General features: G+C 34.5%; 2 pseudogenes; both read right to left on the bottom strand.

The window, feature by feature from the left end:
- Positions 1 to 82,504: 82,504 nt before the first annotated feature.
- On the bottom strand, positions 82,505 to 231,798 carry LOC123617098 (large ribosomal subunit protein uL6-like; annotated as a pseudogene).
- Positions 231,799 to 240,248: 8,450 nt separating this feature from the next.
- On the bottom strand, positions 240,249 to 250,632 carry LOC105069689 (tyrosine-protein kinase CSK pseudogene; annotated as a pseudogene).
- Between the last annotated feature and the right edge of the window lie 37,726 nt (positions 250,633 to 288,358).

Genomic DNA, 288,358 nt, shown 5'->3' with positions numbered 1-288,358 from the left:
ATTTTAAATAAAATACTTTCCCCAGATGATTCAGATATACAGTCAGTGCTGAGAACCGTGTTATAAATTGCACAGGTGTTCATTTGTGCTCTCTCCTAAATACAGCTAAATAAAAGATTTTAAAAAGTTTTCTCCTTTTCTTCTTAATTATTTTCCTTTTTTAATTTTTAGTAAAGGTGAAGATAAAGTGCTTTTCAGAGCAATCCTTTGCTTGGAATTCAACCTGAAAACAGATTTTTTTTAAAGAAGAGTCAACATGAAACTGTATGTGAGGTATCAGTAAGCACACAGCCTGACCTTCCATAAAAGCCCAGGGAAGGTCGGTCCTCAATATTATCTGTACTGTGTTAAAATTACACTCCCCCACAGCTGCCAATCAATATCACATTTTCCCAAGAGGGACTATATCCAAAGGAAGAAGGTTTCAACTTTATTAAGTAGTGAGGACTTTCTAGCCCCACTGAACTGAACCACATGGGGGTGAATCTGTTTTTTTAAGATTTTTCTATTAGTCAAACTTCTCCAGAGAAACGGAATATATGTGTGTGTGTGTGTGTGTGTGTGTGTGTGTGTGTGTGTGTGTGTGTGTGTGTGTGTGTGTGTGTGTGTATTCATATATACATAAGGAGATTTATTATAGGAATTGTCTCACATGGTTATGGAGTTCAGGAAGTCCCACAGTCTGCTATCTGCAAACGGGAGACCCAGAAAAAGGCCTCTGGTAAAGTTTTAACCCAAGACTGAAAGCCAGAGAGCCAGGGGAGCTATGGTGTGACTCTCAGTCCAAGAACCAAAGAGCTGCTGGTGTCTAGGGTCCAAAGGCCTGAGAACCAGGACCTCTGATGTCCGAGGGTGAGAAAGTTGGACGTCTCAGCTCAAGAAGAGAGAGGAAGTTCATCCTTCAGGCCCCTCGTAGACTGGGTGAAGCCCACCCAAACTGGTGGGGGTGGCTGTCTTTACTCAGCGTACTGAAACAAATGCTAAACTCTTTAAGAAATACCCCCCAAGACAGACCCAGAAATAATGTTGTACCAGCCTTCTGGGTACCCTTTCGGCCAGTCAAGTTGACACGTAAAATTAACCATCACAATTGTCAATCCTGATGTTTCCACAAACATGTAATTGGTCTATCAGGGGCAAGAGCTGACCTTTTCACAGGAGCAACCACAGATGAGAGCAGGAAAGGTCAGTGTGGCAGCAGCATCATGATGTGCATTAGCAAAGCAACTGGATCACTCCAGGGGCCTTTCTTTTATCTTGATGTTGGAAATCTGTTTACTTCCATTTATACCTGTGGTTTAAACGTATATGGTCTCACCTTAGATTTTCTTGATTCTTATGTAAAGAAATAAACCCCCACGCTACAATGTTTTGAAGTAGCATTTGTCACAAGCAAGTGATATTTATATGCAAAACAATTCAGGAAAAGAGCATGAAACTCTTTGCTGGGGAAATGCAGTGAAGTTAATGACTAGCTGTTAATTAGCGCTCCCAGGGACCCACCCGGTTACAACAGCCAAGGGTAGTCTTTCTAGGAATAGTTAGTTTCAAGCATTAATTGCTATTATAAACTGTTTTCTCCAGTTCCAAAAGGACCATTGTTTACTACAGTAACAGAAGATAATCACAACTTAGTCAATTGGATAAGTGCTTTAATAATTTCAGAGATTTAGACTTTACATGCTAATTTATTAAAGATTTTTGAGTAGTTTTCCAATAGACATCAGTGACTAAAAGAGATGTTATCTCTACATTTGTTGAGAAATCAATTCTTAATTTACTACTAGAAAATGCTACAGAAGGCACATTTTTGTTCATATGTAAGGGATGATGATGATGACGAAGATTATGAGGATAATGGAAACGGCTACTTGCAGGGAAATGCAAACCATTTGAATGGAACCCATCATTTTGGTGCTGGTCTCATTTATTAGCATGTAAATTTATTTTGATGGAGACTATATAATATTAGCTTTTTAATAATTTAAATATTTAGGATAAAAAGACCAGCAACTCCTGTTGACCAATTTCATTGTAAAATGGAGCTACAGAAGTGTATTTTGAGTGGTTGAAGGTGCTGGCTTTGCCAAAGGAAAGTCAAGAAGGAATGAAGGAAGGAATGAAAAAGGAATGAAAAAAAAAAAAAAGAAAAAGAAATCAAAGTAACAGGATGAATTTATTTTACTTCTCAAAAAGACCAGTTCTGAGTTGAAAATTGTTCTTAATCTGCCCAGATTTTCTTTTTAAAATGTACTTATTATACCATTGATGAGGTCAAGCCATATCCTCCTGTCACTGGTAGGTCTAAGAAATCTGTGGTGAGGAACTTTCTTATTTACCTGAAGCCTCTTTATTGTGTGTGTGTGTGTGTGTGTGTGTGTGTGTGTGTGTGTGTGTGTGTCTGTGTGTCTGTGTGTGACGGGAAAAGCTGAGAGTAAGACAGAGAATTCACTTGAGGGCAGACACTATGAGGAAGGTGTAGTCAGCCTTGGATAAGGAATAATTGCTAATAATCTATGAGGCAAGAGTTCAAAGAAGAGTTTTGCCTGGGAAACTCAGAAGGAAGGCATTCTTGAGAGTTATTCTTTGTGAAATGCCTTCATTGCCAAGTTGAACTTGAACTTGATGAGCCATGGAATATGAACAACAAGCCTGCTCAACTTACAAAGTTGAATTATTTCAGCGGAATGGCTTGGGTATGGTTGGGGATGTCTGCCATCAATAATACATTGCCATGTGTAAGGAGGTTATCTCTTCTGAAAAATTAGAAACCATCCCACTAATGTCCAAATGAAAATATTTAAACACACCATTATCTCCAACATTATTTATCTCCAATAAATTCTGTCATCATCTCCTTATCTCTAAAGTCCCAATGAGGTATATCTTATATTAAACAAATACCAAGCATTTCTATATAAAGGAAGATGTACTGTCTTTCAATTCAGTTGTCACATTATGTTTTTGCTCCTTCAAATAAAATTAATCTAATTTCATTCAGGCAATCACTTTAAAGTTAAACAAAATTGGCCATCCCGTAGGAATAAGACACTTCTTTATGGATAGAAATAGAAATCAGGAAATTTTCTAGTTATAATTTTTCCCAATCATCTTTAGGGAACCCCCCCCCCTATTTTTTTATCTAGTTTTTATCAATTAGACTTTCTAGAACTATGTCCTTGCAAAACTACCTCAAAATATAGATTAATAATAATACACCAAGAAAAAATAGACCACAAATATGGATGGATGTAACGGAAATTTTGCAAGGAGCTCAAAATTAGCTTTTTTTAAGTAGTAGAATCTGTATTTTATACAAATTAATTATTTCAATGCAATTTCAATAGAAAGCACTTACTTTTTAAGACTGATAGTTGAGGTAGGTGAGACTGTTTTTGGTAAAATAAAACAGGAAAAGGACTCGGATTTACACAGTGATGTAAAACATGTCATGTATTTAAATAACTGCTTCAGGTGTTAGCTAGTGCATGCACTGTGCCCTGCAGCAATTTCCTAATAAGAGAAAAATCTGGAGGATAATTCACTACACTTGCAAAGGAATGAGATACCACCAGATATCAGTGATGACTGGACATTACAGGGAAAAGCTATGATCCTTGTTGTGACCCTAGATTCAATATGAATCCAAGTGACATGTTTTAATGTCTTGCATTACACAGTACATGAAAAATGAGTATTGATACCAAGACGAGGAAGTAAAACTACGAACCAGTTCCTCCCATTAAAACAGAGATTAATACAAGCAAGTGAAGAACATTCAGATGCTTGGAACTTTTAATTTTCATGGGATATTAATTTTCATAACACAATTCAGAACCTTTTAAAAAGTAAATTAGATTTTATTCAACCTAGACTTTTGCATTTAAATACATTTCATAAAAGTTGTCAAGGTGGTTCTTCCTCTTAGAAGTATTTGCATTATATTCTAAAGAAATAAAGTTTCAGCTTTAGATCTTAGATGGTAATAATATTTCATTCATTTAAATAGACGGACTGTTGAGTTAAACCTCCATTTGAGTCAATAAATTAGGGAGTTTCATGGACTGTTACCTCAAAGAATATAATGTATCTTTGAAAGATACATATATATATATATGGACATATATATGGATGTATATATAGGAGAAAGAGGGGTGAGGTGGAGAGAACGCACGTGCAAATGAGCCTGGGTACCCAGAGAAGGCAGAAAAGAGAACTGTTCAATATGTTGACTTAGAGCATCAGTGTTATTTCATCTTGGTGAAGGCAACTGTTGGAAGTTTGGGATTTTGGAAGTGCAGTATCAGAGGAAAAATGAACTGAAGTTCCTTCTTTTTAAGAGTCATTGCCATATAGGTCATGTCTATGGTTATGGTTCCAATTCTAATGCTACCATCAGATGGAAGATACAGGCAGCGTTGGTGACAGCCTGGTGACATTCTTTGGATACGGTTATAATTGTGGTCCTTCTTCATCCTTCCTTGTAAAGTGAATTACTGTTGGTCCTTAATGGGTCCATTTCTTTTTACTTCAGGGCTTTTGTTGAATATAGGTTGCTGTTACCATGGTATCACAGGCACTAAGCTACTTAGTCATAATAAAGTCCTTCTAAATTTTAATGGCTACATTATTCTGTGACTCTACTAATAATTATTCATTTACTTATTCAACAAGAACTTAGTGCCTCTTCCGTGTCAGCAGTTACCCAGACACTGGAGCAGTTTCTCCTTTACCTTGAGACACATGAATCTTAATAAGAATTAAAACAAGGCAGAACTTGATCATAATGAAATGTCACAAATGCTAAAGCAATGAGCTAATAATGAATTATATACAGTTACATAGGCAAATACATTAATATAATAGGATAAATGTGCAGTGTCTTATAATAGTGAGGTTACATATGACTTACAGTTTCTTAAAAATATAACAAATAAAAGTACAGGGAGAAAAAACAAACGTCTTGACCACCACCACCCTTGAGATGCTGTCCCATTTCTCTGTTCTTCTTCACAGCAAAACTCTTCCAAAATACTGTCAGTATTTCTTGTGACCCTCTCCCTTGTCCCATTCTTGACTTAACTCCAATTTATATTTTTTTAACTGAATTCCACCAAAAGAGTTCATGTGAAAATTTATCTTGTCAAAGTCTGTCTATATTTTAAAAATATATAAACTAGAAGACAAAGATGTAAAACATTGCTGGAACTTTATTGTTTGTGTTTTGATTTATAATTGGTATTTAAATAATTGTTCACCATATATTCTTTTGCTAAGGGTATATCTCATTATTGGACAGATTTAATTTGATTTCATTGTTTCATTTCCTAAAACCAAGATCTTCTACCTGCTACCTTGCCATTCTCATCCTAAGTTCAGATTAATTTGTTAGGCTGTTAAAACTTGGCACATTTTAGGCAACATTTTCCTTCTGTTAAAGGATGATATTGTTGTACTGAAAATGATATCTTTGCTTAATAAATTAAAAGTAAACAAAATAAACTAGTTATGCTGAATGGTGTTGCAGGAAATGCAAGGGGTGAGAAATTCTTTTGGATATCTTCTTTCTAGTCTTATTAAAAAACAACAACAAAAAAGAAAACAAAAGTTAATTTATGTCCAGTGGGAGGACCTTGTCACTTAACAGTAAAAAATCTATAAAAATGACTTTTATTTTCCAATCCAATACCAAAAAATTATACTAAAAACAGATTTGTAGAAACATCACAATTCTGCCTTGAGATTAAAAAAAAAGTACAAAATACCTGAGAATCTTTAAGAAAGACTACATTTTCTTTGATCATTTGTTAAAGTAATTTTTAATGGGATGAAAGATAGAAAACTAGAGTAAGGAAACACTTTGCTTTATTGTGCTTTGCAAATACGGTTTTTTGTTTGTTTGTTTATTTATTTTACAAATGGAAGGTTTGTTGCAACCCTTTTTTGAGCAAGTCTATTGGTACCATTTTTCCAACATAATTTGCTCACTTTGTGTCTTAGTGTCAAATTTTGGTAATTCTCACAACGTTTCAATTTGTTTATTAGTATTGTATTTATTATGGTGATCAGTGATCTTTGATGTTACTACTGTAATCGTTTTGGGGTGCCACAAACTGTGCCCACATAAGATTACAAACTCAATCAATAAATATGTGTGTTCTGAGTGTGCTACCAACTGGCCATTCCCCTGTCCCTCTCCCTCTCCTCAGACCTCCCTAGTCCCTGGGACACAAAGATATTAAAGCTTGGCTAATTAGCAATTCTACAGTGTCCTCTAAGTGTTCAAGTGTAAAGAAGGATCTTAAGTCTCCCACTTTGAATCAATAGCTAGAAATGGTCAAGCTCAGTGAGGAAAGGGTGTGGAAAGTCAACATAGGCTGAAAGCTAGGTCTTTTGCATCTGATAGCCAGGGTGTGGATGCAAAGGAAAAATTCTTAAAGGAAATTGTAAGTACTGCTCTAGTGGACACAAGAATGATAAGAAATTTAAATAGTCTTATTGCTGATGTAGAGAAAATTCTAGTGGTCTGGATAGAAGATCATAGGAGCCACAACTTTCCCATAAGCCAAAGCCTAATCCGGAGCAGTACCCTAACTCTCTTCAGTTCTGTGAAGGCTGAGAGAGGGGAGGAGGCTGCCAAAGGAATACCTGAAGCCAGCAGAAGTGGGTTCATGAGGTTTAGGGGAAGAAGCCATCTCCATAACACAAAAGCTTAAAGTGAAGCAGCAAGTGCCAATTTAAAAGTTGCAGCAAGTTATCCAGAAGATCTAGCGAAAATAATTAATGAAGGTGATTACACTAAACAACAGATTTTCAATATAGATGAAACAGCCTTATATTGGAAGAAGATGTCAACTAGGACTTTCATAGCTAGAGAGGAGAAGTCAATACACAGCTTCAGAAATTCAAAGGAAAGGCTGACTCTCTTGCTAGGAGCTAATGCAGGTGATGACTTTAAGTTGAAGCCAGTGCTCATTTATGATTTTGAAAATCCTAGGGCACTTAAGAATTTTGCTCAATCTACTTTGCCTGTGCTCTACAAATGGAAAAACAAAGCCTGGATGACAGCATATACGTTTACAACATGGTTGACTGAATATTTTAAGGCCACTGTTGAGACCTACTGCTCAGAAAAAAAAAAAAAATTGCTTTCCAAATATTACAGCTCATTAACAATGCACCTGGTCACCCAAGAGCTCTGATGGAGATGTAGGAGATTAATGTTGTTTTCATGCCCTGTTAACACAGCATTCATTCTGCAGCCCATCAATCAATGAGTAATTTCAACCTTCAAGTCTTACTATTTAATAAATATATTTCTTAAGGCTATAACTACCACAGATAGTGGTTCCTTTGAAGGACGTGGGCAAAGTAAATTGAAAGCCTTCTTGGAAGGATTCACCATTCAAGATGCCATTAAGCACATTTCTAATTCATGGGAAGAGGTCAAAATGGCAACATTAACAGGATGGATGAAGTTAATTCTAACACTCGCAGATAACTTTGAGGGATTCAAGACCGCAGTGGAGGAAGTAACTGCAGGTATAGTAGAAACAGGAAGCAACTAGAATTAGATGTGGAGTCTAAAGATGTGACTGAATTGTTGCAATCTCATGATAGAACTTTAACAGGTAAAGAGCCACTTCATATGGGTGAGCAAAGAGAGTGGTTTCTTGAGATGAAATCTACTCCCGGTAAAGAATCTGTGAAGACTGTTGGATTTAGAATATTACATAAACTTAATTGATAAAACAGCAGCAGAGTTTGAGAAGATTGATTCTAGTTTTGAAAGAAGTTCTACTGTGGGCAAAATGCTATTAAACAGCATTGCAAGCTACAGGGAAATCATTCCTGAAAAGAAAAGACAATCAATGTGACAAGTTTCATTGTCTTATTTTAAGAAATTGCCACAGCCACCCCAACCCTCAGCATCTCCACCCTGATCAGTCAGCAGCCATTCACATCAAGGAAAGACTCTTCACCAGCAAAAAGGTTACAACTTGCTACAGGCTCAGATGATGATTAGCATTTTTTAGCAATACAATTTTTAAAATTTTGCTTTTTGCTTTTTAAGATGTAATGCTAATGGACACTAAACAGAATACAGTATAGTGAAATATAACTTTTTTTATGCACAAGGAAAGCAAAAAATTTGTGTGACTTGCTTTATTGTGGCATTTGGTTTCATGTGGTGGTCTGGAATGGAATCTTTACCACCTCTGAGGTATGCCTGTATTCACAAAGATGGTAAAAACTCCTGCCAGATATGAGTCAGAGTAAAATAGAATAAAATATTTGGCAAAAAATACAGTGCACTGTGTCTTTTAGCCTGAAAAATCAAGCCTTGACAACCAGTTAGTTGTGTGGGCATGCCTGTCCACACCTACATTTCCACTATGAAATATGTGGAGAAGTTTGAATTAGAATTTGAAAAAAATTATCTAATTGTATAGGTACTCAGTATGTCCTTGAGTAACTCTAAAATACTTAAATTGGTGATACTCTGTCTATTTTTTGTATTTTGGGAGCTAAGAAGCTAGCCTGGCTATGGATTTTGGTGAGGGAGAAGAGTTTACTTATTAGTGTTGAATTTGGTAGAATCACTCATATAGAACTTTATTTCAGAGTAATAATTTGGTTGTCAAAATGAATTCTCTCTCCTAATTTTATTATTTTGAACTATTATTAAATATATAATACCATGAATATTTTTGTGTCATATTTTCAGTATATTTTTGGACTAAGTTCCTTTATTTTTCCCCTTAAGGAGGTTGTGAGATATGTGTGTGTGGGGGTGTATATATATATATATATATATATATATATATATATATATATATGTACATATATGAAATAGTAAATTATTATATATGTAATAGTACATTTATACATGCATAAATATGTATATAGATGTATACATTTATATATAAAAATGCATATATATGTATTCAAATTAGTAAATGGAATTCAGGTTGCTGAATTAGGTTTTATCTCACCAGTTAAGAGACCACCAAGTAATAAAATCATATGTGAAATCTGTAATAGAAAGAAGTTAAATCTTTTTTTTCTTGAGTCAGAACCACAATAGCCTGAGAAATGAGTTCTTTTCATGAGATTTAGTAGCTAAGTAGTTAAAGCGAGAGCCAATAATGTGAGCCAAAGCATCTCTTTTTTTCCAGGCTATAAAATGGTCTTTTAACATTAACATAATAATAATCAGGGTGTTTGCTTCCCTTTGGATACATTAGAAAAAACAGAGAAGGTCCTTTCCTCTCCACATGCCTGTTATAAGACTCCAAGGAGAGAACCATTGTGAGAATTCAGACAGAGACAGTCAATTGCCTTATGTGCAGATTTCTTTTCCTATCCATTAATACATTTCAGAGAGTTTTCCTAGAGGACCGCCAGCCATTTGCGCACTTTAAATGAGGCATTCAGCAGCCCCCCTGTTTTGCTATCCTTATTAACTAAGACGGGGAGCATTTCAGGGGATGTTAGTGCTGCTCCTAGAAACACAGGTAACTTCAATTTCTACAGTCCTTCCTGCTCTCTCACTATCCCCCTTGCTGTAGCTTTGAGGACTTTGTTCCAATTGGCAGTGGTACCCGGTCATCTTGCTTCATGCTTTGATGTTTGAACAGTACTTACATGGCTAATAGCTGCTTTGAGGGGCTATAGCCACATGCGACAGATATTATGCTGATTGAAATATATGACCCGGCTCATCTAATCTTCGGGCAAGTCTATGAAGTAGGTGCTATTATTACCGCATTTCAGAGATGGGAAACTGAAGCCTAGAATATTATGTAACTTACCAGAAGTAGCAGAGTTTGTGCTAGACACAAGGTTTGAACAAATGACGTCTGATTCTGGAACTGGCTCTTACTGCTTACCAGTTAGTTAGAAAAAAATACTGAGTCTTTAGTCATATGCATCAGAGCCTAGGAAATACGAACAGATAAGAATGAAATGTCACACACCCAGCCGAGGAGCATGGCATAAGAAGCTATAAAGTCAGAATGACTTGCATAAATTAAAGGCATGTCAGGGGTGAGATTCTGTGCTGTTTATGGCTTTATAGTATGATTCAAGTCCCACAGAAGCCGGAAAATAAATTCCAGCTACCCAACAAGTTCATTTTTTTCTCTTTTTTTGCTTATTTAGTGTATCAAAATTCCCAAGTATTCCTGGCCAGAGTCTGGAAGAGTTTTCAAAGGATATTTGCTTTGACAGACTCAGAATCTCAAAGTCCCCAAGTGACTAACATTGCTAGTAGTAAAAATAGCTATTTGTAAATGATGAGTAACTGTGTATCGCCGACAGGCAGATCTTTCTAAGTATTGTTTCCTTTCTGTTGAACTTATTTTATGAAAACACACACACACACACACACACACACACACACACACACACGTCACTGCACACATGACACTGTTGAAGTATGCATTTTTCTTTAAAAAAGAATACCAGGGGTGGATGAAAATTGTGGTTGGAATGTTCACATTCTAATATCTACAGCAAGGAAGTCTATAGTGCAGATCAGCACATTTTCCCCTTGCTCACGTCCCCAAAGAAGCATAGCTGAAAAATACCTTAGTGAAACATGCTTTTAGCGTTAGAAAACCAACCGACAGTCTTTGAAAACATTGTATTTAGTGATAAATGCCTTCACAGCCTAGAAGGTGATAGTGCACTTTCTTTTGATTCTGAAAATCTACACATACACACACACACTCAGAAAAAAACCCAAAAAATCCTCTGCGTTTGACGTGCTATACCTACAATTCTACACTAGAGGGCAGTGCAGCTATTGTCATTCAGACCTGCCAGGTTTTGATCACATTTCCTGATGCTATTATAGAGTATAGAAAGCATATATTAATTTAAAATAAACTGCACGCATTTGTTTTAAAAGCACTCAGCTTGTACCTGATGGTTAATAGATGTGAACTGCTTGGGGCCCTGATGCACACAGAGTAGTGAACATAATGAATCTGGCAGATTTTTTAAAGCAAGTGGGAGGGTAGACAAATATGAACTAAATTTTTTCATTTGCCTTAATACCTTAAGGGAAAAAAATCAGAAATAATGAAGAACCATTACGAGCAAGCTGGTAGGTATAAGTATTCGTTTACATTTAAATGAAAATAGCGCACAAGAGAAGAAAGGATGTGATTCAAATAGTTTCAAGCATCTCATCTGAAATGCAAAAGAGCGATTTGTATTTATGTTAACTTCGGTGGATGCCTCTGGTTTGTTTGGTCCTTCTTAAGGATTCGTTTCTATTTACCTGGGCAATGGGCATTTGGAATTTGAGATGGAGGCTGTACGAAAACTTCTTCAATGTGAAGCATAGAAGGTTTGGTACTAACAGGAAAAAAAGAGTGTGGTGACTTGAACCCCCCCTCAGGAAGGAGAAAGGGACAAAGTGGAACCAAGCAATACCTTAGGACGTTATTCCCTTTCACCGGTAAAACTTAAAAGAATAAATTTATAAACACAAGGCACCAGAAATAAAAACATCCTTTCCTTCTATTTCCTGCAGTGACAAGAGATATATATTCTAGATTGCAGACAGGGCTGCCTTGGAGATAAATTGATTTCAGCATCTCAGCAGTGGATAATAGATTCCCCTCAGAACTACATAATTAAAAAATGACATTTCTGCTACTTTGTGCCAACTCAGTACTGCTGCTGCCCCTGGCTTCCGGTCCTGAGAGCCCTGCAAGGTACAACCAAACAAATTTTGCATTATTCAGTGGGACAATGTAAGGTCATGTTAACAAAAAAAGTTCCTTCTAGGGGGACAGGAGGACTTGATTACATTCTTCTCTGCAAATTTCTCTTTCTGCTTTCATTCTCTCTTTTTTAAGGAAAAAATCCTGCCAACAAGAAAAGGCTATGAATGATGGGATTAGGACATCCACTTACTACAAGCTGCAAGATGAAAGGACGCACGTGTGACTAACTGAATAAATTAAGAGCCTAATTTTAGCACTTTTTTTTTTTTCTGCAAACGGGAAATCAGAATCAGCCAAAGATGAGGCCAAATGTTATGAGAAAATATATAAATCAAAGTGCTTATCAGGTCCATATCCTTAGCTGTCTTTTGGATGAGAGGGTTAATCCGTATATGGATTCTCCCCCTCCCCCGGGAGCTTCCTGAAAGGCAATTGACTCCAGTCTGAACACCTGCTCTTCATGGGCCTCTCTGTTCACTGTACATCTCTAGAAAAGTGTGTATGCTCGACAAGCCTCCAATTAACAGGTACTAAAGTGTAAATGGATTTCCAAATGTCACATAGCTGGTAATTAGCGAAACCAAGACTAACAATGGATCTCCTGATTCCTATTTGAGGTGTTTAAATAACAGCCAATATTCTGCAGGTGTCTTTACTTCAATTAATAAAAGCCCACCTAAGAATATTCTTTTCTTAAGACAATATAAGACTCCTCAAATACATATTATGCAATGAATCTACATGTTAGTTTTTGAACCACAAATCTGAGAGTTTTTTGAAACTTCAAGCCAGGGTATCAATCCTAGGATCACAATTTATTGTCCTGTGGTTCTGAGGATTTCACTACACCTTTCCTAGATGCATTGTTCTCATGAATAAAAGCGAGTATGGTTACCTGGGCTGGACTGCCTTTCTCTCAGACTTATAAAGAACATGGAAAATGTTGTGTCTACTGCCAACTGCTAGAAAAAAAAGTACTGGAAGTGATTATAGACGTTGATCAATGTATAATGCCTATAATAATAATAATAATAATAGTAACACCATAGAATAGAAGAATACATAGAATAATACCATGGCAGTCTTCGGGTTGAGAATAAATTTTTTAGAATACTAATTTCCTGGGGCCGCATCTGACATGCACTTATAAATTGCCCCACAGAGTTATGTGAATTGGTGTTGGTCTTAAATCATATCCTTATATTTCTGTAAAATTTGCATAATTATTAAAAATCATGAATATTCATACTTATTTACAGTGACTTTGAATCATATGTACGGCAGTTTATATATTGATGGCTCAGATAAAATGGCCTAATTGTCTTTCATTCCGTTTATTATAACATGAAAATACTTATGCCCAAGATTATTCATTTAAGCAGTGTTAGTAATTATAAAATATTGGCTACAACCTAAATACATACATAGAAGAGTACATAAGTTAAATATAGTTATGCACAGAATTGAGTACAGTGTAACTGTACAAATGGAGACAGATTTCAATGAACAAATCTGGACTAATTCAATAAACTCTTGTTAAACAATAAGGCAAAGTACAAATACGTCATATAAGAAAGATAGGAATATAATAAGTTATATATGCGTATTCTTATTTGTGAAGAAGAAACACAATGACAGGGAGAAGGCTAAACAAGATGGAAAGAATGGGGATAAGAAATGGAGTAGTTCAGATGGACAGGCAGTGACATTTTCTGAAGTATACTTTTAGGATAGCTCAGAAACTACAGTCATGGTAAGATTTCCACACACCAAAAATACAGATGGAAAAATTAGAATCGACCAGGATGTGAGGGAAACCTAACATGGAATTCAGGCGGTAGCTAATGAACCTAATTACATTATTGTTGGGTAACATAACCACGCTAAAGAAGTTAATGGGAGTATAGTAATGTTATTTTTTTGTTTTTGATAATGTACTATGGTTATGTAAATGTTAATTTTAGGGGAAGTTGAGTAAATAAATATTAAATAAAAACTCTGTTATTTTGCAACTGTTTTATAAGTCTAGAAGTATTTTTTAAGTTAAAAAAACAAAAACAAAAAAATATTCCATGGACACTGGCATTTCATTATTTAGTGCCACAGATAATAATAATACTCAATGGGGAAAAGCTAAAAGCTTTTCTTCTAAGATCAGGACCAAGCCAGGGTGTCCACTTATGTCATTGTGTTTTTCAACATAGCATTGGAAGTCCTAGACACAATAATTAGACAAGAAAAAGAGATTAAAAAAATTCCAATTAAAATGAAAGAAGTAAAACCATCACTATTTGCAGATGACAGAATTCTATATACATAAAACCCTAAAAATTACACACACACACAAACTATTGGAAGTAATAAAAAATTCAGTAAAGCTGTTGGATAAAAAATTAATATATAGAAATCCGTAGCATTTCTATACACTCATAATGATCTACCAAAAAGAGAAATTAAGAAAACAATCTCATTTAAACTTTCATTAAAAAGAATGAAATGCCTAGGAATAAATCTAGTCAGGGAAGTGAAACATCTGTACTCTGAAAACTATACAAAATTGATGAAACAAATTGGACACATATAAATGGAAAGATATACCATGCTCACAGGTAGAAATAATTTATACTGTTAAAATATCCATACTATCTAAGGCAATCTGTTCAATGCAATCCCTATCAAAACACCGAAGACATTTTTCACAGAGCTAGAACAAATAATCTTAAAGTTTGTATGAAATCACAAAAGATCCCAAAGCAATCTTGAGAAAGAAAAATAAAGCTGGAGATATCATACACCCTGATTCTAAACGATACTGCAAAGCTATAGTAATCAAAACCGTGTAGTACTGGCACAAAAACAAATAGCTCAAGGAACAGGACAGAGAGCCCAGAAACAGACCCATGCTTATGAGGTCAATTAATCCTCAACAAAGGAGGCAAGAATAAACAATGGGGAAAAGACAGTTTCTTCAATAAATGGTGTTGGGAAAACAGGACAGCAACATTAAAAGAATCAAACTTGACTACATCCTCCTACCGTATGAAAAATAAATTCAAAATAGATTAAAGACTGAAATGTAAGACCTAAAACCATAAATCTCCTAGAAGAAAATATAGGCAGTACAGTCTTTGACATTGATCTTAGCAATATTTTCTTGGATCTTTCTCCTCAGGCAAGAGGAACAAAAGCAAAAATAAACAAATGGAACTATATCAAACTAAAAGGTTTTTGCACAGTGAAGGAAACCATTAACAAAATGAACAAGCAGCCTATTGAATGGGAGAAGATATTTGCAAATAATTTTTTAAGAAGGGGTTAATATCCAAACTATATAAAGAAATCACACACATACGAAAAAACAAAAAACAAATCAATCTGATTAAAAAATGGGCAGAGGACCTGAATAGACATTTCTCCAAAGAAGACATACAAATAGCCAACAGACATATGAAGAGTTGTTCAGCATCATTAATTATCAGGGAAATGCAAATCAAAACCACAATGAGATATCACCTCACACCTGGTAGAATGGCTATGATTAAAAAGATAAGAGGTAACAAATGCTGGTGAGGATATGGAGAAAAGGGAATCCTTGTGCCCTGATGGTGGAACTGTAAACTGGTGCAGCCACTATGGAAAACAATATGGAGGTTCCTAAAAAAATTAGAAGTAGAACTACCATACAATCCAGCTATCTGGCTGCTGGGTATTTACTTGAAGAAAACAAAGTCACTAATTTGAAAAGATATATACACCCCTATGTTCATTGCAGGATTAGTTACAATAGCCAAGATATGGAAGCAACCTAAATATACATCAATAGATGAATGGATGAAAAAAATGGAACATTATCCACCATAGAAAAGACTGAAATGTTTCCATTTACATAATCTAGAGAGTATTATGCTAAGTGAAATGTCAGGCAGAGACAGACAAATACTATATGACTTCACTTATATGTAGAGTCTAAAAAGCAAACCAAAGGAACAATTAAAATAAAACAGAAACAGATTTAGATAGAGAACAAGCTGGTGGTTGCCAGCGAGGAGAGGGTAGAGGGACGATCAAAATATATGAAAGGTCTTAAGAGACACAAACTTCTGAATATAAAACACCGAAGTCATGGAGATGTAATATACAGCAAAGGAATATAATAAATACCCTAATAATTTTGTATGATGATAGATGGTTACTAGATTTATATTGGTGATCATTTCACAATGTATGTGATTATCAAATCACTATGTTATAGCCTTTAAATTAACATAATATCATATGTCAATTATACTCAATTAAATTAATAGATTAGTGAATTAAATAACAAAAAAACTGACAAAAGGAAAAAATAGAAAAAAATCTTAAAGTTGAAGGTGAATTTTTAACACGTTTGGAAAAACATTCTAATTTCCAGTAATGATAATGATTTTATAATTTAATTACTTATTACAAGCCAGTGAAGTGGGAGGTAAGCCTTACCCCAACGTTATAAGATAGATAGTAGTGTTCTCTCCATTTCAAGGAGGGGTTGAAGAGCAATTAAAGGGTTAAATTGTTTGTCTAAACACAAAGTCCAAATTTTTTTCCTATGTTCTAAAAGAAGCTTTTATTTACTGAGTACCTAATGAGATTGTCATTTTGCATACTATATACAATATCACTGTAAAAATAACTAATATCCTTATTTAAACATTAGAAAACTAAATTCACAGAGGCTAGGTAATAATAACAAGTAACTTAAATGAGCATATTTTTGGTTCTACTTCTGTTCTTTATAATCATCACTGCTAACTTCACCTGAGATCAACGTGGCTGATTCAAAAATCCATATTCTTTTCTAGAGATTATATTGAATCTCTAGCTAAAAGAGGTTAATAGAAGTTTTAGTTTGTCATGTGTTTTTTATTAAAATGTAAACACAAACAATGGATATCTGTATAGCCATGATTAAATGACGAATATGTTTTTAATTCTGTAGATAGAGCCAGATAGTATTATTTTCAATAAAGTTGAACACTACACACACACACTCACACACACACACACACAAACTCATAACTGATCCATGACAACTAAACAAACGTAGATACCCAAAACTTTTGTTCTTCATTTCTTTATCTATAAATTCCTCTCCACGTCTTATTTAGTGGATGTCCTAGTGAGAAGCAATGCGCTGGCCATAATCCAATTGCTAATTTATGTAACAGAACTAAGCCTGAGCCTTGACCTCTGCTCAGTTTGGAGGGTCAAACTTTTCTGGCCTTTTCCAGTGCACTTGTGGGCCTGGTGGCCAAGAATTTATTTGTGTGAAGAACTGAAGAAGGAACTTTCTGAAGGACAAAGTGGAGTAGACAGAGAATCTTAGACAAGAGTCAGTTATTAGTGTGGAAGAGGATTTGGAATAGAGCAGTGGGTTTAATTTTCCCTAGATGTACCCCTGAAGGGAGGGGACCATTTGGGACCACGTTTGTGAGATCTGTGAGGATTAAGAGGAGGAAACAACGTTAGGAAAAAATTACGAAGTTGCTTTCACTGTGATGTGCAAAATAACAGAAAAAGGAGCAAGTCCCATCTCTCAGCACCTGCCAACCACACAAGGTCCTTGTTCTCCTGAGGCTCAGAGCACACCAGGAATGTAGATATATTTATTTCCAGAGTTCTGGGAGCGCCTGTGCCTGGTGGAAGGTATTCAATGCAAGTGCCAAAGACAGCAGTGTAGACTCCTTCACAAAACTGAGGACTGTGGAGGCCTTTCTAAGAAATACAACCCAAGGTCATCCAAGAAGAGAGGAAGGGAGGAAGTGGCAATACAAGACAGAGGCAATGCAACTTCCTGTGTAGGGGAGACACCACTTCTGGAGACTCTTCAGAAAAAAATTGAGTGAAATTGTATAGAAGTGTTTTTTGGTGAGAATTTTTTGTTACTTGTGGGGAGAAATCCAACAGAATAATTTTATTATACTTAATTCATTCATCTTCATTGTGGCCTTGGAAAACAAGAGATACCAAACATTGAGTTGCCATTCTTTTATTTAGAAAGAAAAAATATTCCTAAAAGTATTTTAAGCAATTAAAACATATTCCTTCAGTGAGTTAAGGTGCACTAAATGACCTTCAAAGCATCTAATGGCTTGAACCAAAAGTAAGTTCAAAGAACAGTTCTAAGAGGGGCATAGTCTGGCCATGCAGGTCTCCTCCACATCATCACCCAGGGACCGGATCTGAAGGAGGCTCTGTAATCTTCTATGTGCAGGTTCCCAAATTGCCCTGGAGGTTGCCTCCTTTCTGATAGCCAAAGGGAAAAAGAGAATGGGCTTGTTGCTCATGGGAGGATTTTATAGGTCAAGCCTGTAAGTAGCACATATCTCTTCAGCCTGCCTTCCAGGGGTCAGAAAACATTCCTGGTGCAACACTTCATTGCTGGAGAGCTAGCCAGTGTCATGGGTGAGCCTAAGAAGAAAAGGATACAGGTTTTGGCAAATAGCCAGTAGTCTCTGCCACACTCAACAGGCATTCTTTAAATTAGTTTGTTTTTTTTTTAAATATACTCTACTGTTAATGTTTTTTAACATGTTCTACTATGAAGGATGGGCCCTTAATACAGAGCCTGCAAGTAATAAGTATTCAATAAATCCTTGCTGAATCAATAAATGAGTCACATCCTCCAAAATAAGCTCAATTTTTTAGTGACTCGTAAATGCTTAAATGAAAGTTAACCATTGCATTTCATTATGTAGAGAGATGATTTAGCTAGAACTTACTTCATTAGACCATTCAGTAAATTTATCCAGTGTACATTTATAGAAAATCTATGATTTGCCACTGTCCTAGGCATAGAGAATACAGCAGTGAAAGAGATGATTCAATTTTCTAGTCTAACAGAGAATACATTCTAGTGGTGAAGGCAGCCAGTAAACAAATGAGCAGTGACATATATCCATTAATTCAATGTATTATAATTTACATTGAAATGAATGCAGTTAATTTCACTACACTAATGAATTTAATTCGTTTTTTGAAATGTTTGAGGCACTTTCCTAGGTGCTAGAAATATGAATGAATGAATATAAAATTATTTTCCTTTAGAGAGTTCATATTCTAGTGGAAAGATGGACTATATTATTAACAAACTAATTAAGTTAGCAATATATTAGGGGCCATTGATAGTCTGGTGGGGAGAATGGAGCAGGGAGAAACTAGAAAGCCCATTTCCCAGCTAGGCCCATGGACAATAATGGTGGTGGAGTCTCTGAGTGTAGGAGAGTTACAGAAAGCAGGATGTGGACCGGGCTATGGCTGGGGGATTCCTGTGCAACAGCCAAGCTAGGGTTCTCCACGACTCAGCCCAAAACAGATTGGATAATCATATCTTAGGCATTATTACATGATTTGATGTAGAAATGAGTCTAGAGTCCTCAACTAGAGTGACAGCATAAAGGATCTCTTGTTTATGGAATGGAGTTAAGAGAGACAAAAGATGAGGGGGCCTGCAGAGTTTTATTTTTCAGAAGAAGAGAGTGTTCAGAGGCTGATATTATAACTGATTGGATTGAGGCAGCAGCCAGGAGCTGCCACTCTGTCCCTAGGTGAATGTCCATCTATGACAAGTGGCTACCTGAAGACCACACAAGGTATGGGCGGGGAAGTCTGTATTCTTGGGATGGTGACCCATCCTCCTTTTCTCTTAGGTGAGGTGAGATAGACTTCAAAGAAATAGCTGCATTATAGAGAACCCAGCAATTATGGGAAGTGCATGCAGGAGAACCTGGGAACTTCCCAGACTTTGGCCCAGCTACCTGTCTTTCCCAGTTAGCCATCAGGCTACCAGGGCTGAGAACGCAGAGATAAGTCCAAACAAGTGCACTGCTGACATTTTTGAACTGAGCACAAGTGTCACAAAACTACCCTCATTTTCAGGGCGGTAGTAGCAGCCTATGGATCTCTGCCCTTTTCCACGTGCCTCCATGATGCCAATCACTTCACACCCATTTTACAGAAGTACTGGGTGAGACGGTCCTCCATGGGTTCCTTGAATTCCTACTTGTATCTCCAGGTACGTCAAGAATGCCAGGCCTTCAATGCTCTCTAGCTGGGCCATTTCTCAGGGTTGTGTTTGTAGAGCACAATCTTGAAAGATGATGTAATATTCACATCAGGGACAGAGAGCAAGTTTGCCTATGATTTGCTGTAAATAGTGGATTATGCAGAGTCGGAGTTCCTTGGCAGCAATGAAAGTTCACTGCGTGTGTAGCATCTATCTGGCCCTTTTCACATCATGGCACCTGGGGGCAAGGAAAACAACACAAATATATTGATGTCATACTGTTTGTGGTGTTACAAATAAAAAAGCCCTCTGTCTCTGACCCTAGAGTTTTGTGTCTTCTGACGGCAATTTTGAAGTAGTGCAGGCTAATTTATTAGCTTGGAAAATGGGGTAGAATCAAATCCCAGACCCCACAGGAAGTCTGCAGATGGAGTTCACATTTGGGCAAAGTGTGTTTGAGATGTTTAATTAGACATCTAAGTCAAGATGTCTAGTGCATATCGGGATACACAATTCTGAATTTCACAGAAGAGGTCTGGGGCTATGGGTAACTTTAGGAAGTCATCAGGATATATATGGTTTTTAAAGCCTTGGGGCTGAATGAGTTCATCAGAGAGTAAATATAGTTAGATAAGAGTAATCAGAACTGAGACCTGAGACACTTCAGTGTTGATAAACTAACAGGTGTCAGTGAGTGTGATGGAGTGTTAAGTGTTATTTTATTACCGTGTCAAGAAAACAACACTGGCTTCTGAGAAAGAAGGAAAAGAATATGCACTCTGGAACATGACAGGCCTACCTTTCCATCTCATCTCATGTTTATTACTTTAGAAATATTGGATGTATTTGTTTCTTGAGCACACAGTTTTTCCCACCGCATGTCCTTGCCTCGTTCACATTTCTGGGCTTGGAATGCTCTTCTCATCTAACTTTCGATAACTCACTCCTTCTGGCCTGTTAAACATCTGCTAAGATGTCATCTCTTCAGTGAGGACTATTCCAACCACCTCAGACCCACTTATGTTTTATCACAATATCCATTCACTTCCTTCATGGAATGTATCACGTCTTATATATTTATTTATATGTTAAAAATGTATATTATTTTATACATGTTTATACATTTACTTATACACTAGCCCTGTCGCACATCATACTTCTTGAGGGCATGGATGTCAATGGTCTTATTCTCTGCTACGTTCCCAACATCTGGTCTGGAACCTGGAATTTGGATATAGCTCAGTAAGTATTTAGAGAATGAACCCAAGTCTGTTGCATGCATTTGGGCTTCTTAATCTATCTGAGCTTCCACTCACTCATCTGTAGAATTTTATCAGTTTTATAGTTGTTGTGATGATTAATTAACCTTGTTTATCTATGCTGTCTGAAACATTAGAAGGCCCTCAGTAAATGAAAAATTAAATGCTTAGTATTGGAGGACCAGATAGGAAAAATACACTGAAAAATATCATTTACTCAAAGGTAGAATTCTTTCTGCTCAGGAAGAGAAATGAATGGGTTAGACTCGTCTATGAGTGAGTAAAGAGCACATATAGAAAAAAGGCTAATATTGAAGATTGAAACTTCAAAGGCTGGGAGATTGGAAAACATCCAAAATGAAGCTAAAGAAACTACTACCAAAATGAGTAAAGATCTAAGCAACAAAATAAAAAAGAACATTGTACAAGAAGTGTCCATAAATCTAAGGAGTATTTCTGGTTCAGAGGGAGCAAGGGGAGAAGACAAGCAGTGAGGGATGACAAAGATTCTCCTTCGACAGAAGCGGCTGAACAGTCCTAAAATCAAAAATAATACTTTCTCTTCAGGATAATAAAAGAGAGTAATGGAGAAGAGATGCAGAAAACACAGGTACAGCTTCCAGATGAAGTGCTAGGCATTGATTTTGAAATCTATCAGTCTTGGGTCTAAATAACTGATTACAAATTAAACATTACATGAACTTGACTGAACTGTCAGAAAACTATAATGTATAAGAAAGAAGTCAAAATGTCATAGTTACTATTTTAGGAGAGGCATCTTTAAAAATATATAGTAATACAGTCAGCTTTTTTTCCTGAAATAGTGCTTAGGATGTAATTATATTAACATACATAAATATGGGCTTTGTGTATGTGTGTATATGCATAAATATATAATTTAAGGAATAAAATAAGAAATATAAACCCAAAGACTATTTCTAAAAGAATGACAAGGTTCATGTACACATATTAAGCACAAAGTAAATATTTAGGTCTACTTGTTATAATTCGTGGTAATATTTTGCTTATTACAAACTATTCTTTGAATGAATGCTTTATATATATATATATATATATATATATATATAAATATATATATATAAATAGATATAGATATATATCCAGACCCTCCTTGAGGACAAGAGTGCCTGGCTCAAGCTGAAATTCTGGGACCTTGAATTGGGCTTTACAATGAGCAAGGATCGGTCCTCAAATGACAGAGTATAAAAGAGAAGTTTATTGGAAAAATTGTATCATGGATTGAAACTTATATATCATAGGAGGTTTCAGAACCAAGGGTCTTGGTCGAGGGGTAGAATCCAAGCGAAAAGAAGCACAGTGGAAATGGTGTGAGAGGAAAGAGAATGAATTCAAGGAGGTAGAGCCTAAAAAATAGTTTTTAGCCATCAAAGGATTACATGGTCAGTTCTGGATAAGGAGGGAGTTGTTACGAGTGACGTGGTGGCTGAGGAAATAACTATGGATACTTGGCAATGATGTCAGTTGCCAAGTTTGCTTTGACCTATGGTATGGGTTTGTGTCCTCAGAAAATGTATATATTGAAACTTTAATACCCCATGTGATGGTATATGGAGATAGTTTTGGGGAAGTCAGGTGTTGAGGGTGGGACCCCGTGACAAGATCAGTTCCCATATAAGAAGAGACAAGAGGGTGCACGTCCTCTCTCCTTTCTCCTCATTATGCAAAGACACAAGACGGTGACCACCTGCAGACCAGGAGTAGGGCTCTCACCAGGAACCAAATCAACCAGCACCTTGATCTTGGACTTCCCAGTCTCCCAAATCAGGAGAAATTAATTTCTGTTGTTCAAACCATCCAGTCTATGGTATTTTGCTATAGCGACCTGAGCTGATACAGGGCTTGCTCCTCCAATGAAAGAAGGTGAAGATCTTTTAAGCAGATGCTTCAGATTAGTGTAATCTGAAGGAACTCATTCTCAAGTAATATCAGGTCCCTAAGATTCCTAGCATCAGCTCCCTCAGGCTACTGGCCTTGTAGGCATCAAAGAATAACTTTTGATATGTGTCTCATTTGAAAAGAAAACTGTTGTGCCACACTGACATTCTTCCTCCCATTTCCAGATAATAACTTGCTAGTAATAGCGTTGTGAGATTTGCAATAGAATTCTGAGACAGCTTCAGTAGAGATTTAATAAAACCCTGGTGCTGACCTACATCACTCACGTGCTGTTTCTTACAATAATAAGGTCCCAGATCACGGGTTGCTAAACTTTGACCAGTGAAGCAAATTTTCAATATAAAGTTTTATTGGATTTTAAATGCAACCTTTCCCATTCTTTTCTTTATAGTCTTTGGCTGTTTGGGGGATGTTGATGTATTATCATTGGATACATTTTCCACTATGGGAACCCAGTGTTCAGTTGCACCACATGTGATGGGACAGCCTCAAAAAAAAGCTTCTATAAACTTTCCTTTCCAAACTTCATGATGCCGCTTCCTGCATCTCACAAATAAACACATATATACATACTTTCTCAATTTATCTGGGATGTTTTCAGATATTTGAAGAAAAACCAACATACTACTCACAGGCACAAGGTTAGTGATTTTACCTTCTGGAATGTCAGCTTTAGTAGATTCTGATTGTTTGAAGAATCTTCTAGAAACTATGGTGTTGTTTTCACACAGAGATGCAGAGCATTCTTTGGTTCATCATCACTATTCTTCATCCAAAATGTGGAAATAGTTTTTGGTTCCCCCATCACTAGTTGTCCTCCATGCTTGCATTCCATCTTTTCCAGCTATTTACATCTTTGAAACATTATGATCGCAAACTCCTCATCCCCTGCAGGATAAAGTCTAAATTGCTTAATTAGGCATTAAGGGCTTTGCATTATGTGACCCTAATTCATCTGTCCTGGTTTGTCCTTCACCACCTTTGTATGCTAACACTTTGCTCTTGCCACACATCATGGAAACTCCCTCACGCCTCCAAGATTTTGCACGTTCTGTTCTTTATGCTCCAAGAAACTTGTGCATCTCCATATATACAGTGCTATTCATCATTCATTTCTTTAATCCCTCCCATTCATCAAATATTTATTGACCACCTGCTCTGTTTCTGGTTCTATGAAAAGCCTGGTGGGGGGAAGGATGAATAGATATGCATGGTCTCAAGGAATTAATAATCCATGGGAGACTTCAACCATATAAACATTTAATTGCAATGCAGTATCATAATTATTGTTAAGAAAAACATATATTTTTTGAAAGCAAAAGAAACATACATGTTATAATATTTTTGTAAGAAATAGCCTTATTCAGATTGCAAAAAAGGGCCTGGATCCCATCAAAAGTGGCACAGAGATAATTGACATTACTCAGAGTTGTCCACATCCATCAGTCTGATTCTCTTTGAATTCCTACAATTATTTCCTATCCTACATTTATAGCTAACTAATAGATGCAATCTGAATATTCGCTAGCATCTCACAAATTGGTAGCTTCATATCTGAACTCATCATCATATCCGCAATATATAGGTTTCTTGGGTAAGGCTTTGTTTTTCCTGAATTTCCTATGTGTAAAGTCACAAGCATCTTCTGAGTCTTGTAAACAAACGCACATACACAGACATGTGCATGCTCGTGCAACTTAACATTTCACGTAACTCTGAGAACCTAGGCTAGTCTGTTATCTTCATTCACACATTTCTATTATTTTCACAATGTTGATCACCATAGAATTAGGTACCACATAAAAATAATAATTTAAATTTAATCTCTACCCCTCTCTATCCTACAAGACCACAGCTGTTTGTAGCTACGTGAAGAATGATCCAGTGTACTAGTACATAACCTAGTCTCTGGTAAAGAGTAAATATCCAATAAATCATTATTTGATGAATAAAAAGACATTGATTTTCATGTCTAATGATCTTCTTAGATTTGTTGAAATTATTTCAATACCAACCTTGCACTGATACATTTTTCCCTGATTTTTGTAAATTTAAATCACTAGTCTTCCACTTCTGATCTATTTGATACAGAGAAGTCAATTTACATCAGTTGAACTACTGTTCAAATTTACTTTACTAAATCAAAAATGTGCAATAATTTCACATTAACAAAAGAATAATATCTAACCTTTTTAAACTAGTAATCAAATCCTTAAATATTTTTTTTTCCTGGAATCTATACAGCATTTTCCAACTGGCCTTAAAGTTAGGTGTGTACGTATAACTGAGTGCTGTAAATGGGAAACGAAAGCATATCGATGTGCCTTACTTCCAGGACTTGTCTATGAGAAACTTCAACACACGATTCTCCACAACCTTCTCTTGTCTGTTGGCTGGATGTCAAAAGGCAGGACAATTTTCGAAACTTTATATTAAAGATGGCATCAGTCTATATGATTGAATGGGTGTAGCAGACAAACTCCCTACACATTCAACACATCTATCAGTTATATTTTACATGATCAGAAGTACATTTCTATTTGGTAAAGTCCTTGAGATGTCAAGGTTTACTAATTACATCGTGTAGTATCGCTTAGCTCATATACATTTACTTAACGTTAATAATCTTTTGAAAGTTTCCTCAAGTCAAAGTGATTTTTACCATTTTCTCTTTACACACATAAAAGACATATCTGGTACTATGTGTAAGGCACATCTAACAGAAGCAAGGCCTTATAGAACTAACGTCATATTATCCCTGGCTGAAGTCACAGGTGCTAATAGCAAATCATGGCTGCAACTGAGTCAAATCCATTCTTTCTCCCAAACTGGGACAGAGAATAACTGAATTCAAGGTGAATGGGGATGGAGGCTCCATTTGAGACAGTCATAATGGACCAAGTATCAGAATAGCAGAGAACACCTATGTCTCTTCAGAGGGAATCAATTAAAAAATAACACGCAGAGAATCAGAGATGAGCACTCGTTTTCCCTTAGATAGTTATATTGGGGTGTCAGCCTAGTTCAGTGCAAAGCCCTCTTTCTCAGCCTCTACTCTTTCAATGAAGAGGAAAGAGGAAAAAAATAATCAACGCTGAGGAGCAGTGGTGAGGTGGTGCAGTAAGATGTCCCAGAGACTGACAGGCGTTCTAGTTTGGGAAAGTGGTGATAAGGATGTAGGGGAGGAAAAATAATTTTCCTTCCACTCTTCTGAATTTTTATATGAGACCCCTGAAATGAAAGACAGATTAACGGGAGAAAAACAAACAGAAGTTTATTAACATGTATGCCTCATGTATACATGGGAGATAGCCAGGGGAAATGAGTAACTCCACCCTGAGGTGGCTTAGAATTCAGGATTAAAAACCATCTTAATAGGGCAAGGAAGAAGGGGATTATAGATCTCTTGGGGGACAGAAAATGATTTTTAGGAGCAATGAAGAAGAGATGGCCTCAGATGCCCTTAGAAGAATGGGTGAGAGGTAAGATAGTTTACGACAGTGTGTCTGGATGTGGTGCCAAATTCTAGTATCTCCTGTGATGAGTCAATCTTCTGTGGTTGATGAAACTTCCAGGGCGGGGATTTATAACAATTGAGTTCCTTTTGAAGGATCTGCCTTTAGGCAGATAAGAGGAGTTCAGAGAAAACCCCTCTTTACATTTGCTGTTTTTCAAGTGCCTACAACTCAAAATAATTAATATTCCCAGGCAACATAGCCTATTCTGCTACCCTACAGGGACATGCTCAGATAACCGAAAGGTGTGGCCACACAGAATATCAGTGACTTAGGATAGTGTTTAGTGAGACTTACCTTGGATGCTACATCCTGGAAGGAATTAAAATGACAAAGGAATTTGAGGAGAGAAACCCAGGTGATACACACCATAGGCAGAATTGAAGAAGCATGGTCTGCTCTCAACCTACTGTCTCATCACCAAACACTGTCGATGAGCTGAAAGCATTTTTTGTTATAAACTTGATTAAAACATGTTAAGTAGGAAAATGTGTTTCTGCCCAATATGTCAATACTTAATGCCACCTGCTCCTTCCTGCTCAAGAAATCTCATGCTTAATAATTGGAAAGAGGCTCATATTATTAAGAGGAATCAAGCAATCTCAGAGATGGTGGACTTTCCTATTCAGAGCTGTTTCCACATTACCATCTGGAATCCCACTCTTGGCTTTTGTTTTATTTCTGCTTCATTATGTTCAGGCTTTGAGAAGCTTATATCCCCTCGGCAGATTGCAGCCAAACCCGACTTCAATTTAGGACTGTAGCACATTCATGCTGGCTCCATGCTCTTTTCCTTTTAAACAATTTCTCCATACCTTTTGGAGGGGACTATTGCTTTTTTTTTTCTTCTTCTTTTTTTAAAGAGGGAAGTAAATTCCTGAAGACCTGAATCTAATTGCTGGTTGTAAAGTAACTATGGCTTGCTTCTCTTTCCACAGCAAGAGAGACTGGCCAAATGCATCATGTGGCAAGCTAGCAGAGGGCTTGGGCAGTGGGAAGATGGGTTGTACCTGACCCCAAAGTTGCAGGAACCCAGCCATGGCCATACAGCTTTTGGACCAAGCAAACATCAGTACAGAGAGGTTTTTCTGCTGAGATGGCATTCTTGCAAACCAAATGGGCTCAGGTTCCCTGGAAAATAATGGGGTCATTGAGAAGCCAGAAAAATAAAGGCTTTTAATGGAGCAAAAGTTACAAATGCTGTATGGCATATGGAATAAATTGTGAAGAAGTAATCATGAGACTTGAGGCCATAGATTTAATAAGACTCCATTTGCACCACACATACAAACAGAATTAGAAATAAACCCTATATGATGGCTTGGGCAAAGAAGCCCAAGAACACTTATGATATATATACTTTTATTTATTTGGGTTTTTTAGAGGAAAAATAAATGGTATTCTATGCACTTACGTCAACTCTTGCAAACAAATGCATGTCATAAAATAAGCATAATGCTTGAGGGATAATTTTTAAGATTTTCTTCTTCCTCTCTTTTAAACAGTTCACCTATCATATGATACTATATTTAGAAGTTTTGCTTTATCATCAAGAAAATTCATGCCTTCATATAGCTCAATGTAATTTTTTGTATTTTTTTCCAGCATTGGAGCTGAGGAGAGCTAACAACATCTGAGAGCTGAAATTTTTCTCTGTGAATTTAATTTAATTTTATGTTTCACTCAGCATGGTGCATATATAGAATGATCCATTTAGCTTTCGGCTTCTCAAATATTTTCTCCATATTCTTGCGTTTGGTTATCTTAAACTATGGGAAAAGGCTTAAGTGTAATACTACTTGAGCTTCTTTTCAATGCAGAAAAGTAATGGTGGTGGGGTGTCCCATATTAACCCCCAACTTAGGAACGAAATAGCAGCTTTAGATCTGAATTTGCTGATATGTTCAATTTTCCATTTATACAAAATAAAATGGAATTTAATATAAAACTGATTACTCAAAGAATACCTTTGAAAGCTCCATAGTTCATGCTCCAAGTCATAAAAACTAATGCAGTTTGAAATTAAATTATTTTACTCTCCATTGGTGGCAATTATATTAATGATTGAAACAAACAGTTTTTGTTATTGTTAGTGAGAAGGGTTTACCCATTCTCCTTTTCCAAGTCTGAGCCACGTTATTTCAGGATTTGAGTTATATTTTTAAAAAAATTCAAATAAGATTTTGCACATGAAATTCATATATATTTTATACTTTTACATTATAGAGCCATTAATGAACTTCTGTGTATATACTTTCCTTTTAAGCTGCCCCTGTGCTTACTCTAATCACATTGCCCTGGGCTCTTTTCCAGGACTAATCACTATCCTGAATATTATGTTTATATAATTTTTTTCTATTTTATAAATTATAATTTTACTACACTTGTATGTAGTCCTAACCAACACATCACATAATTACTTTTATTTTAAAAGTTCATAGACGTGTTGTCGTATTGTAGGCAGTGGTCTGTAATTGGCTTTACTTGCCCACCGTTTTGTTATGACCCATTCAGTATTTTGCGCATAGTTATGGCTTGTTTATTTTCACTGCTGTGTACATTGCTTTGGGTGACTATGCTGTAATTTATTTATCCATTGTCTTGATGATTAACATTTGTGCTGTTTTCAGCTTTGTTTGATCGTGGTACTAAAATGTATTGTATTTTACATATCTCTTGGTTCTGATAGTGACGCACAACTAGAAAAATTTCACCATGTGGCCAAGAAAATGTTGTGAAGAACTGTGCAGAGTGTGTGATATTCCCCTCTTCGCAAGCTAATAAACTTGCCTGTTATTATTTCATGGATGCTGAGTGAAGACATGAAATCTTCAGGTCAGAGACAAAAGACCTCATGACTCTCAGCAGAGTAGCAGCCAGAGCCTCACATTGGCTAGCATCAGTTTCCCACGCCCCCAAGTCCCACAGGTGCAACATACAGGGCTCCGGATGGACGCCTGAACGTGCTGTGAGCTCTGTTACTGACAGAAACACTGAGTCTGGGCAATCTTCTGCTTATAGAGCAAGCCTGCATTTTGTCTGGGGAGAGACGTTACCTCATCCCTCAAAGCTGTTCACTGCAAACACAGCCGTGAATTCTGGGCAAAGTACCTGGGCAAAGAGTTGGCAGAGCTTCATACTCTTGGCATCCCCAGCAGGAATGTGTGAGTCCACCCGGGCTCATGGTGGATTGCCTCTCCCACCAAACACGTGCATAACCGACCCCCTTATTCCTAACACATTAGGTGAATATTGTTTTTTTTTCTTTACTATTCTATTTCATTTTCAAAAATCTGTGTATGACCCAACAAAATGATGGCACAACCTAATACTTAGCGACCCTCAATAAAATAAATAAATAAATAAAAATCAATATATTAAGTCATATATCTGAGATTGTAATTGCTGAATTATATTCAGCCCTAAAATATAATGTGAGCTGTTTTATAAAATAATTTGTCACTTTTTATCACTCTTTCACTCATAAGCAATGTATGACTATTCTCCTGGTATGTATCTTCATCATCACTTGGTTTTGTTAGACATTTTATGTTTTTATAAGCTAAAGATGCAAAATTATATCTGATTTTTTGTGCTTTGCATTTGAATTATTATTCAGTAATGATAATTATTAATTATTAATAAGCTTTGTCTTAGGTGTGTAGGTCATTTGTGTTTCCTTTTCTGCCAAACACCCAATCATGACTTCAGCCCATTTTTAAATTGAGATATTTGTTCCTTTTAAATTGATACATGAATTATTTACATTTGTCAGTGTTGCATTGCGCCAATATCTTCTCACTGTTTGTGGTTCAATTTTTCAGTCAATTTCTTGTGGTTTTTTATAAATGGTATTTCTATTAATGTTTTCATGTTTTCAATTTTGAATTTATATTTGTAATTTTTGTCATGTATAAGAAATCATTCTAGACCATTAATCATAAAGACATTCGCCTAAATTTCCTTCAAAACATTTAAATGCCTCTAGTATCTAATTCTCAATATATCTATACTGATAAAATCATCGAACTGAACCAAATACCTAAGAAAAACTGTCACGGAAGAAGAGATAAGCATATAGAGAATAATTACAAAACATTATTGAGGGGGCATCAATGTGACCTAAATAAACAAATAAATAAATATTCATGCAATAAAAGACTTAGTGTGGAAAGAAAACAATTATCTCCAAATTCATCTATAAATATACTCAAGTCCCAAGATAAATCCCAACAGGAATTTTTTTGACAATTACAAACTTTATGAATATGAAGTTTAATATGAATTAAAATTCACATAAACATTCAAAGGGCCAAAAATAGCCAATGCAATCTTGAAGAAAGTGACTATAATAGGACTAGGGCTCCCAGGTATCAAAACTGATTTGAAAGCTACTGTAATTAAAGGAGCATGTTACTGGTGCACAAAATCACCCAAGAGAATAGAGTTTAGAAACAGGCCCAGACATATTTAGATACTTGATTAATGATAACAGTGACACAACAGAAAGGTGAGAAAATGAGTCATTTCAGTAAATTGCCTTTCATCAATTGGACATAAAAAAGAAGATTTTGATCTACTCACAGTATAAACAATAATTATTTCAGGTGGACTTTAGATTCCAATGTAAAATTACAATAGATTTTTCAGAGAATAAGGTGGAGAGTATCTCCATTGCAGTAGGGTGTACAAAGATTAAACAAGATGCAAAAAATTCTCTAATTGTTAAAAAAAATTGACATGTATTATATGGGAATCAAGAAACTGTGTTTATCAATTTACTCTACACCTTGAAGGGAAGTGAAAAGGCCAGCCATGGAGTGGGACGCTAGCAATACATACGACTGAGAAACATTTGTTTCCAGAATATATAAAAAATAATTCCAATAGAGTAGTAAAGAAAGGAAAGAAAACGCAGTGAAAAAAATAGCCAAAAGACTTGAACAGGAACTTCATAAATGAGGATATTCAAATGGACTTGATACTTATTACTCATCCAGGAATTTCAAATTGAAACTATAATAACGAATACAACTAGAGAAGCAATAAATAAGAAGACGTTTGTGAGAATATGGGGCATTTTCTTCAGCATTTTGTGCCATGTGAGTAGATAGCTTTTCTCTGCTGTCATTCCCCAGAGTCTTCGTAGCATATAATATCCCGATCATAAATGGAATGATCGATGATAAATTTATAATCTATGAATGAGTTCAACAAATGCACAACTACCATATTTGTGGTAAAAAAAGTAGTTCTTTGACCTTCAAAACCCGTCTTCGGAAATACCATTCTCTAATACACAATTTTTATGTTTTGTTCTATATTTAGCACTTAGCTCTTTATACATTCACTTTTTTTTAATTTAGGTGTTACTTTATCCATGCTACACTTATTGAGATATTGTAGATTTATTTAAATACACTCAACAAAAGTTGGCAATTTGAGCAGGCAAAATAAAATCTGCAAGTACAGTTCTGTTCTGTTCTGTTTTGTATTTTAGTTCTCAGATTTTAAATATTTCTCATATTGCTCTGTACCTAAGCATCTCTAAAAGTTGGGAAGACAGAAAATAAAACATGAAATCCATGGTTGTCTGGTAAAGGGAGAGTTTATTTCTTTATGGGACTTCTTCGCAAGAATGAACAACTTAAGAAAACATTAAGAAACCAATGATTACATGATCCATGACAGTTATTCAGAAAACATGTGGTTGATGCATTTCTGAGCTGAAAAAAAGGACCAGAAGTTCAACAGAATTTGAATGGAAGAAAAAAAAAATGAAACGCCTGCAAAATTCAAGTCAGTTTTTTTTTTTCTTTATACTGGGCCCGTTTTGTTAATTTGCATAAACTGCCCTGTGAAGATATGTAAGTAGGAGATCTCTGTCCTAAACTCTTTTTTTTCCCCCTAAGGAATTCTTTCTCTTCATTATGGATGGGCTGAGTGTATTCTTAGAAGAGTTCAAATTTATTCTCCTGATGGAATCATCAAATCTGCCTCCCTTTTCCACATTTCTTGGGGATGATTTTTCATCTCTGACTGGTACAATTTCAAACCCAGACTTGCATCTTGACATTTTTATGAATCCTCTTCAAATTACATTAGTTCATAAAATCCTGTTATTTCTGTGTATATTTCTTGCTTCTAGAATATGTATCTACTGGTGTAACTCATCACACTCTCATAGGCATTTTCTATTACATTTGTGTAAATGTTGTCAAATCAATGTAACTGATTTGCTTTTTATTTGTCTTACATCACCTACAGACCTTGCATAAGACTGAAGCTAATAACTATATGTTGAACATAATCTCAGAATGATGTCACTGACACTAATTTCCAACTTAACTTAATTTTTCTCCCACAATGGCTCGATCATTATTAGGTTCCTCAGTGGACTCTGAGCAATTTGTCTGAATCCCAGTGATACCTGCCCTGTTCCAGTATTCTTGTGGCTGGTTTAAAATCATCCTATGCTTTTGGAGATGTTATTTATCAAAGTTTCCTCTTAACATCTTCAATGTGGAAGATCTGATATTAGTGGAGTTGTAGAAGTAGAATTATTAGGGTGTCCTTAAAGTCCTTTTCCATAAATGAATGATTTATTGGGACAATGAAAAGAAGGAACAAGTTTGCCTGCTCAGTATTGCCCGTCACTTTTGATGAATGTGATTCACCTTTCTATAAGAAGTCCAATTTAGCACTGGGGCCATTTCTTGAATTTTATAGAGAAGGAAATTGTAAAATACGTTAGAAATGTGGCCATGGAAGAAACAAACTGGGGTTGAAAGGCTCAAAGTCTGAACAACATTGGGTGAAACATAAAGTCAATAATGTTCAATGTCAAGGTAGCCACAGGATAAAATTTGACTTTTTCTTTTTGTAGCGACATTTGCTTGGTGTTGACTACATGGTAGCAACACTTTACTTCGCTATGTCTTTTATGTTCAGATTAAACTGTGGCTTCTGTGGAATGACCTTCGGTGGTGTGCTGGGCTGGCTTGCAACATTTTCTGAGTGTGCTGTGTACATTTCTTCCTGACTCGGTCTTGAGTGACATTGTGTTGACAGCTTGAAATTGATCACACTGAGGGCATTTGCACCATGAAAATTGGTACACCCTGTACATCGGAACTTCCCCCTTTCCAGGGACCCTGGGCTAAACATTTATCAGCACAACACTACACTACTACCTTCACAAGGGTGAACTGCAGAAGCCTCTCAAACTTTCACCAAGGCATCCATGATTACTTTGTCAGTATGATATTCTGGTCATCTATAAACACACAAGTGCTTTCACCTTCACAACTTTGCTTGGCTATTACCAACTAGTGACTAAATGAAATGAAATACACCAAAAAGACTAATTGGTGTACATTTATTCTCAGGTAATATAAGATATATTTAAATATAATTCTTCTTTTACAAAGTAGACTTCCCATCAACTATAGAAGAAATGAAATATGGGGACTTGGGGTTTAATTTGAATTTCATTTCTTATGCTTATAATGAAAGTGATCTTGAAGAAATTACGCAGTTTCTCTGAGCTTCAGATAAATCATCAGTAGTTAGTTTATCAGGAAACAGAATTGATCACATCTACATTTTAGGATTATTGTGGCTGCATGTTGTCCAAATGACAATAAATACATGCACATAACTACAGACACATCAAAGAAAATACCTGAATTCATGGAGAACTTAGTCCTCATCCCTTTGCATTGTTGCAACATTTAGGATGTTGGTTCCTTAAACCTTGTCTCTGTCCATCCTCTTGGAACCATATTGAACAAAATGCCCCCTTTCTGGAATCTCAGCTATGCCACAAGGTTGTTTAAGTATTTGTGTGAATCTGGGAATAATGCTTCATTGACACAAGCCTTGGTCATTTCATCTGTAAAATAAGAATAACAAAACTTACATAACTTTAATCAAAATTAAATAAAATAATGCTTTTAACATATATCCCAGAGATGTTTCCCTGTAGGTACTTGACAACAATTGTTTGCTTTGTTATTATTAAAATTATTATTATCGTTATTGTTACTACCGCCCCTTTCCTTACCATTAATTTCTGATATGTCTTGGGTGCATATGTCTCTCAAAAAATATGAATAGAAGGCCATGGAATGGTCTGTCTCCCTTTTACAAAGGAGATATTTAATCAAGGGGTGCAGGCTGCCTGTCAGAGGGGGCCAACTTGACGTTGATACTGACCCGAATCTGTATCACCACGTGTTTGAGTGATACTGGGACACCCAGCACTCTCAACTTCATCTTTCATTTCCAAAAAACCTCAGGGAACAACTGCTAAGGTGTGTTCCTTGACTGAGTACAAAGACTTGAGTCTTGCAAAAGTGAAATACAGTGTGACTTCCTTGAGGCTGTTGGGGAAAAGCAGAGTCCACCTGCGGTGGAGATGGTGCCTTGCCCATCCCCAGGACATTCACATTTATCCTCCACCTCAGGATTTTTCTGAGGGGCTGGAGTAACAAGATGGGTAGTGAAGGCTGACATAGTTTGAGGAATTTGATACCAGGGACATCTGTATGGGAAGGGAGAGGAACTGAAACTCCTTCCCCCTGCCATCCACATCCTCTGGTCCCTCCGGGGGGCTCACTCCGCACAGCTTGTCCTGTTTTCCTCTCGTGACGACCACCGCATCTTCTTTCCTCCTCACCTCTCTCCTTTCCCACAATGCCTAAAGCCCTGTAGAGTCCCCAAAGTTTTAAAGTTTCTTTCTTTCCGAAAGTTCCAAAATGTTCTCCCAGTATGTGCCAAGATCATACTAGGCGCATCCCAATGTTATCTCCTAATAGCCCTGTATCACAGGAATTCTGTTCTCCATTTTTTTTTTTTAAATGAGGGTAGGTCATATGACTCGCCCATGACCACCAGCTTTTCAGTGGTACCAGAGGGATTTTTTTATAGAGATTGATTTGTTTAAGAGCACCTGCTTTTTCCACTACAGTTCACTAGCCCCAAAGGTAAGACTGGATAAAAATGAGAGGATTCAGGCAACAATTCTAAATGACTCAGTGGATCCTCTAAAGGGTTGTAATTAAAGTTTCTCTATTCTCAAAACTCTCTAAGAAATAAGAAAAAAGCTTACCTCGGACAGCTGGAGATGAAGAAAGGTGTCCTGAGAGAGAAAAATCCAGACAACTGAGACTCTTGGGAAAGACAGGGTCTGGCAGAAGTTGGATGGAGAATGGGTGAGAAGAAAATTGTTCCTAACCGGAAAAGAAAGAAAAAAAAAATGTCATTGTGAGGTTTGGAGCATTATTCTCTCTTTGCTGGTGGAAGGAACTTTATTCTCATCTGGCAGGCAAGAATTGTTCATTCTGAGGGAGAAGACTGGTCTTTTGATCTCCCATTCCCTACTTAAAGTTAGGGTGTTGACTGAGTCCCCAATCCAGATGCTATGACAGAGGAGTGGATCTGAAGCCATTTTGTAGTAACGGCTGTAAGACTGGCTTAAGAAATTTTTTTTTAAATTAGAAATTCCCTTTTCTAATTGTATTTTGTGGGTCCTAATCGTCTTTAGCAGTAATGCTAGCTCTACTCCCGGGACGGGGCTCTTTGTGAAGAAAGGAACAGTCTGCTTCATCAGTTTTGAGGTTTGTTTTTCTTTAAAACTGATGATAATGATATAGATCTTCAGTCCTCTTTATTCCTCCTTTTAACTGCAGCGTTCAGTTTGACTCTACTTGTTGTTAAAGTGACTGCAGTATATTCGGGAAGAGACTGATTCGTTTAAATGTGTACCCAGTTAATCTGCTGCCTGATGTGCCCTGGTTTGCTCTGCAGACCTGAGATCCAGGAGAAGAGCCTAAGAGGCTTTGCAGGGGAAAAGACGTACAGCGTGTTTTCTGAACACATTTATTCTCAGCTCCCCCCGTGATTTGTCCATCCTGATTTCTGACCTGAAGGGATTCGAATTGAATTTCGTCTTCAATCTAGTGCAAAGTGAATTTTTATAAAGTGAGTGTCGTTTTTCATGGGAACCTAAATGAGATCAGCCCCTTGGTTAAGCATTTCTAAAAGGAGAGGAAGCACGTAATAGGGTGCTACACCCCACAGTCAGATCTGGTTTTGAATCCTCTTACAAACACAGCACTGGGCAAGTCGCACATCCTGGCTAAATGACAGGCTTCTCATCTGGAAAATGGTGATAATATTAGTCCTCACAATCATCCCCAATAATCCTCACAATAATGCTAAGTGTAAATAAATGAAGCTATGAATTTGGACAGTGATTATGCAAATCCTAGAACTTAGTGCAATACTTTGCACAAAATGTTAAATAAATATGGTCTTCTTGTCATTTTTTTTCCTCACTTACCTCCTCCTGCATTTCCTTCTCTTTTCCTTTTCCTATTTTTGTCTCTAGTAAACCCCATGTTCATCACCTTGATGTACTGAATTTTTTAACGAAGGATGGGAGAATGTAAAGAATTAAACTGAATTTATATTTTTATTGTTGCTAATATTAATTGAGCTGAGAGTCCAGGACTCAGACTTTCCTACTTCAGGCTTTTTCTGCAGCTACGGAACTATTCTTCCTATCCGCAGACAGCGACAATGGCACTTCTCTAAGTTAGTGAAAGAGATTCAAGTAAACTTCTTTGGCAGAAAAGAAAAAAAAAAAAAAAAAAAACCTCAGCTCTTAAAATCCACTCTTTGAACAAAAGGAGATACAACCTGAGGTAACTGCTTTTTTAATCGTGTTAAATAGTCTGAGAAATATCTGGGTATCAGCAGGGATTAACAAGCACGGCTGTAATGCCTGAAAGGAGACTGGGGTACATTATACACGAAACAGAAGATGTAAAATATTTACTTTGGTTGAGACGAAGCTGACGCTTATCCTATATATTATTACTGGAATAGAAACAGTGATTCTGTTCCAGGAGCAACAGAAGGGACAAAATTCTGACTGTATAATATCATGCTTGCTTTTCTCTTTTGGGGAGAAAGTTGACAATTAGAGGCTTAGATTCTGAACCTGATGGGTTTATGCTTAGAGACACAGAGGCTGGCATATAAAATGTGCTTCTTCTTTGCTTCCCCCCTGCCCCCGCCCCAGTGCACACTAATGTGTTCTGTAGATAATCTCTTTCTCTGCATTGTGCTTTGTCTTAACAGAGTCAGTATATTTTGCCTAATGAAAAAAGTCTACACTTTTCCATGGCATGCATCTATTATATTAAATATTTCAGCTATTAATAATCCTTGTTACTTAGCAAAGAATATTCTTTCTGGTTATCTTTTGCCATTGTGCAGAACATATTTCTGCCCATCCGTTTCATAGTCAGGAAGGAGAAACATACTTTCTATAACTCTTATTCCATGAGGACTCCTCTTTTTATGTTATTCATGCGTGAACACTTCCCTAACCAATTTTGGTGTACAGGAATCAGTGCAAAAGCCACCTAACTCAAGTGACTTAACATCGACTCCTGCAGTGTCTACCTTGCTCAGCCATCCAGCAGTGAACTTAAGTCTGGCAGACATTTTTAACAAAGGAAAAAAACACTTCTTGGCCACTCCTAGTCCTTTAAGCAAAGCCTGAGGAAGATTAATTTACCTCAGCTAGCTTTTCTATTTAAAAAAAAAAAAAAAAGAAAGGAAAAAGAAAAAAAAATCCTGACACAATAAGGTTCAATGTTGGAAAAGGGAAGTCCCTTCTCCAGCTCTGTAAACTCCATGTCCCATTGTCAAGACACTTGCCACTCCCGAGTCACTTCCTACTCTATCTTATGAAAATACATTTGTCAATAAATTAGAACAAAAAATAGCAAGCTTTCTTAGCAATTTCTGATAAAGCCAGTTTTATGTGAAGAATCTAAACATTAAAGGTACAGATTGTTTAGAATCTTTTTATACATAGTTGCTCTAATCTCTAAAGCTCATCTGTGGAATTTATACGGGTATACAGACATTAGAAAAGAGCTCCTGATGTAGGGGAAAGTAATGGAGAACAGACAAGGCTGTGAAAAGTTGCAGGGCAAATGTCCAAGGCAGCAGGAAGCTCTGCAACACTTGGCATTGGTGTTGCTTTCTCTTGGAAGTACCTGGTGATACCTGGAGATGTGGCTGGAAGACTGAATAATTGAACAGAACTTCTGAAAGTTTGGGCAACTCAGGATGGGGATGGTTAGAGAAAAAAAATGGAGTCTAAGGCTTGCCATGTTGGGCAATGTATCCTGGCAAAACTCAGGGGTAAATGTATAGCCACAATCTCAGTGGCATGTATCAGGAGGAAACAAATGGATTTAAAATGTTCTATGGTCTTGTATTTTTCAGAAAGAGACAAACGTTCTAAATATATTAGATTTCATAAGTCCAAATTCATCTTGCAATCTCAAGAGTAAGCACTAAAAGAGAGTACAGTACAGACCTTCTCAATTTATGATGAGGTTATGTCCCAATAAACCCATCACAAGTTTAAAATATTTTGGTCAAGACCGCACTTAATACACCTAACCTACCGAGCATCATAGCTTAGCCTAGTCTCCCTTGAATGTGCTCAGAACAATTACTTTAGCTTACAATTGGGCAAACTCATCTAACACAAAGTCTATTTTATGACATGGTGTTGACTGTCTCATGTAAGTCATTGAATACTGTACTGAAAGTGAAAAGCAGCATGGTCATATGGGTATGTAACAGTTCTAAGTGTATTGGTTGTTCACCCCTGTGACCTGGCTGTGGCTGACTTGGAGCTGTGGCTTGCTGTCCCTGCCCAGCATCATGAGAGTCTCATGCTATAAATCACTTACCTGGAAAAGACCAAAACTCATAATCTGAAGTATGGTTTTTACTGAATGTGCATTGCTTTCATACCATCAGAAAATAGAAAAATCTAAGTGGAAGCATCAGAAGTAGGTGTCCATCTGTGAAATCACTGAATTGCTACAGGAAAAGAAGAAAACGTTTTAAGTAAAAAATAATCAATTAAATACATAAAGGAAAGAAAAAAGAAATACGCAAAAAGGAAAGCAAATAGTGAGAAAGAAGATTCACATTTATATGAGTATTTTAATTAATATAAAAATGTAAGTAAGTTATGGCATTAAAAGGCAATCTGGTTAAGCTAGGAAAAAAAAACTAAAACCAAACCAATAAATCAAAACACATCTAAAATAGAAGATTAGGGAGAAATCAAAAGTGAGAAGATTTAAAGGTATATAACATGTAAATACGAAAAAAAGAAAGGTCAAAGAATCACTACCTTAGTATTAAAATGTATTTTTAAAATGCAAACAGTATTGCCAGAAATAAAAGAGAGCTCCAGATGATTAAATATTTAAGTAACCTGGGAAACTATTCCAAACGTATGCACATGTGAATGTAGTTTGGAATATGAAAAAGCAAATATTGACAGAAATAAAAGAGCCGTACATACCTGTGATCACAGTGGGATGACTCTTCAGTAAACAAAATAAACAACTAAAAATAGTTAATAGATCTATGGAAGATTTAAAGAATAATAAACATTTGTAAATAAACTAATGTGGCCTAAGTTACACTTAGGGAATACTGTACTAAAAAATGGTAGACTATATATACATTCTTTTTAAAAAATGATAAAATGTTTGTTGAAATTGACCATATGCTAAGCCATAGAACAATTCCTACAACTTTCAAAGAAGTGAGATATTCAACAGTCAATGATCTGTTCTTTCATCACAGTGCACTTACTAAAGCAATCAATAATACAGAAGGTAACGAGAAAATTACTATATGTTTGCAAATGACATATACCTGCAAATAATCCATGTCTCCAAAGAGAAATCTGTTGAGGCAGCTTTATAATCTATCCCAGTTCCTTCTGCTTCTAGCTCTGCCTTTCACGTCAGTCCTAATAAAGGCACCCCCAGATATTCATACATTGGTAGTAAGTCAAGAATTTGAGCAGGGTTTACTTGAACACTTTGAAGCTCCGACTTTGTGCACCTCCCTTCTTCTAGGTTTTCCTCCCTGACTTCCCAGCGGCTCTCATGCAACACTTTGGCTTCCATTACAGAGTGAACTGCATCGTTCTGCTCATCTGGCCGCTTGAGTTTAAGAGTGCGGACCATGAAATGCCACGGTTTCCCCAGGGCAGTTTCCATCTTTCAACTGTAAACTCCCCTCCAGATTCTGCACGCTATACTTTTGATTACTCCCTAGTGCCTTTAAATACGTTATTTCACACACATACACCAAAAAAATGCCTTGATTATGCAATTGTTATTCATGGGGCATTAGCTCCACAAAGCTACTCTGCCTTACCAGAAGTCATCTGTTTTTAGTTGTATAATTTAGATTTTCAAATGATAAGTCCATCAATTTTTGTATTATGTAAATGAAGTTTCCATATTTCAAACCATAAAGAGACTTTGGTTTGTTTCTCTGGTTTGAGCTTTGCAGGGATGATTTTGGCCCTTCATGCTCCGTGTGATCCATGAATTCATATCTTTTCCTACTCCAAACTTGTCAGAAAGATTTGCTCTTTTATATGGCCTAACTTAATTGTCTGTTCTGTGGCACAGAGAACTAGATTTGTTTAATTATCTTGGTGCTCAAATAGACTGCCAGTATTAAGGACTGACTTATTCATATTTTGGTATTTCAAAGGGAAAGAAAAAGGTAAAGTATATCTGATTGTTTTTATTGAAAGACTATTGTTTGAAACCAAATTGACTCTAAATCCTGTTTGCCTTTAAGATTATAAGAAAGAAGACAGAGGAGGCAATGATAGGTATGTTAGGTCAATATATAATTCTATGTTTTGTCAAGAATTTGTCATAGCCACTGAATTCCTGCCAACTTGCAAGTGTCAGAAATCCAGTAAAAGCAAAATGAAAACCACCAGATCAATAAAATAATATCTAGTAAGATTTTATTGGACATATAAGAACATTTCGCAAATTAGGAGCTGTCAATTCAAAACTGTTACAAAGTTCAGGGACGTGATGCTATAGGATGGTTTATAAAGTGGAAATTGAGAAACTGTTCAACCTTAACCATGATTGGCTAAAATTACAATGGGAATTTCCAGATTGCAGGGGATTGGTTAAGAGTGATTATCTCATACCATTTTAGGAAGATGAGTTGCTTTTATGATATTCAGAGGCATTAACAAAAAAAAAATCTAAATTAAGCTTTGTGTATGTTCATGAAGTAAGTTAGATTTAGTTTCATTTACGTGCTTAAATGGTTTTGTGTGCTTGGGGAATTTTTAGGTCTGATCACCATTTGGCATTTAATTATAACACAGATATTAAAATGCAGTATTAAATTAGACTAATCATTTTTTAAACACTGTTGATTCTGTTTCAGTTGGATTACAGGGAGTATCCATCAGATAAGGTAACACAGGATTTCATGAAATTTTTGTCAGTAAGTATGGGAAATGGACCATAAATGCCAGTGAAAGTGGTATTACTTTATATAAATCTATAATTCAAAAGAAAAAACCCCAAACATTCCCTACTTTTTAATATTTCGATTTATGGGAATGATGATAGTGGCATTTTCATCAGAGCCCTTGTAAATGGTGAATGGCAGCAAGAAAGAAAGCTTAATGCAGACAATTTATTTTTAATTTTGACTATGGGATTTTAATATTTTGATTATTAATGAAAACTTATGTTTCATATATTTATGTTCAGTTAGAAAGTTTACCAGCTTAAAAGAGTTTGACTATTGGTTTCAGAACAGAATAATTGAATACAAGCTAATAGACATAGCTTTAGATCAAATGTTTGAACCCTCCCACCCTCAAATTCATATGTTGAAATCATAATACTCAGTGTGATGGTATTTGAGGGTGTGGCCTTTGGAAAGTGATTAGGTCAGGAGGGTGGAACGCTCATGAATGGGATTACTGTCTTTTTTAGAGGCCTCACAGGGTTCCTTTGTCCTCTCCCACTATGTGAAGACATTGTAAGAAGATGGTAGTCTATGAACCAGGAAGCCAGCTCTCACCAGACATTAAATCTGCTGACACCTTGAATTTGGACTTCTCAACCTGTGGAACTATAAAAAATAAATTTCTGTTTTTCTGTTGTTTATAAGTCATCCAATCTATAGTATTTTTTAGACCATATACAGAAACAGTATAATAATTTAAATCAGAGAATTAGAATATGGAAGACCATTATCCCATGCTTTAAAAAATAAACATTCTTTGCTCTTGAAACATGGTCAGAATCATGTCAGTAATTGTATCTGTCCTATTTCCAATTAGTCAGTCTTTCTGATAGCTGTGTGCTCTGATGTGAATCAACAAGTTTGTGAAGTGTTTAATCTTTATGATAATGAGTATTTTGTCAATTACTGTCAAGTTAGGTTTTTGTTTTTTGCCTCTGGATGAGTGTTTTCTCTTTGAGACTGGACAGGGATGCAAATGAAAAACTAGGCAGAAAAGGAGAGATGATTTAAAAAGACAGCTGGGATCCCCAGAAGTGAATTTGAAAATATAATTCTATTTTTGTTCCTGTTTTCTATTTCCTACCAAGAGATTGATCTGTGGTAGTTATGGGAATGGGTCATTTAGTGTGTCTTTGACAAGGCACTCCAAACTCCTCTGTGAGGATTTCTGTGCAAGATATTTTCAATGAAATATCTACTACTGGTAGAATTATTAAGTGTGGATAGAAAGAAACTATGATAGCAGACATATTGGCATTTATCTGTTTAATTTTTTTTAGCTTTTCCAACTTCTACAACTGTTATTTGAATAATCATAAAAAGTAAGTAGCAGAAATCTCTAAACATAGAATGTAACCTAAGAAAGCCAACTAGCCAATAATTTCTCTATCCAAATTATCATGCAAAACTAGCCACATTCTCTATAGAGGATAATACAAATGTAAAGATGAAAATAGGACCTGCAGAGGACCAACCTGCATGGTAGAGTAAAAGGTCAAGGGAGGAAATTCTTCCAGCAAGGAAATGATATTTTTTCTTATTCTTTCTAGGATAGTTGGAACAAATGTACTAGGATCTGGACTTCTCGAGAATGCTATATTTACCTTTGTATTCTTGGTGCCAAGTTCAAACACCTGCCTTATAAATGATAATTAACACAAATTTTGTGAATGAGATCATAATACCTATTTCACATGTTTGCTGTGAGGAGTAAATGTGTTATTTTTTGCAGACTTTTCCCATGTGTATTCCCTGGACTACATATAAATATCAAAATCAAAAATCACAAATTTAAATCCAGATTTAGTGAAATAGAATTTTAGATTGAGTGTAAAGTTTGTTCCTGGCAATAAAAAAATTTGATAATTTGTACAAGTTATTTTTAGGCACACTAAACGTTAGCTATAAGGTGGATAGCTTACCAGTTCAATTGATTATCAGTTCAATTGATCAGTTTAATATTAAAATATATATTGAATGCTTTATATGTTCAAGATATTAACAGATATTATGAAATTTACAAAAAGTAAGAAAAGCCCTCAGCCCACTAGGAATTGACAATATAACTGGAAATATGAGAAATACGAATATAATTTTTAAATTAAATACTGTATAAAACTAACAGGACAGATAGAAGAGCAGGTATAATTTTTCAAATTGGGTTCAATGACATTAATTATTATAGGATTAAAATGAAATAAGGTGTCTTCCAAACTGCCTTGGCCAAGGATGTCTTCTAAAAACAGGCAACATTTGAATGGAGTTTTTGTATTCATTACTTAAAACAGTGCAATATTAAAGCTAACAAATGTTTTTAATGCTAATTCTCATAACTTGCCTATTAATGATCCATTTGGCCTAAATTTCTTCTAGATTTCAGTTAATCAAAGCTGTTTATGCTTATGGGAGTGAAGATTGAGTACCCTTTATAATTTTTACCCAACATGCACTTTAATACTCATAAATAGGGAAACATCTGACATTTACTGATTCACTTGCCTCAAAAGGAAACTATGTCAATTTGGGAAGATGCATTTGCCTAACAGATTTCCCCGGGAGACTTTTTTTGGTTGGCAACACATGAATTTGAAAGTTGAAGGCATTATTCAACTCCTTAAGTCAACATGAAGAGTGTTCTGCTATCAAAGAAGACAAAATTAATTTTGGTTTGTATTTTAATTTGAATTAACTTCATAACCACTCAAGTGCCATTATTCCTCATCTTTCCTTCAACTCTTCCGAGTGATTGCATTTCTTTTAGCATAAACTCTGCATTACATTTAATTCTGTAATCTCAGTGGAAGCAAGCAACATCTTTTCATTAGGCACCTCTCACTGCTCCCCTCAAATTCTCCACAGAGATCAAGTCATATAATCATAACAAAAACTAATCAGCCTCCACTTGTGAGGAAGAAAATGTGTCAGGGAAAGTAAATAGAAGCAGTAAATCAGGAGACAGTTGAGAAGGAAAACAGAGTGCTGAGGTTACTAAATAATCCAGAAAGAGGTAAGATTGGAGGTACTCACAGAATTAACTTTTGCCACTTTCTATGATCACATTCTTTACTGCCTTGATGCTTGGAATACATTCTGCCTTCTAATTAGAGTGAGAAGAGTAAATTTTTCTTCCATTTCTCTAAACAAAATTTAAAGGAAAAGTAATCATTATTCTGCCTTCTCATTCTGTCCTCAGTAATGAATGCATGAGGAGAGGAAAGAGGGAGATTTTGTTTGCCTGTATCTATTCCTTTTTTCTCTTCCTTTTCAAATTTACCTTTTAACAAGTTTCTTTTATTAAATTAATGATGGGTCTTATTATAGCTATTTAGTATAGTCAAAGGAGTTTTTTTTAAATTATATTCAATCTTGTTAAGGCAATTTAAGACCATTATCTTAAAAACAAAATTTGAGAGGGTGTATTATTAATTGTCCTTATTATAGTTGTAATTAAAGACTTATTATTTAAAGCTTATTGCCATTTTCTTTATATCATGCTAATTTATAGGCTTTGAAAATTATCTGGCTCTTTATTGCATTGCAAGGATTAAAAAAAGCTAAATTATAGTTAATTTAATTGTCAATTTTTCCCTTAAAGGACTTTTCATCAAACAAGAAATATTTGTTTTTATATTATCTGAGATATTATTATTCACACTTTTCTTTTCTCAATAAAAATGAAGCCAAGTTATAAATTAGCATGGTAGAAAAATTACAAAATATCTCTTGAAAGACAAAAATCATCAGGTCATTTATTAAGTTATTGACTGTATGGCACCAAGATCATGGGGCAAAAGTTTTTGTGATATTGCTGCCCAGTTAGTTATTCAGACACAGCATTCCTACCCCCTAATTATAGGTTTTGTTTTTAAACCATTGGCTAAGGGAAGGTTTACAAGCGTGAGATTGGGTGGCTTAATGTACCCCATTACTTTCACTAGAGGGGGGTGGCAGAAAAGTTTATAGGGAATTTTTATCTTGAGCAAAAGTTTATAGAGAATTTTTATCATAAAATAAATATAATTTATGATAAAAGGACATAGGTTGAAATTTATTACTGCTAATTAACTGACTGAACACTTCAAGTCATTCAACCATTTTTTTCACATGTAGAATAACATGACTCCTGTAACTGATATCAAAAGGCAAATGTATGTGAATATAATCTCATACAGTTCTCATCTCTTGCAATATAATATTTCTATGTAAAGGATTTTTATTATTTAAATATGTATTTCAATTTTCTTTTAAGAATCCTGTTAGCTTAGACTTGCCATCGTCCTGGACGATTTCAAAATTTGTACTGATAACTCAAAATTCTGTAAAGTTTCAAAGTCTGATAAAAAGTACACCCCAAAAAAGATAAGTATAGGCCAATCACACTTATAAATATTTTGTGAACAATTTAAACTATATACTAGGTAATAAACTACAACAGCATACTACAATAGAATATCAAGAATTAAGTCCTTACCAAAGAGATTTTATTTTAGAGATAAAATGGCATTTTATTACTAAGGTGTTTATGAATGCAATCTAGCCTATTAATAGAATTTAGAAAAAAATAATTATCTCCATAGAGTCAGGGTAGATGTAGAAAAAGCATCATACAAAAAGCAACATTAACATTAATTTATGTTAAAGCTTCAGTAACATAGCAGCTCTTAGAGTACTATTTACAGTAGCCAAGACATGGAAGCAAGCTAAATATTCATCAACAGATGAATGGGTATATATAATGGAATACTACTCGGTCATAGAAAGGAATACAATAATTCCATTTGCTTTTTGTGTAATGCAATGATATTTTGTTCCATTATTTTTGTAAAATAAATTATGGGAAAGTGAAACAATCATAACTTTTTAATCTATTATGTAATTTTTAAAAATTCCTCCAAATACACGCTATAGAGAAATTATAGGGCATTTTGGATGCGTTATAAAAAGGAATACGATAATGCCATTTGCAGCAACATGGATGAAACTGGCGATCATCATACTAATTGAAGTAAGCCAAAGAGAGAAAGAAAAATGCCATATGATATCACTTATATGTGGAATCTTAAAAAAATGTCACAAATGAACTAATTTACAAAACAGAAACAGACTCACAGACATAGAACACAAACTTATGGTTACCAGAGAGGAAATGGGGTGGGAAGGGACACATTGGGAGTTCGAGATTTGCAGGCAGTAACTACTATACATAAAATAAACAGCAGAGTCTTACTGTATAGCACAAATAGCACAAGGAACTATATTAAATACCTTGTAATAGCCTATACTGAAAATAAATATGAAAAAGGATATATATATTTAAGTGAATAACTATGCTGTACAGGAGAAATTAACACATTGTAAATCAATTATATATATATATATATATATACTTCAATAAAAAATTTAAAAAGTAACTGTTAGATAATATCATACAAACAGGCATATACATAAACAAAAATACAAAAACATCCACACAAATTCAAGGGCAGAAGCTTGCTTATTCAATGGAAATACTAGAAGCTTCTCTACTACAATTCAGCAAGGTAGGGATAGCCACCATCTCCAGGAACATTTAATGGTCTCTAGGAACTATTAGCTAATATAATTAGACAATAGGAAATGATTAAAATTGTATGAAGTGGAAACACTAAAGGTATCTCTACTTTCAGATGATATAATTATACATTTAGCAATTCCAAAGAATCAATTTAAAAACTATTAGAAACAGACAAATAATTTATTAAAGTAGCAGGCAGTATACTGCTGGAGGCAGCTGGGACTGGTTTTAATGCAGATTGTTAAAAGTTCAGGGATTTTGAAAGCCAGTGTATAAACTATTGGAAGTTTAAAATTGACTAAATAGAAGTATTCCTCCTACAGAAATTAGCAAACTAGTAAAAGCTGCAAATCAGAATACCATTTGTAGTGGGCAATAAAGTCAATATACAAAATCAATAGCATTTCTATGTATAAATAAGGGGTTAACACCCTACAACTCAACAACAAAAAACAACTTGATTAAAAAAAATGGGTATTCTTGAATAGACAGTACTCGGGTATTCTTGAATGCAGTACTCCAATGAAAATATACTAATGACCAATAAGCATATGAAAAGGTACTCAACTTCACGAATCATTACGGAAATGAAAATCAAAAGTGAAATAAGGTACCACTTCACACCCATCAGGATTATCAAAAAGAAAGAAACATAAATATTGGGAAGCACACCAGCAATCGATTCAGAGTAAGAAAGAGTGGGCATGTAAGAAACGTATGTTGTTTTCTTTTTGGCTCAAAGAAGATATTAGCATTGCTTGATTATGGCTTAAAATGAAGTATAAAGGAGCAGAAGTTATCTCATGCCATGGAGAAATAATTTAAAAAACATACATAGTTTTAAGACGAGTTGGGGCAGATGGGATCAAAACACTGGCAGGTTAAATTTATCCTCGACAATGAGATGCATTTCTTCCTCTAAGATGGGAGAAAAAGAGGTAACAATTTTATACAGATCTACAAAAATGATAGGAAAGAGGAGATTGGAAAAATTTAATGATATTGCACAGGTTGAAAATACCTCATATCTAATATATTGCTGTACTGGTTTACAGTATTGATTCTGTGTTTTGAATCCTTTGTGTTTTTTCATTCAATCTTTGCCTTATTTTGGTGCTTCAGTATAATGTTTCCAAATGAGGAGAAGATTTGGAAACCTTGTATTCTTTATTATAATGGTGTATGAATCACTTGAGCTGACCGAAGTAGGGCATCTGAATACTACCAATAGATTTTAATAAACAGAAGTATAGTTATTAGTTTACTATACCCATTTACACTGGACTTCAGTTATTCAATCTGATGAAAATATATATTAATTTGCCTTGTGGATGCAAGGGGCAATTTTCATCATGTTTCATAGAAGAATTAGCACTTTTTTATTCCTATCTCTGCCAGTTGTCATTTCCTTATGGAAATTTTTCATGACCATATTATTTTATCAAAGCTCCACACTAAATGCTTTAAGAGTTCGATATTTGCAGATACTACTATATATAATACAGCTAAACAACAAGTTCCATAATGTCTAGTTCCATAATACTATTCCTCAAAGTATCACAGAAAAGTCTCATTAATAAAATAACATTAACCATAATCGGTTATTGTCTTTGAGACTGAGAGTGTTTTGCCATACTCAGCACTGAATCTAAGGATTCACTAAACTTCTTAAATATTTTTTAAAGTTTGAAAACATTATAGTTTACTGTTTTTGTTGTGAAAGGTCAATGGGCTTTGATACATGCATCATTTATGTGTCTGCAATGACAATATCACACAGAATAGTTTACCACCCTGAAATAATTCCTTGTGTTTCCTCTCTTCAACCCTCCCCATTCTGCCCAAACCTCAGGAAATCACTAATCTACCTTTTCCAGGATGTCACATAATTAGAATCATACAATAGGTGGTCCTTTTAAACTGACTTCTTTCACTTGGTAACATATATTTAAATTTCCTTCATGTCTTTTCATGGATTAATAACTAATTTATTTTAATTGTATAATGATATATCATTGCATGGATATACCACAGTTTATTAATCCATTGACTTATTGAAGGGCATTTTGATTGTTTCTTGTTCTTGATGATTATAAAATTACTATACACATCTGGCTGTGGGGTTTTGTGTGGACATATGTTTTTAAAGTGAGGTAAGTAGAGAGGAGTATTGCTGGATTATGTGGAAAAACCGTATTTACTTTTTAAAGAAACTGCCAAAGTAACTGCCAGGATGGCTGTGCTATTTATTTTGCATATTTGTCAGCAACGAATGAGAATTCCTGTTGCTCCACATCTTTGCCAGCAACTGGTGTTGCCAGTTATTTATGGGACCAACTACCCTCACTGTTCTAATTGTAGTACAGTAATTAATTACCTGAGACCTCCTGGCCCATTCCAGTTTTTAATTTTGTTTTTTCACATTAAGCTTACATCTTCTCCTGAATCACCTTGGAAAGAATTGTTATTTTTCCTGGAGAGTTTTACAGCAGATTTATTTGTTATTTTACCAGCCGTCTATTTCTCTGGGTTGTTCTCAATTGTAATGGCCCATTGCTTCTTTATTTCCTTATCTGCTGATGTTGTTATTGTTTCATCCTTCTTTTCACACTCTCTGTCATCTAAATAAGAACTCTGGAAGAAGGAAAAGGTGATTCTTCTGCTCTGTATACATCCCAAAACCAGTAATACTCATCTTTTTAAATGTCTATTTACAGGGATATTTTTGTGTAAACTTAAATATTTTTCAGAAATTTACTAAGGCTTTCCTTGTAGTTTAACAATCCTACAATATTTTCCTTTTTATAAGAAAGTTATTTCAACTTTCAACTGCATAAAGTACAGATTCTTCTCATCTTATAAAAGTGATTCTTAATATATTATTTGCATCTAATGTAACCCTGATATGAAAATGGGCAATGACACTGTATGAAAAGAAAATTAAAGACCAATGTCAATTATAAGAGTAGATGTAGATACTCTAAGTGAACTATAAACAGGTTAATTGAAAAGTTAAAAATAACTTTCTAAAAATTCTTCCTCCTGAGATTTGCAGATGAGAGCTCTATTAGGATAACTAAACACATTAATGAAATAAAGAAAAAAAAGAAATAATATTTTTAAGCAGATGCAGATAGTGAATTTGGTAAGTTTCCAATCATTCACACTGAAGTTTTAAAGCATGTTAGGAGAAAGAAACTTCCCTAAACAAGTAAAGTGTACCCATCAAATACCTACACCAAACCTATTTAATGTTATATATTTAGAAATAGGTTCTTTATATGTCAGAATAAATGGTAGCATATTTAATAGCCACTACTATTCATCATTATACTGGAGTTTGAAATTTCTTCTCCAGAAAGCATTAAGCCCAGACATTCAGATTAAAAAAAAAAAAGTAAAGAAAAAAGTGTCCATTATTTATTGAAGATACATGGTGAATTTTGCAAATACAAGATAATTAATGGACAAATGTGAATAAATAATAAGAGTTCAGCCAGTATGCTTGGGATAACAATAATATGTAAAATAAATAGAAATAATATACTTTTTAATACATAATTCATTTTTGATTAATAGATCATAAAATTATACATATCTTTAAAATAGTACTGTAAATAATTATTGTATCAAAGAAGAAACTTGAATTGAAATGTCCAAGACTGGAGATACACATCAAACACTACAGCTTGTTTTAATCTATACTGACAGATTTATAAGTCTGTATTAAGGCTCATCTAGGTAAGGAGTACAGGCAACACAGAAAGTGCATAGACGAAGAAAGTGATGAGCAATCGATTAATTAGGGACTGAAAAACTCAACTCTACTCTTTAGAAGAGACTGAGAAAGAGAGAGTAGTAACGTAAGAAGAAAATCAGGAGTATGTTGTAGGAATACGTAGTATATGTAGGAATATATCAAGAATTGTGTGGTCAACTCTGATAAATTTTGCTGTAAAATTGAGTGAATCAAGGGCAGACAATTGACTATCGGATTTGGGAAGGTGCCCATGATAGTTAACCTTAAAGAGAGCCTTTTCCACATGGCAATGGGCTGACTACTTCTGTGAATTACCTGTATGACAGTGTATTCTTTTCTATATTCGGCTGCATTGAAGTCTAGAGGCTGGACCCAGTATTGTTTAATAGCAGAAGTAGAAAGTGTCTGGTTAGGGAGATCTTGACCATTTTGTCAGCTCATCTATGACTTTCTTTCTTTGATACACAGAATAAACTTATTCCAACATTATGTTGTTTGAATTAAAGACAACACCATGTTTCATCAAATATGAGATACTGCCAATCACAGGATGCACCATCAACCATAGCCAATGAAATTATAGCAATGCCATCAATTGTAAGGCACACCAATTACAGAGATGTTAGGATGTAGAGCCAATTGTGTCTTTGAATTGATGAAGTATTATAAATCTCCTCTTAAATAAGTTGAAATATTACTTTTGCATTAAGCAAACTCACAAAGAAATCAATCAGTAAACAAAGAAATAGTTCCAGGCCAGCGATGGATTCCTTAGCATCCAGGCAATAAATATAAGAATGTTCCCTAATAGCGAATACAGATTCAGTGAGGAGAATACAGATAAGAAAAAGCTATTCTGTGCTAACGTGTAACTGTATTTGAATCTCGCACTGTGTCTATCTTGCTTGCCTTAGTGTCTTCTTGTGGTTGATGCACAGCTTTTATTTTTTAAATTAATTAATGTTGTATTATGTAGATTAATGAAACATTGGTGAAGTTTTGAAATAGTAGGGTTGTTTGAAATTTTGATTTCCAGGTCACTGGAAGATCCCTAATTTGAGAAAAATCAAAAGATAAATATTTATAAATATTTAAAAATTTATAAATTGCTAAGAATGAGCTTTACTGGTGACTTGGTAGCAAAAATATTAACATGATACTCGTGTGTGCTAGAAGCGGTTTTCTCTTTTGTTTTTAGGCCAAGTCAGTAATGTTTTAAAGTGGTGAACAATTTTCTTTCTCTTTCTTTCTCTTTGTCTCTGTCAGTCTTCTTCCAGATTGTGCATGGGACTATGATGAGATTTATCTGAAGACGTAACAAATTCAATTTAAAAAGAATGTTAACTTGGGTGGGCCTCAGATAACCATGGGTCTCTGATATGGATGGGAGCTCCTTTTAGAAGCAATGGATTTAGAAAGTATAGGCAGAAACTACATTTTATTACTTCTTTGAAGGCTATTTTAAATGCTAACATTATTTTTATCCATTCCTTTAATACACAGCGTAGTTGTCCCTCAGGTTTTAAGTAACTTTGTGACTGGGGCCGCTGTATTTCTAGTCATTACCTGATTAGTCTTTAATAGAATGAAAGTTGCCAATGGCAAGTCATTCTAATGTAACATTTTGAGGAAATACCATGTGAAAAATCTGCATATTAAAGCATGAAAAGTCTTTCAAATTCAGCATTATGTCTTCTACTTACAGAATCTTTCAAGGTAAGAAAACACAATATATTTAAGTGGATTTATACATAGTGGTATAAGGTGACGTACCTCATGCAGACTGATACAAAATTTATTGAACTCATGGCCTATTTACCGGAAAGAATTGCCCTCTAGATTATTTACCGGAAAGAATTGCCCTCTAGATTATTTACCGGAAAGAATTGCCCTCTAGATTATTTACGCAGGATGAAATGAAGGCTGTGCTAATACTCACACAGCAGCAGGCCTATTTCATTTATATGTACAGATATGTTTTTGTAACTTTGAAAGAACACATATTTATCATATTCTCTTATCTAGTTAGATTTTGGAGTAGAAAAAAATTAAAAGATAATTAGGTAGTCATAAGGAACAGGAAATATGTTTATGATTTATAGCTTTTCTGTAGAACAAGTAAATAAGCTAGTAAGAATGTATTTGGAAAGAGAATCTATGATCTGGAAGAAATTTTCTAAGAGAAATTTGGCTGGTTAAGAAAAATACACATAAAATCTGTCTAATATAGAAAAAGAGGAATTATTATCGAGAAAGAAAATCAATAGTGGATGGCATTTCAAAAAGAAGGAAATATAATTGAATTAAAAATAGTATGTATGACCTCAAAGAGGCCTACTTAAGTAAAGAGTGGGTAAAACGAACCAAATGAAGTTAAAATGTTTAAAAAATGGTACATTCTACCTAATGGTAAAAATTTATCATTAAAATTTGATAGAAGAAAGAACGACGGTACTTTTTGAACAGTGTCTGTATGCGTACAAGTGTTTGTGTGTATGTGTGTATGTACAGAATATCCTAATTGTTATTATCTGACTATTACAGCTATTGCAGTAAAATTGAGGTTGATTTCAATACAAATTTAAAATTATTGCCAAGAAATAGTGTGATTAGTGGTTTCCAATATTTAGCTCTCCTGGATATGTGATTCTGATGGAAGAGAGTTCTATAAACCTCTGAAATGACAGTAAAATAAATCATGACAAACTTAGTAAAACTGGTTGATGACATGGACATTAATACAAATTTGAATATGAAAATCTATTTATCTAGGAATACACCTAAAACAAAAATTGAAAAGTGGATGAGTGTGAAAGAGGTAAGATCAGAAAATACGAATGAAACCCAAGAGTAGGATTTAACAGTTTATGAGTGATTTTAAACAGTAATATAGCCAAGTTTATATTTTCAGAAGGTCCTCATGAGGCCAAGTAGCAAGTTCCCCTCTGGTCCCCAGAGCTGCATGCTCTAGGGGTAGCCTTCTGTTGTGGTGGGCCGGCTACTGCAGGTGTCTTAGTAGGCAGGGGTGGCCCTTGGACTTTTGGCTGCAGGGTTGTGTCCCTGTGGTGGCTGGGGACCCACTGGAAGGTGGGACTGGGTTCCTGCACAGTTGTCTTCATGGCCAAGGAGACTTGGGCTGGTACAAGCCACGGGTAGGCAAGGCCAGATCCCTGGCGTTGACAGGCTAGAGCAAGGATTCCAAAATGGTGCTTGCGGTGCCGAAGCTGTCACAGTGGGACAAGCTCTCCTAAATGGCTGCTGCCAGCATCTCCATCCCCAGGGGTCTCCATCCCCAGGAGGTTCTCCAAAATCAGCTAGTGGGTCTGACCCAGGCTCCTTTTAAACTACTGCCTTTGTGTTTAGACTCGTATGAAACTTTGCACACACACTTTAAGAGCAGATTCTGTGTTTCCTTTAGTCCTCTGGCTCTCCGAACGTAAGGCCCATAAGATGTTCTGATGGCTTGTCTTTCTGGTGCAGGACTCCCAGTTTGGAGATTCTGATGTGGGGCCCAGAGCCCCTGCTCCTCGGGAAGAAGTTCTATGATGGTGATATTCTACCCGTTTGTAGGTCACCAACCTGGGGGTGTGGGTCCTGACTTTATCGCACCATTGCCCCTCCTACCCATCTTGTCGTGGTTCTTCTTTACATCTTTAGTTGTGGAAAATCTTTTTGGCTTATTTTCAGGTCATTCTCATAGATAGTCGCTCTGAAAGAGTTGCACTTTTCATGTGTTCATGGCAGGAGGTGAGTTCAGTGTCTTCCTATCCTGCTGTCTTAGCCCATCTCCTTGGGAAGTATTCTATATGGTCATAAAAAATGCATTTCTTGTTCAATGATTTTTGCATATATATGCTAAATATTTTAGGGGGAAATGCTATCTACGTAGGCTTTTAAGATGAATTTATAAAAATGATTAATGTGTAATGCAATGATTTTTTGATACATTATTTTTGGAAAATAAATCATGGCAAAATGAAACAATCATAACTTTTTTTTTTCTTTTTAATCTATTATATAATTTTTAGAACTCTGCTTTCCTCCAAATACATGCTATAAAGAAATTATAGTCCATTTTGGATGTGTTACATTTTTGGTTTTGAAGTTCATCACCATTTTCTGAAGCTTAAGAAGGGATATTTTAAATTGACAAAGTGAGTCTAAGTGGTTTGAAAAGCTTTATAGAGAAAGATAATATTCCTAAAATGTCACTTTGTCTAGTTGACAGAATTTAATGAGAAATTTTCCATCTTAAGACTCAGACACGAGTTTTCAATCAGACCATTATCTTTTTCTGCAATAATCTGTCTACTAGACTTAAATTAGGGCAAATATGAGAGGCTGAAAATATGAGAGGTGAAACTGAAAATAAAACTCACTCTCTTTTTTCAATATCACCGTAAGTATTCTGAAATATGTGTGTTCAAAAACTTGCCTCTACTTTGTTACAAAGCTAATAAATGATATTTAGGTAGATTTTCCTCTCTCTCTCTGAGTGTGACAAATGCAAGAACAATTTTAGTATTTTCATTTAATATAGTGTTTATAGCACAGATTTGATTAAACTCGCCTGTCCTTATTTACATTCAAATAAAATGTTATTTACGTATTGTCTAAAAGTACACACAAACTTTTATTTTTGGAATGGGACAACTTGGGCTTGATTCTTAGCTCTGTTATTCAAGCTTATGAATTTGAGAGCTTTCCTTAACCTTTCTGAGTTTCAGTCCTACCATCTGTGAATTAGTGTCATAGTACTATCATATAGTCCTGTTTTTACAATGAATGTAATAATATTTGTGACATACCCTAAGGATTAGTTTCATATAAGCCATTACTTATCCCCCTTTGTCTCCTTTCCTCTTCTATAGAGCCTGAAAAATCAAGTCACTTACCTTCCCAGATTTTTTTGCATCTCGGTGGACGTGTTATGAATTCCACCTAGTAACATGGAAGCCAAAGTCGCTGGGGAAAGCTTCTGGCAATATTTCTTTTATGAAAGAGGCTCAGATGGCACGTCCCTTGGGATTTTTGCCCTTCTTCCTGCCCAAAATGTAGAAACAATGCCTGGAGGTGAAAAAATCCTCTTGCAGTGAGGAGGATGAAGGCCATGTACCACACACAGCGGAGCTCAAAGATGAAAACAAACAAACAAACAAACAAACAGAAAATCTCCTGATCAGCATCCTTGAGCCTTTGAACTTACCCTGAGTTACTGTCTCTAGAATTCTTCTATGGTGAAATAAAATATTTGCTTGTTTAAGACACTGTTAGTTTTTAGCTTCTTGTTTGCTTTTGCTTGTGGGGAACATTTTTGCTTTTACAATGTGTAAAGGGTCTAAGAAGTTTGTTAAAATCATTTGTTATTAATATATTTAATCTTCTCCCTACCACTTTACTGACTCTGATAGCACAGGAGAAGAAAACAAACCCAAACTAATGAAAATTAGAAAATCTTCAGACTGTGCAGTTTGATTTTGATAGGTAATAGCTTGTTACTTTGAACAGCAGAATTGAAGAGTAGCAGAGCATCTCAGGGTCCCTTTTTAATATTCTTGTGTAGGCAGAATACCTCTGTCCTACACATCACAACAATCAATCAAATTTCCTATCTCACTGATAAGTCATGTGTATTTTAGTAAGGAGATGAGACACGCATTTTACAGTTTCTAGCTTCTACTGAAATTTCATCAAATTCTTCATATAGCAGCTCAACGTTTGTCTCCCTTTTTGGCTCATTCATCTCTCAAATTATTCAGAGACACAGCCCCTTTGAAAAATCACCTTCAGTGTTAAGCCACTCAGCTCTTACTCCCATCCTGCCAAATAGAAGTTACAATCTTCTGCTTCACAGCCATGTCCACGGTGAGAGGGGGGAGGTGTAGAGGGTGACCCTCAGTTTATTTTACAACAACTGCAATGAAATGAAAATGAACTAAATAGGAACTATTTGAAATGTTCATTATTTTATAAAATTAGGCATTTTAAAGTACATAACAGGAAAAAAAAAAACCAGTTACTTATAGTAAGTCATTGTTAAACCTAATAGAACTATTCCACAATGGACTGCATTTTGTTGCCAAAAAAAGCAATGTAATGTTACTACATCAAATATGCTTATTGGTGTAGAACTTAGCAACAAAAGATAAAGAGAGTGAAATAAAACTACCTAAGCTTGTGCTTCCTTTTAATTACAAGCACTTGGGTACTTGGGAAATAAAGAGGTTTTAAAACCCAGATGTTTTAAAACTCAAAGATAAAGCTACACTATGTTATGTAAATGAACAAGGTTATTGACATCTATATCTCCACTGCCTATTCAGAGACTTAATTTTAATAAGATATCTTTACCCTCTATAACCAAAATTTAAAAACAAATTTGGATACAGTCAGGTCATTCAAATGAAATGCATCTTTGTTTCACTTTCTTTGTGTCTTGGACTTAAATCTTTATTTATTTATTTATATTCCACCTTTTCAATCTTCAAGCATAAAGTATAATATCATAGGTCTGCTCATTGACAAGAGGGTCGTGAATCAAAATGGGCTGTCTCATTCACTTAGAGAAGGAGTTTGTTCTTTATTCCTGTTCCCAAAACTGAACTTCCTATTCTGTGCCACCAACCACGATTGATATCCGTGCTTTTTCTTCTGGAGAGGCTTTTGTTGAAACTTGGCAGAGAAAGCAGGCTGCAAACAAAGATGGGCTTCTCTGTGCGTTAGTGGCAATTTAACTTCTTGTGCATCTTAACATATAAGCAAATCCTATTGAAAGGCAAAGCCTATTCGCTGTAGGGGGTTTCTAGTTTCTACAATGTGCTATATTAACCCATATACACGTACCTCTGTTTTGGTGCACACATTTATAAAACAATATTTCCATCATGAATCTTCATCTTTATCTTCTTCCTGTGAGACATGGGTTACTAAACTAACAATTAGTTTGCTCTTTATCTCTCAGAAAATTTCTAAAAGATAGAAATGACTGAAGACAAAAACAATCTATTTTTCCAAAGAATTTTTAGTGAGAAAAAATAATTTTTTTTGCATCCTTAAAATACGTCAGGCACAGATTTGGTGCATTACCTACATTATCTCATTTAATCCTAAAAGTAATTCTGTAAAGTTAGATGAACACATCGTTTTTAGATGATAAAACTGAAGCTGAGTCGAATTAGATCATATTCCCCAGGGTCAATGGCTGGCTGTCAAATTACAAAGCTGGAATCCAAACAAATTTATCCTGAAATTTCTTTCATCCAGTATGTGTTGAGGGGCGGGAATGGGGTTTGATGGTTAATTTTCCTCTCTGAGCTGTGGAAATTCTGCAGATACAAAGAATTCTGGCCCACAAAACTGAGAAACCAGAACAGGATGAAGAAATGTCAGTATTCAACATGAAGGGATGATGACATTTGAGAAACCAGCAGGGTAATGTGGACAGATACAGACTTGTGATGTTAGGGAAGTCCCCTGAGACAAAATTCTGCACAGGGAGAATGAAGTAAAGAGAATAATACGGAATTGACTGAGTTCATTTAACTCAAAATTGACTGTTCATTATTTCTCCCATTAGTTAAAATAATGCTGAGATATACAGATTAAATTTCATCAGTATATAAGCTAAGTTATATATTACTTGTACACATAATTTTCAAGAAATGCTATACACATTAGAAAATTATTATCTTACTATGTAGTTGTCTTGAGATCCTTTTGTTTTGTCATTGATACATTTTATTTCCAATATTTCCTTGCATGTAGCAAAGATTCAGGAAAGAGTGATAAGTCAATGAAATAAATTTTGCTAATTTCTGCAAAACACAGATTAATCACTTCTTTTAAAATATTCTCATTATGTTTGGTAGAATCATGCACTGCGTCTTCTAAAGATGTCTGTTAGGTTCTAATCCCTGTGCCATGTGAAATGTTCTTTTACATGGCAGAATGGATTCTGCAGAGGTGATTAAGTTAAGGATTTGCGATGGGAAGATCATCATGTATTTTGTAGTCATGAAGATTCTTACAAGAGACAGTCAGGGACAGCCAGACTCAGGGAAGTCTGTAAGTGTGGAGTGTGGGTTCTGGCCGGCAGAAGTCCCACCAAGACGGAATGAATTACTCAAGACTCTGGGGAAAAGTCAAGAGAGCGAGAGGGAGTCGGGAGCCAACTCCATGAGCCTCTCAAATGCTCCCATATTTATTGAATACTGTCAAAGGAGGAATGCAGGAATTTAGGGAAGGACAGGGTGGGATCACAATGAGCACAAAGGCTTTGTTTATTGTTGGTGTTTGGCTCAAGGTCAGAGACCCTTTTTGGTGAATCATGTTCCTGTTGAGCCTTTCAGCTCATCAGGGCGAACGTGTGAGAATCAGCTGCTTAACAACTTGGACTCAGGTGGCTGTGCCTGTCTTAGGTTGCCCCCCTCAGGGGATCTTACTGTCCATGGCTAACCAGCCTTCTCACCTCTGAGTCTGCAGCTTTTTATAACTTGTTTACCATTCCAGCCCAAGGTTGTTTGGGGGACAGAAGACTAACAGCAGGCACGCCCAGCATTTATAGCCAGGGGCCTGGGTCATTGCTAAAACCTCAAGGCAGTTACTAAGCACATCTTCTTTAAGGAGATACGCGGCTGGGGTCTGTTACAATTTGTTAACCCGATCATGGGCTCCCACAGTAAGAACAGGAGCAGAGTTAGGAATGTTACAGCCACAAGCCAGGTGATGCAGGCAGACTCTCAAAGCTGGAAAAGACAGGGAACAGATTCTCCTTTAGAGCTTCCAGTAGGAAGGTAGTTCTGCTGACACCTTGACTTTAGCCCTGTAAGACTCATTTCACACTTACGACTTCTAGAGCTATGAAATAATGAATCTGTGACATTTTAAGCCTGTGGTAATTTGTTACATCAGAAATAGAAATGTCGACATTCATCTGTTTCTGTAAAAATGACTTCTAGAAGACTGATAATCAGAACTTAGAGAAGTCCAAGTCCATATCTCTTTTCAGATGCTGTTGTCATGGGATCACTTGCTGGTGATGTAGAAGCATCTAAAGGCAAGTATCTGGTTTAATTTGAAGACATGTGAATGGGAGTTAACTGACACAGAAGACGTAAGAGTTACCCAAGCTAAGGGGGTGTTGTAGAGGAATGAGCAAGAAGAGGGAGGTACTTCTGTCAAAGGGAAAATGTGTTTGTGAACAGCTCATGTTGGTTAAGAGCCTGGAGAAGTTCAGAACTGAAAGAACTCATATACGGCTGGAATCTTTAAAGTAATGTGGAAAGTAGTGTTAAGAAGACACTGGTGAGCTGGAAAGAGTGTGGAACTCAGTGATTTTAAGTTGGGCAATCGAGGATTTTCGCCTTTATTTCAGGAGCACTTGGAAGCCATCGGTGGATTTTACTGCCCAGGACTAGAGTAGTTTGAACTTGTGTTTTAATTAAACTAATCTATTTTATGACATTTCCTCAACATTGTCCATTCAAATATTGTGATTTTCTTCACCCCAATGTTAAAAGCATCCACAACAAATAAGTGGCAAGGGTCACCATAGTTTTAGGATATCAGCCTCTTACGCATCTGTAATAATGTAAACACTACAGATGATTGCGATGTTTTATGCAATGGAATACCATAATTAAACGTCCATATTTCTGGGTCCTGAGTAGGCAGTTTAGATAATTAATGAAAGTCAGTTAGTTGTTCACATCATCTTAATCAATAAAGTTAGATGGCCTGAATATTTCTTCCTGCCCTTTTGCCCAGCCCTAATGAAAAGGGAGACGAAAAGAAAAATCAGTGTGATTAAAAACAAATCTTCTATAAGTGAACTTTAAAATTAATGTGCCCCTTGTGATAGTCATGGTCTGAGTTTTATTCCCAATTAAGTGCAATCTAAAAATGAATTAAAAATGACATTTGTAAATGGATGGAAAAGAAATCATATATAACAGTGATTTGAATTTAAAGACCCAATGATATTAGCTCTTTATGAAAGTCTGAGGGTAAGAATGAATTGGTCCATAAAACTTCTCATGTCAGTGTTTCCCAGAGACAGATGAGGCCTTACTAATTTTTGCTTATTTGAATGGAACTGCTCTAAGTTTGATAAAGGGTCTTTTTTAAGAGGGGTACAGGATGTCATATATATTATTTCATATAATCTTTATCAGTCGTGATAAAAATTTAAAGTGGGAAGAAACACATCTAAAATGGATTTTAGAAAGGATAAGGAAAATTTCTTGTGGTAGCTTTAGTTATAATCAAGGTAAAGCGTATACCGTGTATTTCTAAACAGATTTAAATGCATTTTTTTAATTAGGATGGGCCCAGATCTTTTTGTATGTTATCATAAATCTCTTTCTAATAGATGAATAACTCAGGTTGAAGCAGTAGAACTCAGTTAAAGTCTCTCTTAGGGTCACGATGTTTCCTCTATGCTGACAACAGTGAAGTTTTTCTCTACTCAAAGTATGTTCTTTCATTTTTTTAATCAGAATCATTAAATTCACATAGAAATACTTTAAGTACAATGAATAAGTCATACAAACTCAAGGTCACCATATTCAGTCTTGGAGCTTTTAACATTAGATTCTGAGACAAGAATATCAAAATTCTTCCAGATTGTCCGCCACTCATTGACTTCAATATACCCCCTTTCTTCCCATTTAAACAATTATTTTTTTCCTTCTTCACATTCCATTTCTAAAATAAAACCTTGAGCTTATGGCATTATGTTATTCTCAAAAAAGACTTTAAAAGAGAGATTGAGTACAATGGCTGTGGTCCATGAAGACATTATAATTTCTGGATTTATTTTATTATAAATTTCAGGTTTAATTCATGATCTTCTATTTTGGGAACATTGTGTATTTTTTTTTAACTCCAACCCTTTTATGCTTAAGGTCTTAAGGTGGTTTGTGATACCTGAAACCAAAAGTTGCCCTAGAGAAACAGCTAATATTTACCTACAAGAAACTTAGGATATAAGTGATCTGTGTTTATAATGTCAAACCTCTAAACTGGTTCAAACACTTCTGAATAAAAGAATGTAATTACTGAATTTCTATCACTAAGTTTAGTACTTTAGATGATTATTTATATTCCAACTGAAAAAGACCCCTCATGATGACTTTCTTCATTATCTGCAGACATTTTCCTTAGCATCATTAGGAGGTTAAATGACATATATATGTTCCTCTTCCTTTTCATATTTTCCAGTATCTTCTATTAGAGAAGTGATAATAAGGCTATAGACTGCATTTGGTTGTCTAAAATCTTTTCATGAAACAATCAGGGATAACTTGATTTAATCTAATTCTAAACTTAATAAAAAATGATGTTATGCAACAAACCATTTGTTCCATGATAGGAAACTACCCATGAATGAAAACAATTGTGCTAAATTTTCTAGACAATCTACAAGGATTCCAAACCCAAGAAATTACTTTAAAAATCCACCTGAGTTCTATGTGTGAGTATATATCACATATTAATTTAATTATAGTCATACTATGTATGTATACAATATTAAATATTAATATATGTTATAAATACAATCTTTCAATTTTTGTAAGCAGGAAAAATATAATCAAACTTGGTTGGTGCTGAAAACTGAAAACTAAACAAAGGTTTAAACAATTTAATGTTGAGGTTACTCTGTCCTTTGAAATGCTCTATTTTGAGCTGGATAACTTAGAAATGAGGTTTTCTTGTTTGTTTGCTTATATAGTCATGAAGAGTAAAGATTAGTGCTGGCCTCTCACATTCCATTCGTCTCTTAGGGACAAATTGGAATTGGGGAAACGAACTTCATCACACATAAGCAGAATACTGAGGCATTTAAAATTGTGGCACCAGCAGTTTAGAAATATGAATTAGGTTATTTATTTATTGTAAGCAAAAATTGAGGAAAACAGGGATTTATCATCTCCATTTGCAGCTGAGGGAGACTAATACTGACAGATGTTTACAACCAGTGTCAGACGATTGTTTAAAGACCTAGTCTTGCTCCTGGTTATCAGGATTAACAGTTGGCAAGGAAAGCAGGAATTCAGACTAGAGTGGGTGAGGACAAACTGGAACCCACCAAATTCTCAGTGGAGATACAATGATTACCTTTCAGGGTGTCATGGCAACTGCTTTATTTTGCCTTTCAAATCTCCTACAGCTTTATTTTGACAGACTCTAACCTGGAATCACACAGGAAAGGGCATTCTGTGAAATTCAGTGCCTAGTGTAACCAAGTCGACAAAAGTACAGTTCAGCATCTTGCTCAACATTGAAGCAAATTGTCAGCCGAGGGAGGCTGATGTGGGGTTCTAGGAGGTGAGCAGCCCGAACGAAAAAATGCACAAGGAGTTGCCATACTGCCGGACAGACTTCAGCCGGAGACACCACAGGGTTAACAACACTTTATTGCCACAGCGAGGTGTGCCGATGATGCACCTGTCCTGCTTATATCTGTTTTCTGTCAGCACATGCGCGGTCTGAGTTTCTTTGTTCATTAGGCTTACAGAATATCTCTAGCACATGCGTACTTCTATTTCCTTTGTTCTAAATCTTATATAATTGACGCATGCATGGAGCAATTATTTACTGCATACTATAAACATGCTCTGATCGTGGCCTTGGGTCCCACGGCCTTAACTCATCTCAAGACCAGCTCACACAAATATTTTGACCAATTTGTCAAATCATTTTTTGTTCTGTTTGAAGCTATTTTTAACTGAGGTATAATTGACGTGTAACCTCATATTAGGTTCAGTTGTATACCATAATGATTCGATGTTTATGTGTATGGTGAAATGACCACCATAAGAAATCTAGTTAAAAAGAAAGTATGTTCTACGTATACAGAGAGTAACACTAAATAGAATCTTTAGTACCCTAGGTATTCTCAAGTAAATCTGTGTAACTATGAGCAAATGTTTTCCTAAGAGGCATACTAGGACACTGTTTTAGGACTATTAATAGCATGTTAAGGATAAAAGAGGGCTTCTACACTCAATTGTTTGGGAAATGCAGTGATAGCAAGGTTTAAACAAATATTTTTAAATGCTGAAAGAATTTAATATTTCAGTATTTATTTTAATTCAGTAAGAAAGGAAAATAGGAAATAGTATGAAGAATTTTGTTAAATTATTTGTCCATATAACTCTTTCTCCCACTCCCTCCACTACTTTGGTGACATCACTAAGAACAAAGAAGGAATTGTTTCTATAGACTGAAAAATCTCATACAAATTTTCACCTACAGATTTATTCTCTATGTTTAAAAGGTAAATTCTTTCTTTTACATGAAGGATGAAGATGATTGATGGCTTTTTACCATACACAATTATCTGACAATTTTGGATTGCTTAGAAAGTAAAGAATGGGTAGCTTAATGCAAACAAACCAAACATTAAGGGTCATTTTGAGTTAATCAGCAAATCTAAAAGTTTTATAAGGTGTCTGCAGAGTGGAATTCATCCTTTGTTCTTGATTCATGATATTCCTATGACTTTGCTCTGGGGAAGAGTTGGCAGAATCATGCTGCAGTCAATCATAAAACTATCATTAAATGTCCATATTAATGACCAGCTTCTAATCACACTGTGGATCCATTTAATCAAAGACAGAGACGTGCTTTGAGAAAAAATTACTCATGGAGTTGGTTTTGAGTGAAAAGTTACACTTTTGTTCATAAAGTTAAATTTTAATTTTATCTCATATTTTTATTTTAACACTAGACAACTCACATTTCACAGTCTGAAAAGACATTTAGCACTGACACGTTTTCCTAATATATTATTTAAATAGCAAGTCAGTATGAGGACTGCAACGTCTTAAAAACTCTATTATGTAATAACCCAAATGCAGTGTGAATGAGAGCTCAAAAGGGGCACCATGAAGAGACATATAAGTAAGGTCAACGTTTTAAAGCAGTTTAGGGACTTTCTATGCATAGATCAAAATTGGAGTTTATAAAATTAATACTGTGAAAATATTGCAAGAATGCTTGGAGAAGAAAGATTAAAACAAACATATGAACAAAATTTATATCGGTAACATTTTCCCAATGCTTTTATATTTGAAATAGAATTGATTATTCACTCCAGATCTCCAATGACATGGTTTAAATTTTATCAGGTCTTCCCCAATCTGCATAGCTTTATCCACCCCTTCTTTTGATTAAAGAGTGCCATTAAAAATAAAATGAACTTGTTGAATATCAAGATAAATATATAAGTATATATATAACAATCTATTTTTATAATATTCGCAAATAATAGTACTCAATATAATATTATGTAAACACTTGTATATGCTATAAGTAACATATCTGAATTACTTTGGATATAATAAAGGGCTTTGAGATTGAGATAAAGTGATATTTCCTACACTTTTAGAGCCTTGATTTATATTTATTCTCTGATATTTCTGAATATATTCAGATTGATTGTTGATATGCATTGTTTTTTTGTTTATTTGTGTGGACTATTTATAAAGTCTGTATCATTTGTCACATGCAGCCACTGAAATCTTTGCCCATTTATCTTAGTGGTTAGTTTTTGATTGGACAGAAATATCCTAGTATATCTTGAGTCTTGCTGAGGGCAGATGAGGCAGCTTGCAGCTCTGCCTTAGATCCCTTTTTGTTCATGCAGACCCTCAAAGTCAGCCAAGGGTGAGAGATTAGGTCCTTCTAATGGACTTTCTGGGCACGTACACCATCATGCATGTGTGTATGGTCTTCTAAATTTTCAGAAACATATTAGAGCTTCTCAAAGTCCACTCTGGACACTCTTTCCCCAGTTTGTCCTTTTAAGATTTTTGGTGAGTCTCTTCTCATCCCAAACTGGTGTTGCTGCTTCAGACTTCCATGATATTAAACCACTGCCAGTGATTTGTTCAGAAAAATGCCTTAGATATGAGTCTTTTTCCTGAGGGCTTGCACTGAGTAATGTCAGTACAGACAACCCTGAGAAGAGTGACATGTCAAATAGTGACTTTTCCCAGGATATGGGACTTTTGAGGTTCTCCAATCCTTCTCTGTTCCCTGGAATGACTGCTAAGCAGCTAGCCTGCTGGTTTTTTATAGATACTGTGACTACAAGGCTGTTCGTTTTCAGGGACACCAAAAACATGTCAAGAGGAAAATGGAAAGATTTGTGGCAAGGTAAAAATGCCACCAGACTTGCTCTTTTCACTGAGATTTAGCCATTTTTCTTGAATAAACCGTTCTTGGATTATTATAAACTTTTGGTTATTTTCCACAGCTTTTAAAAGGTTGATTTGAAAAATTTTGGTCAATGTTCTCAACACTTTGGTGGAGAAGCAGATTTTTGGATTTCCTTAATATTTTGTTTGACATCTGGATCTTATATTTGATACCTCTATTGTTTAAATCATATATAATAACTAGTTACCTCAGCGATCTTTACCATCTCTTCAGTGATATCAACTTACTCTGGAAAATAAGCTATGGTAGACGGTATTTCTCTTTACTATATATATATAGTTATAAATTTATATATATGTGTATATGTTAAGTCTTTCCCTGCAGGTTGAATACACAACTCTGTAGAACTCAATTATAGTCTTATGACTTATTGAGATTAATGAGATGTGAACTGAAGAATGCTTATCACTTCTTGGCAGAAATTTAAGGGCAAATGTATACTTTTTCACACTTCCATTTTTCTATCATGTTTCTAGATATAATCTAGATCTCTGAGTAAAGATGTTGGAGAACAATCTGTAGCTTCCATCAATGGACTCATAGCATAAGCCACTGACATTTGATGTTTGTTACTGTAGCATAACATAGCTCATTCAAATTTATATATTGGCCTAACAACACATATATACATTAAACAAATACCTTCCATTTGTTTTATGACAAATCTCCATATTCTCTATGATTCACAGGGGTTTTTTGTGCATTAAAAACAAAAACAAAAACTACATTGCTTCTATATGGTGAGTCAGTGAGCTGCAACTGATAGCGTATCTAAGATGCTAAAATATCCTGTACATCTCAAAAAGTGATAAACGGAGATCCTAGAGGCTTTTTTTTCCCTACTTATTTCTAGGGAAAATGGTTTTGCTTACATATTTGAAACAGTGGGAGTAACAGGCATGCACAGAACACTTGCTGGGAGATTAAAACTTCTTAACTCTGCATTTTATTTTTCTCATTAAAAATAATAGTAATGATTCTCCTAGGTTCCATTTAGGGTTGTTTTAAGAAAGCATAGGTGAAAACAGTTAATAAAAACAGTTTAGCACTATCGAGTTGTAAAGCAATGGTGTGATGACTCAGATCTGTGTAAATCTTCAAACACTCATCTTCAAATACCTACCCTGTTCTCACAGGGAACCTTAGACTAGGCATGATCACAGAATAACAAGATATTCTTTGAGAAATCAATGTGCGATCTCACCTTGCCCAGTTCTTTTATCATACAGACAAAGAGTCTGATGTTACGGAAGTTTAAATGACTTTCCAAAAGCAACCCAACTGGCAAATCCCTCATCTAGATGGAACCAGGGCCTTCTGCATCCTTGGCAAGCTCTAGTCTACATTTAAGAAAAAAATTGATTATATATAATACTAGATATTATATCTATATCATATTATATATCCTTATAAACACACAGAGTAGAGTCCAAAGCCAGATAAAGATAGGGTAAGCTTGGAAGAAAGAGCAGAATATGTCTCAGATCAGAGAAGAAATGAATATCTATGTAATGTTAACTCTTCAAAATAAGCCGTTATAGTAGTAAAACAGAGCTTTGATTTTTGCGTGAGAATTTATGTTTGGAAGTTGTTTCAAGGGTGATGTGTTTTCCTTTAAGTTAAATAGAAAATTGACTGCTTTTTTTTCTTACATAAACCTCTCTTCTTTGCATTTAACAGCTGTGTATTGATATGAATGTATGTGTCACTGCCCTCAGTTAAGGGTAATTTCATTTTAACTTTACTTAATTAAAAATGTAAGAAAATGACATCTTGGAGTTATACCAACACTTATTCAATAAGTTTTTGTCATGAGCACTAGGTGACCACCGTTCAGGACCAGCTGCCCTAAATACTTCTTGGACAGGACGCGTTGAATCTACCCACCCACTCTAGCATTTAGCTGGTGTAATTACGGGGGTGTCCTCTGGAGCTTCCTAATCACGTGGACAAGTAGCCTTATGATGATGTGGAAAAAGTATCTGAAGAATGCCGATACCCATCAGCCGCTCACCCCCACCCCTGCTTTTCCACTGTTGGTAAAACACAGCACATGAGTTTGTCCTGCCCTGTTTTTGAATACATTCTGAGAATTAGACAATTGTGTCACACTCTTTTCCCTTCTTAGTGTTGCTTTAATTTAGTATCTTCTGAAAAACTGCTAGGGTTGTCAGAGAGGGGAAATCCTATGTGAATGTTTGCCTCTGGCTCAGTTTTCCTCAGGGGATTTCCTGTGGCTGAGAACCATGGGTGAGTTTTATGATGCAGGCTCTGCTCACAAACCAATCATCGTCCCCGGGAGAATACTGAAGAGGCAGACACTCACACTAAAGAGAAAACCCTAGGGATTCTGGCCACTTGTCTCTCCTTTAAGCACATAACCAGTGTATCAGAGGAGCCTTTGAAATAACACACATGGATTTCGCTTCTCTGGTTATGTCCTTGTTTCACCAGAACATTAGGCTGAAATCTGCCTCTGACATTTCCTGGGGTTGCATCTCAACTGCTGGCAGATTCTTTGATTCTTTATGCAGCATCCTTTGGAGACCTTGTAAAGCTAGATCAGAAATACCCATGTGGCAAAACATTTAAGCTGTCTTATTAGAAACAACTTTGCAGGCAGCTTTGCCGTCGTCTGTTGCAGAAGCTTGGGTAGGAAACCTATTCGCACACACAGTGTGCTACAAACGCCAAGCAATGTGATCTTTCCCAACTTGAAGTGTTGCCTCATAAACAGTCTCAAAATACCTAAATCTGCCCGGAGGTCCTCCACTGTGACCTCCTGTGAATGTCTATTTGGAACCTGGACCACAAATTTGTAAAATTTTTGGAGATATGAATGTGTTAAAGGCTTGAAAGCTGACAGTGCACTTTATTCTGAGTAGAAGGGTTCTCTCTCCTTGGTGAAACCTTTGTAAATGGATTTTCTAATAAATTCTTTCAAGCCAGCTGCTTTTTGTTTCAGTTGCAGGAATTTAATTGTTTGATTTGTTTGTAATTGCTACATGCAATGCTCTACCTTCTGAAAAGATAAATGCCAGGTGTATTTTTAAAACCTCCTTAAATAAATTATGTTGCTTAACTAAATAGACCTTTTTAAAATGCACAGTGCCGCTTCAAAGACCATGTAATTGAATGGTAAGTGGTCTCCTGTAATTCCATTCATAGTGTATGTAGCGATGGTGTTAAAGAGGAAGCAACCTGCCACTGGTATTGTAAAGTGCCTGAAGAGGTTATTGTCCAGTGTTTTAAGTGAAATTATTGCTTTGATTTGTAAATGAACAGGTAAATACCAAGAAATTAACAGCTATGCCAGTTGGAGCTCTAAAAACGGAATTCAGAAAGATTTGCGCAATGCTGGAACTGCAGTCTTTATGCAAGGAATGCAGAAATCAATTTTCAAAATGTTTTCCACGTGTTGCCAGGGGAAAAAGAAATCGATATTTCAGTAATGCAATGAGCATTGACAGATCAAGTGTCTAGGAACTCTTTCCCTGTTATTATCTAGAGTATCATCCTATTATTCCCCTACATAATTCTTTCTTCAGCATTCAATTATATTTGTTGAGTTCTGCTATCTTCTAGATACTGTTTTAGTAACTTGGGTTTTATCAGTAGGGAAAAAGCAAAGTAGCGTAGTACTATGAAGCTTACATTTTAGTTTAACAGTAAATAAGAACTGTAATAAAGAAATCAATTTTATGGTATAGAAGTATAGAAGGCAATTGTTTGTATAGTCAAAGAAAACAAAACAGCAATGTTAGGAGAAAAGGAATGGATAGAAGGATGGGAGGAAACTTCTTCATTACAATCAGGCTTCTTTGAAAAAACTTAAAGGGGGTAATGAGGTTGAACATTGTTTTAATCTCAGGAAAAGCTTTCCAGGTACAGGAAAATGAGTGTCAGTGTTCTCATGCTCCTGGGAACATGCCTAATGTATCGCAGCAAGAGCAAGAGTTGTGGCTGAATAGCTGGCTGGGACGCTGGGGGAGACAGAGGATACATTCTAGCAGATGAGAGCAGAATTTAATATAATAGCAGTAAAGAGACCATGTAGAACCTTGTAGGTTATTGTAAAAAACTCTGGCTTTCACTTTGAATGAAGTTGAGAGCTATTGTAAAGTTTTGAGCAGAGAATCTGACTTTCTTGTTTAAAAGATAATTCTGGCTTGGAGGGAGGGAGAGACCAATTAGGAGTCTATTTTAGTTGTCAATTTAAGAAAAGATGGGGACTTAGACCAAGGAGTAGCTTTGGAAGATGTGGCAAGAAGTGCTCAGCTTCCAGATAAATCTTGGGTGTCAATCCAACAAAATTCTCGACAGATTAGATTAGGGTGTGAGCACTCAAGAATGACCAAAAGGCATCTACATAGATGGAATTGTCATGGACCAAGGTGTACAAAACTGAGGATCCAGCAAATTTGGCAAGGTCGGAAGCTCAAGAGATTTCTTTTGGAAATTCTGAGTTGAGTTATTTATTAGGCTTTTGCTTGGAGATAACCAGTGGCATTTATAAGGATCTGCATTTCAGGAGCAAGTTGTGGGTTGGAGATATAATTAGAAATGTAGATGGAATTTAAATCATGACATTATATGGATGTGAATAAGGATAAAATAGAAAAGATAAAGGAATAGAAGAAAAAGAAAGGCGAGGGGAGAAGGGAGAGGAGAGGAGGGAAAGGGAGGAAGAAGAAAACTAAGGATTGAGTTCTCAGTGATCAATATTAAGTGGTCCAAGAGAAGATTAGGAACTCACAAAAGAGACTGAGTGGCCAATGAGAAAAGAAAAAAAAGAAAAAAAGAAGAACAAATATCCTGGGAACTGAGTGAAAAGACTGATAAAATTTGTCAAATACAAAGACAACTGAAGCAATGTATTGACCAATAATTGATCACTGGATTTAGCTACATGGAGTTTATTGGTAATTTGACAAAAGCAGTTTCAGTGGTGTTCTGGTGGCAAAAGTTTGGAGTGGGCTTAAGTGAGAATTGCTAGATGCTTTTTATTGTCACCTACACTTAGCAAAGCAGAAGAGCATAAAAACACAACAATGCAAGGAAAAGAGGAGGGGAATTCTAGGGGGAAAATATCCTTGAACAGATAAGAGTGGGTGGTATCTCTGCTCAACAGCAGATACTGGCTTGCATTATGGATCACATAAAGTTGACTGATGGCAAGTCAAACTGTCACGATACAGAGGCTGTTATATAGGAAAGTGTGATGATGGAAATGCCAGCTTCATCTTTCGACTGCTTCAGTGAAGTCAGAAATACGACCATTCACTGAAAGTAAGGATGAGAAGGAGGTTTGGGGTTTAGGAGAGAGAAGAACATAGGGAATTGTCTTCTAGAATCTCTTTCTAAGGGTATGGTCTAAGAAAAAGCAGTATCAACATTGGGAGTTTGTTAAAAATGCAGAATTTCAGGTTCCTCCACAAGCTCACTGAATCAAAATCTGGACTTCACTGAGATTCCCAGATGCTTCGCATGCACCTTAAAGTTTAAGGGAAACAAACAAACAAAAATACCTTTTCTAGGAAAGTTAAGAGAGCAAAACGATTATAGGAATGCGTTCTGAGTGACTGGTAGCACTAAGGAAGCCTGGAGGTGGAGGTCTATGGTAATCAACACAGGAGCCACTAATTGTGCTTGTGTGTTTTCCCCAATTGTGTTCAACCATGGATGGATGGACTGCGCAAAGAGTCAGATTTTAACTAGCTGTGTTTTTGTCAGTGGAAAATAACAAAACGTGAGGGGACAAAGGAGACGAGTGTGTACAAGAAGAAGATTTTAATGTCTGGCCATGGTGTTTAAGTTAGATAAGCATGCAAAAGAGGACATAAAGGAGGTAAGGTGCAGTGAAAAGAAAATTAGATCAATGGATTATAGGTTATGGTGACTTACAGGACTTTTAGACACAGGACCTTAGAGGGCTTGTGATGGAAAAATAAGAAATGGTTTGTCAGAGAATGGTTTGCAGGAAAGAGATCATAGCATCAGAAATTAGGTAATTTAAAGAGTACAAGGTAGGGTCCTTGAAGGACACGATCAAAAATATTTGTATGTATATGCGTAAATATGTATGTATTATATCAGTTAACTTTTACTGTTTAACTAAGTACCTCAAAATTAATTTAGTAGATTAAGAAAACAGTATTTGCTTACTTCATGATTCTGTGGGTTGGCTGGATGATTCTTCTGGACTGGGCTTACTTACAGCAGGAGGAACCCTGCTGGACTTTCTTAGGTGTCTGTGGTCTTCTGAAGAATCAGCTGGTAAATGTATGATCTAGGTGGCTTCACATGTAGCTCTAGAAATTAGCAGGCTGTCAGCCAAGGTATTAGGAGTGCCTCACCTCATCCTTTAGCCGACTAGCCTGGACTTTTTTTTTTTTACATATCGGTATTAGAGCTTCAAAAACAAGAGTGCACAATGCACAAACATTTTCCAAGTCTCTACTTGCATTATGGTTGCTAATGATTCATTGGCCAAAACGAGTCACATAGCCAACCTACATTAAAGGGATGTTGAACCAGGCTCTATCTTCCGATGGAAAGGGACAAATTTGTGACCATTTAAAAAGATCAATCACATGTATTTATTTTCTGCCTTCTCTGTTACACTCTAACTTCCAGAAAGGCACAAACTAACTCTATCATGTTCATTTACTAAATCTCTAGTACTTAGTATGGCATTTGACACACAGTGTGCATTAACAATATAGATAGCTATTTGTAATAACCTCAACAAATCCAAAATGAAGTCATCCGCTTCTCCAATAAACCATCAACATTTTCAAACTTCCTTACTTTTAATGAAATAAACATCAATTTCCCAATTCTTTGGCTCAAAACTTTGCTGTCACTCTTAGGCATCCTTATTATCTCTCCTCTCTTGCCTTAGCAGATCCAGTCCCCCATTTGTTCTACTTATTCAGTTACTCTCAGTTGTTCCTCTCTCAGCTTCCATTAGTTTTGTTTTCTCATCATGAGAACCTTCTAGGTCACATGACCTCTTGAACAGATAAGTTCTAGCTTGACTTTCTGCTACTAGATCTCATCCCGTTGTTCAACTGCCTTCCCACCAAAGTCTGGAGTTAATCTTTCAAAAGCATGCTACTGATTACATCTCTTCTCTGCTCAATGATCTTCAATACTTTGCTCTTCTTTAACAACTTGTCAGCTGAACATTGAAAGGTCAGGAGTCCACGGAATTAATCAGCTTTTACAGCCTTTACTCTCAAGCTTTCATACTGGATTTGCAACCCTTTTCCTCAGCACCTGAATTATTGGACTTACAACCCTTTTCCTCAGCACCTGAATTATTTTTATTTTGCTCTTGTTCTTTATCCACTAGCAAATCAAACTTTAATTTTAAAAAGAAGTATTTCCCATACTCTGATTTTCTTACCGGTCAAAATCCAACTCACTAAACATTATTCTATTCAATGACACTTCCTTCAAAAAACTTATCTAAAACACCCCAACTAACAACAAAGAAAATTCTGCTTTTGCTATTGAAACTTCAGAACACTTTTTATCTCTTTTATGTCTTGTTTTAAAATTGTTCACTCTTCTGTCTGTCCCTCGAGGGTCTAACCTGTTTCGTTGCTGAGAGTGTTTCCTATTAGTATATTCACAGCATACACAATATAATGTCTTATGCATAACCTGTACACCGTAAATACTTATGAAACAGTAGGAGGCAATGTAGATTAATAAAATGAACTGGAATTACTCTCTCATGCCACTTGGATTTGCTCGCTGACTTCCTCCCACGGTGCATCTATTTCCAGAGGCTAAAAAGTAAATCATACACCCTACAAATGCAAATTAATTCAATGTTAAGGAAAGTGTTGTTAATATAAAAGAATACAGTAGAACTACATTTCTCTGTTAGAATTTATACGTTTTATTGCCAGGATGAGGATAAGGGAATCTTGATTCTTACACATGTATCACCGAGAACCCAGAACTAAGGAAATGCTGTTAAAAGATATGTTCATAATTAATCAAATATAGTAACAGTTGCTCTTAAGTAGTTAAGTGAAAGAACAAAAAAGTTTCTAAACAATACTGAATTAAATAGCACAATCATTTTTGTTTATAAGCCATATATTCTGTGAAACTTTTCCATTCTTTCTTGACACTGCATTTACTCACATCAGTTGAAATATCTTGAAGTCCATGTTTTACTTTAAATGCATAATATTAATTTTCAGAGTTTTCTTGTACTCTCAATAGGCTGATGTTCTATCATCCAGTGGCACTCAAGAAAATTGCTCTAAGAAATTCTTTCCCAAAGGATGTATGCTATTGGGTGTTTCATTGGAATTAAGAAAGAAATCTAGAAACAAAAGTTTTTGTTTTTTTTTTTTACTAAAATAGGTTAGGAAAAACTGTGTTCAGGTTATTTGAATACAAAATTTCATAGTGCTCTAGTTTGCTGATTTATTTAATAAATATTAAAGAAAAGGGTATGCAAACAATAGTTCTCAGAATTCTATGACCATGGAACAATCATAATTTTCCTCTTTATATGCAGTTACCTGGATCTACTAACGTGAGGAACACATCTTGGAAAATGAATACTGATAATATGGACTACATTATATGTTTCTGTGTGCTGTGTTTGCCAGTGTGTTTACTATTTACTAATTCTATTGGACATTTGTTATTTCATAGCTCCTTGCATTCATTCCTCTGGCCCCTGGGGTAGTAGATCCTCAATAGACTTTTAAGAATCTCTCTCATTAAGCACAGAATTGATGAGAAGGATGATTCCATTCTATACCCACGGAGTGGATATAATGACCCAATCTGTGCTGTTTGTACTTCCTTCTTTAGAATTTTGAATCTTTAGTGGAGAGACAGAAAAACAAAGAGCTAACTCATTCCAGGACTGACAATACTAATACTGTTGATGAGTGTGGCAGGTAGAATACACACCCTCCTGCCCCCACCCCAAACAAAAGATATCCATGTCCTAATCCCCAGAACCAGTGAAAAGGTTAAGGAGGTGGGCTCCAAGAAATCACAAGTATCTTTAAAGGTGGAAGAAGAAGGATGAAGAGGTAAACCAGAGGAGTGAGAGTGTGAAAAGGAATTCGCTGTTGCTGGCTTCAAAGATGGAGGAAGAGGTCTAAGCCTCTTGAAGTTGAAAATGTAAGGGAATGAATTTTTTTCCCCAGAGCCTCAGAAAGGAATGGAGCCCAGCTGACCTGTGGATTTTAGCTCAGTGAGATCCATTTCAGACTTCCAAAACTACAGAACTATAAGATATTAGTGTTGTTTTAAGTCACCATGTTTATAGCAATTTGTTACAGCAGCCAGCCACAGAAAACCAATACAATAAACCTAACTTGATCCCTGAAATCAAAATGGGTCTTATCCATTCCAAAATAGTTCTTCAACTTTCTCTTATATTACATAATTCTTCCTAAAACATTTTAATAAATTTTATTTTTGCTAAATTTATGCAGAGTCCATTTCTGAGTCTGTGTAAAAAATATAATTTAAGATGCTTAGTCATGTATTTTGGTCATTTTTTGTCCTTATTAAATAATTATCAATGCATTCTAGAAAATATCTTCATTTATACCATATATAGAAATGGAATATATGAATGGAATATGTAAATGGAATCTAATGCAATCTTATGAATTATTTGCTATTCAATAGATGCATGCTAAACCTGATTAATTGGATTCATTGAAAAATATTACAAAAATAATTCACAGAGAAATGTGTACTGTGGATATTTTACTAGAGAAGAATAGTGTAAAATTAGTAGTAAAGCATTCCATTCTTTCTGAAGCTTTGTTTAAATGTACGCCTACTGTTAAATAAGTCTAATGTAGCAGTTATACAATTTTCATTTTTATATTTTACTTAAGAATTTTGTGTATTAGCATAGTATCTTCATTACTTTTTTTTTTCTGTCAGCAATATTTCACTAAGCTATGCTACAATTTATGCATTGTTAGGGTTTATACTATTCTCATTTTTTAGAAAATAACAAATGCCCTAGTTTCCCTTATAATAAATTCTCATGAGTTGTAGTCTTTTGTCCAAGGTAATTAATTTTATTATATTTATTTATACTTATAGTATTCCCAGAAGCTTGTAGAAATAAACACTGGCTTTAACTGTTTGTGAATGTAAAAATATTATGCTACAGTCTTGCAGAATTTTATATCATTACCTTTTATTTGTTCCTGTTTTTTTCTCTTTAAGCAAATTCACAGGAAAACTAGATAATTCATTCCTCTCTACTGACTTTTGTCTACATAGTTGCTATTGAGAAGTCAGCTGTTGGTTAAATTTGTGTGCATCACCTGTGTGTGTGTGTGTGTGTGTGTGTTTTCTAGACGCTTCACACATAATTTATTTGTCATTAGTATTCTGTGGTTTAACTATGCTGTGCTTAGGTGTGGCTTTATCATCTTTATCCTTATTGGAATTACAATTAAGAATATTATTTTTACTGATTTGCTTAGGTGGCTAAGTCTGAGAATTAGTGTTGCTCGAAAATTCTGGAAATTTCTTTGTTAATAGTTCTTTAAATATTGTTTCTTTGTTGTTTTTATTTTTTGAACTCTGATTTCATGTACATTATTCTATTCTCTTGAGCATTCATGCCTCGTCAGCTCCTATCCTACTTTGATCTTATGTCCTGAAATCTGTCACATTCTTTACATCTAAATCCAATTTCATTAATCTTTTTACTATATTAATAATGTTTCTGTTTTCTAATCTGCTGCTTATGTATCTTTTGATAATTTTGATGATTGCATATACATATAAGTGTATGTGCATGTGTGTGTACATATATTTATATTTCCACTTTAAGACTTTATAATCAAATTTCTTTTCTTTTTTATTTTAAAATCTACATATTTTATTTTATGTTTAGATATTCACACCTTTCTTATTTTTGTAAATACATTCATCTTATTACTTTATATCCATGTTTGAAAATTAAAATAGAAGCATTTTAAAATCAAATTCTGTATCAATTTTATTTTATTGGCTGTAAATCATGTTGCTTCATTTCCTTAGCTGATTTGTGACTTTTGACAATGAGGTCATATTCTGTAGAGACTCCGCGGAAATATGGTGAGCATAGGTTAAAGTTGAGTTACTCTGGACAAGACTATCATTTGACTGTCTGGAGGCACTACAAATACAGGATTCTTTTAAATTAAATTATTTGGTTAAAATTTTTCAAACAAAGCAGGTTGCTTAAATTTAGTTTACAAATCTGCATGAGAGACAGATTGTTAAAAAAGAGAGAGAAGAGACTTTAAAAAACTATCTTTTACTTTTAGACAAAGTCACATATATTGCTAAATATATGTTTTTATATTCCATAATAATATTTGAAATGGAGAATGTTATGCTTTGAGAAATTTGATTGTTTTCTAGAAAAGTGAGTTTATTATAATATCACATATTTTCCAGTAATAATGCATCAGAGGTGATTGTTCAGAACCTACAGGGAATAGTTGAATAACAAAAGGAGGGCTGGAGAGATATGGTTAACCAAGAATAGATGCAGTGTAATAGTGAGAGGCATAGCTCAGTTATCACCATGCTTTCCTTGACCTTGTATATTATAGGCATGGTATTGGTATATTTCCAAATTTTATGGAGGTTCTAGAATTCTGGATTTTGAAATATTAGGAGCACATTACAAATAAATAACAGCATTTTATAAGCAAAAATGGTGGTGTAAAGACCTCTGAAAATTTAACCCTCCTTTAAAACAATGATTATGGTTTCAACATACAACTTTTTGGGGAACAGAGGTCAATCCATAAAAGATGTCATAGAGCCTTTAAGAAGCTTTGACGTGTTCCTGGGAATCTAGAATGCCATGCACATTTGTGGACCTGTGTAGATGCCCAGGAAAGACCTGGGAAGGCCCTAATGTCTCACTTACAAGTGATCGTGAAACTCTGCACAAGCAGGGATTAAAGGCCAGGGAAGAGTGGTAAAAGGCCTTTCTGAGTGTTGAAAGCATGCTATGACATGTATGCAGACACCTCATCAAAGATGGAGAGATTTACCGATTTCAGGAATTTAAAGAAATTTTTCTCTAACCACTAAGCTAACCAAGCAGACACCTCAGTGGCCACACATGACAAGGAATACCTACTTTAAATAATTAGTCCTGAGAAGTTAGTAAAAACAACAACTACAATAAGCAGTGACAAAAGCAAACCCTAGGGATGGGGAAGAAAAAATAGAAACTGTCTCTGAGGAGGTCATGTTGAAATTACTAGACAAAGAGTTTAATCAACTATTTTAAATAAGTTTAAAGAGCTAAAGGGAAACATGTCTGAAAAACTAAAAGAAAGTATCAAAAATATAATAATTAAAATGAAAAATTCACTACAGTGATCAATAGTACATTTGAGTGCGCAGAAGAAAGAAGTAGACTGGAAGACATGACAGAGAATATCAAAATCAAACTGTGTTTCTTTGTAAAGATCAACAAATTCGGCCAACTGTATCTAGACTGATCAAGAAAAAAATCAGAAAATATTCAAATGGTTAAAATTTAAAAATGCAAGAGGGGCTATTACTACATGTCATACAAATTTAAAAAAAAATTAGGTGAGAACTATGAACAATTATATGCCAACAAATTAGCTTTATTAGAATGGACAAATACCTAGAAAGACACAAACCAGCACACTGACTCAAGAAAAAAATAGAAATCTGAGTAGATTCATAACAAGTAAAGATATTACAATTAGTGATTTATGAAAACAAAAACAAAAACAAAATTTTCCACAAAAAAGGCTCTGGAAGAGATAACTTTATTTGTGAATTCTGTTAGACATTTAAAGAAGAACTTACATCAATTTGTCACAGACTATTGAAAAATAGAAAAGGAGACAATAATTCTTTAGTCATCCTAAGAGGCTAGTATTAACCATGATACCAAAACATGGCAGACATTAGGATAAAAGAAGCTACAGAACAAAGTCACTTATGAGTATAGATGCAAAACTTTTTGACAAAAAAAACTAGGAAATTGAATCCAGCTCCATATTAAAAGGATTATAGACTGTGCCTAAATGGGATTTATTCCAGAAATATAAGTTGGTACAATGTATCATTAAAGTTAAAATAAAGAATAAAAAACAATAACTGAAGACACTTGACCATCTCAATAAATGCAGAAAACTCATTCGACAAAACCAACATCCTTTTATCATAAAAACACTCAGCAAAGTAAGAACAGAAGTTAAATTCTGCTACATGACAAAGGGCATCAGTGATAAACCCACAGCTAACATTATACTTAATGATGAAAGACTGAAAACTTTCTCCCTAAGATCAAAAATAACACAAGGATGTACACTCTTGTTATTTTTATTCAGCATTGTATTGGTGATTCTAGCCAAGGCAATTAGGGAGGAAAACAAAATAAAAGGCATCCAGATGGGAAAGGAAGTAGTAAATTATCTCTTTTCACAGGTGTTATAGAGAAAATCCTGAGGAACACATAAACACACACACACACACACACACACACACAGCTGATAAATGAGTACGGCTAGATTCCAGGCTATGAGATCAATATATTCAAAGACACATGGCATTTTCATACATTCATAATGAACAAAGTGGAATTAAGAAAACAACTTTAATTGAAATATCACCAAAGATAGAGTGCTTAGGAATAAATTTATCCAAAGTGCAAGATGCATGCAATAAAATATACAGAAAATTGTTAAAATAAATTAAAGAGCATCTAAATAAATAAAGACATCTGTGTTCACTGAAGACAATTCAGTTAAGATGGAAATAATCTCCATATTGATGTATAGATTCAACATAATCCCCATCAAAATGCCAATGGCTTTTATAAAAAATAGACAAATTTATTCTAAAATTCATTTGGATTAGTAAGTTTCCCAGAATAGCCAAAACAATCTTGAAAAAGAAGAACAACTACAGAGGACTCAAAATACTCTATTTCAAAATTTACCACAAAGCCTTAGTAATTAAGACATATGGTGTTGGCATAAGTATGGGCACACAGAACAATAGAGTTGAATTGGGAATCTAGAAATAAACACGTATTTATCAACATTTTATTTTAGAAAAGAGTGCCAAGAACATTCAAGGGAGAAAGGAAAGTCTTCAACAAATGGTGCTAAAATTATTAGAAATACTTATGTAAAAGAATAAATTTGGATCCCTATTTCATGCAGTATGTACAAATTAACTCAAAATGAAATAGTTAAAAATAGCATAATATGCATCAAAGAAAATATAGGTGTAAATCTTGGTAACTTTGGAATAGTCAATGGTTTCTTAGATGCGACACTCAAAGTACAAGCAAAAATAGAAAAACTAGATAAATTGACTTCATCAAAGTGCCAAACTTTTATGTATCAAAGGACACTATCTGGAAAGTGAAATGACAAACTACAGGACATGAAAATGTATATAAAAATTATATATCTGATAAACATTTGGTATCTGGGATGCATAAGAATTGTTAGAATTCAACTGTGAAAAGACAAAATGACTTCATTTAAAAATGGACAAAAAGTATTTGAATAGACATGTCTCCAAAAATATATGTGGGTGGTCCACTGGCACATAAAGAGCTTCTTGAAATCATTAACCACTAAGGAAACTCAAATCAAAATCACAACAAGGTAACACTTCAAATCTACTAAGATAACTATGATCAGTAAACAGAAGGTAAACATTGTTGGTAAGTATGGAGAAATTGGAACCCTTATATATTGCTGGTAGAAATATAAAATCGTGCAACCTTTGTTAAAAACAATTAGTAACTACTAATTGGTTAATCACAGAGTTACTACACAGATGTCATTCTCTCAATCACCACAAATAGAGCACCATGGTAGATCTTACTGGGAGTAAATCAGTCAAAAACATGAATATTGTCTTCCAACTAAGTGTAACACAGTTTGTAAAAGAAACTATCTACATAGCAAGGTAATATAATCTGGCTTTACTAACGCTATAATCCAAGCATAGCATTGTAGAATTGTGTCTTTCAGTGTTACAGGGGATTACAGTTCTTGGGAGGACTGTTAAGTATCTCACTTCATTGAAATTGTTTCTGAGCTACTATTTTTTTTTTTTCAAATTGGATCAACCATATGAATTGTATAAACATAGTCTATCTCATTAAGTACATCAATATTGCATTACATAGTTCTGTTATTCATTTGGAAGAGGAGGCACTTAAGACACAGAAATGCCAAGAAACAATTCCAGTTTGTCAGATCTGATAACAGTGAAACCATGATTTTAACTTGATTGCATAGGATTCCAAAGTTTCTGGTAATCTTACTGTGCTCCATGTTCTAAAATAATATTGAGATGATTCTTGAAATAATTGGGTGATAATCATTTTAATTTATATTTCCTCTTAAAAATATTGTGTTGGGATTTATGGAAACTCAGTTATATCCTCAAATTCTGGGTGCCTCCAATTTTTTTTATCTATTTTTAAATTAGAAAGTAAATAAATGCCTTTTCTAGACTCATTTTGAAGATTTCATAAGATAAGTGAACTCTTAGTGAAGCACAAAGAACACTGATGTGGGTTTTTTTTGTCTTGACCATCAAGAATACCACAGACTGAAAACCCTCAGACTAAAAAGATCAACCAGTAAATTTTAGGCCGTCAGCATCCTGTAAGATAAAATCCATCTCTGTATGAATTGTTATCACATAGTCTTTGTTATATACTTGAAGTAATATCACTTTTAAAAAATGTTATGCCAACTTGTGATTGAGCAATGACTGCACAAAGCCAGCTTAGTCACTGGCTATTTTTGGTCCCTGAAATGACCTTTCTGATCTTTAGAGCAGAACTCTTGCCTGGAGCTGTCTTTAATAATATATTAAGTAACAATGTATGAACATAGCAGAAGCACATTAGTATTTTTTTCAATAGGTGGCTTTTCTTGCATCTTTAAAATATCACAAGTAAGTCTAGAATTCTCCAGCATCTTGCTGTTTCTATAGCTGGACAACTTGGATCTTATTCATAAGCCTGCTGAACTGTTCCTTTTTCAAAAATGTATGTATCATCCAAAAATTTTCTGATCTTGCTTTTAACGGTTGGGGTTTGCTGAATCAAAACAGCTAAATTTGATACAATTTCAGTGTTGTTTCCTTCAAGAATGAACTCATCTTAAAAACAAACAAACAAACAAATAAAACCCAAGAATTAACTCATCTCTTTGGTCTTGAGATACTGAACAGGCAACTCCTGGCTTCATCCAAACACTGAAGATGTGATTTTGCCCAAGAAATTCTGGATTTCAACAAAAAACCCTATTCTTCTGAAGAATGAAATTGGTGGGGAAGTAGGCAGACACAGACCTCATCTTATAACAGATTGACACCCTGGATCACATCCTGTATGTGACTACAGGTAGTGCAGACAGAAGCCATTTCCTTTCTGTTTCCCCACCGGTTGTAATCCACAGCCACCTCTTTTTCTTTCCAAGGAGACTGTGATTGAAACCCTTCCACAGGGTGCCTCTGGAGCCCTTCACAATAACTGTCCCTTCAGAGTCATCATGACATTATCTGGAACATGGACAATCTTAATGCTGAGAACAGTCTTCAGCTGTTGTGGCAGTAAATGTGGTAAAGAATCTTTTGCTATTTTTTAACTGCCTTGAATTCCATATACTTATGTACCTACACTCATGTCCTTGTCAAAGAGATATAATTTACTTAAATGCAGAATTTCTTGTTATTTTGCTGTGTGTCCTCTCATGTAGAATATATTTTGTTACCTAATTTTCAAGTGGCAGTATCTCAATAGCTAATATTTTCAAACTCTCTTAATCTTAGACTTGTAAGAGTTTCTTAAGCTGTTATAAATAGAAATACATATATAAAATATATATATAAAATCTGAAATTTAAATCTAAAGCAATCATAGCCCTGTGGGTAGAGACATGGTTAAAAATGGATGGCATGGAAAGTAAATTAAGTAGCATCATGGACTTGTTCAAATTTAACAGAAGCTATGTTCAAGAAGGATCTTTTGTTTTTCTTAAGTCGCTCAATACACTAGGTGTTCTTCACTAAAATCTCAGTTAGATGTACACACTGAGTACTGTGGGGCTGCCCAGATAAAATGTGTGTAGGCTGATCAATGAGCAACCATCAACAAGTAATCAAAGTTGAAATATATTCCACTTACAGTTTCTTGTTTCCAGTACTCTAAGAGGTAACTGTAATCATTATTCCCTTTAGCTCTACCACTTGGAAGACTGACAGAGCAATAGAACTTCAGGGAGAAGTGTTCTCCTCATTGGGTGAGCTGGTGAGTGGGTACCTAGGGGTTTAAGATTGAGGAAACCTGATCAATCCTGTACCAATGATATACACAGATATTCAAAAGTTATGATGTTGGCCTCTCTGAAGAACGTCAACAAGCTTGCAGCTGATCACTCAGATTCAAAAGGCATCATTGAAGGGGGTTCCTATTCCCCAAAGTCTTCATCCTCATTCAAACCAAGGTATAAAATTACTTGGTATTAGTATTTAAAATGGACATAATGACTGTGGTGAACAGATGATGATTTCCCATCTTCTCATACCCAGGAATTTGTGTCATCTTTTCTTGAGTGGAGGGTGGGACCAGTGCGTTGCTGCTATCCAATAGAATATGGCAAAGGCAATGGAAGGTCACACTTTTGGTTAGGTTATATTATACAGCAAAGATGAAGGGAAGTTTTCCCCCTGATTATTTTGTATTCTATAAGACTCTATCTCAGCATACGCTGTCTTGCTGGTTTTGAAGAAGCAAATATCCATGTTGTGAACTTCGTACTGAGAGAGTCATATGGTAAGGAACAGAAGGCAGCGTAGAAGATTTGACAGCTACAAAAATGTAGAGATTTCAGTCCTATACTGGCAAGAGGTTGACTTTTGCCAACAACATGAGGAACCTAGGCTGCAGTTCTCAGCTTGAGCATCTAGATGAACATGTGGCCCAGCTAACACCTTGGTTACAGCTTTGTGAGACTCTAAGGAGAGGATTTAGATAAATTGTCCCTGAACCCCTGACCCATGGAAAACATGAAAAAATAAATGTGTGTTGTTTTAAGCCTCTAGACTTTTGGTAACATTTTTATGATTTATCACATTGAACAGACATACAATAACAAAGGAATAATTCCCACCTATATAGTTGATGACAAATATTTTTGATAAAATATTACTGTAAGATCATTAGCAAATGTTTATGACTGGTAAATTTGCTCTATGAAAGTTCTCTTTAAAATGAGTTATTTATTTAACGGAGAGAGCCTACATTGCATAATGTTTAAGAACATGAGTTCTGCATTTCTGGGATCAAATCCCAGTTCCTCTACTTTCTAACTGCGTTATCTTGAGTAATTCATGCAAGATGTCTGAACCTCAATTGTCTCATCTGAAAAATGGATAACAATTGCATAAATCTCATAGGCTTGCTATGAAGATTGAAAGAGTAGAAGCATGTCATTTGTATATGTTAAATTATTGAAATAAACATTTTGGTTTTATCCAGTATTGTAAATAGATATTGTAAATGTGTGTATGTGTTATTTTTGCCAAAATAGTTAATCTTCAAAAGTGAAATGGATAGCTCTACCCATTGTACCTAGAGTTAAGGTCAGGAATAGTACTGGCTGTGAAAAATAACAACAAATTTGCAGATGCCCCAAGTTGATAGAAAGTGAATTCAAGGACAGAGCAAAAAAAAAAAAAAGTTAAGAAATAGTCACAGATTCATAGCAGATAACTGTGGCAGATTACAGAAGTCAGAGAAAGATCACGTAGAACTTTGCTTTCAGAGAAAATTTGTTGCCTGTAAATAAAACAAAGTCCCATTCTGTAAAAGAATAGAAACTTTACTTAATAAGGATATGTAGACAATACAGAGGAGGACTAGTAAAGAAATCATTATGCTAGTGGTAAATTTTAGGGGGATTCTCTAAGGCTAAAGTCATAAAGCACACTAAGGAAGGAATGACAAAAAGCGGCTCATCCAGGCACATATTTCACAAAAGTAGGACAGAGACCATACTCGCTTGTTCCTGGCTGGAGAATTACTTTTAACTTCCACGTGATGTCACTTCAGGGGTGTAAACTAAACTTAGCGATATTTTGTGTTTCTAGTTTTTTATATACACTTCAAATAAATAGTGAATCTCTCTATATATGTCCATCCAAGAAATAATCTGATTCTGGCAAATATGTTTTATTGGATTCTCAGTCAACTAATGCAATTTATCCCTGAGATCATGTTGTTCAATGGATGAGCCCATGGTTAATCTTGCTTAGACTTCTCTCGTAGGTAAAAGCATTTTTATTCAAGGTCCTTGCAACCAAAGTGAGGCAACGTATTTGAAAAAAGCAAAGTGCCCTTGATTTAAGTGGATATTGAGTTTAGGCACCTTTTCAGTAAGTTTAGATTTAATTGCCTTTTCAATGATTACATTCAATAGGCAAAATGATTGAAAAATCAAGATTCTTTGAATCAAATTCTCTTTGTCATTTGAGTGTAGAGATAGCTTTTTAGTTTTCTATTACAAAGATTAAACAGTTGTAAAATAATCAACTTTAGACTAATAAAGTCTTCTGATGAAAAACAAAAGTAAACTTTAATTTATTTAATGAGGGGCAAAGTCAAATGATGAGCAGAAAAGGGGGTGCTAGTGATTTTAAACAAGTTCTAGATTTTGAAATTTTCCAAGTCTACTTTATACTGTCGTAATAAATCACAAAAATATAACTAACCATTCTCAGTAAACATGACCTTTTTAAAAGGATTTGTAAATATCACTCTATTTTTCTCTGCCACTCTTCTCTAATTTAGAAAGATAAATAGGATGTAAATATTGCTCAGATGTTGAATCAGCTAGTCATTAGTATTTAAAGTCCCAGTGGTTTTTCCCCTTAAATAGCCAAAGCTCTTTAATAATTTTAGTTATCTATCAAATCAATATTTCCAAATATAGTAACATTATATTTGTTTTTTAAATGTATAAAATGAGATTTTTGTTTTGAATGTTAAATGTATCTATATTTAAAACACTATATATATTATTGGCTTAATTTTCTATATGAGCCCTCAGAGATAATTTTTTGAACTACAGAATGATAAGCAAAATTGTATATATGTATGGGTACATAGTTTTAAATGTTTCTGTTCTCATTTCTCTTTTCTGTGTTTATATTTACCCTGATAAAGAATTTTATCTCAATTGATGCTATTATTCCAATCTGAAATGTGAGCAATTCGTGAAATAGATGTCATTATGACACAATACTAAATAGTAGTTGCAAAAAATGAAGTACATTTCCAGATAAGCATTTCTCATAACTTTATAGACATAGATACATAGACTGATAAGACAATAGATTTGCAGCTAGCTTAATAGTGGTAGACAGATGGACAGATACCTGATGGTAATAAACTATTTTTGTGTTCTGTAAATTGTCATGCAATTAAAGAATGATACAGCTCTGAAAATAATTTCAAAGAGAAGTGACAAAATCTTTTTGGGAAAAAAAAGGCTTTACCAGTGGGATAAATGTGTAAACTGTGAAGGGAATGGTTAGATTGTACAAACATTTGTTGACCATTCATTATATGTCAGTATTTCTTTTAGAGAATTGTATTAGATATTGGGGATTTTGCTACTTGTAATGTTTAGAAGCATAACTTCTTATATGTTTCTTTAAAAGCAGTCTCATTAATTTACAGACGTATTGAATAGTAGGTAGATTAAGAATGGTAAATCTAATTCATTTATTCATTTATTTATTCCAGAAATCCCATCAATTGCTGACATTTTGCTGTTCACTGAGTGAGCAAGAAAAATGTTTCTTGTCCCATGGGGCTGAAAATCTAATGAATAATAGTCTTCTTAACTTGTAAACACATATTTATTTATTTATTCATTTAACAGATACTTGTAAGAAGGAGAGAAACTTTTAATGCTGACATATCATAAATGACATGAAAATATTTACAACATGGTCACTCAGGACCAATCTTCACATTTGAAATAAGAATTTAGGTGCTTGTGCTGATATACATATATGGATGGATGGATGGATTGATAGATAGATAGACAGGTAGGTAGATAGATAGATAGATAGATAGATAGATAGATAGATATTAAGTTTTTTTTTTTACTATTCTTGAAGATCTTCATTTTCTGAGGTACATTTATGGCATTGTGTCCACAATGAAATGATGCTTCAATAATAGGTAAGGGGATATTAATTGAGGGAAATAATATCAGGTTGTTGCTCATCTATTTTATATGAAGACAAAGTAGAGGGTAATGTTCAATCTATGTGTTTTGCTGTATTTACCATAAAAATAGATTATACCCTAGGAAAAATGAGATAGAAAATGGATATTAGATTGTTCAAATTCAATTTGAGAGGACAAAAGATGATTCACTTGCGGTGTGGCATTAGCATACACTCCAGACCATGGGTTGGTGTTCCCTGAAACACACCAAAAATAATGAAAAACCAATGAGCTTTGGTAGATGTTAGCAAACATAGGTTAATAAAAATAATATAATACATTAAGTTTCCTGAATTTTTAGAGAAAATTAATTTTGCTTTAAGTAAGCCATCTCTATGGAAAGCAGTTATTTTGTCCATCAATCTCTTCCTTCATTCAGCAAACGTTATATAAGGAGAAATTTTTGAGTGTATCAAATATGTCTCAACATGGCCAATTATTTAATTTTTAGTTTAATAGATATCTTTTTAACATTCAAGTGACTGATTCTTATAAAACTGATTGAATACATATCTCACCGTATAATGAGTTCATTGTAAATGCATTAGATATTGTGTTTATACTACTTATTGAGGAATTATTTTATTGAGAAAATAATATTAGTAATAATAGCATTGTCATACATATCAGTAACTGTCATTCTTTTTCTTGCCATCTCATCTGACTGGTTTAAAAAATTTAACTTTTGTATATAAGTTCATGTATATGTTTGTACAGTCAGTTATTTTTAAAACACATGTGTTTATACAGTTAGTTATTAAAAAATATACAAGCAAATGTAGATATGTAAATTATTATATCTGTATTTCTATAATTGTTTCTTTATTCACATTCTTATGTAAGTAGCATATTTGTTTGTGTGTCACTGCAGAAATGACACAAACTGGCAATTATAAAACCAATTTTATTTAAAATCATGACGGTTTTATTTGCATTGATTACAAGGTGTCTGGAACAATTGCTAACAAGAACAAATCCATAGAAGATGTGAGAATATCAATATGCTTCTAAGTCACAAATAATGAAGATGTATATCTAAGGTAATTTGAGTTTCTGAAAATTATTCCTTGGCTCTCAGAGTGACTGGAGCTACAGTAAAATCAGTTTTGGTTGATTAGATAGAATATCAAGTGGAAAGAGTAGATAGTAAGTTGTAAGCTTCATTTTCAATACACACTGTACTTTACAATGATATAAATATGCTGTATTTTGCAATTATATATGTTATGGGAATTTTTCCTGCATTGTTTTTTTTCTTTACTAAAATGCCACATAGCTGAGTTGTCAATATGATATTCTTGGAGTAAGTAAAATGGAACCTTAAGAAAATGCTTAGATATCTCAAACAACAACGAAATGAAAAATTCTTAGCTAATTAAAGAAGGGGGAGAGGTATGAAGAATGATGTGTTCAGAATCAGGGACTCAGTTTGATGTCCTTATTTCCTGACTCAGTGATTAGCAACCACAGGCAATGACATTCATGTGCAGAAACAGACTGAGACAGCTGATGCTACATTATCCTCCAATTACAGTGGTATCTCTTAATTTTAAAATATCTTGTTAAAAAGTATATAGCAACCATTTTAGTTATTAATTCCCTGTTATTTCTTACCCCTGATTTTATTGTAATGAGTATGTTTAAAGTTGATACTTAGGCAGTTGTAAGAGTTAATATTTTTAAAAAGATTAACTTTTAACAAACTCTTCTGACATACTATTAATTTGAGAATATATTGAAATATAATATTCAGATATATAAACCATATATTTGCACATTTCCACCCATCTATAAAACTGACATTTACAGTTCAGAACTTTCTCAAGGAGTAATTAGGTTAAGTTATTTTACAGTTTTACCAGAACTCGAATTCATCTTCTAGAAACATAATTTTTAAATGTCTTGTAAAAATTCATATTAAATTGCCATCAGGAAATCACTTTGGACTATTACAAACTCTGTTCTCATCTAAATTACCCTTGCCTGTCTTATTTTTTTGTTAAAAGATCCTATTAGTGTAAAATCCTTTATAGGAAACTAGACATGAATTAAGAATTGTTTTCTTTATTCTGTATTTGAAACTTTTTACAGGTGATATAACTTCCTACAAACTGAGTTTTAAATCAGATTACCTTAAGGCAAAGTGCTGAATGTACATAGCGTGCTGTCTCTGTTTAGACATTTACTGAATCCATTATAAGGGGGTGCTGGAAATGGGCAGTGAAGAATAGGTTTAATTTAAGAGTGTAGGTTTAGAACAAGTCTGTCTGAGATACTATATATACAATATACATAAAGGAATTTTGTATTTGCAATATTATAGGAGAAAAAGATTCTGTGCTCTAACTTTTCTGTGATGAATTGAAAGTAAGTGGGGAATGAGAAAGAGTAACATTTATTAAACCCTGCTATGAACCCAATAATGGTGGGGGGAGGATGAAATCTATAAGCCATATTGTATCCCTTTTTCTTTAGTGGGCTTTCATTGAATTTTTTTTTCTTTCAAAGATTGATTTATTTAAAATTATTTATATGTAAGTATCTTACTAAAGAGCATACTAAGTATGTTACTAGTATGAACTTCTAAGAAAAGTGTCTTTTCTCACACAGTTCTATTATGTTGGTAGCTAAAAGTTTTGCTTGAATTAGCTAAATTATCTTTGTTCAGCTGGTAATGATTACATCTGAAATTTAAAGAGAATTTGGTATATTTTATTCATAATATTCTTTCCTATGCAAACTGTCAGATGTTGAAGATCTACAAACACTCTTTGTTCCCTATTTTTATGTACATAATGCACTACCTGTGACCAGGAGTAATCTTAAGATATAGATGAATCCTTTGATTGTTTTTCTCAGGATCAGCAGTTCATGACATTGTGACAATGTAAAACTCTGTCTTGAGGAAGCATTATTTAGTAAATACGTTCACATTCCCAAACTCCCCCTCCTTGTGTCAAGACATTCAATTCTTTGGGAATGATTATGGCAGCTGAAACTTCCTGGCAGGTCCTTCAAGATGCTCTCAGGCTATAAACAAGAGGACCTATACTGAGATCCTTAAGATAATGACAATTTCAGTTCTTTGTAAGTTTCAGGAATATTTTCAAATTAAGTTTCTTCTTCCATGGTGAATGTCCAAGAATTTAGGTCTGAGTAAAGTTGGATTGAAAGCTACTGATAACTTTGGTTGAATAAGAACATCCTCCTTCTCTCTGGGATCTCAAGGATGAAATGAGCACTTTATCCAACAATAACAACTATTAGCACAGTAAACCCTTGTGCCATGACCAAGGCTGTCTGTAGATACATGAACAGACAAATTCTGGTTGTTGTTCGCTAGTTATGTTACCCTATATGTTTCCCATCCTGCTTTAATTTCCAGGAGACATTTAGCAAATTAAAAGACAGGCTGCTGACAATACTTCTTTCTCATGTACTTTTTTGATCATCCAATTGTGTTTTCATTTTAATTTTCTGTTTTGCTTTATATTTGTTTGTTAGGCCACTTCAAATCCTTTTGGATGTGGATTTTTTTTTGTAAATTATTAATTTATGATCTCTGAAACACTCAAGGTAATAGTACACTAAATGTTGAAAGAAAATAAGGCCTACTGAGAAGAGCTCTTTTCCCCGCATCTTTAAAAATGGACATATTAATCACTGTAAGAATGAAAGTCATAAGGGAGGAAAGAGTGGTTTAGAAACTGAGATGGGAGATGACAGGAAATCATTAGAAAAATCAATATGTTTAAATGATGAAAGATCAGAGCATCATACTTCTAAGAAATGTACAAATATCAAGCATGGTAGTTTAGTTTTCAAAAAAGCAGTATTATTCTACTCTAGGGGAAAACAGGGGATCAGGGCATAAAACATGATAATAGGGAAACTAAAATAAGATTGAGTGTTTTGCAGAGAGTGGAAATGATGCTGAGTTCCAGGAAAGAAAAAAATGGTGATGAATAACAACATTGCATTTGAAAGTTTTGCTGATAGCTGTGGGTTATAAAATCTATATATGTGTTTATATATATGTGGTATATGTTTATATATGTGCTTATACAGAAGAAAGAGAGTTGAAAAGATCTAATTATTAGGTTGTGAGTCTACAAACAACCTTGCTATTTTTTAAAATAAAGTTTAACATATATATATTAATTCCAATTCCAGCAATTCCAACCGCAGGCACTTATGCAAGAGAAATTAACAAGAGATTTCCAAAGAGAGTTTTGTACAGTAATCGTTATAATGGCTTAATTATAATAATCTTAAAGTAAAAGCAACTCAACTATCCAACAACACAAAAATAGATAAGCAAATTGTGGTATTTATTAGTAATTAAAATTAATTAATTTTGTACACTTTAAATTTGTGCATTTTACTGTATGTAAAATTTGCCTGAAACACCATAAACAAAGATTAAATTCTAATTAATAATATGAATCCTGAGACATTTTAGAGTAAGATGTACAGTTGTCTGAAACTTAATAAGACACATTGATAGGGGGCTAGAGAGATAGATATGTGTACTGTACACAATAGAAGAAACATGACAAAATGTTAATAATTGTATAATTTAAGTGATTAGAATATGTCTATTCACTGTACAATTTTATATATGTTTAAAAGATTAAAGATAAAATGTTGAGTATAAATTAAAAGAAAATACCACAAAAGGAATGATCTTTTATGCTTACCTCTGTATTTATATCTATATCCATATGCATCCAACACATATAGCAGCAGGAAGGAATCTTACTAAATGAAAGAAACTGGACCAAAAAGTATATACTTTATGATACCATCATTAGGAAGCTCAAGAATGGGCAAAATTGATACGTGACAATAGAAATCAGAAAATTGTTGTCTGTGGATGGTGGTGATGGCCTGAAAGAAGCAATAAGGACATTTTGAGGTGCTGGATATGCTCTATATCTTAATTGGGTTGTGGTTACATGAGTGTATACATGACCAAAATCCATCACTGGTAAAATTAAGATTTTATCCAAGAGAAAAAAAGCGAAATAAAAATATATTAAGATTTTTTTAAATGCTCAGATGACTCATCTGCAATGTAATTTTAATAAAGGAAACACTAAAGAATGTTCTTTATTAGGAGAATAATTGCATAATTGCAGGTAGCTGCAGAATGAGGGGCAACATAAAAAGTAAGTATGTAGGCAAATCTAGATATAAAACCATTTTAATTGTTTCACTGTGTTTAAAATGTGTATCAAGTAAAATTAAATGATTAAGGTAGCCCACAGGAAAGGGATAGAAATATTGAGAGAAATATTGAGTTACACTTCTCTAAGGTTACTGAGTCTTGGGAAAATTGCGAAAGTACTAACTCATGTAAGTTTTATACATCAAAATTTTATATTGCAATCTTTGTAAGAACTAACAATAATGATAAAACATATGAAACTAGCAAGTTATAAGGAAAGATTGTTTTACAAGTAAATAAACACAAAAAAAGATATAAAGTAGTAAAACAAAAATAATAAATAGGTGCTTAAGTATTTAGAGTTTAAGTGCTTGGTTGTGTGCAACTTTCTTTGAAACACCTAAGAAATAAAATGAACTGATGACTAGAATGATAAGTAGAAAAATGTATAAATATGTAATAAGATAAATGTAGCAAAATGAGAGAAAGTTAGATGCTGCACGTAAGCCCAAATATGTCATTGATTACATAAAAATATTTTAAACAATTTATTAAAAGGCAAATATTGCCAGATTGGGTTTGAAAGAAAATAGACAAAAAAAAAATTCTGCTTACAACTTGCTTTAAACATGAAGATACAGGAGAAAAATAAAGAAAGCAAAGGAACTGAAACAGTGTTAACCAAAAGAAAATTCATGTGCCTATACAATTATCAGACAAACAGAATTTAAGGGAACACTACTAAGATGAAGAGATGTATGTCAAAGTGATATAAGGACAATTGACCAACATATGTAAAATTTTAAATGTATATGCACCTAATAACATAGTGTCAGAATATATAAAGTAAAATAGGCAGAAATCAAAATGGGAAATAGTCAAATTCACAATGTCATTGGAAGATTTTAATCTATTTCTCTTAGTCACCGACAGAATAAGCAAACAATAAGTTTGTAAGGATAAAAAAAGTTCATTATGAATGACAATTATGGTCACATTTTTTATATATAAAACATAGTACCAACTGAAGCATACTAATTCTTTTTAAAGGCACATGGAATATTTACAAAAAACAAAAACATAGTAGGAAATGAAGCAAGAGTATATTACCTTCTTAACGTGAAGTAAGATAGATTACAATAAAATAAAATTAGAAAATATCAAATATTTGTAAATCAAGTAGAATATTTCTATAACACCAAGGACTTAAAACGTACAAAATGAAAATTATAGACTATTTTGAATTCAGAAAAACTTGAAAACATGGCATTTATAAATTTATGAAGCAAGAATATCTGTATAACTTGGAGACGGTCAGCCCTTCTTTCAGTTGGTGGCTTTTATTCTTGTTTCCACCTCCTGATTTGTTATATTGGCCAACATCTTGTCAAAAAATGGCTAATCTGGAACTCTGGTTATCTATTTTGTCCTTTTTCTCTCCCATTCCACCCTCTGCTCTAAAAATCATCTTTCCCTATTGCTTACAACAAGATACAATGCATCAATCATAGCTAATAATCCATAGATAATCATACTCATAGAAACTATTGTATCCATTTTCCTACTGTGAAAGTTGGAACAATATTGGTTCAAATATACACATAAGAAGTTAGATGATCCAGAATATGTATGTGAGCTCCATTATGGTCATCATCACCGTCATCATAGCAAACGCTTTCATGGTTCTGCCCATAAACTAGGCTGTATTCTGAATGCTCAATTAATCCTTAGAACAAGCCTATTAGGTAGGCACTATTATATACCCCATTTATACATGAGGATACTCAGGTGGCAAATGTTAAGTGACTTTCTCTGGTAACAGAGCTAATAAACATTGACTTAATTTGAACCAAGTTAGCCTAGCTTAAAAGTACTCTCTTAGCCATTGTGCTGTACTGTTTCTTATAAATACAGAACACACAAATATATCCAAAAATAGGCTTTTTTTTTTCATCAACTGTCACCTAACCTATTATTTGCAGTTAGTTAATCTGATGTATCCTAATTTTAGAGTTTGTTAATCAAAAAAAATCTTTGACTTTATTGCACTAGTTTTTTTTTAATTAGATAAAGATAATCTGCAAGGTGATTAAATCTTTGCTGACTAGCTGTATGCTTTTTACCCTTTAAACATATGGTAGTATGCAAGTACTTCAAGCCAGGAGACATTATGGTTAGCGATTTTGCCAGAGCATAGCCTTTCAAGGAATATGCCTGCATTCAAATATCAGTTTAGTATTTGAACCAATTGGATGACTTCCTAGTTGTACAGATCAGGCAAGTTACACAAACTTCCATAACCCCAGTGTCCCCATGTGTAGAGTTAAGATGATAACCCTGTTTCATAGGAAAGTATTAAAATAGTGCAGGTAAAACACATAAAAGTCTTTGCATGCTGGTTGAAAGAGAGAGGGATACAGAAACAGAGAAAGAGAAAGACAATGATAAAGAGAGAGTTGTTAAAAGATAAACTGAATCATATTAAAATTTTAAGAGTTTATCTGAGGTCCCCAACTTGATGGTTTCCAAGCCAAGCTCTCAGGACAAAAGAAGACAAACAAGAGGGCAATTGCTGTCCCTGGGATAGAAAGTCTTAACAATCAAGGTGTACCCAAAAGCAAATTCCCAAGGCAAAATTCAAAGATTTAATTCTTACAAATGTTTTCTGATTGTCAATCTGAATTTGGAAAGGAAGGGATAATGTGAAATTTTACCTTTCTCCCTTGACCAGGCACTGCAGATAAATATGTGGGAGCACTTTGACTTTGCTAAGAATTTACACCTTTTGACAGCTTCTGCTAGTTTTCCCAGGATTCTGTCTCCAGGCTCTGGAGACAGTATGGTATCCCTGTGGGTCTCATCCTGGTCACCAGGAACTGTTGAGGAAGAAAAAAAATTTTCCTTCTACCTTTATGGTGAGTGCTTGGCTGAGATCCATTTTTCTCTAGAGTATAAACTTATCTAGATTAAAATTTCTCTATCGTGACCACTGTAATTCGAGAATTATCTTTGATAAGTTTATCCAACTTGTTCAGCCTTAAAACAAAATTGCATTTACCTACAGTCTCACACTGGATCCAGTCCAATTTAAGATGGATCCCGTTCGGTTTCTAAGTCAGACTCCATCTGATTTGGACCAGTCCAGGTTTTCAGTTGGACCACGTCTAACTCTGCCTGGTTTCTGGACCCAGTCTGGAAAAAGAAATGCTCAAATAAAGTCTGAAAGCTCATAATGCAAAACCTTCAGAGCTAGGATCTGAGAGACACTTACCTACCACTTCCAAAGGCAGAGAGAAAGCATCAAGGCCGAGGGCTCAGTATGAACCTATGTTTGGTTGCCTATTGCTCCTGGGGACCATCGGGAGTATCCTTCAGTTCCCTTTTCTGACACCCAAACTGTTAAAAGCTAAACTGAAAGATGTTAACATTTTAAAGAATATATTTGAGCAAAAACCAATTCAAAGAGGGCAGCATCCAGTCTAGCAGATAGAAAGGAGCTCTGAAGAGCTGTACAAAATGAAAGACTTTCATTTATAGGCAGAAGGAAGCAGGAACAAGGGACATATTCTAGGCAAAAGAGTGGGTTGGTTATTGGTTATTGGTTGTTATTCCTTTAGGGGATCTCAGGGGTCTATCAGGCAGATTACCTAGCTAGTGCTAGTCAGGCAATTCCTGATTGGTTAAAGATTCTACTTCTAGGAGAACCAAAACTACACTTAAGTCTTGGTTTGGTGATTCCATTTTGGGTTTCTCATAAGTGACTCTACTTTGGGCTTGTTGTCTCATGTTTTTAACAGAGTAAACAATCAAAAATATAAATAAATGAGAAGAATTTCATTATTACACTGTTGGACACTGTGCTAAGTAGTGTGAAAGAGAAGAAAGTATGGTCTGACCTTCAATAAACCTCCATTCTAGTTGAGCCATGAGGCCTAAGACATTTGAAATAACAAATATATAAACCATAATTTATAATTAAGCACTGATTATTCAGAAGGATAGTCTAAAATTTGAATATATATGTCTTATAAGTCTCTCAATAACCTGACCTTTATCTATTCCTACATCTTTAGTCCATAGACTTAAGGCCAGAAGTTCTTTCTACTAGAAATATTTTACCAGTCCCCATCTGGTCTTCCTGGTAAATCCACAACTTTCTGTTGAGTTCTAACTTAAATGTCACCTTATTTTACATTTGTTTACAATTTTGATCTGTTATTTCTTTGGGCCACTACATTAATAGACTTTTGTTTTATTCATTATCACTCTGAATTTGCAGATGACACTCTGCAGTTAAAATTCTTATGTTTGAATCATTGCTCTAAAAGTTACTAGAAAAATGACCATGGCCAAGTTTGCTAAACTCTTTATGCCTTGATTAACTCATCTATAAAATGATATCTAAATTTCTACCAAAATCTTAGTGTCAGTATGAAGTATATTGATTAGGACTAAGGTAAAAAACAGTAACAGTAAAAATTGTTGAGTCTTTACTAGATCTCAGGTGCCATTTTAAACTTTTGCATATATTCATTAATGCAAATCCAATGTCATTTGTATTATTTTTTTCCACATATCACAGTTGAGAAATCTAATGTCCAGAGGATTTGTAAAGTAAAATTATGCAGCAGGACATGATTTCAAGCAAGATAGTGTTGCTATAGAATCTATAACCTTAACCTCTAAAAAATTCTGATTTGTTAGATATGATATAAAATACACAGGGAGATATGTAAAATAAAGTAAGAATCATAGCAGATATTTTAACTTTTTATAATGCATTTTCAGAGAATTAACTTAAAGGTAACATATTGTTTCCTTCTTTCAGTTTTCGTAAATGAGAAAATGCTACCTTCCATTTAAAAAACCAACATTTATTTCTAATCCTATTCTGAACTCATGAAATTGCATTATGTTTCACCGCTTAGAAAGTAGATACACTCTTATATAAGTTTGAACATGATCAGGCTTGAAAAATCAAATCTTCTGATTTCTTAATAGGCATCACAGGATGGTTTATAAATTCAATCTATTGTAATCAGTTCACTGAGGAAAATTGTGCTGTTTAATATTATCTAACCTGAACTAAGAGGTTCATCAACAAGGCTGTTTTGCAAATCAACTATGCTATGTTTTACATAATCATGTAAATTGCTGTTGTGTCTACCCATTCTATGCAGTGAATGATATTTAAAGTAATTCTGCACCTGATGTCAATATTTAAATTATAAGGGCATTTATCAGTTGTTTTATGGTAGGTAAATAAAATTTATCAAGCATATTCAGAAACCACATATATACTAAACCATTTAGTCTCATCTTAATGTAAAGTTAATTCCATAAGACATGAGAAAGAATAAATGAGCACAGAGCACCCTGGAGCACAGAGACTGATGTGAGAAGACACTGATTTACTTTCTCAGATAATTTGATTAGATAATTGGTGCTTAGGATGTCAAACAAATCAGTACTACTGAACTCTCTGCCACTTAATGAAACATATAAACCAGACCAGAGTTTAACACCACTTCAGTGAGGTCAAATATATTTATGTACATAATACTGGAAGATTATATATTTATATATTGTATATATACATGCTCTTGTGAAGTATATAGACCATCACTTATGTGACTTTAATGTCTCTCTAATTTTCAAATTCCTTATCAGAGAGACATTTCTGTTTGTTTAATTGATTACCCAATATTTAATTACAGAAACAATTTTATGAATGCCTACAACACAGATTTTCACTGCCCAAACACAGTTTTCTTTCCATCCATATAATTGCCCAAATGAACCCACCGAGCATAATATACCAAAGCCATGTATGATTGTGCTAATCTTTGAAGAGCTGGCATAAGAGAATTATAAATAGAGAAAAAAATGGGGAAAGTCTCTAAATGGGAAAGGACTTGGAGCAATAAAATAAAAAGAAAAGAATCTCATGTTTGTAGGTATTTGGTGGTATTGGTGAACCAGAAGCTGTGTGATAGAAGATGAGTTCAGAAAAATCACTGTGAAGAGTTGAGATTGATCCTGTTGACCATGGTAAGGAATTGGACTTCAATTTTAGAAGAGAAGTTATTTGAAGGCTTTAAAGGGTGAGGGTAGACTACAATGATTTAGGATTTAAAAATCTAAATCTGGCTTCTGTGAGATTACATTTTAGAACTTGGAGAAAGCATTAGTAGCTATTATAGCAGAAAAGGCTGAAGTTCGGTTGCTTGGACCAGGCCACAAGGAGAATAGTTAGAAAAGAAGAAACATTTCAAAAATATTTTGGAATGATGAACAATAGAACTTCTGATGGATTTGATGTTAATGGTGAGGAAGAAAAGGAGAAATTAATGATAATGGGTCTGAGTCTTGATCAACTGGTTAGGTTGTTGACCCAATTACTAGAATGAGAAAGTCTTAAGAAAAAAAAGATCTTGGTCAGCACTAGGGGTTAGGGATATGTTTTAGATAAATGTGTGAGATGCTTCTTAAACACAGATATGCAAGTCTCTCCATCTTGATGGATACTATGAGACCCTCTTCACTACCCTGGTCTTGGGATGGACCTGTATATGGTTTTTCCTCTCACCTTGGAATTTTTTTAACAGCTTTAGAAATTCACCTCCATCAATCTTAACTTCCTTGTCTGCAACAATTTCTAATCCAAGTAACTTGCCAAGTGTTCACAAAAAGATGAACGCTTTTTCAGTTTTACAAAAATTCTAGTACATTCTAGTAGGTTTAGTATAACATTCTTAAGTCTAATATAACACTTTAAAATATTTTAGTTATTTACACTGTTTTAAACTCAATTTCCTTCCAACCTTCCCATACAACTTCTTAACCAGCAAACCAACTCTGATTTATTCTATTCTGATAATACACTGTGTTGGCCTTACCTATATGAAGCATGTAGTTATTTTCAATAAAAACTTTAACAATGATGTAATTATATACTTGTCTAATTATTTCATGTGAGTAAATGCTATAGCTGTATTTTTATTTAAATTATGTAATTATTGGAATAGAATTGTATATTCTTTGCATCCTCTATAAAATTGAGCCTCTGGTTGGTAAATAATAGGTACTCAATATTTATTAAATTGAACCTCCACTCCACAAAGACAGACAATTACCCAATGGAGAGAGACATCTTTTGAAGTAAATATTTCGACAAGCTTTTGCATATTACTTATACTTTTACCTGGTGAATTTCTTATTTATTTTATCTCTACATTCTATTGTTCTAGTTGTTGTTCTATTGTTTTGTTGTTAAAGTTGTCAGGAGAGTTTTATCTTTAGAATATAGTTGTACAGTTTAAAGATCTACTTGATTTTAATTTTCATGAATTCTTTTAGAAAAATTTAGCCAAATAAACAAAATATGCTATTATTTATTTTCCATTTCTTAAGTGAAATAATGGGGAAATAGGAAAAATACAGTATAGAGCCTGTTCTATGAGATGCTTCTTGCGTATTTGTGAATGGTTGTATATTTTTGGTTAATGAATCTTAATTCCTTAGAAAGCAATTTTCTAGAAGGCAGGATTTGGGTTAGTAGGTCACTGACTGCTAAGAGAACTAAAAAGTCAACACCAAAACAGATTTTTCAGACTATGAACTTAAAATGAGTCCTGATAATTTAAAGACAGCCTTACCGACAAGTAGGAAAATTACATACTATGAAATCTCATTAATTTTCACTTAAAGCCTAGAAGTTTAAGTTAACATAGTAAAAAAAAAAAAGATATAAGGACCAATAATGTGTATAATTCATTGATTTTTTGAAACAGACATCAATTTACAGATATTAAGTTTTCACATGTCTATTTTGTACTGTTGATTAATAGGTGAAAGTATAAAACAATGTATGTTTTAATTTTTCCCGCAGAGCAGCTGTTTATAATCCCTGCCTTATTTTGTCCATAGCTGTAAACTAACCAAAGCATAATGATAACTTTGAAATAGTTTATAATTAAATAAATAGATTATTAAACTTTGCATTTATCAGAATTGGTATATAATTTTTAATGAAAATAATTTGGTACAACAGGGTTAACTTCAAACTTGAATGTACTTGCTTTTATCTATCTTCAGCATTTTCCCCAATTTCTGGCAGAAAAGGTACCAGGTGTGCTTACTCTCCACTTTTCTCCCCATGGAAATTTAAAACGTTTTAATTTTTAATTTAAATTTTTTTTTCAGAAAAAAGCAGTAAGACTACTAATGGAGATAATTTCTTAAAATGTGAAATTAATGGGATACTGTACTCAGAAATTCTTCTCATTTTTTTCCTCTAAATTTTTATTTTCCAAGAATACGTTGTGTTTCTTTGTTTTGTAATACTGTAATTAAGTCATTCTCTCTCCCTCTGTCTTTCTCTCTCATACACATACATACATACACACACACACAAACACACACACACACACACACACACACACGACACATCCTCTATCCAGAAAGGAAGTATTTAAATTTTCCCTGAAATTAGAGTAGGTTGTCTTTCCTAAAATTGATGTTTATGGACTTTGCATTCATGCTACATTTAGACTGAATGCAAAAACCTTTGCCTTCTTAAATTTGGTTATAACTTGAATTTGTACATTTCTAATCTCTGTATTTTTATCCACTTACAGAACAATTGCTATTTACCAGATTTATCTAACTTACTTTCTTCTTCTAAAGTTACACTGAACCATATCATAATGGGTTCATATAACAGGATCCGTGAAAAAAGTCTCAAAGTATGATGTGCTGTCTGCTTCAATGTGAACAATTTGGTTGAAGAGAAAGCTCAGAATTCAGTAAACAGCTACAGCAGGATAAAATCTTCCTGAACTTGGAAATAATGTACTGTCTGAGTAGAGTTGTTCTATGGGTGAGGGAACAACTACTTGGCATACATGGGAATTCTTGAAAGCAGAAGAATCAGCTGATGATAAATCAAGGGTCTCAGCTGGAAATTCCATACCTTTTAAGAGAGTCTAATAGAAGATCCCCAAGAGGATCCTCTTTACATGTATTTCCAAGGGAAATCACGCAAAGATCATAGAGAAACTTGACAGACAAGATTCAGAGTTCTTCCACAACATAGGAAATCCAGACGTCCTAGTTGCTGTAAAGACCATTTAGTAGTTAAGAGTGATATTCTGGAAAAGGCACGGTAGTAAAATCATGATGACCTTACAGACCCTCGTATTAACTTTCAGTGTGACAAAGTCAGTTAGCATTATTGCATTTTAACTTCTTTGTTCTTAAAATTGTTTCGGTCTAACCGTGCCACCTATGCATTGGGTTATTCTGAGGAGCAAGTTACATTAATTTACTTTGCGGTGTTTTTTTAAAGTATGGTGCCATTGTGTGTATGTTTTTCGCTGATTATTTTCACTAGCATTAAAAAATAAAGGCTATGAGCTGTGAGGTGGAAGGAGAGTGACAAAACAAGAGGGCAAACAAAGAATAAAGCCACACGAAATATGGCCTGTTCAGGACGGTCATGAAGGGAACATAGCAGGAAGAATGCGACAGAAGACTTTGAATGTCAGTTCAGAGTGGACTTTGAACATCAGGCAGAGTTGCTCTGCTCACATTTTAAATCATGTGTAGTAAGAAACTCTACATCTATTTATGGAAATCTTTCATGAGCAACCTAATTCAAAATACTGAAACTTTAAAATGTATTTCTATTTGCTTAAACATGTAAGTTTTGTGTATTATTTTGATGGTATTATTGACAAAGTTCAGAAGACTTTCCCTAGTTGGGATGATGAACTTTGTTTAAATGCTTCAGTGTCTTGTAGTTTCTCATGATTATTTTCATGCAGTTGTGATGAGGGTAGCCAGTGTTTGGAGTGCAATCCGTTGCAGTGCAGCAAAGCAAAGCTGATTGATCTTTAATGCAAAGAAACCTATAAGCTTGCCTCATTAGTCACATATTTGAATTAAGTGAGCTTTATTTATCTAACATAATTACCCTGTCGTCTACATTTTAGATTGAATGAAGTATAGCCAACTTTATACAATTATTTCATGCAATAAATTCCTATATCAAAGTAATTAATTGTAAAGGTGATTTTATACACATTTCGTTTTTAAATGATTTCCTCATCCAAAACATTTAGAAAATCTGCACTACATGGAACACAGCTTGAAAGATCTAAATACCTTTTGTAAAAAGATAATCTTATTTTAGTAAATGTAAGAATTATAATAGTAAATAACAATAACGTAAATATCTCAAGTAGTTTATGTTTTATCTTCTAAAGTCAATATACTCAATTGCAGAAGCAAAGAATTTAGTAAATACTTCTGGAAGCTCACTAATGCATCTGACATGTGTGTTAATCCAGTTACAGGTTGTGGCATTAAACGCATAATCCAATGAGTAGAAGCTATTATGTAGTAAAATTTTGAAATAAGTAGAGTATAGTAAAGGTAACATAAATGCAATGCTGAAACAGAACATTCATATTTATTAATATATATTAACTGAAAGGATAATAAAAATAAGCTGCCGTGTCACTGACAGTGTACTAGAGTCTTCACCTGCAAATGATACAAATAATTTAGGAAGGAGTTGATCTCTACACTTTACAGATAAGCAGTCCCAGGAAGGGGAAGTATTCTAGTAACACATAAACTATAACATGTGGCTATTGGTATGCATACAGAAACATGATAATGACATCTTTTTTTTTTTTATTTTAGGAAAAGTGACTCTCAAATTGCAGATGGTTTTGGCTTGGGGAAGCAAACCAAAAGCCATGTGCATCTGGGGCTGACTCTTTTCATCTGATTACCACCAGAAATCTGCATTTTCTGTATCGCATATTTGACATCACTTAATATTTCAGTTGTAAAGAAAGAATGCACGACCTGTATTATGTTAGGTGACTAATTTCTATTTCCTCATCTGAACATTGGGCATAATCACGGTGTTAATCTGAAGGGTACTGTGATGAGTAAATGATTTAACACAAAATAAGTGCTCTAAAAGCAACTAATTTTATTTTTATAATAGATTATTATTCCTTATCATTTACTATTACATTGCACTCTGATAAAATAATCACTATATTTTAATATTTACACTTCTATTTTAAAAATGAGTGAACCATTCATCTTCATGTTTCAACTAATTTTCAATTTGATTGATTGATACATAAAATTCTTATTTTCACCCATTTCCTGTAATGCTTAGTTTTGTAAAATGTCTAGTACACAGATTATTATTATTCTTTCATCCTATTTATTTACTTTCAACAGTTGAAGAATAAGAAAAACACTAAGAGTATTTTGATTCAGCCATTCCTATAAAAGGATGCATTTAGTTCTGTTTGAGTTCAGAGGAAACAAAATTCACTCATAACTTCATGAACTGTGCAACAGAGGATAATTATTCCTCATATCAAATTTGAATAAATGTATTTTTATGCTTAAAGGACATCATGAATATACATTTAAAAAAATCCTATGAATTTAGAACCAAAACCTTCATTTATTCAGTAAGTTTCCTGTGACTACTGCTCAAGGCAGGCTGGACACCACAGTGGGCACTCAGGGCCCTGGGGCAGCGTGCTAGTCCTCATGCTGCTTGCTGAACAACACAGACACAGAATTACAAACTTTATGAGCAGCAGGTGTTAAACAGAAACAGTACGGCTATGACAAGCATGAGAGGAGGGACTGACTGGATCGTGGTTCCATAAATACAGGCCAACATGAAAACACACTGGTCATCCTTCCCAGGTGCAGTGAAGAATTGCTAGGATGATCAGTTAGGGCTGTTTGGCTAACTGGTCATCAGTCCGTTCAGGCTGCTGTAACTGAATGCCACAGACAGGATGGCTCATACAACACAGAAACTTATTTCTCACATGTTCTGGAGGTGGAGATGCTCCAGATCAAGGTGCTGGCAGATTCCATGTTGTGGCTGGTGAGGATCTACTCCCTGGCTCATGGATGGGGCCTTCTCACTGTGTCCTCACATAGTGGAAGACAAGGGACCATCTCGGGGGTTCTCTTTACAAGGCACTGATTCCATTCATGAGGGTTCATCCTCAGGACTTCAACACCTTCTAAAGGTCCCACCTTTAGTCTCACCTCCTAATATCATCCCGTTTGGGGTCAGGATATCAACACACACGTTTTTTGAGGGTAGGAGCACAAACATTCAGACCGCAGTACTGGTTTTGGATAACTCTCCTCAAAGTTTCTCAACCTTGGGACTACTAAAGTTTTGGGCCAGATAGTCGTTTGTTGTGGGGGCTGTGTGAGATGTTTAGCAGCACTGCTGGACTCTACCCACCAGATGCCTGTGCTGTGTGGTGGGAACAACCACAAATGTCTGCAGACATTGTCAGATGTGCTTTTGGGGACAAAATCCTCTCCCTCCCCCAACACGCACATCTGTTGAGACTTACTGCTCTGAAATAACAAATCATAACTTACTAAAACCAATAGGATTTAATCTGCTCCCCTGCGAAGAGGCTGCTGCTCCCATTGGTCCAGCAGTTTGATCCTGTCAGGTTTGGGGGCTCAAAGATGCTGTTGCATTTTCTCATTCTTATAGGATGACTACTTTGACATCATGCATTGTGTCCACATCGAAGGAAAGAAGAAAGGAAGAGTGAAACAAGATGCAGTCACGTCTGTCTCTTTTTATCAGCAAAGTCAGTGTTTCCCCTCTCCTCACACCAGACTTGTGTTCATCTCTTGTGGGTGAGAAGTGGGTCTCAGAGTCATTCTCGGTAGCTGGAGAAACTGAGTAAGTGTCTATTCCATGTCTCTACGGTGGACGGAAGACGAGAAGAAGGGCTTTAGGAGTGGATATAGTGCGAACCAGCCAGCAGTGCTGGCTATGGCCTCTGAACATTAGAGACAAAGCAAAATAAAAATCCTTTGTAAGCTATAAAGTGTGGTAAGAGTAGCACGTATTATTCATTTATAATGTTCAGAACTTGTATTGTTATTATTTGATTATAATTGTGATTTAATGTTGCACTTGTTTCCAGATTTCTACCAATTTTTATCTACTCCATTTTTATCAACTTCTCTTAAAAATGCATTTATATATCTGTGTATGTCCACCTGTGGTTGGTACCCTTTAACCACATCTACCCAGATGGGATGTAGTCTTCTGAAATCGGAATCTTCACCACCATTGTCCCTTCTTATTTTTACCACCTATTCCATGCTTAACCATTGACTTTACAGGGATTTACATTTTTCCCCCATTGCCAAGATATTAAGCACTTAAATGGCAAAATTTTCTTCTCATCTATTGCAGTTTATGACCTATCACATAGTAAAGGATCAATATTATCTATGAAGTAAATGCATACATGGAAAAGTCGCGGGAAAAAGTATGCTCAATGGATACTCTTGGAATCTTCTTTGAAGATTTGAAGGTGCGTATATTCTATTTTTAAAGAAGAACACAGCATCACTGTGTTGAATTGTAATGGTATCACCTCATGAAATCAAAAGCTCTTCCTACAGCATCAAAGCATAAAACAAGACCAAATGCAGACAAAAGAGACAAGGAAACAAAATTACATGTGGATAAAAAATGTTCTGTGATCCATTAGTGCCTTCCTGATTAAAGGCAAAATGGAGACCTAGAAATATGCAAACATCCTTCTCCCCAGAAGGAAGCATTCTGTCGGATAAAGCAACCACTTAGAATGGATGTAAAAGATTAATGCTTCCACCAGCCTTCACCACTCAGCCTCCTTCCCCACTCTTTATGGAGCAATAGGTGTAAAAAAAAAAAAAAAAAAAAAAAAAATCAGCAATAAACCAATCAAAGGGATTCTGTGAGATGTAATAAAAACATTCCTGAATTCCTGATTCTTTTTTTTTTTTTTTTTTTGAGGAAAGACAAAGGTCCCCTTTCAGGTGTGTAGACCTGGGTGTCCCACTATTACGTTTGTCTTATAAACTCTGGGGCTGGTTTGAGAGCAGGAACAGTCTCTGCTGGAATCAAGGTGTTGACAGGGAAATATTTTGTAGAAATGATTCTTCACCTGGGAGATTTCCTTCGGCTGCCTCTCTTCTCCCAGGGGGAAATGCCATGAGACCACGAACATGGAAATAAAAGAAGACAAGAAAAAAAATATTTCTTGAGGTATTTTTATTTTGGGTCCTGTGATGTGCTTGAAATATACTAGGAACACACATGCCCAGGTTCCCTGTGCAGCCTCTGGCCAGCAGACTTCTGAGCAAAAGGCATCTGAGCACAAGGGAAGCTTCTCAGTAGCCTCAGACACTCCCTCCTCCAAGGTAGGGTCTCAGGAGAAAAAGGATGACAGCCCACTTAAATATTTCGGCATATGTGGGTGCAGAACCTTCTCAAAATGCAAGTCTCTGACTAGAAAAACATCTGACATTCATAAATTTAGCATCAAAGGAGAGCTAACCCTGGACATTGGTTTTCAACCCATTAGTTCTGGCCTGACCCACAGGACAGACAAAACATATACCCAGTACAACAGCCGAAGTCATGTCAATATCCAGCGAGAATCACAGGATTAGAAGTCATCTCAAATCCATCTTTATTTAAGAGAAGATGCATAATTTGGAATTTTAGTAACAAGTGACATACAGTTTACCACAGTGTTACCTGACACGTCAGCGGGTCATGAGACCTGGGTGAGAAATGCAGATATAGAACATGACAGCAACTCTTGGTACATAGTATAGTACAAACCCCATAGTATTGTTTATTCTTTCCCATCGTTATCTTGTCTATTTTTTGGCACTTTGCTTTATCATATGAATTTGAGGAATGCCTTGTCGAGTTCCAAGAAAAATAATGTGTTTTTATCATTGCAATTTTATTGAATTTATAGATTAATTTGGGTAGAAATGGCAGCTTTACAACTCATTGTCATATTATATCTCTTCATTTATTTACATCTCTTTTTATGTCCTTCAATAATGTTTTATAAATTTTTGCCAAGAATTTGCAGTTTTGTTTTGTGTTTTTCTAGTAACATTATGCACTTCTTACTATTGGAAATAGGATTTTTTTAAATTTACATTTTCTAGTTGGTATCTCCTGGTATATGGGAATCCAGTGTTTTTATGTGAATCATGAGCTAAAGTGCTTGTAAAATTTTTGTTTAAATTACTGAATTTTACTTTAAACTATCTAGGATGTTATATAGGTGATCATTATAAATGAAGTTGTTATTGAATAATTAATAAGATTATTTAAATAAAATTGTTATCCTCTTCCAGCCACGTTTTTTTCCTTCCTTTTAATACATGTTGCCAATGTTAAATCTTCAATAAAAGAATGGATTAGCCATTAATTAATCAATCATACTATAATGGATGTACAGAAGTCATAGAAAAATGCAGATTTTCTGTGCTATGAGTGTGCTGCATGCAAAATTGAACTTCAGTTAGTATTTATTTTTGAAATTGTCACCCTTTCTCTGTCCTCAAGTCTATTCTCTTAATTCTATTTCAAGCAATCAAGTTGCTAGTGGGATATTTTATTATTGCTAATCTTTGTTCTCTCTGAACACCTTGCCTCTCTTCAAATCTGACCTACTCTGTGTCCCCCAGCTCGAATCCCACCTACTCTCACAAACTTTTCTAATGTCCTCAGACCAAGGTTCTTGCTCTCTGTTGAATTTCCACAGCAATCAATAAAATAAGAAAATGAAAAAAGTTAAGAAACCAAACTAAAATCTTCAGAACAAAAATGTGAGGAATGTTGGGGAAAATATAATGGTGTGTGACAAGGGAAGAGAAAAGAGAGATGGGTGTGGAAATAGAGAAGGAAAAGTAATAAAGCAGAATAAAGGAATGTGGCTAAGGGGTCAAAATGGCCACAGGTAAAACACATCAAAACTGACTTATTACATGTGAGATAGTTTGGGTGTGGTTTTTGTGTGTATTGAGTTCTGTTCCCTCTGTGGCAGGACATTAGAATTCCTTCCATTTCATGTGAACTGTGGTGTGTTTCACTGCTGTCATTAATTAGATTCACTACCTTGTGTTTCTGGCAAGGCTTTGTGACCACCATAAGTTCTATTTCAAATCCCCCCAAAACCCTACAGCTTGGTGGCCTCGATATTTATACATACGTATATATAAAAAGCCATACATATGTGTATATGTATACATATGAATTATATATACATATACATTTATACACATATTTATGTCTATGCATATATATGCAAAGGCATTTCTGATATAAGAGTAATTGATTTGGAAGATATTTCTGGAAATATGTCAACTCCACTAACTTTTATTTTGAAACTTTTAACAGGAGATTACACTCAATTATATTAAATAGATTCTGGAGAAATATGTATTTTTTTCATCCTGATGGAAACAGGTTATTTTAGTTATGTTTTAAAGAATATAATTTAAAAATATTCAGAGGGTTAAATGTGAACCCTCAAATAAAGAGAAATCAGAAATCATGACTAAGTGATGAATCTAATAAAAGAGAGGCCAGAATTTCTCTCATTCCTTCATCCTCTTACTTGTTAAGCCAAACCCTGTTGTTTGATTTGTGCTCCGACTTCATTTCTTTCCTTATTTAAGTGAAACCTTACGACACAAATGCAATTTGAATTTCGTCTGCAAACCAAAGCCACCAGAAGAGAAAAAAGTGGTCTGTCACATTCCCGACAGCTCTGATTTAAGGGTCTACTGGCCGGTACTATTTTTTTTTTCTTCCTTTATTTTAATTTCCTGGCTAGAAACTGGCATTTTCCCACTTACTTCATTCCCCCTTTGTGATATTGGCACATTTAATACATAAAACAGTAGCCACAGCTTTAAGACATTCATTTTCATTTAATGCTAAATCTTTAAGAGTAGAGATATTAAGTTCCAAATCTGCTGATAAATGACATATTTTAATTCTGAAAGCTAGGAAAACTTTAGAATAATTTCTCAAATTTCATAAGTATATTCTTTATTTGGAAAAATATGAAAAATCTCAGGGTCGAACTCAATTTCCTTTTTTCTGCCTTTTCTTTTTTTCCTTATTCGATTCCACAGCACTGTAAGAAATTCATTCTCACATCTTAGCCTTTTAAGTTTAAGATGCAGAATTTGCGTACTAATGCAAATAATGCAGTTTAGAACCCTGTTTTTTCCCTAATTTCCTGGGGAAAGTTAGTTTACATTTATATTCCTTTGCGAGCTAGTAGACGTGGATGCTTCTCTAGATGAGACAATATGCCTTGTCCCATATTCTAAAAGGTAAAGTTTCCAAATTGCCTTTTAAAATTTTTTTTAAAGTTTAGCTGTGCTACAATTTTCAGCTTCTCCCCTGACAAGTCCTCTGCTGATCGCAAAGCCATTCATGGAAGGGATCTTAGGTAGTAACCATGCATTACAAAAACTCTCTAATTTTGAGATATAAATAGACTGGTTGATGTTCCTTAGCCCCTGGGTGCCAATTTCATCAATTCCTACAGTACAGCTTTTACAAAGGACAACATCTGTCACTTTTTAGTTTTTTTAGAGGAGTTTTAGATTCATAGCAAAGTTAAGAGAAAGGTACAGAGACGGCCACTGTTTCCCCCACCCCCACGATTCATGCTCTCTCCAGTTCTCATTATTCCCTTTCAGAGTGGTACCTTTGCTACAATAGATGAACATACACTGACACATCATAGTCACCCAATGTACACAGTTTACGTGAGTTCACTAAGTTTTGTACATTTTATGGGTTTGGACAAATGTATAATTACATCTGTCCGTCACTATAGTATCATACAGAGAGTATTTTTATTGCGTTAAAATCTTTCATACTATGTCTATTCACCCTTCCCCTTCCCCCAACCCTGGCAACCACTATTTTTTTTTTTTAAACTACCTTCTTAATTTTGCCTTTGCCAGAATGTCGTAGGGTCGAATCATATAGCACGTGCCTTTTCAGATTGGCTTTTCTCACTTAGTAATACTTGCACATTTAAAGTTCCTCCACATCTTCCCATGACTTGACAGCTCATTTCTTTTTAGTGCTGAGCATTCCATTGTCTGGATGTGCCACCATTAATTTATCCTTTCATCAACTGAAGGACATCTCAATTGCTTCCAAATTCTGGCAATCATGGATAAAATTGACATAAACGTCAGTGTGCAGGTTTTGGTACAGAAAACTTATGTTTTCTTTGGACACATTATCTATGCTCCAGTTAAACAGGCAATGGTTTTTGACTCCTTTGGGTAAATACCAAGGAGGGCAAGTGCTGGATCATGTGATAAGAGTATGTTTAGTTTTATAAGAAACCACCAAACAGTCATCCAAATATATCAATCATTTTAAAATAATGATTTTGTCTTAGTAGTCAATAGCTTTTATTCTTTATTTTTCCACAATAGTGTAGTGAGTATCTGGAAGTCATTCCTGCACTGGAACAGGGAGCAATACTTTGTGTACAGAAGTGACTATGAATCACACAAATATTTTCCACTAAACTCAAACTAAATGTATCCCCACCTTATATAATGTTTGTTTTTCTGTTTTTATTCTCCTACAACTTTAGCAACATGTACAATGTTTCGTTATGTTGAATGACCATTTGAACTTTCTTTTTCTGTGTGCAAATGCTTTTATTCTTTAAAGAGTTCTTTATGCTAATGATACCCATACCTTTTCATGCTGTGGCAAATATTTTCTAATTATTCAAGGCTTACTCATATAACTAATTTTATTTGTCATCTGGGCCATAGTGAGCAAACTGTTTGGTCAAACACCAGTCTAGATGTTACTATGATAGTCATTTTGAGATGTGATTAAAAGAAGAGTTAATTACAATACATACTTGGAATAATTCACTTTTTTTCAGCCGTCCAGTGTCTTAGGTTTTTACAAATCACATTTGCACACTCATTAATTCTATTGAACTTCAGGACTATTCTGTAAGCTAGACTGGATGGCTTCTCTCTTTTTACAGATACAGAAACATCTCAGAGAGGAGAAATTAAGTTAGAGTCACACAGCAAATAGATATTAGAACTAGCATTTTCCATAATTTACTTAGTGTAAAAAAGTTATTACACATTGCTTAATTCTTAAGTAATACTTCCCATAGATTATTTATGAGTCAAATAATTATCTGTACTCTGCTATGTCTATAGGGCTCCACATGGTGTATAAAAAATGGTTTAAGGTTCTGGCTTCATAACTGCCTGTAGATCTTTAATATATAAGCATATAGAATGGCACAGTCTGGAGTTCTAAGCTGCTAAATAAAAATCAAAGGCAATATTTTATAATGTAGTTGCACCACAATTCATTTTCCCTCCAAAAAAAGAAATAACATCATTGGGGGAAGACTGGAATTCTGGAATGGGAGAAAAAAGTTACCAATCCAATTTAAAATAGCAGAATAAAGGCTGTCTTGAAGTGAAGATAACAAAGTCATGCTTCCACTAAAATTTATTTAGCGTCTTGAGAATTAATAATGAGGGCAGTGTTAAAAAATGACATATAAAAATTTTGCAATAATAATTTGCATGGAAATATTGATTTCATGAGTCTTTTTTATTGTATTGAATGGTTTCTTACATACATAATAAATCTGGTATTCGAGTTTGGATTCAAGTCTCAATATTTATTTTCCCTTTCCCCTAATTAAACATCATGTCTACTTGAGGCAAGACGTAATTACCAGTGATTTCTATTAAATTTCTTCATCATAATGTTGAATAAAAAAGCGATAATTTGAATCGTTCTCCACTAACACAGCACCTACACACTGCTTTTTTTCAAGTCTTAATTTTGAGTTGCAGTGTATAACATTTCACATATTTAACCACAAATTACTTAATGTTTCTGGGTGCTTATCTAGAAATGTCTTTCTTTTGTTTAGCGAGAAAAAGAAAGTTCAATATGATCCAATTTATTTGCAGAGTTACTGAATCATGTTTTCTTTGGACACATTATCTATGCTCCAATTAAACAGGCAATGGTTTGTACATTGAGTGCTTGATCACTTTCAAATTATCAATTGGGATGTGAATATTCTATGCCTATGCCTCTTTTTTGCATCTTTTCTAAATTCACAAAATAATTTCTATGAATTTTTAACATAAGGAATTATAAGTTTAGTGGAATACCTTCACAGCTTATAACTGAACTTAACTCTTATCAGTGAAAAGGAAGTACTTACTACTTGGGAGATATAATTTTCCAGTCACTTAGTAAATGACCTTCTCCATTGAGCTCACCATCCATGAACTCATCAAATATTTCTGAAATAACCATTAAGTGTTTATAAGTCACAGTGAATGTTACAGATTCAAAAAAAAAAAAAAAAACTTAAGGTACAATTAGATTTGGCACAATTGTGAAAAGATCTGCTGAAATGAAGACTGGAAGAACTAAAGGATCAGAGAAGGAGATGCTAACAAGTCAATTAGAGAAACCAGACTCCTCAGGCACCAAAGTGGAAGGAGGAAAGTCATGGGGAAGTCTATGGGAAACTGTGGGCCTTCCTTCTGTAGCTACCACTTCTAAAGTCTACGGTCAATCCCCTGGGGATGGTCCTAGGTTTGCTGTGTTCAACTGGGCTAGCAGTTAGAAATAAGAGCTAGAAGAAGAGCAGAGGAGACTGATGACAGATAGAAACTTGCCAGGCATCTTTAAATTTGATCATCACCACATCTGACTAGGATGATTTTGCGAGTAATGGTGGCTGCTTCACTCTGCGTCTTAAATCTGCCTTAGATTCCACTGTTGACTAATTCTGACCCCAAACCATTATGAACTTCCTCCATTATAATTGTTTTACATGTGAGATAAAAATTATCATCTTCAACGAGTTTAATAGTTTGTTGTTTTTACTCATACCTTATTTTAGATTAGGTTCTCCAGAAGCAATTTCTAAAAACAAGATTTGAAAGTGATTTGTTAAGAAGTGTTCACAGGAAAACCTGGAAAGGAAGTAGGAAAAAAGACCACGAAAGGAAGGAGGTCAAGGAGGTATGTGATATCACACAAAATCCTGTGATGGCTCAACCTTGGAGGGGAGCTCTGAGGAAGTATAGGTCATATGTCCAGGTGGTCCTGATTAAGGGCAAAGGAGCTGGGGTATTTATAGCTCCACCTCAATCAGATATTTGTTAAGGAATTCTTGTGGAAGGAATGTAATATAACAGATTTTCCACATTTATATAAATCCAGGAAATATGTACTCTGAAAATTTGAGGCCAGTGTTCTAACAAAGAGAGACATGGTTGTTCCCACTGGTACTGAAGGCACAGAGGGACTCAGTGTGCATGAAAATGGCAACAGAACCCATAGAGAAATGGACTGAACATCTTCTACATAAATGACCCTAACCCTAAATAACACATCCACTGATACCTTAAGTAATCTAAGGTACCTACATAAAGACAAAGATGAAGTAGTAACAAAAGGGAAAGAAAAAGTATTTTTCATTAAAAGTTATTAAACATTCTTTCTGATTCCCATAATATTCTTGAATATGTCTATAAAAAAGAAAAAGAAGAAGTAGAGAACAGTGACCTGGATGAGAGCAGAAAAGTTACTGGCAAATGAACTGAACAGACTTCAGCAGTTCAAGTGAGGAAGTGTACACCCTACTTCACCAGTTGTATCATCTCCAGCCTCCACGTACTCTTAGAGCTGCCATTATGATCCCAGAGCAGTGGCTATTTTTGGGTCTCTAAGCACCTGAATATACACACATCTTCACATAATTCAATTTGATAGTTCATCTTCACACAATTCAATCTGATAATTTGATCAGTTATCACCAGTCCTTGAGGAAAAAGGAAAAAGAAGTCTAAAAGGGATCCTTGACAGTTCCCATTTGCCATTCATTAACAGCATAGTAATTTTGTTGATTGACCGCGATTATTATAAAAGATAACATTCTGCTAATACAGGACACTGCATTCAAAACCAGACAAAAACTCAACATACTAATTAGATTAAATGTGAAAGTGGAATTGGATACTCTTATGATGCATATTTTAGCTTTTAAGGACTGACTTTATAATTGCTGCTTTCATCTAAGTAATTTGTTCTGTCAAATCTCTTAAAAAGTGTAAAATTTCTAGATACAATCAAAAATGATTTTTCTAGTGGTGATGGACCAAGGCTTTACTAACACTATACATCATTTACTTATAAAGAGAAATTGCTACATTCAAAGCACATTTTGCCTTAAGCAGGACTGCCCTAGAAGATGAAATATATAAATACATATTAATTTTGCTAATGGTCTATAACTATATCTCTGTTATATCTATATACAACTAAAAGATGAATTATCTCATATATTTAAAATATTTCATTGGTAAATATTTTAAAAAGTATATATGAGAAGGTATCTCTAAAAGATGACATTTTACTCATCAGCAAATGCGATTTATGCTCAAAATCTAAGTACAGTTCCTACGGGTACAAAGTTTATTTACAAAAAATGTAGTTGTATGGCCTTTGTCCAAGCAGACTTATGTATGTACATGTGAGGATAAACAGCCAAAATTTATTTATACACCTTGGAGAAATCTATGTCTCAGTCTGTTTGAGCTGATATAACAGAATACAGCAGAATGAATGGCTGATAAACAGCAGAAACTTACTTTTCATGGTTCTAGAGGCTGAGAAATCCAAGATCAAGGTGCTGGCAGATTCAGTGTCAGGTGAAGGCTGGCTTACTTGTTCATAGATTGCCATCTTCTTGCTGTGTGCTCCTAAGACAAAGGGCCACTCTCTGGGCTCTCTTTTGCTAATCCCATTCACAAGGGCTCCATGCTCATGACCTAACCACCTCCCAGAGGACCCCTCTTCATATGCCATCACACTGGCGATTAAGTTCCAACATATGAATTTTGAGGTGACTCATTCAGTCTCTAACAACATATAAGTATGTATTAAGTGCTGTATTATTTCCCTTTAATGACACACATTTTAAGAAGTTTCAAGTATGTTAGATTAATGTAATTTACCTTGAAGCAGTTAAGTTCTTTATTGAGATTTTAAAAATGAATTTGTAGAAAAAGTCATATATCCAGATATCTAAGGATTTATAACATGTTAGGAAATCCAATGGCAAAATTAAGATTATATATCAAAAGTATTTATGTTATAAATGTCAAACATTTGGATGTTGTGAAACAGTCAGAAAACCAACACAAATTTACTTATTTCATTGTTATTTAGGGAGAGAGCTAATTTACTTTATTCAGAATGTCTACGTAGAATATGGGTTGGCATTCATTCTTTACATATATTCTTTCATTTAATGTTCATTAGAATATTGCTCTTTACTCACTATAGATAGTACAAATATGATACAAAGTTTCAAGTAACTGTTTCTTTATGTTTAATCAGACTCCAAGTTTGGGATATTTTCCAATAAAAAAAATATTGATAATTCATTAATCCATTCCTTCCTCTCTCCTTCCCTCCCTTTGCTCCTTCCTTCAACAAATGTTTATTGAATGCCTATGATGTGTCAGGCATTGTTCTGGGTAATGGCTAAAAAAACAATAACAACAACAAAAATAGTTGCACTTGCTTTCACAAAAAGAGGTCAGCTTAGTGGAGCAAACAGATGGCCATGTAAAGATCAAGAAAAACTATTGTTCCAAAGTGCAGTGTGTACCTGGTTATGTCAAATTAGCACATAACAAAAAGACATGCCCTGTCCCCTGAAGACATGAAAAGCATCCCTATGGAAACGTGATGAACTAGGGGAATGGTGTGTGGGTGGGCGTGGTGACAATGCAGGCAAATGAATTTGAAAATGCAGGGCCCCCGAGGCAGCCACAGCAAGGCACACTTGAAAACTGAGTGTCAGTGTGGAGATCACAAGGGAATGGGTGATGGGAGATGCGGTGGGGAAGAGCAGCGAGGATCCGCTAACACCGGCTTTAAATGACATACTATGAATTTTTGCCTTTATCCTATGAAAAATGAAGAACTTTAAGTGGTTCAAGCTAAAGGAGAGAGTTTGATTTTTAAATTGCTGCTTTTTACATGCCCTTGAGATATCCAAATAGAGGTATAGACTTGTCAGCTAGATAGATTATTTTGGAGATCTTAAAAGAGGTATAGGATGAAACTTTCACAAAGAGTTAATAATATTGATGTATGTGACCAGAAATACATTTAATATACACATATCAAAAAATGGTTTTGGTAAGTATACCTGTTGTGTGCCAAGAGACATAACTGTGAGGACTTGAGAGAAACAAACCAAGGAAAACACTTTCCTCACAGATGAATCAACAATTTTATATAGTTCTTAATGTCTGAGCCAAGAATTTGAGCCAAGATCACAGAATTTAATGGGTTGTTAATAATATATTTCTAATATGTCAGTCTTATATCTTACAAGATGTGTTGTTTAACACTGAAAAATAATATGAAAATGAATATATGTATGTTCTTATAAAAAAAATCAACTAAACACAAAAGAAGACAGTAATATAAAAAATGAAGGCCAAAAAAGTTATAAGGCATATAGAGAACAAATAGCAGAATGACAGAAATCCCTCCATATCAGTAGTTACTTTAAATGTAAATAGTTTAAACTCTTTAATCAAAAGACAGAGATTGGCAGAATAGATTAAAAAAACAAAACAAAACAAAAAAACATGATTCAGCTGTATGCTGTGTACAAGACAAGGGAGTTACAGTTAAATGAATATAGAGCTTCAGTTTTGAAGATGAAAAGAGTTTTGGAGATAGGTGTTGGTGATGGTTGAGCAATATGTATGTGTTTAATACCACTGAAATGGTTATAGATAGTAAATTTTATGTTATGTGTATTTTACCACAACAAAAAAATTGGGGAAAAAAGAAATAAAGTACTGATATGTAATACTGCAAAATGGACAAAAAAAAAAAAAAAAAAGAAAGAAAAGTAATGTTTGGAACCTGCTTCACAGCACAGTAATCTGTATGGGAATAGTTTAAAATCCATGTTTATTTTACTATAATAACATTGTTAGTTAATATATAAATATATATCAGAGATCTATCTATATATTTATCTAGCTAGCTATTTAATATCTATATATAGAGCTTCATAGATGGACATATATATTCTACAAAATATGCATTTTGGAAAATATGCTTTCTAAAAGAAAAACCTAGTTCCATATACAGAGTCTAAGTATTCAAAACTGCCTAAAGGTGTGCTTTCACTTGATGAGTATGACCAGCGATGTCAAAATAATTGCAATTTATTTATCCTATTAATATTATGTATGTTAAGTCACATAGTCAATTTAGTAAAATATGTTGTCAGAGAATTCCATTTCTAGGATATTATAGATGATAATAGGCTAATGCTTCTGCTGAATCTACAGTAAAAAAGCTGGATTTTATATATATATATATATATATATATATATATATATATATATATGTATATATATATACATTTAAAGTAATCAGAGATCTCTGGATGAACTACCTTCTAGAAAGGGTAGAACTATTACAAGGTGAGCTAAACAGCACTGACCATTTTGCATTTATGAGGCATCTGGGATTTTAGGTCCAGGTAGGGAGATGCTTCTTGAAATTGCTACTTCCCTGATACCTTCGTGCTTCTGATTTACTTTTTGAGTTACCTAATTAACAGCTTTATATCTAGTTAGCAAATTCTTTATCTTAATTTCTCTCTGTTGAAAAAACTGGTGTGCTTTCCATCTCCTAACTGGACTTTCACTAGGACAAGTGGAAATTTAATATACTGTATTTAAAATTAGGAATAGCGTATAGTGAGGAGAGTCCTGGTAGGTTTCTGCAGATTTGCATATCCCCTACTGAGAACATTAGACTTCTATCAAATTAACCATACCAAATAATTAGCATGTATTTGCTCTTAAATTTTCTTCTACAAATATTAAGCTGAACGTTAAGATTGTCACTCATTTCAAAGGCTGTTTTAGAAGCAATGCATTTTCAGGTGTGTTTGAGAGAATTGTGCAGTGATGTAAATAGCTGGCCCATTTTGTGGTGTTCTGGGTGTGAGGGAAATAAAGAAGGAAAATTTATAAGGAAGAAAAGCAGAAAAAAGCAATTCTAAAATTTAGATGAATGTATTAAATTAACATGTATATACCTTTTGAATCACATTCAAGGTAATACTATAACCATTTTAATGATTATACATTTCAATAATATTTATTGGTCAATAATGTGATATACAATCAAAACAATATTCTGATACAGCAGGCGTCAGAAATGTGAATTTAATGTTTTTTTTTTTAAGATTGTGGAATATAGATACAGAAAATAGGAAAATATGAAGAATTTTCATTGTATTCTATTTGCCTTTCCTTAGAAATAGTTTATGTAGGTTTTCCAAAAGTATATTTTTAAATCGTATATTATTGACTTAATTTTTTTCTGTATATCCAATCTTTACAACTAAGAATGATTCCTGGATTTCTTCTCAATATTTAAAGTAGTCGAAGTTATCTGTCAGCTTTCCATTTTCTCCAAAAAATAATAAAAATTGTATTAAAGCAGCAGAAACCTACGAAGTAGAAATAAAATACGTTTAGCTGTGAAGACAGAGCAGAGCAGCCAATTTTGGCATCCAAGTCACTGAGCTTTTCAACATATGTTCCAACAACTCATGACTTGTTACTTACAGAACAATTCACTTCACTCTCCCCATCATAAAAATGAAAACATATAAATCATTCATCATTCCAGATTTTCAGACATAAACCTGGAAACATCTGTGGCTTTTTGGTTCACTATGCAATATTCAGACTAGTCATTCAGTGACTTTTTTTTTTTTTCTTTCAGTCCTGGAATCTGTTTTCATAAGAACTACTACCTGTTACCAACCTGAATATTTTGACAGAGTTTTCAGTTACTTTTTTAGTTTTCCCTTGATAAGTTTTACTTTTTCCTCAGGACTTCTTAGCTAATGACAGCTATGACCTAACTGCAGTGAAAGCACCAGTGTGATATTTGAGGCTGTCACATCTGGCAGAGAAAAGTCTCCCCCACCGAAAATATGAACTATTTCATCACTGAAGAAAATGCAAGTTCTGCTATTGTAAACCGTGCTAATGATATAAGATGATCTTAGTTTCAGTTTAGTTTTGTTTTTAATTTCTTAGTGATGGTGGTATTCACTATTGACTGTCCCAAAGTCAGTGAGCAAATATATGCACAGAAAATTTTTGCAGTATAAGAATAAAGTAGAGAATCTTATGATGGAAGTATTGGATTCAGGAAGAGGAAGCTATTAAAAAGGGTAAAAATCCTTTTAGTAGCATTTCCTTTTTAAAAAAGACAGTCTTAAAGTTGGAATCTTAATGTGTTGAAGATAATATGCTACCATATGGTCTCAATTGGTTTTAAGGGTCCTTTTTTAATCAGCTATGTATTTTAAAAGAGCAAGTCTGTATTAAACAGAAAATGCCTTTAGATTTTCTCCATTATTTCCTCTCTCAAAGTCTTAGTGATAAATCTGGTTGTCTTTCTTAATGAGGCATCCTGCAGCTTCAAATTTTAGTAAAGATTATCTAGCAAAAAAAAAAAAAAAAAAAAGGAGGTAATCACAGGCCAGTATTTTTGTTTTTATTTGTCTTTTGTTTCCTGAGTCTCAAGTAGAAGCAAATTTTCCTCCAAAATGCAAACCGGAAAGAATAATCTTGCAGAAAGTCTTGGTGAATATTTTACTCTTTCATTCATACATTCAGTCCTTCAACAAACAAAACAGTTTCAAAAAACACATGATAAGAGCTGAATTTAAAGGATGAAATCTTCCCTCCCTAAAGGAACTTACATTCCTAAAAAGAGAAGTGGCATGCAGTTGGCCGATAAATTATTATATGCATTAAAAGAGGTGCAGCCACTATGGAAAACAATATGGAGTTTCCTTAAAAAACTAAAAATAGACTTACCATATGATCCAGCAATCCCACTTTTGGGCATATATCTGGAGGAAAGTATAATTTGAAAAGATACATCACCCCAGCGTTCATAGGAGCACTGTTTACAACAGCCAAGACATGGAAGCAATCTAAATGTCCATTGAGAGATGATAAAAAAGATACATACAATTTGAATAGAAATGCGTTTCCAAGAGATCGGTGGCAGCCTCTGGAGACTTGATGGGAAAGGAGTGAGAACAGTGGCCTGAAAGCCATCGAAGTGACTATAGCCACCCTCTCAGGTAAAAATACTTTATGCTGATTGTATGAGTTAGGGTCAGAAATACGGGAATTATACTATGTGTTTCAATAGAGAGAGTTTAAGATAAGGCTTTCATTAAAACATACTGAGGACAGAAAAGGCTAAAAAAAAAAAAAAAGAGAGAAACATTACTGAGACAATGCAGAGGTAGTTCTAGTGGGAAGCAGCATATCTCTCCACCGCTACTTCCCTCGCTAAGATGAAAATAGTAGAATCTAGAAGCTCTGAGGAGGGCTTCCTCCGAACTGAGACAGATCTCTCTAAAGCGGGGAGCTGCCTCCCTGGTGCCGGTACCTCAGGAGCTCGGAGGACGGGTCCTCTAGAGTCCGGACTCCGGAGAGGGGGACTTCACAGATGGTGAAGCACCTCTGACGGGTCACAACGAGGCTGGTTCTAGGGCTACCTAAGCAAAACATACTGCCTCTCTTTCTACTGCTTAACATACGTATTTTGCCCCTGTTACATGTCAGGCACTATTAGCTCACCAATAGTGGGCTATTTCATTCATTAAAGTAACTTCTTCCTTTGTTTTCTCTCCTTCCTTCTCTCCTTCCCTCCCCTCTTTTCTCTTTCTCTTTCTCTTTCTTTTTCTTTTTCTTTCTCTTTCTCTTTCTCTTTCTCTCTCTCTCTCTCTCTCTCTCTCTTTCTCTCTTTCTCTCTTTCTTTCTCTCTTTCTTTCTCTCTTTCTTTCTCTCTTTCTTTCTTTCTTTCTTTCTTTCTTTCTTTCTTTCTTTCTTTCTTTCTTTCTTTCTTTCTTTCTTTCTTCTTTCTTTCTCTTTCTTTCACTCTTTCCTTCCTTCCATCTTTCATTCTTTTTCCCTTTCTTTTCCTGTCTCTCTCTCTTCTCCCTCCCTCCCTGTCTTTTCTGTCTTTCCCTTTTTTGTTTTTTACTTTTCAGTCTTTTTCTTATTTTATCACCTCTATGTTAAACAATTAAAATGGAGAACCCTGTCTGTGAACTAGTAATTAATTTTACAAGAGGAATTCCAGAGACTTTCCATACTTTACAGCATTCGATCCTCATGGTCACCTGTGAGTCAGGTATTGTTGTCTGTTTCATTAGCTGACCACTTGAAATATTGAGAGTTTAAGCATTTTTTTTCTAAGCCCAGGTAACTGATAAACAGTTAAATACAGATCTATGTAGACTCCGGACATTTATATTTCTATATTAATAAAGCTTTCTCTCATACCAAGCAGTATTTTAGAGCAAGCCAATTCTTTTGAAGACTAATCTAGCATCACATTGACCATTAGTTTAAGCTAAATGTTAGGGTTGACTTCGCTCTTTTATCAAGAAGCAAAACTTAAAAAAGTGATTCCATGGAGCATGAGGGAGGGACAGGGTTATGAAAAAGAAGAAGAAGGAAGGGCAAATTGTAGTTTTGTTTTCTGAATTGACCACTAGCAATGTCAAACTTTACTTGAACCCAGGAGTCGTGGTAAATAGCAATGGTAAGAAACCTCCTCCAACATTTTTGTGTTTTGAGAATGGGCTCACTACAAAGGGCAATTCCTCCCCATCTCACTTAGATTAGATTTCTAATGACTCTTTTGTTTGTCCATGATAAGGTCAGATATAGACCCTTCAAATTCCCATTCTTTGTCTCGTAAATAATTAGCTGAACTGTTTGTCCCCAATCACCAGTCTGGTTAAAATGCCTACTAGCTTGAACAGACAGCAGCTGGGCTTCTCTTTTCCCCTGAAGCCCCTGAAACTTAGCTCACTCTTGAGCATTGGAAACAACCTCTTCTTAACGGTTGCTCCCGAGAACCACCTGATCTCAAGGAAAAACATTCTCTGATGAACTCTGATCATCCCACTGGCTCAGCCTACTCCCCTACATCCAGTTCTTTCTAGCTGGTCCTTAGGAGGGGTTTTATTTGACACCACATTCAGGAGATACTCATGTTCTATCCTATGGGACCTTCTGAAAAGTCAAATGATATGCTTCCCAAAAATCTCCTCCAGGGAACTGAAAGCAAGGGGAGTGTTTACTGAGCGCTTCATCTCCCCTTGGTTAAAGGTGGTGTCATCGATGTTAATTCCCTCACATTTCCCAGTTATACATTGAAAAGGGTTGTGAATTCACCTCACCACCCTCTTCACATGCGTGCATGCACACACGCACACACACACACGCAGAGTTTTAGGGTTTAAGTGGGAGTCTGATGGGGGCTACACCTCTATAATTTGTAAAACTTAAGATGATAGTGTTAATCTTATAAATCTCCTGGAAGACATGGTTTTTGGTTTATTATCTTGCTAACGGGCTGGAGGAATCAGTTTTAGGATCCTCTACTTGATTTTTTCTGCCAAAAATCTCTTACTCCACAGTGCAGAGAATCAATCAAATGTTTCTTCCAACTACTAAGAATACTTACATCAGTTGCTTACTCGGTACTGGAAAATAACTGCAGGGTTATTCCATGAACACATTAGACCGGTGTATAATGAACTTGAGCCAAGTCTGTTTATCACTTATACTCCTTAAATCCTCCTTCCATCTAGAAAACCATGCCGTCATTTTCAGTTTCTCAGTATCAATGTCAATTCAGACAATATATCCAATAGTGTTCAGAGAGTTTAGGTGTTTCACTTCCATTCAATACATTGCAAAGGCTTTCCTCCAGCAGGTCAGCTTCCCCATAGGTCAGTGGGCTCTGAGGCAGGGAAATTTACATTTAAAAACTGATCCAGGAGTTCCTATTTTTCGCCATAATCATTGATGTCAACTTTCTGCTCACTGGCTCTCATTTCTTTTTTCTTAGTTATTCAAGCTAAGTAACACCTATTTAGCTTTCCATTTCTTTATCATTCTTCAAAACATCAGGATCTATTAATCATATTCACAGATCACTGCAGGTTATAGCAATCTAATTACCATTTGGCCCCTGTGATCCATTACAGTCGTTAATCCACCTTGTTCCCACCTATGGAGTGCAGCCACCTGGTCTCTGTCATTCCATAGTCTACCATCTCCCATTCAGAGTAGGGAGCCCAGTCAATAGGTGTGTCTCCTGCATTTAACCTTGGCACAAAGAAGGGGGCCTTCGCCATGTATTAAAAGATGCCAGCTCCCCCTTCCCTGCACATTTCTGACTGCTTTAACAAAGGGACTATTCTGTTTCCTTCCAAGGGAGTCATTTTTATTTTCTTGAGCCTTTTGTCTTCTCCCTCAGTACTCTATTAAGCCATCTCCACTTAAGTTACTGTAGGGTAGTGTTTCTTAAACTTAAATATGATACAAATTATTGGGGTCTTGGTAAAATACAGATTCTGATTCAGTACCTCTGATGGGACTTTAAAGTTTAGTTTCTAATCTACTCCCAGGTGATAACTCACACTACCGGTCTGAAGATGATGCTATGAGTAACACTGCTATTGATAGTTGTTAAGTCCAAACTGCAGAAAGCCATCTCATCAAGGACAGTTTCCAAGTGCTGTTAGGTCAGTAAATCTCTCCTGTACGTGGACCCATTGGAAATACCTATAAGACCCATTCCACATTTTTCCTTGTTTCTTTCAAGTACCTATTGGTGGTCCTATAATTTCTTCAGTATGTGAACAATTTCCTGCCAGAGCTGAGACCATATTTTCCTGCTGGACTGTGCTGTGCTCTGGTTCCTTGAAACAGGAGTGAAGGACAAAAAGAGTCAAATAGAGAAAGAAGAAAAGCCAACTGGTGCTCCATCCTTTATTTTAAACTTCCCTGAACTTTTGAGGTGCATCTGTGTAAAGGTTGAGGGACTTTCTGTGGGTGACCCAGAGGAGCCCTGGGGTGCGAAGTAAGGAGCTGTCACATTGCACAAAGCTTGCACAAAACTGGTCACTGCAGTTCTGGCTAATGCAAGAGGTGGAACTAAAAGTATTTGAAATGGCACAAAAGAGCTGTCTGTTATATCTTCCATCTATCTTTCTAAACCCACCCCCCTGTTTGTGTTCTTCCCTCCCCATTCTTTCTGTTAGTCGTTGCCCAGTGCCATCTGCCAGCAATAGCCACGTGATTACCAGATATAGCTTCCTAAGGCATTTTACTTTCTTTCTCTCTCTCTTTTTTTCCCTAACAACAGGCCAGTCTATTCCAGTCTTTCCACTCTGAAAACAAATTCTTAAGCTAGTCCTGCTGCTATTGGAAACACAAACCTGCATTCAAGTCTAGTACTACTTTTCACTCCTTAAACTTGAATGTTTTATTTTGTTTCCTCACCTGGGAAGTAAGGATAATAAAAGTAAAATTTTAAGGTGCAGAAATTCAGTTGTGATAATACTTGCAAAAATGTTCTGGAAACAAGAGAGCCCTAAACAAAATTTAGTCTGTGGTTTTATACACTGATTAATTCACAGTACATAAGAAAAAAGACCTAGGAAGTGCTTAAAATGTGTATTCCTTTCAGAATTATTCGTGTTTAGAAGGAGAACGGTATAGCTGAAATGAATAATTGCTTAAAGTTAGAATTTCTAACATTCCAATGCGATAGGTATTTTCATGATGCTGGAGAGATAGTTCTCAAAATCTCCTTATCCAGGTTACTTGTCTCATCTTCTTTTGACACTTGTTTTTCTGTTTTTTAAGATAACTTCTTAGTATCACCACATACATAAAACTGTCCTTTTTCGTAGCACTCATTTGGTGCCAGTCACCCCGCTAGCTTCGTTAGACACCTTACCGTATTTACTCTTCACGACAAACTTGAGAGGTATTATTATGGTTCGATTTTACATATGACACTAGTCTTTCAAGTCTTAAAATACATCCTAGTCAAAACAGAGTTAGTAAGTGGCACAGCCAGTGCTTGAATCCAGGTTTGTGTGAAAAGGCTTCTCAGCTTTTTATTCCACAGTTTTGATGTCCCTGATGGGCAGCATGACCACACCTCCTGAATTGCACTGGACAGTCCCAGCTCATGTCTGTTATCCTGATCTGACTAGTAGTTTATTTCACTCCCCTAATTACCCCAGCTTTAATGATACATTGTTTGGTTACCTTATTGTTCAGACTGTTTTGTCTTGTTTTTAAATAAAGTTTATCCATATATCAAAATCCTCATATTTTTCAATCTGCATATATTTTTAAATAATAATACAGTTTCATTCTCTAAATCTTACATTATACTTGACATGAGCTGCTCCTTGGCTTAAACTCACTAGTGCACATATCATGCCATGAAAATACTTGGCACAAAATGATTGGTATAACCGATATCCTAAAATAGCCTAAAATATTTCAACCTTGATTTGGTGCTAAAAAAAAAGAAAAACCCAAATAAACAAACAAAAACACTAATGAATATCTCTTACATTTCTATTACTAATACATATGTCTTACATTTCTCTAACATTTTCTTCATAAGTTTGTACAAACATTCAGAGATTATAGTTCAAAGTCTGTTTTTTTTCTTCAAGGCTGAAAATTTCTGATATAGATTTGTTAAGAAAAATCTTTTAACTCCCTACCAAAGCGTTCAGTAAGATATGATGGATGGTCCTACATTTGAACTCAAGTTTTGCTCTTATCTTGGGAAGAATTCAAGAGTTTGTACAGTGTGTTCAAAAACGGACTGTTTAGTAATGGCTTATTTGTGCAGCCAAGATGGTTACAGCAGGAGCATTTTAGGACTTCTGAATCATTTTGATGATTTTTCTGAAAGAAGAAAAAAATTAAGAGACTTCATTTTCCCCCCTGTCATCTGGAAATGGATCATATGTCCAGTAAATACTAGTTTACTGCTGTTGATTCCAAACACATGTAATATCACAAGTTACAGCTCAGAGTCTCAGTCAAGAGCTGTTGGTTTCTATGTTGCATTAGTTGGTAACTGTGACTTTGATTAAAGTGAAGAAGAGACCTTACTAGGAAATTAATATTTAGTGGGTATTCCTATGGTACACAAATTGCCAACATTTTTACTTTGATGATGAAACTAATAGTATAGATTTCTTACATGTTCAGTGATAAATGTAGTATTTTAAACATTTAGTTATAAAAGCCCTATGAAGTAGGTTGATTATATATATTCAAATATACTGCTTACTTAATATATATCTGTGCCATTTTAACTTGGTATAATGTATATTGGAAAGTTTCAGCTGGAAGAATTGTTTTCTGTGTTTATTCACCCATAGAGTGACTGTTTATAGCTACCCAGAGAGTGTAAAATGGAGGATAGTAGAGAGTAGATATATTTTATAAAAATATATGGAAATTATAGAATTATTCTCCATCAAAATATTGCTATTAATTTTGGCTTTCTTTCTCATAATTTCTTATTTCAAAAATGTTTCCATTGATATGATGGTATTTCTGTCTTATGACTTTAAGGATAAAAAAATCTTAGTTAAAATAAATAATCAAAAACACTTTTTTTTTTTCCCAATGGATGTTATGATGACATGGAATGGTCATGGGTTAGAGTTCAGAAAAGCTGACTGTTGGCTTTTACTCTTTCATTACTACTTATCGAGAGTCTAAGAATTGCTACTTATAGACAATCTAAGAATCTGGGGCTCAGTTTCATCACCCTTGTAAAAGCAGATGAAGTTATTCTAGATTCTTGGTACTGAACTTTCTTGTCCTAAAATTTAAATTCTCTTCTCCATATCTTTACCTTGGAAAATGGGGCAAATCTGATTGTAGCTGATGGTTCATTCCTGACATATTTCTTGTAAGATCGTACTGAAAGATCCAAGACTTCTGAAATGAATGTTCCCACTCTCTCCAAGCTTTAAGAATGATTTAACATCTAATCTATACTCTAAAAGCCACATTTATTTAGAATCAATCTTAATTTTACAACCTTTGCTCATAATTGGTGTCATAAGGATAAATTATATGTAGTAGATTTATAAACCTCAAGTTACTTCTTGCAAACAGTGACTATCATGATTCAGTTAATTAAAATGCAAACCCAAATGGAATTGTCATGGGTGTAGACAGAATAATGGTCTTCTAAAGATGTCTACAACTAATCTCAAGAATCTGTTAATGTATTATGTTCTACTTTGGAACATAGGGGGATTAAGGTTGCAGATGGAATTAGGTTTGTTAATCAGATGACTTAAAACAGGGAGATTATCCTGGATTATCTGGGTGGTTACAATGTGATCACAAGGTTCTTAAGTGTGTTAGAGGGAGGCAGAAGAGTCAGTGTAAGTATGAGAAAAATTTGAGATCAACTGCTGGCTTTGAAGATGGAAGGGAACCATGAACCAAGGAAGGTGGGCAGCCTCTAGTAACTGGCAAAGTCAGGGGAAGAGATTATCCTCTTGAGTCTACAGACTGGAACATAGTCTGGGCGACATGTTGATCTTAGCCTAGTGAGATCCATTGAGATCTCTAACCTACAAAACTGTAAGATAAAAATTTGTGCTGTTTTAAGTCAATAAATGTGTGGTAAATTGTTACAGCAGCCATATGAAACTGTTACAATTATTAACAGGAAGCTAGTGTAGTTGTTAGTGAAGAGCAACTTTGGTAGATAGTTGATTGTATACTTTATTATACTGATTTTCAAGTGATTTTCCAATCTTATAAAAAGATAATTCATGCCTCATTATACAATATTGTGAATGCAATAGAATGAAAATCATGATGACTTTAGGAATGTGGAAGCTATAGATACAAACAGAAAAAGAATGCATAATAGTGTGTGTTATTATTGCAACCCCATAAAATACAGATGTAGGTAGTGAAGATCTGGAAAATAACATGAAATACAAATGGTATGATGCTATAATCAGCTTGTAAATTTTATGTATTTTTATTTTTTAATCACACTGGTATTGTCGATGATTGTAAAACTGATGTAGAAATAAATAAGTGGGTCCATCGGGGAGCTGAGCCCCCACACTCATCCAATATCAATGCGGCAGGATTAGGTGGGGTCACCTGGACTAGTCAACACTCCGCGGTCCCTTTGCCTGGTGTCAGCTTGGTCCAGCGGGGAGCTGATCTTTCACCCAATCCAATATCAACAAGATGGAGGGAGGTGGCCCAGGGTGAACATGGTTGGCCTCCACATTTCCCTTCCATTCCACTCTGTCTTACTCCAATGGGACCCAGAAACTGGTTGAGCTTCCACTTCAGCCCAGCAACAGCGAAATAATAACTTGCTCTTCACTTACTCTCTCTGGGTGTTTGAGGCCCAGTGGAAAGCTGAGCTTATATCTCAACCTGAATGCAAGGGAGAGTTGCTGGTTGATGCCCCATTTTCTCTGGGAAGATGTCAGCATTGCTGAGGGGGAGGAGGACTCTCATCACATCTGTCTGCACTGAGGCAGTGTGAGTCACTGCTCTAATTTTGATGGGATGGGGCGGGGCTGGCGGGCACAACAGGAAGTTAAATGTAGGCTCTCCTGGTCCTTACACTACCTTCTCCACAGGGAAACATCCTGCTTTAAAAAAAAAAAAAAAATAGGATCTGGAGTCTTGTACTATCATCTTTAAAATATTCAGAGTATAATTGTGGGAACATTTATTGTATCAAGAACCAGGAAAATCACAGAAGATATCAACACACACCAATAGCAAGGCAAATTAGATGTTAGAATTGCTCAGAGGATTAAATTAATGAACTTGAAGACACATCAATCGAATGTGTGCAATTTGAATATCTGAGAAAAACAGCCTGAAAAAAAAATCAACTGAGTCTCATGGACAAGTAGAACAATAATAAAAGAGGTCACAGTCTTATGTTTGTCTGGGAGAGAGGAGAGAGAGTAGAACTGAAAAAATATTCAATGAAATAATGGCTGAAAAATTCCCAAATTTGCCAAAACACAAACCCTGCAGATTCAAGTAGCTGAGTAAATGCTGAGTAGGATAAAACCAAGGTAACCCAAGCCAAGATGCATCAAAATTAAACTCCTGGAACTAAAGACAAAGAGAAACTCTTAAAAGCATCCAGAGAGAAAAGACAAAGAAATACCAGTTCAAAGGGCAGCCGATTTCATATCTGAAACCTTGGAGACCAGAAGGAAATGCCTCCACATTTTTGAAGTACTGAAGGAAAAGTGTGGTCGACCATCATTTCTTTGTCTGGAAATAATATCCTTGGAGAATGAGAGGGAAATAAAGGTATTTTCAGATAAAATACTGTATTGCGATTATTTCCATCACACAAAAAAGAAAGATCATACTACGTTTTACCATTTGGTTTTAACTTGTTAAGGAGCAATTCTGGCAAAATGAAGAAAATGGTCCTGAATTACTGCTGCTGGTGGTTGTTAAAAACATTTTTGATGAAATGTTTATATACATTTTGATGAACATATTTATATACATAAAATTTAATCTTTTATTTTTTGGTCCATTAAACTAGCTCCTCTCAAAATCTCAGTGAATGGGACTTGCAGCCTTCTGTTTGCTCATGCCCAAATGATTTCTCTCTTTCACTTCCAATAGGTAAATCTAGCAGCTTTACCTTTAAAACCACCTCTTCCCATCACTTCTCCTGCCACTTGAGTCTAAGCCATCATCATTTCATACCAGCTTTCCCAATATTGTTACCTAATATGTTTCAAGGATACCAAGATAACAACTTCTTTCATGTGCAGTGAGGTGTGAAGGAATTAGAGAAACTGGGAACAATTTCTGGCATTGAACAGCCTTTTCTTCTCCTAGTGCACCACACAGACATCCTTCATTTCTATGTAGGTTTCCTGGAGTGGAAAAGATTGGGGACAATTGGGTTTAGACTATTGCAATAACCTGTAACAGTTTCCCTGTTGTATCCTTTGCCTTCCTTTAATGTATTTTACACAGAGGAAATAAGTGACTTTTAAAAAATGTAAGTCAGATAATATTTACAACTACTCAGACACTCCAAAGGCTTACCATCTGTGATGGCAACTCAAAATTTGGTTCAGATGTAAGTGTTCATGGGGCCACACACACCAAGAAAATCTGAAAAAGTTGACTACTCATACAAAGAGATTTTTCTGGGAAGAGCAGTACCACTCCTAAGGAAGTCTGAAAAGTCTTGAAAGAGCAGGAAAAAGACAGGCTGGGAGTTTTTATTATGGTTTGGCTGTAGAGAACGGGTGACGGTTTCTGTGTGCAGATCAGGGCTTGTGCAGTCTGAGTCTCCAGCTGGAACCGAAGGACGGAGCACAGGGTGTTCTTATCAGCTTGCCCAGATGCCAGGCAGAAGAAGAGACGGCTGAGGCTTAAAAGCTCTCAGCAGTCAAACAGCAAAAGCATGGAGTCAGACTCTTCATTATACCCAATAACTGGAAGCATGTCCCAATCTCTACCACACAGAGTACCCTACAGAGCCTGGCTCCCCCCTACATCTCAGAGCTACCTTCACTACCCACCGCTCTCCCCTAATCTGCTACACTCAGAGTGAACTCCTGTTTCTCCAGAATCCAAGCAAACTTCCAGCACTTAGAATAGTGCTTCATAAAGTATTTGTTGAGTGAAGGAACACATTATTTCCAACAAAGTTTAATGTTATTCATTCTACTTGTCTTTCTCCACAACAGAATAAGATTCTTATGTAATTTCACTACTTACGAAAATTGTGTCTATGACTTTCCTTATTAATGGCCTCTAGAAACTTAATTTCAACACTTTATTGAGTAAAACTTAGTTATGATTCTAGTTTCTAGCTTACATTGATATTTAATTAAAAGAGGTAACATATATGACCAGTTTCAAAACACTCATTAATTTTTGGCTCTGAATTTCTTTTTAAAATTCAGTTAGTTTCTGCTAAAGTAGGTTTTTATTAGCTCTTCAGACATGTTTGTCCAGATAGAAAAAAAAAAAAAAAAAACTCTTAATGTATATGTACTATTTTACAAAATTCCCACATTTTTGTAGTATTTTTATGACAATAATTTTCTATGAACACTTTGAAAGGATGTTTCTTATCTTTTGCCAGTGTTGCTTCTGGTGAGAAGCAGCCTTGCTTAATTATTGCTCACTTGCAAGCAATCCATCTCGTCCCTCTGTCTAATGTTTCATTAAGAGAAGAATGTTGTAGATTTATTTGTTTATTTGCTTTTAATCCATGTCTTCTTTGAGTTAGTTGTTGGCTGTTTGCTTGTTGTAAAGGTTAATTTTGTTTACCACGGTCTATTACCATGTCACTCTATCTCAAGTTTTCAGTTGCTCCCTGCTGGGGTTCTAAATCCAGAACCAGGTCTTAAATTAGTAGGTTTCGGCTCCTGGACATTGGTGTTATTTGGAACATGGCAGATCAGTCCATGAGACAGCAAATACTCTAGAGCAGGAGCTGTCTGTCAGGCTCTGTCTTTCTCTCTTGCCTCTCTGGTTATGGAACTTTATATGCACTGTGGATCCAGAAAGAAGCAATAACTTTTTAACCTTTTTCTATTCCCAAGTTTTATGCAGTGAGCACGGCTCTGGTCAGCATCTTTACTTTCACAGAGTACTTTTTATTTCTTACTCCATCACTGTCTAATTCATGTCCTGTTTGGTGGGATTCCACATCTAGACTCCAAGAGATCTGCAGACTCTGCTCACTCGTTTTGTTATTTTTCCAAGTAGTTATCCCTTGGAACACAGTGCAATGATCCCTTCTTTATTAAACATCCTTTAAAGTATGACAGAATTATAAGAGCACGTATAACCAACTTGAACACCGGTAAATCATCTCAAAGAGAATGTATTCACATGACCACTAACCCAATGAAGAAAGAGTACTCTTAGCATTCTGGAAGTTCCCTGCGCTTTCTTTTCTAGTTACTAAACATTCTTTCTTCCCCAGAACTATCCTGACTTCTTCCAATTTAGATGGTAAAGAGGACTATGGCTTTTCGATTCTATCTCTTTACATCTTTTCTATCAACGCTCTGAGTTTGCAGCAGAGTTGAGAAGGGACTTAGAGTAGGAACAATGATCATACCTCTCTAGGAAGGAAATCAATTGAGAATTTTTCTTAAACAATGCTTGCCTCTGGGGCCCTCTACTGGAAGGTTCTCACCCAAGGCCCAGCCCTTACATGTCTGTGCTTCCACTTGTCTGAAAGACGTGGTACCCTGGAACCAGTCTTTGATTACAGCACCAGTACACACGGCAGTAACAGTTTTTGTGCTTATATGGACTGAAAATATTAGTCTTAAGAACATTTCTATCAACGTGAATGACAATGACATAACTGTCTATTAAGTGCTCATCCATGCTTTCAACTTCTACTGTAAAACTTCCTTTGGCCTCATTTTCAGAGATAACCTAGGATTAAGGAGATGGATTTGAATCTTCAGTGTGTTTCTCCAGTTAGTCCTGTCAGTCTAAACTGATGCCATTTCTGTCTTCCAGATTACTATTAAAGTAAGTGACTTGGGACATTGCACATATGTCTGTGTGTTTTTTAAATGAAATCTAAAACTGGTAAAAATTATTTTGATTTGACTTTTTTTTTTTTCTATGTAAACCCTAAATGGGGCTCATGAGAAGTGTCAGGTGAACTTGGCCCACGTTTCCAGGAGAACTCACTCCTTCCCAAAGGATATAAAGAAAAGATTTATGACTCCAGGTGAAAAGCATAAGAAAGCTGGTGACTGTAGATGACTTTAGCTTTGGGTTTCTGGTTCATTGGGAGTCTAAAATGAAACTTGGCGGTCGCAGGGGGCATGCCTTTATAAAGGAGAAGAAAGCCCTTACAGAATCTACACAAAACGGGCCTCAGGCTGTGGCTGCCTCTTCACATGTACTGTGTCTCCAAAGACCACAGAGTTAACATGTAGAAAGTAGGCTGCATTTTCATCTTGAGCTTTAGTGACGTTGTCAGTGACGTTTTATGAATAGTTTGGAAATTCCCAGTTTCCTCAATTAAAACAAATCTCGATAACATTTTGCTTTACTCACAAGTGTGACTGAAACACTACCCTGAAATGGACTCGGTCCATGTTGCAATATGCGCTCCAGGATTCGGAACAGGAAATCAAGTTATGTCTGTCTGTATATCTCACACCACGTACATAATTCATTAAGGAATTAGAGTTCTGAGTTTTTGGAGTGTTTTTTCCCTGCTATGGAATTTTTAATATGAAGCCTGAATCAGAGTGTCTGTTTGTGATTTAAAAGCCCCCAAATTGAAGACTTTTGCAGGTGCATGTTGGCATGTGGGTGGGATCTGGACCATGGACGAGCTTGCATTTCAGCACCAAAGTAGAAAATGGGCATGGAATGAATCCTCTCTTGCCCCATTAACAACTGGCCTCATAAGCAACATCTGGAGTTCACATAGGTATTTTATGACTAAAATAGCAGAAGTCACACCACCACTGGCCATAGTCTCCAACACTAAGTAAGAACCACAACATAGTCATTGAAAGAACAGTCTTCTCATTGATTAAAAAGGCTTAAGTATGTGACTTTTCTAATTTATGAGGAATTATGCAAAACTGCCTTTCACAGGCTCTGGCTCCACCTTCTATTTCTAATTTAGTGCATCATAGTCCTTGGTTGTCTCCTGTTAACACAGGGAAAGAGAAACGAGCAATACTTACAAGAAACATCCTCTTTTCATTGGTCCCTGATTCTGCTAGCCCTGCTATAGGGGTCTCATAACACATGAGCAAACCAGCAGAATTGAAGTATGGACAAGATACAGGTTTTCGGCTCTGCTGGACTGAAGGCAGTGGACATATTATGAAATTGGCTTTAAGATGATATTTAGCACTGAGGAGTTTCCTACATCAGTTTTTCTTAAAAGAACAAGAGCCCCCTTTTCCTCTATTGTTCAGATCCACTGAGTTGGGTGAGATACAGCACCTGAAGAGTACGGAGAAATAGCTGACATCTTCAGAACAAAATTAAACAGAAAGAGGCTCCCGCATGCTTGGAAAACTCAATTTTGCTGAAAGAAGAGGTTCATTTATTTGAAGGGAGAAATTAGAAAGTGTTTTCTCAGCCCCCTGAGAGCATGTCAAGCATAAATACTACTCAGGAGAACTTCATCACCATGATGTTAGGGTTCCTATATATGGAATGCTTTAAGAAACAGTTTCCTTCTTCCACAGAGATCCGATGTCTCTGAACCAAAAGGATAGGACACATGAGAAAAGAGCTTTGGGGATTCTGACTCCAGGGCAATCAAGTTTCAATTAATAAATAAGAGTCACTGTTTTCTTATTTAGAAAGGCAAAGTCTTCATTTCTTTGAGGATTCTTAATTTTTCAGTTCAAATGTTAGGCTGTAGATACAGAAAAATGAGCATGATTTTTGGTATCATTCATCTCATTGAGTTAACAATCTGGTGAAGGGGGCCAATAAGCAAACATTAGGATGTACTTAATGAGTTAAACACTCATGGTGCTCTGAGAAGAGAGGTCAGGAGAGGCTTCTCTGAAGAGGTGATAAGTAAAATGATGTTGGAATGGTGATAATGGAAGAATGCAGTGTTAGTTTCTCAAAAAGCAGAGATAGAAATCTCAGGGCAGGTCAGTGTGTGTTAAGGTCCTGGGGCAGGCAAGGGTGTGGTTGGTTCAAGACATTGAAAACTACTGGAGTTAGAACTTAGTAAGGAAAAGAAAAAGAAGTAGGAAGTGAGACTGGACAGGTAAGGGATGGGAAATAGATGTTCTTTCCTTTCTAGTAGTTGGAATTTGCAACATGAAAGATGTAAGAAATAAAGGGTCCATTGAATTCAACATGAATCAAGGAACTCTGAAGACCTCAAATTCTGAATAATTGTCACCTGAGTAGATAATGAAAGGGTAGCTGTTTCCTTAGGAATGAATACAGCATAGAAGATCATTCTAGCAGTACTTTACTGTACTTCACATTTGTATAGAAGTTTTGAATTAACAAATGTTTTTCACGAGAGTTCTTTTTCCTTTTCTACAAAATGTTTCAAAGTGGGGAGAATTCAGATTTATGATCAGTTTATCAAAGGAGATATTATTAATCCTTGAATACACAGAAAAATGATGCCAATTAATAGCAATTGTATATTAGACACTTTTATTTAAAAACTTCCCATAATAGATGTTGACCTGATTTTGAAACACCACAAAATCTAGATGGGGGTTAAAGAATTGTTTTCCCCTGGTACTGTCTAAATCAATGCTTAAAATGGAATTCCATTTTTTATGAAGTTCAGGAACCGGCAAAACTAATAGCGGATGCCTCTGGCAGAGAGGGATTGATTGGAAAAGGGGAATAAAGGAGTTTTCTGGGGTGACAGAAATGTTCTACATCCAGAAAAAATAAATAAAAACATTGTGGTTGAGTCCCCAGAAGATTTTAATGCATGATGAGATTTGAAAAACACAGTTCTGAAGAGAGCACCTTGTTCAAGCTGGTGACTTGGCATTATAGAAACAAAGAAAACAAAACAACACAATCACTAATTGTGGGACTATTTGATCAAGCTCACTTATTAGGCAGAAAGGGTTAAAACCTGTCATGCACCCAATTTAAAGTTCATAACTTTAATTGGGAAAATGTTAAAAAGGCATAATCCGAGTTTCCAACCCCTGTGATCCTGACTTTAGCATGAGGGTTGCTAAGGAAGCTGCCTTTCGCCCACGCATTGCAGTGACTGTGAGGTGGAAAAGATACTGACTTCTGCTGTAGTTTGACCTTTACTGTAGTTGAAGTGAAGCCTTACATGAAACTGTAAGCCTTAAGAAGTACTGAATGCTCTGCTGATATGAAAAATACTGGGAATTTAGAAACTAAGATGTGTATTTTATTGATTAAAATGTGTTTGCTTTGTCTGTGTATTGGTTTATTTACATTTATCCCCTGTTATTTGAAGAGTTGTGAGAACTACAAGATGCTCTAAACAAAGACAGCTCACAGAGTAGTTGGAGAATTTCGCTGTGTCTTAACATGACACTTGTAATAATTACCAGATATAAAGAATAATATGTCTGAAATATCCATTAGAAACCTGTTAATATTGGGAATATGACTTAAGTTATTTAAAACTTTTCACAACAGCATGGAAAATTATTATTTATTTTTATATCTGATCAATACATTTCCAATTTATTCCTGAATCTTTTTCTAGAACTACCTAATTAAAATAAATCATTTCTAATATTTGACAGTGATATATCCCATAGATAGCCCACTATTTAACAACGATATAGTATTTATTCACTCGACTAAAACTATAAATCAGGAGAAAACAGTTCAATAATCTCGAATCCATTTTTGGATCAGAAGTTTTTCAGACTGCAATTCTTTGTGCATGTGTGCCTCTAAGTTCATTTGTCTCCGTTCTATCTCACTGACTTTCATTCAGAAAGTTTCCAAACACTTATGCTTCATTAATTACTCATTTCAGAGCCACAAGAAGTTCGGATGTTCAATTCTGAACAACTAATAGAGACAGGAAAGAAAGAAGTCATACAAGACGTGTTTAAAACGCTTTTAAATGTAGGTCACAAAACAAATTTGTTCCTTCAGTGTAAACCTGGGAGTGCTTCATCTGTAGGCTTTTGTGGTCTCTGCTCTTCTGAAATAGCAGGAAATGTTTTAACAATTAGAGTGAGCAAATTGTAAAGGGAAATATGGTAGTGAGTTACCAGCCGAGTCCTTAAATAAAACATTCCTTTCCTAATGTAGTCCTGATGCTACTCCGTCTCCTATTAGTTGGGGCCACTGCATTGCCATAGGCAAGAATCAAATATACAGTAGTTTGATAATGGTAATACATGCAGCGACAGAACAAAAACACAATTATGGTAGAAGCAAAGAAGTCATAAACTGCATTTACCTTTAGGCATCTTTTCAGTTCCCTTTGAACAAATTAAAACCCAGACTAATCTCAGCGATGTGTGTTTGTCTCATTTGCATTCTTTCAAAGTTCTAACTTTCTAAAATCAGAAATTATTTTTACTTATTGTACCAAGCTTGGGAAAAGAAATGGTGGTCCATGAGCTATATCCATTTATCTTTAATTATAAAGAAAGACAAGGATATGTATTTGAAAATAAAAATGCTCAATGAGTAGAGAGAAAGGAGGTTCAAGGGAACATATCCTTTAACAGTTTTTGTCAAATAATAGAAATATTTTAAAATTAGTTTTTATATTTTGATGTCAGGATGAATTAACTCTTCAAAGCTTCATCCCTTCCAGACATTAAGAATTTGTTTTCCAGTGTTATCCCCCTAAATCCCTCATGTATGTATATAAATATATATATAAAATCTCTAGTCATATATAGTGTTGCATGAACAAGCCAATAAACTTAATTTAAAGTTCAGTTAACTTCATCAAAATATTAGAAGCATTTTGAAAAAAATATATAATCTCTTTTTGAAAGTTATTCTATGTGGGACTCTCGTATGGTAGATTTCATTAAGAGTACTGTTAATCTTAGGCTAAATTTGATGTGTGGTTTTGGCTAACGATTAGGATCACAAACGATATAGAACTACGTTCCTGTTGAATCAAGTGCAGTAAGCAATAAGAGAGGCTAAAAAGCAACTCCTTAATTAGATATGTGTATATAATTTTTTATAAAATTATATATATGTGTGTGTGTGTGTGTATAAATATGTGAGTATACAGAAAGATTTAAATTTACCAGTAAACTTGAACTCAAATATGCTCTATGGTCATATCTCATTATGGAGTATTTGTTAAAAACCTGGACCCCAGGGTCAAACTTCATTGGTTCAAAATTGTTCTCCATCATTTACTCTTTGACTTCTAGCAAGTGTTTATATTACTAAGGCTAAATATTATAATTAAAAAAACTAGGATAATAACATGATCCCTGCTTCTGGGTTGTATGAAGCTGGTATGAGATAACTCACCTAAGGCACTTCACCCAACATTTGCTTTCCTGCTGCAGACAGTTAATGTTCAACTACTTAAGAGCAAATAGTTGCGTGTTTTGCGTTATCTAGTTTACCTCACTCTACCTCTGCCTCCATTTTTAATTATTGTTCTAATCTGGGCATGTTCTGAAGAATTTTGAAAGAAAAGAAAGGAAATGCAATTATAACCAATTAGTTTCCCTACTTAATACCGGATTTGGTGAGGCACTGAGTAATGTTAAACCAGTTAAACCTCTTAGAATGTCAGCAAATTTGGTGATGTCTTATGCCTTTGAGTTTCTCATGTTATCTTTAGGTTGCCTATTGTTCTGTATATTCTGGCATAGGGTATAAATCTGTGGATTGTTTTTCAACATTTCATGCAGACTTACTTGCTAAACCTACAGAAACTTAAAGGGATTCTTCTGTCATATAGCTCTTTGAACCCATTTTTAATTATTTAAATTCAATTCTGATGAAATTTACAGTTCAATTTCTTTCTTTCTCAAGGATATTTTTCTTGCCAGGCTGCTTTTCTTTTTCACACTGTTACCTTTATTAATCAGTAGCATAAATTAAGTCCTTAGATTTATCCTTTATTGCTAGTTATAAATCTGTCTTCTGTATTTTAATTTCCACCTCTTGCCTCTTTGAATCCATCCTACTTAGCACCATTCCGGGCATATATTTGGCAGAAAATAAATGTTTGTTACTGATAATAGATATGTGACTGTAGTAATATTTGTGTGATGATAACTCAAATTTTAGTCTAAGCATTAAGTTTTTATGATGTCTCAACTATAGCACTCAAAACACTAATAAATTTTGAAGATTTTATTTACGACAGCTTTCTAAATATGTATTATACAAATGATTTGATTTGGAGGAGGACATATGTACCTGTTTGCTCTGTCTCTAAAGACAGTTACTTTGGACCATTTACTTAAAACAAATAGCTGTATTCATCAGCAAATAGTCAGTTTATCCAGAATTAAGGGTGCATTTAAAATAGAGTCAAAGAAAGGAAACAAATAAAGAGTGCATTAGAAGTTTAACAAATCTGACTCAGAGATCTGAACTCACTCTGCATGTGGAATCCATCAAGTGGACTTTAGTGGCACTTGCAAACTTCCCTTTTCTGTAACTGTTCCTCATTAAACTCAGAGGGATGGAGGATAACTTTTTTCAGTAATTTATGACATTTGTGTCTATTTGCAACAGTTGTAAAAATACAGTATAACCAGGAAACATCATAAAACACTCATAAACTCCTCTAAAGGCAGCCAAAGAGCTAAACTTTCCACAGCAGTTAATGATACAACTGTGAGTGAATTATTCCTCGGTAGAGGCTGTGTGAAATCTGTGAACTATGTAATGCATTTTAGCAAATATTTAAGGCATAAAAATACAAACACAATCAGTTTTGTATAAAAGAAAGCTTATATAAAAGAAAATTCTCCAATAATTCTGTCAACCTCAAGGACGAATTATTATGGGAGAAAGAGCTGTGTCACTATAAAATATCTCACCTTATCACAATATTTTAAACTATAATGTTCTCTGAGAGGCTATAATTTACTTACTGCTTAAAAATCAATGAATTCAGTTTATTATCGGTGGAAAGTGAATTGTTTTCCATATGGAAAATGCAGACTAATATCCTACGAATGGACAATTCTATATGAAATTGCAAACACAGGAAATATACATTTATAAAATTACTGATCATGGGTATATGCATATATGACCTTAGTTTAATTTTATTGTGAATGGCATATATTTTACAACTTTTAAAATAAAATCAGAAGGATTTTGGTGCTTTGAGAGTTCACATTTCATAGGGCCTTGCACTAGTCCATGTGCAAAGAATTCCAAAGTAATGTTGGCAAAGAATTTTTGCAACTCATGGATAGTATTGGCTGAATCATATTTCTTTTCTATTGTCTGAATCCCTGATATGTCTTTGTATTTATTGGAATATGTGAGACCTTCCCTGCACAAACCACACATTTTATGCCTTAGAGTCACATTGTCATCACCAGAATGACCTTTTCCCCCAAGAAACTACACTGTTGAGAAAACTAAGAAGAGGTGAAGTTGTCATAGTTATGCTACTAGTTTGACTCTTTCTTAGCCTGAAAATTAAAAATTAGGTCACATTCTAGGTTAACTTGGCCTCAGCCACACAATCCTCACTGCTAATATTAGCTGGATCTCTTATGGATGCTGATTTCTGGAATTCAAAGATTGTTCAAGCAAGGAGATGAAACTCTTTTGGCACATAGAGGCTGTCTTGTTCCAGTTTGAAAAAAAATGGTGATAATAACTTGGAAGACTCACTAGCCAGACTACATTTATTCTGAAAGTTTTCCTTCCCAAAAGATTCAGAAAAAGGAAATATCAGAGGGAAGCATAAGCACGTTGTCACCACTACCTGGCAGTTTGCTAAACATAGTAAAAGTAGTTTGATGAGTCTTTTAGTGATAGGACACAAGAAAAAACAGACACCCTAGGGACAACAGCTCTTGTGTAGAGTTATGGACAATAAATACATTTAGTTCTCCCATATCATCTCCACAACTTCCTATGTCCAACAAACCCTTAGTCTCTGAGCACACACCTCAACTATCATTGAAGATCTGAAGATCCAATTGTAAAGTCAAAGGGAACAAAGAATTTTTTTTTTAATGAAAAGAGATAAAAGAGGAAGAAGAGTAGTGGAGATTCAAATTTCTCGGAAGTCATCGAGTAAACCATCAAACAAACAAAAAGTGAGACAAAGAAGATAATGCCAGTTTTCCTTACTTCCCTAGTTTGGAAGAACTGAATGTAGAGATCACATCTCTTTCCATGATTACTTTATCACAAATACCCATCTTAACGCTAAAAATACAAGCATACACCTCTATCCACGTATGTGTGTTTAAAGTAAAACTGTTTAAGTGGATTGCATTTTAAAATATGCTTGTTTTTGGAAAAAAAATGACAAATAGCAAACTCTAATTGAAAACCAGGATGGACACAGTCCAAAAGTACTCTGTCAATTCCATTTCTTTGTTCAGGCACCAGCAATATAGAATATTGACATTACAGAATGTAAACACATTCACGACACTTACATCATTATGTCACATGCTGTTAATTACCTAGCATGCTGTGAAATCTGCTAACCTGCCATAAAATGCACACTTTAAAAAAATTGGAAATGTTTCAACTTATTGCCTTTATTTATAAAAATGATGTGAAATTGATGTTTTCAAGACATGGCTAAACATTCATGAAACTAGTCACAGAGGAACATCATAATAGTGTATATGCTTACTAGCATCCATTTAATAATGTTCTACTTGGGTAAGTGGTGTACCTGTAAATTGATTGCAATCTGAGGGCTCTTCTATCATGGATTGAGAGAGTTCTCTACCCTGATTAATCAAAAATACGTTAAACAACCTTTCAAAGTCAAAGAAACAATGAAAAGTTCATCACTAGTGAGATTTGTGTCCTGGATTTTGCTAGTAATAGCTTACATGTCACTCTCCATCCCTTCATTAAGATTATAAATCCCAGGTGAAAATGTGAGAGTAATGGCCAGGTTATTTTGTTAGCTATGAAGGTGTATTTTTTGATTATTCAAGTCAGTTCTCCAGTTTGTAGCTCTGATTCTCTATTATTTGACATGTGAGCGTTCAAGGAAATAGTTTTAATAGATTTTGTGTTTGCAGTAGCCTGATATTCAAAGCAGGCTTGATATGACCAGGATACTACATTCATTCCTGTTGTCTTTCTAGTTTTCCTGAGCTACCACAGAAATTGCACAGTAAGGGTGATTTCTGATGACATCCTGCTTAATGAATGAGTTCTCACCCAAGTCCTCAATCTCATTCTCATCCCGACTCCTTCTGTCTTGTTACTTCATGAAAAACCTCTATGTTTGTTCTTACTCCAGTTCAAAAATCATCTCTTCTAACTTTCTTAGGCAAAATAATCTCTCTTAGATTTTCTTGTAGCAATTTGTAAATAATTATTACAGCATTTTTCACACTGTATTGTAAGGTTAGGTTTTTTTCTATGAGTAACCCATGGGTACCCAATGGAATGGATAGCCTCCTACTTACCTCGGTTTTTCTTTTGAATCTATGGAATCTTGTATAAGAAAGTACTAAATCAATGCTTATTAGTCTTCTGTTTTGGGTGTCACAGTCATTTCTTTCCCCAACCACTATTTACTTAAGTCTTCTGTAATAAACATGCGACTCATCATATGAAACTATTGGTTTAAAGAACATTTTGTGTGCAGTGGAGCAGTGTGAATGAGGCATTCAAAGTTTGGGGCACAGCCTTCATATTTTTCAGAAGGCTAGTACATTTCAGGTAATGGTCCAAATGATGTGTGAGCCAGTCCCCTACATGGTACCATTTCTGAATTTTTCTTTTATAATTACATCTAACTGGGAGCAGTGAGTGATAATGTAAAGGACTAGGAGATTACATGACTGTATTTTGGTGGAAAAAACAAGAATTTCCTTTTGGAAAAGGAGTACTTAAAGGAGAGATTAGCTTTATTGCCAGCAGCCTAATTGCCAACCACCGACCCCAGCTGAATGAGAATCTCCATTACTAAGGCATTCATCCTACAACAATGAGTAGGTAAAACAAACAAAAAAACAAACCGTTTCAACTTTCAACCTAATTGAAGAGGAAACTTTGTGATATGAATTTGAATGATAATTTACTATTTTACGTAAATTCAAGACATATTTATTTGTCAAAAATTACTATTCTCAATGAACTGGTCCTTATTAAAAGAAAATGGGTTAATTATCAGACAGAATGAACACTTTTAAAAAATTTACTGTACTAAGCAGTATCATATTGCTTCTACAAAATGACCTATATGTTGCTTAAATCATATCTCTTAAGTGTAATTGCAAAACAATGAGACAGATATTTTTGTGTCCTTTTTATAACTTGGGCATGGAGACATAAATAGTATAATACTGCAGAAATCTAAGAAATCAAGGATTATTGTAATCATTAACTCTGCCATTTGATAAATTACAATGGTATTTTAAGAAAAATCTGGGGTCCACAGTAAACTGATTATAAGAATGCTTTTTATTTTTAAAGTCTAAACTGAGTGTATAAACTGGAATGCTTTGTATAGGAGTTGATATTCATCATTCCCATACATGAAGTGGGGTTCGTGTTCTTTCTAAAGTTTAATTAAGTATATTGATGGAGAAGCCAAGTGACAATAATGGTAGAAAGTTAACTCAGTCAGAAAATCAGTATTTAGAGAATTTTATTTTATAGAATAAAAAGATGATTGAAAAAGTAACAAGGAATGTTAAAATGGGTATATTTTATACTGATTCTTCATTAACAAATGAAAGAAAGGCAGAGCAACAAATTTCAAACTAAATTAAATCATATTAAATTAATTTTAAACTAAAATAAATCATATTTACACAAGATTAATATAACAAAGGTCCCTGGGTTATAGATACATACTGAAGGCCCTTTTGCTTTTCGTGAGAGTAAAAGTCATTCTAAGGTCACTCGCTACTGCATGGGAAGATAGAGCCCATTTGTTGGGGTCAGTGCTGCCCAGGTAGTTAATTTTAAAATCAGGATGTAGTGGATGGCAGATAGGGCCAAGTCAGACAGATCTGGTTGCCACTTACTACCTGAATAAACTCTTAAAAGACAAACATGAGTATAAGTCACTAGTTTAATTGTAAAATGGAAACAATAATTATTAAAAAGGGCTTCATTAAAGAAAATAAATGAAATAAACTTAAACCAGATATGCAAAATGACCCATTTCAGATTTTTATAAACCGTTAATTCTCTTCCTCTTCCTCTCAGTTGTTTCCTGAGACATGAAAATATAATAGTTTAAATTGATTTAGGGACTTTTGTTTCTATCCATGATAGACTCATAAGACCAAAATTCTCTTTGGGAACAGCTAGAAAAGTGAAATAATGTGTCAGAAATATCTTGTAAAACATCTTGAGGCAGCCAGGGCATTTGAGGCCAAAACCGTGGAGAGAAGAAAACGTGAAGAGATGAATCCATATTCTTTAACTTAATTTTTTTCTCATTAGAGCATTTTTGGTCCTTGGTATGGGGCCAACATTTGAGAATCTAGGAAGAAGGTAAGAATCCTGCAGAATTTTCCTCTTTGTTGTGGGCTTGGCTTACACAAAATGGAAATGTCGGAATGCCCAGGTGAACATGACGTGAGTGGCCATGATTCTGGGGAGAAGAGAACGACAATGAAGTATGTGAAATATTGACCTCTTCTTCTTCTGAGGCACTCAGTGAATTCTTAATCTTCACAGGCAAGAGGCTAAGAGGTCCACCAAAAAAATCACGGAAAGCCCAGTCAAGTTTGCTAGTGTCTCATGGTGCAGACTAGCCGATTTGGAATTCAGAGCCTCCCGAGAAGTAAAGGGGCTTAATATACTTTCTAATCATCAACTGAGAAGTCTTGTGGGTTTCACCTCAGCAGTGATACACAGATAAACAATGCATTACACTTAATGCATCCAGACTCAAACTCAGCACTTGTTTGAATTAATGTAATTTTTTTTCCATTCCGATTATGGAAAAGCAAACTTCCAAAGGCAGATAGAGTTAGTATCACTGCGAGATTCTTGACTTTTCCATACATAGAATTTGGCATTCATCAAGAATAATCAGGCATATTAAGAGAGAGAGTGAGAGAGAGCAAGAGGAGAAAAAAATAAAATACATGTTTTTACACAGCTTTGCAATTATAAAACACACATTTTAAAAAGTGGGAGAGGATAGATGTTTGTTTGAAAAAAAAACAGTTAACCCTTGCTTTGCTGATTTATCATTAAAGATTTTATTCTTTAAACACATTGCGTCTTTAGATAATCTTTTTAAGATTGACCTGGTCTAATAAGTCATCCCTTCATACTGAAATAATAAGCATTGCATATGGCATATCCACTGCTATTGTGACCAATAATTATTTTGAAATTATTTCTTTCCAGTTAATAATGATATTATGTAAGGTTTACAAAAGTCTGAGTAGTTACAGTTACACACAATATAACTGATCAAATCCTACTAGATTAAATCTAAGAAAATTATCATTGTACATTCCAAGAGGTAATTGCTTAATGAAACATAGCATGTTTGTGTTATCTTTTATTGTTTTCCTCTGTTACATATTGGTAGATGTATGACATCCCAATGACCATAATTTTTTGAGATTTTACCTACCTCCTAGGGGAGAGAGCTTGTTAAATATATCATACACTTGGTTTTATAAACTTGAACGTTAGATATATTACCAACACTTCTGTGGCGAATAAACGTTCTACTGATCAAATGTAAAAATTCACAGCTGCTGCTCTATGGCCCTCAGCTTTCTCATATTTTCCCTGTCATTGCTAAGTCTAATTGTTTGCACATTACTTTTAATATAAAACTAGCCAGATACAGTGAAGTAAGATTTAACAATGATGGTTGGATTTATAAGCCCTTCAGGAGCCAGGGCGCTCTACGGCATTCACGTTGTCAAAGTCGTCTAAATGTGGATCTTGGGAATGATTGCAGGACATGCGGCAAGTTGATGACAGATCTGGACAACCATGGCGTTTTACATGTCTATAAAGTTTTGTGATTCTCAAGGCATTTTCCTCAAACTATCTCCTCATATCCTTATGATAACTCTGGGAAATAAACAGTACAAGCATTATTTATCTTCTCTCTTTTTATGAAAGAGTAATTTTGGGGATAGAGAATCTACGATATTTAACCAAATCTCAGAGTTAGCAAGAGAATTAACCAGTAGAAAATCATAATTTGCTTGGGAATAGCCAGTATTTCTTTAAATATTTTCCAGATACCACTATGGGCCAAACATTATTTTAGGGAGACTGCAGAGACCCAAACAGACTAAATGTCTACTCTTGTATAGTTTTATGTTTTAATGAGGAAGGTATACAGTAAACAGATTCAGAATAAACTTGTGTATTAATTTTTCTTATAGTAATATAGGCTATAAAAAATAAAGTACAGTAATGGAGTGAGTGGTGAGAATAGCAGAGCTGATAAAATGTTTAGGAACACACTGATAAGATAATAATAACATAAAGAGCTAAATGGTGAGAACAAACCAATATAGGAAAGTGTGGGAAGAGCTTTCTCGGTAGAATGAACAGCATTCGTACAGGGGGAGGGGACATTTGACGTATTTTAGACAGTGTGGCCTCTGACAACTGAAATAGCGAGAAAGCAGAAAAGATGAGGGCAGAAAGTCAGTTGACAGATGATTCAGATGAGATGCTTGGATTTTATTATCCTGTGTGTTTGCAAGTCAGCAAAGGAGTTTAGCAGGTAACAATCTCTTAAAGAGGTGTTTTTGATTGTTGTGCCACTTTTTTTCCCTCTAAAACAGAATTTTAATATTATTTTATAAGCTAAAACTTAATTTAAAAATATATCTTTTCAAGGAACAGTAAGGTTCTTAGAATAAGTTCTACATTCAAATCTTGGCTGTACTTTTGTGTGCCATGCAATGCTCTGGATTCTACTTTCTTCATCAGGAACTTGGATAAATATCTTACATGGAGAATCTCAGTATAACACATGAATTTATAACACATGTAACAGTCATAAGTATTTTCAGTGAAGTACCATTATCAGTTTAGAACAGTCTGTTAAATTCGGTTTTATTGGTTAAATATAGGCTTTGCCAAAGAATAATATATAATTTTTAACTTTTCTGAATTCTTATATTTTAGGTAATTATTTTCAAATATAGATAAGCTTATCCTTTACATTTTGTTCTTTAAATTTTAAAGGAAATGGGAAGTCTTGTGCTGTAGGAAGTGCAATCTTGTGCACCAGATTGCAATAGCAAATAGGTGCATCTCTGAAAAGGAAAGATAGAACCCATATTAATAATGTAAATTCTCCAAGAGAAAATACTGCGTGTGTTTATTTAGATTGTCAGTAGATTTGGTTATGAACTTAGACATATCTGGATTTTTCCAAGATTTTTAATAAAGAGCTAGTGAGAGAGATCAGTGGGAGCTGGCATTTATAAAAGATTATAGAAGATAATGGAAAAAGTTCTAAACGTAAAACTAGGTTTTTCACCGTTTTTAAATGTCAATGAGTATTCCGAATCATATCACAAAGCTCTGTAAAGATATTGTTTCACTTCCTAAAGTTTTCCTCTCTTATGAAAAATGTAAAAATAACTGTCTTGGAAAAGAAAAGATCCTTCTACAAAATCAACAGCAGCAAAGACAAATACCTTGATAGACACATAGCATTATCACTGGGCTTAGAAGTTTTATAGACAAGTATAGATTTACATTGGAAGGCAAAGAGAAACAATTTTTATGAGTGCAAGTATATATGAGCCCAGAGGAGCTAAAGTCCATGATGAGAAACATTAGTCAAAGGAAAAAAAAAAAAAAAAAATCCTGTGCTGTATACAAAACAAGATAACTTCATTGTATATAACATATTTTAAGTAAACTGCATTGCAAAAATGTTTTACACTGTTAAACTATATAAGACCTTGACTAGTGCATGTGTATTTTGTGATATAAATTATAAAAGTATGTAAATATATTGCATTGTGACTAAGTTAAACACTCAATCACAAAGTCAAGCGGTGAGGAAGAAGGAAAATAAGAATTATAGGCAGAAGTAGGAAATACAGGGTGGATATTTTATATTTATAGTATCTACAGTCAGAGAAAGAATTTCCTGGTGTAAAGACAGAATCGGAGAAATGTCCAAATATAGCGGACTGTGGATAGAAAAGAGGACTGAAAAAAAAATCGTAATAAAACAGCAAATAATAGTACAAGATAGTCAACTGTACTTTGCAATTCTTATGTTTGCTCAAACTTCAGCACAGCCCCTCAGCTTCAAATTCATTGCAATGACAAAGATCAAAAGAGAAAAATCTCAGCAATTATATCTACAGCTCTAGACCTGTTTTTAAAGGGCTTAATCTCTGTGAATAGATTATGCTCACCCAGATAATGTCCCTATTTGAAGGATAATTTATTAGTAACTCCAACTACAAATGGAAAAACCTCTTTTGTCATGTACCAAGATGATGACAGTAATAATGATGAGGGACAAAGTTTATGGGGCCACCTAGAATTCTGCTTACCATATTTTTCCTACTCTTGCCTCTCCCCTACACAATTTAGTATTTACACAGAAGCCAAAATTATAATTTTAAAATAAAAAACATATGCACCATTTTTCTACTTTGAACCCTCTGGATCCTCTTTCAATTTACTGTTTCTGAGCTCAAAAAACATATTTTTTTTTCTCAGTTACTAAAATCCTAATCAGATAAACTTAGGTTTGTAGCTAGTATACTTTGTGTACTTTGGCAACAATTTCTCTGAGTTTAGGTTTGATTGTCTATAAAAATTTCTTTGCCATATGGTTATTTGGGGACATAAATGAGATAATACGTATCAATAGTGCTTTACAAATGACTTATTATACACATTAAATAAATCACCCAATCATTCTGTTCCCATCTTTGCTTATCTACCTGGGAGAAATCTGCCTATGACTATTTGTTCTATCTTTTGTCCAAATGGCTGTCTAGAATGAACTGTCTAAATGGTATATTCGATATTGGGAAAAGGCTGGTATTCATTGCAGTAAATACAAAGTAATACTGTCTGAAGCACTCTTCTAAGCCCTGTGAAAAGCACAAAGACAACATAAATGTTAGACTGTGTCCTTCAAGAGTTTGGACTCTGGTGGTAATGGATGAAATTAGAAACGCCATGAAATAGAATTGACATCTCTGGTATAAACAGAACCACAGTCTAGTTTCAGGCAATGGGTATGTCTGTCTCCAAAAGGCGTCTTCTCAGATTTGGCCATTTATTTAATTTTGATTTGTGGTGGGTAAGGTTGTCTGAAATGAGATTTATTAGAGACGTAATAGAATAAGCTAGGTAGTATGAATATGCCCCACTGTTTTCCCCAAAGAAAAATGTTACATGAGCTTAAACCACCATTATAGATAGTCATTGGAAAGCAATGATTCTAATTAATGAAATATGTTTCCCATAATTGCTATTTAGTTAAGTGAGACTATCGTGACCCACTATGTTAGATACTCATTATTTAAAACATATGTTTTAAGACTGAGCAATTATAAAACAAGCTATTCACCTCAAACTTAAATAGATTCATAATAACTCACTTGTACATAATTAACAGACAATAATTACTTTAGTAAGCCTATATTATAAGGTCAAGCTAATACAAGTTAGGAACAAAACTTGCTATGTTCAACTTCCCAGCTGTTATTTATATTTTCAGATTTTTCTCATTGAATTCAACATAAAATAGGACAAACTCACTTGTGATTGACACATTTGAATGAGTACAAGAACTAAACTTCTTCGCAACAGTAGCTTTTAAAAGAGATTCTAAACAGAAACATGTGGTACAGAAAGTTAGTCTTTGAATGTTTACTTCTTTTGGTTCCCTCTGTTCATCCTTGAACTTAAGTAGTAAAAATGTTAGCAAAGTCGGTTCTTAAGCATAACTATTTGGAAGGTAAACTTTGATCATGATCTCACTTTGGTCTTTATGGTTTGTGTTCATCCAATAAGTGACAAGCAGACTTGTTACTATCCACTCCCCCTTCTGATCCTGAACTTTATCGTGAAATCATGTGCCATGTTTTCAAGAATGTGGTATTTCTACAATGGTTAAATTCTTTGAAGCTCTCAGAGGACGACTACAATGCTCAGCAGATTGCTTTTGTAATACTGTGCAGTATAATTGAAAGAGAACCATCATTCTCTATCAGCTCAGGCTATTATGGACCCCACTCGGTGCTCCCCGAGTGTATTGGTTTAGCCCTGGGCTAGAAATGATCATGGTATTATGATTGTGTCATTACTGGTTTATATTACCTACCAAAGTGTAAGTACAAGAACCATATCTATTTACATATATAATTTTAGTGCCTTAAAATGCATTGTTGGAGTTTCATCAGGTACAGAGTGAATGTTTATTGAATGAATCACTGAATGAAGCATATGGTCTCCTCATTTGGAAAAAAAAGAAACATAGCAAATAATTTAAACTAGTTGTCTCAGTTTCATCATCTATAAAAAAAGGTAGTTAAATTAATAAACTTTAGCTTAATGGCTTAATGTACCTAGAATAATATTATTTAATCAAGTCACATAACTATGAATTTTCTAACTTTAAGTTTGACATTCATTTACTCATATTTCTTTTTTAAATAAATTTATGTATTTAAAAATTTATATTTTATATATTATTTTGGGTTTTTTTTTAGGGGGAGGTAATTAAGCTTATTTATTTATTTTTTAAATGGAGGTACTGAGGATTGAACCCAAGACCTCATGTGTGCTAAGCACATACTCTACCACTGAGCTATACCCTCTCCCTACTGATATTTCTAACGCCCTCGCGTTCTGGACTTTCTTATATTATTTCACATACTCGAAAGTTGGCATCTGGATATTCATGATTGGAAGAGATTGACCTTGGGTAGAATTTTAGGATTAGCAAAACTAAAATTATCCAGGGTATTTTCATTAGGAAATTATTAGACAGATCAAGAATTTCTATTGTTTTAAAAGAAAGATTTGTAAAAAAAAAAAAATTAGAATTTTTTCTATGTTGCTCATCAGGGTTGACAAATTTAAAAAGGATACAATAATTCAGTGGATAAGTCTTCCTAGAAATAAAGGTCACATTTGGTGGGAGTAACCTTTTTCTTACATTCTTTGGAACCTGAATAAAATATGGGGAAGAAATTAATCTGGTATATAAATTACTATTACTATATTGTTGACAGGAACATACAAAATAGCAAGATAATACCTTGGTCCCTATCATTATACTCAGACCTAAATAGCTCTTCACTTGTCTGCCTCCAGAATTCTCTCCAATCAAACTAATGCTCAGTACTGGAATTATACCAATTTTAGAAGTTACCTTCTTGAGAAATCTCAGTTGCTCCCATTACTCAATTGAGTCAAATCTCCTGGGATTTTTGACAACTTTTGTACCTAATGCTTTTCAAAAAAACCAAGTTCATTTCCTACAGTATTCTAGCATACACCATTTACTTACATTTGAGTGAGTCTAATTACAGTTATCTTGCTTGATTCTGCACTCAAGACTTCACTTATACTATTTATTTCCTTATTCTAAATATTCTGTTCTTCCTTCTACGTACTTAACCCTCATCTAGCCAATGATAGCCTATTCAACTTCCACTCTTCATTTAAATAATTCTTCTGTCTGTATCAGTTGAATTTTTTCTTCTGAAAAATTCTATTCAGATCCAAATGATTGACACGTAATAGTTCTCAATGTGTTGGGAAAATTTCCTGAGAACATGGATCACGCCTTACAATTTTTGTGTCTCTCCCATTTCTTCCAGATATTCATGAAATACTTCCTAATGATTGACTATTAACAGAATTAATAATAACCTCATTAAAAATCAATCACTATTAGTGTTGGTAATTGACTGGAAATGGGAAAGATTCTTGTATAGACTAGTGTTTATTAAAGCTAAAATCTCTACTTACGGAGCAAGGAAAAAATATATCTAGTCATTCCATCGCTACATCAGTGATATTAATAGAGAACACGCAAAGGAGATTTTTATTCTAAAATACATTTTTATCATTCTAAATTCTCATGAGCCTTATGGTTTTTCCCAAAGAATTTTAAAATATTTTTCTTTATGTAAGCTTACTTTTTAATAGATTCAGCGAATGATGCCTTTATGAACATATACATAGACCCACAGACACACATACATACACAAAGAGCAATTAAAAGAAAAAAAAATCCAAAAGATGTTTGGGGGTTTGTTTTTCACTTGAGGAAAATGGAAAAATCAAAATTTTAAGTAGATATATAATTATGCCATCAGTATCTTCATTATTATCATAATAATTATCAGAGCAAATATTTTTATTGTGGGATCACTATATGCCAGAGTCCTTATTGTGTTACACATATACCACTGTTTTTAATTTAATTTTCCTGTCTATGAGGGAAACAATATTATTATATTTTTTAATAAATAAAAAATAAAAAAGTGAGAAAAGTTCAGCTTTTTGTTCACAGTCACATAGCCCAGTATGGGATACATATGGATTCAAACTAAAAAACAGTTGTAAATGACAGCTATTCTCATTACTGTTGTTATCATAAACACTATTTCTGAAGTTCCCAGAGGCACCACTTGGAGGCGAGACTTATTCTGTTTATATAGTTCATGAACACATCTGCCATGTATGTTGATATGATGCATAAAATGAGACTAAATACCTTGAAAATTCACGCTATCAGTAATTATCACCTGTGTTGGGAAGTGTCGACTGAAATAAATGTGCAGCCTTAAAGCTGAGAGTTCTGTTTTATTTGTCGGGAGGACAGCCTCTCAGATGGCTCTGAGGCACTGCTCCGAAGAGGTAGGGGAGGAGCCAGGATACATAGGAGCTTTACAACAAAGGCCAGGTAGTTGGAGCATTAAAAGATTACTTGTTAACTAAGGAAAACCAGGCATCTCAAGTCAAAGGACTTAGCGCTTTTCTATGTATGGGAGGAAGCAAACATTCGGGCTCATTGAATTCTTTCCTTTGACAAGCATCTGGCTATCTAGGGCCAGTATCTTGTCCTTTCTTATTCTGAGTCCCCTCGGGGTGCCCCATTGTGAGTGGCTGCAGAGGCTGGGCTGTGGGCTTGTCTTCACTAGGGGGTGGCAGCAGCAGCTGATGACTTGATGGTTTCAGCATTCTTTGTTTACTGATAGGGTTTGCAGCACTTTTCATTCACAGAAGCATATTATAATAAAATTGGTCTCTTTAAGAAAAAACTATCCCTAATTGTTGATTTGGTTGAGTTTGCAAATTTTTTTTTTTTTTTTGAGTTGCACTTAATTTTAGATCATTTTTCAAAAATGTTTTTCGGTGGACTGCTAATCATTTACCATTTCACGAACACCGATCATGTGTTTGCTCTGCAGCGATCATCGGTAATCAGTCACACATCCTTCAGGGAGGAACGCGTCCCTTTCTTCTGTCAACCATAACTTTCCCACAGGGAGCTGTGTTGTTTTTGCTTGACTCCCCTTTCCCGGATTTAAATTTGGGGGGGGGCACCTGATCATAGGTAAGTCAGTCAATTCCTCCCCTGGAGCACTGAAACTAAACAGGTAAATCCAGGCAGGTGTCAAAGCATTAAAGAGGTTGGTCTGCAGAAAGAGAAAAAAAAAAAAAACCAAAAAACAATCTGGCATAGGGAAACAGGAGAAGGAAATTCCTGATGTCATCCAATAAACCCTTAGCACACTGTTCTCTTAGGCTGAAGTGACCTCTTTGCCTTCATGCGCCTTCACTGTTGACCTCTGCCTCATAGTTTGTGATACCTCTCAGTATTCTAGTTGCATAAATTCTAGAAAGATCTTCTTTTCCTTATTTTTAGCTTTATTTTTGTTTTAATCCAACTGAAATGATTTATTTTTGCCTGAAATAGTCCTGATTTTTTTCATGCTCAAATGAAGGGCTATATTTTATGCTCTTCAAGCCCATGTATCAAATGCTTACTAAAAGTTTATTAAATTGAATGTTATCAAATTGTTTGAATTTAAGACTATGAGACAAACTAGGGTTGAAGGGGCCGAGGGAGCAGAAGACCTAATAGTTTTCTTTGATTTATAACTTTCTTTTATTTCCAAAATAACCTTAACAGAAACGGAAATTACAAGCTTGTACAGAAAGACACTTGACTATTTTTACTGGATTGCATTGCTAGAGCTCAGCAGTAAAAAAGGAGCTTTTCAATCTATTAGGAAAAAAAAAATAGGAAAAGAACTGTTTGAACCTGAGCGGTTATACAAAACAGAAATTGGCTTGGCCAGTCCTCTCAAATCCTGTTGCTTTTATTGGAAATAGTTTCTTTTTCAGTAAGTGCTTTTTACAGTCGCTTTGCCTGGACCTACAACTATAGACCCATGGTTAAGAAAATGGTCGTACAGAGACACTGCCAGGGACTTTTTCATCGGAAGGAATGAGGGGAGGAAAACATGGGGACTGAGTAGTGGGATTGTTTATATAAAAATCCACACGCCCTGTTTTATGCTATTCGTGGTTGAAAGCTTTTCTCCATAAGAAAATCCATCCATTCTAAGCCTAGTATCTTTCCTTCTTTTTTCACAATCTGACCACTGGCGGGGGAAAAAAAAAAAAAGAAAGAAAAAAAGAAAGAAAGAGACAAACCCAAAATCTTGGCTCATTTTCAGATATATTCTGGTGAGCTACTCAATGAACTCGTTTGAATGGTAACCCACCCCTGAACCACAAACGGCAATTCAGGAACTGATCATTTTGAATTATTCATGAAACAGTCAACCTTGACATTCTGAACATTGTGTTTGAGAATAGGAGAACGGAACAAGAGACCTGCAACGGTCATTATTAGGAAGCAATAGCTGCTATTCAGATGATGACTAGCACCCAGAAGGAGTAATCAAGTCTAAAATAGAGCTGCTTTACATTTGAAAGGGTTTCATACAAACGTCTGAGAAATATAACTATTTCAGGTAGTATTTATTTTCCATTCTCCTCCATTTATTGGATATTTTACAGTAGATTTTCTTATCACATTACATTCCAGGCAGACCTTTGGGTTATAGTCACAGACCTATTTTAGAAGCTATATATTGAGCGAGGGATGTGTAAATCAATTAACTCCTAATTGTACTACATGTACAGAGATTTGTGAATGTCTTTTTCTCTCTCTATACTTTATGCATAGGGTTTCAAATAAAGGGGGGAAATGAAAGAGGGGTGTTATATGAAGGAGAATAGTATTCTTAGCAAGAAATCTCCAAACTGCTGAGTTCGAGACATTTCAGCAAATTACTCAGGACATCTGGACTGAGCAGTGTACAGATCTCAGTAACATTGGATTGTGTGATATATAATCTTAATGATTGTGGCTGGAATTAAGCACACACACACACAGTTTCTTACTCACAAATCTCAAGGTCCCCCAGTAATTTACTCAAATAACTCTTTCAGTGTTAGGTGACTTTTGGTTAGATGCCAGGTTGTATCAAGTAAGATACTCCAGGGGCCGAAGTGTTAAGTTCACTATGTAAAAAGATTCAGAGATTATGGTCAAATTTAGGTACTCAAGCAAATCTCCTACATTTCCACTGTTGTCTGAAAAACGAAAAGCTTAATTCCTTGAGACAGTTCTGGTGCCAGTTTAATTCAGCTTTAGAATGTGTTAAAGAAAAAATAAAACAGCATAAAAATCTATGCTTTAGGATTTAAAGGTTTTATACTAGAATGCCTTATGCAAAATAGTATACATGAACATTGTCAGAGATACATTAATTATTACCATAATGCTCGTATTTGTCATGAGCCATGATAACATGGATTAACTTAATGCTCTTTTCAGCCATCACTTTTACTAATACTCACATGCAGCTCAGGGCTCCAACTCCAAAGCGGGACTTAGAAAAATTTCAAGGGGCCAGCATCACTTAGGAGACATGTATGATTCTCTATCAATAAGACTAATTTTCCTTGAGTTTATAATCTGGGGTTTTATTGAGACACATATACTAAGATTGGAAATACTTTAAGCAGCTGTTGATCATTCATTTATACTTTAGTTAAAGCAAATCCCAGATTTTTCACTAAAGGTAAATGTTTATAGGAGAAACCATGGAGATGTCTTAATGAGAGAAGATCAGGAAATTTCAATGAGAGAAAGGTCAAGGAAGAGATTAAGAGAGGATTAGGAAAATGTTCTAAATCATAATTATTTCTTCCTGGAGACCACACAAAAGTGCTTATAAATCGACTGGGTTTGCTTTTCTTTCTATTTAATTTGAAACAGTCGTTATATAATGGTAAAAACAAATGAGGAAGAACATCTCATTTAAAAAGAGACGCATAAGAATATGTTACTCTCCTAAATGTAGGAGTTGGAAACGTAATCCTTTACTATTGGACGTAGCCTGACGTGAAAGACCCTGGACGTCTTTCTTCACAGAGCTCGTCTTCCACCACTTTTTCTCATCTATTTTCCAGTTGCACTTCCTATCTGTCCTTCAAGTGTTTTAGAATTATTCTCATTTATGGGCCTTTGCAGTTGCTTGGCGGTCTGCTTAAAAAACTATAACTCCATCGTTAAGGTATCAATCCCATCATTTTTCAGTATTTATATATCAAGTCAAATGTCATCTCCTGGGAGACCTCTTTTTCTGATGACTCTAGTTAAAAAACAACCCCAATTTCCTGTCTCCAATTGATTTATTTCCTGTTTTTAGAAATTGTATCACTGCGTTGAAATTAATCACATAAGAATGAAAACCCAATGAAAGCTCTGTTAAAGATAAACAGAAGCGAATTTCATTGGTAAGAGTTTATTCGGGCAACATCCATTTAAATGGGGCAGTGGAGACCCTAAACTGGAATCGGATGAGTGTTTCGCCCTCACTAACTAGGGCAAAGTCTTTTATAGAAAAGAGATGGAAGCAAAAAATGCCTTTATTTGGTTGGCTATAGCTTAAGTGGTTGTCTTATTTTGTAAAGCCCAGTTGGCTGTTTGTGATTGGTTGTCCTTAGGTTTTGATGTGTTAACCTGGAGGCATTTCAGACTTAGGTTTTGGTTTACTTACAAAGGCTAAAAGCCTCCTTGCCTAATTAATTTAAAACATTAACTTTTCCTTGCCCATTAGTGCATTTCTAGTATCTCAGAAGTATGAAGTATGTCAGACTTATATCATGGACTCAGTAAATGTTTGATAATGGACAAATGATTGTATTCAAATCCATGACTCTATGATTAGATACTGGTAACATTTGTAAGTGTTTCTGGTTAGCATTCATTGGTCACCTTGTCTATTTATTGAATAATCATTCATTCTAAAACTTTTTGCCTACAGCTAACTTAGTGCCATAAACAGGACTACATGCTCTATGCCATGGAAAGCCACAGAAAGATTTAAATTAAGAAATGAAAGTTATGAATATGTATATATGTATACATATGTGTACATGTACATGTGTGTAAAAGCATTTGTGTGTGTGCTTCTTAGTACGTAAATTTTGAATAACTGTGTTGTTGGTGGTGCTGAAGTCAATTAAATGGACCCAGGTGGTTGATAAGGAAAAGGTATGTAAGAGTTTAGTGTTTGAGAAGTTGAGCTGAGGTCCTAAGTAGCATTCATGCAGAGATGCCCACCAGACAGTTGGTTACAGTGGTTTGAAGTTCAGGAGAACTGCCTTATGAGAGGTTATATATTTGGGAGTAATTGGTTGAAATCATGAGAGTATAAGAAACAAAAAGGAGCTCTCAAAGGAAACAGAAGGAAAGTCAAGAGAGAGATTAGGAAAACTGTGTGAGGGTAGTTTAAAGAAAGAGGACTTGATTGACAGTGTCAAATGTATAGTGAAAGTCAAGTCTGCTGAAGAATGAAAAATTATTAGAAAGTATAATCATGCTATTTTTGGTTGCTACAAAATCAACAATTTATTATGGAACATACTAATGTGAGGCATTTTATAGAATACTGCTTTCTCAGATTCTTGGGGAAAAAAAATGCTTCTATGCTTTTATTATTTCCATAGCAGACACGTTAACTTAGGGTGAGTATTTTGTAATTATTCTGGAGTAGAATCTATCTCAGATATGACAATTTTCTGCTTGGGACATGATGAAGAACAGACTAAGGCTGTGACTGTCAAGATCTTCCAAGAAACACAACCCAATAACCACCAAACAGGATGCTGATTCCTTCTCCTGTGATGCGTACCATTGCATTATACACAGCAATTTCATTTGACCATCTCTACAAGAGAAAGACCTTCAGTATATATTCCTAAAGGGGAAATGATTCCATATGCCACCATTGACAACAAGCTTCACACTGCTTATAGGTCTACTATCTTTCCCATTGCATTGTCTACTCAAAGCAAATAATACTCTCCTATAAATCTTACCCCAGCATTAAAAATGTTGAGTCAGAATTGCTTTGAAATAGGACAAAGTAAACTCAACACATACAAGACGATTAAAATAATGAGTAGAGGGCAATACTAGAAAATCAAAATTAAGAAAATTACAAGCTCAGTCTCTAAAACTGTATATAAAAAGGTCCCTGAAAATGAACGTCTATTTTTCCTTGACCTTGCTGTTTCATTTTTGTTTTCTATATCCATGACTGTGATTGTTATTCCCACATTCCCTGTTTCACAAAAGCCAAAAAAAGTCCAACCTTTTGTTCACCATCAACATATAACCGTCACCAAGTCCTGTTGCTACTACCTCCTTAATAATCCTGACATCAGTGACTTTTCTCAGTTTCTGAAGACTGCATTTTAGGGGAATTTGGTCCCTTCTGTATATAGATTACAGTAACTTTCTGCTATCTATCTATCCCCTTTGCTCTCAGTGGTTCTAAAATGAATCCATAATTCACACTGCTTTGAAAAGAATCTTTTTAAAATGCAAAATCTGATCCCATTTCTTCCCTGCTTAGCATCCTGCAATGACTCCCCAGGGAATTCAGTGTAAAATTCAAACTCCTTACCTGCATAGTGGTACCCTTTCTAATCTGCAGCTTGCATGTTTTCTGACCTCATATCCTAATCTTTACATAAAGCCCTCCCATGGAGTGACTGATTTCAGACCTTTCTTCTTTCTCATATAAGCATTTAAAGTTATGTATTTTCCTCTAAGTCACACAAACTAGATATGCTGAATTTTATTATTTAGATAAAATAATTCATAATTCCTTTGTGAGTTCTACAGATTATCTAAAACTATTTTGTTTAATTTCTAAATATTTGTGTTTTCCTATTTTTTGATTTCCAATTTAATTCTACTGATATTAGAAAACATGCTATATGTGATTCCAATTCTTAGAAATTTATTAAAAAATTTTATGGGGCTACATATAGTTTATCTTGGTGATGCACTATGTGCACTTGCAAAAAATGTGTAAACTAATTGTTGCATGTATTGCTCTATAAATATCAATTAGGTTATGTTCAGATCACCTTTGTCTTTACTGATTTTTTTTGTCTAGTTCTATCAATTGCTGAATGAAACATGTTAAAATTTTTAACAATGCTTGTGAAATTGTTTCTGTCTTCTTTCACTTTTGTCCATCTTTGTTTCATGATTGTAAAGCTCTGTTATCAAGTGAATATAGATTTCTGATTGCTTTATGTTCCTGACTCTTTTATCAGTGGTAAATGTCCATTTTAAAACTGATAATTCTTTTGCCCCAAGTCTGTTTTATCTGATATTGATGTAACTATTTTAGCCTTCTATCACATAGCTTGCATATCTATAATTTTATCCATTTATTTTCAACCTATGTTTTTAAATATATAATGCATCTCATACACAGCATAGAGTTGATTTTTAATCAATTCTGATATTTTTTGATCTTTTAATTGGAATGTTTATAGTTTTTTAATTTTAATTTAACTAGTTGGATTTAGGTTTGACATTTTTTGTTTTCTCTTTGTCCCTTTTTTGTTCTTTTTTTCATTTCCTGCCTTCTTTTGTGTAATTTAGATTTGTTTTCTAGCATTTCATTTTAATTTATGAATTAGATTGCTAATTTTTGCATTTTTTAGTGGTTTCTCTGGGAATAACACATCCTGAATATTTCAGTATACTTAGAATTAATATTTTATCAGTTCATGTAAAATGCAGAAAATTTATAATCATTGATATCCCTTGACTTTTATGCTATTGTGTTATATGTATTACATGTACATACATTATAACAACTAGAACTTACTATTTTTTGTGAAATAGTCATATATATTTTAAAATTGAGAAAGAAAAATAATATTTTACATTTATTTTTATATTTACCATTTTGGATGTTCTTCATTCATTCCTGAAGATACTTTTCTATATCATGCTGTGTCCCTTCTGTCTGAAGAATATCTTTCAACATCCTTACAGTGGGGATCTGCAGATGACTCATTTAATTTTTTTTTTTCTCTGAAATTGTCACACTATTATTCTTGAAAGATAACTATGTAGATATGAAATTCTAGGTGGGCAATGTTTTTCCTTCTGTTCTTCATATATGTCATTTTGCTATTTTCTGGTTTCTACAATTTCTGATTAGCAGTTTTTGGTCATTCTAATTATTTTCCCTCTGAATGTAATTTGTCAATCTTCTCTGGCTGCTTTCAGAATTTTCTCTTTATCTCTGGTTTTCAGCAAGTGACTATGAAATAACTAGTGATGTTTTCCTCGTATTTATCTGTTTGAATTTGACTGATTCTATTGAATCTGTAAATGTACGTCATTTCACCAAAAACTGGGAAATTGTCAGACCAATATTTCTTCAAGTATTTTTCCTGGTAATATATCTATCAACTCTGTGGGATTCTAACCCTACACACATTAAGAAATTTTTATTTTTGTTATCTCATTTTCCCTGAAGTTCTGTTTATTTTTTTCCATTATTTTCCTCTCTTTTTTTTCAGATTAGATACATTCTGTTAATTTGTCTTCCTGTTAATGATTCTTTTATCAAAAATTCTCTCCTTTCTAAGACCATCCTGGGCATTTTTTTATGTCAGATATTGTATTTTTCACTTCTAAAGTTTCCATTTGGTTCTTTTAATTGTTTCTATTTCTCTTTTGACATCTTCTATATTTTTTTTACTTATTTTAAGTTTATGTTCCTCTTTTTTCATAAAGTATAGTTATATTATCTGCTTTAAAGTCTTAGACTAAGTGTTCTAACACCTGGGTCATCTCAGTGCTGGTTTCTGTTGATTGTTTTTTTTTTTTTTCCCTTGAGAATAGATCGTATTTCCCAAGTTCTTCATATGCTTAACACTTCTGAATTGCATTCTAGAACTGTAAATATTACATTGTGAGACTCCAGATTCTGCCATATTCCTCCAGAGCTGTTATCTTTATTAGCAGGTAATTAACACTGAAGCATTTCACAAACCCCTTCCCTGGAGCAGTGGCTATGTCCACGTCATTTTTCTCTCTTTAGAGAGGTTGTTGGCAGTCTGTCCCTCACTTGTGTGTTTCTGATTTCAGGTCAGAGATTTGAGAAGAGGGTAAACATAGAAGTTGAGGTTTGCCTTCTCTGACCCTGTACCCTCCAGGATAAACTCCCTACTTTCCAAAGATGGTGGTTGCCTTGAAGTCTGATGTCTGTTACTACAGGCCAGAGGACTTTGTGTTTTCTTTCTAAATTTCAGTCTCTCACTGGGGAGATGACTGTGTTTCTTCTGCCTTTCAGCTGAAAGCCCCAAGCATGAGTAACTCAGTCTGAGCTCTTCTCTTTTTCCAGGGTTCAACTCTCCATCAGAAAACTTCCTTGCTTTCGTGTATACCTCAGAGCCCCTGGGTAGTTTTCCTGTTTGTTTTGATTTGTGTTTGATTGATGTTTATTTGCTTATTTATGATTTAGAGATTGTAGGAATGCTTTTGAATATATCAGAAATAGAACCCAGATTCTCAGCTTGTGTTTTGTCATATGGTTTAGCAACAAGAAAAACAAGCCTCAGGCTGGAGTTACAGACACAGAATCCACCAAGATCACCAGTTGATATTAAATTAGGTGTGATAATTTTCAGATGCTCCTGGCATCAAATAAGATTCTACTTTCAATTATGAACCTAAGTTCTTATTTCTGAATTTCTAATCAAATACAGCTATTAAAATACATAAAAAAGTGAAGTCTTTTCCCTGAGGTCATCATAAAGTACATAATCATCTTTCACATATGTAGATATATTTATTTAAAAAGCAACTCTAGTTAGTTATTTGCAACCTCATAGGGTATCCCACCAAGGCATTTGCTTTTGTTTACCTTGCATAAAGATCACTTCTTTATCATATGTATTATTTTTATTCATGAAATGTGATCTATTTGGTGAGAAAATAGTGCCAGAATATATGGCCTCAATATATAATCTGGTAACTGTTGGGGGGAAAGGAGAGGTATAGTGGATTGAAAATGTGGATCCTGTGAACACCATCATTAGACTGTAAGTTTATTGTGTGGAAAAATTGCATCTTCACTAGTTTTATATTTCTAGCACCTAGTTCCATGGCTTGTATATACTGTGTGTTTGGTAGATTTTGAGAAAATGACATCAAATAAAAAAAACAATTTTGTTCATTCAATAATCATTTCTTGATGGCTGCTGTTTGAGGAAGAGTATGACATTCATAGTCTGAAACACTTTATTTGATCCTAGGCTTTGGAATTTAATAACTACAATCAAGTGAGTCAATCTTTTTGACTCTAAGTGACTTATTCTACAAAATGGCAATTATGTGGGCTAAAGCCCCAAGTAGTGCAAAGTCATCCTCGATAATGTAGACGAAATCGTCTTTGAAATAGTAAGTTGTTAAAAAATGCTAGGCATAATATCTCTGTATAACGCAGTATGCTAGACAGTGTAGTAAACATAAAATAGCCCAGATGAAGTTCATTGCAACGAACAAGGTGCAGTTTACACAGATGAATCTGTGAGTCTATAAATATATGTTTTTAATTACCATGTGTAAGATTTATGTGTCCACAATAAATGGTCTCTGATTAAGGATCCAAGTGATTCAGCTATGAGATGGTATCTACAAAGTTTGGAATGCAAATTTACAATGCCTTGTTTTTGCCTTCCAGAACTGTGTGCTTTCCTTTCTTGTTTATTTCAAGGATGTTAAATATCATTATGTATATTTACGTATTATGTTTATTTATCATTGATGTATCAATTCCTTTATTATTTGTACATTTATAAATATTATTTTTAAGGTGGTAGGTGGCATACTCTTTGTACAAAGGAGGTGACAATGTGGTGACAAATTTCCTGTTTTGAGTATCAGGCAATCTGTCCTTGTGTTCCCCTTTGATTTTTCCCTCTCCCTTTGTATTTCCATACATAATCAGAGCTAAGATCCATGTGGGGATCTTTAAGAAAAGAGAACCGCGATTCCTGTTTTAAAGTAATAAATGCTATTATTCTGATGCTCAGTGAAATTGAACAATTTAGAGATTGGAGTTTAGAACATAACTCTGAAAATACTTTCTCTGTGACTCATACTTCTTTCCCATTTAAAGACTTAGTTGAAGGCCTTTATTTCAATAAACGAAACACTATATAGTACAAACTACATTATTAAATATAGCAGTAGAGTTGGTGAATATGTTGAATTAAAGTGGATTCTATTCTGACAATTTTTGTGTAGTCAGTGCATTATCACCACAGTATTAACTTGCCTCCTTTTCTTAACGAGGGCTTGAGGGAGAAAAACTGTAATTTTGGTTGGCTCCCCACAAACAAAATGCCATAGTACTAAGATTTGAAATCCAGTCACAGGTTGCTGTCTAAGGTGTTTTGACTTCTCAGTTTTCTATGTTTTCTGGAAATGGCTGGGATCTTGGTGCTAAGGATTATTTCTATTTTTCATGTTTAAGAAAAGGTCTTCCAATTTCATCATGACATTTATATCATCCAATAGACATCTCATTGCTAAAGTAAATTTATACATAATATGTCTCAACTTTAGGGTTCTTGGATTTTAATTAGAGGATGAAACATAAATCAGAATTTTAAGCCACAGTAGTTAATAGAGCTGTCTACTTGCTTTCTGTTAGACTAATAGTGCCAATCACAATATTCAAACATAAATGCACCAATTTCTAGTTTGTGCTTAGGAAATACTTTGCGAAAGTGTTCTCCTTTATTTTGTATTGATAAAAGGAGGGAGATTTAGCTTTTGTTATTCTGCATCACAATGTTTGTTTCAGTGACAGTGCCCCACTAAAAATAAATTCAGTCTCTCTTGCCTGTCTTGCTTCCTCCTTTATTCCTTTCATATTTAATATGTGGTGTGGTGAGCAAAGCAAATAAACATGACTTGTGGTATGTATGTTTTTATCCACTGTACTTTTAAGGATTTAAAAATTTTGTGTGGCATTTGCAATACATTTAACCATTCACAAATACATGAAAACATGCTTGAGTGTAGTAGTTTCTAAATTTAATCACATATTTTTGGAAAACCAGAGAAAATTTGGAACACCTGCTTCTATAATAGCCTGTTAATGTTTCCAGTTATATTCTTAGGCAGCTACAGAGCCACCAAATGCAGTAGTGTACAAAGAAACACAATATATTTAGAATTAGCCATAAAACAAATAAAACACCCAACCAGACAGAAAAATGCGAATCATTTATCTCATGGATATTTTTGGTCTGTTGTCGTAAAGAAAACCACGCCCCATTCCAACGTTGAACTCCAAAGAATAGCTTTTCAATATCAGAAGAGAAACTGGAAAACAAATTATGGATAAGAAAATATGGGAATCTTGGAAGCTGCAAAATTAAGCACAGTAATTTCAGATAGTTGACAAGTCGATACGTAACATTATTTCAAAATATTTTGGAAATTTGGCTAAACTATCTACCTTGATGGTATGATTTTGGAAAATAGTTGTTTGGTCTGTGATGGGTATGCTTACATTTTGCAGCTGCAGTTTCGTTGGGGATCTTGAGATCACTTACAAATGTGCAAAAGAATTTGAGCATTTTGCCCTCAGTCCTCTTACTCTTTTAAACCTTCTCTCATTTCACTGAATAATATGATTAACATAATTGGAAGCAATGCACATTTATTGATTTAAATTTTGGTATAATTTTTTATTCTACCAATAACTGTATGTTTTGAATTTTCTAATTTTTCTTTTTTTTTTTTTGTTTTGAAGTTATATCTAGTTTAAATAGAAAAGTTAGGGTAGGGACAATAGATTGTTTATTTTGAAATTTTCAGCATATAGTACTTGGAATGTAGAAGTATTAGTTAAATTTTACAAAAAAACTGTTTTCCAGATTATGACTTTGTCCCTCTGTCATAAATTTAAAAAAAATTGTTACTAAATAGAGAAAGATAGTCCAATGTCACTCATTGCTATGTAGCGTTCAATGTTCAATATTTACTAAAGAAGGTATAGAATTTAGCAAAGTGTAACTGGAAAAATCTTTGAATTATTCAACAAGTAAGGTGTTATTTAAAAAGATGGGGCATCTGTGACTGAAACATATTGATTATTTTACAAAAGTGTGTTATCACTTATGATGTACAAATTCTCCAAAGCTAAACTATTGGGTCATAAATCCATATCTGAGCATTTTGAATTCAAGTCACTGATGGGAGGAAAAGTGGAGATGTGCCACTATCAATGAAATGGTACTGGTGTGTCACAGGCTGAGTGAGTTTAGCATGAGTCATGGTAGAGTGCAGTGTTGCAGATGATGATGGAATGATTTCTTCGAGACATCAGTTTTTTACTTAAATCCACTTGAAGAATATTTTCATAACTCATTAATTAATAGAATAGAATAAAACATTTTATAATCACATTCCCTATTAGTTTTTGCCTTTTAAGAATAAATTTCATTGAAAATATATGTTAGAAGGTAATTACGTTAAAGCTTTGAATATAAGAGTGTGTGCATGTGTGGAAAAATGTAAATTTCTTCTATCCAGCGCAAATCAATCATTTCTTTATGATAAATATTGCTCGTATGCTTTTGGTGTGAAAATGAATATGTCATTCTTGATTTGGTGCTATGATGTATTAATCTCCTGTGGGTAATAGTCTACCCACTGTATAAAAGTGTGTTTCACAGTACATCAAGAATTGCAATCAAAGCTCGTTCTCCCACCATTTGTTTTCTAGAAAGAAAAACACAAAACTAAAGTGGTCCATGGGCACCTGCTCTCCATGGGAAAGCAGGGTTAAGGTCTTCTATTTGGTTCATATTTAAGCTCATATCTTGCAATGGTAAACACTAGAGGAGTTAGAGTATTTGTTTAATAGTTTCCTGATTTAGCCTGATGATACAAATGTGTAGACATATCTATGACTTTTGTATCTAGAGAATCAAATCTTAATTAAGAAATGGTTGATCAAAATACTCAGACTTTAACACATTATTAAAATGGAATTGACATAATTTTATGATAAAGTAACATAAGACCCATAAAAAATATTATAGATTTGAATGAAATAAAGAAAGAAATAACTTTTCCTTAACTTTTCTCCTTTCTATTAAATATCCCAATAGATTAATTTTAAATTACTTTTCTATGATTAAATGATAAACAAATGTTTAAAATCTAATGACACTTTTAAAGACTGGTCACAACTATAAAAATATATAATATTGCCATATACAAAATATTTTCATATAGATGGTTATAATTTGTGCTCTCTGAGAGCTATTCTGTAAGAAGTCATATTACTCCATTTTGTAGGGAAAGTACCTGATACTCAAAGTAAAGCTGCCTTCTTGTAGCTAGAAAATGCTAGGAAGCCAGATTATAAATCCAGGCTTGTCCGCAGAAACAAATGTTGCTCATTACCAGTAGTTTTAATAGCCCCTGATGATTCCTCTTGATTATCTGCAATGTAGCATCTGATTCATTAACAGAATATAAATCTGGTCTTTCATTGCAGGTAGCAAAGTAATTTATAATCTACCATTATCTCAATGTCTGAAAGAGGTACCAAAAAAATGCATGTTGAGTCATTAGCATGACTTCACAACCGGGCAATTGCATTAATGTTCAGGAACCAGAAACCCAAAGGCTGCTTTCTGCTTTGTGCATCTGTTTTCAATTATGATGTTATCTGGATCTCTAGTTCAAGTCAGTGTTCTGACCTTTTAAAAATGTTTTAAACAACGCTGTAGTTAACAGCCGTCTTCTTGAGTTACTTCTTCCTGAAGTAATTTTGTTCTTATTGTTGCATACAGTTGCAATTCTTGAAGAATCTAAAACCTTGTTATGCAGTCGGACTGGATTAATGAGAAACAAGTGACCTTTCACTCTTTTCAGATAGGATAACTCATGATTGCAGCAATTAGAACAAGAAGAGCATTCTTGTACTAATTGCTGTATTTGACCAAAATAAACAGACATTTTATTAAGTATATGTTGATTTTCTGGTCTGGCTACAAATTCAACTACAATATTGTGATACACCCATTGATCAGTTCAATACAGTATGGAGCACACAATAAGAAAATGGGCTGTTTAACCTGCTTCAGATTTTATTGAGACACATAGAAGACTCATGTTGCATTTATTATGAACATATATACGGTAATGTAGAAGCACAGGAAACTCAACATCCAAACATTCTGGTCTTGAAGAGATGGAACTCTATTCAGGATACCAAAATGTCAAATGGAAGCTTATTATAAGCCAGCTACTATGCAAGGTATTTTATGTACATTATATGTTAAGCCCCTTGATAATTCAAAGCAGATATTATCACACCCATTTTATATATGACAACATTTGTATATGACAACACTCAGGTTTAGGAGATAGAATAATTCTCTCTCCATCACACAGATAGTAGGTGTCAGGGCTAGAATTTGAACTTGAGCTTTGATAGAAATCAATTGTGGGATAGGGGTTGATAAAGCCAAACAAAATAATACTGTTACACTGATGCTCTTTCTGTGCACCCCATCCTCCAATCAACTCTATGCTGTTTTCTTGACTTTTACTTTCTCACAAGGAAAGATGGGTGATATTTGCATGTGAATTAATGTTCCAAGAATATCAGAAAAATATTAAAAGGAGGAATTTCCTGCTGCATCAACAAAGTCAAAAGATGTTTTGGAATGGATATGCAGTTTGGATTCTGAAATCTACCCCTGCCCAAATGTATAATCTTAACTCACCTTCTCAGCCCTCCCTTTTCCCGTTGTTTTAATGTCCTTAATCTCCTCACACTCAATGTAGTGTGACCTCCTAAATGATGGGGCCATTCTATTGAATCTCACATACTTAATTTCTAGCACTATAGACACTCTATAAATACTCACTAAACAAATAGGTAAAGAAGGAATTGAATGTAAGACTGTGGATTATGCTAAATAATTAGAAATAATTTTAAAACTTCAAGATTCTAGCATTCACTGAGATGGTACTGGCACTGGGATTAAGTTATTTATAGTATTGTGTTATGGATTTGTGTACTCCCCACCACAGAACAAAATGACCAAATACTGACACAGATTTTATTACACTTGACATTTATGTATTGAAAAAAGTACTTGATAGCTACTAATTGTATTGCAGAATGATATACTCCAGGTAATTCACAGTTCACAAAGTCAATTACCAATTGTCAAGCTTTTAGAATCTCCTAAGATGATTACCTCCCTATCTTTTAGAGTATTTTATGGTTTACAACTTAAAAAAATTATACTCCTTATCAGAGTAATTCAGAATTGATTAAACCCTGTTACCCTTGTTATAAAATGCTTTTCATGATTTAAAAAATATAATATAAACTATGGAGGAGGTATTTTAGTTCATGTTTGCAATTGAAACTCCTTATAGAATTTTGTTTTGAATAAAATTTGTATCAAGCACTAGAGAAGAATGCTTTTTGTTTGCTGTTAACTTATTTTATATAAAGTTTTCTTGTAGAACTAAAACAATCATATGGCTAAAAAAAATTGGGGGGGGGGTGATCCATTACCAAGTGGGCATGTATTTCTTACCAGCCAGTGCTGAAAACTTCTTAGTAGTTTGTAGACTATTAGGATTTGAGTTCAAAGGTTATGTCTTGATCATCAGACAGTTTATGTAGAATACTTTTATAAGGTTAGTCAGTCTTTAATATAAATAATTCTTTACTTATTGTTTATGTTTAGCACATCTTCTCTAATTTTATAATAAAATATTGGAGCCAAATGAATTGTTCTGGTGTTACCATAGAAAATTTAGCCCCTGTCTCAAGAAAAATTTACACATACAGACAAAACTACATCCTTTCAAGTTCATATGTACTCTGAAGCTTATCCATAGACTTCAGGTTAATTATTTTCAAATAAATAATTAAAATGAAGTTGCTTATGAGTGCGTATCTGTCACTGTACTGTCTGAAGGGGATCCAGAATAAATATGATTTCTGCCTTGGAGGAACTCATTACAAGAATTCCATATACAAAGTTTATACAAATAAAAATACTCAGAGAGAAATATTCAAGATCAATAATACATGTACAGTAAATATTTGTTGAGTGAATAATAAAACAATCAGTCAAGAAGAAGGAACAAAGAGCGATGAAGACAAATGATAAAAATAATCCTTTGTAGAAAAAAAGAACACATTCCCAATATTAAAAGATTCTCAACATCAGCCATAATTAAAGAAATAAAAATATTTCAGAAAGAATTATTATTTATTTCCTATCATTTGGCAAAGGTTAAAAAGATTTATATAATATATTCACAGGAAAATAAAAGAAAAATTTTGTTTTGTATTGAAATCAGAAATTCACTCACCCTACATCTTCCCCTTCTCCTATTCCTTCCCCCAACCCCAACACTTTATGAACTATTTATCCCTACAGTTTGAGGTGAGACAGAACAAGTCAGATGTCCAAATGGGGGTGACAGGTTGCTTTGGCCCAGTGAGAAGTGACAACCCAAGTAGGGCAAAGAGGGCATCTCTACTGAAGAGTCAGTGATGACAGACTTTCACTTGGGGTCAAAGCCCAAGGGGAGATGAGGAAGGCATCTTCATGGAGAAGGAGGGCAGTAAACATACAGGAATGATGGAGTTAGCTAAATAAATTAAAATTAAAAAAGAAAGAAAAATAGAAAAAAATTTTGTGGTTGGACTGGCATCACTTGTATTGGTATGAATTTGTAGATTTCAACATACAGAGATGTAGAAATAAATATAGGTGGATAGATACAGAAATATGCATAGTTTAGAAGACTTCAATAGAAATAGATAAAAACACAAAAACAAGCATTTATAACTTAGCTCCGTACTTTGAGAAGGCCAGGAAGCAGTGATACCTCAACAGCAATGGTAACACCAAGCCCCATACTTTGGCCTCTACGTACCGATCTCCACTAAAGGGAATTATGGTTCTTGGAGAAATGGCTGATTCCAAGGTAGCGAAAGGAAAATAAGACAAGAGCTTAGAACCTGTTGGGACAAAAAGCAGGGAAGGGCTGGAAAAAATGGGGCCACTCATAAGGGCAGACCAGGAAGATTGAAGGGCTCCCACTTACAAAATACAGGACAATTTGAACATAAAAGTAAGTGTTACAGACTACAATCTACTCAATAGGATAAGAAACTTAGAACCCAAATGATAATAAATAAATAAATAAATAAATAAGTTTAATGAGGAATGGGATATTTAAATAAGTTCAAATAACCTCCTTTACAGAAGGCAAAGTACAAAGGGGGGTTAAAAAAGGCAGCTATGGTAGGGAAGCTTGGTAGAACACATACTAAATAATCAAAATGAACCTCGAAGTTGTGGTGTATTTATACAGTGGAATAATACTACTCGGCCACAAAAAAATAATAAAATAATGCCATTTGCAGCAACATGGATGGACCTGGAGATTGTCATTCTAAGTGAAGTCAGCCAGAAAGAAAGAAAAATACCGTATGATATCATTTATATGTGGGACCTCAAAAAAAAAAAAGACAAAGAACTTATTTACAAAACAGAAACAGACTCACAGACATAGAAAATGAACTTACGGTTACCAGGGGGGAAAGGGGGTGGAAAGGGATAAATTGGGAGCCCAAGATTTGCAGATACAAATATATATATAAAATATATAAACAACAATATAGCACAAGGAACTATATTCAATACCTTGTAATAACTTATGGTGAAAAAGAACATGAATATATATATATATATATATTCATGTATGACTGAAGCTGTATATCAGAAACTGACACAATATTGTAAACTGACTATACTACAATAAATATATACAAATACAAAAAAAGTGAACCTCATCAATAATGGGATAAATCAAAAATGTTCACCAACTGAGAGGGCTCAGTGAGAAAAAAACATGACCTTCGTAACATTCCTGCCAAAGGCACACAACCTGAATCTAATCATGAGAAGACGTCAGACAAATCAAACTGAAGGATTTTCTACCCTCTACCAACGAGCTTTTTCAGAAATGTCAAGGTCATGAAAATCAAGGGAAGACTAAGGAGTTATTTTAGGTTGGAGGAGACTAAAGAGAAATAAGAAACAAATGCAAAACGTAATTCTGATCTGGATGGTTTTGTTGTAAAAAGGACATTAAAAGGACATTTGGAAAAATTGATAGAGGGTCTGAGAATCAGATGGTAGTAGTGTATCAGCACTGCTATTTCTGTTTTTAGGTCGTACTATAGTTGTGTTGGAGAATGTCCTTGATTGTAGAAAACATATACTGAAATATGTGGAAGTGGCGGGTATCAAATAAGTAACCTCCTCTCAGATAGTTTGGGAAAATTTTTCTGTAAGTTTGAGATTGTTTCAAAATTTTTAAAAATGTTTATACACTTAAACTTTTAGTAATTTCACAGGGATTAATTTATACCAAAGAAGTACTTTCACTAATGTTTAAAAATTACACACACACACACACACACACACACACACACACACACGCAGACCTTCCCCTGTTCCCCCAGAGGCTTTTTGCCACTGAGGAAAGGTGAAAAGACAAAAACCCACTACCTCTGGGGGAGGGGCAGTAAACAATCTTGAGTGCAGACCTTTAGGAAATTTAAGAGCTGATGCACTGATTTTGATTGTGGTAGTTGTTACATGACCCTATGCATTTGTCAAAATTCACAGAACTAAATACTAAAAACAGTGAATCAGGCAAGTAGTAACTACCTTAGGTGAGGGGGACAGTGACAAGGACAAGTGGCAAATACTATTCTCTATTATTATATATCTAAATAAATATTACACTAGAATGGAATATTAATAATTGTCAATAATATTATAATAGTAATGTTAATATTTATCTTTAACAGTCACCCAAAGAATGTTAATTAATGACAAATATTTAAATTTCTAGGAAGATCTGTAATAATTTATTGAAGAGACAGTATTATGAAAATGCTTCATCAATACAACTAAGAAAGGCTGCAAATGCTATTCCTACATCTGTCATCACTTGCGTGTAATAAACAGCATTTTAATGAAACGACACTAGTGGTTCAAGAGAATTAAAACCCATTAGGTGAAGATTATTGGTAATGCCTAAGTGTAATGGGGAGCATACTAGATCGTATATTCAACACTTTAACCACAACTGTAGCTTGTCTTTGTTTGCTGTTAACTAGTTTATTCCAGTAGGGCCCGATGCTACTTGGGGGAGGGAGGAATGAAAACATGGTAACAGGAATAAAAGGAGAGGTAAATGACTCTATCAATAGAGTATTAATAGAATATGTTGAGGAAAATACACATGCCACATGCACTTTGTTAATTTAAAGCCATTAATAACTAATATTGCTAATAGAAAGGGAAGGATGCTGTAGAAGCCAGTGAGTCTATCAGACAGATGTTAGTACAGAACAATAATCATTGGGTCTACTCTTTGAAGATCTCAGTATAATTTTAATAGTGCCTATGAAATTCTGACATCCAGCCTCACTCTCCACCTACAGCTTTTCCTCCGTACCATATATAAATTACCAAATTGAAATATGAGACCTTTTAACATTTGTGCCATCAAAGCAACTCTTTTTTCCAATTCACTTGGTAACATTTCACTATTTCCCCTCTCCTAGGAAAATAAAAAATTCTTTCAGTGCTCAATATTCAAGGCAAAAAAATAAGGTATTTCCTACATGTTGTTTGTTTTCAATTTACACTTCTCCATCACCTCAGCATATCCGTGGATCTGTAAAACTGTTACTTTTCAGCCATCTGGGAGAGAGTGTGAGTTCCTCTTGTAAAGTTGTTGCTCTCAAAAAAAGCTCTTCCTGTAAAAAATATATCATTAGAGATGGCAATATAAAAGAATGTTAGATAACTAAATTTCTTCAAGTTGTACCAAAAAATTCCTTAGATGAGCTGCTGACTTGGGTATATGCTAAAGGCTATACTGAAATGGATTTGTCCATTCACTTTTAAGTAGTCCTCTACCTTCTTAGGATAGAATGTGGCTCTGTACCCGTGAGGTTAACTAAACACTTAAAGATCTCTTTCACAGTAACATATTTTAGACTACTTGTCCCCTGTATTCTGCACACTAAATCACTATTCTACTTTCAATGCATTTAGTCAGGAAATTAAATCAACAAATTAATATTAGTAGACCATTACAAAGATAAAATTTCCTTTGTTTTTAAGTAACTTTTCATTTGAAACAATATTTATTATACTGTATTACATTATATTTATTTCTATATTTACCTATTTGCTCTGAGATCTATTAGTAATAATACCGAGAGAAGAATTCCTTGTCAGCAACTTTTCTGTAAGTTTCAGATTATTTCAGAACCATGTCATCATCTGTCAGTAGCACTCCATCTTAACTTCTGTTGATTTTTACATCAGTCTTGTCACATATGATTTTATTTTTATTATATTCTATCATTTAAAACATTTTTGCCTCTCAGCTTCTAACGCTTCTTTGTCAATGCTGACAACTTGGGGATAATCTAACCAGTATGAGACACCCAACTCCTTACTATTTCCACTGTCAATATAAGATGATATTTATGCATTTTTAATGGCTAATGCTATTTAAGAATATACCTAATTCCTGATCCGTGCAGATATTTTTATCAGGCTGAAATCTCTAGATAGTCCAAGGTTCATAATACTGACTAGATAAGCTTTTGGCCCTGTATCCTCTGGGAACAACCAAAAACTACAAAACAAACAAAACCCAGACTTCTGAAGACATTCACGAACCACCAAAACAGCTTCAATTTGAGGGACTAAGATCATTGAAAGAATGGAGGGTAAGACAATGAGATCAATCTGACCTTTTCTATAGCTTTTTCCTGAAAACATTTGATGATTCGCAGAGATTGACATTCAGTCTCAGCAGAAAGTAGCAACCTAGATCATTTGTTAGCGTCATGGGCCTGAAAAGACCAAAATTGGAACTGAGATGCCAAGACTCAGGGAAAAGGGGAACAGCAGGAAAGTGGACATAAAATTTCACAGGATTTGCTCATGAAATGTTTGCTAAATCCTAAGATTCCCAGAGGTAAGAAGCTAAGAAGTCAAGCAGAAAGAGCTTATTAATTGCTGAAGCACTAAGCAGAAATGTTTAGCAGTCTCATGGTGCTGGACATTAAAAAATTGAAATTCAAGTCCGGTCCAGACTTAGGGACCCTAGTTCAGACCCAGACTTTCAGCTGAGACTCCTGAAGGGTTATATCATTTAATACGTGTTAACTGGAAATAGACAAAGCTCAGTGATCTGTCCCTACCCTAACCTAGAAGAAACTATAGAAAAGTGTCACTCATTCAGAACCACTACAATTTTTCATGCATCATTTCTATCAAATTCATACACAGTGTGCCAAGAAAAAATTTAATCAACAAAGCCAAGAGAAGAAATAGCCAATAACAATATACATACAGATAGTCAACATGATGTATTTTTCAGACACAGACTTTAAAATAGCTATGATTAATGTGAATAATGTGGCTTATTTGTCTGATTGAAAATTGTATTTGGAATGGGCAGGGATGTGCGAATTCACATACATTGATTGCCTACAAGGTGTGAAACCCTGTTCAGTGATTTTTCTTATGCTATAAAGTTGTATCTTCACATTAATCTTCTAAGGATTATTATTATCATTTGTTCTCATTTCTTTTTAAGGGAATTCAGGGTCAGAAGGAATATATATATATATATATATATATATGTATATACACATACACACACACACACACAATCATGTATCTTTAAAAATATACAATATATTCAACTCAACCTAAAAGAAGGACAATAATTATTTTACAGAAATTTTTGAAGTTAGAAATTGACAGGGTACCCAAAGCCTCGTTGAAAGAGTAGACGAAGTTAATAAATGACAAGGAAATGAATCAGGCAGAGCCGAATCAATGGAGTAAAATATATATTTTTGAGCATTTACTTACGGGAGTTAAGGGCCAACCAAAATGGATTAGTTTAATTTTAACTGCGGGAAAATCAAAGTCTACGTCAAAGAGATTCCCTTTATTTCTTACCACGCCTGTCCCTGCCCTCCGCACTGTCATCAGGCAAAAGAGAATGAGGTCTTACTGAGATCTGTCTTTATTAGCCCATTAAAGTGTAAAAGTGAACTATGATCCTGGGATTAAAAGAAAAAAAAAGTTGAGAACTAATGCTATATGTTACTTAAGAAGTGCGAGAAACAATGGTCTTGATAACAACAATGCAGTAGAATTACCGACAATATCAATATAGGTGAAGAATTCTTAAAGAAATTTATTCACTGTTCATAAGGGGGAAAATGTAATTGGAATGTTTAGTCCAGGTAATATGATGAATTCCCAGCATAAGGAGTTGATTTAAGTTGGTGCTTATAAAACTGGAAAACTAAAGTCATCTTTCTGTATTCTTTTACCATCTGCTATGAAATTGCATCAGTCTTTTTCAGGAAAAAAGCCAGCACAGATAAATCTACATTCACTGGGAAAAGAGTTTGTGTTTACGACAGTGCCCAGCGTGCTTCCATTGCTTAATAAATGTCAAATCTGATGGATAATATTCATTTAGATGTTACACGGCTGCTTTTATATCTCCCATTGCAAAACTTTGACTTATAGACAGAGCTGTTAAATGTCCTTATTCTAATCTAATTTCACAATACCTAATTATGGTAGCTCACCCTTTTCAGCTAAAGGGTCTTAGGGCTAGGTATCCATCATTCATTTTTTTCATTCATATGTACAGGTATTCAACAAACATTCATTGGGACCTCTTAGGAGACGGACGTGAAGATGCATGAGATACCATCGCTATCTTCAGTAATATTCAAATCTAGTAGAATAAACAAATACAAAAGTAATTAACTATGAACTAATGCCTTAACTGTTACTTTGGGGCACACATTTTGCACACTTATCTATGTTCCATCTGCCTTAATAATGATTTTTTCTTTCTTATTAACTTTAGAATTTTTTCTCATGCTGAATTTTTATCTTGTAATTTGCAGCTCTCTATGAATCATATCAAGATCCTTTTTTGGAAACAAGCTTGGTGATGTTAAATAAAAATTGGATTAATAAATGAATAAATAACTGTGATTATGTTTCATATGTAATAATAGCTAGTAATTTGCTGTGAATGTGAAAAGGGGGGATTCATTCTGTACGTTATAACTGAGCAAGGCTGCACGAAAGGAATATTTTTAAATTATATTCAACGATAAGTACAATTCCAAGTTAAAGAAAATGAATAACTAAAATAAATATTACCAATTCTTTACTTATTAACCTTCGTTTATTTCAACAACATTGATTTATATTCTCATTTTACTGTTTAGCATGATTTCTTAGAAATAACTAACTGATTTAAAACATACTGCTTTTTGGTCTGTCTTCTAATGTTTATTTTCAGCACAAATACTATTAAACAGTAAAATGCCCTCAAGGAAGGAGAAAGAGGAAAATAATGTTTATAAAATTGGCTATGGAAGTTTTACCAAGTATTCAGTTTTCTTTCATCTTGATTACTGTGGAGAAATAGTCTTATTTAAGTCGCAAGAAAATAAAAGTTTTGTTAATTTTTCATAGGATTTTTTTTTTTTTTTTTTTGGTCTTCTCTGCCAACAAAGCAAAAGTGAGTTTTATGGTGTTTGCTTTCTCTCGCTCAATTTATTCTCTCTCTGAAGGACAAATGGAGAACTGTGATTATAAAACACTAATATTATCAGCTCACAGTTATTGAGAAGCCTCCATTGATTTTTTGTTGCAAGTAGAGGAAAGAAAAAGAGAGATTGAAAAAGTTATCAGTATTGGCTCCGAGGCCCTATAAGATCTGGCTTCTGGAACACGTGTCCCTTGCACGCTGGATTCCCATCATGTTTTTGGTTCCTTGAAAACACAATGCTCTTTCTCATGTCAGAGAAAAGGGATTGCCTTTGAATGGAGGGCTTTACTCACACAACTAGCTCTTAATAACTGCACCCCAGTTTACTTATCTGTAAAATAGGGAAAACTATAGTCCCTCTTGTAGAAGGTTATAAAGAGAAGGTTGTTAATTCAGGAAAAACACTTAGGGCTGCACCTGGCTCACAGCAAATGCTCAGCAAATCTTGGCTATTAGTGTCATGCATTCATTATTCTCAGTTTTAATGTCAATGTTCCCTAAAAACATTCTCTGGCCCTCCCTAAATGAAAATATATCACTTTTTCACAGTTTCCCAAGTTGGTACATTTATAATTGTTATATAATTTTAGCCTTAGACTGGAACTGTGGTTCTGTCATTTATTAATCTATCCCCAATACATAGCACTATGCACTTACTGAATAATTCTGTACTATCCGAAGGATACCTGCGTGAATTAAAAAAATGTGGTTTTTTTTACTTCTGTATTATTAAGAAAATATATTTCATTGGTACTTTGATCCACTTAAGACATATAGAAAATTTAGTTGAAGGTCAGTTTTATAGACAGGCTTTATAATATTATTCCATAAATAACTTCAACATCCAAAATTTGGGGGGGAAAAAGCACCTAAAATAATTTTTCTTACTGTTTCAACTGTGATAATTTGTTGTTCTTCTCTGCTTCTATCATAATATGCTTATGTTATACCGCCATTATGTTTACTTTAGCCATCATGGATTTCTTCTTATGTATAGTTGAAATCAGATCTGAAAATACTTATGAAGAAAGTCCTTCACAAGAAAGACTAAAATTGATGTTTATGTTATAAAACCACTAGAAAAGTGTCAGAGGAAATAGAGTCAAGATTTTTACATATTTTGTACTTTCTACCAAGTACTTACTCTTTATAAAGTATTTCAGATGCTTAAGAGAGAACTGAAAAGATAGACACAAGACTATGTTAAAGAAAGGAGAGCTGAAATATACCTGGGATATGGCAGTGAGGACATTTTTTTCTTTGATATAACAAGAAACTTTTCCATGTAAGTAGGACTAGAATATGACTGTAACTACGGTAATAGGAATACAGTGTGAACATTTTAGGAGAAGAGATTTGTCTGTGTCATAAAAAAGGTGAAGTAGCAAAAATAAAAGCATTTAATTTAAGGTGTCCTATAATGTGAAAATCAGCATTATGTATAAAGAGTTTGGAAATATCCCGGGGCCTCTAAAATTTCATATCTTTAAAAAATGATAGAGTAAGAGAGTGTAGACTTAAACTTCAGTCTGGTTTAGCAAATAACTTAATGATAAGAAAGTACCAAATGATGGGATGGGTGCCTTTTGTCTCAAGGAAGGACCATTAATAGCAATTGGCAGATGGTGTCTATGATCACATGATGTATGTTGAAAGATCTATCACCTCACGAACCAAAGAGAAAATTCCTCAGTACCCCAGCTGTTTCTGACTTCTGGCTATCTGCTTGTATGTAAAACATCAGAATATGCTTATTTCACCAATATTAAGCAGGTTTCTCTGGATTGGTGGGGTTTCTTAGTTACCTTTTCTCTTCCAGGAAAACATTGGCTACATTCATTTTACCTTTCTTTTTTCAAGTGATTTTAGAGTAAATTCAAAACAGAGTCTAATTTATTTTATTTATCTATCATAATCATGTGCTTTAAAACCAACAGATGCTAATATGCAAGCATGAAATGTTTGGGTGAAAATTGCAAAGTTGGGAGAAAAAGAAAAACAGGCAATCAAATGATCGAGTGTAGTTCCTAGTTTTGACGATCGAAGAGAAACAAAGTACAGATATAATAAATGCAGGTTGTTTTTATTCTTATGATTATATATTTAGAAAATGTTGAAGCCAGACGGTATTTTGCAAAACGATTAGAGAGCTAGGATAATTTTTAAGTAAAATAAATACTCTTTTTAAATTAAAAAAAAAATTTAAAAAACCGATCTCAAGTCTTTTCAAACTAAAATAAGAAAATGCAGCCTATGAATATATAGTAAAAAAGCTACATTTAAACTTAGCCCACTATTATGTCTAGATATTAAGATGAATAGGAAGGAAAGAGAGTAAAAGAAGAAATATAAACTTGCTAATATATATTGAAGCTAATCTTGATAGGGGGTAATTGGGTATGTGTTATCTGATTCAGTGAAGAGAATGACTAGGTTAAATATATTTATAGTAGGTAAATTCCACACATACTCTAATCCTTCTCAAGCATCTGTGAAAAACTTATCTACAGACATATTCTTGTGCTCCTAAGTTGTCACTACACTGTCCTATGTTGTGATGTGTTTGAGTTTCTTCCCTAGTCCATTGCCTTAGCACCCTGTGTCTCTGCATAGTAACATGAAGCTAATCAGAGGAAATAATTTGCAGAAAAGAATTTGGAAAGTACTATAGTACCCTCCTAATAAAACAAAATATCTTTTTTTTTTTAAATGGACTGGAACTTTACAAAAACTTCCAAGGCATCGATAATGCAGAACTAATATAAATTAAACAAATATTTGCTGAAATCTTGGAAAATGAGAGATGAAGAGATATGGTTTTAGTATTTACGAAGAATAAACTTTCTTTGGACCTTTAATGATGACTAAAATATCCACAGGAAGATCATTCAAGACAGAAACAAACTTGGTAAATAGAAATCTCAGACAAGAAAATATGGGAATTCTAGGAGAAACATAATTAACTTGATAATGAAAGAACCTAATTCACCTGGGGAGGGTGTTATATTTCAAGGAAGAAGATTCTTGGTAAGATGGCTGAAGCCAGAACTGATATCAACTTAACAATTATTTACTGAATGCTGAATTCAAAGATGAAAAGACACAGTTTTAGTGTTCATGGAAGAAATGCTAGATGGCAGTAACTGCTGGATAATTATCAAGCCTACTTCCACTTTAGACATAAATGTAGACCACGTTAGCCGAATGTAATGCAGGCAATTGGCTGGGTTCCAGTCATTTGTATGTAGGTAGGGGAGTTCAGTGTTACCAAGACAAATGCATGAAACAACTCCCCACAAGGGTTCCTTGTTGATCTTCCCCTTTCTTTCTGTGATGCCTTGGAAGCCATGGAATAAAGTTGGTAGAGCCAAAAGATGAAAATAACTTGGGTCCCTGATCTCGTCTTGAAATAAATCTGATTTATAAATGAGAGAAATATTGTTTTAAGCCACTGAGATCTTGACAGTTTGTCTGTTGCATCAGTTAGATTGCCTTACGGGACATAATGCAGCCATGTATGGCATTCATTGCCATTTGAAAGACTGCGTCACTCAAGGTGAGAATGTAAACAGACAGGATAGCCTTAGACTAAAGCTAGATTTAGGACAGGTAAAGAGGGTAAAAAAGAGTCGAAAGGGAAGAGTAACAAGCTGATCAAATAAACTTTCTTGGAATCGCAGTGTTAAGGGCAACTGATACGCAGGCTTCAAGCTGTATCTTACTGTATTTTACAGTAAACAGATCTGTAATCAACATCCATTTGCCGTTTGGCTTTTACAGAGTGATTGAGGATGGGTTGGGAGACATTGAACCCATCAGTTGCTCTCAAGCTGAAAACATTTAATTTATAGATTTAACTTAGAAATAAAGCACATATTTCATTATCTTATGAAATACGGTGACCAATAAACATTGGCAGAGGCAGAGTGTTTACAGTAAAGACTTTTAGGAACAATAATACTTATTCTTTCCATTTGTAAAGACTTCAGAGCTCTAAAAGCCTTCTCATATATTTCATTTGAATCTTTCTAAAGATAAAGTGAGAATGCCAATGATCTGTTATGTAACTACACTCCCCGCCAAATTAGTGGCTTAAAGCAAATAAAAAAAAATCATTTATTGAATTCACACATCTAGAATATGGGTCAGGCTCAATGGGAACAGTTCAACTCAGCTTTTTAGCAGGAATGGCTAGAAAAAATTCAATGGCTGGAATCACAGTGAGGATCACTCTTTCAATACATGGCAGTTGATGCTGGATGACTGCTGACACAGCTGAGCGGGGCTGTCATCTGAAACAGCTACAAAATTTTTCTATGTGAATATTTGACTTCCCCATAGAATGGTTGCAAGGATCCAAGAGCAAGAATCCCAACAGAGACAGCTATGTGGAATCTCTATTGCCTTGAATGCCTGGTCTCAGCAGTCACATGCCATCTCTTCCACTTTTACTGTCCAGATAGTCTCCAATGTCCACCCAGGCTCAGAAAGAAAGGATAGAAAGTCCACCTCTTGAGAGAATGGCAAGGGTCTGGAAGAGCATGTGGATGAAAAATGTTGTTACAGCCATTTTTTGGAAAGTAACAGCTGCAATTTCAAGATAGGCGTTATCACTCTCATTTTTAAACAAGGAAATTGAGGTTGATTATGTAAGTGATTAACCCAGTGCCAAACAGAAATCAGAAAGCTGAAGCTTAAATAAAATCTCTTTACTCTTTGTATTATCAATTCCTGATTGCAATGGCAATTACATCCGTATAAACATCTAGAACCAAATACATTCCTGGTGTATCAGTAAAATACAGCATTAGGCTCAAAGGTAATACAAAATGAAAATTAAAAAAAAAAAAATTAGTGAGAAATTAAGTAAATAATTTTACTTGTAGTAAAAAATTTACTTGTAGTATAATTAGTTGATAGTCATATTTCATGCATCGTCTTAGGGAAATCATATGGTATAGCCAAATATACAGCTGGGTTCACATTAGAATGAAATATGTTATTGTTGCAATTCCTGTGAATATGTAAATTTTAGATTTCTAAATATGACTTTTTTCCAGATCAAAAGAGAGTGGATACTCACATTTAAGACAATTTCAAATGAAACATTTTAACTTGACTCTCAACATTGCCACTCCTCCAGCATTTTCTTCATAAGTGAGATGATTTCCCCCATCCATCTGGTCTGGTCCTCCTGTGCGGACTGCTCCTGTTCATTTTCCTTCTCTCCTGACCACTCCTACTCCTCTGCATACACTTATTTAATTCAGCCAAAATTTGGCTTACTTAACCTCCTAAATATTGCTTAAATTTTCTAATACTTCTCCATTCTTCCTGCAATTCTCAAAAATAAATGCACCTTTCATTGTGTACCTGGAATATTCCAATTGTTTCCTTCTTGTCTCCTGTCATAGTTTCTTTTCATTGCCTTCTCCAAACTACTACCAATGTGATAGTGATCTTCTTAAAATGCAAATATGACTCTTCCATTTTTGCAAGTATCACAGAGAAGATGAAGGCTGGCATACTTGCAATTGTAAAGCAATTACAATCACGCCATCAGCTCCACAGGGATGACAGCTCCATGAGTTCTTACCTTGTACCAAGCATTGACCCAGAAACTCATTCCAAATGAGGCTATTCTTATACTAGTTTTACACATATTGGTATTTATTGAGGATCACTAATTTGCCCAAGATAATAAAACAGATTCAAGGAAAACCTCAACTTCCAAATTCACATTTTTCCATTTCTACCAAAGCATTATGTGTTTAAGCCACAATAAATCTTTTTTTGTCCTTAAGAATCATGCCTTTCACATGTTGTTTCTCTATCTGGGGTTTCAGATAGAGCATTCAGTGGAAAATCCCTACTGTTTTTCAATAACTGGATAGAACAACACCTTCTTATGGGAGGTGTTCCCAAGATGAAAAAAAAATAATTAAAATTATTTCTAATAAGGGTTATACCATTTGATAATTTATTAGATTCTCAGAACTCTTATAGATTTTAAAGGTGCTTATTTAATACTCTTTGACATAAAGATGATTATTATCCTTAAGTGTATACTCATGAACGCTAAGAGGCAGAGTCTGACTTGACCAAAATCACAAAGCTAGATTACTTAGTGTTGCCTTTGATTCCAGCTATGTTTTTGTAACTTGCATGATTTTTGTGAAGGTTAATGAGCTAGTCTATGTGAAAGAATGTATCAGAGTGACAAATAACACATGTTCCATACATATTCATTTTTTCTAATATGCTGTATTGTATGGATAGATGATAGATGATAGATGATTTAGGTAGACAGATAAGTAGACAGATAGGTAGATAGATGTGTTCCTGCTAAATTATGAATCTTACACCATCTACAGAGATTTTCTATTTTTAGTTCTATATCAGCATCTATATATAACATTTAGTACAGAATCTGGGACATAGAATATCTTTTTCTTCCAAACATGTTTGTTAAAGTGTGTCTCTTGTTCCTCTAAAGCAGTTTTAACCTTCTGCAAAAATTTGAAAAGAAACATAATATTTTCTTGATTTTTATATATTTTGTTCAAAGTTATGAGTATGTGTTGGAGTTTTTTTCAAGATACTTTCACTAATCAGGCACTGATTTTAATAAGCAACATCAAAATAAATATGTTGAATTTATAACAGCTATCAGGATGCCATGCATATTATTTCTACAAAAGACTAACTTCATTGAGTAAATGAATGTATCAGTGAAATAAAAGAAACCTTTCATAACAGATTCTGAGTGCCAGATAACTCAGTAGTTGTATGATTAAAATTCTCAGGGTCAGCAAGCAAATACTTTTTTTAGATTTAGGACAAGGGCGTTGGAAGGGATTGTGTATTCACGCAGCATATGATGGATAAGAGCAGGTATCAAGACATCCACATGAGAGAGATTTATATCACAAAATCCTCCGTAATGTTGAGAGCGGCTCTGAGGCTGCTCCTGTTTTCTTCCCACTCTCACTACCAACAGGGGGAAAAAAAAGTAATGTTTTATCTCAGGCTCCCAAAATAACTAACTTTAGAAGTATTTTTTTCTATTTTAAATTATTCAAGACACCTTTTACCTTTTTTTCCGGTTTGCAAACAGAAGAAGGCAGTAACCATTTTTTGCAATGTTTCCTTTTATACAATTTCAAAGCTTCAGGTATTACAGGAAGGAGAGCTGAATCTGCCAGCATAAATTCAAGCCCCCCTCCCCACCCCCTCCTTATTCCAGTGCAATTCCTATTGCTGGCAATGCATACAGCCTCTAAGATGTGGTGACTTAATGTATGCACCAGGTGTTCCCAAATTCAAATTATACCTGGATAACAGTGTTCCTTGACTATAGCAATGAGTCTACTTACCAACCCAAAGACCAGGACAGTGAGGCTTCCCACTGGATCCCGTAGAGCCCTGTTCTTGACTTTTAATGATGTGTAGCACATTTTGCAAACATGTTTTTAAAAGGTTTTTTTTTTTTTTTTTTTTTTTTACTTTTGTTTTTCTTATCAGATGATAGCACCCATCAGAAGAGGGACATTTTTGAATCAACCTTTGGTAGATGACCAATATTCGGCATCCTGCTTTGAAAATACTAGGTAATTACAATTTTGTTGAAAGAATATTTTCATGAATGGATGGATGAATGGTTGATGCAGTGTTTTTTCTAGTTCTATCCATGTGGTTATCTTATGCTTCCAAGTAAGTAATATTTGCAGAAAAGGGTTATTTCTAGAGGTAGCATATTGTAGTATGCGAGATCATGGATTGTGGATCCACATTACCTGGATTCATAGCCCATTTCTACCTTGAAAAACTTACTTATTTGTGCATTAGCTTTCTCATCTATATAATAGGAGTTTTGTAAGTATCAGGTGTAAAAAATACCTGCGGTACATAGAACAGTGTCTTGGAAGTAGAATGCAACGGACAAACATTTTCTATTGTTATAGGAGTGTCTCATGGCATCATTAAAGGAGATAGGTTAGCTATAGTCTCATTGACAAATCAGATTCTTGCTGGAAGAAAGAAAATTATAAACCTTATCACAGAGGGGCATTGGTAATGTGGAAAATAGCAAAATTCACTAGATTGTGTAGCAAATAGATACTTGGTATATACAGAGGAATTGATACATATGATACTGTAATTTGAATTTTACATCTGAAAACAACAGAAAGACAAAAGAATACTTTTTTTAAGAAAGTTAACATGGTTGGGTTAAGTCACCTCTCCTAATGCTCAAAAAATGACAGAAGAAGCAAATCTGAAATATTGACACAAATGCTAATAAAAAGAAACATGAAAATTTGACACTCAAATTTGTGAAATGACTGTACATTTAAGAGTTACAGGTTATGTTAAAATTGACAAGTACTGACATATGATAAACTTTCAATGATTTTCAATGAAATGAGCAAAATACACTTATCCTTGAAGTTCAAAAGTGCAAAAACACTTTTTAGCACCAGAATATCATTCAAGGAGGTATGGGGGGAAGGCCTGAAATTAAGAGGCAACATTAAGTAAGTGCTTCTTTGGCAACTTCCAACCTCACAGGGTCAAACCACAAGTTTCTCAGCTTTCACCAGACATGCCCTCACCCAGAGGCAAAGACTCTCCTCTCGGCTTGCTCCCCTATCAACTGGACCAGGTACTGAAGCCTGTCCTGACCCCACATCCCTGCCAGTCTGCAGAATTATTCAAACAACCCAATCATATCCTCTTGTGGAAACCGGGAGTCACCCAACCTCTTGTTACTGCAAAGCCTGCCTCCCGGAGCCCTTGCACGGTCACTCTGTCCCCAAGTGCCATATCCGGTGCCCTTGAATGATGTACAGTCCTCTTCACCCTCAGGCTGTGAGCTCGTATGACTGAGTAACTGCTACCAGTCTCATCTGTCCAGTGTCAGGTGCCGTGTGTTTAGCCATCTCTGGAAGCCTAGGGTGGGACTTAATGCCTCACCAATGCATGAAGAGGAGGCGAATAAAACAGGAACATATTTTTGAATGTGTTTCATTGTTTCATTCACTTATTTAATGTTGCTATAATTATTATAAAAAGTGGAACCCTCCTCTTACTCCATAATTTTCTTCATTCATTAATCAGTGAGGGTTTTTTTTTCCCCCAGATTTTTGCTATTACCAAATAATGAAGAAACAAACATCCTTACGCACTGTGTTAGTTTTCTATTACTGTCTGTCAAATGATCACAGACTTAGTGGCTTCAAACAGCTCCGACTAATGCACACACAGTCCTGGAGGTCAGAATCCACTGCATGGCTGGATTCCCTGCTCAGGGTCTCACCAGGCTGAAACCAACACGGTGGCTAGGAAATCAACACGGAGGCTAGGCACTGTTCTCGTCTGAAGTCCGGGTCCTCTCTCAAGGTTGCTGGTTGTTGACAGAGTTTATTCTGTTCAATCAGTACCAAGATTCTCATTTATATGCCAGCTGCCGCTGGGGGACCCTCTCTCCTAGAGACCTCCCTCAGTTCTTTGCCATGAGACTCCCACAGGCAGTTCACAGTTTGAGTACTTGACTTCTTCCAGGCCAGCCAAACATGGCTCTCAGACTTAACTTTCTGCCCAACCAGAAAAATCTCTCTGCTTATAAAGGAATCCTGTGATTACATTAGGCCCACCCAGAATATCCCCCTGCCTTAAGGTCAACTGTATTAGTCAGGGTTCTCCATGTATATGACTTATTATAGTGTATTGGCTCGCATGATTATGCAACTTCTTGGCAGGCTTCATTCTGTTCATGAGCAAAATGGGGATATTGATATCTGTTCTGACTTTTTTTCAGAGTTGTTTTGAAGTTCTAACACACTGTAGTTTTTAAACACATTCTGTACTGTGCTTAGCACTCAGTAAAAATGCTACTGCTTATGAAAATATTACTTACTTAGCGGTAACCCTTAAGTTATATTCTGTTGTAAGCACGTCAGAGAAATGTTTGCATTTCGTCTTCACCCTATCCTATTGCAACCATTTTACATATGAGGAAACTGGGCCACAAATGGATTCAAAATTTAAAACCAGCCATGCTAACTCCAGAGGCCACGTGACAAACAGCTTTTCAATTTACCATAATGTAAAGTTTGTATTTGAATTCACTTTTGTCGTATTTTTCTAATGTCTTTTTCACTTCTCATTCACAGCCCATTCTCTAACAAGTATCACACCAAAATTTTGATTTTTGACTCTAATCCCTTAAAAATTTACCACTTATTTTTTTCTTAGCTGAAATCTTGCTGTTTAGTTTGCATCAAACTCTGTTTTCTCCTTGATCTTTTCTGTTTTTACATGATGCTTTTTCTTTCTGCTCTCCTATGTGTATCTGCAGGAAAAAAAATATGATGAGAGCTATGCTTTTTTTGCTTATGTGGTTTTTTTTGTTTGTTTGTTTGTTTTTGGAAACATTATTTTATGTGGAAAGTGCCACAGATGTCATGCTCTTATAAGGAAAAATAAAGCAGAATACACATTTAATGCTTTAAACTACTGGCTCCCAATTTCTAACATATCAAAGCATTTAATAGCATGTGAGACACATCCTTAGATGTCGAGCAAGTAAATTATGAGAAATGCTAAGTCTTTATCCTCAGTGAATAAAAATTGTATTCAGCTTTGGGTTTTAGTTGTGTTTGGGCTCCATTTAATTTGCTTTCGATAGATTTATTGGAAGAAAGGGGAATATTTGACTATTTTATGACCCAGTTGTAATTTGAAATTTGTTTTCTTTATTTTAACATGAATGGGAATTTTAAATAATTATCAGACTGCTGGCATGAACCAGGTATTGTTGTTTCTGAAATTGAACAGAAATGATGGTGCTGAAAGTCTTTTTAAATTTGTCTACTGGTTTCCATCCTCAAGGGTACACCTGATTGAAAATGTCTCTGTAACATTTCCTTGTACCACTTGTGCAATTCATAGTTTTGAAATCGAAATGGCTAAAGAAACTGCCTAGTTACCTAAGTAGTTTCAGGAAAGCAGTGCAAGATTAAACAAGGAAATGGAATTCCAATTAGGACTTGACTATTTTGGATATATTACAGGGAAATTTGGGGTATGGGAAGGCATTAAATGCATGTGTTTTTTTTTTTTCTTTTTTAATTCTCTTCCAATGGTAGTAAAATTGACCAAGTAGTGTACAGTATTTCTATATGGTATAATATGAAATATTAGCTGGTCATGGGTATAAGAAATTGAATTATAATTTGTTTTACAGTGATTATGAGACTGGGACAGAAAGATATACTTAGAATTATTTATTATGCACTTCTATTAAGTAATGTTTATCATTGTGAAAAGCTCTCTTGACAAGAGAATTGGGTTTTCTCTCTCCTTCTTTCTGCTTCCTAATCCCTTTCTGTGACTTTCTGCTTAAGCTTCCACAGAGACACAAAATACAAAACGTTCTCTAATACTTCTAGGTTTTCACAAAATATAGTTTCTTATAATCAAGGAACCTTGATATTAAAAAAAAATTGAGATCCATGACAAAAAATATTAGAACAGAAATAGGTATTCCTGATGAAGTCACCAGACTGTATGACTTCTTTTATCAAAGCATAATTATGAAAGCATGTTTAAAAGCTTCAGAAAACTTTTAAAATGAAAAGCTCCATGTCATTTTGGTTTAAAAAATGAGAGTATGGATCATGAATTACAATCAAATATTTGTTTTCTTCTCATATGAGATAATTTGGGAAAGGAAAATTTACAAGTCCCAAGAATTGTGAAAGATTATGTGACAAGATAATACTAGCTTTTAATAGTTTAGAATCTCTGTATGTTTAATTTCATGGTGACAATTTTAAATTTCTAAGGAAATAACCATAAGCTTTTCTCATAGTTTCAATGCTGTTGTCAAACCAAGCATCATTCATGGAAAGGTAATATATTCTGGTCTAATTATATCTAACATATATGAAAAGCCAATTGAAATATTTAAGTGAATTTTATTTTTTCCAAAATTATTGCGGTATAATAGTCAAATAAAATTGTATACAGTGCTTAACATCCACTTACATTGTGTATTGTGAAATGATTGCCACAATCAAGCTAATGAACATACCTGTCATCTTACATAGAATTTTTTTTTTTTTTAGTATCTGGTGAGAACACTTAAGATCTACTCTCTTAGCAAATCTTAAGTATAAAAATCTGAATAGTAATTTTTCCAAAGCACATTAACAAATGGCCACTAGCCATGTGAAAAGATGGTCAGCATCACCAATCATCAGGGAAGTGCAAACCGATACCACAATGAGACATTACCTCATACCTGCTAGGACTGTTATTTTCAAAAAGACGAGTATAAAAATGCTAGTGAGAATATGGAGAGAGGGGGACCTTTACATACTGCTGGTGGGAATGTAAATTAGTACAGCCATTATGGGAAAAAAATGTTTCTCAAAAAATTAGAAATAGAACTGTTCTATCATCCAGCAATCCCACTTCTGGGTACGTACTCTAAGGAAATGAAAACAGGATCTCAAAGAGGTGTCTGCATCTCCGTGTTCACTGCAGCATTGTTCACAATAGCCAAGATATGGAGACAACCTAAGGTCTGCTGATGGATGAATGGATAAAGAAAATGTTTTATTTATTTATATATATATATATATATATATATATATATATATATACACACATACATATATATGTAAATATATATGTATATATATATAAAATATACACACACACACATACATATACACACACAATATTTAATAAATATTCAAATATTATTAAACCATAAGAAGAAAGGAAATCCTGCCATCTGCAACAACAAAACTGGATGAACTTGGAGGACATTATGCTAAAAGAAAGAAGCTAGGCAAAGGCATGTACTATACGATCTCACTTATACATAGAACCTAAAAAAATTTTAAACTTACAGAAGCAAGAATAAAATGGTGGTTGCCAGGGGCTGAGGGGTGGGGGAAATGTGAAGATGCTGGTCAAAAGGTACAAACTTTCAGTTAGAAGATGAATGAGTCCTGGAGATCTAATGTACAACATGATGACTATAGTAAATAATATATGTTTTATACTCAAAATATTTAGTTTTAGATGAAAATTGCATACATACATGATTTCCAGGAATAGCTTTATTTAAAAGATATTTTCAAACAATGATACTTTATGAGGCAATTTATTTGTGCATTGATTCATCTATGATTCATTGATTCATAGACTCAACAAACAGTAGCACCATCTGTGATCCAGGTGCTGTGCATTGTGGGACTCAGAGATAAAAGAACCACTTCTCTCCTCCAGAGATTTATTGTCTTATTAGGTTTGATGGGGAAGTCACTATTTACATTATTACTTTGATATATGTGACTTATATAGCTGAACTATTTTTACTACCTACAAATTCGTAAATATGATTTCCATAATAAAAACAAATTTTTAATACTTAAGTTACTTTTAAATAGGTAATAGACCTACTTTCTCTCTCTTAGCAACCACCATAGTGCAAGCAACATTTTTTTCAATTTTAATGTAATTGGTTAATTTTTATCCTGTATAGAATATTTTCCATATTCAAATTCATTATTTTGAGGTGGGATCCATACTCTTCACTATATTTTGTAAAAGGTCTACGGCACAAGAACTGCTGAGAACTCCTGATAGAATGTGAATCAGGAGAAAAGGCAAAAACCCTTCAGAAGGTAATAATATAGTAGTTATCACCTAACTGGTGTTTTGCTTTCTTCGATTTGTTACAACTGGCAGGTAACTGTCCTTCTTAAAATATTAATGGAAAGATTCCAGAAATTAAGAGTTCATAAGTTTTAAATTGTACACCATTCTGCATAGCATGATGAACTCTCATGCCATCATGCTCCCTCCTGCCCAAGATCCCCAACTATTGACATCATCTGCTCCTGATATTCAGCCGTTGACATTGTCATGTCTAGATCATCCAGGATCACCAGAAGCAGATGATCCCCCTTCTGACATAATGTCAGAAGGACAGGTGTCGTAGCCCAGTGCTACATCACCATGCCTATGCAAAATCACCTAATTTCATCTCATCACAGAAGTATTTTAAGATCTTACATCATCACAAGAAGGGTGAGTATTGAACAATAAGATATTTTGAAAGAGAAACAAAGCACATGTTCGCATAATTTTTTATTACAGTGCATTGCTGTCATTTTTCTATTTTATTAGTAGTTATTGTTGTTGAGCTCTTACTTGACCTGATTGATAAATTCAACCTTACAATAGGTAAGGATGTATAGGAAAAACATAGAATATATAGGGTTTGATCCTACTGGTGGTTTCAGGTTTCTGGAGGTCTTGGACCTTATACTGTGAAGGTAAGTGGGGACTACTGTATGTCAAAGAAAGAAGAGTGATGTGTCAGGCAAAGAAAGTTGTGCAGAAGGACCATTTTAGGCAACAGCGTTATGCTAAGCATACATGGCTGAAATATCAAGGAGTTCAAACTACAGTCTACTAGGGTGATTTCTTACCCTTCTTCAACATGTTCACTACTACCATTAAATCATTAATATGTCACATCAGATTTCACCGTGAAATATTGTCATGTGCTTATTCTTTTCTTATTTTAATTTGGGCTTCATTAAGGGAACACATTTCAGAAAAATGATCTCTGTAATATTGATCTTTTTCACCTTTAACAAGTCTTTGTCTAGTATTTTTAGGATGAATTTTATACTCTTTAAAAATTGACAGATTTTCTTCATGCACCTCTATGTCAATTGCTAGATTAATTGATGGGTATTTCAATTTCTATTTCTTTGTTGCTATGGTAATTCTAAAAGTTTTCTTGATTTAGAATTTAATTTTCTAATTGTTAATGCTCGTGTATAAGCATGTTAGTTGAACATTGTTTTTATCTTCTGATGAAACTGCTGTATTGTTATTTGAAGCATTTTAAGAGTTTTAAAAATTCTCATCAATATAAATAGTTATTTTTGTGTGTGTTTGTTCCTTTCTAACTTTCATATTTGCATACTTTTCTCGTTTTCTTCATTTCTCTTCTCTCTCTTTTGTTTCTTTTCTTATTATGCATTGATTGGGACTCCAATGTAATGTTAAGTAGAAGGAGTGATAGTAGATATATTAATTTTCCTTGAAGTTAAAGAAAAAATTTTTATAGTATATTTTTATAGAGATTTTTTTAACTTGATGAAGAGGCTCTTCTATTACAAGTTCTCTAAGAGTTGATATAAAATTAATGAGCATTTATCAAAGTCCTTTTCTAAAACTATTAAGATGATAATATGGTTTTTTTCTTTCTCCTTTATTCTTTTAATCCAGTGAGTTAACTGAATAATTTTTATGCTAATTTTTTTTTTTTATTTCCAAGGAAAATTCTCTCTAATAATGATCTGTTTCAATATGTTCATAAGAGGTACAGTAATCACATTGGTAGAGAGTGGTGTACTGCACTTTGAGATTTTTATAAGAAAAAAAAACCACTTTTGGAAACTTTTTAAAAAGATGAGATTAAAAATATCACAGTTGTTGAATAAAAGCAATCAGACATGTATGGTTATAACATCCAATCTTTCTGGCCCAGCGACTTTAATTACTTCAATTAGTCTCAAGGACATGGAAAAGAACTTGGGGTAGCCAGTAAGCTAGATTTCCTTTAGTATCTTTCTATCACGTCAGCTCTCTGATGAGAGTTTACAAGAATGAAACTTTTGTCCGGTGTCTCTTTACCTTATGTTAATCTCCTCCCTTTCACTTATGGGGTGATGCACCAGCTTCAGTAGCTTTTTCCATGAGGCTATTTTCCAACATTTGGGGAAATTGTTGGTGCAGTGGAATTAAAATTTAATACATGTAAATTGGTAATGTGTGTGTGCACTTCGTACACAGAGTGAGTGCTCCGTGTGCGGTATGTTATATACATATTTTTTAACAGTTGAAATGAAAGTGACTTTTCTTTTTTTTTAAGCTTTGTTTTTCCATGTTTACATTTTTTATTAATTTATAATCATTTTACAATGTTGTGTCAAATTCCACTGTTCAGCACAATTTTTCAGTTATATATGAACATATATATATTCATTGTCACATTTTTTTCTCTGTGAGCTACCATAAGATCTTGTGTATATGTCCCTGTGCTATACAGTATAATCTTGTTTATCTATTCTACAATTTTGAAATCCCGTCTATCCCTTCCCACCCTCTGCCCCCTTGGCAACCACAAGTTTGTATTCTATGTCTATGAGTCTGTTTCTGTTTTGTATTTATGCTTTGTTTATTTGTTTTTGTTTATGTTTTTTTTTTTTAGATTCCACATATAAGCGGTCTCATATGGTATTTTTCTTTCTCTTTCTGGCTTACTTCACTTAGAATGACATTCTCCAGGAGCATACATGTTGCTGCAATTGGCGTTATGCTGTTGGTTTTTATGGCTGAGTAGTATTCCATTGTATAAATATACCACTTCTTTTTTATCCAGTCACCTGTTGATGGACATTAAGGCTGTCTCCATGTCTTGGCTATTGTAAATAGTGCTGCTATGAACACTGGGGTGCAGGTGTCATCCTGAAGTAGGGTTCCTTCTGGATATATGCCCAGGAGTGGGATTCCTGGGTCATACACTAAGTCCATTCCTAGTCTTTTGAGGAATCTCTATACTGTTTTCCACAGTGGCTGCAATCAACTGCATTCCCACAAGCAGTGTAGGAGGGTTCCCCTTTTCTCCACAGCTTCTCCAGCATTTGTTATTTGTGGATTTTTGAATGATGGCCATTCTGACTGGTGTGAGGTGATACCTCACTGTAGTTTTGATTTACATTTCTCTGATAATTAGTGATATTGAGCATTTTTTCATGTGCCTTTTGATCATTTGTATGTCTTCCTTGGAGACTTGCTTGTTTAGGTCTTCTGCCCTTTTTTGGATTGGGTTGTTTGGTTGTTTCTTATTAAGTTGTATGAGCTGCTTATATATTCTGGAGATCAAGCCTTTGTCAGTTTCATTTGCAAAATTTTTTTCCCATTCCATAGGTTGTCTTTTTGTTTTACTTATGGTTTCCTTTGTTGTGCAGAAGCTTGTCAGTTTCATTAGTTCCCATTTGTTTATTCTTGCTTTTAGTTCTATTGCTTGAGTAGACTGTTCTAGGAGAACATTTTTGAGATGTATGCCAGATAATGTTGTGCCTATATTTTCTTCTGGGAGGTTTATTGTATCTTGTCTTATGTTTAAGTCTTTGATCCATTTTGAGTTTATTTTTGTGTATGGTGTAAGGGAGTGTTATAGCTTCAATGCTTTTCATGCTGCTGTCCAGTTTTCCCAACACCATTTGCTGAGGGGACTGTCTTTATTCCATCGTATATTCTTGCCTCCTTTGTTGAATATTAGTAGACCAGAAGTTTGTGGGGTCATTTCTGGGCTCTCTATTCTGTTCCATTGGTCTATATGTCTGTTTTTGTACCAATACCATGCTGTCTTGATGACTGTAGATCTATAGCATTGTCTGAAGTCTGGGAGAGTTGTTCCTCCAGCCTCTTTCTTTCTCTTCAGTAATGCTTTGGCAATTCTAGGTCTTTGATGGTTCCATATAAATTTTATTATGATTTGTTCTAGTTCTGTGAAATATGTCCTGGGTAATTTGATAGGGATTGCATTAAATTTGTAGATTGCCTTGGGCAGTGTGACCATTTTAACAATATTGATTCTTCCAATCCAAGAGCATGGGGTATCTTTCCATGTTTTAAAGTCTTCTTTGATTTCCTTCATCAGTGGTTTATAGTTTTCTGTGTATAATTCTTTCACCTCCTTGGTTAGATTTATTCCTAGGTATTTTATTACTTTGGGTGCTATTTTAAAGGGGATTGTTTCTTTACTTTCTTTTTCTGTTGATTCATCATTAGTGTAAAGAAATGCAACTGATTTTTGAACGTTAATCTTGTAACCTGCTACCTTGCTGAATTCTTCGATCAGCTCTAGTAGTTTTTGTGTGGACCTTTTAGGGTTTTCTATATATAGTAACATGTCGTCAGCATATAGTGACACTTTTACCTCTTCTTTTCCAATTAGGATCCCTATTTCTCTCTCCTGCCTGATTGCTGTGGCTAGGACTTCCAGGACTATGTTGAATAGGAGTGGTGATAGTGGGCATCCTTGTCTTGTCCCAGATTTTAGTGGGAAGCTTTTGAGTTTTTTACCCTTGAGTACTATGCTGGTTATAGGTTTGTCATATACAGCTTTTATTATGTTGAGATATGTTCCCTCTATACCCACTTTGGCGAGAGTTTTTATCATAAATGGGTGTTGAATTTTATCCAATGCTTTTTTCTGCATCTATTGAGATGATCATGTGGTTTTTGTCCTTTCTCTTGTTGATGTGATGTATTACACTGATTGATTTGCATATGTTGAACCAGCCTTGTGTCCCTGGGATGAACCCCACTTGGTCATGATGTATAATCTTTTTTATGTGTGGTTGGATTCTATTTGCTAATATTTTGGTGAGGATTTTGGCATTTATGTCAATCAGTGATATTGGCCTATTATTCTTTTTTGGTAGTGTCTTTGCCTGGTTTTGGTATCAGGGTGATGGTGGCTTCATAGAATGAGTTTGGGAGTATTCCCTCCTTTTCAGTCTTCTGGAAGAGTTTGAGAAGGACTGGTATGAGTTCTTCTTTGTATGTTTGGTAGAATTCCCCAGTGAAGCCATCCGGTCCTGGACTTCTATTTGTAGGGATGTTTTTTATTGCTATTTTGATTTCATTTCTAGTGATTGGTTTGTTCAAGTGGTCAGTTTCTTCTTGATTCAGTCTTGGCTGACTGTATGTTTCCAGAAACTTGTCCATCTCCTCTAGGTTATCCAGTTTGGTTCCATATAGTTTTTCATAATATTCTCATATGATATTCTGTATTTCTATTTTATTTGTTGTAATTTCTCCATTTTCCTTTCTTATTTTGCTGATTTGTGCTCTTTTTTCTTATTTGTGAGTTTGGCCAGAGGTTTGTCAATTTTATTTACTTTTTCAAAAAATCAGCTTTTGGTTTGACTGATTTTTTCTATGGTTTTTTAAATCTCTATTTTATTTATTTCCTCCCTGATCTTTATAATTTCCTTCCTTCTGCTGCCTTTTGGGTTTTTTTGTTCTTCTTTTTCTAGTTCTTTTAGTTGGTGGGTTAAATTGTTTATATTTGAGATTGTTCTTCTTTTTTGAGGAAGGCCTATATCTCTATAAACTTCCCTCTTAGCACTGAATGTGACTTTTCTAAAAGAGGAACTAGGGATTTCCTTCTTCCCTGACAGTATGTTTTTTAATTGTCCTTGAAGATATTTTATTTTATACATTCACATTGCATTTCTCAGACTGCTGTGTCCAAGTTTAGTATATGACAATGTTTTTTGACTTGTCATGGATGATTTCCTGAAAAGTTCCTTTTTACCACATTCTCTGGGAGTGAACACATCTTTCAGTTCCTGTAACAGATAAACTTCTGTTGACCCTCCTGAAATTGTGAGATCTCAATTCCAGATTGCTTATATCCCAATGGACCCACAATCATGTTTTTTGTTTGTTTGTTTATTTGTTTTTTATCATAATGTTGTTTGAAATCTAGTTCCAATCCTTAAGGTCTCTAACCAGGATGCAAATTCCTACAAACACCATTAGCTTGAATTTACTATCCTGACTTTAATATCTTTGTTTCTAACAATTGGATAATTTCTTTTCTTTCAAACTTTAATACTCTTGTTATTTGCTGCTACATTTTATTGAGCATTTCTGTGTGTTTGTAACAGCTTAATTCACACATTTTTCTGAAGTAGTTACAAATTTCTTTATTACTCATTCCTCACATCCAGTTCCAAATTCCGTATGCATCTTAAATCCATTCACATTTCTCCACATGAATACAGATCATAAAATCTAATTCAGCAGTACATCCTGCTTGGCCAAATATAATAGTAATCTATCTGGAATATAAGAACTGGATTTGGTTTCTTCCTACCCAGAATTAGCCAATCTGCAAAGTTTAGAGCCAACTATCAAGTTTGCAGGGCACACGATTCCTCAGAAGGCCACTTTCCTTTTTAATATCAATTGCCAGTTGGAGGAATTCCTCCAGATTATTCTCAGAGTCTATAATTTGCTAGAAGAATTCACAAAAATCAGTGAAATCTATTATATTCATGGTTATGGTTTATTACAAGGAATGGATAAAAATGAATGTCAGCCAGATAAAGAAATTCACAGGACAAAGACTCAGAGGGTTTCAAATACAAAGCTTCGGTTCCTCAGAACATAGTACCTTCTTGATGTCAATGTATGACATACCCATGGAGTATTGTTGACAAGGTCAAGCTTTCCAGAGCCTTTGTGTTTAGTTTTTCTATTGGATTTCCATTATGTATGCATGATTGACTTGTTGATCTCAGCTTCCAGGTTAACTGATATCTTGTGACCAAAAGCCCCAATCTTAGATCCAATGTGGCCAGGCCCTGATCCAAACAAAGATAATTCTATCATAAATAACACAGATTACTTCCAAAAAGCCAAGGGCAATGGCCAGACATCTCTTTGGGTAAGGCCAACTTCATGACGACACACCTCTGAATTCTTTCTCTAAACTGGTTTTGGAGTGAAATGTTTAAGTACTTTTGTAGCTTCTAATTACTGACAATTTCTTATTTCAGTTTTAACTTCTTTGAATTAATAGTCATAATTGTTTCCATTCTGTTTATAACAATCCCAATATATCCAGGCAGATGGGCTGTTTCTGTTCGTGTTTTATCTGTTGATTCTCATTCATTGTGTCTTATATTCAACTCCCTTTCTTTCCTACTTTTTAATAGAAAAATTAATCATAAATACAAAGCCTAGGAAAATGATATATCCAATGAGAAGATTTTTGTTTGGTTCCTCTGAGCAATTTAAATACAGTCAGTGGAAGACTTTCTTAATGTAATTGCAACCAATATTATGAGAAGCCAAGCTTCAAGTTTACTGAAGGGCTGTTTTGTCTTCCTTTGTCTCTTATCATTTGGGTTTTGGCCTTGGATTAACAGCTTGACTGGAAGTTGTTTAATGCATACTTGACTTTGATTTGTCTCCTTGTTCTGTGCTTCCTTCAAAGTCAATTTAGTTTTGAAGCTTTCTTCTTCTTAGCAAGTGACTTCAGGGCAAAAGAAGTCCTGAGAATTAGTGCTATTTTCCTGTGTTCTAGCCTGAGCTGCTAGATTTGTCCTCGCTATGCCTCAGTAACTTGTTAAATATTTTTGTGCTTTTTAAAATGATTGTAAACATATTTTGTTCAGATGCTTTAGCTGGCTTCAGAAAGACTATTTGTTCTGAATTACCTATTTTACAATTATCATTTACCATTGTTTTTCTGACTTTTTTTTCATGATTTTATTACCTCTTCCACTATAATCAACCTTATCTCGGATGTACTACATATTTTAAAGAAGATAGCAATGAAGAGGGCATTTATTTATAATACTGAAATGTTTATGTTGTAGGGTAAATGGAAATTATTGACAGGCTCTCAGGAGAATATCAAGGCATAAGAGTCAAAATTTGAAAATTTTGCCAATTTTCTTCTTGTGGAGATGATCCTTGCATTGGATGCCACGGGGAGTCACGACTTTTAGTGTGGTAAAAAAAGACAATGTTAAGTCATCGGAAACTCCACCACATTCTTTTTCTACTGATATCCAGGAATCACAATTAATTTCTGTCTTTTCCATATCCCAACCTATAATCTTAAAATTTTTAGGGGAAGGCCTGAAAGGTTATTTCTTCTGACAAAAACATTTAAAAACGTATAGCAAACCTAATAAATGTCGAAGTTAGAAACGTGAATCACAAGATTATGTGTTTTTGAAATACTTTTACCTATTAAAACGTGCTGACTCTGAGTTTTGAGTACACTGTAGATTATGAATATATACAAAGAAATTAATGTAAATATGAAGTGATTGGAAATAGAACCCATATTCCCCAAAGCCTAGGTTCATTGTACAATTGTACAATTGTACAAAGGTATGCTTGCATTCATTTAGATTGATATGTCTAAATTCCCACAATAAATATTGATTCCATTAGGAAGCAGTTATGGTGGCAATATAAAATTGATTTAGTTTAATATTACCAATATGATGTAATTTCATAATTAGAATTGGAAAAGTTGAAGGGAGCAGAGGAGTATCACTAAAGACAGAATCTGATATTTTACAAATTTATAGTAAATTTCCAGTCCCTGATTATAAAATTTTCAAAAGCTAAGGGTGATCTGGGACTTTAATATAGATGTAATCTGTCAACCCTTCAATCATCCCTCATACCCACAAGCTTTTCTTCAGAATTTCAAGACCTTTTCTGATTAACCTGCAGAGTGGAGAGCTAAAGTTCAAGCAGTCTACATTTTGAGGTTATTTGCTCTTGAAGACACCCTTAGTAAACTGTTCTTGTGATAATTTCTCCATCTTGACAGAATCTGGGGGGCCAAGACTGGTATAGTGTTTTTGAAAATCCAAGTTGTTGAATTTTTATGTACCAAAGGGAAAATTCAGTACTTACAGTATCTTAAAAATGTGTAATCCTGAAGACCCATAGAGACAAATAAAAGGTAGAAAATGGAAAACCTGCAGGTTATATGAACCTCCAAACTATATAGCTATCTTTGCCAAATCCCTGGTTGCAAGTTGGAAAAGGAGAAGAATTCTGTATCATTTCTACTTAACTTTCATAATTTACTCTGTGCAATATCAGGACTTCACAAATACAACACATTTTAACATGTTCTCTTTTTTAGTAATGCAATTCAGCTCTGGAAGAAATTTAAACACTTCAGGAGAACATAAAATGAGCAAAGTGACAAAATATATATTGCTTTGTCTTTCACCTTCTCTCACCTCATGTAACTTATGCCTTAGTAACAGTTCTGTTTCCTCATGTTACACAGATTTGAAATTGCATGAAAGGTTTAGTTCATTTGGATGTCATTTTTAACATGAAAGCATACCAGAGAGTGGATAAGGCTTTAATGTAAAAGTTGTGACACTGACTGTGTTGAATGGGCACTTGAAAACAAAGGATGTGAAATCTAAGGCAGGTGTTCAATATGAAAAGAGGACAGTAAAGATCAGTATGGGTAGATACCAGGAGATCTGACAGAAAAGAAACTGTTGGTAAATGATTTGACTTTCCTATGATTCGCTCAAATCTAAAGAGTCAATCAGTCGATCATCGTTCTAGAGTTACTTATGGGTCCTAGAAAGTTTGGCAATCTTTCTACTTCTAAGTATTCTTTACTCTTCCTTCAAAATAGAGTGCCGTCTATCTGTATAATTTTTGAGAAAATTGTTTAACATCCCTAAACCTTAGGTATAAAGTGGGCTTATTAATATTATATACCCCAAAGAGTTATTATAAAGATTAAATGAGATAATTTAAAGTACCTGAACATGGCTATACTAAGAGCTTGATAAATGTTAGCCATCATTATCATTACTTTTACTTTCATCAACATTGTGTTTGCCAAAAGGTTAAATATAATATGACCATGTAGTTAAACGTTTGAGTAAAAAAATAAGATATCAATATATCTATGTAGATATAGTCTAAATGCCATCTTAATACAGTGTGAATGACTTTTTAGTTGGGATGAGTGAGAAATTTGGAAGGAGAAGAACTTAGGGTTACGAGGGATGATGAAAAGGAGAGAGTATAAATGAAGGCATTAAAGATATAATTTTCCTATTTTATAACTGAGCTCCACTTGGTCTTGCCACCCACAGAAAGACTCTGGAATGTTCTACTAGCTGTCACTCTAGCAAAATGTTAAATGAAAGTAGTTCAAGGCAAGGAAAATGAAGACAAATGTTTCAAAGCTTTCAGAATTCAATATTCGTATCCAAACTTTTCAAAAGCTTTAGTTATAAAGTCTGTGTTGGTTGTCACATTCCAGTTTCTTTCATAGGTGTGCCTGAAAGAACAATAGAGAACTGTGAAAATCACAATATTTTGAAAAGGAAATGGATTGAATGAATTAAAAAAAAACATATTTGGGAGGCAAAGTATTGGTAATACAGAACAATTACAATGAAATGTATTATTAATTTCAAAATAGTTTCTTAAGGGGAAAAATATCTCCCTTGGAGATACGGGAAGCTACTTTGAAAAGCTTGGTTCTAAAAAGAAAGAAAAATAAGTGAATATCTGAGCAAAAAAATCTTTAACATCCTGTCACATAATGAGAAGAATTGACTGAGTAATATACAACCAATTAAGGAGATACAAGAAATGAAAAATCCATTGACATATACGAGATGACGATCATAAAGTTATCCCATCACAAATTTAGGGTAGTTATATGCAAGAATAATTGGTAATCTATAAGACTGCGGTTGGGATTTATCATCTGTCAGTCAGAATATTGACATGATGTTCTTAAGAAAACTTAATAAAAACTTGAGAGGAAAAGGAGTATTGAATTTTCTGACAAATAAGTGATGATTTATATTGTTTTAAGACTCTCCAGTTCAGTATAAAATGATTGTGCTCAAGAAATAAAGGAAGGAAGACTTGAAAAATTCAAGTGTTATCTATATTATATAGAATATTCTCAGTTTTTATGCTGAATTTTTTTAAATGAGAGACTTCTCCACTTTCCTCTTTATTTACTCATTGTAAAAACAAATTCTCTACACCTTTGAACACCTATATCATGGCTTAGCTCTTTCTACCAGTCAACCTTTAAAAGTGTGTGTGCTATCACTTCTAAAATCAGTATTAATGCCCAACCTAGACGATTGTAATGGGAATTAAATGTCACAATGTGTTTTAAAAGACTTCTTAAATAGTACATTTTTTTTCCAGCACTTATTTCCCAATCTTTTCTTCTAGAACTCTTATAGAATTATGTACAGTATAATTTTATTTTCATATTATTTTATATGTGCAAGTTGCTTGATAAATCTTATGTCATCTAGGGTTCGATTTCTGTCTTTTAACACCTATGACAAAGGGAAGCCTCCTTAGCTTGTTGTTACATTGATTTTGTGAAGGAATTCTGGTGTTGTTTTTACTCATAGTGTCCATTCAGCAGATTATTGAAAATTTTATCGAGTGCTGTTGGGAACAAAGAATATAAAGAACTTGGAAATAAGACTAAAAGTTAGATGGTGAATCTTTTCAAGGTCCTAAGGGGCCAAGCTTGTGCAAGGTTGACTAAGAGGATACCTGTTGCCCTAATTACTCTTTATTATTGATTAAAACTATAAGACTAAGTAAAATTCCACTTTAACTTGTAGATTTTTAGCTATAATGATGCTGGTATTTTTTTGTCCATTAGAAAAAGCACCTACAAAGTTTAAACTTGATTGCCTTGTTAAGACAGCCAGTTTTGTAAGATAATCAGTATCCTGGTTTTGTAACTCACACGACTGTATTCTGATGTTAATTCATGAATTGCCTACACATGTATAGATCTTTAAACACTCTTTGAATCAGCCTTAATGTTTTATATTTAACTTATTAAATAACAGACCTATATTCTCTTCATTTGTAAGAAGGCATCACTGTTTAATTTTTTGAAGATTATATTTTAACTGTGGGCTATGGGCCAAATGTTGGACTAGGTGCAGCTTTTCAGGTTTCTTTTGTCCTTTCACCCAGAGCTACAGATGGCAATAGAAAATACTCTAAATTCCAAGGCAGGAAAATATGTTTCTTCGCTCAAAGAGGGTGGAAATTATAAAACTTGAATGAAGAAAACACAATTTTGGTTAAATAAATTGTAAGGACTGTTAAAAGCAACTTGTAAGGCTGCTGAAATTTTAGTAGAAATATTGAAACAGAACCTAATAGACTATGGAAAAGGGACTTGGTAAAAATATTTATGTGTGCACCAAGGTATCTCATTTAGTTAATATCAGAAAGCGAAAAATTAGTTTTGCCCAAAGGAATTCTGTATGCTACTTTAAGTGTGAAACAAGACAAAACAAAACAAAACAAAACAAAACAAACACTTAAAAGTTTTGTTTGCATTTTACTTTTCTTAAATAAAAAACAAATTCAAAAGAGGTTGGAAGATCTTCTCAGATCCAACACACACTTCTTTACTCGCTTGTATCAGTAAGTCGTGATAATGGCAGTCTGGGTTCCACAAATTGAAAGACCAGATCCTCTTTTCTAAGCCATGCTGCTCTCCTGGGGTGAGGCTGTGAGGAACTTAGGTAGTAGAGCATAACCTTTGTTTTCTCGGAGGTTTACAGGGACACCATGAACTGGCCCATGGGGATGTCTGCAAGAACACAGAATGCCTGCAGCAAGAAGATTGCAACAATCAACCACACCCCCTCCCTTATTTTCTCTCCCCCTCCCTTAATTTTTTTTTAAAAAGAAGTCTGTATTCTGACCAGAGCAGGATGGTTCTCCAAGACATTAGTCTGCCATCCTCTCGGTCTGCTGGCTTTCCGAATGAAGTCGCTATTCCTTGCCCCAGCACCTCGTCTCCCAGTTTATTGGCCTGTGGTGTGGCGAGCAGAACGAGTTTGGACTTGGCAACACCTATACTAGCATGCCCGTTGAATGCAGAAGGCTGAGTAGAAGAGCAACTGTAACAAACATTTTGATTTTAATAGTCTCCCTAATTTAGGGTTCTGGTTGAGATTAAAAGGAGAGATAAAATGTGCATAGTCATACAGAAAGAATCAGTTCCAACATCCTTGGCTAATGTATTCCTCTTTTTAATAGATTGCATTCATTAATTATAAATGGACCTATAACCTAAAGCAACCTGAGCATCTGGAGAAAAGTCTTGGCAATAGAAACACGTTGTGCCCCCACACAGGAAACAGTAAGCACAGTTTTCTGAAAAAAGAATTCTTTACTTCAGAACAGTGAATTATTCTTTGGGAGTCAGTGAAATGAAAGGAACATGTTGCAAGCCAGTATCACTCTATGTGAAAAACTATGACTAAAATCATACTAGAAGCAAAACCATGAAGCTTTTCAGCATTTCTACAAATATTCTCTTTTAATATTACACAGGTAGCAAGGAAAGCTTAACTAATTAAAGTGTGTGCCATTTCTTCTGTCCCAGGTTCTCTCTCTAGTTTCTCATATTATTTTTAAAAAATGTGTATGTACAGATTAAATATCAAGCCTTTTCTCTGATTTTAAAGGGGATAAAAGAATCTGGTAATGACCCATCTGCATGGATTAAAGCATAGCAGAATTTATTTTACGTATAAAATATTATGCCACTGAAGGAGGATTAATAAAACGGCTGCACTTAAGCTAACAGATTGCTTATTCTTATGCTTGCCCTTAAAAGGGTCAACTGACCTGACTGACCTGTTGCTACTCACAGTTCCAGGCCCATTGTTAAAACTAAAGCTATTGATCTGACTGATTCAACTTTATTCCAGTAATTGAAAGTAGTAATCAAGCTTGATCTCTGAGTCCTTCTCCAAGGAGAAGTTCACAGGACTGTAACCTTACAAAATAGCCTGAATTACCAAGAAGACCACACCTTGAGTGCTTCCGAGATAGAGAGATCTAACTGCTCACCTCTATAGAATTGGCCGCCTGGAGGCATCATGACGCCATTCTAAGTCTTCTGATGAAAAGATTCTGAAGCTTCTTATCAATGCTTTATTGTTTGAGCTATAGCTGTATAACCACCCCACCCCATCCCCAAGGTGGGCTCACAGAGTTGAAGGCACTAGCCTGCTGTGAGTCCCCTTTGCCTGACAAAGCAATAAAATTGCCTCTTTTCTTCTAGGCTCCAAGACTGCCTCTGGGTTATTTGGCTCATCAGGGATGGGGGCCGATCTTTCAGCAACACCACTTTGAATTATTTTTCACAAGAATTACTTTTCACATTTATTTCCACCTTTGAAAAAGAAAACATTTATAATTTACCTGTATTTTTTTAAACCAGAGAATTCTAGTACTAAAGCAGAAGCCATTCTCTCTGGTTAATATCAGTATTTTGTCTCCTAATGAGACAGGAAGGGGGCAGGGCAGCCATTCAAGGAATAACACAGCAATTAACATCAGAATGGCAAAAGATTCAACATCCCTCAGTAGTCCTTGAGGCTCAAGATGGTGGGAGACTTGAATTCCAGTAGACCTCGAGCTTCATTATAAGCCCATTGTAATATATTAACATGGTGAATAACATGCCCACAGGCCCCATGGCAGTCTCAAGGCTAGCCACAAAAGGTCAAAGAGGGGGAAATGGCCAACTTCCTGGGAATCCCAGCCCCTTCCCCAGACTAGTTAGATTGGTCCTTCCACTTATTAGCGTATGAAGCCACTGAGCCCATAAAAACTGGCAACACAGCACCTTATAACCGCCAACCTCTTTTTCACTCCCTCCTTTTTGGAGAAAGCCCGCATTCTGTCTAGGAGCGTGTACCTACTTTTACCTGAGCACCCAATTCCCACACCTCTTTCCTTGCCTTTCTTTTGCCGTACACTCTATGCAGTATGTATCTCTAAGTAAGTCTACCTTTACTCAACTGTGGCTCGCTCTTGAATTCTTTCCTGCATGAAGCCAAGGATCCACACTTGGCGGGGCACGTCCCAGGGGCTCAACAGAAGCCTGGGACAATGCCCTCCTCATGCCCCACATCCATTTTTCCTGCATCACTATAATTAAACAAATGATTTATAGTCACATTACAAGTTTATTGAGAGTTATATTTATTTGTAAAAGTTATTTAAAATCAAAAGTTAACTAATTTTCTGATGTGATTTAGCTATTAAACTCCCTGAAGGCAAATGACTAAAGCAGTTGATTTCTCAATGTCTCTTTCAAAGACTTGGTAATGCTATCTTTTAAGTCAGCCACTGCAACACAACACAGATGCTCATCTTTATCTTTATCAGGTTAAAACTTAGTTGGATAGCTTACAGAGGATTCAGTGTCCTCCCAGGAGGGTATCCAACAAAACACTCCCGCAATATGCTACCTTGTTCACACGCTACTCAGCTCTTTTCTTCTCCCATCTCAGCTTAAATATCTTTCTGTTTCAACTGCAAATATATAATTAGCTCTTTTAAATTGTGTTTAACATAAAAGACAGCCAATCACATCTGTAAAATTATGGTCATAGAAAATAAATTCTTTGAGATCTCCATTGATTAGGAAATTTAATCAGAACAGTTTTATTGGATCTCTATTTTGGATCTAAGTTAAATATTATGATTTATATCTAAAGCTGTCATTTAATTTGGAGGAATAAGGAAAAGGTTATTGACTAAGGTTTCAAATAATTATTTTACTGATAAACAATAAAAAATTTTTTGTTCTAAGATGTCAGAGGAGGAAAATAAAGAGTTATGATAATTATTTAGCAATTATAAATCTACTGAGGCCAATACTACAAGTACATTAGAAAAGTAATTTGTTGGAACAACAGATAATAACTCAACATTCATTTATTTGTTCCCTCATTCAACAAAGAATTAAGTACATACAATATTCATTTGTAGATTTATTAAATATGCTCTGAATGAGTACAAAGTAGTAGACAGTGCTTGCTGCTGAAAAAACAGAGAATTGCTTACAAAGCTGACAGGCAGAAAAACAGATGATTACACAGGTCACTATAGAGAAATGCAAAAATTTTCATGATAAAATTACATCATTGAGAGCATGGGACTGGAATGGGGGGCTCTTAACACAGTGATAAGGTCAGGAAAGTCCTCCATTGTGAGGCAATTCCTACTCTCATGTTTAAGAACATGTGGAATGAATCTAGGAAAAGAGAAGAGGTACATGTATTCTAGATATAGAAAATAATAAATGAAATTGTGCAGCAACTTAGGGCTTTTATTTTCTTTTCCTCGCTAGTATAGTGAACAGTTAGCATAAGCTAGCAAGAAGGGGCTAGAGATAAATTCAAGACCAGATTATTAACAAATCTTGTAGGTCATATTTATGTATTCGTGCTTTATCTTATATCATCGTAGGGGGCTATCCAGGGGAAAAGATGTTCCTATTCATAACAGAAATGTCTCTCCTAAAATTGTGAAGAATGAATTCAATGGGAACCAGAATAGAGGTGAAAACCAATTAGAAGGTTATTGCAGCAGGATGTGAAAGAAATAAGAGTGAAAGGAAAATGGATAGAATGGGAAGGGGAGATTTGAGATACAATTAAATGCAGACCTGACAGGACTTGGTTATTCACTGTGGATAATAAAGAAGAAGGAGTTGAGGATTATGGTCAGATTTCTGAGTCTGATAACTGAGAGAATGGTTGTATTATTTATTGAAAATGCAAGCAGGTTCAGTAGGATTAATGGAAAATAAGTTCAGTATTATAGATGTCGAGTTTGAGTATTTATAGAATATCCCTTTGAAATGAGCAAAAAGCAAATGAAAATATTGCTGTGCATTTTACAGAAAATTTTGAGCAAGACAGTGATTTTGGAGACAGCAGTCTATAGTATTGGTAATTTAAGCTATGGTAGTGAATTAACTTGACTGAATGGCGAGAAGAGAATTTAGGACAGAAGCCTGAAGAATGTAATAATTTAATTACAAGTAAGAGAGAATGAGAGAGTATAAAGTGAAAAAGAGAACATACATAGTGTAGTTTCATGAAAATGAAAAAAAGTGTAAAGGGAAGTTCCTACAAGTGTCAGATGTGGCCACAGTGAGACAATGTAAGAATGGGAGCTGTCCATGGTGAAGGTGAATAGTGGCGGTGCTAAGAGGAGTTAGTTGAGATGATGTCTAAATCAAAATTGCGGTCAATTTAGTAATGAGTAGGAAGTGAGGAAGCAAAAACAATAATATAAACAATACACTTTTAAAATGATTTGTCTATAAAAAGTGGGAAATTGCACTGTGGTATCTCAAAGCACTTCACCACATCAAAACAGGGCTATATTCAGGTATGTATGTGTGAGTGTATGTGTATGTGTACTTACGTACTTACTTATTTTTTTTTTTACTGGAAATGAAGAAAAATGTGTGCATTTTGGTTGTGAAAAATTAAGTAGAGAGTTTTGAATACATAAGTCAGCTGGGATAGTTGATAATAGAATATATTGATAAGAAGATAGAAAAAAATATATTCAGATAGGAGGTAATTAGAAGCAATACTACCCCATATCTGTTGTGGGTATACACCAGGGAGATTTCAGCAGGATAAAGACATAATCAAATGTGTGTTTAGACACACCATTCTGGCCTCACATTGAATGTGAATTGCAGAGGGGCCAACCTTGAGGCAAGGAAGCCAGGTAAGGGTGTAATGCAAAATTTCGATCAACAAATGATCAAGACATAAACAGAATTGGTCATTAAAGAAGTAGGGATGAGGGGGATAATATGGAAGTTTTTGGGGAAGTAAGTGGAGTCTTGGGACTTAGTTTCTGACTAGATATTGTGAGTGATAAGATGATAGAGGTGAAGCATTGGAACACATACAGAAAGTTCTACAATTTTCCAAATTTTATGATTAGACAGTTAGAAAACAAGTATTTATTGAGTGCTAACTCTGTACTATATACTATGAAGAGCTGGGGGTCAGAGTTAAACAGAGAGATAATACTCAAAAACTTTGTAGTGTCCAGTTAAGTGTCTTAGAGGTATGAACAGTGAGTGCGAAAACTTTTAGAAACAGTGCTGTAACCTGGAGCTAGTAATAAGCACAAGAAAGATAATTTTAAGAGAAATAGAAGAAAGAGAAAATTATGTGTATAAGGCTACCTGCTAAGAACATTGATCTTTGGTGAAGGAACAAGCCAACCTATGGCAAACACATAAGAGGGAAACAAGAGTTTCAAGAGGTGGAGAGAAGGAATCTCTTAATCTTACTTTCTCACTTCCTTTGTTTTGTTTGTTTTTTTTTTTTTTTTTTTTTTTTTTTGGTTAATGCTCTCCCATAGTCTGTATACTTCACCAGAAGCTAGAGATCTTGTTGACACTTACTGACAGTTCATATATCTCAACTTTCTTGGGCATTATTAGGGTCATGAAGAGTGAAGAGTGGGTCAAGAATGTGGTAACAGAAGATGTCCAGCAGAAACTATTCAATATTGGAGATATTAACCTCGAGATAATTCACTTAAAAGGAACTCTCTATTACGTTTTCATATATTGGAATCTGGAAGTCAGCCAAGGCATTTGAGCTAGAAACTGTATCTTGTATATTGATGGTTTCTAGGAGATAGCTTTACAGATAACAATTGCCACTATTTATTGAATATTTACTGCATTAGTTTTTGATATAACCTCATATATTTATATATTTATATAACATCTCTATTACATAAACTATGCATTTTTCACATGAAGGAATTAATTTAAAAGAATTGCTTATAATTTATGCAAATAAGTGGCATAACTAGGTCTATGATCTCACTTAATCCCTTCAATACATGTTGGCTGATATTTTAATTATATCAAATTAAAAATGTAATTATTCAAAGAGAATCCCAACAGGATGAGTTTTTTCTTTCTTTTTAACTAAAATATCTTGAGAGTTTGGTATGTAACAAAAATTTTATAAGTATTTCTTAAATGAATTAAATGAATTGGCCAAGGGCTTACATCAGTGGGGCCAGAATGCTACATCACACCCTTCTTCTTTATGTTATTCCTAACTACCAATCCATGAAGCCAATTCTTTAAAAATAAAGATTTTTAAGCAGATATTAATTACAGTGAAGAAATATAATGTGAAAATAATCAAATTATCTAAGCAGTCAGAGAAAATGACCCATCACACACATTGAGGGCAGAGAAAAGTAAGCACTTAAATTGTGGATGCAGCAATGTCTTTATGAATCCAGCAAATGGTCATTGTGCTAGAGACAGGGTTCCTGGCTGAATTCTCTGAAAACAGGTGGGGTTGACATTATAGAGAATTTTGTCCTTAAAGTCAAGAGATTGTGATCTGGAAATAAGTCAGAAAGAACAAAAACAAAAAGTTACACTGGCATTTTCTCTCTCTAGTGATCTTAAATAACATAAGTTTGTCTTATCTCTTTGACAACTCATATTTCGTTAATAATGTGAGAAAACTTATATCAACTATGATAGCTAAATTTTCCTTTGTTGACTTTTAAATGTTAAAAATTAAGCTCTGAAACTTGTCAGGGTCTAGCAAATAGCATGTTCTCTCTAAATTTGTTTTTTTTTTTAATTGTAAAATGTGGTTAGTGGTCAAATATTATTATGTAATAACGTGTGCTTATCTGTAAGACTTTGCCTGAAATATAGTCAGCTGTCCTTTTGATGACATATATTTACATGGTCTAGAAATTATTTGCAAATGTTTCTTTGACCAATTTACCTAAAATGGTACTTCTTGGCTTGGTCTATCTCCCCATCTCTGTCTCTGCCTTATTTTATTCTCTGGAGAATTTTCCTTATTTGGGATTTCTATATTATGTGTTTATTTATTTGTTCACTGTTGGTCTTCCAACTAGAATGTACAATTTTTAAAGGGTAGGAATTCAGCCCCCTTTTTACCAGCTTCTGTGTGCTCATTAAATGCTTGATGAATACATAAATGAAAGTTTGAATTCCATCACTAATATTCATGAAATCAGTTTATGTCATTATTACTAGTTATGGCCTAAGCTAAGATCTTAGAACATCAAGATTGGAAAGTGAATTAGAAATTTTAGTCAAAATTCACTTCTACTAGATAGGAATTCATTGTCTAGATCTTTAAAAATTACCACTCCCCTCATCCTACCCTCCCCTGTTGCAAATGAGATCATTCAAATACCACAAGCAGGGGACTTACTGTCTGATGCTTTGAGGCACATCTAGTGTGGATTGGGTACATGGTCCCACCCAGTCCTATTAATGCTCCTTGTGGTTTCAGGAGGCAACAAAATATTAAGTCTTTTGACTAGTGTCCATAGTGTAGTGTTGGCTATGTTGCATATGACTGTGAAATTTTGCCTGAACAAATGAACCCTGTCTCTTTGTGATCATCAAATTATGAAGATACAGTGAATAGCGAGCCATTACTTGAGAACTCATTATATACCAGGCACACATGCATTTTGATGTGGATTATATATTTCACACTCACAGTAGCCTTACTAGAGTGAAAACATTATCTTCATTTATAAACTAGGATGGTTGTTTTGAGAGGTTAATCAACAACTCACTTTGTAAAACTATTTGGCAGTATCTAGTAAAATTAAACATAGACATATCTCTTGGCCCAGAAATTAACAGTCTTAAGAATATATTAAATAATTATGTGCAATTATATATACATATATAATGTTCATATATAAATATTCACAACATCACTGTTAGTAATAGCCCCCAAATGGAAGCAATCAAATGTTAATTATTAGTAGAATACAAAAGTGTCTTGTGATTTATTCATGCAATGGGATAGCTATATAGCAATGAGAATAAATTAATTGCAACTACACACAACAACATAGATGACTCTCATGAGAGTATACGCTGAGCAAAAGAAACCAGACACAAATGTACATATTATGAGTCCATTCATGTAAAATGCAACACAGGCAAACTTAATCTATGTTGTTAAAAGTTAGCATAGTAGTTACCATGGGAGGTGTAGTGACTGAACAGGGTTAAAGGCAGAGTAGAGAGATTCTAAGATACTTATCTGCTGGAATGTACTATGTTAACTTGATTAAACTATGTAAGTTTATTTCTGTCCCTTTTCAAAATAGTTCCAAGTTCAGGTGAAACAAAAGAGAAACTTGAACATCAGTAAGTCACCGCTATTCTTCATCACCACTGTTAGACATGGGGATGAACGGACACACTGCTCCCCTGCAGGTCCTAGACTATCTTTTCTGTTACCTACTCTACCCTCAGCTCGTGTTCTGACTGCCAGCCCTTATGACCAGCTGAGAGTCTAGGCCCCCTACCAGGTAGTGGGATAGAAGCCACCTGGTGCTCACTGCACTGAAGCAAAGATTTCATAAACATCTTTACAAGATCCTCATTCACAATCTCACCTTGGCCGCAGAAAGTGTTGGAATTGTTTTTGTTTGTGTTTCTGGTAAACTCCAAGCTGTATCTTTCTCACTAGCGCCTCAGCCAGGCTGCTTAGTTTCCCTCTGTGATCCTCGGACTTTTCATTCCAGATCTTCATTTTCCCAGTTCCTCCTATGTGTCTATAAAGTATGACATCAGACTAAGTTCTTTATTCACATATTTCTCCTAATGAGTCGATTTTGAGTGAAACTTGACTGATTTATTGGTAACTTTCCATTTTTCATCAGGGCATTTGTTACATGGATGTGGTCCCTTTTGGAAAAATTAGGCCTTACATTTATGAGTTTTGCACATCTTCAGTTATATTTTATGATTTAGTTAAATGTTTACTTAATAAACTGCTTCCAGGAATGAGAGAAATGTTCAAACCATATTGGATCAAATTCTATTTTATTCTGACAACAGATATGTAAGAACTATGTGTTCTTCCATGGGAATAACACTATTTACATTTTTATCTGAGGCATCCATGAATCATTTATCAAAATTTAAAAAATAAGAAATCATTGTATAGTATTGTTTACAATGGTTTTCTCAAACCTCATTAAATGCCTTCTGTAATGCTACACGTAGAAGCTTTCCTTCAGTTCAAAAATGTGTTTTACTTGAAAAAGCTAAGTGGTTTAAAAACTCAAGTACTTTCATAGTTTATCATCTGAATGATAAAATTGAGCTGATTAGTGGACATCTGATACAATTGAGAACCCCTGACTCTTTGCCCAGCAACACACTAATCACCAAGGAATTACAAGGACAAAGCAAGGTATATTTTTTGAATAATAGTTATTGATAAATGGAAAAATCAGAATGGACATTTACTCTATAGACACACCATAAGCTGAATAACATCCTGCAGGGGAATCCAGTTTCTAATCCTTCTAAAGTGTGATTGTTACTTTACATAGCAAAAAGGACTATGCAGATGTAATCTTAAAGTAGCTTGAAATGGGGAGATTTTCTTGCATTATCAGGGTGGACCCTAAATGCAATCACAAGTATTCTTGTAAGAGAGAAGCAGGGAAAGATTTGACAGAAAGAAGAGGAAGATGGTGATGTGGTATCGGGTGCATGAGCCAATGAAATGCGGTCCGTCTACAGAAGCTGGAAAAGGCAGGAAAGGAAATGAATTCTCATCTAGACTTTTCCAAGAGACCACAATCTTTCCAAAACCTTGATTTGGGCCCAATGAAACCCATTCCAGATTCCTGACCTTCAGTATAATAAAAGAATAAATTTATATTGTTTTAAGCCACACAGTTTGTGGGAATTTGTTAAAGCAGCCATAGGAGACTAATGCAACAGGGTTGAGGAAGGGCTATAAGGAGTTAAATCAGGACATGCATGAAGAATAAGTGTGCTTGTAAACAGAGAAAAACAGAAGGCTGAAGAAACCCAAACAGAAATAGCAATAGAGTAGTTTGCATTCTTCTAACTCCTAACGTCTCAGAATGGGATTATATTTGGAGAGAGGATCTCTAAAGCAGCAATTAAGGTGAAATGAGGTTGTTAGATTGGGCCTAACCCAACATGACTTGGGTCCTTGTAAGAGGAGATTAGGACACACGTGTGAGCACACAGCAGGAAGGCAGCCAGCTTCAAGCCAGGCAGCGAGGACTCAGAAGACAACTCTGCTCATGCTCTGTTCTTGAACGTCCAGCCTCCAGAATTGTGACAAAATAAATCTCTGTCACTTAGCCACCCAGTCTGCTACTTAGTTATGGCAAAGAGCTCTAAAAAATGAATACACTGTCCAAACTGTAAAACTCCTAATGCACCTTTAGTGAAAATAGCAAACTGTGTGTGCTTATCTGATATATGCACTCAGGATGCAATTACAAATCTGATATTTAATATTAAATACAGAAAAACAATCTCTTTCTTAGCATTTAAAAAAATTATGCATCTGTTCTAGAGTTTCTTATAATCTAAATTTCTGTATCACTGATTCTCAGACTATAAGCCAAGGACCAGGTGATTGAAAATCAAATACAGTAAATGTATGAATTCATTTGTATAGCAAATAATAACTCTAGACTAAATGCATAATTTCTGTATGCACCATATTTCAAACTTTCAAATGTATGTAAATAATGTTCTGACTTCAAGATACAAAATCATTTATAAGTATTTCTAAATGATTGTAGTGTTGTATCACTAATTAATGAATTCTAAGAAAAAGTTATCATGGAAGAGTTCACCTTTTTTTTTGTGTTGTAAAAAATAATCATACTGCATGTGCAGAATCTGCATAAGGAAATCACCTTCAATTTTAAATAAAGCTGGGGAGGGAGACTATATCTTTTTCTTTGGAAAAATGGCATAATATATGATCTAGACTCATGGAAGGAAGTGGTGTCTTCCACATTAATGATTTTTAAATCTTTATTTTCACATGAAGAAAAAAGAAGTTGAGACATTTATTATTTCTCATAGTTAAGGACTTAATTATTACTTAATAAGCTAATATCTGGGTCATTCAGTCTAGCAAAGGCAAGGTAGGATAATTGTTTGTGACCTCTGAAGTTGGCTTAAATGGATTCAACTTCCAGCTTCCCAATTCACTAGCTGTGTGATATTGAGAAAATGAAGTCAATGTCTAGATCTCAATTTTCAAACCTACAGAATGTGAATGATGAGTCTCCTTCATAGAGATACTGTGAGAATTAAAGGAGAAAAAGCACTCAAAGCACTTGGCACAGGGTCTACTAGAAAGACACTGAACAAAGTTTCGTCTACTGCATTTCTTCTAGCGTTAAGCTAATTTTTCTTTTATAAGCTCTTTACTGCATTCACTTACCCAGTCAACTTCCATTCTGGATGCGGAAGAAACATAGTGTGACTGTGAGAATGTTCTTGGGACTTAGTAAGAAAAATTTCAAAACTCCCCAGCAGGAAGCAAAACAACTTAAACTCTGCTAATTTCCCTGAAACTAAGTAATTGGATTTACAGCTACAGGATATCTTCCTTTACTGATGCACTTCAATGACTCCTGTGAAATCCTTAATTTTTTTCACTGAATCCAAAGCCTTTCAGGACGTCAAAACACAACAGCTGGAAAACATTTTGGCATTGACTCCAAAATATCTGTTTGTACATTTATTCCAACAATGCTTTGTGATCATTTTCTTTTTGAAAACAATTGGTAAATATCAAAGAGAATTAATGTGTGTAAAACCTCTTATAAAAATCACTGATCTTTTCCATCTTTTAATGAGACATAACACCGTTGGAAGAAAAATGTCACCAGGTTAACAATTTAATTCACATAAGGACATACACGATTGTATATTGCAAAGGAGACTTAGCTTGCTGTAATCATCAGCGAAATCAGTGTAGAATGATAATGGATATCAGCTCTTTAAAACCTACCAGGCAAATGATTACCCAATCCATCAGACAAAGAACATTTTTTATTAATTCTCACTCAACATTCAGCAGGATACTTTATACGACTTAATAATCAGTTACTTATTAACATATTTATAATTATTTTCTTCCACTTACACCAGCATATTTTATCTTATTTGATTGTTTCTGCCTTTCCCTATCTCCATCAAAATATTTTGGAATGAAAAAATTTACTTTTTTTATGGTCTTCTGACATTTCCAATTACCAAGTATTCTCATTTGTGAGAACAATGGCTGGTAAATTCAATAAAACAAGACAGAAGCTCATAAATTGAGTAAGATATTTATAGAACATTATTTCAGCTGTGTATTGCAGAACATCTGTGCGTATAACTAAAAATCTACTGAGTGCAAAGACAAGTGATACATCTTTGGAAGAAAACAATGCAAACTCTCAGTGTACTAAGCATTCTTTTCTTGTTTTTTCTTTCTTGTTCTTTGGTTTACTTTTTTATAAGGAGGAAATTATAACAGTAATGGAGGTGTTAAGAAAAATTATTCAAAACTTGAAAATAAGGCCAAAGGAAACCTCCATGTTTCTTGGCCCACAAAAAGATAATGTAATTTTCTAGGGAGGACTTGTTGTTATTGTTCGACTTATTGTTTCCTATTTATTAGGGATCCTAAATTCTGTGAAGTTATTTGTTAATGTTAAAATGTAAATTATTTTATTTTTTGTTGGTAGGAAATGTACCCAATAGATTATGGTTTTCTTGTCATTTAGGACCTTAATCCATTAGTGTATTTCAGCATTTTTAAAGAGCCTGCTGACTTTTTTTTTTTAATTGAAATATAGTTAGTTTACAATGTTGTATCAATTTCTGGTGTACAGCATAATGCTTTAGTCATACGTATACATACATATATTCGTTTTCATATTCTTCTTCATAATAGGTTACAACAAGATATTGAATATAGTTCCCTGTGCTATACAGTAGGAACTTGTTTATCTATTTTATGTATATTAGTATCTGCAAATCTTAAACTCCTAATGTATCCCTTTCCACCTCCTTTCCCCCTCGTAACCATAATTTATTTTCTATGTCTGTGAGTCTGCTTCTGTTTTGCAAATAAGTTCATTTGCCTTTTGTTTTAGATTCTACATGTAAGTGATATCATATGGTATTTTTCTTTCTCTTTCTGGCTTACTTCACTTAGAATGACAATCTCCACGTCCATCCATGTTGTTGCAAATGGCATTATTTTATTATTTTTTATGGCTGAGTAGTATTTCATTGTATAAATATATCACAACTTCTTATTTATACTCACTCTTTAGTTCTGTCTCTTTATCATTCTGCTATTTCCTCATTAAAGAGTTGTTTTTGACATATGTTCACTTTATATTGGGAAGCATGTTATTAAGGCTTTGAAAATTTTACTTTTATTATTCTTATTTTTATTATGAATACTTTGACTTTAAATCTCAAATTATAATTAGGCTTTTTAAATTACATTTTATGAAGAAGAGCAATAATCATTTGTAAAGCCAGGTAGTTCCTATCAACAAGGTAAAAAAAGCAATGAAAAGAGAGGAAGAGCCACTTATATCAAAGGATTCCACTGGATTTAAGATAAGCCATGCATGTTTGCAACTGTACATTTGCAAAGCACCAAGCATCCTGACCTCTTTCTATAGTAGCTCCATTAACTCAGTGAACTTCATCTATATCCCTTCTTGAGAATTTTCAGATATTTCTAATTTCATCTATTTTTTCTCTCTTAAAAGAAAGCTACTCTTACTAACTCCTTGGCATGAAGTCACTTCCTGATCCTTCCTCAGGTGGTAAGTAAGTGGTGTAGATTTGGAAAGGGCATAAAGAGGGAAAAGAGAGGACAAAACTCCTATCAAGAGTTGGTAGGATTGGCTGGTCTGAGGAATGTCTCACAGGAGTGGGGTGAGGGGGTAAGCATATCATTGAAGAACATCTGGGGAGGTGATTGGGAAGGTGACAAAGATCATCATCAATGGCTCACAGTCCAACCTGGAGACCTCTTGCTTTCCAATTTCATGTATCACATGGAGGTTTGCTGGATTAAGTAAGTGGCACCCTGACCACGAAAGAGCATTTGTATCTGAAAACTCTCTCTGCGTTAGTTGATGTTGCTCCTCCCGGCTTTGTTAGAGCACTGGGTCCAGTTTCAGGTACTACTTTTCGGGAAAGGAGTCTATGGACACACCTAAGTGGAAGAAAATGAGTCCAGGGAAAAAAAAAATGCTTTAAGAGATTTTATGGTTTGGATTTTGTTTTGTTTTGTCTTTGTTTGTTGTCAGTTTGTTTTTTGTTTGGGGCTTATTAGAGCAAAATGTGAGAAATAATTTAGTTACACTCAGTAAGTAAATAGTAAAGTTATTTTGAACAATCAGGTCATTTTCCTTGCATCAACAATCACTAGCTTACCTTAAAAAAGGAATTATTATAAATTCATGTCATTCGGATTTGGAGTGGCATTTGACATTGGAAGGCAATCTCACCTCACATTTCTTCAAAGAAACATAGATTCAGAATGTAGTGACTCGTCCAAGGCCACACAATTAGTAAGGAGATGGAGAAGGGGCAGTATATTACAGATATAGGAGCACTTTACTGAATTGGAAGAAACCTGAACTCCAGAGCTCATTTTGCCTTCAAAATTCCGTATCTCAAATGTCAACAACGGCATCAAGACAACTGCTTCAACTCTATGTATTCAGTGAAGACATTTCTGGCCTAAGGTTGTCTCTCAATCTTGGTACCGAATATTTTCAAATTCAACAATTCTGACTGACACAGAACAAAGCACTTCCAAGGACCGTAACTGTGATTGGTTTTATTTGATGCCTTTGGAATAGACTGTGAATATATTCATCATGTTTATGTGTCCCATAGCTCTTGGTCGGAGGTTCAGTTGAGGTGTATATTAGTAACTAAAATTAATTTCCCTATTCTACTCTGTGACAGCAATTTTGAAGTACTGTAAATTTCAAGACATGTTCATCAACTAAAACTAATTACTAATAAGTGGCAGCAAATACTTTATTTTGTGCCTTTAATTAGTAATTGCAAAGCAATATATTTCCCAGAGTGTCAGATGATAAAAACAAATAGTTCAAATCATTTTAAGATTGATTTTTTATTTTTTGTTTCCAATGAAAATTATGAAAAAGAATTGAAAAATTATAGTGTGTGATGCAACGAAATAGATGTTTCTAGGAATGATGTCATTTTAATTGAAAATAAGGAAACTCAACTTGCATTCAATTTCACCAAGCCCCACGATACTACCACATCTCTCAAAAGATTTCAACATCTTTATGCTTTAATATTGTATTTCATTTTTTTTTAAATCCAAGTAATCAGAATCTTGTTTTGAAAACAATCCATTTATTACTTGGTATGTGGCTATTTATTACCTCTCAGTTATGTTTTGCAGTCATGCAATAGAAATGGCAGTAAACAGATCATTTCTCTAGCAATCTGGGGATGAATTATGATGCTATTGAAAGTGGAGTGGCAGAATGAACAATTAATGGTTTCCAAAAGTATGTTAGCAAATCTGTGCTAGAAATGGAGGCTTATCTAAAATTTTGTTTGATATATTTGTATTTTGTGTGTGTGTGTGTGTGTGTTTTCCCAAGGACATTCACCAAGCAAACATAAAGACACTGGAGGTGTGGAAATGGTTTAAATGGGCCAATTTTCTCATCTTTCATATATAAGTGTCAATAATTGAATTTGATTTGAAACATCAAGAATGAGAAGCTTAGTTATGGAAGTAATTGTTCCATAACAGTAACAGAATTCACAACACTGTAGTAATTGGAGAGGGCAGGGGAGAGGGGAGGAGGAGGAGGTGCTAAGGATACACACAAAATCAAGCCTGTATCACGACTTTTAATGACAGAGACTTGATGCTGATTCTTGACTCTGCCCTTGAAGAAATTTACCTATTTGGTCCTCAATCTCTCATTTAAAAACTGGAGAGACTAAATTTGAAAAACAGTGTTTGGGATTATCACAGTATTACCACATTTCCATTGCTTTTGAGGATTTTTGTTAAATTTTGCTACATATGTTTCATGTTCTATGCATATTTGAATTCTCAGAGGCCATTTCTTGTTTTTCAGAAACCATAATGATTAAATTTATGTATTTAAAGCATGTGATAATTTAAAACAATTGATAATGACAATTTTAGTAACATCATCACTTTATAGTTTTTTAATTCTTTCCAAATATGTTGGAAAAATCTGGCATGTCCATGTGAAAGAATAATGGTCTTTTGTTTAGTATTAATTTAAAAGTGGCATAATTCCTAGAACCTGAGAAATAGAATGGTGCCAAATCCTTGCTAATAAGTACTTTTTTCAAGTGAGATGGTTTTGATCCTTGCCTTCATCAATTTAAGAGAAGACCTGACTGAATTATAGCTAATGAATTAATGAAGATAATCTTTAATAATAGGTCACAGTTTTTTGTAGCACATACCTCAGAAAGATTTAAAAGAAGATTGAGCTTATTAGAGAAAAACTGATGTCACTTTTGTCTATTTATTTATATGTGGCTAGTTGATAGCATTTATAAAATGATTAATAGGAGCAGAATTTATGTAGAAACATGACATTTTTTATTTTAATCTATGGATACAAAGATTGATAGACAAGAAAAGGATCATTTATTTCATTAAAAATATGTATTTCCAGTTAATTTTTATGTTTAGTAAATGCTAACACTTTTTCATTTATTTATGTTTTTGATCAAGTATGTACTAATAATGATTGTAATGAAGTCTAAAAGAACTTTCTTTAACATAGTCACAGGAAAAGAAAATAATTAAAATTTTTTTTCACAGGAAAAGAAATAACTGTTTTCATATTTTGTATAATAAAATTGTAATTGCAGGAATAAAGCATTTTACAGCTAAAAGTATAAGAAAATGAAATAAATATTCTGTAAAAAATTTGGAATAAAACTACATGCCCAGATAAGAATAGGAAATATATTAAATTGAATTTATGAATATTAATAAAGTTAATATTTGTATTTTTTTAAAGAAATGATACTGCACATTTAGATTTCATTAGGTATATTTAGAAGCATTATGTAATACTTCAATTTATATAAATAATTATCTACTTTAAAATATACCAGAAAGTATTTTTTCAGCTATTTAATTTTTATTATGACAAGTTTTAGATGTCAACTTATATACGTTCAAGAAGTGCAGAGTTTTTTGTAATTACCTTTGGTCTGTATAAGGAAGCACTGGAAGGCCAACAGTATGTTTGACCCTTCAATAATAGACTATTTGTATAATTTTACCTCATTTTTTAAATTCTGTAGCTCAGTGATTTATTAAAAAGTATAATAGGAAGGATACAGAACTTAGTTTTTTTTTATTGAGGTGATATTTACATAGCATTAAAATCCAGAGGTCATGTTTTCGTGAAATGCAGTTCATTTACAAGGGGGTTGACTTTTTAAAAAAAATTAATACTTTGTTTTTTAGAGATATTTAAGATTTAGAAATCTTTAGCAAAAGTATAGGGTTCCCATTTACCAACCCATCCTCGTATTTTCCTTTATTATAAACATCTTGCACTAATGTGGTACATTACAGTTGATGAACCAATATTGACACATTACTGTTAACAAAATCTGTAGCTTACATTAGGGTAAACTCTTAGTGTTATACATTCTGTGAGTTCTAAAAAATGTATATAGCATGTATCCATCATTATAGTAACATAAAGAATAGTTTCACCACCCTAAAAATACCCTGTGTCCTGCCTACTAACCCTTTCCCCAGCCCTCCAACCACTGGCAGCCACAGATCGTTTTATTATCTCCATAATTTTGCCTTTTCCAGAATACCATATAGTTAGGATAACATAGTATGTAAAGTTTCCAGATTGGTTTCCTTAACTTAGCAATATGCATTTAAACTTCCTCCTTGTCTTTTCACAGCTTGATAACTCATCTTTATCCCTGAATAATATTCCATTGTATAGATTTATCAGTTTGTTTATCCATGACCATTGAAGGACATTTGGGTTGCTTATCAGTTTTGGCTGTTATGAATAAAATAGTTAGAACATTTACGTGCAGGTTTTTGGGTTGATTTAAGTTTTCAAATCATCTGGGTAAGTCTAAGCACAATTGCTGACAACCTTTTAAATTGAGTATACTCTCAATGTTATGCAGCCACCACATCTATCCAGTTCTAAAATATTTTCATCATCTGAAAATAAAAACCTATACCTCTTAAGCAATCACTCCCCATTCTCTTCTACCCGCTCCTGAAAGGTAATATAATACCTTTATCAGATAAATGATGTGCAATATTCTCTCCCATTCTGTAAGTTATTTCTCTTTCTTGATAATGTCCTTTGATGTACAAAATTTTTAATTTCAATGAAGTCTAGTTTATCTAATTTTTCCTTTTATTGACTGTTCTTTTAGAGTCATATTAAGATACCACTACAAATCCAAGATCACAAAAATCTACACCTATATTTTTGTCTAAGAATGTTATGGGTTTAACTGTTATATTTAAATTTATAATCCATTTCGAGTTAATTCTTTGCATAAGTAAAATAGGATTCCAACTTTCTTCTTTTGTATGTGAATATTCAGTTGTCCTACCATGATTTGTTGAAAAGACTGTTTTCTGTTTTTCTTTTTCATAATATTTATCTAGTACTTCTCAAATGATAAGAATATAATTCTTTATATATATCTTACATGTTGAAGTTTCCACTAATTTTTATAAATGTTTAATTTTTAGATGCTAATTTTGCTGAAAATTTTTCAAACTAGTATCTTCCATTTTCTAACTATGAAGACCAGCCACATTGAGATGGATTTTAGCAGAGGTTTAATGTTAGATAGTATGTATGTCTATGTGTGTGGTTCAAACTCTTCAGAATTACTCTATGTAGATATCAAACGTAACTCATGTCAAGACGGAGTGTGGTAGAGTTGTTTGTTTGTTTGTTTTGCTTACATCCCTAGGTGCAACAGAATTAGTGAGGAAAATGTAAGGTTGTGTGATGAGATTACGTCTGGTGCAGCTCCACCCACAGAAACTGCCCCAACACTTACCTACCATCCTTCCAAGCCCAAGAATCTGCACGTTATCATTTGTTTGATTGCAACAAATGGTAGCAAAATCTACTCAGAGTGAAATCCTAGTAATTATCCCCAGAAACCCGAAGATGAGTGGGGTCAGTCCCAGCCTTCCTTTACTTGATGACTTTCCAGTACTGCTGATTACACTGCTGACATTTCTTCATTAAACAATTGTCATGATGAACCAGAATATAAAATTCAATAACTTAATTTCAAATGAAACTGTATTAAATGAGGAAGTCACTTTTTATAAGCAGTCTTGAAATTCTTGTCTCTTAGATTCAAGCATGATATTTTTCTTTTATTTATCATATTGACCATTTAAAGAACTAGTCTCAGTATTTATGTGGCAGGAGGCATCTCCTACCCAGCAAACACATCTATATATTTTGATCCATGACTATCACTTCTAGAAACATCCTTAAAAAGTAACTGGACAAGTGCATAAAGATACATATGATTTTCTTCAATGTATTGCTTATATTACTGAAAAACTGAAAATGACATGAATATATAATAGTAATAGATGGTTAAGAAATTTAAAGGAAAAAATAACATGTAACAATTACAAATGATGACAAATATCTTTGCTTAACATGCATTACTGACTACAATATATTGTTATGTAAATAAAGAAGTTTACAGACAATATGTAGAAGGGAACTATATTTGCAAAGTATTTCACAGGTATATAATACATGTTTTTGATAAAGTTATAGAGATATATATTTATTTTCTTCTTATTTGTGGGTTATGGTAATTTGAATTATTATATTTCTTTCAGGCCATACTTATTTTCTATTTATAGGTAATAAAGTGTACATTGAAAAGAATGTAGCTAACAATACTTTTTTTCCCTCTAGAGTGCTATGAATAGGCCAGTGTTCATTGTGCAATATAATAGAGTTACCACAACTGGACACTTTCAAGAGGCATGTTGGTAGTATATCACAGCTAAGGATAAAAAACAAAATACAAAAGCATAAAGAAATTTAGGCAAAGATGACTTAAAGACACAATTTTAGCTTAGACAGAATGCCAGGACAATGACTACCACACTGAGTGATGTCTGGTGGTGCAAAAGGCCACAAGTCACCAGAAACCTGTACACGGTAATAAAGAGAGGCATTCCTAAGGAGTTTCTATCAGGCATTTAATTTTTCATCCAAATTTTCTGCCTGCACTTAGCCATAGGGGCAGAAATTAGCCTGCTGGTAATTGTACTTGTAATGGGTTTTCTAAGTAATAATTATGTTACTTTTTCCCATAAAATGAAGGGACTTTTTTCCAATTGTATGTGCAAGAACCTCATTATGAGGTCCACTATTTTCAGCCTCAATTTGACAAGTGCAAAAGATTTGAGGGTCAAAATGGTGAATGTGTAAAGGACAAACTCTAAGAATGTATTCATTCCAGATATCCATTGCTGCTGCATTATAAACTATACAAACTTAGAAGACTTAGAACCTTAAACAACAACTATTTACTAAATATTATAATTATGTTGCTCAGGAATTTCCCAGAAATCAGCTGTCTAGTCCTTCTGCCCCACATGACATTGACAGTGGTTGCTTGGTTTTATCTAGTTTGTGAATGGACCTGACCATGCTTTACTTGCATATCTGTCACCTTGATGGAGATGGCTGAATAGTGACCCTCAACTGGAACCCTTGAGCAAAGCACCAGCATGGTTGCATCAGGTTAGATGGGATTCTTACCTGGGGATTCACAAAGTCCAGATGAACTATTCCAGAGAACAAGACAGGGGCTGCATCCACTTTTGTTTTAGCTTTGAAAGTCACTTAGCAACAGTTCTGTAATCTTTTGGTTGAAGTAGTTACAAGCCATCCCAGATTTAAGAGGAGGGGAGGAGTGTCAAAAAAATTTGTAGTGAAGTCTTGAAACTGGCATAATAGCCTAAAAAAGAAAGATGGGGAAATACAATAGAAGAAGCACGTATTATTGGCAAGAACTAAATGAGTAAGTGAAGTAGAATTTATCATAGATTGAATGCCAAAACTGAACACAGACTAAACTACTTCTTACAAATACATGTATGAAATCTTTATCATGTGCAAAATACCCATGTAGAAATAACAAATTGCAGAGAAGCAAAATATCCTTCTGTTTAAAATGTCAAAGATGCTACTCTAAGTTTTAAACATTTTTTATTAAGCATGAGAGGTACAATTTATAGACCATGGGGCTCTAATGCCAGACACTCTATTAAGTCCTCTGAATTTATTATCATATTTCACTCATGAAACAATGCGAAGAAGATACTATCTTTAACTGTCTTCTAGTTTAGAAAACTGACATTTGAAGAGTCTAAGTAACATGCCAAAGATCATGTGACTTGTTACTATCAGCAAGTACGGTTACAATGCCAGGTCACCAGACTCCAAAACATTTGTTTTAACCACTACATTTTACTACCTTTACTTGCTTTGAAAATTATCTTTAATGAAGTGTGTTCCTGGACTTTTTTGGGACAAAGCAAAAATTCTAAAACTTAATTCAATGACTAAAAGAAGGATCAGAGATACAGGAAGAAACCAACATCATTTTCTATGTTTATTTATACAAATGTTTACCAAGAATTTTTGTAAAGCAATTATCATTTTGGAAATATCAATAATAGAAACTTAGAAATTGAGGAGAATGTAAAAAGCTGTCTAGTCAAGTAACCTAATTTTTATAGTTGATTTAGTTGCAAAGTCCAGGAAAAAGCACTAACATGGTACATTCTATGGAGTATTTCAGAGTATTAAAGCTTTCATCAGAAATTGTAACTTTTCCCAACTCCACCAATACCTTAAATTTCCTAATGTATTTGTAATTTTGAAAGTAGCTTTCATTTTTGTCCTCAAAAGAAAGAAAAGAAGTTTATCAATACCTGTGAAAACCATTTCTTTAGAAAGGCTATTTTCCAAGGACTCATATACTGATCCACCTTTTGTAATACATCCTGAAAACATTTTGGTTGAAAATGCTAAATAAATAAATCATCAATTATGAATTGCACATTAAGATATGAAGCACATTCAGAAGTAATTTGAACCAGACATGGCAAATCTAGACAATTTTCCTTAAGAAAAGACAATGAAATTTGGCTTGAAAAGGCAAAATTATAGCCTGTCAACTGAAGTTGTTGAAAACCAAAATCATTTAACCAGGACAGAGAGATCTTTCCATAATAAACAAAGCATGACAATGCTTTGTTTTTATAGCTCAGTAAAAACCCAAATCCACCAGGGAATAAAACAGGACCTGAAAACTGGTTTAGAGTTTCCATTTTGCAATATTATTTCTGTAAATAATTTATAGCTCCAATATTTACATATCTGCATGTATTTATGTTATAACTTGAAAGTATAAGAGATACCGTCTCTCAATTTTCTCAGCACATCATTCCCAGGCTCTTCCTGGACTAGCATTTTATCTTTGCCCCAAAGCAGTGATCCTAGCCTAACCACAGGGGGCCACACAATGTACCTTCAATAATTTTGGGGAGTATTGTAAAATCTTTGCTCAGTCTGAACCATCAGTCCAATAGGGAATTATATCTGTTTGCTTGTGAGAGCCTTGCTTCTTCTTAAAAGATCATCTTAAAAATCTCTATCCCTGCAGACTTCCCTTAAGCACCCTCCTTTACTAGAATTCTTGCTTTCTTTGTATACCAACATTACCATTTAGCAGGTCCTTCAGCAGGCTTTGAACTCATAGAGGGTGAGGCAGTCACCTTCATCTTGTAACCAAACAGGGTACTTAGCACTGTGTATTTCTCATCATAGATTCTCAATGAGTATCTACTGAGGAGGATACAAAAGAAGACAGGAACAGAAAAGGAGGAAGAAAAAGAAAGTGTAAACACAAAATGAAAAACTGACTCTAAAAACAAGATATAAGGGAAAATTAAAACTAGTATCAGAAATAGCTTATGTTATGTGCAGGACTGGGCAGCTATCAAGTCTTCAGACTATGATTACTGGCAGGACAGGCACCATGCTGTTTTGCTCAGTGTCTTCTCCCGAGTTCCTGGAAGATGACAGTTTAAGGAAGTTGAGAAGTCCCAAATCTGCAGTTGGCAAGCTGGAGACTCACAAGAGCTGATGGCTTAGTTCCAGTACAAGCCATCAGGCTTTAGACCTAAGGAGAGCCAATGTTTCAGTCTGCGTCTGAAGGCAGAAAACATCTAACGTCTCAGCTCAAGCTGTCAGGGAGGCGGAGTTTTCTTTTACTCTCAGGAGTGTCAGCCTTTACGTTCTGTTCAGGCCTTCAGCTTATTGGATGAGTGCTACTGTATTACGGAGGGCAATTGTCTTTATTCAGTCTACCAATTCAGATGTTAATTTCCAAAAACACCCTCACTGAACACCCAGATTAATGTTTTACCAAATATCTGGGCACTCCATGGTCCAGTCAAATTAACACATAAAATTAACAATCACAAGAACACCTCTTGTCAACTATCCAGCCACATGCATCTCCTTAAACCACACCTAATCTCCAAATAAAGATAATAACAAGGCCATAATTCTACCTAACATAATACAGCTATTCTGCACGCAACTGAAAATGCGCTCAGGAGAAGAAAAAGTCCTTGAGTGATGTTTACTCTTCTCTTTAATATCCTGTAGCTTAACTACTATGACATAAAGTTAATATATCTTATGTGTTGAGGGAATGAGAGAAAATAAAAAAGGATATTACATTTACATACACACTCATACACATACACACCCACACAGAATGCAGAGGAAGTACTCGTGAAAATTACAGTCCTCCTGTCTATGATTTGTCATGTGATTATAGCTGGCATTTATAACCACCTTCTCTGACACGCGACACCAATGATATGTTCCCTTTACCTTCATCAGGCACCTCAGCTGACCATAGTTCTTTACCTTGTTGTGACTCAAATCTTAATTCCTTAAGAATCTTGGCCATTCATACTCCTGTCTTGACTGAGTTGTTGAAGTTTTACATTGACTTTAATGACAGGGCATGGTATTGTGAAGAAACACTCTAATGGATTCTATATTCCAGATATACTCATCCTATTGCAGACTAGTAGACCAACTTGACCTTGGAAGTCAGAAACAATCATCTCATCTAGTAACTAACTTATTTTCCTGTTGATTCAGAGGCATTTGGGGCCCAAAGTGGCTAGGTGGCAATCTTAACTTCCTGTTTAATGGAATTACCGTTACAACACCTGGCAGAAGTACTGTGCGTGTGTAGGGAAGGCAAATCCTTATCAAGGGTAAGCACAAAATGCTGACCCTTCCATGATGGCAGATGTCCTGTGTAATCAACCTGCCATGTGAGTTGATAACTCCAGGGAATGTTGCCAAATTGAGGACTCAGTGTTGGCCACTACAACTGGCAGATTGGCCATTCAGCAGTGGACATAGCCAAGTCAGCCTTGATGAGGCGAAGCCCATGTGCTGAGCTCATGCATCATCTCCATGGCCCACTACCATCGTCACTTTGTTCATTGCCTATTGGGTGATGACATGAGTGACTAGGTAACAAGGCTGACAGATATCCATAGAATGGTTCATCCAATCTAATTCACTTGAATATTAAAATCTCCTCTGCTAAGGTCACTGTTAAGTGACCATTCAAATAGGACACCAACATCTTCACATTTTTTGCCCATTCAGAGAGGTCTACCCACATACTTCTCTAAATTATCTTGTCACCGGTTTTCTAATGCTATGTTGCTTCTGAGATCCTGACCATCCAGCCAAACCATCTCATAGCCCATGAATCATTATTTAATCACACAGTTGGCCATTTCTTCTTCCAAGCAAAGTGAACAATTGGGTACACTGATGGAAATTCTGCCCACTAGGAGGACTTTTCTTCTTCACCCTCCTTCAGGGATATCCCAGAAAGGGGCTGTTGTGCTACAATTTTGCACTTTTGGGTGGTTCCTGTATATAGTACAGAGCTATCTATAAAACAGTCCTGAGCCTTCTCTTCCTTTGACAGGGGACCATAAGAAATTGCCCAAAGAAGCTATAGGTACTGGGAGAGAAAGGCAGTGTAGCAGGAGGAAGAACCATGGGCATTTGGGCTACTTTTTCATGTAACTTACTTCTGCCTTCAGGACCTGCTCAGGCCTGATTACATATGTACCTCTTCCATTTGATGTTGAAGTGCTGCTGTGCATGCCCAATATTATGGCCTGGAGATAACACCCAGTTCATGATGGACAGCTCAGATCTCATGGTAACCTGGTGACACATAGTTAAGCATTCAGTCTCTACTAAGGCAGGCAAAGAGCTGTTTCTCATGTTTATACAATGGAATACTACTCAGCCATAACAAAGAATAAAGTAATGCCATTTGCAGCAACATGGATGAAACTGGAGATCATCATTCTAAATGAAAGAAGCCAGAAAGATAAAGAAAAATATCATATGATATCACTAATATGTGGAATATAAAAAATAAAGAAAAAGAGACACAATAAACTTACTTACAAAACAGAAACAGACTCACAGACATAGAAAACAAACTTATGGTTACCAGGGAGGAAAGAAAATGGGAAAGGATAAATTGGCAGTTTGAGATTTGCAGATGCTAGCTACTATATATATAAAATAGGTAAACAACAAGTATCTGCTGTATAACACTGGGAACAGTATTTAATATCTTGCAGAAACTTATAATGAAAAAAGAATATGAAAAGGAATATATGTGTGTATATGTATGACTGAAACATTATGTTGTACACCAGAAATTGGCACAACATTGTAAACTGACCATATCTTAATAAAAAAAAGTTTAAAAAATAAAAAATAAAGTAAAAAAGTCAGTAATGTGCAGAAAATGGCAGTTCTTCTCTAAAATCCTAACTACTCATACTTAAAATTCACATCCAGAAGTCTTCCCAAGGCTCTGAACAGCATCTTTATCTGCCACTGTCATTTTGAGCACCACTAGATCTGCTGGATCATGTGATTCAACAGGCAAGCAGCTTGAGCAGAAGCCTGGACTTTTTCCAGAGCCTTCGCTTGTTCTGGCACCCACTTACAAATGGCAGCTTTTCAGGTTATTTAGTAAATGGGTTAGAGTAACACCTCAGATGAGAAATATGTTGTCTTCTAAATCCAAAGGAGCTCTACCTTCACTTAGAAGGATGATCTCCAGGTTCATCTGTGTTGCTGCTGGGAGCTATGCATCTTTTTTGCTTGTAGGAAGGGGACAATGCAACTACTTATTCTTCACCTTAGCAGGGATATTTTGACATGCCTGACTGATCTTGAATGAGGTAGAAAGCCTCTGAAATTTAGTCAGATTTATTTCCCACCCTCTGATATACAAACATCTTACCAATATGTCTAGAGTAGTTGCTACTTCTCATTCACTAATCCAATCTGCATGATGCTATCAACGTAGTGGACTAGTGTGATATCTTGTAAGAAAAGCGACCAAGGTTTCTGTGAACTAAATTGTGACACAGGGCTGGAAGTCTGTACACCCCTGAGGCAGAGCAGTGAAAGTGTATTGTTGGTCTTTCCAGGGGAAAGCAGACCGTGTTCGGTAGTCCTCGTTGACAGGAATGGAGAAAAAGGTATTTTCCAGATCAATAGCTGCGTCCCAAGTACCAGAGGATCTGTTAATTCACTCAAGCAATAAAATCACATCTGGTAATAGCGGCTGCAATTGCAGACAGCACCTGGTTAAGTTTGTGATAATCCACTGCCACTCTTCAATACCTAGCTGTCTTCATCACAGACCAAAGAGAACAGTTGAGTGAGGATATGGTAAAGTCTCTACTCCTGCATCTTCCAAGTCCTTCATGGTGGCAATAATTTCTAGTCACCCCAGGAATGTGATACTGTTTTTGATTTACAATTCTCCTAGGCAGAGTCACTTCTAGTAGCTTCCATTTGCCTTTTCTTACCATAGTAGTCTTCATTCTCCAGGCCATAGATTCCATGCTGTGGCTGCTGAGCATGTCTATTCCAATTACGCATTCCAGAACTGGATAAATAACCACAGGCTGGACTCACGGACCCACTGAACCCACTGTGAGATAACCTGAGCTACAGCTCCGTTGATCGCATGATCTTCATAAGCCCCCAGCTTTGGTCGGTGAACCAGGATGCCACTTTGGGTTCCTAGAATTAGCGTCAGTTCAGAGCCAGTATCCTGTAATCCTCCCACGTTCTGATTATATCCTTTCCCTTAATGCACCATTACACTAGTAAAAACTGAATGTCCCTTTGGGGAATGACAGGAGAACAATTAACAGCACAAATTTGGGGCAGTATATCAGGGTTCTTCCTCAAGGGGACCTGGCCTCCCCCTCATTCAAGTGATTCTGGATGTATAAACTGGCTCAAGTCTGGAAATAGATGCACCATGACTCTGTTTTTATGACTCAGATTGGAATTTTTTTCTACTTGGCCTAGAATTTCTGCTTACATAGATCAAGTATGATTTAGTAGGCTTCCTATTTGTGTCACTTTGACAAATATTGAGATAAAATCACCAATGCTATAGGTCTGCATGAGTCGGACCGTTCTGATTGTTGCATTGGCTCTGCTGCCCATTATGATAAACCAAGCCCACCTTGCCTTTGGTGGTTGAGTGTCTCCAGTTGACTCCTGCTCCCCCCAAATCCAATTATTCCTATTGCATTCACATTTCTCATTTCAGTGACTATTTTCCCCACTGTAAGTTCTGGCCTGTAGAGAGGAGTGGTCACAGAGATTTTCCAGAATGCCAGGACTCCCTCACAAACTTACTTCTCACAGTGGTGTGAGGTATGTTTTCTGGACCCTCTCAGTTAGGTGGGGTGAGTCTGAAATGACAAATCCTCTCCAACCATTCAATCTCCCTATTCCTTAGAATCCCTTACACTACATTAAACCAAAACAGGCCTGGAATTTCCAGCTCACTTGCTGTGGGCCACCTTTTGGGCTGTGTTTTAGCTAAACAAACAACATTTGGAGCATTTTCCAACTCCTAGCACTACAACATTAAATACAGAATCTCTGTCTAGTGAGCCCATATTAATAAACTTGGCTTGCTTCAGCTTTATGTCTCTTCCACCATTATGGTCCTGTTTTATTTATTTAGAAGTAAACTTCGCTCTATGAATGTTATTGCTTCTCATTTTACCAAAACTTGGATCTGGGATATCAAAGGCACTTAGCAGATATTTATTGATAGAGAAATTAATAAATGTTTTATGAATCTGTTTAGAATTTTAAACAGAGGTACTATTATATTTGAGTTGAGTTATTGCTTCTATTACTAGAGTCAGAACTGAAGGTGAGGTTAAAAACAGAAGGATGTGACTAAGAGTTATTAACTCAAGCAAGGTAGATGTTTGAGAAACAGTTAACTCAGCCAGCTCAGACTGGTGGCTGGTCCTTGGGCCTTTTCTAGTGGGGCATGCTGATTTAAGACTTGGATTAAATAACAGCAAGCTTGAGAAAGGTCAAAATTTAACAGCTGGCTGCGTGGTCTCAAGGTAAGAGTAAGATCAGGGCCTAGACTGACCCTGTGATTAGCCTCTAGTCTAGCGAATACGAAGGCAGATACAGCAGGAAAAAGGAATACAGGAACAGAGAACAGAATTTAGTGCAGCTCATCTCTGCAGCCTAGGAACCCAAACTTTCTACCTTACAGTGTGTCATTCAGAGGAAGGATAAAGAAAACATAAAGTCACTCACTTCTTTATAAATTTATTTTTCAAATTTATTAAGCTTTTTGTAAGTAATCAGACCTGGTGTAGAACAGAAAGTTACTAATCTACCTAACTTTGATTCTCAAAGCCAATTCATTGTCTTTACTTGAGGTCACTTTAACACAAAGAAGCTATGGGCAGAGGAACATAGCTAATGTTTTTAGTTTATTCACATTATGCTTCTCATGTATCACTAAACTGACAGTCCAAGAAAGGCTGGAAGCCAAAGCGCAAATGCATCTTGCATTCTAGAATTTGGCTTCAGATTTTCCAGAGCAAGAGCAAAAACCCTATGTGTGTAGGGTTTAAATGAGTACACCTGTGCATGCACACAGGCATACAAATGTAGGTGAAGACCCAGGACTCTCTTTGCATTTTAATAGCTTATTTTTGGAATAATAAAAAGAGGCACTTTTGCCCTAGATAAAAACAAAAAGTGGTGGGGCCCCAGCAGCTCTTTCCTCAAGACACATTTCTCTTTAGGATGAAGTCTAGAAAATGAATGGGGACACCCATGGCCTATGTGCTGATCTGCTCCAGGTTGCAACTTTATTGATCTTTGACTGCAGGTAATTACTTGAAAATCTGTTACCAGGCACAAACGGTGACAGGAAAGAGAAGGAACAATGTTTATCATGTGGTCCAGAGTCCACAGACATCACAACTTCAACCGAGAGAAAAACCCCCAAGACATCCCACAACTCTTCAGTGGAAAAGAACAGAGATTTTTTAAGGCCAATTGTTTCAACCTCAACACTATTGGCCTTTTGAAACAGATAATTCTTTGTTGTGAGGACATTCCTGTGCATGATAAGATGTTCAGAGCATCCCTGGTCTACCCATTAGACACCAATAACAGGTCCCCCCCACCCCCAAGTCTTGGTAAGCATACATTTCTGTGGATTGGCAAAATACCCAGAAGATCAGAATCATTCTCCCTTCCCTAACAAGTGCTTAAGTGTTTTAAGAGAAGAGGAAACAAAAGCACAGTTATCCCTCTGTATCTGCAAATGTGGAACCCACAGTGATGGAGGGCTTACTGTACTATGCCACTTCATATAAGGGGCATGGGCATCCTTGGATTTTGACATCCAGGAGGGCCCTGGAACCAATCTCCAATGGCTACCAAGGGAACTCAAGAAAGTCATAAGGATGGTCTACAACCTCAACTAAATTAAATGCATTTTCCATGTAAAATACAGAGGATTAGAAGAAGATACAGCAATGTAGTCTGTCATAAAGCTAAAACTAGTCATTCACTCTTTTATTTATTTATTTTTTACCAGCATTTACTTGATAGTGCCTAGATGCCAAGCCCACGCAAGGATCTGGAGAGCTTAGTCTGACAGGACGGAACAAGAAACGGGACAATTTTAAAGCAACATATGCGCAGGGAATTACAGCACCTCTGTGTGGAGGAGGCTAACCAGTCTGAGAAGAAACATCTCTCTATGAAATCTCTTGAAATATTTTCTCCTCAGCATGGTGAACTTTTGCTAGAAACCCAGTAATACTCTCTTCTCCTCACAGCAAACCACCTTTTTTATGATTGTTTTTTTAGTGTCATGTTGGAGTTTAAAAACAAGATTTGTTTTATTCCTTGACATGAGCAGCACGAGGCCTCATGTGGTAGCAGCTTGAGCCTCTGGGAACGCTCTCTCAGTGAGAGCGGCAGCAGGGGACCAACTGGCTTTTAAATAATCACATTTGCAAGTGGCCAGCAGGCTGGAATGTGGTAACAGCCAGCAGACACTTCACATGGGTTTTCTCAGCCAAGTCTGGGAAGCTTCTGTCATACACCATTGTGAAGTGAACAATCAAAGTGGGTCTCGGGGGAGGGTCCTTTCCCGCTGCCACCAGGCCTGCTTACTAGATTGGGTTAAAGAGAAGGAAGAAATCCTATGGATTTAAAAGAGAAGAAAAGTGTGATTTGGGGGCCAGATTGCAAAATTTCCAGACATTTCTCAAAAAAAGGTGCATTTTTACTATCCTACCTCCATCTATATATATTTACCTAGTCCTTTTCTTGCAGTATGCTTAAGAAAGTTCATTTAAAGGGGATGGTGGGGCAAAATTCTGACTCAGCTTTTTGTAGAATGCATTTTATCTCTTCTTTACAGACTGTGGCTGGGGCGGGGGACTTGGGTCTGTGTTAAGTTCTCATAATACGTTTTGTTACTTACGGGATGAATTCTGTGCTTTAAAATATAAAAATGATGATGTGAAAACAATATTTACTTGTTTTTACTCTTATTTGTTTCCCTGAATTCCATATGTTAGGGAGTGCCTCTAAATTAGAGTATCTCAGAGTGTTAAGTTGAATAAGATAAGTGAAAGTTAAACATGTTAAACTGAAGATTTATTAGATAAAGGAATAGTTTACTTAGATTAAAATAAGTCATCCATTGTATGAAGCCAGACTATGGTTTGGCAAGGACTGTACATGGTTTAATTGACAGTGAGATAGCCCTGGGAAAAAAAGGCTAACCAAGGCCATCAGAGTCAACAGGCACTTCTACTCCAAAAAATGCATGCTACTGCAGCAATTTACAATTGTTACTTTCAAAGAAGAAGAGCTTCTTATATAGGACTGCTTCAGAAACTATAATCATTATTAAAAAAAAAAAAAACTATAGACCAATGTGAAGAAAAATGTTTACTTCTGAAGTATAAAGTAGAGCTTAGAAATGTCTTAGCTCATTTTTTAAAATGATGTTTTCACCTCTGCTTCTAGTAAAATAAATTTTATTTTAGTGGAAATAAAATGGTGTAAATGTAATTTACTTTTCTGACATTTATGTGTTTGTTTTCTTTCCCCATTTAACTTTACAGGAACCATAAAACTGAATTAGTTGGAACACCACTCCTGTGTTTAAAAATGTTTTCTGTGTAATTGGTGTGTATTTTACTGATATGCGATCACCATTAGTAATAATATTAGTAGACATAGACCATTAATTGTTGTTAAATGATATCCCATTAACAATATATAATCAGACAATTATGATATTGGTAATGGAATAAATTTTATAAAACTATGATTATGCTTCTCAGAAGAATCCTCAGAAGAATGCTCATAAATCTTGTCTAAAGAAGATATAGATTGACTACAGCTTCTCAAGCAAAGTCTGCATTTGTTTTTATTGAAAGTGTATCAAACGAATATTTAATATTTTTGTTAATGGTATTATCTAATTGGTTTAATTACATTTAAATGTAAAAAATGACTTTTTAGAACAACAGTATCTTAACTTATCACTTTTCAAAATACTTTGGATAATTACTGCATCTGATCTTCAAGACAATGAAGTAGTCAGAATCCACAATGATAGTTCTTTTCACAGATGAAGAAAATTAATATCCAAGTGATGGCTCTCTCAGAGTGTGTACAGGTCTGAGCCGCAGCAAGATCCAACAGTTGTACAGTTAACAATCTAGCAATTGTTGGCTGGTCAGGTAATGATAGTTACATATATGAATATTTATAAAAAGTTTAAAAAAATGATATGTTACATGTGATAGATGCTATGTATCACAAACCAAAGAAAGAAAAAATGCTATGGTTAACAACTTTCAGAGGAAAATTGCTGTTTACATTTAGTTGAATCTAATCTCTTACACTCTTTAAAAGTATTAATTGAAAGCCTACACTATCTTGTCCAATTAAAAGTATTAAAATATGCAAATCGAACAACAAATTGGTATTGAGAAAGTATGGAATCTTTCTAGACAGTGGACATTATTGAAAGATAAGCTTGGTCTACTTTGTTCCATAGAACATCTCTACTAAAGCTTATAAACCTCCGCCCCACATCACCCCACACAAAACAAGCACAGGAGAAAAAGAATTATATTTGTTTAACAGAAATCTGATGAGTCATTTTGATTGTGGAAGATTGGCTGTCAATGCACAACTGGAGTGAAATAGAGCAGGAAAATCAAGAGCTAAATTTATAAAATAAAGTGGAAAACAATTAGAGATTTTGATAAAGAGAAATGTGAAGGAGGAAGGGAGGAATTTTGGAAGAATTTTGACTAATATAGGAACATCAAGTGGGAGGTAAATACAGTTTAGGTAAAAAAAATCTTCCAATTTTTCATCAGATATTGAATACATAACATGTGCTAAGCACAACTGTCAACACTGAGAAAGCAAACTGAATGAAACATACAGTGTCCCTTATAATCTACTGATGATAAATTCCCCATGTTGATCAACAGGTCTCCTTTGTACAGAGATGTCTGAAAAGTGGTCAGACTTCTCTCCCTCTTGACAGTGTTTTTCTCTTTCTCTGAATCTCTGCTGTTTTGTACTTGTCTGTTGCAAACAGTATTGAAGATTAATTAAAACGAGTCTCCAGTAATACTTAACACTTATTATTTGTGTGAGTGGTATTTTGGGGAAAAAAGCCTAGAAAGTGCACTAGACTGTAGTTGTAGATTTTACAGGGAAGTAAGAAAGGAAGAGAGAGAAGTTGTCAAATTAAAATTCAATCAAAGATCTAGTTTAAGTAGAGAATCATAGTAAAGGTGATCATAAGATTATAAGCCCTGAATAGTCACTGCAATTTTGGGAAAAGCAGTGGAATTCTGTCAGCAATTAAAATAGAATATGAATACTTTTGTAAAAAGAGCAGGGTGACTTTGGATGATATCTGAGTTCATATACTTCAGAGGGTTGCAGGTAAGATGAAATAGTAAAATGTATTTAAATAAACCAGCATGGTGCTTGGCTTTGCACGTCGCTAAAAAGGCAATGTCTCCTCTACTTGTGTCAATTCAAATGATGGGTAATGGGCCACAATAATGATGGAAACCTAGAAATAATAGTCCTAATGCCCCAAAGTGCATGTATTTGATTATTTACTTGTAAGTAATTATGCTGCAATGATGCAGATACAACATAAGTGTTTGCAAGAGTATCTGGAAAAAAAAAAAAGAAAAGTTCATATGAGATTTTTGGAGAAAAGACTGTAAGTTTAAATTTGTATTAAATATTTTTTATTCTATAATCTCATAACTGTGAGTCTTGAGAGTATACAAAATTAAAGCTTTCATAAGCACCAATGAAGACAAATGCCTATGAACATGTCTGGGTATTCTTACATAGACTTTTACATCTAACTGCAATGTGACTGGACAGGCTTGCTGAGAATAATGATAGTCCCGGAACTGACAAATGGCAAGTTTTAAAATATTTTCGAAGATGCTTAATTTGGTAATCAAGCTTTGCATGAAGGCATCCCTTTTTTTAGATTTTAAGATTGCAAGGTACATGGAATTTGCTATGTAAATTATGACGTGAATTATGTCCTAAGAAAATTCCCAGTGTTAATGTATAAATCTAAGACACATACACACACAATGTAAAATAAAATCTAATGTATAAAAACTAGAAAATCCAGATATACTGAATAGGTGAGTACTTTTGTATACAACAATTGTCTTGTGATTTTGGGTATAGGGTTTTGTCTAGAGGATTAAAGCAATCTAAAACAGAAAACCTAAAATCAGAATAAAGCAGATTATAGAAGGCTAAAAGGAGAGTCTTTATTTTGGGGGGGAGGGTCTTTGTATATATGTACTTGAGAGACAGTAGGAAATAATATGAAAGCAGAGCATGAATCCAGCACAATATTTGCAAAAATTGAAACATAGTCCTTCCTAAGATTATATAGATTATACTATTTAATGGAAAAGGGAATTATGTTCAGTTTCTCCAAGTGAGCCAGTGTTAGAGTCAAAATTGAAATAAAAAAATCTAAGGAAGAAATTTCTTTAAATTTCAATGAGTATAGAAATTTACATTTTTGTGTTTTCTGTTTAGATGTAAACTTTTATATTATGTTTGTATTTTATACATTTTGGTTAAGAATTTGAGGGCATACCATCAGATATTTATTGATTGTCAAAGAAAAAATGATGTTCAAATATATTCTGACAGATGAAATTTGGCAGCTGAAACTAGTTTACGTAACAAGAAATACCTCAGTTGTATTTTCTTTCCAAGGACTTTCAAAATGATTTCTATATGCTTGTATTTTTAGATTTTGAATGTTAAGATGATTTCTAAGGGTAATTAGATCTTCAAGTAGCCATAAGAAAGCTGTCCTGTGTAATATTAGACTTAAGAGCATTCTAAGAGTTTCTCCCAAGTGCTATTAAAATATAATATTGTGCACTGTTAATATATTTCCCAGTCAATTATATATTATCTTAAATGGAAAATTAACTTCAAAATGGTGTGAGCAAAGATTTACTTTAAATACTAGGTGTCTTCCAGGCCATTGTGTTTCAGACCTGGGGGCACTGTTAAGATTGTCATCTTCAGATATTGTCTTTTCTGGAGTTGGGTAGTTCATAGTCTCATGGACACATGCAAGCTCATGCATAAGGGTAATATAATCAGGTTTTGAATATAAATATGGGAACTTGTGAATAATGGTGAATAATAAAAATTACCCAAATATGAAAGAGCAGGTTTGGTATTTGATAGAACCTACATTAATAACTCAATAAAAATCATCTAGTCAATCCTCTTAATAGCTAATGATGAGAAAAATATCTAGCACATGATAAACACTTGAAATATATCCATTGGGAAAAAAGAATCCTATATTTGGAGCAGGATACTGAAATCTGGGAGCTTAAATAATTTATCTATGGGATTCAAGACCATTTCTTTCTGATTCCAAATTCAGATCTTGTAACCATAGAGAATTTTAGTTAGTCGAGCTCCGATTGCAAATACTAAACAACCTATGTATTGAACAGGTTGTCCTTCCTTCTAGATCTGAGCATTCCTGATTTAATAGATGGATAATTCTATTCATGACTAGCCCAGATTTGCCTTAGTTGGACTAGTTTACTAAAAGTTTTACTTGTGTAGTTCATGCTAAATGTGGTACAATTGATGGATATTTGCAAACTATATCTAAATATTGTAACTCTCTTTTAAAATATTTATTAAACAATACTCTCAGAACCAAACTATTAATTTTTCAGACATTTTATAGATAAATAGACACTTTAAGAAATAAGAATGGGAAGACTAACTAAATTCTTATTTTGCTTGATGCAAAAATAAATAAATAGATAATTGCAGGTCTAAGCTTTGGCCATCAAGATTTAAATACCCTCTGAAACTCAGTAAGGTTAGTTTTACATTTTTATAAATATATTTATTACAAACTGTGTTTGCAAGTCACCAAGATTACCCCCAAGAAAAATGATTTGTTAAAAGGACCCAGGAACTCAGAAGTTTGTGTATCTACAGGTATTACAAAAATAGTAAGACCTTGGGGTTGTTTACTTTACTGGCAGCTTGCCCATTCCCTGTGTGCTGGAGGCCTTCCTGGTGAGGCTCAAATCGTTGACTTTGGCCGTGTTGTCCTCAGATACCAGCAGAGTGAGGGCAGCCAGGTCCCTGTGCATAAGGTGTTTGCCCTCCTGGCATCCCATGGCCTCTAAGATGTCTAAGAGACAATATCTGTACAATACCTACCAATTCTGTTAGTGCAGACAATCCAACATGCTCCCTGTGGCCATGTACTCAGTGACATGTAGAGCCCACCTTTCTTCTCCACGACCACACCCAGAATCTGCACCTGGTTGCTGGGCCTAAGTTGTGTCATGACAGAGGCTTCAGTCAGGAAGGCTTGGGAAGTGGTGTCATTCTTAATGCACTTGACAGCAACGTTCTTCCCTCTGTAACTGCCCAGCATCACGTCTCCAGAATCCCCCTTCTCAGTGGTCTGCAGCATCTTCAGGTCCAGTGCACAGCTGAACTGAAGAACTCACCCTGAGCTGGCACTTTGTTGCTCTACGACCTTTGGCTTCATGAGACAAATACAGAGTCCATCTTTGTCTGAGATGTAGTGCTCCACCAGCTGCATGAGATTTTCAAAGTACACCTCTTTGCTGACGCTGAGCTTGTGGGCGTGGCACATAATGCAGTAGTGCGCCACCTTGCCCTCACAGCGTGCAGTCCCTGGGGTAATTGGTGTCCCCCCCAGCACAGCACGGGAAACAAGTCTGTCTCCAGCGCACAGACAAGTACCGTCATCCAAGGAGGCCAGCAGGTGCTGTCCGTGGTGCTGATGCTGGGTGCTGCTGTTGCTGTTTTCTGGGGGCTCCACCTCCCTCGGTGACTGCCTGCAAGTCAGTGATGGGGTCCTGCTGGCCTTCTCCCCTTTATCGTCTCTCTGGTGGTGCCCCTGTTGGTTTTGTTGTCTTTTTAGTTGTTTTCTGATGATCCTTTTCTGAGGGCTGGGATATCACTGAGATTTCATACTAGTATTTTCTTTTTCTCTTTTTCATTCTGTTTGTTGTGTTTATTTGGTCTGAGAATTGAATCCAAGATTCCTCTGGGTCCTTATGTGTTAACTACCAAGGCCTGGCTGGGACTGTCTCCTGGCTTCAGCCCACTCTGGGAAGGCTGTCCCTTAGAAGAAGCCTTCCTCTCCTGTGTTCATCATAAGGCTGGCAACTGGGGAAGAGTGCCAGTCACACTCTTGTGTCTGTGATATTTGGAGCAAAGAGAAAATATGATGTAATAGATTCCTGAGGGGTGGAGAAAGCTTAATAAATTGCTGGTTTCTCCCCCAAATATTTTATATATAATATTCCATTTACATATTTTTCTATCAGACACATTTCCATTATGGAAATATATATTTGAAGATGTATTTTATATATAACAAGAGATATATATGATATATAACAAAACACAAAATCTGTGTAGGAAATTGAATTGAATTTCTTCGAGTATTTTGAAGTAAAAGATGAGTAAAACTTATGTAAATATTTTAAAAGGTTACCAAGAGAAGTCTGTACTTGGTTTTTAGATGTCTTGAGAATGTAACTTATGCCTCATAATTATGTTCTAATACAGGTCTAATTCACCTATAGACAGGGAATTTGAGATTTAAACTAATTCTTATAGAATTATTAAAACCTCCTTTCTTAAATTTGGTCATTAGGAGAAGTTAAACTTTTATGCAAAAACTGCTGAAAATTAAATGAGATGGTTTCAAATTTATTAATTAAGTAAAAGGGTTTCATTAATTGATTCAGTAAAATTTTACTGACCATTTACTATAGGCCAAGCTTAATGCTTGGTTAGGAGAATAAAATACATACAAAAGATAATCCCTGACTTCAGCATGCTAATAGTAAATTCAAGAAGGTACACAGGTTCCCAGGAAATCTTGGTTGAATATGATGAGTCCTGGGGATACAAACAAGCTATTTCAAATGTAGTTCAAAGAAGAGGCATTAAAATCAGCAAGTTTTTTTTTTCAGTTTTATTGAGATATCAGTGAAAAAATGTGTATATACTTAAGGTGTTCAATGTGGTAATTTTATATTTGTATATATTGTGAAATAATTACCACAATCAAGCTAATTAACACATCCGTCACTGAATAGTTACCTTGTGTGTGTGTGTGCTGAGAACACTTGAGATGTACTCACTTAGTAAATTTCACATATACAATACAGTAATATTAATTACAGCCACCATGCTGTACTTTAGATCCCTAGAACTTATTCATCTTATAACTGAGAATTTGAACCCTTTGACAAAGTTATTTTAAGTGGCCATTTTAATCTGTGTTATATATTCTATTTTGTATGGAGATTTAAAAATATATATTTTATATCGACTTTGTATCTGTTCACATTCAAAATTATCACATAACACTTTTTCCCTAGAATTGTATCAGAAAGAAAAGGGGATAAGTCAAAATTATGCATGTATCAGCCTGGTATGGCAAAGTAGACCTCCTTCTCTTATAGCTCCTCAAGCTAAGAAGTAATGAGCTGGGATGAAAATTTCAGATAGGTGTATTGTCAGAAGAATTTCTCATTCGTTTCTGTAGCTGCAAACGCTCATTTTTTCCCAAATCCTTTTTATCTGCCATTTAGCAAGAATCCAATTACTGAGCATGAGCTTACTGCTTCATAAATAACATCCTCTTAGCTTTCCAATCACACTATTCCAGTTCTGTATTTTGTCAGCAAAAGTCCTGTTTTTAAAAATAATACTTCGGCCATCTGCTTACCCATATGCGCTACACATCACTGAATGTTAGTTTCTCTGCAAGTTTTATAGATGGTACCACAAACCTTGAATGTGTTTTCTCTCATAATTAGCATTTTATGACCACATTAAATTGATCACAGGTAAACTGTTTCATTTTGGTGTGTTATTTTGATTGTAATCAAACTGCTTGCTGGAAAGTGATTTTGTAGCCAATATATTTCAGTTATAAAGAGTTTTCTTTCCTCTTTTATAGCAAATACATTATTTTAAAGGTCATGCTTGTCAGACCTATAAACCAAATCCCTGACTTGCAATGTAAGGCATGCCAGGGAGGATCCATCAGTGTTTACACTGTGGTGAAGAATGTTATCTTAGCAGGCTTCATCAATTGCAATGACTGATGATGTCATTTGCAATCTCTAAAATTGGCTCCTCCCAAATGAAAGGAAAAATTGCTTGGTCAGGGATTTTGTTTTCAGTTTTCTTAAGGCATAGATATATATACATACATAAACACACACACACACACACACATGCTATATATATTTTTTATGCCCTTTTCCTGAAAATAATAAACCATAGATATATGCATGGTTTGATCTGAAGTTATCATATCTCTTCAACTGAGAAAATGTCCTATTTCCAGATGAATTAGGGGAATTTTAAGTCCTTTGGGAATCAGACAAACTTTAGACTTCAGTGCTTTTGTGACACATTCATGAGGAATAAAACTTTTCAAATTTTGTTTTTTAATACTCTATGTTTTTATGGTTAAAATGTAAGTTGAGTAATTGCACATGAAATATGCAACAAAATAGCTGCAATCCACAAGTCTGATGCATTTTCACTACCGTTCATTTATAGATAATAAGTAAATTCCTTTGTATCATGTTTTGACCTGTAAGTGTATGGTTAGCAGTTTGCAAGACTGATTTTTTTCTTTTCTTTCCAAAGCTTTGCTTCTTTGTTGCTTTCTTTTTCCTGAGGATTTATTTAAGGTTTATTTTCACAAAGTTAGGAACTGTACAATGAGTGTACTTCTCCACTGGATTTATTATTACCTAAAGATAGAGTTCCCGTCAAGATGGCAGAGTGGTAGGACCATGAGCTTGCCTCTCTTTGAGACAACAATGAAACCACAACTGAATGCTAAATAACCATTGAAAAAAGACTAGAACCTAGCAAAAAAGATCTTCTGCAACTGGAAGCATAAAGAGGGAACCACAGCAGGATGGTAGGAGGGGTGTGCTTGTAATATAATTGGGTCCCATACCGCCCCGGGTGGGCCACCCATAAGCTGAAGATTTGTCAAGTTGCAGAGGCCCTCCCACAGAAGTGAGAGCTCTAAGCCCCACGTCAGGCTCCCCAGCTTGGGTCCCAGCATTGGGAAGAAAAGGAGACCCCAGGACATCTGGTTTTGAAGGCCAGGGGGGCTTGGCTCCGGGAGCCCCACAGGACTAGGGGAAACATAGACTCCATTACTTGAGAAGCATACATGGAAACTCACATGTGCCAGGTCCAGGGGCAGAGGCAGTGATTTCATCGGAACCTGGGCCAGACCTGCCTGCTGGATTTGGAGGGTCTCCTGGGGATGTGGGGGATGGCTGTGGTTCACTCAGGAGACATAAAAGCTGGTGGCGGACATTCCGGGAGTGTTAATCTACATGAGCTTTCTTGGAGGCTGACATCTTGATTGGATCATTAACACCAAGACCTAGCCCCACCCGACAGCCTGTAGGGAAGCCTCAGGCCAAACAACGTACAGGGTGGGGACACAGCCACACCCATCAGCAGACTTCCTAAGCCACAAAGGCCTCTAGACACAGGCCTACCAACTAGAGATCCAGGACCAAGCTTCACCCAGCAGTGGGCAGGCACCAGCTCCTCCTGCCAGGAAACCTGCACAAGCCTCTAGTCCAGCCTCATCCACCAGGGGCAGATACTAGAAACAAGAAAACAATAATCCCACCACATAGAAAGACAGATATGAGGCAGCAAAGGAATACCGCCCAGGCCAAGGCACAAGGTAAAACCCCATAAGAAGAAATAAGTGATGAGGAGACAGGTAGTTTATCTGAGAAGTAGTTTAAAGTAATGATGGCCAAGATGTTCAGACAACTCAAGAGGAGTACAGAGGCACAGAGTGAAGCTTTTTTAGCAAAGAGTTGGAAACTATAAAGAATACCCCAACAGAGTTGAAGAGTATTATTACTTAAAGACACCCTAGACTTAATTTCGTTCCCCCTTACCTAATGTATATAGGTAAGAAAAGGTTCCAATTTTCCAGGTTTCATTAAAAAGAAAAAATTTGTGGCACAATTTTGCTTCAGTGCTAAATGCCCAAGATTTCTTCTTTCATGTTAAAATTGTCCTCTGTGAATTCTTTATTGTCATTCCTGGTCATTGATACAATTGACATGGCACCTTCTACCTCCCTTTCTGTTTTTCATGATTACGATTATTAGTCACACTGCCTGAAAACAAGAACGGAGCAACTGAGTAAGTCTACTCTTGAAAGTAATTATTATAAGATTATAATTTACTTATTCTTGAATATCTTTTCACAAGTAAATTAATAAATGGTTCTTATTATGTATAAGCTCTCGCAAATATGAATTTAAAAGGACAGCCTAATGGGAAGGCTTATATAACTTAACTTTGGTTATATTAGCTCCTGAGAGTTCTTAATAAATCTAACCGTAGTTAAATTGTAATACAATTAAGGACTCTTAGATGCTGAATGTATTCTGGGGCTACATGTAGGGAAACGGAGGACAACTATTATAATGAGATTTTTTCAAAGTTATAAAGCTAGCTAAAGACAGTGAAATGACTCTAATTCAAGATTTTTGACTTCCATTTATCATTCTTTTCACTAACACTAGCTTCAATATTTTTTGCTTAAATATATCACAGACGCACTATACTATGCATTTTGCAAATGTGTTACTTAATCTTAAAGACAAAATGGTAGCTCTGAAGCACTGACTAGTTTATTCTTATTTTTCACATAGGAAATTGAATTTGGAAAAGTTGATAGATATCTTTTCTAAATTCATATCATAAGAGAGTAACAAAAATAGCACTAGAATCTATTGCTAGATTCTCGAAAAGTACGTTTGTGTATGTGTGTGTGTGTGTTAGTGGATATATTTACAGTCTGTCCTATTACATGCCCAAAGGCTCTTAAGAACCACATAATTAAAAAGTCAGTTTGTGGTGATGAGGTTTAGGCTTACAGAAAAGACTTGAGGAAGTCTGGGTTTATTCTAATTAAGTGAACTACCAGGGTGCTAAATGAAATTCTGTGCTTGGCAAACTCTCTTTCCTTTTGCACAGAGTTATATTTGTGGATGAAATATTCTGAGGATGAATGTTAAAAGCCATTGTGACACCTAGACCCTCTCCAGAATTATTTTCTGAAAACATTCAGCAGTTTGGCAGCTGCTTTGCAACCTGGGAATGCATTTTAATTGGCATCACATAACTTTATGACTGAGAGATTTATTTCTCTCTCCACAAATTTCCTCCCCTCTTTTAGCCTATTAGTTGAAATGTTTGAGTTAATATTTCAGGCATTTCCCACCGTAAACTCTTCAGGGCCATGGTGCAATGACATGCCCAGTTTTCCTCCAGGGGGAAAAAAAGTGAAAAATCAGATTCTGCCAAAAAATGTCCTGTTAATTTTTAAATGTCATTTCCCCTTTCACACTGTTTTGTTTTGATCTTTGGCTATTGTTATTCGCTCAATACAATTCAACAAAGTTGAGAATTTATTTTGATAGCCAATCTTGTCAATGTTAGCATATCAATAAAATTTTCATAAAAGTAATATCTTTTGTACTATAGTTCACTGGATTTTTCTCAATAGCTCAGAAAGTTTGATGGTTTCAGCGAATTGTAAGTAAGCAGTTTTGCTTATTTCCCAGAAAGAGTAGATCACGTAATTAGCAACATGCATGTGTTTTCTTTTTAAGGTGAAGCATCTCTTCGGTTGCTCCCTGAATTTATCTTTAATAAAGTACAAATATGAACTGGAAGTGTAAGACTAAGAACCTCGGCTTTGAAGTTAGATGTATCTGCATTTGGATTTCAGCTCCGTTTCTGGCTTTATGCCTTTGGACAAATTACTTAACCTCTTTTAGGTTTAGTTCCTTCATCAACAGGTTTAGGATAAGAATATTAACAGTGAATGAAGAAACATAAGTGAAAAACTTGGCATAGTGTTTGACAGACACATATTACACAGTAAATTAACAGTAGTTAACTATTGCAATATAATAACATAATAAAAGAGATAATAATATTGTAAACCATGAATGGATAAGAAATAAATTTTAAGGGAATTCCCACTTTGAATGATATAAGAAAAGAATCATAGATTTGTGGTATCTTGGGCTATTAAGTAATCATTAAAGAAACATTTTAAGACCAGTTGTAGTTAATTCTTAGCTTCAGATAGATAACAATGTTATTTTAAATCTTTAAAGTGCATAGTTATTTTGTGAATACAAAATAAAAAGCATTATATTTATCTCATTATATTTTGTTAACAATTTGAATGCATTTTTAGTAAGTCATTGGAGACCTAAGTAAATTTGAAGACAAAAAAAAATCAAGGCACTTCTTTTTGTGAACTGGTATATTAGAGCAGAAGCATAATAAAGTAAAACCTATTGGAAATGCACTGTCTTGAGTGTTTAATTATAGAACCCTATGGTTCTTTAAATCAAGTTAACTATAAAACTGTTTTTCCCTCTTTGATTATATTTCAAGTATTCCCTCCCATTGCATCAATTGGTCAGAATTTAATCATTTGATAGATTATGCCAATTATAACTATTATACAAGATTTTAGAGAGTGAAGAGGCTGAACTAAATGTATATGAATCCTAGGAAATTCCTGGTTGTTATATTCTCTTGTTTTCTAACAAATCTCTGATGAAAGACAAACTGTATAAAACAGAAAATATTATATTAAATGAAAAATACACTCGTATTCAGAGCTTCTGTCTCATTGGGTTTGATTTATTAACATAGTTATTTTAAAATTATATCAATGTAATTCATATGCATATGTGTATTATAAATAAATTATATATATGTATGTGAATATACATATATGTATATATGTGGGTGTGTATATACACACATACACCAAAATATGCACATATGTAATACAAATAGATTGATGACAACTGTATATTATATTACAACTAATAACTGAAAAAACAGCATAAACTCTGTAGAGTTATTTTAATTTTTTAACAAAACACTGATTTTTAAAAAACGAATTAGCAACTTTAGTCTGTATTGTATTATGGCAAAAGACACTAAAAAATATTTTCCAGTTTTATTAGATTTCCCATCAGTTCTTTTCATCACAATGTAAATCAGAATGTGTTGGTTACCTTTTATGTGTCTACAAAATATGAAGATAAGTTAAGAAATAGTATGGTTCCTGCCATTTAGATTTTTACAGTCTGGAGAGAACAGTTTGAGTACATGGTATCATAAGCTTTCCTAGTATATAGTCAATGATGGAAGTTAAATTGTATTGTACAAAAGGAGTATGTAGCTTGGGGAGTATCTGGGTAAAGTGATGTTACCAAAGACAGGATTAATAACAGATGGCTACAGAAAAACAAAATAGTTGAGCTGGGAAAGATGCATGAGTATTTAAATGGAACAAAAAGCATAAAAAAGGGTGGTTTAGGCAGAGAGAACGGGAACAAAGTTTAAAAAAACAAATCACGTTAGAGGAAGAAATAACTATGACCTAGTTTTGAAACAGCCAGAAACTCTTCTTAGTTGCCTTGTTAGAGGCATTATATGAGTGAGGAGTAATGAAAATTACAGAGTGAAAATAAGGGTGGAAACTACAAGATGATATTAATTTGCCTATGGGTTTAAAATGAGATAAATCTTAAATTACATTGATAGGTGTGTGAATTCACATCAAAGGAAATTATGATAGCACTGTATTTTGTGTTTATAACCTATATCTCAATAATTATATTGATTTTTGCACAGTTCTCTATTAAGTATTAAGAAACTAGCATGTATCAGAGAGTGTGAATATAATGTTAAAAGTTCTCAACCTTTATATAAATAATTTTCGAGGAACTTCTGAATCTACTACTGACATTATTACATGATTACAAAAAGATGTTTATTATAAAATAAAAATCCATTGTATTAACATATGAAAGCACAGAGCTTTGTGGGAATTTTATCAAACTTATAATATAGAAATCTACAAGTGAAATATATATCTGCTTCTATTAGAAATTACCAATAGCATATTTAAAGATATAAATGGGTTAAATTAGTTGTAAAAATTCATCTGAGAGAACATTTCATACACCAGGACAAACATCTGAAGTCCTAAATTCTCTCTCCCTAGACTCATCACATTATCCTCTAATCTCGTATCCCACATAACCAAAGCATCAGTTTTGCATTGGTATACAGGTTAGGTTATTAGACAGTCAGTAGACACAAAGGCAGTTATGCATTCGTCAGATGACATCTGCCATTCCAGAAGAGATGACTGAGAAGGTGGGGCACAACACATTGCTTTTGATAACCTTATGATGTTAGTTGTAGAAAGATTAGCGAGGGTCCTGGATTTGGAGTTCTTGGTAAACCTTTCATGAATTGGATTAGGATTCCAAAGGATTATACCCTAAGAGTTAGGGATTTCAGAACATTATATCCTGAGAGTAACAGTAAACCAGGAATATGTAGAATTGTAAAGGCTGAAGATAGTGTTGAATTTTTTCAAAAAATGGAATTACTAATACTTCTTAGACTTTAAAATGATTTTCTTCATCAGATAAAAACATAATAACCAAGAAGAGAAGAAGAAAAGACAGAATACCAAAAAAATGGAAAGGCATAAATTTCACACAATAGAAAAGACATTAAATAGGTACATTTATTAAGGAAGGAGATTTTAAAAATTAAGAATCTCAGTCAAGAATTGGAATCTATATAAACAATAGAAGCATTAGGTCTGAAATGTAGAGTAAATAAAGTAAGTAAATGGATGGCTTATGCTTAAAATATGTATGACACAGCCAGAGATAGACAGTGATCTAGAAGAAAGGTCATACAAACATTCATAATGAATCATGAAGAGATAAACATGGAAAACATAGACGAGTGAGTAAAAGACATAAGTGATTCAGAGACAGAAAGTCTAACATATACAAAACAGCCCTAGTGGATATTAACTGTATAATATTCTATCTCCTTGTACTTAATAAAGGTACCTATTAACGTTTTTTTTTCTATTTTGTATAATTTATCCCCTTTCCCCTTTTTTGATAATTGATATTAATTTCTCCTCCTCTTGGTTATTATATTTTTATCTGATGAAGTAAATCATTTTAAAGTCTGAAGTATTAGTCATTTCACTTTTTGAAAAAAATTCAAAGCTAGTCCTCAATCCTTGCAATTTTATATATTTCTGGTTTACTCTTACCCTCTGAGTATAATATTCTGGAATCCTAACTCCTAGGGTGTAATTCTTTGGAATCCTAATCCAATTCATAGAAAGTTTACCAGAGCCTCCAAATTTAGCACCCTGGATTCTAATCTTCGTACAAGTAGCACCACAAGGTTTTCAAAAGCAATGTGCATTTTCTCAGCTTCTCAGTCATCCCTTCTGGAAATGGCAGATGAGACTGGGGAAAAAACCAGTCTCCAATGCTGGCCTCAACTTTTCATGTTTTCTTTACTTGGATCTAGCAATTACTCATAAATTGTAATTCATCTTTGGCTTACTAGCTCTGTGATATCTTCATATCATGTTAAAATGCTTTTTCTCTCAATGCAGAAATGAGTTTTTTATTTTCCTCACTTTTACATCTCCTAGATCTAGCACAATTAAAATAACCAACATTTCTTGCATGTTTAATATGTCATAAACAGTATTCTAATATTTATAGGAAAACCATTATGAGATAATTACTATAATTTCTATTTTTTTCAACATAGAAACTGAGGCTTGAACAGTTTAAGTGACTTGCTCACAGTTTCATAACTAGCAAGTGGCAATATCAAAATCTGAACCTGATACTACGACACTAGAAATGAAATCTTAACCACTGCAATATAAATTAAAAGCATAGAGGTTTGCAACAGTATCTCTTGAATAAACTAATTTAAAATTTAATTTCATGCTTTTATTCTTCCCAGTTTGAATTGTTTTCTAAACTCTGTTTTTACATTGTGAGATGACTATACAAAGTAAGTTATAGCAGGTTCTTGCAAATCTTTGGCATTTTATCTTGAATATGAGTCAAAATTATGTGGGTTTTTATTGTTGGAGCAGGAATTTAGGAATGCTCATTAATCCATACACACAACTTCCAAGTTCTTTTTGGATTGAAACATTGAGAACATTTGTTTTCTTATCTTTTTGTACATTACATTAAAACTGAATTATAGCCCTCCAAAATCTCACTTAATTAAGGCTTTCTGTTAGTCGGGTTCTGGTTTTATAGAACTGTTGTGATTATCTGTTTCTCATTTTCAGAGTCTTTGTTTTTGAACAACCATAAGATAATAATGCTTAGGGCAGCATTTTGTTCCTTGGAATACTTGGAAGTCTAATGCTTTATAATCTCTATTGTTGTTGTCAATTAATGTCTACTGAGTTTCCATGGGTTATATTTGACTATACTAAATGTTTTCTTGGCTTGGAGGTGATTCTGTTGCATTTAATATTGTATATGTAATCAACACAAAGGAAAATAATGTATGTAGATAGGATGAATGTTGGGCATAAAAAAGTATTTTTTTTATTGCACTAACACACATACAAACACATCAAAGAAACACTATACCTCCATCACAAATATATTTTTTTGGTCTTTATGGGTAATTCTATGCTTATATAATATCATTAATACATTTATTTTGCTTCTGTTCTATATTTTGGCTTTATACATTTTCTATGTAAATATAATCTATGATCAAAATAATTATTATGGAAATATTATAATGTTTCATTACAGCATATTGTATTACTATATATTAGACAACTCATTATTTTTATAGTGGCAATAAAATCCATCATATAAATATACAGATAACTTGACTATCTCCTTTATTAAAAGATATATCAATCATTTCTAAATTTTATAATTACAAATAATATATAAAGTTTAATTCCATGTATTTAAGATTATATACCTAGGGTAATTTCTAAAATATATAATTACTGAATCAACAGGTTAATAAAATTGTTTTGATGGATATTGATAAACAATAAATTTACTTCCTAAAATTTGCTTATCAACTTGCAAATCAAAAGACGTAATGGTTTTAGTGTCTTCTTCTTATCCTTGGGTATTCACACTGCAGCATTTTTTTCTTGTTTATTTATTAGCATCTAAAAACATTTTTTGATATTTGGAAACTAATAATAGCCATTTATAACAGCAAGATTATTTGTAAAAATACGTAGGATGATTATGTTTTGCCACGGAATAGGATTAGAAGACCAAATTGGAAATTGCAGGAATGAATTCTCTCTAGTAGTTTAATGAATTCATCCAGCATGAAAGTAAAAATATGCCATTACATTTCACAGTCTTTCATTCACAGAGATGTGAAAGACTATTAGCATTAGAAACTAAATAAGCAAAATTATTTGATCCCAATGAATGACATGGTAGTGAAAGCTGACGATCAATTTAACGTTAATCTTTGAATTCTGAGCCCCATAAAGTTTTATTCTCTGGTATCCCAGATGCCTAAAAATTACAATGGATGTCCCCCGTTTTCATGGCTTTTGCTTGGTAAAAAACTGTGTATGTCTTGTCCTGATTCACATTGATTCCCTTGTTAGTCATATGTCATTCCAAAGAGGACTTAAATCACCCAGCGTTCTTTTCTGAAGTTAAAACTACAAGCAAAGATATGAATCCACTGTGCCCAGGACAAAGGTTTAAAACAAGAGGTGAAGTTTAACAAGTTCATGTCAGATTTTAACATGTTCCAGAATTTCTCACAAGTCTACCAAAGTGAGAAGTTGCTGCGTGAACTCCTTATGGTCCTACTTTTGATTTAGAATATATTTTCCCCTGACATATACCAGTTTCAGTTGTAAAAAATAATAATAATAAGGTGACTAAGTACTCTTTTTCTTCAGGTCACAATATTAATGGAAGTGTTTCAGCCGATGTCACCCAGAGCTTTCAGAGCCAGAAACTATTCTGAATGCTGCTGAACTTGAGTGAATGCAAAAAGCTATTTTCCCTAAGGGTGGAGGAAGAAAGCTGGGTGATTGGGGGTTGGGAGCAGAAGGTACATTAAAGATTATTCTGACATTAGTTTACTTTGAGCTAATCAAGTCCAGGTGGCCCCACGTTATTGTGTAAGGTCCAAATGTCATAAAAAAAAATGGCCTTAGCACTCACTTTGATGCTAACGAATAGAATTGATCCATTCAATGCTTTTCCTTTGAACCCGTAGCCTCCAGAATAAGTGATCTCCAGTCACCTCAGAAAATAAGCATTACGGAACTCTGACTCTGTACATGTCACTGACATGAAAATATCTGTAAATCAGTATCTGGTGAAATCATGACAAAGTAATTTTTAGCTCTGTGCCCCATTTGTAAAGAGGCCAGATGTCTAGGCTAAAATAATTTTTCTCACACACAAGTTTTTCTCTGAAATACTAAAGATTGGTCTTTTTGATAATATTTAGAAAGTTAAAAAATGTAGGGACAACTGAAATTTGCTTTTCTATATGGAAGTTTTTGGGATTTACTTTAGTCAAGGAGCCATTCCATCATTTCATTTGAAATAGCTCTTAATTGAAGTCATGGTTGTCTTTTGGGAACACTCCTTGATAATTGCATGAAGCTAAGAATATGAGAATACAACCTGTAAAAGCTCATGAATGACTATTGACACGGAAGATCTTGATATGCCAGGTATGACATTTATTCCACTTAACAAAAGAAACAAAACGATTAAAATATTATTTATCTGAGCAGTTAGTCCCCACTGAGAATGATTTATGCCTGAAAATGCTTCAGAGATGTAAAAGAGTAAAGAATAAGAAGGGAGTGTTAATAGGGGGCTAGAGAACATTGTCTGCATTAAGTCTCTGGTAAATGTGTCATTGAGTTGCTCACCTTGGGTCCTACCCAGGATAAAGTCTCAATGTCTCTTCAAAATAAGGTAGACACAGTTTAAGGTACTGTCTATTTAAGGAACTGAACTATTTAATTAACTAGATTAAAATCCTTCCCTAGAATGGAAGTTGAGGTAATCTTTCTTCCAATACATTACTTTCTGAAGTTAGAAAAGATGAAATAAAAAGGACAGAAAACAGGTGGAGAGGGATCACTCTGGTGTCAACCACCAGGATTTGAATTTTGCCTCCGCTAATTTTTAGCTGTGTTGCTGTTGTTCTGCTATTTTGCCTCTTGAGCCTCTGTTTTCTCATCTGGAAAAAAAGGAATAATAATTTTTCCTGTCTCATAGTAAGTTCACAAGTAGATAACCATTATTAGCCAAGAGAATGTGAATTAACTGAATATGTCGAGACAAAAGGAGCCCTCAAGTTACAAATAATAAAGTTTCGGTTGAGGAGAAATATGTTCTTGTTTTTGCTCCAAGAGTAAAGGGCCTCATTCACTTACCCAGTGGCTCTAATGCATTTCAGAAATAATCTGGAGGCATTTCTCAAAATTTAATATTTTTGAAGTGAAATGTGTACATTTTCATATTAAATAGGTAAAGACCACAAATAAGCTCACAGCAGCTCAAATCAGATTTAACCCTAAAATGAATTTGTTCCAAATTATGTAAATTATGGCTTTTAAAATTTGTGGATTTCCACATTTCAGGTAAGGGATTACAGATATTAGTCCTGTTGGGAAAAACATGGCGTGAGAAGAGCCGAACCCTGCTCAGAGAAACACTTTGATTATTACCAAATGAACTGATCCATGTGCAATTAATTTATAGCTAAAATGTGTGTATTACTTTGTTTAAATCTTCGTGATGGGCTAATGAAGTCTTGAGCAAATTCACAATCACAGTCTGCATTGCTTGGGCAATGATCTCGCTAAGGCAACAAACTTTAAATAAGCAGAGTTAGTTTGCTGAGATTTTGTTGGAGCTTAATTTAAGTAACTCTTCCATCGTCTCCCTTTCCATATCAGTCAGAGAGAATTGTCACAAAAAATTTTACTGGCCACTTTCAAGAGTCATCATGGTAAATGATTCTTTCTTCGGGAAGAAATAAACACTTTTTCCTGGTGATAAGCAGAGAAGAGACTAATGACTAAGTCCTAACTAATTCCTGGTCATTAAATTTTAAATTTAAGTGACGATAAAATCAAAATTAATCTTTTGAGAGTGGAAAAATACGGCAGTGGCAAGTTAAGTATGGTGTGTATTGACAAATACATCATTTGTTCTGTATCGTAAAACTTTTAGGCATTAAGTAGCCTATAAGACTGACAAAATCTACTTTGTAGAGATTTATTTAATGGAATGATGAAACTGTGGAAGTCAAACTTAATCTTCAAATATTTTGCAAGAGAAGTTTGTCTCTCCCAAAATCTCTTGGCATTGATTTTAAAATAAAATCACACATTGGAGAAAGCAAGTATAAAGATAACCTATAAATATCCTTTAGTTACAACAAAATCAATGAAAAATAAAATAAATGCTTATTATATTTGAAATATTTACAGTTACAATTTTCCTTTCTTTACTGATTTAGCCTGAAATTAATTTTGGTTCATGTCAAAGATGAGCTATTTATTCTTGCATAGATCTCATGAATTCCTACCTTTTCCCTTCACCATTCTCTTACTCACTATGTTTTCTCTCCTACAATACTCTTCTTGCCCGTTACATGTTAGGAAAGTCCTCCTTTCCATTAGAGTTCAGTTAAAGTTTATCTCTATTTCCTAAAGTGTCCTTTGACCTTTCCTCCAGTCTCTTTTGCAAACCCTTGGAATTAATTTTAGCTCAGTAGTTCTTCACTGCAGATGGTGTATTTACAGCCTGTGTTTAAAAAATACTTTATGTTTTACCTTTTGATATCTATTTGCATGTGTCTGCATTTCTCCATAGACTGGTTCAATTTTATCATTGTATCATAACAGCACATCACATAGCAGACAGCTCAGAGGTGCAAATAACTGTTGGTAAATATGTTGCTCAGTTGTTATGTTAGACCAATTGCTAGAAAATTGTTCAGGTCTTTGTTCATATGAATGAAACCAGAAGTCAACTGAGAAAAATTAGATGCATGGTTGTCAGAATATATATTACAGAAAGCAAAAAGCCTTCTGACAATGAAAAAGATGGCTAATTTAACTGTTGGCAATATTGTATGAACAACATGCACTGTGCTGAGTTCCTGTTGTAGAAGTCAGCAAAGGGATGTCTTGTCAGAAGCAGCCGGTCCAAGTGAGAGAAGGTGAGAGAAGGAGGCCGCTAAGCTGCCACCCACAAAAGGAGAAGGAGTTAACTGGAGAAAAGAGGGTCGTGGTGTCTGTAAGGGAAGCGTCTGTCCTCATACTGCTCGGCCTTCATCTCACGTAACCCACCCAATTCTAACTTGAGCAGTGTTAGTTTTGTGAACTAGATAGTTGTGTGCAAATTAGGGTTAGTTATAAGGCATTAATATATTGATTGATTTGTTTCTCACTCCTCTAATGTAATAATTCTAACCCGAAATCAATTTTATGTGTGTGTGTGTGTGTAGAGAGAGAAATGCATACCTCATTTTATTGTGCTTCACTTTATTGTGCTTTGCAGACATTGTGTTTTAAAAAAAAATGAAGGTTTGTGTCAACTCTGAGTCGAGCAAGTCTGTCAGCACCCTGTTTCGAACAGCATTTGCTCACTTCAGGTCTCTATGTCACATTCTGCTAATTCTCGAAATAGTTCAAACCCTGCACCAGCGAAAAGATTATGGCTCACCGAAGGCTCGGATGATGACTAGAAACTTTTAGCAATAAAGAATTTTTTAATTAAGATATGTACATTGGTTTCTGGAGATAATATTGTAGTTCACTTACTAGACTACATATAGTGTACAAAAAACTGTTAAATGCACCGAGAAATCAAAAATCTGGTGACTCGTTTCATTGTGATATTCACTTTATTGAGATAGTTTGGAACAAAAACTGCAGTATCTCTGAGATCTGCCTGTGTCTATAATATATGTGTTTTTATATATGAGAGAGAAGGCTTGAAACACAACTGAAGACATGTAGCTAGACCTAACACAGTAAAGGAACCTGACTGACTAACCTGAAAATTGTTACAGCATCTCAATGGAGAAGAAGCAGAGCCCAGAGAAACTTGAATTCGTCTAATCACATGGTTATTGGATCCTTTTTCATATGTTTTTCACTCTGAAGAATTTAGAGAATGGGATAATAATCGTGTTTACCTCAAGGGGCGGTGTAGAAGATTAAATGTAATAATATCACAGTGTCTGGTGTACAGTAAGTGTCCATAAGGTTATTGCTTTTATGGTTACACTAACTGTATAATCCTGTTTTTATTTTTTCATTGAGAATATCTTGCTTCAGGACAAAATGAAAAATCAGAATGGATGAAGAAGGAGCCTGATCCTTTTGAGAGTTTCTTAACCATCATTATGTGCACGATGCGGCAGGTGAAGCAGGTTATTTCACATTTGAACTCATTCCAGCAGCGGTGACCCTTTCTCAAACCCAGATGTTTAAATGACTGCTCAATGGGGATGTTCGGGATTATAAATATGCCCCATCTGCTGCTACCGTCTGCCTGCTCTTGAAATGTGTAAAATCACCCGGTGCACTTGGCATCTGCAGCTGTCCCCATTCAAATCCACAGGCAAATTAAAAGGTGACCAGGAATCTTTCTTGTAGGAAAGACTTTCAACATTTGCCTACAGTGAATAAACGAAGGTCAAGGCGATCGCTTTGCTACTGAGTTATTGGATAGAAGAACCATGGGAAATAGTGTATGATTTAATTGAGAGAGCTCTCAATCTAGATAATCACAAACAAAAACGAGAGCGCACTTAAATTTTCAACTCTGAAAACCTGAAATGCATGTTTGCAACATTGTACGGAACACAATCTTTTTCTTCAAATGGGCTCTTGGCTTCAAATTTAATATTTTAGGAAAATAAAAATCTTGCAGCTTGAATATGTAATACTAAGAGTAGTATTATCACTACTGAAAGGAGTGTTATTAGTAGCAATGCTGTATTCCGGTTAGGCAGTTCCTCTGCTTTCCATCCCTGTTTTGGGAGAAATTTCCTTTATACTTTTTCATACTTTGACATCAGATTTCCGCTTCATTAGACAATATTCTTCAGGTTAGCAGGGATTTCATTTTTCTCATCTCTTTTTACACAGTACTCAACAACATAACTGGCATAGAGTAGACATTCAATAAATAGTGTAGAATACGTTAAAAATTAATAAAGATCAATTATATCATCTAAAGATATCAGACACTAAACTGCATATCAACAGGAAAGTAACTCCATATTTTCAGGTATTTTAATTTCCCCTTTAGTTCCTTCTTGAGCACAAGAACTTGTCTGGTATATTTAACGCATAGACCCATGGACTGAAATACCAAAGAAGACAGTGGGGAAGTAGCCTTCATGGAGAGTAGACTGAAGGCCTGAATTTGTGTTAAGTATTCTTTTAATTTAAGGATATTAAAGGATTCTGTCAGAATCAAGAAGAAATCACCATAGATTGATAGAGAGATGATAATAGATCCATTCAATGTTAATGTCTGAGCTCCCTTTAACAGGAGACAGGACGCGGACTCAGACAACACGAACCTTAATATTATTCTGTCTGTTCTAAGCTTGATCTTGAGCAAGCCGCTCGGACTCAATAAATACACACACTCTTCCCATCCAAGTACTAACCAGGCCCTACCCTGCTTAGCTTCCGAGATCAGACGAGATCGGGCGTGTTCAGGGTGGTATGGCCATAGACTATACACACATTCTTGTATGTTCATTAAAATAAATTCTGGCACGTAATTTTTATTGGCATCAAATTACACATTATGTGAAAGCGATTTGAAAGCTGTGAAGGAGTAGCTCAGCACTGGCAGGTCAGTACTCTCCATTGTTAGTCTTGGGAAAAGACTTCTGATGACCCAATTTTCAGGAAAGTTAGAACAGTTTGATAGAAAAAATTAATAAAAAGTCAAAGTGTTAGGTTTTGACTAGAGTAAAGAGTTGGAGTAATCTAATGTATGAAGCCATGATTGGAAGGGAAATTAAGAGACTATATTACTCTGTAACTTCGTATCTTGTTTGTAAACATAGGGACAGTAACAACTAATAATGTCTCTAATGTTAATGTTTCCCTTATCAGTTTAATTACTCTATTTAACTAAAAGATAAGTTCTTATTTTTTTAATATAATTATGTAACAGTACTGTCCATTCTTTCTCCATCAATATTTGATATTTGCAATGTTTTTCAAACTTAAAAATGCATAAGAGTCATCTGGAGAGATGATTTTGACACGGATTCCTGGGCCCCCTTTCTAGACATTCTGATTCAGTGGGGCTGGGATGGGGCCAGAGTTTTCTTTTTTCTAACAAGCTCCTACATGACGCTGACGATGCTGGTGCAGTAGAGCACGGCACCACAGAGCAATAGTGGACAAGAACCATTATAAGTGATTCCCTCCCTAATTAACAGCAAAAAAGATATTTCAAAAGAGGATTGTCATGCCTTTAATAAGATTTTGAAATTTTTGAGGACAACATTTATTATTTTTTTTTAGCATGGATATAGGCAAAAATATATTTTAGAATGCATGATGTATAAGTTGGGTTTCTTAGGAATCAAACCCTGTGGAAGATATTTGCATAAAGAAATATTAATGGAGAGTACTCTTATGAGTACTTTAAGGGAACAAGAGAAATAGTACTGGTCAGAGCAAGAATACTGAACTGCGATGAAGTTGCTACAAAAGACACAGCCAGTTTTGTAGGGAACTCTTCAACTGCTATAGTTCCTCAAATTTTTCCCATTCAAGGCAAGAGGGTCAGGACTTTTAACCCCCGCAACAATCAGTAATTTGATGTGGGTCTCCTCGGAGGAGGGAGTAGCACTGGGTGAATGGGGCATCTTTAGAGAGGGCACAGAGGACTTCCTGGAGAGGGATTAACCTCTGGGCTCTCCCAAATAACACTTGGAGTGTCTTACACTGAAGGAGGGAATGGAGAGTGCATGACCCAATTCACCAAAAATTGTCTATTTGATATTTTGAATTAGTTCCATTTCTCTAGGATCCAGGTATAGAAGCTTGTAATTCAGTTGTAGATTACATGGATAAAAACATATAATACTTCCAATCTGAAGCATCTAAAATTTGGAGTCAGCAGAAGTAAACCAGAATCTCATAAAAGCGTATACCCCTACATCTTGCAATATTTTGTTGTTTTCTGCTTTTGAATGAACTGGAAACAGTGTATCAGCACTTTAGTTTTAAAACTGTCATTGTAAAGATTGTGAAATGAAAAATGGTGAGGATACAGTGTTCCTTGAACTATTTTCCCTTTTCATAAAAGCAATATAGTAATTGCTTTGCCCTGAATTATAACGTTTGCCCTAACCCACCTCACTAACCCAACAAATATATTAGTTAAATATGATTCAAATAGAATGGTTTAGACAACCAATTTGGGCAAAATAATTAGGCTTATCAAATTATTTTATTCAAATTTACTAAATTACTTTTATTGATGTGAGAAGGAACAGTATGTATTATCTCACCCTATTATTTTATACATTAATAAACTGAAGTCTAGGGATTAATTTTCATTCAGTCTTTTAAGTAATATTTTTTGAGCCTCTGCAACATACAGGCACTTGACTAAATGCAAAAGATAAGAGAATTAAAAAAAAAAGACTTCATCCTCTGTTCATGCAGCTTAAAGTTTTGAGGGGACTCTGATAAAAAAGAAAACAAACTAAATGAAGAAAGAAAATAATTAAAACATGATATAATACAGTTAATAATCACATTATAATAAGAAGGACAAAAACAGGGCTCCATTTGAGTGGGAGTCAAGGAAGGTGACTTTTAAACCTGTAAAAGAGCAAGGAAACCTACCTATCAATAGCAAGGGAAGCATTTCAGCCAGTGAGGAGCTAGACATTTTCAACAAACTGAGGACAGTGCATTGAATTGGAAGGTATTTTAACACAATAAAGTGGTTAAAGTTTGGGGTTTGGATTTATTTTTACTTTAATTGTGATGAGAAGTCATTCAAGATGCTGTAACTTGGAGGTGGGCTGGGAAAGAATGACTTGCCCCAATGAAGGTAAAACTTTCTGGAAGCTGGGTAACCAGAAGATTGTTACAAATGTAGAATAGGTGTTGAGTGTTAGCGGCAAGGATTAATTTAGGGACGACCAGATGAGCAGTTGCCCAGGCAAGGAGTGATGGCTCAGTTTATGATGATCATAGTCTAAACACTGTAATAAGACATTCTGTAAGGAATCCAGAACGTTTTGAGACAGGACCTAGAGAAAAGCTAAAAAAAAAAAAAAAAAAAAAAGAATGAAAGATTAGGTTAAAAAGAATGAAAGATTAGGTTAAAAAGAAAGAATAGGTTTGTGAGGGTGATATTTAGACATCAAGAGTTTGGCTTGAAAACACCGCAAATTTGAAATGTAGTTCATCCAAGTGAAGCCCAGAAAGAGGCACTTTGGTACAAAATCTAATTCGTCAAGTGAAGATACAATATCTTATACTCATCACATTGAAAACTTGACCTTAGCAAAGAACCCTTAGCTAACCAAGATTAAGAAGAACTTTATTGAAGTATCATTGACAAATACAAATTGTATATATTTAATTGTATATATTTAAGGTATACAATGTGATGCTTTAACATATATATACATTGTGAAGTAATTACCACAATCCAGCTAATAGCTTATTGTCTTGATTTTCACTCTATTTATCTGGCTATTCGTAGTCTGTATTCTTTGCTCAGGACCACTATTAGGCCTTAAAATATTTTAGTTTCACAGGTGCTATTTTCTTCTTATCCTATCTTTTTTTTAACCCCTACAATCTCAAGGCTTCATTTATTCTCTGAGGCTGATCATTTATAAGTTTATTTCTCTACTCCAAATAGTTTATCTGAGTTTACAATGCATATATCCAATTGCTTACTTGCCAGACTTTCTTACATCTTTCAAATAAATATCAAACTTACATCCAAAACCAAAGTTCATGATCTTCACTTCAGATCTGTGAACGATACCCTATGAAGTAGTTCAGTGTAATGTTCTTTTAAGATCCCTCTATCTGTGAATGTCTCCAGCTGTGTATGCAGTCAAGAAGCTTAATCCTTGACCTTTTTCTCCAACATCCAATTAGTCATTGAGTTCTGCTTCTGTATCACATACTTCCATAGCTCTCTATACCTATCTTATATAAACTTAAAATATTATATAACTAATTGTTTATTTCATGATGATATAATCATTATGAAACTCCCACAGAAGGCTGAATTTTCCATGAAATTGTAGACTCAATTTTTTTGCTCACTGTTCTAGCCCCAGAGAATGCAATGCAGGTGCTAAATACATACTTTTCAATGTATTAACAAAGAATATAAGTAAAATAAAAACATTTTATAAAAAATTGTCTCAAATCTTTTTTAGGATTATTTGAATCTTCTGAAGATCCTTCTTATCTATTGTAATACACTCAAATATTTCCGGTATGTTTTGTGGCTTTTTCCCCTTTCTTTTGGAAATACAACTACATTTATTTTGAAAGATCACTAACAAACATATTTGGTTTAATTTCTACTCTAATTATGTGGAGAAATAAACCAATTAGACAAAACTCATATTTCAAAATTTTGATGTATGACAGACAACGGTGTTTAGGGACAATGCATGTTGGCTTTGAAATCACAGATATTTATAAATGCCTTTTGGGCAAATTAATAAAGGAAAGAATGAATGAATAGTATTTTAAGCAATATAGGTCATAAAAATATATACCCAATTTCTGACCTCATTATTTCATACATCAAACTCTTTATGATTATTTTCAATACAGCATTACCTTAATTAGTAAGGTTAAGGAGGCTGACTACATTTCTATCAAGTTCTCCCCTTGTCCATATTACTCAAAGTTTATAAAACCTTAAATAGCAATGCAGGTAAATTGTAATTTAAGCCAAAACATCAACTAGTAATGTTATTTACTAACAGCTTGACTTTCAGCAAAATGATTTTTCAGTCTTGGAAATCTTTATGTCACTTGTTGATGTGAAGGGTTGGGTAGTGCAGAATCATAGAGCAAATAAAATCGTGTAACAATGAATATTTACAGTGTTTATTATCACTCATGTTTAAATGGTAGATTATTGTCCCCATTAGGATTATGGAAATTTCATGAAAAAGTTATGAAGTGCCAGGATTAAACTAGGTGTCAGAATTTACACTGCCAAAATATTTTAATAATATTCACTGTGTTTCTTAGAAATTCTTAGAAAGATACAATCTCTCAAGACTGAACCAGGAAGAAATAGAAAATTTGAACAAATAAATTACCAGTATTGAAACTGAATCAGTAATTTAATAAAACCTTAAAAAACAAAGTCCAGGATCAGATGGCTTCACAGGTGAATTCTACCAAATATTTAGAGAAGGGCTAACACCAATCCTTCTGAAACTATTCCAAAAAGTTGCAGAGGAAGGAACACATCCAAACTCATTCTGAGGCCACCGTCACCCTGATACCAAAATCAAAGATATCACATAAAAAAAAGAAAATTACAGGCCAATATGACTGATAAACATAGATACAAAAATATCAACAAAATATAACAAATTGAGTCCAACAATGCATGAACCGGATTATACACCATGATCAAGTGGGATTTATCCTTGGGATGCAAGGATTTTTCAGTACCCACAAATCAATCAACATCATACACCACAGTAACAAATGGAAGAAAAAGAACCACATGATCATCTCAATAGATGCAGAAAAAGCTTTTGATAAAATTCAACATGCATTTATGATAAAAACTCTCCAGAAGTGGGCATAGAGGGAACATACCTCAACAAAAATAAAGGCCATATATGACAAACCCACAGCTAACATCATACTCAATGGTGAAAAGCTGAAAGCATTTCCTCTAATATCAGAAACAAGACAAGGATGCCCACTCTGGCCACTTTTATTCAACATAGTTTTGGAATTCATAGTCACAGTAATCAGACAAGAAAATTAAATGTAAGGAATTCAAATTGGAAAGTAAGAAGTAAAACTGTCACTGTTTGCAGATGACATAATACTATACACAGAAAATCCTAAAGATGTTATCAGAAATCTACTAGAGCTCATCAATGAATCTGGTAAACTATCAGGATACAAAATTAATATACAGAAATCTGTTGTATTTCTATACACTAACAACAAAATACTAGGAAAATAAATTCAGGAAATAATCCCAATTACCATCGCATAAAAAAGATTAAAGTACCTAAGACTAAACCTACCTAAGGAGGCAAAAGACCTGTACTCTGAAAACTATAAGACACTGATGAAAGAAATTGAAGATGAAACAGATGGAAAGGAATGCCATGTTCTTGGAATTGAAGAATCAATATTGTTAAAATCACCACACTACCCAAGGCAATCTACAAATTTAATGCAATCTCTATCAAATTACCAGCAGCATTTTTCACAGAACTATAACAAAAAAATTTAATGTGTATGGAAACACAAAAGACCTCAAATAGACAAAAAAAATTCTTGAAAGAAGAAAGAAGCTCGAGGAATCACAGTCCTGGACTTTAGACTATACTACAAAGCTACAGTAATCAAAACAGTATGGTACTGACACAAAAACAGACACATAGATCAACAGAACATGTAGAAAGTCTAGAAGGAAAAGAACCCTGCACTTATGGTCAATTAAGCTATGACAAAGGAGGTAAGAATATATAATGAAGAAAAGACAGTCTCTTCATCAAGTGGAGCTGGGAAAACTGGAGGGCCATATGTAAAAGAACGAAATTGGGATATTCTCTAAAACCACATAAAAAAATAAATGCAAAATGGATTAAAGATGTAAATGTATGACTGGATACCCTAAAACTCCAAGAAGAATACATTCTGCCTCCTAGAAGACAGAACATTCTTTGACATAAGTTGCCGAATATTTGTTTGGGTCTGTCTCCTAGAGTAAGGAAAATATAAGCAAAAATAAACTATTGGGACCTAATTAAACTGATAAGATGTTGCACAGTGAAGGAAACCATAACAAAATCAAAAGACAACCTACAGAACGGGAGAAAATATTTGCAAGTGATGTGACCTACAAGGGATTAATTTCCAAAATATACAAACAACTCAAACAGCTCAATATCAAAAAAACACATAACCCAATCAAAAAATGGGCTGAAGACCTAAATAGACATTTCTCCAAAGGAGACATTCAGATGGCCAATAGGCACATGAAAAGATGCTCAATATCAGTAATTATTAGAGAAATGTAAATCAAAACTATAATGATGTATCACCTCACACCAGTCAGAATGGCCATCATTAAAAAGTCTACAAATAATAAATGCTAGAGAGAGTATGGAGAAAAAGGAATCCTCCTACATTGTTGGTGGGAATGTAAATTTGTGCAGACACTGTGGAAAACAGTACAGAGGTTCCTTAAAAAAAATAAAAATAGACTTATCATATGATCCAGCAATCCCATATATCTGGAAAGCACTCTAATTTGGAAAGATAGATGCACTCCAAAGTTCACAGCAGCACTATATACAATAGCTAAGACATGGAAGCATCCTAAATGCCTACTGACAGATGACTGGATAAAGAAGATACGGTGTGTGTGTGTGTATACATACATATATATATATACCACTCAGCCATGAAAAAGAATGAAATAATGTTATTTGCAGTAACATGGATGGACCTAGAGATTATCATATCAAGTGAAGTAAGACAAAGACAAATATCATATGACACCATTTTTATGTGGAATTAAAAAATGATATAAATGAATTTATTTACAAAACAGAAATAAACTCACAGACATAGAGAACCAACTTATGGTTACCAAGGGGGAAAGTGGGGACAAGAATAAATTAGGAGTTTGGAATTAATAGATACACTCTACTATATATAAAATAGATAAACAACAAGGACTTATTGTATAGCAGAGGGAACTATATTCAATATCTTATAATAACCTATTATCAAAAAGAATCAGAATTTATGAATATATATATGTATAACTGAATCACTTTGTAGTACACTTGAAACTAACACATTGTAAATCAACTATACTTCAATTAAAAATATATTCACTGTATTTAATAATAAGCATTAATTGGTGACATGTGATCTAGTTTTACATTTGCGTCAATGAAAAAATTCAGAAATTTCAACAAGGTTTGGATGTTTATTATTTACAAGGCAGCATATTTGATTCTGGGTAGATAGAATGAATAACTCATTTTTGTAAGGAATATAGAAATGTGTAGGAGAAGACATGTATGTCCATAATCATGCAAATCAGACTGAAGTGAATAGAAGAATGAGACAAGTGTACAAAAAGAGAGAGATAAACTCTAATTATGAGAACAGATGCTCGATACAAATGTGAAAAATGTATATATAACCTCTGTCTAATCATAGTAGTAGTTTTCTAAACTACATTAATAGCTTGAGTCAGAACAATAGAAACAAGAAGATATTTTCACATCATTTAGTTCAAACATAAAGCTAGCAAATTAGATGGATTCTGACAAATTTTGAACAACTACTATTTACCCATCAAGTGTGTTAATGTTACTATATTTTCATGCATTTATTTATAGTACTTATCAAATCAGTGACCCAAATGTGTGGAAAAGTAGTACAAATATTTAATCTCTGCAATACAACTAATGCTTTCATGAATCAAAAAAAAAAAAAACAAACTGTGGAAGTAATTTACTTTAACACAATCTTTAATTTCCTAAATAAATAAAGTTGCAAAGACTATGTAATTCTACCCTTCGTTTCTGAGGATGATTGAAGTGTCATTGTGTTTTGTTTTCAAACATCTACCTGGACATAGTATCTTTGTATTTTACTCAAATAGATGAAGAGAAAAACCACCTATCTCAAGTGGGCACCTTGTACACCAAGTGACGAAGTCAAGAAATCCATTAAATGGGACAACCAGCGGATTCTTTATTTATCCTGCAAATGGACTCCTAAGTAATTATAAGTCAGCACTGGCCAAGTGTTGTACATGATCTGCCACAGCAAGTTCTCAGTTTATTGAGGCTTTATTTGGGCAACTCTGATGGAATTAGTTTTGAATCCATCTAAGCAGCATCAGCTATTAGAGCACATTTCTTCTCAATCTGAGTGAAATTTTCACTTCCATTCTGCTCAATGACTCACAGACACACGGGAAATTTACAGATTTTTATATTTGTAACAAAAGTTTAGTGGCATGCAAAGAGAATGCCATTTATTAAAAGATAAGTGCAGATGTCTGCTAAGCTCTTCGTACAAATATCAGAAGGCTCCTTCTACATCTTCAGTTGATTGACAGGGAAAATGCGGATAAATCACCATTTAGCTAGAAATGAGTTTTGACTTGCACTATGAGCAGAAGTTGTGATATCCTGAGAAGACACCATATACTACATTTTTATCTGAAATTTCCCAACAATGGCTGGCACATTGCAGGCATGATCTATATCTAATCTCTCTCTCTATGTATTAATCTATATTGCTGTGAATATCTATATTTATATCTCTTTAATGGATTAATAAATGAATAATATATATATTTTACTAAAATAATGTTTAAAGTGTAATTAATTTCCTATGAGGTACAAGACTTGATCGTAATTAAACCTTTTCCAACAGTATATATAATTACATTTAAAGTAAACAAACAACAAAAATGCTACAATATCAGAAAGAAAAAAATTCTTCATTCCGCCAAGAGGGCAAACCTTTTAAAATGTTTTATTGAAAGGTCCTATGATCACAGTCTTGGAAAAAGTGATGCAATCAAGCCTGTATAATAAGTGGCTCTTTATGCAAGTATACGTAATGAACCAGCATGACAAAACACTGTAGCTGAGCAACAGATACCAAATGCTGGCTTTCAATCAGCAGCCAAGTCTCTTTTTTGCTCTCTGCAAATAACAGAATACATTTCTGAGCTCGCGGTCATGAGACCTCTGTCCAGAACTGGAAGTGCGATTGTGATCATGAATATCACTCATTTGATAAAGGAGTCAAGTTTTCAGCTTCAGTCTTATTAACAGCTAGCTGTAGGCACCTAGAATTTAGGGGCTGGCACGTTATTCTCAGTAACAAATTGAAGACAAAGTGTTCCATTTTGTTAATCTTAAAGGTCTTCAGAAGCTATAGCTCTGTGTGTAATCAAATGAATATTTTGACAGCTATGCTGACAATTTGGTTTTGCTTTTATGTTAAAAATAAATATATGGCATGATGGTATACAGCCTGGCATAAGACGATGTGCCCATGGGAAATAAAGCCCATGAAGATATGAGAATTAAGGTCATTCTATTTTCAACCTAATTAGCACATGCTACAGTGAGGCCAGCAGAAATTACCAAATCTGTAACCTTATATTCAGCCCTAGTTGGCGCACCCATTTTGCATAACTTTGGATACATGACTGAAATCTTTGATCTTTTGTTTCACCACTGATAACTGGAAATAAGGCCCTAAGTCCCTCCTCTCTCACAGGATATTCAAGGATGAAACCGTTTGATAAAGGACTTTCAAATTAATGGGGTCTGCTCCTGCATCTGATTTATTCTCAGTCACTTTAGAGCTTAAATGTACATTACAAATGTACAATTGTACATTACAGCCCTCAAACAGCCGCCTTCTACGATGGTGGCCATGAGCATTTCAGATCCCTACTCACCTCTCTTCTCTGTGGTCTATCTCATACATCAACATGCATTTAAAGCTACACCTCTGATAGCACAACATATCTAGGGGGAGAAACAGACCAACTGCGGTCTACTGAACTTGAGATGTGAATCAGTAATTAGAAGTAGTGTGAACAGAAAAGCAATTGGGATTGAGGCAAGACAGAAAAGATTCCAAAGGAAAAAGCCAAAGAGATTAAATTAATGAGAGCAAAAATATTATCTATGGAGAACTGGCCCATATGTTGTGTGCATATGTATATATGTGTGTATATATATGTTATATATAATATGTATATATACATACACATAATATATATGGGCATGAGAACAGAATGAAAGAAAGACATGTACACATTATAATATATTCAAAAAGCTTATCCAGAGCTTGAGACTTAACTTCTGCAAGTCAATAGGTTCATTAAGTCAAGAAAATTTGAAAATATAAACTCTTAAATAGCAGTTTGGTGAAATTTTTGAGTTGCAAGGAAAAGGAAAATTCTTTGTCCTGATTATTTTATTTCTCAAAATTAACTTGAGGACATATTAGAGTATGTGTACAGACTTTACATATGCATATGTTTTATCTCAGAATTTGTATATTAATTAAAATAAGTAACTAAAAGGACCAGGGTAGTAAAGATAAATACACCATAATTATCATACACTATTAAAAAATGCATGTATGCACATATACCACTCACGACTTTTCTACAGAATATATTTACCATATGCTGAAAAGAAGTACAAATAATGAGCGTTTAGTAATTATTTTTATCAGAAAATGAAATCATTCTCTATTTTTCTTCTTTTCTGCATATAGTTTATATTCTAAAATGCTCTGATGATTTCAAAACATCATTTCAGGTGGTGGAATATTTGATAAAGTACTTGGATTAAAATAAAATTTGACTTTCACCTCAAATAAGAAGGAATCCCACATATTTTAAATAATTAAAAATAAAGCTGGACAGCAGAATAAAGGTTAAAAAAATAAAATAAAGCAATTACAGATAAATACACTTTGGGTCTTGAGAGGAAAAGACTTTGCCCCAAAAATTGGAATACAAAAAAATGTTGCTATAGGGGGACATCTTTCTTACACTGTAGGTGCAAATATTAGCATTTCTGGAAAGCAATTTGTACATAAATATTAAAAAGTCATTGCAATTAACCTAGTAATCTACCTTAAACATTTCAGGTAAGGACATAATCAGAAACTCAATAAACATTTATGTATGAGATTATTCATTATGGAAGTAGTATAATATTAAATATACAGATATAGTTAAATTAATTACCACTCATTCATGAAAAAATGGAAACACTGAAGGAATACAAACAAGCAAGTATTAAAATAGGCCCATTGCTAATCAAAAGAATGGAAATCTTTTTTTTTTTTTTTAACCAGTCAGGTTATAAACTTTGTAAATGAGGATGGTTCATATTGATGAGGATTTGGTGAGTGAAACAGTCACTGCTGATAACAGCAAATCACTGAAATTATTTAAAGGATGATGAGAAGGTGTATATTGCAAGACTTAAGACAGTATTTTATTATTGACAAAATCTCTTGTAAACATCTTTATTAAAGAAACTTTCAGATATTTCCCTTGATTGTCAGGAAAAAATAATTTCTTATTTGACTTCCATGTGTAAATTCTTTCTAAATTTAAAAGAATAAAAACTCTTTTATAATACATATGAAAAGCAAATAGGAAATTATTTTTTCCCTGACAAACTTCAGTTGATGTAACCCATTATAGGATTCAAACCAAGGTACTTGGAGAATTGATATAATCAATGGGTTAGAAAGGAGCTTACACACTATTTAATCAATTAAACTCATTTTACAAGTGGCAAAATTTGGATCATAAAGACATAAAGTAATAACAATTCAACACAGATACCACACAAACTCATACACACACACACAATTTGTTCAGAAGAAAATTTCAGATCAGAAAACTTAAAAAAAAAGCAAAACCCACACATGATACTTTCCAATATTTGAAATGGGAGACAGAGTCAGACTTGAATATATTTGTTGTATTTTTTTAATTTGTATTTATTAATGGTGAGGGTTCTGGTTCTGACAGTAAAAAATCAGGTGTTTTTATGAAAAGTATTAATTTTAGTTGCCAAAAGTGAATGCAACTTCCAACAGTCCGGACTGATAGCTGCTCAGTAGATCCTTCCATGACACAGTAGTTCATCACGCTTAATTCCATCCCATTACCTGAGTGTCAATCTTTCCTCAGTTCCTTCCAAGTAGGTGCTGGCCAGTTGTTGAGAAGCAAACTCCGTGCTGGCAATAAGATTCTCTTCTCATTAAGTTCCTGTTGTGCTGCTGCCCAGACAAATGGCTTCACTCCTTGAAGTGGCCACACTTCCTGCAGAATGGATTGCAAGACCTCCTTTGCTTGACGTTGGAAGGTAACCCATGGCCTCCAATAAACCAGCGCACATCGCTGTATCAGCAGTAGGGGCAAGAATTTCACGAGCAATGTGCAGTCGATGACGGGTCACAGCATATTCCCCTTCACTGTAACCGAACTGGAAATACTCCTATTTCAGGGTCTGTGTTCTTTTAATCCAATTTCCTGTGGCAAATATTTAATCTGCTCTGCATGCCTTTGGTTATTACCTTTAATCAGCAACTTCTGCAGAAACATCAGTGACTCAGTACCTTTTGTTATTATCTGTCCACTCTTACGGAAAAAAAAAAAGTTGGGGGTGCATGGGAGAAGGAAAAAGAGAAAAAGAAAGGGCAAACTCAATGAGATTATTTTTATTTTATTTTATTTATCAGGTTGAGTGTTCTCTCCTACTGATTATTCCCTGAGCTCCCTCCGCTTACCAATTATAGTTTAAATCATGTCCTTTGGAGCTCATGGTGCTCGTTAGCATTCTACACTCTCCCCTTGAACTTTGATGTTGAAACGAAGCCGCACCCCTCATACCTGGAGGTCTAGCAAACGTCCAAGTGGGCTCAGGAAGGGATCTGAATATCAAAGGCAAAACAAGAGACTGACATACCATCCCAAATCCCGGTTTTATGTTACTTGAAGTCAAAAGACTTCCTTTAAGTTTTAGCCTTTCATGGATTAACCACTGCTAGGGAAATGCTATTTTCAAGGGAAAATTAATCTTATACATTGCACATGACCCTGTTTGAAAGTCTGGCTGACTGAATGAAAGCAGAAAGAATGGAACAAGGGTGCCTCCAGCCCAACCCGCTGGAGGAAATCTGCAGTAATTGGGCCAGAAAGAAACCCAGTTCGGGTTATGGTATCTTTCCCAGTAAGGAAAATGTAGAGTGTGAATCAGGAATTTTGCTACATTTTTGTGTCTTCCCTGGCCTTTGCTTTTGCTCTGAGTTTTTAGAGGCTGAACCCCTGTGCCTTTTTGCTCTTTGGAGTTTGGAGAATACCTATGAAAATGTATATTTCAGACACAAGGGTCTCATCTTTGAAGAAAAACTACAAATAAAATAAGACACCTAATGAAAAAAGGTGTTTTATGTGTTCAATTTCCCGAATGAGCAACAAGCACCCGGTATGTGAAACTCTGACCCATGAAATCCTGTGAGGAAAGATGCTGACCATGACGACGGCATTAGTTAATACAGCTACATAGCAGAAAGCACGAAATGCCTTAGTGACAAGCATACAGGTTTTCTTCTCTGTCAGTGAATCTCAGTACACACGATACGGTACATAAGCATTACTTGTCTGTTTTTCAATGGGAGACTTTTTTTTTTCTCTGCTTGCAGGTATATTTTCATTAAGTCAAGAAATTTGGAAAGAGAGTAAAACAAAAATTATGTCACCACTTAGGAGAAATCAATGCCACCATTTTACTATATATGATTCAATTGTTTTTTTCTTTCCATGTTTATCATTGATTACAGGTACATACCTAGAACATTTAAAGTACATACCCAGGGTACTTAAAATCACATGCCCTTACTACTTTAAACTTTTTTCACTTAATCATTTTACCAATATTTAAATATTCTTCTAGAAGAAAATTTTAAGTGCTGTATTGTATTATATGAAATCTCTGAAGAGCCATCTACATGGTGTAGATTTATCCAATTCTTTAACACAAGACATTGTTTTTTCCCCTATTTTTCAGTATAATGAAAGGTAATTTTTAATAGAAAAATATGGCCAGTAACAGAATTATCAGATATAATGACATATTTTTTAAAATGCATGTTACTCTATTGCCCTCCAGGAATTTATAATTTACAGCTATAGCAGAACCACGCGGGGGACGTACTTCTTTACTTGTGGGGATATTGGATAGGGTTTCTGTGTGACATGAGGCATGTAAATTAGCCTCTCTGTGATTTGTTCCTTAACTGTAAAGTAGGGAAAATAATGGTACCTGTTTGTGTCATATCTTTGATGTGCTTGAGGGTAAATTTATACTAGGAAAAAGTTATTCAGGTGTTATTTTGATTTTCAATTAGTATACAGATTTTCTAATTGCCTAGTTCCTCCTTAAGCTTTTATAGTCAACGTACAAAATTTTTGTTATTGTATTTACAAGGCTAAGAAACTTGAAAAACATTTAAAAATGTCCTTTGAATAATGCTTGGCATCATTAATATACATAATTAAATTAAGGCACAATATTTTAAATTTATATTACTTGATTTCGTTTTAAATCATTCAATTACTTAGCTTAAACAAAATATGTATAGGTACTTAAGTATTAGTAAAAGTACAATAAATATATAAATATGGAAATATAAGCTATTAGAAATATTGTAATACTGTGTATAAACTTTAGATTTTAAATTAAAATCAAAAGTCTAAATAGATTACTAAACAACATATTTGAAATTATAATTATGAAGCTATTACATTAAATTTATAGGCCAGATTTCTTAACATAACTACTTGTACTTAGATGAGTAGATTTCTATTCTTGAGGAAAATAATAAAGCATTTGTTTTACTCAGATCTCTCTTCATGCAATTCTGAATTTTCTTGGTTTAAAATTTGCTCATCCATAAGTAAATAATTATATTTGTGGGCACATCTTATCAGTGCAATATTTTTAGTTCTTAAACACTTTATTTAAAATTAATGTAAAATAAAATTGACTCTTGTCATCTATAACTCTATGAATTTTAACACATGTAGAGACTTGTGTAATTTTACCGCAATTAGAATATAGAAGATTTCCATTACCACACACTCCAAAATTCCCTTGTGCTGCCCTTTTTAGTCACACATTCCCTTCAATCTTTACCCCTGGAAACCATCAATTTTAAATTATGTTCTTTTCTGTATGTTAGGGTTACTATACATATTTAAAGGATAACTGATTGAAATTTGCCCACCACAGACCTACACTGAACACCTTCAGTCACGTATTTTAAGATGGCTATTTCTATATAAGGATTTGACAAGAGTGAACATAATCACAGTGCATGGGACAATATATACCCACGTAGTAAAAGTTCAAACCATATGGGCTATTATGATTACCCATTATTTCTTTTTCATTCCTTTGATCCAAGCATAACATTGACATCTAAGACCTAATAGTCTGTCTGTGCAAAATAAAATAACATTTGGCTTTGTAGACAAAATTGTAGTGGCTCTGGCCCGCACTAGCCAAGATGCTAAAAGAGAAGTTTGGCTTCTGAGAAAGTGCACCTCGTTATTTGCTCAAGGTCTCAAGAGTTGGCCCCAGATGTGCTTATAAGTAACGTTTTATCCTCCATTTCATATTCCTACTCCTGCGAAGGCACTTGCTATACAGCCTTTCTATTGGCCATTGGCCAGAGTAACAAATGCAGTGTCTGCTTGCCAAGGTGGTCTTTGGGTTTGCCTAAATCTCTCAATCCTCTGGAGGCTGCTTGATTCCTAAAAGGCTGGTCAGAGCAATCATCTGCACCTCAAAGGTGCTTTTCTATGTCAATATCTCAAAGTCCATCCTGAACAAGTTCCATTTGTTTGAAGTGCGTTCTCTTATATCCATGGCAGACCAAAATATTGTCTAGGATTAATAAAATGATGAGACAGCATTCCTTAAACTCCATCCCCCTCAATTAGTCTACTTCTTTTCTTCTTCCCAAGCCAAATTATTCCTTTTTTCTCCAATTAAAAACAAACATCCCTCCCCCTCCCCCTGCCCAAAGAAAAGGGCACAGAGATTCAAAGCATTTCAATGTGTATAAACAACATTCTGGGAAATTAAATAGACTCTCCATTAGCATAATGAAGCTGAATACTTTTGAAAGATTGATAGCCTTTCACATTCTTTTTCTTGTAAGGTCTTGACTATATTCTCAGCATATTCAGCTTGAAAATATATTGCTGGATTTCTATCTTGCAACATGTTGTGAAATAATTTGTTACTGAAATAACTAGAAAAAAGTATCTGTGAATCATCATTTTTACCTCAGGTTGATGATTGCTTTTCTATTTATAAAAGCAAACGAAGAAATAAAGATTGCTCTATGTACATAAAAGTTTACAAACAACAGAACAATAATTAATTACCCAAGAAATAGTTGTACATCAAAAAGTAAACAGTTAAATATCAAGCAACATATATGATATATAGACGTTATCTGATCTGTCATCTTACTGTGCTCCATCACTGTATTTATTCCTATTGCATTACTAAGGTTTTCATTAAGATAGAGTTTGGATTTATATATTTGGTATTTTAAGTCACACACCTCTTTCTTTTCAAATTAGTGTTGCTATTCTCCACTGTAAATCTTTTGGTTTAGAAAGAAAATTATTTGCTAGATTTACAGTGTGTCTGATCTTGATTTGGCTGTGTTACATTGGGATTTGGTTATTTTAATTAGATCTTCAGAACTTTATCTGATTATTATAGAAACTTTTGAGCTATTTTCATGATCACATTTAACCCTAAAATCTGTTCTAGGTTCATGCTCTCTCTCTGGAGTTTAACAGACATAATGCAGAAGAAGTCAAGCCACACCTCCTTCGATTCTTCAGTGCTTCTGTGACTTTACTGTTTTTAAGTTTTATAGACCCCATTCAAAACTCTTACGCCCATTATTTCTTCTCTGTTGCCCTGGTTAGGGTGATAATTTATTCCTAAAATATTATTCTGAGGATTCTTACTTCTATATTCTGACCTCTCCAATTCATCCTTCGCACTGTGGAAAGATTGGTGTATGTTCCTAACTTCCCATTGCTTATTTAATCAAATCCAACATATCAATAAGACACTAAAGATCGCCATCTCTTCTACTTTTCCAGTCCTCCCATTACACACTATCACAGTTATCCACAATGTAACTTCCGAATCACCCATCATTTGCCGGTATTTTCTTTGCATCGATGTTCATTTGTGTCTGGTGCTCTTAAGGCTAAAATATCTATGTCATGTTTCTGTTTTTAAATTTTTATTTTTTGTAAAGAAACTATCATCTTCGTTTAGAAAAAAGTAAAACCAATGCCTTACAAAGTTTTCATTGCAGGGAGAAAATTCACACAGGCAAGGGAAGTTAAAAATTTTAGGCAAGACTCTATCCCTCACGATTTGACTTTCCATTGGGTACTTCTCATTTCTCACTTCTGTCATAAGAATAAATGTTGTCAGGCAATAAATGACTTTTGAACCTCAGATGATAAAATTGTGAGCTGCAACTGTATCTATAACTGTCTCTCCTCATGTGTAAATTATTATTTCAGTGCTAACCTTAGAGAGTGTGGATTTATTTTTTATTATTATTTTCTTTCGTAAAAGAAGAAGATTTTCAAAATTTCAGCTCAAATTCAGCCTCACCTACAAACCTTTTTTCAATCCTTCCAAACAGGATTGAATCCTGTGCTTTCACTGAATGCTTTCTTATCTCAGTCATAACTAATATCTCTCCACCTTATAATTAGACCTGTGATTTCTGAATTACACAGTAGAGCATGATTAACTCAAGAGAAGAGATTCTACTTTGTTCACTTCTGTACATTTTATTACTCGTAAGTTATTTTGCAAATAGTAAATTATCAATATACAATTGTTTAGTTGAAATAAATTGAAAAGTATATCACTAGTTATTACGTCTATTTTTGAATATCAGTTAGAAAGTTACTTTATGAATAGCTGAGACCTGAGTTTGAATTTCAACTTTAACATTGTCCAATTAAAATCACCTTTGGCATTATTCTTGGCCCTGGTGGGACATTAAAAAACAAAAGAGAACTGTATCCTTACTTTGAGGATCTTGTATTCTAGTTGAGTGAGAAATAAATACAATAAATATATAAATTATATAAACTATTAGAAGCCAATACATTTTCTGGAAAATAAAGACGTAGAACAAGGTAAAGAACTTCCAACCATGCTAAGATCTGGTGTCACAAAATAATTCCTGCTATGTTCTTTATTGCATTTTGTAGGTGCTATTACAGCCTTCAAGAATGACCTTTCCCACAGTTCTCCATCTGGGAAAATATGTTAATTTATTCATCTATTCTTTTTAATGTTAGCACCGGCATTATTTCATATACTGTTGCTACATAAATTAAGGAACTCTTCTTATGGTCATCAAGAAAGTTGGTGTGATGAGGCAGATTGACATTATAACTCAAATATAATACAATACGTGTGAATGTGCTATGAAAGTATCAAGTATGATCTGTGGTCATTCCGGGGGATCTGAGAAGCCACATTAAGGGAAGCAACTAAAACATAGGTTGCAGGCAGGAAGGAGTAGAATAAGAGAGTTTTAGAGAAAGAAGACTATAAACAAGTATCATTTCATCCAAGCCTATTTCAAGAATTACCTCTTTAGCAAGGTTTTCAGTGAATTGAGTGCTCCTCATTCACTGCCTTCTTTGTGATCGCAAAGCTACATAGCACATATTGGAATCTATTATAATTATCAATTTGTGTAACTGTCTCATCTGATGGATGGCCTGCTCCAAGAGCCAACAACCATAGCTTACTGACCTCAATAAGCATCTCATTTGTTCTTCACTGAAACAGAAAACTGGCAGTCATGTAAATGTTAAATGGATGCAATTCCAGTCATTCCAACTTGTTTGTTAAAAAAAAAAAATGATGCCAAAATTAGTAACTATTTAGCATTAATAAGTTAAATCTATCAGGCTCCCAGAATCATTTGGAGGTCTATTTATGGTTATTATTTTCAATCATAAAATTTTACCTAAAACCGCTGATTGCATATAAAACTCACCATTCTGAATCACAGGCCTTTCAGTGAATTGGCATATTTGATTTTCTACATTGTGAGTGTGGTGGCTGACATATCATAAGTATAATTCTGTGTGTGTCAAAACCATTTGTTTCTTCACTCAACTAGTAACATGCTTGAAAACCTAGAAGGTGAAATAAATTTGTACTTTAAGGGAATATAAACCTGGATGAATGCTGAAACATTTCCAACTTATTCCAAAATGATTCCATGAGCTTAAATGCTTTTTTCATGCACAACATTTAAAATATGCTATTGGTTTGAAACTCGTCACTCTTTGGAGCTTAAATGCAAATATTCAGTAAAATGATCCCAGCAGCAGAAAATGGATGAAATAATTTAGAAAGCTTACGAAAAGGTACAATCTCATGCTTTTGTAAGCAAAAATACTTAAAATTTACTTGGAGCAGCAAAAATGGGCTTTATTCCTCTCCAGGGAAAGCCCATTTCATGTACCTGTCCTGTCTTTGCTCTCTCCAGTCTCTCAGGAATAAGTTAAGAGAGTGAGTTTGGACATGATTGGTTTTCCTCTATGTGGAATTTGAAAAGTATTACCAAATAAATATTTATTACATCATATTTTGAGAAAAATATAGAAGAAAGTTGGCTTGAGCTGGATGATGCAATATTTTGTCCCCTCATCAGGAAAACATAGCTTTTTTTTTTTTTTAAGATTGCAGAACAGTTGAGAATAAATAATACTCTGCTCAGAAAGATCTCTTAGCTACTACCAAAGCAATTTTCAATCAGGACAAAGGGGATAAAAGAAACAGAATTTCACAATTTTTACTGGATTTAATAACTTTTCCTGAGCTGGTCAAATTAAATTCTACCTGAAACTAGACTGAAGAAGCAATGTTTTGGGAGGCTTATTTTTTGGAATCATTGATTGTGGGCAGCTCTTCCAATTTATAAATTGAGTCATATCATCAGTCTACCCAGTATGGTGGCTTGTCTCTAGCTTGTCTCTAGCTTGTGTGTACCTCAGTGGGAAATAGAAAATGCTGACAATCCATCAGTTTCTTTTCAGGAGATCAGCAACCCTTGATAGAGATATAAACAGATAGAGAATGACAGATGACAGATAGTTACATAGAAGCAGATATTCTTAAGTGATATAAACTAAGATGATAGAAATAAACTATATTCTTCCAAGAAACAGGCTTCTGGAATTCTAAGCCTAATTACCAGTTTAATATATTTTACAAAATATTTTATTCTGATGAGACTATTTTAATAAAAGTGGCAGACATCAGAAACACAGCAGCATCAATTTCCTAAGTCTTATAACTACAAGCCTTTTTGTTAAAAAACAAAATCAAAGAAAATAGCTACCTCACTGCCCTCATTTTTTTGTACACACCTGAAAATCTTGAGGGAGAATCCAGAGTGTTTAGCCTTTAGGAGGAATTAGTTCATAACTACTAATGCTAAATCAGTTTTCATCTTAGTACAGGTGTTCAAATCACTTGGCAGTGTTTTCCTTTGATTTGAAAATGTTTTTGCAATTAGATCTCACATAGAACACATGGGCTATTTTAAAATACTTTTTTCTTCAGTGGAAATAGTGCCTGGTACAAAAATCATAGGATAGTTTTACTCTTAAATTCTTCTAAAGGAGTAAAAGATAAATTTAGTTTGGTGTTATGTCAACACCTAGAGATTATTTATATTAGTTCAAATTGTTAAATGTTCATGCAGTGACAAATGTATTTCTCTGAATCTTAGTTTCTTGTGTATGATTGTTTTAAAATTAAGCAGTAAATATGCAAAGTTTTCAGCAAGTTTGCTAACGTATAAAGACTTTGGGCAAATGGCAGTTTTTTTCTTGCTTCTTTCTTATGCTGTTTTATATTTCCAGAAATATGCATAGAATTCGTGACCATGAAAGTTTTGTTGATGATGAAATCACTAATGTTTTACTTTAATTTATTTATTTTCCCCATTGACAATCTTGTGGTATCTTTGATTTACACTTGACCTTGTTAACTCTAGCTGTCCTCACCAGAAATCTGGAAAAAACTGTCAAACTATGGACTTTTATACATTTATTTAATATCTCACCACTCCTGCAAGCAAACCTGTCCAGATCCGTGTCTCTTTTCCAGAGGAATTTTTGGGGCAATTTCTCACACCTGAAAATATTCCCAAGTACCTAGCATGTGCTTTATTAAACAAGGTAAACAATCAAAATGTGCTGTAGTGCACAAAGTAATTGATTTCAAATTTGTTAATAATAGCTTATAGTGCTAACACTCTTGGCATTTCTGGAGAATGATAAGAAATTTTAAGCTAGTGACATCTTTAAGCATCCAAGTGATAGCTCTAACATAGTAAATTGGAGCCACTGCCAATAGGCTGGTGAGATAATTGCAGTCATACGAACTTCTTCAAGCAGACATCATATATGAATGCCTGATCTGCTCATGACTAGAGTTTTCAATATATACACAGAATTAAAAATAGGTAGCGTTCAACAGGGAAATGTTACAGCTATTTTGTTCACATTTAACTGCAAAACTTTATCATAAGTATTGTTTATATCTAAGGAACACAAACATGTATTTTGAATCAATACACTGTTATATGACAACACTGTAGATTTTTAAGTTATTATCAAATTCCATTATAAACATCCTTATATCTGCTAAATGCATCTAAAACCATGATTTTAGTACAGGATGCCAAACAACCAGGGACATTTTAAGTAATGTTGCCAGCTAGCTAGTCTATTTTAATGGCTCCTATTAAAGAGATAATCTGCTTAACAGGATTTGATATCTGGTCAGGGATTTTTCATTTAACTTTGAAGAAAAAGACGAAATTGAAAAATTGACAACAAACCAAAAAATGAACTCAACTGGCAACCTGAATTAATAGATGGACATAAAAATGTTTCAAATTCAAAAGGTTTATTTCAAAATGGATAGATTTCATTTCCTTACTATGAATTTGACATACCATTAAATTAGAGTGCCTTTTGACATTTTTGGTTTGAAAAATGCACTTCCTCACATTCTTACACAAAATATTTCAAGTTTATAGAGAAACTTTATAAATACATGAGCCACATTGCCAAACAATGCTAGGTTTTATTATGGTAACTGTCATAATAGAATTCATCTTATACAAAGTTTATTCTCCATCTAATGGTTTTGTAATGCAATGGGTTGAATGTTTGTGTCGTCTCAAATTCATATCTTGAATCCCTAACCCCCAATGTATGATATTATGAGGTGGGGCCTTTGGGAAGTAATTAGGTCATAAGGGTGGAGCCCTCATGAATGGGATGAGTGCCCTTCTAAAAGATATCCTAGAGAGCTCTCTTGTCCTCTTTCTGTGATAAAAGGATGCAGTCAGAAGATGGCCCTCTGGGAACCAGAAAGTAGGCTCTCACCAGACATTGAATCTTCCAGCACTCTGATTTTCTATTTCTCAGTCTCCAGAACCGTGTGAAATAAGTGTGTCTAGTTTATATCATCAGTCCATGATATTTTTGTTACAGCAGTCCAAACAAACTAAGACAATGAGTATCAACCAAAATGATGTAATATTAAGGCTGTTACCTTAAAAATTCACTTATTTTAAAATGTCAATTTCCCTATTATCTCACTGTTAAAACTTTACTTCTTAAAGATGTTTTGATTTTTAGATAGCCCATTAACTGTTAAAAGACTCATAAAATATCAATTAATGCCTTGGTATTTATTACTACTCTTTATATAACAGCCAAAACTTTAGGAGAAAGACAGAAAAAGTATAGCAAATCACTATTAAATGTTATATACATAATGGAAAACTGAAATTTTATATTAAAAAAAACTTACTGTACTTCTAAATGGAAAAATATAAGCTTTCGATTCTTGACTGACAAATAACAAAAAACAAAACTAAACTATAGGATAATAATTCTTCAAGCTTTACATTTAAAATAATAAAAAGTACACTGACAGGTGGACCATATATTAGCCCACAAAGAAGTTTCAATAGATTAAAAAAAATAGACATGATACCGAGTAACTTCTCTAACCAAACAAGATGAAATTTGAAATCAATAACAGAAGGAAAACTGGGAAATGTGTGGAAAATAAACAAGACAGTATTAAACAGTGAATCCATCAAAAAGATACAAGGAAAATTTTAAAACATTTAAAGATTAATGGCACAGCATCCAAAACTTTAGGGACACAGTAAAAGTGATGCTGAGGAGCAAATTAATTGCTATTAACACATTAAAAAAAGAAGAAAGAACTCTAATCAGCAACTATTCTTTACAACTTCAGGAACGAGAAAAAAAAAAGAGCAAATTGATTCCAAAACTAGCCGAAGAAAGGAAATATTTAAAATTAAGGCAGAGCTAAACAAAATAGAGAATAGAAAAACAATAGAAAAAAATCAGCAAAACCAGAACTTGGTTCTTTAAAAGTAACAAAATTGACAAAATCTTTAGCTTTGTACACCAACACATTGGATAACCTGGATGAAATGGACACATTCCTAGAAACATATAATCTACCAAGACTAAATAACAACAGAATAGAAAATGTTAATAGACTCATAACTAATAAGGAGATTGAATCAATAGTAAAATATATCCCAACAAGGGAAGGTTTATGGACCTGATGGCTTCAGTGGTGAGTTATACCAAACATCAAAGAATTAACACCAATGTTTCTCAAACTTTCCAAAAACTGAAGAGGGAACACTTCCTAACTCATTTATGAGGCTAGCTTTGCCTTTATACCAAAGTCAGACAAACACACTTCAAGTAAACAAACAAACAAAACAAACAGACTACAAACTAATATCCCTTATCAACAACACAAAAGTTCTGAACAAAATACTAGCAAGTTAAATTTAGCAGCATATTGAAAATATTACACACAATGACCAAGTAGGATTTATTTCTGGATGGAAGGATGGTTCAACCTACAAAAAATTGATCAATGTAATAAACCATATTAACAAACAACAAAACTCACATGATTATCTTGATACCAAAAAAAAAAAAAAACATTTGACAAAATTAAACAATTTTTCATAATAAAAGCATTCAACAAAATAGGCATGGACAGAAACTTCCTCAATATAATAAAAGTTATATGTGAAAACTCATTGCATAGCAAACATCATACTCCATGAAAAACTGAAAGCTTTACTTTAAGATCAGAGACTCATACAGTATTTGTCTTCTTGAGATGGGTTTTGGCAGAAGCCCATGGACTGAAAAATGGATTTTGGTGTGGGAAGGAGGATCAGATAAGCAGCAATGACAGCAGAAGTCTTCCCAGAGTAATAATCTCTGAAAGCGAACACAGGAAGGAAGGAGCGAATATTTGCTTATTTTTCCACATTGCTGTATGTCATTACGTCAGAAGATCTATCCTCATTCAGTTACTTATTTTTAAGTACTGATTTTGTTTAGATGTATTTCTTTTGATTCTCCTGGGTACTCCTGGATATTTAGAAATGGAATTGCTTGTTATATGGTCCTATTTCTTTAGCTATTTTCTGAAGTGGATGTATCATTTCACATTTCCACCAGCAGTCTTTGAGGGTTCCAATTTCTTTGCATCCTCACCAACAATTTTTTTTTCCATTTACATATTATAGCCATCCTTCGTGGGTATGAAGTGGTATTTTCTTTTACGAATAATATGTTGATGACAAAATTTTATCAGTGGTGTTCCTGGATTAAGTAATGAAAAGCTATGATGTTTATTAAATATTTCCAAACAATTTCCATAAGATTTGCTTCGTTTTGCATTCCCATTAGCAATTTTGAGAATGCCAGATTTTTCATTGACTCTCTAAAGAGTGTGCTGACGAGATTTTGGATTTTGCCAATCTGAAATATAAAAAATTATATCTCTACAAAGATTTAATTTGAATCTGAACATCTTTTCAGATGCTTATAGGTGTTTTAAACATTTAAAATTTGGAATCTATGTATTATTTTAAAGAATTTTTTCTAAGTAGCTTTTAGTCTTTTTCTTCTTGATTTTATGTGTTGCTTATCTAGGATAAAAGTAAAAGTTACAGACATTTTTCTCCCTGTTTGTTATGGTCTTTTGATTTTTCCTCTGGTGTTCCTGTCATGCAAAACTTTTTTTTTTTTTTCTTTAATGGAGCCAATTATCAATTTTACATTTTTTTCCTGGATTTTTGAGACAAATTTAGGAAAAACTACAATCCCAGGTAACAAATTTTTCGCATGCTTATGTGATTTTATGTTTCCATCTAGATCACTGACATTGTTGGGGGTTATTCTGTTGTATGATGTGTGTGATGGATCCAAATTTTTCTTTGCTCAAATGACTATACGGTGGTCCCAATACCATTTATTGAAAAGTTAATCTATTTTGCAGTATTTGAAATGCCAATCTTATCACATATAAAATTTTCAAACATTCTTGGGTCTCTCTCTGAGTTTCCTTATTCCATACAATGGTGTGCCTATTCATATGTTTTTATACTATTTTAATTTTAGAGGCTTTACAGAATGTTTACATATCTGGTAGAGTTAATCCACTTTCATTACTCTCTTTTTCAGAACATGCCTGCCAAATGCTAAACTTTGAATGAGAGCTGGTAGCAAAGAAAATTTTGTGACTTGGAATATATTCCAACAAGCATTTGCTAGAGAATTAACACATGACTTTATTATTCTGGCAAAAGAACTCACTACACATATAGTAAGGTGCTTTTTTTTTTTTTTTTTTTTTTTTTAAATAATGGCACCATCTTTAAGACACTGGGGTATTTAATCTGCAACTATTTACCAGTTGTGAGATCTCGGGCAGGTTACACTCTCTGAATGCCAGGTCCACTATGTTAAAAGGGAAAAATAATAATACTATAAGTTAATGTTGCAGTGAATGTTGAAAGTAGAAAATGTATATGAATAGCTTAGCATAGTGAGTGGCAAATTGAAAATCCTCAATCAATAAAATTTATAATCTATTGAGCTGGCACAAAATATTTTTCTATCTTAAAAGTTGTAAGGATAGGACTTAGTTATTTTTAAAACAACTTGTTTATACACACTAAACCTCCATAGATTATTATTATTAAGAACTCTCAACTCATTTAATGACCTAAATTTACACAAAGGAAACTGCAGTCCAGAGAGATGCAAGATTTGCCCAAGATCCCATAGAAATCTAATGACAAAGTCAGAAACAGAATCCAATTTTCTCAATCCATCTTCTCCCTTCTATAAGTTAAGGGTAGGACGAGTTGATACATAAATTATTTTTCAAATTCCATTGTTGCATTTAATATACATATACATTTGTTTCCTCATAGAGAAGCTGCCATTTGTAACATTTTGATATTTAAAGTTTCTTTTATTTTCACATCCCCTGTTACTGTATTTTCCACTTCATTCTGCATCATGCATAACATGAAGTTGAAAAGTTTAAATGAAATGGTTAGAATTTATCCACACAAACTCTCATCACCAATAATAAAACCTGGCTCTTATCCTGGCATTGTTAAGTTTCATCTTCACACTAACAGTTTAAACTCCCTTCGGCTGGAAAGCTGCTAGTTCAATACAATTTATCTTCATGTTTGGCTGAAGAAGTGTAGAAAAAAATCATTGTATCATATATTCTCACATATCTTGGTGCTATCAGCTTAATCAAATGAGCTACATCATTGATTCCACAATAGGCAGTAGTCTACATAAGGGGAGGATCTACAACATGGCATATTTCAGAGTAACTGAGTGCAGTTTTATACATCAGAAGTGTTTATCTCTAATACAAATTCTTGTCCCTCTGTAGGTAGGAATCACTGGTGGAGAATTCCTTCCCCATTGACATGGCAGATCGGTTCTCTAGGAGTGATTGGCATACCGTTATATGAAAGGAGAGGGAAACCTAAAATAGCACCCAACCTTAAAATCTCTTATCATGAGTATGAAAATCCAACATTGGAATGGCAAGTCACTGTAGAGTAACATTAAAAGGTGAATGATATTTTGGAAGTTTTTCATATTAAGCATTCATCCTATAGTAACATCTTAGCTTGGCTGTGATGCACAAATCAGCACTGATAAAGTGATAGCTCAGAAGGTAGCTACTGCCAACGATTTCATGGAAGAAAAAGAAAATGGCAAACAGCTGTGTGGGTTTATAATACAGATTCCTAGACTCTCATCATTTGGACTTAGTAGGTTGTAGAAGTGGCTTGAGATTAAATTTTACAATCACCCCAGATGAATCTAACACATTTGGTCCAGGAAGCATGCTCTGAGATACTCTGGAGCAGGAAGGAGGCATTGCATGATCCTACCATCGTGAAAGCCTGGAGGCAGCATGGGGCTGGCAAGATATAAAGGGGAAATTTCATGGTTCTACTCAGAATTTACTAGGGACGATTTTAGCAGTAAAGCGGTCTTTTACATAAGGCAGTTTTAACAACATTGACAGCATATCAGAATACTTTGTAGGAATTATTCCAGGTTTGAGAAAGGCAGGTGGCATTTGCCCAACAACCAAAACAAGTCTATTTTCTTGTCAGCATTTTAAGTTATAAATCAATGAAAATCTCCATTCTTTATGACTATATTGAAAATATTATGGAATGATACAATTTTCAGTCAAATTCTTTAATATGATACCACAAGTCACTAATGTGACAGATCAGTAGGGACAAAATTTTACTGTAAAATTTACTTAATTCTGATATTTGATAGGGGTAATACTTCAATGATGTAACAATTCTCATTGAGGTTTTAATAATATGACATGTCTCCTTTAATACAAATTTCTTAAATAGAAATGTGTTTCCAGAGGTGGCTTCATAACCTAGAGGCATTCAATTCAATGTTTAGCCCTAAAGTCAGTGCTAAACAGGTTTTATTCTAAGCAGCACAGGAAAGAAAATTTAGTGTAGGCTTTATCAGCATATTTTTGTTTTTGTATATATCACATGTTGCAGTACATTTTCAAAATCCTTTGATACACATTGATCTTACCGTTTAGTTTTACAGCTAGGTCTTACTTTGCCAAAAAAAAAAAAAAAAAAAAAAAAAAAAAAAGCTTAAAGGATAATCATGAAAAGATGTAAACAGAATACCAAGTTACAGAAAAAAACCTTCTAAAATCTGTGATGTTTCCTATCTAGTAAAATGAGTGAATTTGAGATTATACCTTGTGTTCCCCCTTCATCTTTGTATTCGTAGTTATGTGTTGTCTCAAAACAAGTTACTACAAAATAAAGTGGCTTAAAGTAAAGCCAAGTTTTGACTTTTCATGAGTCTAATGGTTGACTGGCCTCAGCTGGGAAATTCTTCTGTTGGTCTCTCTTGTGCTCACTTGTGAAGTTGCAGATGGGAGCAACTGGTCCTGGCAATCTCAAGATGGTCTAATTTACATGCCTGGTGTTGATGCTGGCTGTTGGCTGGGGCATCTCATCTTTCTTCCATATGGCTCTTCTTCCTCCAGAGATCTAGATAAGCTTCCTTACAGGATGCTGTCTGGGTTCCAGAGAGCAAAAGGGAAGTTATCAGGTCCCTTAAGGGTTAGTCTCTATAACTCACACTTCATCACTTCTACCGTATTCTGATGATCATAGTAAATAAAGGCAACTCTAGGTACACTGGCACAGAAATAGACTCCAACTTCTGACTGAAGACAAAGCATAAAAACATAAAGATGAAAAGAATTGTGGTGGTTATTTTTGTAGGCAATCTACCCAAACTTAAATGAATTTACATAAAGTATTTTTATGTATTTGCAAATTGATCGTTCTAAGTAATTCTACTAATCTCCCACTGAGCAAAGCTATCAGACAGAATTTGACATATGCTTGCTGTGTAACACTTGAATTTTAGTAGAATTCATAGTTGGTAATTTTGGAAGTCTGAGAGAATATAGGAAGTCAGAAATGGGAGCTAAATATTTCCAAAAGACCTCTTTTCCTATTTTGACACAGAATGTATACATTGAAGATGTAATTAATTCTATACTTCACTTTATCACTAATTTCAAAGGACTTTGCTACAATGTATATGACAATAAAGGCCAATGTATAGTATTAAATGTAAGCTTTGTTAGATTTTTTAAAATATCTAGAGAGGAAAGAACGTTGCAAGGAATGAATAATCCTGATTGTGGATAAAATAAAACCCCAAGAAGA

Source organism: Camelus bactrianus, chromosome 6, assembly GCF_048773025.1.
Source record: "Camelus bactrianus isolate YW-2024 breed Bactrian camel chromosome 6, ASM4877302v1, whole genome shotgun sequence".
Lineage (NCBI taxonomy): Eukaryota > Metazoa > Chordata > Mammalia > Artiodactyla > Camelidae > Camelus > Camelus bactrianus.
This window is presented reverse-complemented; position numbering and strand designations above follow the sequence as displayed.